Source organism: Styela clava, chromosome 1 (assembly GCF_964204865.1).
Source record: "Styela clava chromosome 1, kaStyClav1.hap1.2, whole genome shotgun sequence".
Lineage (NCBI taxonomy): Eukaryota > Metazoa > Chordata > Ascidiacea > Stolidobranchia > Styelidae > Styela > Styela clava.
In genome coordinates this window covers 4,814,242-5,101,239 of record NC_135250.1, presented here as the reverse complement: position 1 = coordinate 5,101,239, position 286,998 = coordinate 4,814,242, and the positions used below count along the sequence as shown (strand labels likewise).

At 35.8% G+C, this 286,998-nt stretch overlaps 27 protein-coding genes and 2 long non-coding RNA genes across 41 annotated transcripts in view; 17 read left to right on the top strand and 12 right to left on the bottom strand.

Moving 5' to 3' along the window:
- LOC120343822 (uncharacterized) overlaps positions 1–1,950 on the bottom strand; it is a 3,084-nt gene extending 1,134 nt beyond the window's left edge. The window contains exons 1-2 of the mRNA XM_039412846.2: positions 1,673–1,950; positions 787–928 (exon numbers count right to left, since the gene is read on the bottom strand). Coding sequence (XP_039268780.2) covers positions 787–928; positions 1,673–1,809 — 279 coding nt within the window. The 5' untranslated portion in view covers positions 1,810–1,950. The remainder of the gene's footprint in view (positions 1–786; positions 929–1,672) is intronic.
- A 4,039-nt stretch (positions 1,951–5,989) lies between these two features.
- Positions 5,990–9,076, top strand: LOC120343852 (uncharacterized). The gene is made up of 2 exons (XM_039412875.2): positions 5,990–6,425; positions 6,826–9,076. Exons 1-2 carry the CDS (start codon positions 6,222–6,224, stop codon positions 7,303–7,305), a joined length of 684 nt encoding a protein of 227 aa, XP_039268809.2. The 5' UTR covers positions 5,990–6,221; the 3' UTR covers positions 7,306–9,076.
- A 2,097-nt stretch (positions 9,077–11,173) lies between these two features.
- LOC144426616 (uncharacterized) lies at positions 11,174–12,970 on the top strand. Its single transcript, XR_013477743.1, has 2 exons — positions 11,174–11,671; positions 11,999–12,970. It is a non-coding gene; the product is annotated as an uncharacterized LOC144426616 (long non-coding RNA).
- A 2,649-nt stretch (positions 12,971–15,619) lies between these two features.
- Positions 15,620–17,744, top strand: LOC120343862 (uncharacterized). Its single transcript, XM_039412886.2, has 2 exons — positions 15,620–16,187; positions 16,720–17,744. Exons 1-2 carry the CDS (start codon positions 15,978–15,980, stop codon positions 16,966–16,968), a joined length of 459 nt encoding a protein of 152 aa, XP_039268820.2. The 5' UTR covers positions 15,620–15,977; the 3' UTR covers positions 16,969–17,744.
- A 3,675-nt stretch (positions 17,745–21,419) lies between these two features.
- LOC120343873 (uncharacterized) lies at positions 21,420–22,970 on the top strand. The gene is made up of 2 exons (XM_039412897.2): positions 21,420–21,789; positions 22,023–22,970. Exons 1-2 carry the CDS (start codon positions 21,586–21,588, stop codon positions 22,224–22,226), a joined length of 408 nt encoding a protein of 135 aa, XP_039268831.2. The 5' UTR covers positions 21,420–21,585; the 3' UTR covers positions 22,227–22,970.
- Positions 22,971–24,090: 1,120 nt separating this feature from the next.
- Positions 24,091–26,562, top strand: LOC144425119 (uncharacterized). The gene is made up of 2 exons (XM_078114470.1): positions 24,091–24,497; positions 25,378–26,562. The coding sequence occupies exons 1-2, from the start codon at positions 24,294–24,296 to the stop codon at positions 26,560–26,562; spliced, it is 1,389 nt and encodes a 462-aa protein (XP_077970596.1). The 5' UTR covers positions 24,091–24,293.
- An 8,061-nt stretch (positions 26,563–34,623) lies between these two features.
- On the top strand, positions 34,624–44,282 carry LOC120341364 (properdin-like). 5 transcript variants are annotated; one of them, XM_078116915.1, is made up of 12 exons: positions 34,624–34,834; positions 35,558–35,664; positions 38,287–38,407; positions 39,207–39,394; positions 39,608–39,775; positions 40,183–40,347; positions 40,902–41,066; positions 41,265–41,429; positions 41,907–42,071; positions 42,554–42,730; positions 43,430–43,557; positions 44,052–44,282. In XM_078116915.1, exons 1-12 carry the CDS (start codon positions 34,659–34,661, stop codon positions 44,142–44,144), a joined length of 1,818 nt encoding a protein of 605 aa, XP_077973041.1. In that variant the 5' UTR covers positions 34,624–34,658; the 3' UTR covers positions 44,145–44,282. The 5 variants fall into 5 exon arrangements, with proteins under 5 accessions (XP_077973041.1, XP_077973047.1, XP_077973043.1 ...); XM_078116921.1 differs by lacking the exon at positions 40,183–40,347; XM_078116917.1 differs by lacking the exon at positions 40,902–41,066.
- A 2,786-nt stretch (positions 44,283–47,068) lies between these two features.
- On the bottom strand, positions 47,069–48,787 carry LOC144428315 (uncharacterized). Its single transcript, XM_078117396.1, has 2 exons — positions 48,488–48,787; positions 47,069–48,154 (listed from the first exon to the last, which is right to left on the bottom strand). Exons 1-2 carry the CDS (start codon positions 48,689–48,691, stop codon positions 47,930–47,932), a joined length of 429 nt encoding a protein of 142 aa, XP_077973522.1. The 5' UTR covers positions 48,692–48,787; the 3' UTR covers positions 47,069–47,929.
- An 848-nt stretch (positions 48,788–49,635) lies between these two features.
- Positions 49,636–50,919, bottom strand: LOC120341372 (uncharacterized). The gene is made up of 2 exons (XM_078111438.1): positions 50,654–50,919; positions 49,636–50,177 (listed from the first exon to the last, which is right to left on the bottom strand). Exons 1-2 carry the CDS (start codon positions 50,864–50,866, stop codon positions 49,941–49,943), a joined length of 450 nt encoding a protein of 149 aa, XP_077967564.1. The 5' UTR covers positions 50,867–50,919; the 3' UTR covers positions 49,636–49,940.
- Positions 50,920–53,119: 2,200 nt separating this feature from the next.
- LOC120337445 (thrombospondin-2-like) lies at positions 53,120–57,470 on the bottom strand. The gene is made up of 6 exons (XM_078114469.1): positions 57,399–57,470; positions 56,488–56,644; positions 55,477–55,653; positions 54,889–55,065; positions 54,541–54,668; positions 53,120–53,754 (listed from the first exon to the last, which is right to left on the bottom strand). Exons 1-6 carry the CDS (start codon positions 57,468–57,470, stop codon positions 53,662–53,664), a joined length of 804 nt encoding a protein of 267 aa, XP_077970595.1. The 3' UTR covers positions 53,120–53,661.
- Positions 56,533–65,053, bottom strand: LOC120337480 (trypsin-like). 3 transcript variants are annotated; one of them, XM_078113969.1, is made up of 10 exons: positions 64,905–65,053; positions 63,989–64,144; positions 63,487–63,658; positions 61,681–61,787; positions 60,466–60,645; positions 59,384–59,504; positions 57,962–58,148; positions 57,399–57,566; positions 56,840–57,004; positions 56,533–56,644 (listed from the first exon to the last, which is right to left on the bottom strand). In XM_078113969.1, exons 1-7 carry the CDS (start codon positions 64,978–64,980, stop codon positions 58,058–58,060), a joined length of 903 nt encoding a protein of 300 aa, XP_077970095.1. In that variant the 5' UTR covers positions 64,981–65,053; the 3' UTR covers positions 56,533–56,644; positions 56,840–57,004; positions 57,399–57,566; positions 57,962–58,057. The 3 variants fall into 3 exon arrangements, with proteins under 3 accessions (XP_077970095.1, XP_039261204.2, XP_077970100.1); XM_078113974.1 differs by lacking the exons at positions 56,533–56,644; positions 56,840–57,004; positions 57,399–57,566 and having other exon boundaries at positions 58,125–58,148; positions 59,384–59,726; XM_039405270.2 differs by lacking the exons at positions 56,533–56,644; positions 56,840–57,004; positions 57,399–57,566; positions 59,384–59,504 and having other exon boundaries at positions 57,967–58,148.
- A 14,791-nt stretch (positions 65,054–79,844) lies between these two features.
- Positions 79,845–92,708, top strand: LOC120337458 (uncharacterized). Its single transcript, XM_039405245.2, has 15 exons — positions 79,845–79,867; positions 80,332–80,424; positions 81,037–81,332; positions 82,980–83,110; positions 83,917–84,090; positions 85,049–85,203; positions 85,596–85,774; positions 86,561–86,693; positions 87,448–87,779; positions 88,368–88,569; positions 89,181–89,354; positions 90,467–90,646; positions 91,178–91,360; positions 91,761–91,867; positions 92,341–92,708. The coding sequence occupies exons 2-15, from the start codon at positions 80,370–80,372 to the stop codon at positions 92,401–92,403; spliced, it is 2,364 nt and encodes a 787-aa protein (XP_039261179.2). The 5' UTR covers positions 79,845–79,867; positions 80,332–80,369; the 3' UTR covers positions 92,404–92,708.
- A 7,478-nt stretch (positions 92,709–100,186) lies between these two features.
- LOC120340142 (uncharacterized) lies at positions 100,187–127,597 on the top strand. 2 transcript variants are annotated; one of them, XM_039408415.2, is made up of 23 exons: positions 100,187–100,602; positions 103,174–103,371; positions 104,337–104,477; positions 105,318–105,379; positions 106,576–106,631; positions 107,220–107,371; positions 108,136–108,263; positions 108,788–108,842; positions 109,126–109,257; positions 110,678–110,879; positions 111,267–111,529; positions 112,102–112,211; positions 112,943–113,047; positions 113,844–114,609; positions 114,958–115,052; positions 115,594–115,748; positions 115,823–115,888; positions 116,235–117,917; positions 118,529–118,718; positions 119,805–119,980; positions 121,303–121,453; positions 123,575–123,850; positions 124,733–127,597. In XM_039408415.2, exons 1-23 carry the CDS (start codon positions 100,229–100,231, stop codon positions 124,819–124,821), a joined length of 5,625 nt encoding a protein of 1,874 aa, XP_039264349.2. In that variant the 5' UTR covers positions 100,187–100,228; the 3' UTR covers positions 124,822–127,597. The 2 variants fall into 2 exon arrangements, with proteins under 2 accessions (XP_039264349.2, XP_077973014.1); XM_078116888.1 differs by lacking the exon at positions 100,187–100,602 and adding an exon at positions 102,583–102,914.
- Positions 127,598–131,886: 4,289 nt separating this feature from the next.
- On the top strand, positions 131,887–142,799 carry LOC120343361 (cell division control protein 6 homolog). The gene is made up of 11 exons (XM_039412518.2): positions 131,887–132,208; positions 132,674–133,142; positions 133,305–133,642; positions 134,181–134,380; positions 135,384–135,565; positions 135,994–136,143; positions 138,695–138,791; positions 139,413–139,596; positions 139,971–140,176; positions 140,713–140,853; positions 142,425–142,799. Exons 1-11 carry the CDS (start codon positions 132,004–132,006, stop codon positions 142,515–142,517), a joined length of 2,265 nt encoding a protein of 754 aa, XP_039268452.2. The 5' UTR covers positions 131,887–132,003; the 3' UTR covers positions 142,518–142,799.
- Positions 142,800–142,934: 135 nt separating this feature from the next.
- Positions 142,935–150,011, bottom strand: LOC120343388 (uncharacterized). Its single transcript, XM_039412552.2, has 9 exons — positions 149,531–150,011; positions 148,310–148,401; positions 147,988–148,051; positions 147,344–147,413; positions 146,870–146,961; positions 146,470–146,560; positions 146,117–146,197; positions 145,702–145,797; positions 142,935–144,814 (listed from the first exon to the last, which is right to left on the bottom strand). Exons 1-9 carry the CDS (start codon positions 149,903–149,905, stop codon positions 144,114–144,116), a joined length of 1,662 nt encoding a protein of 553 aa, XP_039268486.2. The 5' UTR covers positions 149,906–150,011; the 3' UTR covers positions 142,935–144,113.
- A 6,211-nt stretch (positions 150,012–156,222) lies between these two features.
- LOC120346940 (myoferlin-like) lies at positions 156,223–195,366 on the top strand. 3 transcript variants are annotated; one of them, XM_078116936.1, is made up of 50 exons: positions 156,223–156,272; positions 157,219–157,288; positions 158,061–158,160; positions 158,424–158,598; positions 159,694–159,838; positions 160,539–160,654; positions 162,095–162,132; positions 162,325–162,407; positions 163,728–163,827; positions 164,374–164,502; positions 165,165–165,244; positions 166,159–166,259; positions 166,778–166,900; positions 167,539–167,716; positions 168,477–168,601; positions 168,950–169,059; positions 169,540–169,732; positions 170,859–170,926; positions 171,002–171,089; positions 171,690–171,830; positions 172,092–172,160; positions 172,954–173,073; positions 173,611–173,779; positions 174,165–174,301; positions 174,504–174,680; positions 175,141–175,207; positions 176,151–176,252; positions 176,896–176,988; positions 177,416–177,544; positions 178,286–178,464; positions 179,034–179,183; positions 179,324–179,500; positions 181,811–181,897; positions 182,096–182,261; positions 182,614–182,675; positions 183,132–183,446; positions 184,233–184,337; positions 184,753–184,884; positions 185,828–185,917; positions 186,985–187,142; positions 188,055–188,225; positions 188,898–189,054; positions 189,334–189,462; positions 189,738–189,826; positions 190,373–190,519; positions 191,045–191,235; positions 191,695–191,879; positions 192,716–192,825; positions 193,302–193,449; positions 194,475–195,366. In XM_078116936.1, the coding sequence occupies exons 1-50, from the start codon at positions 156,249–156,251 to the stop codon at positions 194,508–194,510; spliced, it is 6,234 nt and encodes a 2,077-aa protein (XP_077973062.1). In that variant the 5' UTR covers positions 156,223–156,248; the 3' UTR covers positions 194,511–195,366. The 3 variants fall into 3 exon arrangements, with proteins under 3 accessions (XP_077973062.1, XP_077973073.1, XP_077973068.1); XM_078116947.1 differs by lacking the exons at positions 156,223–156,272; positions 157,219–157,288; positions 158,061–158,160; ... (1 more) ...; positions 159,694–159,838; positions 160,539–160,654 and adding an exon at positions 161,676–161,767; XM_078116942.1 differs by lacking the exons at positions 156,223–156,272; positions 157,219–157,288; positions 158,061–158,160; ... (1 more) ...; positions 159,694–159,838; positions 160,539–160,654 and adding an exon at positions 161,712–161,868.
- A 939-nt stretch (positions 195,367–196,305) lies between these two features.
- On the top strand, positions 196,306–200,596 carry LOC120348420 (lectin-like). Of its 3 annotated transcripts, none has more exons than XM_078116994.1 (6): positions 196,306–196,373; positions 196,496–196,633; positions 197,139–197,213; positions 197,776–197,814; positions 198,353–198,497; positions 198,933–200,596. In XM_078116994.1, exons 2-6 carry the CDS (start codon positions 196,570–196,572, stop codon positions 199,177–199,179), a joined length of 570 nt encoding a protein of 189 aa, XP_077973120.1. In that variant the 5' UTR covers positions 196,306–196,373; positions 196,496–196,569; the 3' UTR covers positions 199,180–200,596. The 3 variants fall into 3 exon arrangements, with proteins under 3 accessions (XP_077973120.1, XP_077973114.1, XP_077973121.1); XM_078116988.1 differs by having other exon boundaries at positions 196,321–196,377; XM_078116995.1 differs by lacking the exon at positions 197,139–197,213 and having other exon boundaries at positions 196,321–196,377.
- Positions 200,424–206,210, bottom strand: LOC120341437 (uncharacterized). The gene is made up of 7 exons (XM_078116983.1): positions 205,967–206,210; positions 204,927–204,994; positions 204,282–204,297; positions 203,491–203,574; positions 202,792–202,890; positions 202,116–202,263; positions 200,424–201,598 (listed from the first exon to the last, which is right to left on the bottom strand). The coding sequence occupies exons 1-7, from the start codon at positions 206,031–206,033 to the stop codon at positions 201,475–201,477; spliced, it is 606 nt and encodes a 201-aa protein (XP_077973109.1). The 5' UTR covers positions 206,034–206,210; the 3' UTR covers positions 200,424–201,474.
- A 4,143-nt stretch (positions 206,211–210,353) lies between these two features.
- Positions 210,354–216,241, top strand: LOC120341419 (lectin-like). Its single transcript, XM_078114460.1, has 4 exons — positions 210,354–210,447; positions 210,880–210,954; positions 214,208–214,352; positions 214,787–216,241. The coding sequence occupies exons 1-4, from the start codon at positions 210,354–210,356 to the stop codon at positions 215,031–215,033; spliced, it is 561 nt and encodes a 186-aa protein (XP_077970586.1). The 3' UTR covers positions 215,034–216,241.
- A 680-nt stretch (positions 216,242–216,921) lies between these two features.
- LOC144425111 (alpha-N-acetylgalactosamine-specific lectin-like) lies at positions 216,922–219,524 on the bottom strand. Its single transcript, XM_078114442.1, has 5 exons — positions 219,461–219,524; positions 218,904–218,978; positions 218,002–218,040; positions 217,560–217,707; positions 216,922–217,177 (listed from the first exon to the last, which is right to left on the bottom strand). Exons 1-5 carry the CDS (start codon positions 219,522–219,524, stop codon positions 216,922–216,924), a joined length of 582 nt encoding a protein of 193 aa, XP_077970568.1.
- Positions 219,525–223,610: 4,086 nt separating this feature from the next.
- Positions 223,611–224,976, top strand: LOC144424454 (uncharacterized). The gene is made up of 3 exons (XR_013476723.1): positions 223,611–223,808; positions 224,467–224,541; positions 224,924–224,976. It is a non-coding gene; the product is annotated as an uncharacterized LOC144424454 (long non-coding RNA).
- A 6,797-nt stretch (positions 224,977–231,773) lies between these two features.
- Positions 231,774–237,257, bottom strand: LOC120341447 (uncharacterized). The gene is made up of 7 exons (XM_078116978.1): positions 237,094–237,257; positions 236,056–236,123; positions 235,410–235,425; positions 234,619–234,702; positions 233,940–234,038; positions 233,440–233,587; positions 231,774–232,961 (listed from the first exon to the last, which is right to left on the bottom strand). Exons 1-7 carry the CDS (start codon positions 237,158–237,160, stop codon positions 232,694–232,696), a joined length of 750 nt encoding a protein of 249 aa, XP_077973104.1. The 5' UTR covers positions 237,161–237,257; the 3' UTR covers positions 231,774–232,693.
- A 5,355-nt stretch (positions 237,258–242,612) lies between these two features.
- On the top strand, positions 242,613–244,553 carry LOC120341456 (C-type lectin mannose-binding isoform-like). The gene is made up of 2 exons (XM_078111836.1): positions 242,613–242,783; positions 243,846–244,553. The coding sequence occupies exons 1-2, from the start codon at positions 242,617–242,619 to the stop codon at positions 244,102–244,104; spliced, it is 426 nt and encodes a 141-aa protein (XP_077967962.1). The 5' UTR covers positions 242,613–242,616; the 3' UTR covers positions 244,105–244,553.
- Positions 244,554–248,494: 3,941 nt separating this feature from the next.
- On the top strand, positions 248,495–253,228 carry LOC120348036 (uncharacterized). The gene is made up of 8 exons (XM_039418148.2): positions 248,495–248,836; positions 249,342–249,467; positions 249,814–249,879; positions 250,115–250,189; positions 250,970–251,086; positions 251,752–251,851; positions 252,317–252,473; positions 252,910–253,228. The coding sequence occupies exons 1-8, from the start codon at positions 248,701–248,703 to the stop codon at positions 253,096–253,098; spliced, it is 966 nt and encodes a 321-aa protein (XP_039274082.2). The 5' UTR covers positions 248,495–248,700; the 3' UTR covers positions 253,099–253,228.
- Positions 253,229–260,598: 7,370 nt separating this feature from the next.
- On the top strand, positions 260,599–261,105 carry LOC120343248 (universal stress protein YxiE-like). Its single transcript, XM_039412387.2, has one exon. It carries the CDS (start codon positions 260,599–260,601, stop codon positions 261,103–261,105), a length of 507 nt encoding a protein of 168 aa, XP_039268321.2.
- A 674-nt stretch (positions 261,106–261,779) lies between these two features.
- Positions 261,780–265,077, bottom strand: LOC120343237 (glutathione S-transferase theta-1-like). Its single transcript, XM_039412376.2, has 5 exons — positions 264,904–265,077; positions 264,489–264,576; positions 263,955–264,074; positions 263,202–263,341; positions 261,780–262,681 (listed from the first exon to the last, which is right to left on the bottom strand). The coding sequence occupies exons 1-5, from the start codon at positions 265,025–265,027 to the stop codon at positions 262,482–262,484; spliced, it is 672 nt and encodes a 223-aa protein (XP_039268310.1). The 5' UTR covers positions 265,028–265,077; the 3' UTR covers positions 261,780–262,481.
- Positions 265,078–267,193: 2,116 nt separating this feature from the next.
- LOC120341466 (universal stress protein YxiE-like) lies at positions 267,194–267,700 on the bottom strand. Its single transcript, XM_039409977.1, has one exon. The coding sequence runs from the start codon at positions 267,698–267,700 to the stop codon at positions 267,194–267,196; it is 507 nt and encodes a 168-aa protein (XP_039265911.1).
- A 712-nt stretch (positions 267,701–268,412) lies between these two features.
- Positions 268,413–275,205, top strand: LOC120345126 (TLC domain-containing protein 4-A-like). Of its 2 annotated transcripts, XM_039414536.2 has the most exons (8): positions 268,421–268,613; positions 269,700–269,876; positions 270,218–270,310; positions 271,862–271,920; positions 272,598–272,692; positions 272,993–273,066; positions 273,678–273,830; positions 274,366–275,191. In XM_039414536.2, exons 2-8 carry the CDS (start codon positions 269,722–269,724, stop codon positions 274,508–274,510), a joined length of 774 nt encoding a protein of 257 aa, XP_039270470.2. In that variant the 5' UTR covers positions 268,421–268,613; positions 269,700–269,721; the 3' UTR covers positions 274,511–275,191. The 2 variants fall into 2 exon arrangements, with proteins under 2 accessions (XP_039270478.2, XP_039270470.2); XM_039414544.2 differs by lacking the exon at positions 270,218–270,310 and having other exon boundaries at positions 268,413–268,613; positions 274,366–275,205.
- A 4,374-nt stretch (positions 275,206–279,579) lies between these two features.
- On the bottom strand, positions 279,580–285,326 carry LOC120348485 (TLC domain-containing protein 4-like). Its single transcript, XM_039418610.2, has 7 exons — positions 284,325–285,326; positions 283,824–283,916; positions 282,829–282,887; positions 281,962–282,056; positions 281,089–281,162; positions 280,339–280,491; positions 279,580–279,805 (listed from the first exon to the last, which is right to left on the bottom strand). The coding sequence occupies exons 1-7, from the start codon at positions 284,477–284,479 to the stop codon at positions 279,661–279,663; spliced, it is 774 nt and encodes a 257-aa protein (XP_039274544.2). The 5' UTR covers positions 284,480–285,326; the 3' UTR covers positions 279,580–279,660.
- Between the last annotated feature and the right edge of the window lie 1,672 nt (positions 285,327–286,998).

The window sequence follows — 286,998 nt, the reverse complement described above, 5'->3', positions numbered from 1 at the left end:
GATATCCGCCTCTAAAAGTTATGCATATGCGGATGAGTAGGCGCTCCAGAAGTATGTGTACCAATATCGAGGTAACTGATTTTGTTTGCCTAGTTTACATGAGGTTGTGTGAAGGGAGTGAAATCTATGGACAGGGGGTATATTCACTCGGCTAACACAGACAGTCCCGAACTCGTAATAAAACTAAAATAAGGAAAATCGGAATAAAATTATGACCTAACCCTAATCTGGTATACACAATACGGGAGTACCGATGAATTAGCATAAGCAGGTGGTTTGTTATTCTTTGTTTTACACATAAGCAATGATGAAATATGTGCTCATGAAGGTCAAAGATCATTTAAATGTATTGTAAGATGTCATATATAGTGTTCCCACGGAGTAAAATAAAAAGAAAATGTTTGGATGAAATTACGGGCCTCGTAGAACTCAGATAACAACAATCTTTGATCACTAAAAATTTCAAGGCAATTAGTCCATCAGTTGTGGAGAATTTTTGTCACGACATCAACAACAGCACCCGCATTGACAATTCGGCAAACCAATTCCTATGTACAGATTACGTGCCAGATTGTTTCACTGAAGTGACAACAGACAAACTAGAATTCGGTTGGAAACCGAAGACTTATCGATCGAAGGTTAGGGGATCCCCCAAAACAGTGGTCTTACTCCATAGTGACACCACTAATTAATTAATAACTCGTTAACTATACGACATAATCAATCCATCAATAGGCTTCTGATCCGACCTATGATGAATGCGCATGCAAATTTTGGGATATTTGCCTGTAGGATCCCCTTCCTGTCCATTTTCCCAGAGTAATTCGATGCTTTGTTTCGATATCTTTCCGATACATTTTCTGCCAACTTCTGTAATTTTGCAAAATCTTCTCTTACTGTTTCAACGTGAGCCACAATCTTTGCAAATCTGAACCCAAAATAGCTTTACTAATGACTGATTGCTACGGAGAAAATTGCCAACGTGTAGCCATTGAGAATAGACTAAGACCAAGAGTTCTAAGTTGAAAAACATTTGAATTAATAATAAAATCAAAACACGACTTTCAAGTCAATGTTATGTTTGTTTTCAATAGCGCAGTTGGCCTTCGGTTATTCAAAATCGTTTTGATCAATGAGTCGAGAGTGCAACTGTGTCCTTTATTATAGCATAGGCACGAACCTTTCACCAATGTAGAACGCGGATAAAGATACCTTTTGTGCAGCCTTGCTGAGTCGATACACGAAGTATTAGTGAACATAATCAAAAATATAGTTCTTAGACTGCCGACTCCGGATTAAAATTATTTTGGCTCCAAATCTGGATAAATAAAAACTTTGACTCCGACTTATATTATGACACTTATATTTACGTCTAGTGTGAAAACTTCAGTTTATACGATTTTGAGTAAATGCATCACTATTTTCGGTACTCCCGCAGTATATGTACTAGGTTAGGGTTAGGCCAAAATGTTATTCCAATTTTCCTTATTTTAGTTTTATTACGAGTTCTAGGACTTTCTGTGTTAGCCAAGTGAATATACCCTCTGCTCATAAGTTTCAGTCCCTTTACACAACTTGATGTAAAGTATCCATATTGTTTCACACACTTTCGGAGCGCCCTTTATCGCAGTACGAATCGTAACCAATTTCTGCTAATTTATGTAACTGTAACCTTGTATTCATTTCGGTCTCACAAATCTTCAATGTTTTCACAAATTCATCATTCAAAGGACTGTCAAGCATCCCTCTAGTACAAACGATGGGATTTTCTGAACAACTGTTCTGGCTTTCCGATTTTGTTGTTGACATCTTTAAATGAATAAAATAACTTCTACAACTGTTATTATAGGTTACTAGACGCTAATACATGATTTGATCCATTATCAATTCAGAAATGATTATTGGAGGTAATGTACAAATTCGATATAATGCCTTATTTGTTGTGTTATGTATTATAATTATGAGGTCACAGTATTATATATTGTAAAAAAATTATTTGAAATTGAGGCAAAACTTGACCGAGGAAATACGACATAAGTTTAATTCAGAACTCCTACTTTACCAGTAAAGCATGATGTTTGCCACCCATATATATTCGAGGAATTTATAAGTATGGGTACGAACAACAACTGCAAAACGAAACTTGAATCTGATAGGGTTTATTCCAGGCCAAACCACCTACACTTCAAGCCCTCAACCCATGCTAGTAGTACATCACTCTGCGAACGAAAATAAAAATGGAAGTTCGTTGTGATGATTCGTTGTTCGTTGCGTTGAAATGATGTACCTAACGAAATAGACAGTTTGTTTATTGCTCTTTTTATGCTAAAAAAGTCCTAAGTGCCGAAATAAATGTGATAAAAGTCAATGTCATAAACTTGACTTGACTAATAAAAACCTGTATTACATTAACACATTCAAATCATTGGCCCAAAAGTATCATACACGTCGTTACGTGCTCAAATGACGTTCGTTGCCTAACTTTTTGTTTACTCGTTATACAGCCTTATTGACGTCATTCCACTTTTTATTTATTCTGCACTTCTCCAATATTTACCCTCTCTGTCTTTTTGATTTAATCGATACACAGTCTGAACTGGGGATACAGTCCAGGGCGTTTTCGAGACAAAAGTTTCCAGTATATTGCACCAACCAATAATTTGTACTTTGATTGATCTTGTTATACATGTACTGATATAAAACGTAAATTTGACGACAGAAAGTTCTGGAACGCGGTTCATGTCGTTCATTTCGTGCGATTGTATCTAGGTAACCTATCTTTATGGTGTGGAACATGAGAGGTTATGGAGAATTACCATGTTTGCTATACGGTGAAATAGAAAGAGTGAAGCTTTATAATGAAACGGGGCGAAACTTAGTTTTTGTGCATGTGACGAAGGCGTAATGCATTTAGTTTATACGTTATCGTTGCTGACTACGTGGGGGAGTGGCCCCATAAAAGAAGATATTTTATTGCAAAAACAGACGCAAAAACTATACGAGTTTGCAGAGGACAATTAGGAATTGTTAATGTTGGGAGAGGACGGTTCAGAAATATGAATGCAGACATATTACTCTCCTCATTTTCATACGTGACACTTACAGATGACTAGGGATTTGTTCGAAAATAATTGCTTCAAAACAATTTTTTTTTGCCCATTTTGATCAAAATGGCTGTACTATTTGAATTTTTTGTATTAAATAGGTTGAAAAAATGAATGTAAAAACTTGCCAAGCGCTTCTTATTTTCAATAAATCTTTTAAAACGCCACAAATATCGATAGAGGCTCACACTCACCTCTCGAGCTGTAGTTCAGTGAATAGCGCATGATTGCCACCAGGTATATTCATAGTGCGTGATTGCCACCAGGTAAACTCATGTTGATAATAAATGAAGCACAACCGGTTTGTTTTGTTTTGCTAACCGGTTCGTTTTGCTAACACCGGTTGTGCTTCATTTATTATCAACAGATATATTCATGTCGAAGATAAGTGAAGCACAACCGATGTATAGCAAAACGATTTAATTTGCCGACGCTTCGAATTTCTATTCAGAAAAACTTCATCAGGGCATGATATGAAGAGTACACTATCCTATCGTATATATATAGAGTAGAAAAATAAAAAAGTAAAAAATTAACAGGGCGTGAAAAAATTGAAAAAGGGACAATATGATAATAGATCCGAGTGAATTAGCGCAAGTTCAAACAAATACGCGACTATCTAAACAATGATTTATACACACTTTCTTTATCTTTCATTGAATTTTTCTCTTTGCTAATGTGATATGACTCGAGAAATAGTCTGTCCCTGTTGTGAATTTCATTTTCTAATATCCTGCTGTTTTCCCAATTAATGCTGTGATCTGTTTTGTAGAAAGGGCATAGCGCATGATTGCCACCAGGTATATTCATGTCAAAGATAAATAAAGCACAACCGGTGTATAGCAAAACGATATAATTTGCCGACGTTTCGAATTTTTATTCAGAAAAACTTCATCAGGGCATGATATGAAGAGTACACTATCATATATACGGTTGAAATATAAATGAATGCGGTGTCTCCCTAAACCATTTCCGATGTTTAAGTACTTCCGACAAAGTCTAAGTACTTCAGAGCCATGCGACTCCTTAATGTGCTTGAATAGCGCATGATTGCCACCAGGTATATTCATGTCAAAGATAAATAAAGCACAACCGGTGTATAGCAAAACGATATAATTTGCCGACGTTTCGAATTTCTATTCAGAAAAACTTCATCATGGCATGATATGAAGAGTACACTATCATATATATATCATATATATATATGATATATAGAGGCATGATATATAGGGCATGATATGAAGAGTACACTATCATATATATATGATATAATATATATATATCATATATATATGATAGTGTACTCTTCACATCATGCCCTGATGAAGTTTTTCTGAATAGAAATTCGAAACGTCGGCAAATTATATCGTTTTGCTATACACCGGTTGTGCTTTATTTATCTTTGACGTAGAAAGGGCATGTTTCGAGATGGCCGATTTTTCGAATTTCTTTTGTTTTATATCACGCTGATGTTCTTTTCTTCGAGTTTCGAGACTTCGTTATATCAGATTAGTTGTGGCGTCTTCGCATCAAAGGACTCTTACAATTAGCATAGGCTAGGTTAGGGTGTCTCATCGTTTATATCAGTAGATTGCCGCCGATGTAAGCATTTTACTCATTATCGCAACCCATTCGGTTTGCCGAAGGCTGCTTTTGATCTCATTGCTTTCCGATCTCATTCCGATTAAAATCTTATGACTTTGGTGGAGATAAATGTACGCAATAGAAGAAAAGGCCAAATATGAATTTTTACTTCAATTTTTGAAATTCTAATTCCGGCTGCGTGTGCTGCGTTGCTGCCAGAATGCAATGTTTTAGCGTAGTTTCGCGGCGATTAAAGAGGTATTTCAATAAAAAATACAGAAAAAAATGATTTAACACAAGCCCTTGTTTTAAAACACGATATTTTTTAGAATTGACAAAAAAGCAAAAAAAGCTACATATGACCAAGCTGATAACGATCTTATTTTAGACTGGTAATCAAAATCCTATAAATATTGGAGTCTGTTTATGAAGTCGTTGGGCTTTTTAATCGTTATGGTGGGATCATGGGGTTTCGCAAAAGTTTGCACGAATTCGTTCTAAAAATATCGTGATGATCCGCCACCCATTATTGTTATAGACGTCAGGCGAGCGTAGAAATGAGTTACGACCACCGCAGTAATGGATTAGATTTTTGTTAAGCGTGTCACGTAATAGAATCTCATGTGGTGAAATAGAACCTGACCTGTGCAAAATTTTGAATCCCACCATTGGGGATGTGGTACCGATTAAAAATCCAGTAATGTACTAAACACAGAAAGCTTGGCCAAACTACCAAAGAGTGAATAACTTTATTGAGGTATAAATATTAGAAAACTATTTGGCTAGCTTAATCTCCTCCGAGATATAACTGTGCGTTCGTTCCATTTTTTGTCTTTATTGTTTTTGAAGTATAATTCAGTTCTGTGTGATGGTATTGAGAATGTATATATATATATATATTATTTTACTTAATAAAATAATTCTTTAATGAAATTTAAAAATAAATGTGTTCGTGTATCTGGAATTGAATTATGAAATACATTATGAAGAAATACATTTGAATCCCTAATATCAATATATGTGACGAAACTATAGGTATGGGATTCATGCGTCCTGGTTTTATCATTCCTGGAAGTGCCGTGATAAAAATTCTTAAATCGTAAATTCCTAAGCATAAGACATATATATCATTATTTTGCACACTAATAAGGTTATCCTGCATTCTATATACTATCTACGTTTCTGTTATTTGCCCCCGCTGTTATTTTGGTTTATTCTCTACGATTTCGAAACACTAGGGGGTGTGGCGGGCAGGGCAAAAGTTTTATGTATTTTGTACAATAGCCTATATCGCAACATCCAATTCTTTTGTACTTTGATTCAGCTTGTTATACATTTACTATAAAATGAAACATAAATTTAACGACTGAATGTTGTGGAACATGGTTCTGGACTTCTGGTATAGTTTGTTCGATGAAATACAAAAAAGTGAGGCTTTATAATAGAAGGAAGGCGAAACTTACGTTTCTTTTTTATTCATGCAGCGGAGGCGAAATGCTCCTCATTCATATTTGTTGAACCGATTTTTTAAAAATGAGTCTTATCATAAGTCCTGATAACCTGCGATACACTCAAGATTCAATAAGCTGCGTCTTCAAAAATGGCAGAGGCATCGAAAGAGCGATTATTGACGTTGCCAAAGGAGTATCGTCAGTGCATGATTTTCCTTTAATGGAGGTTTACAGTTTTGCTGGAAAATTTTGGTGTCGGAACAACAGGAGACTGTACGTTATGAAAGTAAGTAAATTCGTCAGTTGTCCTGTATTGTGCGTGGTGTGGGGTCATCATTTATGCATCTTAAATAAATTATGATCCACCACACTTTGCCATCTTCGTAGAAAAGTTCGAATATATATAAGTTCGGAAATATCTTTCTCTATTTCTAATTTATGTTGCAGATTTATTTTATTGAATCGCTCGTGCTACTGTTTATTAAACAAAGACGATAAAAACGCTGTTATATGGATTAGTCATTAACAACTAGCCTAAATCATTTGACATTACTTTTATAATCTTTTTGTCTGAGCAATCTTTTTGTAATTCCCTAGCTTCAACGCCAGCATTGTTAGTTCTCATAGATTTATTCAAAAAACAGAAAAAATATTATGAACTTTGGAATTTCATTTTCGTTACACAGGAGCTACAAAGGCGGGGGCATTTAAAAGAAATCATTGTTGACTACGTAGGAGAAAAGTCACATAATAGAAGATATTTTAGTACAATAACAGCCGGAAAAAGTATAAGAGTTCGCAGAGGACGGTCAAGAATTGCTTATTTACAATTCGCATTTCCAAAGTTAACGATTACTGATGACGAAGATACTGACGAATATGATGACGAAGATACTGACGAATATGATGACGAGGATACTGACGAATATGATGACGAAGATACTGACGAAGATACTGACGAATATGATGACGTAGGTACTGACGAATATGATGACGTAGGTACTGAAGAATATGATGACGAAGATACTGACGGCTATGATGACGAAGATACTGACGAAGATACTGACGAAGATACTGACGAATATGATGACGAAGATACCGACGAATATGATGGCGAAGATTCTGACGAAGATGATGCCGATTACAGATGGCGGCGAATATATTGACTAAGATGTTACGACGATACTGACGAAATTATGACGATGATACTCTCGAATATGATGACAACAAACATAATGACTAAGATGTTACGACGATACTGACGAAATTATGACGAAGATACTGACGAATATGATGACGACAAACATAATGACTGAGATGCAACGACGATACTGACGTATATTATGACGAAAATACTGACAAATACGATGACGATTACTGATGACGTAGATGTAACGAAGATACTGACGATATACCAAAAATATTTGATTCGGCACATTGCATTGAAAAATATGCATTACCGATTAAAAAATATATTGATATTGAGATGTTTTATAAACCTGTCAGTGAGGTCAACCGACCCACTAGGTGCAAACATCAAGGATGACAAATTGCCTATATTTGTTACATTACTTTAGATTACCCGCAGTCGAGAAAACAATTTCTAGTTCATTAGCAGCATTTATATGCCAGCCACAGTGCAAAATTATTACAATATTATGAAGTATATGCTGAATTTATATATCTTACGATTAGCAAATTAAGTGTATTGGTTTTATTATGGAGTATATTTGTTTATGGTGTAACATTGACATAATTGCCGCTATGTAAATCCTAGATTGAACTTTTAAGCCATTAGTCCCAACCTTTAATATCCCGTGGCCCCCTTCCGGAGGTTTTTAGCACTAATTGCCCCCTATTTCTTATTTCAACTGCTTTGTGGCCCTTATGTAGGGCCGGGGGCCCCCGGTCGGGCACCATTGTTTTAAAGTATGATTCAGTTCCATGTGATGATATTGAGAATGTTTCTATTTTATTCTACTTTATCAAAAAAATTTTCAATCAAATTTAAAACAAGAGAGCTATGCTCAAATATATGGACACGTAGAGTCACATAATTTTGATGACGTCATAGCGAAAAAAAAAGTAATAGCCTTCTGGAGAAAATTTTTATCTTTAACCACTGAAAATTTCAAAGCAATTGGTCCAGTATTCGAAGAGAAAAGCGACTTTTTAAAAACGTGTCAAAGAACAAGAACAACAACAACATAATATTGAAACGATCGTTATGTCCACTACGTGTCCAACAAAGAGATGAGAGCTGAATTCACGGCGGTACCGGTACCTAACGTAGGTGCGGTACTGAGTTAGCAGTCAGCCAGCATCTTACCTGTACACTGTAGGCCATATACGGTAATTGATCACAGAACAGTTGTTCCCTTGCAAATTTTATGTTGTTTACACTTTAGGACAGATAATTGATCACAGAACAATTCTTCCCTTTTAAATTTTATGTTGTTTCCAGTAGACTCTCATCAAAATAAACAAATATAGTAGGCTACAAGTGCTACAACGCTTGCATTACTGCACTGGTAGGACCGTGAAAGAATAAGTTACGGTAATTTCATTGTGGTAAGACACCGGTACCGGCACCAGTACCAGTATCGTACTTACGTACTGAGCTACCAGTACCGGTACCGAACCTGTAGGTCTGATATTCCGTTCCGCATACGATAGGCTATAAAACTTGCATTGCAGCATTAGTAATACCGCGGAAGGAATAAGTCAATTTCACTGCGTTACGGTACCGGTATGGCAACTTACCAGTACCGACCTACAGTAGCTGTAGTACTGAGCAAGACAATCGATCGCGAAACCGCTTGAAATAAGTGTAAAACAGTGTTCCCATGAGTAAAAATAAATACCGCGAAATTTTGTATGAAATATCATATCTCATAGGATTCATATAAAATTTAAGAATAAATAAAAGTAATAGCCTTCTGGGGAAAAATATAATCATTACTCACTGAAAATTTCAAAGCAATTGGTCCAGTAATCAACGAGGAAAGCGATTTTTTCATAACGATACCAAGAAGAAGACAAATAAGAACAAGAACAACAAGAGAGCTATGCTCAAATATATGGACACGTAGAGTCACATAATTTTGATGACGTCATAGCGAAAAAAAAGTAATAGCCTTTTGGAGAAAATTTTTATCTTTAACCACTAAAAATTTCAAAGCAATTGGTCCAGTATTCGAAGAGAAAAGCGACTTTTTAAAAACGTGTCAAGCGGTACTGAGTTAGCAGTCAGGCAGCATCTTACCTGTACACTGTAGGCCATATACGGTAATTGATCACAGAACAGTTGTTCCCTTGCAAATTTTATGTTGTTTACACTTTAGGACAGATAATTGATCACAGAACAATTCTTCCCTTTCAAATTTTATGTTGTTTCCAGTAGACTCTCATCAAAATAAACAAATATAGTAGGCTACAAGTGCTACAACGCTTGCATTACTGCACTGGTAGGACCGTAAAAGAATAAGTTACGGTAATTTCATTGTGGTAAGACACCGGTACCGGCACCAGTACCAGTATCGTACTTACGTACTGAGCTACCAGTACCGGTTAGCAGTCAGCCAGCATCTTACCTGTACACTGTAGGCCATATACGGTAATTGATCACAGAACAGTTGTTCCCTTGCAAATTTTATGTTGTTTACACTTTAGGACAGATAATTGATCACAGAACAATTCTTCCCTTTTAAATTTTATGTTGTTTCCAGTAGACTCTCATCAAAATAAACAAATATAGTAGGCTACAAGTGCTACAACGCTTGCATTACTGCACTGGTAGGACCGTAAAAGAATAAGTTACGGTAATTTCATTGTGGTAAGACACCGGTACCGGCACCAGTACCAGTATCGTACTTACGTACTGAGCTACCAGTACCAATTAGCAGTCAGCCAGCATCTTATCTGTACACTGTAGGCCATATACGGTAATTGATCACAGAACAGTTGTTCCCTTGCAAATTTTATGTTGTTTACACTTTAGGACAGATACCGGTAATTGATCACAGAACAATTCTTCCCTTTCAAATTTTATGTTGTTTCCAGTAGACTCTCATCAAAATAAACAAATATAGTAGGCTACAAGTGCTACAACGCTTGCATTACTGCACTGGTAGGACCGTGAAAGAATAAGTTACGGTAATTTCATTGTGGTAAGACACCGGTACCGGCACCAGTACCAGTATCGTACTTACGTACTGAGCTACCAGTACCGGTACCGAACCTGTAGGTCTGATATTCCGTTCCGCATACGATAGGCTATAAAACTTGCATTGCAGCATTAGTAATACCGCGGAAGGAATAAGTCAATTTCACTGCGTTACGGTACCTGTATGGCAACTTACCAGTACCGACCTACAGTAGCTGTAGTACTGAGCAAGACAATCGATCGCGAAACCGCTTGAAATAAGTGTAAAACAGTGTTCCCATGAGTAAAAATAAATACCGCGAAATTTTGTATGAAATATCATATCTCATAGGATTCATATAAAATTTAAGAATAAACAAAAGTAATAGCCTTCTAGCGAAAAAATTAATCTTTAACCACTGAAAATTTCAAAGCAATTGGTCCAGTATTCGAAGAGAAAAGCGACTTTTTAAAAACGTGTCAAAGAACAAGAACAAGAACAACAACAACAAGAGAGCTATGCTCAAATATATGGACACGTAGCGCCACCCAATGGCAATAATTTTGATGACGTCATAGCGAAAAAAAAAGTAATAGCCTTCTGGAGAAAAATTTTATCTTCAACCACTGAAAATTTCAAAGCAATTGGTCCAGTATTCGAAGAGAAAAGCGACTTTTTAAAAACGTGTCAAAGAACAAGAACAACAACAAGGACAACAAGAACAACAACAACATAATATTGAAACGATCGTTATGTCCACTACGTGTCCAACAACATAATATTGAAACGATCGTTATGTCCACTACGTGTCCAAAAAATACCAAAACGATCGTTATGTCCACTAACGTGTCCAATAAAGGCATCCGTGATTCCAAAGCAAAGTCGATTCCGAGTCAAAAGTTTCATGTATTTTGTACAGTATATTCAATGAACAATCCAATCCTTTTAAGCTGTTATACAGAGCTGAGTTACTAAAATAAATAGAAATTTGTCGAAAGAAGGTTCTGGAGCACTGTTCTAACAGATCAAGCATGGGTTGTTCATGGGGAATTACCAAGTTATCGGAAAGAAGAAAAAGAATCTTTATAATCAAGCTGGGTGTTAAACTTAGGTGTTATTTTGTTCGTGTGACGGAGGCCAAACGTTCCAGTTTATACAAATTTATATTTGTTGAACTGATTTTCCAAAACTGAAATTTAGTCATGATATTCTGCGTTACACTCAAGATTCGATAGGTTCACACTTTGCAGATGGCGGAAGCATCAAAAAAGCCATTGACGATGTTATTGACGGGACATTATCAGTTGGTGATTTTCCTCGAATGGATGTTCACTCTTTTGATGGTAAACTTTGGTGCCAAAACAACAGGAGACTGTACGTTATGAAAGTAAGTGAATTTGTATATTTTGCTGTATTGTATGTGGTATTGAGGCTTAGCATGGTTAGGGGGGGACGCGAACCCGCGCTGGTTAATTAAAGAAAAAAAACGACGGCAAGCATATCCCTAACGCTTAGCACGACGCGTCATGCCACCCACCACTTCATCCCGTGGGTCAATGTATTGCAGTTGAAAGCTTCACAAAGAAATATATCTCTATTTCTAGTAGACTTCCAGTTGCCAGATATGTTTTATTTTCATCAACAACTCTAATTTTTTTTATAAAGCATATATATTACTTTTAGATCTATCTTTTTTTTTATTTTCGTTCCATAGAAGCTGCAAATGCTAGGATATCTTGAAAAAATCGTTGTATACTACTTGGGAGAAATGCCGCACGAAAAAGAATATTTTACAACAAAAACAGATAAGAAAAGTATACGAGTTCGCGTAGGACGGTCAGGAATGGCAAGTTTCGACTTCGGAGATATCTCTGACTATTCCGCATACGGTTCGGACGACTCGGATTCTGATTCTTTTTGAAGACTTTGTCTTGAGTTCGTTTATGGGAGTATGACTTAATATTGCATCAAGTTACATACTCCGATAAGCTCGAGCGGAAAGCGTGTCAAACGGCCATCGCGTGTATTAATTTATTTCGGTAGATATAGTAGAAAACTACTTATATTTCCTATTTTTCTCTCAAATAAAAGTGTGTTCCATTTTCTCATTTAATCTTAACTTTGTATGTGATTTTTCACTCGTCAAAAATATATAGTTGACTAGGAAGATTGTTTCAATATATTCATAAATCTATTAGTAAGGTCAATTACGTAAGAATGATAAATAAGGGCCACATTCAGGAAATTTTTTTTGCAAACGGCCGCCTTTAGAAAAGTACTAAATTTTTTCACAAATTTATTTGCTATGGCAGTGTCGAATTTGATTGAGGCTGACATTGTTGAATTGAAGATGAAAAAAACATCGATATTATTTTTATAAATTCATAGTTTAGATATTTTATTTAAATTTGAAAATAAAAGTTTGCTCATCACCAGTATAAAGTAACTAATTGCCTATAGTTGTTTTCCTTTATTATATTATTCTTAGAGTACCTACCGTAAGAAAACAGCTTCTATATCAATAGAAGCATTAGCATCATTTATATGCTAGCAACTGTCATTTAAATGGGCATAATTTTAAAGAATAAATATTATATGTATTTATATATTGTGTATTTATATACGATACTATTAAATTGTAGCGACAACAACAATCTTTGACCTCTAAAAATTTCAGTTGTGGAGATTTTTTGTTTTGGCGACAACAACAGCAGCCGCAACAAAGATTTCTTATGTGCCGTATTGTTTAGCAAAACTGAAAGCAGACAAACAAAGCGCGGAGTGTACGCACGTATGTAACATAATACATCAGGAATTGAAAACACCAAAATTCACTTTGTTACAACAAATTAACTCCGAAATCATGTACTCGTCGTGCGCCATATTTATTTACAAAGCTGAAAACAAAACGCGGAGTGTACCCACGAATGTGTCACATTACCAATCAGCGTTTAAAACGTCATATTGTGTTGAGTGTGATCAAAAAATTCTATCTGTTTCAACAAATTAACTCCCAGATCATGCACACATCATTCGTCATATTGCTACTGAACTGAGATCAGACAAACAAAACGCTGAGGGCTCACATATGTAACAAATTACTAATCAGAATTTGAAAACGTCATATTATGTGAAGATCAAAATATACTCATTTTCAACATTATAACTTCTGCCTGTAGGATACCCCTTCTGTCCATTTTCCCAGAGTAGTTCGATGCTTTGTTCCGATATCTTTCCGAAACATTCTCAGCCAACTTCTGTAATTTTGTAAAATCTTTTCTCACTGTTTCAACGTGAGCCACAATTTTTGCAAATCTGCTCTCAGAATAGGTTGTTTCTTAATGACCGAGGGTTATGGAAAAATTTGCTATCCAACTTCTAACCATTGAGATTGGCTAAGAGCAGTGGCGTATCAAGATAAAATTGCGCCCATGATAAAGCTCCGAAAGTATGTGCACCATGATGGCGCACAACCTGAACATGGTACCAGGTTGCAGTTCAGGTTGGTGCACATACCTCGGGAGCACCGCAAAGTTTAATAATGCGCCTCTTCAAATGACAATTTTCACGACTGTTTTTGAAGTGATATTACTCGTACATTATTATTTGAGTATAAAACCAGTTTCAGTAATTCCCAATTTGAAATTATTTTATTGAAACATTTCACGATTAGAACTTTTGTACTAGCTGTCATACCTTAGGAGGCCTAGATACGCCCCTGATTAGAAGTTCTAAGTTGGAAAAACTTGAACTTATTATGAAACCAAACCTATTTGGTGCCTACTTCAGACTGCAGGAAACAAAATTTCTTTTACTTCCAGATTTGTCCTTATAGATTTGGTTATCGAATTTAAATCCGACTTCCGAGTCAATGTTAGATTTGTTTTCAGTTAACGCTCGTTTATTCAAAATCTATAGATCATGTTTAAATTTAGATCTTAATTAAATTTAGGTCTAGTGAGAAAACGTCAGTTCATCACTTTTGGGGTACTCCCGTAGTGTGTTTACCAGGTTAGGGTTAGGCCATAATTTGATTCCGTTTTTCCTTATTTCAGTTACATTATGAATTTTAGGAATGTCTGTGTTAGCCAAGTAAATATACCCCCTGCCCATAGGTTCCAGTCCCTTTACACAACTTGATGTAAAATAGGCGAACAAAATTAGTTACCTCCTTATTGTTATACACACTTCTGGAGCGTACTTTTTCGTATTGCGAATCGTAACCAATTTTGGCTAATTTTGTAACAATAACCTTGTATTCATTCCGGTCTCACAAGTCTTCAATACTTTCACAAATTCATCATTCAAAGGACTGTCAAGCATTCCATTTGTAAACACGATGGGCTTCATGGAACATTTGTTCTGGCTTTCTGATTTTGTTGTTGACGTCTTCGAATTGATAAAATAATTTTTCCAAATGATTATTATAGGCTACCGTACGCTAATAGACTACATGAATTGATCTATTATCAATTCAGAAATGATTATTAAAAGAAAATGTGCAAATTCGATATAATGCCTAATTTGTGTGTTATGTATTATAATTATGAGGTCACAGTAAAAAAATATTTTTAAAATAGAGTCAAAGCTTGACCTATCAAGAATATTTCAGAAGACCCTGTGGAAATACAAATCGAACATTGCAGTTTAATTCGGAAGTTCTGCTGCTCCGATAAAGGCTTGCTACATTTCAAATCATGTATCAGTAAAAGCACGGATAACGACAGCAAAGCGAAACTTGAATCTGATAGGGTTTATTTCAAGCTAAACCACGTTCACTTCAAGCCTGCAACCCATTTTAGTAGTCCATCGCTCTGATAACGAAAATAAAAATCGAAGAGTGAAGTGTGTTACAGTTTATCTATAAAATGTACTCAACGTAATGGCCAGTGTATTGGTCTCTTTATAAATGGAAAATCATAAATGTGATAAATGTCTTGAACTTGACTTGGCTAATAAAAACCCGTATTACATTTACACATTCAAATCATTGGCCTAGGCCCAAAGTATCAGACACGTCACTCCGTGCTAAAATGACGTTGCACAACGTTTTATTTACTCGTTGAACAGACGTTGAATGAGGTGCGTTTACTGGGTTATGAAAAAGAAATATTCATAAATCATAATCCGTGTTCTATTTTTGATTGTTTCCTATTTTTAGTACATCGTCATATTTAAATTCTGGACCTTGATTAAAGCATCAGACATATACATCATCATTCTGGGCTTTAGTGACGTTATTCCACTTTATATTTATTCTGCACTTCTGTATTATTTGCCTTTGCTGTTCATTTTATTTATTCGCTACGATAACGTAACCTGAGTGTTATCGGGGGCTTTTCCGAGACAAAAGTTTTATGTATTTCGTACAGTATATTTCACCATCCAATCCTTTGTACTTTAACGTATAGCTCGTTATACATTTACTAAAATGAAACATAAATTTTACGATAGAAGGTTCTGGAACGCGGTTCTGGTAGTTCATTGCGTGCGAATGAAGCTAGGTAACCCCTTTTATGATGTAGAACACGGGGAGGTTATGGGGAATTACCATGTTTCCTATACGGGGAAATAGGAAGAGTGAAGCCTCATAATGAGACGGAGGGCGCAACTTAGGTATTGTGCAGGTACCGAAAGCGTAATGCATTTGATTTATACAAATTTCTCATATTTGTTAAATCGATTTTTCAATAATGAAAAGGGTTAAGGCTACCACTCCAGATAAACTGCGATACACGCAAGTTTCAATAAGTTCAAACTTCAAAAATGGCGGAAGTATCGACGAAGCCATTAATGACGTTGCTGTCGGGGTATTATCAGTTGATGTTTTTCCTCGAATGGAAGTTTATCGATTTGATGATAAATTTTGGTGTCGAAACAATAGGAGACTGTACGTTATGAAAGTAAGTGAATTTCTAAGTTGTGCTTATTGTGTGTGATGTTATCGTTCATGTATTATTAGACAGGGTGGTCGCTAGAAAAATAGAAAATATGTCAAAAAGCTATTTATTTTTACAAAAAATAACATTTACAAAGCTGTTTCTTGCTTTCTTCCATGATGCGGGTGTCAGAATATTATTAAATTGAATAGAACATAAAGGGTATCAAACTAAAGCAACCTAGATCCTGGAGAGAAGAGAAACGTATCGAAAAAGAAATCAGCACGTATATTATTCGTGATCTCATCTGACTTCAAATTTTCTGCTTTTCTAGCGACCACCCTGCATTATATTACAAAGCAGTCCGGGCAGTGAGACACTTTTGTATTTTAGTACCAGTGGATTCAATAAACAACGAAACAAGCAATTCTGTAAATCTGGCAAGTGGATTCAAAAATACTGTGAGCCTGTAACCAGGCTAAATCATCACTAAATATTTTCATATAAGTCCTTGATGTTACTCTTAAAATCTATTTGTTTTATTTTCGTGTCATAGGAGCTGCAAAAGCGGGGGCATTTAGACGAAATTGTAGTTGACTACGTGGGAGAAAAGCCGCATAATGGAAGATATTTTACGACAAAAACAGCCGGCGAAAGTATACGAGTTCGCAGAGGACGGTCAGGAATTGTTAATGTACGAAGCGGAAGGTTCAGAACTCTTAATGCAGACACATTACTCTCTTCATTTGCATTCTTGACTCTTACAAATGACGAAGCTGATAACGATATTATTTTAGACTGGTAATGCGAATCCTATAAAATTGCAAGACTTTTTATTTTTATGAAGTCAATGGGCTTTTACATTTGTTGAATTCCTTTTAAATTAGATATTGTTGGGAAAATAATTTCTATGTTATATCTGTAAACGCATTAGTAGCATTTATATGTTATAGCCATAGTTGCGTCGAAGTGCATAATTATTACAACATTATAGAGTATATCCTGATTTTACATATTGTATATATTATATAGTTTTATACGATGCTATTAATTCGAGTTCACTTTATTTGTAGAGTGTATTGCTTTCATTGTAGAGTATATTTATTTATGACGTAACATTAACATAATTACTTATCTGTAAATTATAGATTGAACTTCTGAGGCAGTGCTACGCAACCTTTTATATCCTATGGCCCCATTCTAAAGGCTTTCAGCACTCATGACCCCCCTATTTCTCAATCCAGTGGTATTTATAGTGTTACTTTGATTCGTAGATTCCAAATCCCAATATGTTCAGACAATTCACGCTCAACAAAGGAAAAACAGCCTATGAGAAAAATTTATCAAGCATGAAAGTAAAATCCGTTTTGTGTCTAGCATGGTGCTCCACCCCAACTGCTCTGTGGCCCACATTGGAGGGCCGCGGGTCCCCGGTTGTTTACCACTGTTTTGTTCCAAGGTATGTGTTGTGTTCCTAAGCCCATTATGTTCGCAAGAAATACACAGGTATACACGTTGTAGCGACTTCCTTTATTGACCTTCTCAAACCATCGACTCGCCGGAAACTACGGCCAAGGACAAAGCGTGTTAAGTAAATCGCATGAGTAGTCATGCGATTTATGACGTAATAAATACTCCACATCACCTCCCTCCTAAAAATAAGAAATGTTAGTAACAAGATTTGACGCTGACAATCATATACAAATGATGTAGTAAAGGCAATTTAAAATTGAAATGTATCTGGTCTCTTTCTCTGCCGAAGTGGGTAACGTCCTTCAATGTGTGTAGTTGACCTTGGGGTCTTTGTTGGATTTGGCTGTTTCCGGTGTCCGACCGCTAAGGGAGTTCGGTGGCGGAGACTCGATGTTTGGAGAAAGCACTGGATCTTTGCGTACTACACTGTCTGTTGCATCCGGTTTCACACTTGCAGGCTCGTCATGTTCAAAAGGATCATCTTCAGATTCAACTCAGTTGCTCTTCATATCTATATTCTTGCTTGATGTTCATGTCAGATTTAATAATCTGGTTGACATGTCTTTTCCAACTAACATTAGAAGCGACACTGACCAGATAAGTCAGTGAACCTATTATTTTTGTTATTCCACCACGTTTTCATTTTGAGCTCCCACGATAATCTCTAACGAGGACTGTTTCATCAACGCTAAATGATCGTAGGGTTTTGTTACTCTTCGTCCGCACTGCATCTCGTTTGTATTTCAACACGATTACGAATGTTAGGTTTGATTAGGTCCAAAATAATACGAGAACGTCGTCTACAGAATAATATAGAATAGGTCAATAGGCAGTGTGCAGTAGTGTAAGTGCAGTTTTAAGTATTCTGTGGCGTCTGCAGCTGCCGCAAAATCATGACGGTATTTCCATACCATGGCCGCTACGGCCAAACCTATGGCAACTGACTTTTTAGCTGCCACAAACCAAAGACGAGCTGCCGTTACCGCGGCAGCAAATTGAAAACCAATGGCAGATAAAATTTTGCTGTCGTAACCACGGCAGGTGGACCGTAAAGACCGGGCTGTCTCTTATGGTAACAAATATTGGGTAAGTTGGAACGTTTTTCTTATGGATACAGTTTTGATGGATTTGGGGTTAGGGTTAAGGTTTAAGTAGATATAATTCCGCATAATCAATTAAAATTTGGTACAATAATTTGTGAATATATCGTTAATACTGATTACTGAACACTGAATAGCGCTATAAAACCATGGCAAGAGCTGCCGCGGTTCGTTTGTGGCAGGAGCTGCCATGAAGTGGTAAGAACTGCGCCTCCATAATTGACTCATAGCACGAGATATTTCAATTGATGTTTCAATATAATCGAAAATAATGGATCATTGTCAAAGGACCTAAAATATCTATGACAGTCCCTGTACCTGTATCTATGACAGTCCTCTACTCAAATTGCATTGTGTAGACCAGTGGTTCTCAACCTTTTACTGAACGCGTACCACTTTACTGTTTTTATTATGGCCGCGTACCACCGACAAAGCTCCTTTTTTGGCCTGGGGAAAAAGACGCAAGGTGTATTTTATAATGTGGCACTACATCCTTTGTGGCGTAACACGCAAAACAAACAAGAAACATGCCCATATCGCTTCATTTAAGATGGGCAATAGCGGGCGAGGGCGATCTCTAAAGACAAGGACCGATAGCGCAAAGTGCCATGGACGTTTCCCCGACCATTGACCCCGGAAAAATTACTCTTATACTTTACTATTGCAAACTTTATGCTTATTCTGAGAGTGTTTCGGTATGTTGGCGCATATAAACTGGTTTACGTGTTTGAAACCATAATTTTTATTACAATTAATCAACCATGTGCCGTTTGCAGGTACTGATATAACTAAGTTTAGCCTTGGCCATCGCAGCATTTGCGAGATTCAATTTCGATCACTGCAACTAAAGTAAAGCTCCGCGGAAGACTTAATGACAATTAACTTAATTAATTCACTATTATTTTCTTGAAACACAACTGAAAACTGACAAATATCACTCAAAACTACAAAAACGAGGCAATGTTTGCAACCATACTTGAATATCTGTTTGAGCGACAGAAGTGTCTGAGCGGCTGAGTGCAGAAATTGCATTTGTTACGTGTTGCGTCATTATTGACTTATTGCTGATTGGTTATAGTTACGGAAATAAACGAGAAAACTGATGCTTGGGGAAACATCCATAAACGCTGTTCAGCGAATATATACAGCAAGGAAGATAAAGCGTTGCCGACACATCTTAGCCAACTGAAAGGTTAATTGTGGCAATAATTCAAATCTGCTCGCGTACCACTTGAAAAGCTCCCGCGTATCACCAGTGGTACGCGTACCACAGGTTGAGAACCACTACTGTAGACTGTGGAGTTTAAGAACCTTATCAATATCAAATAATAAAATCTCGCCCACTTGAGCGAGAAGACATATGACTAAGGTTTGAAAAGTGTAGATTTTTACGATTTTTCAGCTATGCCAATACATGGGAAATAGGTTATTTTCAGCAATGGATTACGCATAATTTTAAAATTTTGTACCCAACGACTCAAATTGTATTGTGTAGAATTTATATAAACTTTATCAATATCAAATAATAAAATCTCGCCCACTTGGGCGGGAAGACATGTGACTAAAGTTTGAAAAATGTATATTTCTACGATTTTTCAGCTATGCCGTTGTATGCAAAATATATTCTTATAATTTTTTGTCGATTTGGGGTATCTCTTGAAAATTAGCAGACACAATTGCACATCCCATCTCAACTGTCGACTATAGTAGAATCTATAGTCAACAGAATAGTAGAATTTTTTATGTTGATTTTTGAAATTTCCATCTCACTGTAAATTTATAATATAGCCTACCACATGAAATAAAATATACTGACATCTGGCTTTGCGACGGCGAAAAATCTAAACGACAAAGTTATTTTAGATTTCGATTAAACTTTTAGTTGCTGCATGGAATAAAATAAATTTGAGTTTCTATAAAATTCATATAAAACTTGTCATGTCAAATTGTCATGTATATTACAAGTATACCAATTAAAACGTCATATATTGCAAATTGCAGAAATAGGAACACATGTACAGTTGTAGGACCCAAGCCTGTAATTGAATGGTTTCATAGCACTATTAATGTCGTATGATTATGGATGCGTTGTCCTCACGTTATTGTAGCACTGACCCAATCATTTTGACATTGCCAACGGTTACTGAGGATAAATTCCTTTGACGACGTATTCCTTATTCTGTATTCCTTTAAATTCATATTCCTAAGTTACCGTTAAATGTACTCGAATTTACTACTTATCTGTATGTATTTAGTTTATATATAAAATTCGAGAGATATTCGACCGTGTTGAATTCAGGACTCGCCCATGTTTTATACCACTACCCCTCACTGAGTGAGTTTTAACGCGCCACTGCACAGCATGTGAGTCACTTCACATTGGTGGAAACTCCGGCCAAGGACATAACGTGTTAGGTAAATCGCATGAATGGTCATGCGATTTATGACGTAATAAATACACAACAGTATGATTCAGTTCCGTGTAATAATAATGAGACAAAAGTTTCATGTATTTTGTACAGCCTATATTGCACCATCCAATCCATTAGTATTTTGATTGAGCTTAATATACATTTACTAGGCTAAAACATATATATCTTTGACGACAGAAGGTTCTGGAACATAATCCTGGCGGTTCATTTCGTGCGAATGGAGCTAGGTAACCTATTTTTATTGTGTAGAACACGGGGAGATTATGGGGAATTACCATGTTTTCTATAAGGGGAAATAGAAAGAAGGAGGCTTTATATTAAAGCGGAGGGTGAAACTTGATTATTATTGTTCATGTGACGAAGGCGAAATGCTCTCTATTTATATAACTTTATATTTGTTACACCGATTCTTCAAAAATGAGAGTTAGCATAAGTCCTGATAGCTTGCGATATACTCAAGATTCGATAAGTTCCAACTTCAAAAATGGCAAAAGCCTAGAGAAAGCCATTAATGACGTTGCCAAAAGAGTATTGTCAGTTGAATCTTTTCCTGTAATGGAGGTTTACAGTTTGGGTGGAAAATTTTGGTGCCGAAACAATAGGAGACTGTACGTTATGAAAGTGAGTGAGTTTGTAAGTTGTGCTGTTGCAGAGCAGTTGAAATACGGACATGAGAACATTTTCGTATTTATCTAGTAACAGTGAATTCGAAAACGACCAAACAAGCAATTCTGTTAATATGGCAACTGGCTCCACAAATGCTGTAAGACTGAAAATAATCACCGAATATTCCTTATATAGGTCCTTAATAATAATACTCTTAAAATCTATTTATTCCTATTTTCGTGTCATAGGAGCTGCAAATGCGGGGACATTTAGAAGAAATCGTTGTTGACTACGTGGGGGAAAGGCCACATAATAGAAGATATTTTACGACAAAAACAATCGGGAAAAGTATACGAGTTCGGAGAGGACGGTTCAGAACTATTAATGCAGACACATTATTCTCCTCATTTGTATACTTGACACTTACAGATGACGATTTTATTTTAGACTGATAAACCAAATGCTATAAAATTTCAAGACCTTTTATGATGTCGATGGGTTTTTTAATTGTTATGATGGGAATCGGGGCGTTCGCAAATGTTTGGACGAACTCGTTTTTGAAATATCGTGATGATCAGCGAACACGTTCTTGTTTTCGCCGTTAGGCGACCGCGAAAATTGAGTAGTAGTAACCGTAGTAATGTATTAGAATTTTGTGAATCGTGCCATGTGATGGCAGATTATCTGTCAAAATACAAGTACTTGTCGTGAGTGAGTTCAACATGAAAAAGAAGTCGTTCTTAAATTTCAAATCCCACATATATGGTACCAATTACAACATTATACTGTAATTTATATATATTGTATATTTTTATACGATGCTATTAAATTGAATTCACCTTATTTGTGGAATGTGTTGATTTTATTGCAGGGGACATTTGTTTATGACGTAACATTGAACATTGATATCTCATAGATTGAGATTTTGAAGGATAATTCAGTTCTGTGTGATAATATTGAGTATGTTTATATTTTAATTTACTTCTTCAAATATTTCTTCAATCAATTTTTAAAATAAAGGTATCCGTAATTCCGAAGCAAAACGTCGAAAAGTCGATTTCATATAGATTAAACGCTAGATACAAGAATGTCCCTAGAGTCTCTTTACAATTATAAAAAAATATTACATCATCATCAAAATGGCCCGATTATTAGATTGTACATAATTCCACACCAAATATTCATTTTTGGACTATCTCGCTGAAGTTCTCTACTCGCATGAGGGTTTCCGATCCCCAAATTGTTAGAGTGTGTGTGTGTAACTTTCCCAAGACACGAAAAGTTGTCTCATCACTGAAACAGACTTGCGCGAGCTTCATCTTCAGAAATTCGTTGCAGTTCACTGCAAATTCTTTTTGTCATGGCGCGTCGTTTGGCTGAAGTGCATGTAACATTTGTATTTTGTGAGCATACAATGTGTCAGTCGTGCGGATGGAATTCATGGGGGAACGTTGGAGGCTTGCCTTACTAGCTAAATGTTTTCCTCGGATGTTCTTGGTCGCTCACCCCTCTCCTTGTATCGAACACCGTCCCTGTCTCCACGAATTTCTAGTGCCATAAACGAATTGAGGGACGTAATGGTGGGTCTCTTTCATTCTTACTTCTGTAGTTTCGCTGGGTCTGAACATATGATTTTGTCTTAAATCTCAATGAACCAGGATACACATTGCACTTGATCTTGGGGAGTAGTTATTTCATGGGGATTCGGTCATATAATTTGATCATATAATATACGAAATTTTATTTAATTTATTTTTTATCTCAAACAATAAATATTAGTGTCACTAAAAAATTCATGAAATACCGATTAACATAAAACAACCCTCATTGAGATATATCATCATTTCACTTTTTAATAATTTTTGTTAGATTGTAAAGAGATTTTATGGTCACCCCATATGTTGCAACGTTGCACATTCGAATTGAATTATAAAATACATTATAATGAAACACAATTAAATCCCTATAATACCAGTAGATTGACGAAACTAGTGGTTTGGTTCAGCCTCCTGGAAGGAAATGTCGTGATAAAAATTCTTAAATCTTAGACTTCGAAGCATCAGACAGACAAATAACGTCATTTTGTACACTAATAATCTTATCCTACATTTTATTTACTCTGCACTTCTCTTTTGTTTGCTGTTCATTTTGTTTATTCGCTACGGTATCAAAGCCTGAGGTCGACAGGTGTTTCGAGACAAAAGTTTCATGTATTGCGTACAGTATATTGCATCATTTGACCCGTTAGTACTTCGATTTAGCTTGTTATACATTTACTAGAATAAAACATAAATTTGATGATAGAAAGTTCTGGAACATGCTTCTGGTAGTTTGTTTTGTGTGATTGACGCTAGGCAACACATCGGTAGTAGGACATAATGGGGGAATTACCAACGAAAAGAAATCAAGCTCCATATTCAAGCGGAGGGTGAAACTAAGGCTCCATTTTGTTCATGCGACCGAGGCGAAATGCTCTCCGTTATATGTAACTTTATATTTGTTGAACCGATTATTCAAAAATGAGCCTTAGCATAAGTCCTGATAACTTGCGATACACTCAAGATTCAATAAGCTCAAACTTCAAAAATGGCGGGAGCATCGAGAAAGCCATTAATAACGTTGCCAAAGGAGTATTGTCAGTTGAATCTTTTCCTCGAATGAAGGTTTACCATTTTGCTGGACAATTTTGGTGCCGAAGCAACAGGAGACTGTACGTTATGAAAGTAGGTAAATTTATAAGTTGTTCTGTGTTGTGTATGGTAATAAGGAATAAGGCTTACTTACCATGGTTAGGATAGGAGTTTCGTATTTACCCCGAGGGAGAGGGGGGGCGTCTTATTGGGCAGGTAAACTTATCGTATTTTTTTGTGATCCGCTTATTTTATTTTCAAACATGATTTATGTTAACCTTATATATATTTGGTTTGATATATTTTATTATATACTCGATGTCGCCAAAGGGTTTGCCAATCATGATATTTAATTGACTTGTACTGGTAGCTGTTATTTGTTATATTCTGTTTGAAAATTCCCTTGTAATTATAAATGAAGCACTCGATATTTAGCCAGCCCGTTATCGGTACTTTAAAGAGAAAACACTGCCACCGATGTAAAGCGATTCATGACCCTTTTGTTTTGCCGATTTGACGCAAAACGACACAGACGGGAAACACACAGCTGTTAACAAACCCATGGACGTGCAGTGTAGTACATATCACACCCTATTCAAAAGTTATTTCAACGTTCGGATTAATAGGTTGTTCAAAGTGATTGCCACTTTTTAACTTAAAATTGTTACCTCGTTGTTAAGAATAAATGATTCTGTGAGTATGATTCTACCAAACAAACATGATCTGGTCTAACCATAGAAAATTATTAGCGCATATTAGTGTTTAACTGGCCAACAGAAGCAATTTCCCTGTCCCGTTTTATTGGAGGGCTATATGGAAAAACCCTCTTTTTTAGTGCTAAAAATAGACATCGTCTTATTTGCCTGGTAGACTTATTAGCCGGGAAATACTAATTATTCTCTTGAGCGTAGTCTGATGTAAATAGCTCTTCATCCCCACATTATGAACTTTGAAAACTTATTTTCGTTCAAAGGAGCTGCAACTGCGGGGGCATTTAAAAGAAATCGTTGTTAAATACGTGGGGGAAAAGCTACATTATAGAAGATATTTTACGACAAAAACAGCCGGAAAAAGTATCAGAGTTCGAAAACGGCCAAGAATCGCTAATTCAGACCTATTGGACTCATCATTTGCAAATTTAACTCTTACTGCTGACCAATATGATGACCCATACAATGACCAATATGATGAGCCATATGATGACCCATACAATGACCAATATGATGATCCATACGATGACCCATATGATGATCCATACAATGACCAATATGATGACCCATATGATGATCCATACAATGACCAATATGATGACCCATACGATGACCCATATGATGACCCATACGATGACCCATATGATGATACATGCAATGACCAATATGATGACCCATACAATGACCAATATGATGACCCATACAAGGACCAATATGATGATGCATACAATGACCAATATGATGACCCATATGATGACCCATACAATGACCAATATGATGACCCATACGATGACCAATATGATGACCCATACGATGACCAACATAATAACCAATATGGTGACCCATACGATGACCAACACAATAATCAATATGATGACCCATACGATGACCAATATGATGACCCATACGATGACCAACATAATAACCAATATGATGACCCATACGATGACCAGCATAATAACCAATATGATGACCCAAACGAGGACCAACATAATAACCAATATGATGACCCATACGATGACCAACATAATAATCAATATGATGACCCATACGATGACCAGCATAATAACCAATATGATGACCCAAACGATGACCAACATAATAACCAATATGATGACCCATACGATGACCAACATAATAATCAATACGATGACCCATACGATGACCAGCATAATAACCAATATGATGACCCAAACGATGACCAACATAATAACCAATATGATGACCCATACGATGACCAACATAATAATCAATATGATGACCCATACGATGACCAGCATAATACCCAATATGATGACCCAAACGAGGACCAACATAATAACCAATATGATGACCCATACGATGACCAACATAATAATCAATATGATGACCCATATGATGACCAATATAATGACCCATACGATGACCAATATGATGACCCATATGATGATCCATACAATGACCAATAATATGACCCCTACGATGACCAATAAAATAACCAATATTGTGACCCATACAATGACCAATACGATCACCAATACACTTGCCAATATCGTGGAAAATATGATGACAAAGATTATGACCGATATAATTACCAAAATCCTGACCAATATTATGACGTAGATGATGACGATATCGTCGACTGGGGCCTGAAATTTTTACTGAGTCAATTCCATTGAACATATTTTATTGAATTGAAAAAATAAGCTTGACTATGACGAGGTTTATTTAACATTTTTCATAAATCTGTCAGTGAGGTCAATCAATCCTCAAAGTGCAAACAAATATGATGACAAATAGCCTATATTTGTTTGCCTTTGTTACATTACTTTTGGATTACCGGCAAACGAGAAAACAATTTCTATATTCATTAGCAGCGTTTATATGCCAGCCACGGTGAATATGTATTACAACATTATAAAGTATATGCTGCTTTTATATATTGTATATTTTTTAACAATGCTATTAAGTTCATCTTTTTTGTAGAGTGTATTGCTTTTATTGTAGAGTATATTTATTTATGACGTAACATTGACATAATTACCTATCTGTAAATTATAGATTGAACTTTTGAGGCAGTGCTACGCAACCTTTTATACCCTGTGGCCCAATTCTGGAGGCTTTCAGCACTCATGCCCCCCTATTTCTCATTCCAGTGGTGTGTATAGTGTTACTTTGATTGGTCGATTCCAAATCCGATTACTGTATGTGCAAACAATTCATTCTCAACAAAGGTAAAATACCCAGAGAAGTAACTTTATCAAGCAATGAAAGTAAAAATTAGTTTTGCGCCTACCATGGTGGCCCCTATCAAGCTACTTTGTGGTCCATTGGAGGGCCACTGGTCCCTGTTTGAGAACCACTATTTTAAGGCATGATTCAATTCCGTGTGATAATATTGAGTATGCTTATATTTTGTTCTACTTCATTAAATATTTCTATGAAAAGCAATTCAAACTCTACTCGCAGTTATTTATGAATCTTGGGCTACAGTCCTACAGCTCAAGTCAGTCAGTTCACAAACAAATACCGAAATGCCTTAGGAGTGAACTATGAGGGTATATTCAGTTTGTCACTCTGAGAACATCCAGTCATGCGTATTATCCCTTATTGCCTGTATGTAGGATTACCATATTTTTGTGACTTCAAATCGGGACGCCTCAAAAGACAACGACCCCTTAGCTGTGATTTTGTAACTTCACATTTTCCGATTTTACTACATAGGCCTACATTCCTACATTTAAAGCTGTCTCGGCTGTCTTTATTGACCATATTGTTATCCAAATTACATGCGCATATTTTCTGTCCAAATATCGGGTTCAGGTCGAAAAATAAGAAGTAATTGACGTTAACGATACCGGTACAAATAATTCGAATTTAGACTAATTAGTATTGGTTTTACATGCGATACGTCTGCCATCAATGGGAATCAGCGGGAAACGAACGCATTCACCTTCAGTGAGTAGGCTAGCGCTGCGCTACACAGAAACAACAGTAACGAGAACATGTTTGTGTATTATGCTGGAAAAGCGGGACTTTTGGCTGACTTATCGGGACGGCGGGACAAAACGCTGAAAATCGGGACTGTCCCGCCTAAAGCGGGACGTATGTTAAGCCTACCTATATGTTAATATCGCATAGACCAGGGGTCGGCAACCTTTTTGTGGGTCGCGAGCCAAAGATAAAAGTTGCAAGTCATTGGCGGGAGCACATTTTTTAGAAAGTTGAAAACCGAACAAATAATATTTTTCATAATAAAAATTAGGCAATGATACATCTCTCGAATAGAATATAGATTTATTTCCTCGTTGTATTGCATCTCAAAACTATCCATTTGAATATTTTCGGCGACATTGAACCCTTTGCATTTAGCATCACCTTTTCTGGGTTATCTTGCCATTGTCGAATTTTATACTTGTTAGAATATAATATAATTCAATGTACACGTGTATCACAATAAGGTCTGTTACGTGAAGAATATAATTGTCAAAACAGCTGTTTTGTTACCACTATTCAATGAAGCGTAGCGGGTCGGATTATATTACTCCGCGGGCCGTAGGTTGCCGACCCCTGGCATAGATCATGATTCGTATGTATAATTCAACAATCCCTAATATTCATATATTATTTCATTCGCTCACTGTAGACATTCACCCGACATTTATATTCAGACGTCCGTTAAAGTCTACTAATTACAACCAAGACCATCCATGTATTCAAATGGTTATGCGTGGTGACGGGTTTCAGTGCGTTTGCGCAAACCCGTTCTTGGAATGCCATGATAATCAGGGAACCCGCCTTTTACGTTCTTGTTTTGTATGAGATTTATGTAAAGCGGTCATGTTAATATTTCTGACGCAGTGACGACATACATTCTCTGAAATGAAAAACCTGTTTTATTGAGTTCGATACAAAAGCGAGCTAGTTTACAATTTTGAATTCCAGCTCTAAGTATGTCCAACATAACTGGGGTACTCAAACTTTTGGTCCTACAAAGCCCGTGAAGAGACTGACTACTATTTACGGAGACCCACAGTTAATTAATAATAAATATTTATCTATTGAAACTTATAGATAAGTTAATATTTGAATTACAGCCTCGTTGCCATATTTCGACGCTACTGTTTTCAAATTTTATAAACTAATGCCGTTATTGCCTCGTTGGACAGTTACAAAATTAGCCAAGTGAGTATTTTAACATGTAAATAAATAACTCGCGGAGCCTCTAATTCAATTAAGAAAGCCCTGGGGCTCCGTATGGAGCACTTTAAGAACTTATGCTTTAACAGACCACCAGTACACTGCTACATAAGCGGGATACTGCATAAAATGAAAAAGAAGACCACCGGTTCAAGGTTTTTTTTTCAGTTCGTTCAGTTCCCTTTTTTAGAACATCTTGAACTTGGGAAATAAAAACCATCGCAAGTTGAAATATTTCTTGATTTTACGGAATTCTCATGGAATAATATTTTCTAATCCACTGCGTGAATTATTAAAAATTTTAAGTTTATTCTGACGGCATTTAAAAATTAAAAATACCACAAAATCCCCGCGAGCTATGCAGCGGTTGATTACCAACGATAATAACCAAAGCTGTAAATAAACAAATCAAGTTTAAACTAGAATACTAGAAACTAAACGTGTTGTTTATTGTGGCAGTTTAGTCAGATTATTTGACTAGTTGTGAAAATTTGAAGACGGCGCAGTAGATTACATTTGTAATAGTTTTTTTGTTGTAAATTTACCTTAGTCTGTTGTACACTGTAATGTCCTAAAAGGTTCACATTTTTAATTGTTATTCTGCAGATTACCGCTATATCAGGGTGGTCGCTAGAAAAGCAGAAAATTTACTCATTTGCAGACTTTTACTCATTTCGATTCGTTTTCTTCCAGGTTCTAGGTTGTTTCAGGGCGATGGGGGAAAGTGGGGAAGGTTGGGACACTTTTTTTCTTTTGCATATTTTGAGCCGTTGATTCTGCATATTCACTTAAGTTGGCGGGACTAATGCATAGAGGGGTAAATGTAGTTTTTGTTCAGCGACTAGAAAATACCATTGTGACACACATCTTACTACCAAAATGCTCTGAAAACGTCTGTCAAGTGTCCTACTGTACCTCACTTGTGGGGCACATTCGGACAGACCTTGGGGCACGATGGGTCAGTCTGTCAAAATTCAACGAAGTATGCCCTTAAAAGTAAGCATTTAATCAGCATAATCGTCTAAAGAACAGGGAGACTTCAAATTTGAAGATTTAATATTTTTAAAATCTATGTTCAACTGAAATAGTTCAGATATTTTGACAAAAAATTTCGCAAACAAATTTGATCATTTCCTTTCTCGAATCTAAATCTGGATATATTATTGATTCTCGAATATATTCCATATTGGGCCATGGGCCGAAAGAAACCATATTATTACACAAAATATAATGCATCTCTAGTTCACTAAGCACTTATTGTATCAAACACTCTCGAATGGTGCCCTGTAGGGCATGTCCCACTGAACCCCGGTCCATTGTTCCCCATAGAAAACAAATATTTTCAGACCTTCCCACGGCGAAATTCGGAAGGCACATCCACTCGCCAACGTTATCAATATATTACAGTGGACTAATGCTGAAAAATATCAGACGATGTTTTGTCATGTTGGAAAGGCTAAAGTCAAAAAAAGAAAAAACTGGAACGATGAAATTTTAGTTCCAACCTCCCAAAACCAATTTCACCTCATAGCTTGCGCCGCTCTACCCGTCCGTTGTCCGTTCGCGGGGACGTTGTAACTCACCGAAGGGCGGATTGAAACATCGAACCGTGGACAGGATTGCGGATATAGTATCAGCGTGAGAGCTGATTTTCCACTGTGCCCCGTGTCCCAGCGTGCCCCACCTTCCCCTACCTTTTAGGTTTTAATTTGATTTCTGTAATATTCTGTGTAATATACCATTTGCCATAAAAAACTTTGTAAAAATTCTTCTTTGTAAAAATAAATAGCTGTTTGACAAATTTTCTGCTTTTCTAGCGACCACCCAGTAGTTAAGAGTACATATTTGTTTAAAGATCGTAAGACGGATAGTGTATTCTAATGAGTACAATCACCATCATAACTTTTTATATGTGAAAAGGTTTTCAACAATATGCGGATTCTTTTCATTTCAGCCCATTCTGTGATCGCGTTAACCGTTTTTTCAACTTTAATAATATTGCTCACAGAAGGTACGTTCGTGATAAAATATTTTGAATAGTCGTTTAAATTTCCACATGAATTGTTGAAATTAAAATATTTCATTTTTGTTGATTTTTTGTTTATTCCTAACTATTCTCTATTCCCAAACTTTTTTTGTTAATTTCCCCTTCACCTATTTTGAAACTCTTTATCCCTCTCTCACTAAGCATGGAAACAACTTTTTTTGTTCAATCTTCAATAGGTTCAGCCAGTGTTATACGCAAGTCGCAATCTTGCTTTTATACAGTTTAAATAGTTCATATTAAAAATCATAGTTATAATAACGAACTAAAGAATATTAGTAATGCTGCGAAATTCATCCTCAAGAAAGACTTCCCGGTTGTTAAACGTTGGGCCCAAACGACTATTCTTGTCTTTTCGGGATCGTGTTCTGATTATTGCTACCAAATTTTAACTTTCACAAGCACACATTTAATAAGGAAATATTCGAAATATTGTAAATTATAAAATATTGAAGACACAAATAGCATTACAGTATTATGAATACTAAAAGTGACACTATAAATGCGAAAAAAGCGTGGGATGGTATATAAACCTTTTTTATTCCTTTTTTTAGGTGGTCGTATCAGAAATGCCACAAAATACACTTTCAGACCAATTGTTACAAGGATTCCACGTGAGTCGACACGAAATTTTTTTCATTATTGATTTGAAAGGTTGACAACACACCATATTTCATCACAGAAAACATTCCACATTGTATTTGACACCCTTGTATTTGAATGAATTTTAAGTCGTCGTGTAAGTCTGGCGATGCTCACAGAATGATGATGTTGACCTAGCATTTTATTTGCAAACACTACTTTGTTGGCGAAGTAGGTATTGATTACCTTTGGAAGGCAACTATTATAAAATTGATGTATCCCTTTGCAAACTTTCTAGTTGATAAATATCAGTATACTGAAGGAGGCCAGTTTTGTAGTACATCATATTCCTGATAATATGAGCAGTAGGCCCATAGAGCCCTATTACGTACGGCTTTTATAGGATTCAGTATTGATTCGGAGACATATTCCCAGACAATGACTGCATATGGGATATAGGTTCGAAAGAGTGAACGAGATAGCGATGGGAGACCGCCGACTTATCGATCTGCGTTTTCGATTCCTTCGCTCTGACTCAATAGCGACACCGCATGTCCCATCACTAATTAATCAATACCTCGCTAATTATACGACATGATTCATCCAAAATCAATAGGCTTCTGGTTCGAGATATGATGAATGCACATGCAGATTCAATCTCGCTTTCGTGAGATATCGCGTAACATACGAAAGTGTCTAACAGACAAACAAACAAACAAACAGACAAATACCTATCAACATACTTTTCGATCGAGATCGATAAATAATAAATATTATAGTTAAAATAACGAACTGAAGAACTTCCCGGTTATTAAACGTGGGGCCCAATAGACTATTCTTGTATTTTCGGGATCGTGTTCTGATTATTGCTACCAAATTTTAACTTTCACAAGAACACATTTAATAAAGGAAATATTCGTTAAACTGTATATTAAAAAATATGAAAGACACAAATAGCATTACAGTATTATGAATACCAAAAGTGACACTATAAATGTAACAAGAGCGTAGGATGGTATATAAACCTTTTTTATTCTTTTTTTTTAGGCGGTCGTATCAAAAATGCCACAAAAAACACTTCCAGACCAATTGTTACAAGGATTCCACGTGAGTCGACACGAAATTTCATAATTGATTTAAAAAGTTGATAACACATGCTTTGTATATTACCATGGTAAGCGTTCCACATAATATTACTCTTATTTGTGAATGAATTTCGAGTCTTTGCGTGAGCCTGGCGATGCACACGGAATGATGATGCTGATCTAGCCTTTCAATTGCGAACACTGCTTTGTTCGGCAAAGTATTTATTGATTACCTTTAGAAGGCAACAATTATGAATCTGATGCATCAATTTACAAATTTTCTGGCTGATAAATATCAGTATACTTGAGAAGGCCAGTTTTGTAGTACATCATATTCATGTAAAATATGAGCATTAGGTCCATAGAGCCCTATTCTGTACAGATTTTATAGGATTTAGTTTTGACTTGGAGGCAGATCCCCGAACAATGACTGTATATACGATATATGTTTAAAAGAGTAAACGAGAATATCGGTTGGAAACCGAAGACTTATCGATCGATAGTTAGGGGATCCCCCAAAACAGAAACTGCAGTTTCGATTCATCCGCTCTTGTAACTTGCGGACTGCGCATCGCATGTCAATAATTGATTGATAACTCGCTAATTATACGACATAATTCGCCCAAAATCAATAGGCTTCTGGTCCGAGATAAGATGAATGCACATGCAAAATCTGGAGCAGATTCAATCTCGCTTTCGTGAGATATCGCGTGCATCTAACAGACAAACATACAGACAAATACCTATCAACATACTTACCGATTAAAATCGATAACTAATAATAAACTATCTTCAGTGTATTTCTGTCCGTGTAATGTTGAAGTTTGCTCAACTGTTTAATTTTAAAGTTATGCCCTAGTCTAGTATTTCTAGTAGGTAGGAAAGAAAGTAGATAGAACGGCTCCATCACATAGTCATAGAGAACCAAGGCTTCGTACCGGTTACCAGGCTATGTGCGGTATGGGAATAGTCAAATTCATAACCAACAAGCGGTTACGTGAACCACCTTACGACGGCGAAGAGTCCAGCAATTTTTTCGTATATAATTTTCCCCACGGGGTTTGAACATACCAATCCGCGCAGGCAATCAGTGGTGCAATAGTAAACGTATTCCAAACGCCGCGGTTGAACAATAAACCAACTGTAAATACTTTTTCCCTGATTAGTTTATCCAATCTTTTCCGCAATATAATACCTTCAGTTGATGGAATGGAAAATTTAGTTTACCTCTTCAATATTAGAGCCGTGCCAACTTGCTGGGACTGAGTCTTGACTCAAGACTCGAATGATCCGTGCCTTGGAGTTTAAGGACTTGTACCAAATGCCGGAGAACCGTAACACTGACATGCATATCAAAACGTTATAAAAAGTTTAAATGACTATTAACGTTATTTCTTTTGCTAGAATATATTTATATCTCTCAAACAAGCACACATCTTGTTTGATACCACATTATTAAAAATGTGCTAATGGCGGGTTTCATTATTTGTTATAACCCAAAGTTATGATTGAAAAACTTCTACATGCAGATTTGACATGGACATCTTGGACTTCGTGTACTTGGAGATATGGTTCAAGCAGTCGAACAAGGAAATGCCGAGACAGAAAAAATGGGTCGATAGTACAAAGTAGATTATGTGGGCGTAGGAGCAGAATGTTCTGTCCGACCGAGGAATTGATTACTAGTGGGTCACCGTCAGAACCGGGAAAATGGCCTTGGCAAGCTCTTATCATAACAGAACTTGATGGTAAATGGCAGCAATGTGGAGGTAGCTTGATAACACCCTCATGGGTGCTCACTGCGGCGCATTGCTTTTTAGATCCTGTTGGGTGAGTATTTTTCATTTCCCAATACTTATTTCTCATATCTCTGCTATCTCATACTTTTTCACTTCTATTTGTATGACTTCACGTATTTAACGGGGGTTTGACGGGGGTCAGAGAGTTCACGCAAACCCGTTTCCCGGATGTCGTGGTGCTATGTTGTTTATTTTGATTTGGACGTTTGATGGAAGCTTCCAACTAGCGTTATATTTGGCGTTCGAAAGTTCTTGGGTTTATGTAAAGCATGTCGTGTTAATGCAGCTCACGTAGTGACATATATATATATATACAGTTTCTAAAATGAAGAAATCTGTTGTCAGTGAGGATGCTACAAAAGAGAACCCGTTCTTAAAATTTTGAATCCCACTACAGCCTGTAATATTATATAGACTCTATATAATATTACAGACACTGTGGTGGGATTTAAAATTCTATATCATAGACGTAAGTAACGCATAATGAGTGACGAATAAAAACGTCCGGAATAGACAAAGGAAAGAATTTATTAAAAAAGAGGTTAGGAACCAATGAGCTAGCTCATAAACTTCACAAGAGTATAAACTTGTGCGGGTGGTATTTTGCATCAATTGATCAGCAACTGAAATGCGACGAAGTCCATTTGCCACTAACTACCAAGGATTCCCCGAGTTTGTGTATTTTACTGTTGGACTGCGAAAATAAATGCTCAATTAATTTTGTGGTGTAATTAATTAACATTACTTTTACTAGAAACAATTGGAAGATTCAAAGAATTACGTTGGGAACAATAAACAGAAACGGGATTGGTAAAGGAGCTGTTAATTATACAAAGGCATCCATTGTTCACGTGCACGAAGGTAATATTTATTTTATATTTGAATTTGAAAGAATTACGAAGTTGGTCTATGGATCAATTTGTTACTATGTTGTTGAAAAACAGGCTTTTCTCACTACTGGACAAATTGCTTTTGAATTTTTAGTGGTTAAAGATTGTTGTTGTCGCTAGAAAGCTATTATTTTTTTTACCGTATATTTCTGTGGGCTTTATGCAGGGCTGCCATAGTCTTAGAAAATTTTTAGGTTCTTATTTCTAAGAAACGTCCTTATTTTGACATGTGTTCTTATTTTATGGGGAGAGGTTCTAATACCAGGCACTCAGATTGGTCAATTCGAATGTTTGATTTGCTAGAAATGACATTTTACAACCGCATTGATTGCTACGCGCATTCATTACGTAATAACAGCAATATAATTGACACAAAACAATATCCTATCGGCTAAAATCAGTTCGTGTTAAAAGTGCGACGGAACAGACTGTTTCCAAAAATAAAGAACTGCTGGAGTAAAACCTTTCTAGTGCAAAGTATGATTAGACACGGGTCGCACTGGCATGAATACATTTTGTTTATTACATTTCGTTCTTTGGTATTCTAATATTATGTTTCCCTGACGTCCTCATTTTTGGATTCATAACGATGGCAGCCCTGAGTATATGGGATTGGTTTTAACATATGAAGTTTTGTGTGATGACGTCATCAAACTATGCACCGTGCCGTTATGGTGCTCAGCAAAGTCTGATGTCTTTTAATAAGATCTCGGTACTGTTATAGATTTAATACTACTTCATTTGATTTTCGTGTCCATGAATTTGAGCATTGCTCTTTTGTTTTCAAAAATTATTTTCAATTTTGAAATTAACATTTGGTTAGGCTTTTAAAATAACTCATGACCCGCGTTTACAATACATCTTTGTTTATGGAAATCGTAATTTGAGCGCTTCACAGAAAATCCATATTTTGATACCACATGCAGCATAAAAGTATATGACGCTTTCAACAATTATATATTATGCTGGTGAATTTTGCCAATACGAATACCATTGCTTTCATACGCCATCTTAGCATCGTTATTTCAAAAAGCATTTTTTGTTCCAGATTTCGACAAGATAAAATATCTGAACGACATATCACTAATCAAACTCCCAACACCGATAAATACAGGATTGCATAGTCATATCGAACCCATATTTCCCCCTATAGGCTCTAAAACAATGTTGGCAGGAAAGTCATGTGTCGTTACGGGCTGGGGGGCAACAGTAAAGAATGGAAGTAAAGGTAATTATAGTCTATTCAAGTTTTATAAAAAAAAATTTACACCAGAGATACCTTACTGGCTAAACGTATCCCGCGAACCACACAGAGTGCAAAACCATTCTTTTGTTCACTCTATTTCATAAACCAACAGTGTATGCGGTTTTCACTAAGGGTATCGCCATACCGATAAGCAGTTTAACACTCACGGCATCGTTGTCCTGCAGCGTTTACATAAAACGATTAAATCACCGATATTTCAGTATACGCATCGGCCTCATGGTTCCGAGCAATGCTTAGGAAAATTTACTTTATTTGACGTCTGTGGCCATTTTATTAATAATTGTAATAATTGTTTATAAGAAAATATTTTACTACTGCACGCCAGATATCCTTATAAGGCACAGGATCTGACGGCTTGCAAGGGTGTTGATTGACAGGCCTAATTATATGACGTCATAGTTCAAATGGTTTTGTGTAGAAAGTCCCAGAATAGATTGCACTTCCTGTTTTCAGCACAAGTTTGGTACGTTAGTGTTGTCTCTGTGTCTCTTCCAGGATTGACTTTATTAAGATTATTTTAGTGCCTAATTTGTGACTTTGAAAGAAATATAAGGTTAGTACATGTACTGGTATTGAGTTTAGTCGTATGTAGTTTGGATGAAAATCTAATTGTGATGTTTCTATTTAAAAAGTTTCTTTTACTGTATTCCTGTAGTAAATCTGGCAAAGAAGCACTAAATTCAATACCAGTTACCGCAGTTTCAAATGTATGATTATCACTTTAATTGGAAGACAATACATATCGTTATAGTTTTATTAATTTCCCGGAATCGTACTGTGTATGACTGTTATTTCTTGAGTTCTGGATTTCTTCCTGTTATTAGAAGTTTAGAAACACGAGTACTAAGCGCATTGAATTGGGACACAGTATCATATCAGACTAAGGTCATTCGAGGGAAGGGAAAATAGACGAGGGAGTTGCACGCCTGCAGCAGCAGGGGGTTCTGAAAATTAGGTGCTCCCGAATAATGTGTACCAAGATGGCGCACAACGACCCGCACCCCTCTCCCCCCTGACCTCAGGCATAATTCCCCGCGGACTTTTTAATAAACTCGCGGTAAAGGCTTCGTCGTATCGGTGCTAATGCATGCCCTTCATGTCCATATATTCAACTATATGTCTCTTATAATTGACGACAATGATTTACGATGAAACGCCATAGCACATACAGAATTGGAGATATCAAATTTAACATACTATACTCCATGTCTCAAGCTCGAATCTTTTTCTAAAATTTATCCCCTTACTATATCAATAATACGTTATTATTCAATATTAAGATACAACATTAAATGTTACTGAGTATAAACGTTTGTGCCCTTTCAGAATCAATTCCAGATGTGTTGCAAGAAGTAGACGTGAACATATTTTCAGATGAAGCTTGTAGAAAAATGCATCATACTCCTGGACCGGATGGTTCATACACTAAAAGTCATTTTTGTGCGGGGTTAATACTGACTACTAGCAACTAGTTTACGCACTGCCTAATTAATATTGATTCATTTAGAAAACTTCCTAGTCTTCATACAACGCGGGTTGAGACAGTACTCTGGTTATCTGAAAAATAGCTACCCAACTTTCAACTGAAATTGGAAAGAGTATCAACTTGCTCTTCGCAGTAATAAAGTACGGAATGCGGCTCTTGATCTCTGACCGGTTGGGCCACCCCTGCCTTAGCCCAATTTTTAAAACGTTAAAAAGGTAATTTCCGTGAGACCTGAAACTAAATTTGAACGGCAGCGTCGATTAACCTATATATTCTATCACAATTTCTCTAGAGAAATAAAATAATTGGTAATTTGACTAATACTTCTTCGTGAACATGATTATGTCAGATTATGCCTTGGGCAGCGACCTACCCACCCGCTACAAGTTTTCAATGCAAGGACAAGCCAAACACAAAATCAGTGAAGTATGAAACAAAACGGTGAAATTAACATGCAGTGTTGCCAGAAATTAACAAAATTGAATAATATAATTGGACACGTAGTGGACATAACAATCGTTTTGTTGTTATGTTGTACTTGTTGTTTTTTGACACGTTTTGAAGAAATCGCTTTTCTCTTTGATTACTGGACCAATTGCTTTGAAATTTTCAGTGGTTGAAAATGGAATTTTTCTCCAGAAGGCTATCACTTTTATTTGGCGTCATCAAAATTATGTGGCGCTACGTTTCCATATATTTGAGCATATCTTTTTTGTTTAAAAAATATTCACATAAATAGTTTGTACTTCGTCTCACACAGCCATCTTGAAGGGAAGAAAGATACATGCGGTGGTGACAGCGGCGGACCACTCATGTGCGAGGAAAACGGGGAATACATTGTACATGGAATAACAAGCAGTGGACCAGCTGAGTGTGGAAAGAAAAATAAACCGGGTATTTACACAAGAGTCAGCGATTTTATCACGTGGATCGGAAGAACTATATATGGTGAATATATTTATGTTTATCTTTGAAGTATTTTTTATAAAGCGGATGTAACCATCATCTGTGCGATGACGTCATCAAAATTAAAAATTGCGCACCTTGCGGCGGTAGTCTACTGCGACAGATTACATACCCGTACTACTTCGTTTTAGCTTTTGTGTCCATATATTTGAGCATCTCTATCGAGTTTTGTTTGTTTTGTATTTGTTTATTCAGGATTTCGCTATCATTGGTCCAACTGGAAAAGAAATAAATGCAGTGTGACATGTGGTAGAGGACAAAGAACAGTGACAAGAACTTGTCTAGACAAAGATGACAGACCTGCAACGGAATGTGAAGGAATTTCCATACGACATTTTCGCTGCCGAATCCCGCCTTGCGTCGGTTTGTTACCGCATATATGAATTACTTGATTTGAAAAAGATTTAATTTGATTCAAGTCCAAATTATTCAATGGCACGTATCCGAATAGACATTTTTTGTCAATATATGATACGACTACTATATGATCAGAAGGCACTCTGTCTGAAGAGACTTCCCATTACACGCTGTACACACAGATTAATGCCAGGGGAATTTGACTGTTTTGCTTTTGCCAATGTGTGACATCATTATCGTTTAGTGACGATATTTTACTTATTGCTTACAGAATACCATTGGTACCCCTTGGAGTAGAGTACCACATTTTAACCCAGCGGTTTTAAATTTTTCTGGTGGGAAATAAGCATTATATAAAACATTTCCATTTTTCTGTATACTGTACATTCGATGTAAATTCTCGTTGATAACAGAGTATCATTGGACACCTTGGAAAACAACTTGTAGTGTCACATGCAATGAAGGAATTGCAACTAGCACTCGATATTGTGCTGATGCAAACAATGCACCGACGTTTCCGAATAACTGCCCTGGCCGAGAAAAGAAGATTAAACCATGCGTAATGCCAAAGTGCATTGGTAATTATGTAAATTTTATTTCTAAATTCAATAGTTTGAATACAGAAATGATTGACTCGTCGAGTTCGATACAGTTTTACCACATCCTAACCCCGTTGGTTTTCAATTTTTTTGGTGGAAAAAAAGAAATGTATAGATATATTTCCATTTTCTCTGTATACTGTACATTCGATGTAAATTTTCATTGATAACAGAGTATCATTGGACACCTTGGATAACAACTTGTAGTGTAACATGCAATGAAGGAATCGCAACTAGCACTCGATATTGTGCTGATGCAAACAATGCTCCGACGTTTCCAAATAACTGCCCGGGCCTAGAAAAGAAGATTAAACCATGCATAAAGCCGAAGTGCATTGGTAATTATGTAAATTTTAGTTCTAAATTCAATATTTTGAAAACAGAAAATGATTGACTCGTCGAGTTCGATACAGTTTTACCACATCCTAACCCCGTTGGTTTTCAATTTTTTTGGTGGAAAAAAAGGAATGTATAGAAATAATCCCATTTTCTCTGTATACTGTACATTCGATGTAAATTTTCGTTGATAACAGAGTATCATTGGACACATTGGAAAACAACTTGTAGTGTAACATGCAATAAAGGAATCGCAACTATCGCTCGATATTGTGCCGATGCAAACAATGCACCGACGTTTCCGAATAACTGCCCAGGCCGAGAAAAGAAGATAAAACCATGCGTAATGCCGAAGTGCATTGGTAATTATGTTAATTTTATTTCTAAATTCAATATTTTGAATCCAGAAAATGATTGTTTCGTCTAGTTTGATACTTTTGTACCACATCCTAACCCCATTGATTTTCAATTTTTTTTTGGTTGAAAATAAGCATTGTATAAAATTATTTCCATTTTCTCTGTATACTGTACATTCGATGTTGATGTTCCGTTGATAATAGAATATCATTGGACTACTTGGGTCTCAACATGCAACGTAGCATGCGGTGAAGGAACTGAAACAAGCTCTCGAGACTGTATGGACGACAAAAACAGTCAATCGAAAGCGGAGAACTGTGTTGGTGAATCCAGGAAAATTAGAAAATGTGTCAAGCCCGACTGTATTGGTAACTTTTATTAACAGTTTCAAACTAAAAATTGAATGCCCTGAGATTACCATTAACATATAGCGACAATCACAAATCAGGCAACCCGGCAATCATGCAAATTAAAAAAGTTGTGGTAGTTTTCATCACTATACAAAATTAATACAAGGAAAATAAAACCGTAGTTGTCTTATATTCCCATTTCAATGTGTAAATTTTTTTCGTACCCTCAGTTTATATTTTCAGTTCATCAAGCAATGAAAAATCTAACTGATATATACTCTTATAAACAATTTTTATCGCAGAAATTGTGCTCACTTTAATATACTTGGTTTCACCGAGCTGTTGTTTTGGCTGTGTATCGAATCTCACAACAACATACATGCTATGATAAAATGATAAATATAAATCTTACTGTTGTTTCTTGCTAATATTCTATTTGTGATGCATCCGATTTAAGTTTCTTATCTTCTGATATCACATATATAATATTAACAGAATATCATTGGACACCCTGGGTCTCAACTTGCAGCGTAACATGTGGTGAAGGAACTGAATCGAGCACTCGGAACTGTGTGGACGATAAAGGCGATCAATCGAAACCGGACAACTGCCCTGGAGAAGACAAACTAATTGGAAAATGTGTCAAACCATACTGCATTGGTATATTGAACAGATTTATTTTTGAGCCCTGGGCATCAAATCGGATCGCAAACCAACATATAAATCTATTACCTCGTTGGCGCATTTCGTGCCACCTATAAAGGTATAACTTCGCCATTTGGTCAAACAGGCTTGTCGCGTAATATCGTACCATATTATACAATTTCATATTAATCGGGTATTTTTTTTTATAAAAACCAGTGTTTAGTGAAAGTCCCTAAACTTAAGTTCTGAGTGAGCCAAGTAGAGTCCGGGGTCAATTCAAACACCAAGTTGAGTCTCACTGGCGGTTGTTGATCACGAATCCCACTCAATAGATGACTTGAGTAACTTCGAGTCTTTGTTATTGGTTACTCGAGTTGAGTTAATTACTCGAGCCTCCCTAACACTGATAAAAACGCACGAGGGAATAAAAAGATACTAAATTTATGCCTCCTGAAAAATTTTTTCTCCGTGTTACCGCAAATAAAAATATTTTCCAGAATACCATTGGGGAGAATGGTTCAACGCTTCTGAATGTAGCGCCTCATGTGGAACTGGAGAAATCAAAATGAAAAGAAAATGCTTTGATTCTGACAACTTCGAAGTTCTGGATTCAAATAAATGTAATCCTGGGAAAGATGTTAAACTTCGCACTTGCAATCTAAAATCATGTCCAGGTGAAATAATTTTCAATAATCATAGTTGGCAGCAAAATTACTCGGTAGATGTTGTAACTGAATTTGCTAAAAGCATCTATACAGAATAGTAGTTATTTTAAGGTATTTGTTCGCGACAACTGTAGTAGATTTGCGTTTGTGGTGGATTCATGAGTAATTTATAACGAGTAACAGAGTTTGTCCAAAATATTGCGTGCATATTATCCGGTGTCTCCAAAATGTCGTGTCCCACTTGTCCAACGTGTCCCACTGGTACAAGTGGGACACGTGTACCCGCCTAAGAGCAGTATCGATTAGTACTGATCCTATATATGGCCACTTATCTCGCGCGCAAGTACCAACGAGACCTTCGCTGAAGACCGAGTTTCGGGATATCGGTCCATGTAAGACTCGGCGATGAGCTTTCGCGATACTTTTTCTACTTTTGAGTAAATTTGAAATGGATGAGAGTAGTAGTTTTGGAAAAACTTCTTGTAAGTACTAAGTTGGTGTCATGTTTTACAAGATCAGATGCTCAAGAAGTGTATTTGAGTCGTGGGTCAATTCATTATCTCACTTAGTCATGCAACTGTAGCTGTGTGAGGACGCTTATACACTGGTGTTTCAATAAATTAAAAATATTTTATCAGAATATAAGAAAGATCATTAGATATTTCCTCATCGAAAATGAACTCGTTTAACCCCGTACACATATTTCAGAAGAATCCTCAACATCTTACCACTGGGGTCAATGGGGGTCGTGGTCGACTTGTCGTTCTCGTGTAGGACATGGAAATATTTGCAACGGATTTAAATCCTCCACTCGAGACTGTTTAATAGGATCAGAGGTGAAAGATAGTTATGATACCTGTAGTAAACTGGGATCGAGTTCCATCTTTATGCCGGAGACACGGTGTCCCACATGTTGTGTCCTCTTATTACACGCGTGTCCCAGTGTAGCACATTTGTCCCATTTCTTCACTCTTGTCCCACTTCTGTTTTTCTGAGATAGGGTAGATATTATAATCTTTCAGAAAATGGTTGATGTAGCAAGCATATATATGAACTATTATTTACACATACTATGTTCTGGATTAGAATAGATATAAATTTTTAGGTGAATAGTTAGTTAAGTGTATGAAATGACATTCAAGCTATGTTCTGGGTTAGGTTACATAAAATACTTTGATTAGAGTAAGCATATGAAGTGAGGAGATACATGCAACTGGCGTGACAACCTGGCCTATACGTGCAACTCTAAATACGAGTTCCTTCCAATTTGATGTCATTATATAACGAGACAACTTGTATTACTTAAAATCTGGTATTTGCATTTATATAGGACGTCAACACTAGAAGATGCAGAGATGAATATTATGGTGAAGATCATTATTGCGAGTCATCGTGTAGAATGAAAACAAGCTATTGCCCCTAAAAACACTGTTTTATAGTATAATTGCTGTTTTACTATTTGTTTGTTTTTCACGTGAGCAGTCGTTGAAATTTACTTTTTTAACAAATAGTTTGAAGGACTTATCAATTACTAAAAATAGCAAGACGGAACACAGCTCAAGCAAACGGTATACGACGGTATATCGTATACAAGTGTAGCTAAGAAAGATGCTTCCCATTTGCTTCCGATTCCTAACTCTAACTCGTAACTGGAAATAAATTGATTTCAACTCCGAGATATTCAACATTTCGACATGAAAATTTATTCACTCAATAGATTTATGTTTTGTAGTTTTCGTTACAAAAAATCGACACTGGCTTCACACTTGACCGTTCAAAAAAGTTCAAAATTTCGATTCCGGCTCCAGACCGGAAATTCGGAAAAAAGGAGAGCAATGCTCAAATATATATATAGACACGAAGACCAAAACGAAGGTATATCAAATTTTTTCCAGTACCGATAGTCTTCCTTATCAATGAGCTTCCGACTTTGCTGACCTCTAGAAAGTCTAGATCGCTGAAATGCGATCGCGGAATCGCCACACGCTGCGCAATTTTTATTTCGATGACGCCATGACACAAAACTTCAAAGTGAAAAACGAATGCTATACAACCTACAGCATTTTTGAAATAAATATTAGTAATAGCGTTCCAGAGACAAGAACAATCTTCAACCACTGACAATTTCAAAGCAATTGTCCCAGTAGTCGAAGAAAGAGAAACGCGATTTTTTACAATGACTAGAAAAAGAATAAAATAACAAAAAAATAAGAACAAGTTAACAAGACTATCCCTGTGACTATTTCGTGTCTAAAAACACTCCGCTCTGAATCCAATAGTGAAGAACGATTCCGCATTCCCATTTTGGTTATTTGTTATCATTATCAACTGCCTATTACAATTTCTGTTAATCAGAAGTTTAACAATCTCATCATAGAGTTGCAACTTGAGGGAGTAATAACATAATAGCTATTGTAAATTGCGATGTGTTTAACCACTTTCTGTTGATAGTGAATGTTATTTGTCTGAGACCCTAGTTGTTTTTTTTATATCGGAAAGACTCGGAGAAGTAGAATAAACTATAAGCATACTCAATATTCTACTATTTTATAACACAAAACCTACTCATACCTTGAAATATTAATAAAATAATTACAGATAGGTAAGTATGTCAATGTTACGTCATAACCAAATTTACTACAAGAAAACCGATACAATCTACAAATAAATAGAACTCGAATTCAATAGCATAGTGTAAAGACATAAAATCAGCGTATATTGTTGTAATAATTATTTATGCACTTTGACGTAACTGTGGCTGGCATATAAATGCTTCTAATACGTTTATAAATATATTAATATAGAAATAATTTTCTCGACTGCAGGTAATCTGAAATAATATAACAAAGGCAAACAAATATAGGCAATTTGTCATCGTTGATGTTTGCACCTAGGCGATCGGTTCATCTTAATGACAAATTTGAAAAAAATAATTTAAACCTCGTCATAGTCAAGTTTTGTTTTATTTACATTGGGAAATGAAATACGGTCAAGTGAATGGTCTGACTCCATAGGAGATTTCAGATGACCAGTCCAACAAATCGTTATCATATACGCCAGGCCTGCCCAACTATTTTGGTCTCGCGGGACACTTTCACATGACGAAATTCGTTGCGGGCCGCAAACGTTTATACTGAACATTAATACCAGCTAATTCCAAATTTCGGTGTAGGTAATTTACATAATACATAAAAGGCAAGTTCATTAACATGAAATCAATCAAGTTGATAATTGCTTCCTGGTTACTGGTTAGGGTTGGCAAATTATTCGAATATGAAGTCGAATATTAGAATAGCAGTTTACTATTCGAATATCTGGTAACGCGGGGCGTGGACATGACACTCGCGGGCCCCCGAATCAAACAATCAATCATTACACAAGTTGTATACCACAACACAATTGCGTTTTTTTGACGACCACACGAGAACAAATACATCGCGTCAAAATTGAGTGTTATATTTGGGTAGTAGTGTTTTCATCCGTTTACTTTGAGTAGCTATGATATTATCTCAAGGTTTAAGTCGCGGGAATATCAAGTTTAAGTGGGTCGTTTCGTTTCGTTTGTCCCCAATGATCGCACGATATCCAAAAATAAATTCCAGAAATAAAAAAAAAAACGACGTCGATGTCCACCAGGGTGCAAGACTTGACACATACGTAATAATAAGAACCGGCAATTGAATGTGGATAGATGGCAGGAATAATCACACCAAAATCACCAAACATACTTAAACCTAAATATTTATATATAACATAGTGAAAATTTAAATATTTTTCTCACAAACTTTATAGGACGGGCCGCAAAAAACAGTTCGGCGGGCCGCGGGTTGGGCAGCCTTGATATACGTCATAATATTCGTCATATTCTTCTCGGTTATATTCGTCATGATATTGATCATGATTTTGATAATCATAATGGCCATATTCTTCATCATATTGGGCACGATATTGAAAGGGATATTGGTAATCATATTGGTCATAATCTTCATCATATTAGTCACGATATTGTCAGGGATATTGGTCATAATCTTCATCATATTGGTCATGATATTGGCAGGGATATTGGTAATCATATTGGCCATAATTTTCATAATATTGGTCACAATATTGGCAAGGATATTGGTCATCATATAGGTCAGGGGTGTGCAACATTTTTTACAGGCGGGCCAAATACAAGTAACTTGGTGAAGCCGCGGGCCGCACCTAGAAATTCTACCTACGAAAGTCTCTGAATACGAAAAATTTGTAGTTTTAATTCGTTAACTCCCTGTTCTTTCTTCTTACCATGTGCACCTTAAATAAGAGGTTTCCGTAATTGGAACGAAATTAATTTGTTCCAATCCCCATTCCGTAAGTACGGACGCTCTTTATCTGAAAAGGCATTAAACCGTTCTAAGTCCACAAAACACGGAGATAATATTTGGCTTGGATAAGCAAAGACCGCGGAAAGTGTGAGGACGGCGATCGAGGGAGGTGAGCGGAGGCGTTAATAGTTGAGAAAGAACGTAATGTACGAAAATGAGCACACGCAAATGGAATTCAAAATTAGAATTTACTCTTTTCGCAGTTTTATTTTAATTTTTTATTTAGTTTTAACTGTTACGCCATCGTTACGTATCATTGTCTGCTCAACTGAAACTGAGTGAGACCTTTTGCACGTACTCGCAGGAAACGAACGGGCCAAATGGGATGGTAGATATTTGATTGGCGTGTGGTAGGGCTTGTACCACGGGCTTTTATTTATATATATATATTGCTTACGACACCATTCGTTGATTCAGTAAAACGTAAATGTAATTACGCGATCATCGTCGTTATTAAATGAGTGAACCTGATTACCAAATTCTGATTCCAAATTGCAAGAAATGATTATATATGCCATTATATTTTGCCCTTATTGCCGAGGCTGCACGAACTATCTCGACAAAATTGAAATATAGGATAAAAATTATAAAATATTTTTAATCAAAAACATCCTAGACGTGTAATAAGCACTTCAAGTCACATCCTTAAAATCGGCACTTCTTCGCGGCCCGCACAATTTTTATTGGCGGGCCGCATTTGGCCCGCGGGCCGCAGTTTGCACACCCCTGATATAGGTTATCGATTTGGTCTTCATACTGGTCTTCATACTGGTCATCATATTGGCCTTCATATTGGTCATCGTATTGGTATTCATATTGGTCATCGTATTGGTCGTCATATTGGTCATCGTATTAGTCTTCGTATTGGTCTTTCATCATATTGGTAATTATATTGGTTCGCAGTAATGGTTAAATCTGCAAATGAGGAGTTCAAATCAGCAATTCCAGACTGTCCGCGAACTCGTATACTATTTCCGTCTGTTTTTGTCGTAAAATATCTTCTATGATGTAGCTTTTCCCCGATGTAGTCAACAACGATTTCTCCTAAATGCCCCCGCAGTTGCAGTTCCTTTAGAACAAAAATAAATTGTCAAAGTACATAATTTGGGGGACGGGGAGGAAGCCATTTAGTTTAGTCTACGCTCGTGAGAAAAATTAAGTGCGAGAGAATAGGACGGACTCCTCGCCATCGTAAAGCGGATCGGTCACGGTTTCGTCCACTATCAAGTCCATGCATCTGAAATAAATAATAACTGGTTAACTAATCCCATACCTTTGGCCGTGGTTCGCCATACAATTGAGCTTTCCTCTCCTTCGGAATAAATACGAAACTCATACCCTAGCCACGGTAAGTAAGCCTTATTAACACACACAATACAGCACAGCTTACAAATTCACCTACTTTCATAACGTACAGTCTCCTGTTGTTTCGACACCAAAGTCTACCAGCCAAACTGTAAACCTTCATTCTAGGAAAAGATTTAACTGACGATACTCCTCTGGCAACGTCATTAATGGCTTTCTCGATGCTCCCGCCATTTCTGAAGTTTGAGCTTATTGAGTTTTGAGTGTATCGCAGGTTATCAGGACTTATTCTAAGTCTCATTTTTTAAAAATCGGTTCGACAAATATAATGTTACATAAACGGCGAGCATTTCGCCTCCATCGCATGGACAAAACCCTTCGCTTGATTATGAAGCTTAATTTATTTTCGTTGGCAACTCCCCCTTTATGTTCTACTACCGATGTATTACCTAGCTTCATTCGCACGAAATGAACCGTAAGAACCATTTTTTAGAACATTCTGTCATCAAACGTATGGTTTATTTTAGTAAATGTCTAACACGCTCAAAGTACAAAGAATTGAATGGTGCAATTTAAATACTGTACGAAATACACGAAACTTTTTTCTCGAAAACACCCCTCGACCTTGCCCACCACACCCCCCCTCCGGTATCCTTATCGTAGCAAATGAACGACGAAGACAAATAAAAGAGAAGTGTAGTGTAAATAAAAAGTAAAATAAGGTTATCAGTATACATAATGGCGATATAAATTATACGTCTGTGGCTTCGAGGTCTAGGATTTAGTTTTTTTTAAACATTTTCAGGGCAGTGATTCCCATAATTAGTTTCGTCACGTATACTGGTATTAGAATTTAGTTGTATTTCATTATAATATATTTCGTAATTCAATTCGAATGTGCAACGTTATAATATATCTAGCGTTAAATTTGTACGAAATCGACTATTCGACGCTTTGCCTTTGAATCACGGACACCTTGTTAAACTGATTTTATAGAAATATCTCAAGAAGTAGAATAAAAGAAGCATGCTCAATATTATCACACGGAACTGAATCATACCTCAAAATCCCAATCTATGAATTCCAGATGGCAATGTTACGCCATACACAAATGTACAATACAAAAAAAAATACATTCCACAAAATAGGCGAACTCAGTTTAATAGTATCGTATAAAAATATACAATATATATAGATATATATACATAAAATAAGCACATAAATTATTGGAACCATATAACTGGTTGTGGGATTCAAAATTTAATAACAGGATCTCCTTTGTGTAGAATTCACTCACAACAGGTATTTGTATTCTACCAGGTAAGCTGTCATGAAGTGGCACGCTTCACAAATATGAATACATTACTGCAGTGGACGTAACTCATTTGCTGCTGCCGTCTAACGGCTATAATGATAATTGGTTCGCTAATCACAACGATATTCAAGTACGAGAGTTCATGCAAACATTTGCGACATTCCTGATTCCCACCATAACAATACAAAATCCTGCATAAACAGAATCTAATTTTTATAGGATTTGGATTACCAGTCTAAAATATATCGTCATCAGCTTCGTCATCTGTAAGTGAGAATGCAAATGAGGAGAGCAATATGTCTGCATTAATAGTTCTGAACCCTCCTCTCCCAACATTATTAATTCCTGACCGTCCTTTGCGAACTCGTATACTTTTTCCGTCTGTTTTTGTCGTAAAATATCTTCTATTATGTGGCCTTTCCCACACGTAGTCAAAAACGATTTTGTCTAAATGCCCCCGCCTTTGCAGCTCCTATGCAACGAAAATAAAAACAATTATATTGTAAGTAAGTAATATCAAGGACTTATATAAAAATATTTAGTGATGATTTAGCTTGGTTACAGACTCACAGCATTTTTGAAACCAGTTGCCAGATTTACAGAATTGAAGGTCTTCTGAAGACCTTTAGTTTACCGTAGTTACAATAACCAAAAATTGATACTGCAAACGCTGCGATAGAATACCCTAAAATTAGCTATCAGTAGCTATAAGCGGCACGTTGTTCATTGTTTTGAAAAAAAAAATGATAGGTTTAGACATGGGAGCCAGTTTGTAAGCGCCAACTCTCCAAAACACTCTCAAAATCAACGTTGAAAAGTTTGCAATGATGAAGTACAGGGAGGATCTTTCAGAGGTCAAGGATTGGGGAAACTTCCATATAATACAGTATAACAATTCATAAACGATAACATCACACACAATAAAGCACAACTTACAAATTTACTTACTTTCATAACGTACAGTCTCCTGTTGTTTCGACACCACAAGCTACCAGCAAAACTGTAAACTTCCATTCGAGGAAAATCAAGAACTGATAATACCCCGGCAACAACATTATTGATGGCTTCTTCGATACTTCCGCCATTTTTGAAATTGGAACTTATTGAATCTTGCGTGTATCGCAGTTTATCTGGAGTTGTTTTACCACTAACCTTTTTCATTATTGAAAAATCGATTTAACAAATATAATAAATTTGTATAAACTAAATGCATTACGCCTATGTGACCAGTACAATACCTAAGTTTCGTCTTCCGTCTCATTATAAAGATTCACTCTTTCTATTTCCCCTTATAGGAATCATGGTAATTCCCCATAATCTACCCGTGTTCTTCACCCTTAAAATGGGTTACCTATCTTCAATCGCACGAAACGAACCACCAGAACCATGTTTCAAAACTTTCTGTCGTCAAATTTATGTTTTATTTTAGTAAATGTATAACAAGATCAATCAAAGTACAATGTTGCAATATAGGCCACTGTACATAATACATAAAACTTTCGTCTCAAAAACGCACTCCCCCAACCTCCAATCCCCGTTCAGACTGTGTATCGAACAAACCAAAATAACAGAGATGGTAAATATAAGAGAGTGCAGAATAAATACAAAGTGGGATGACGTCACTGAAGCCCAGAACGACGATGTATATGTTTGTTGCTTTTAGGCCAATGATTTAAATGTATAAATGTAATACGGGTTTTTATTGGTCAAGTCAAATATATGACATAGACTTTTTCACATTCATGACCCGTCATTTATAAAGAGAGAAACACTGGCCATTACGTTGAGAACATTTATAGACTGTAACACACGCCACTCTTCCATTTTTTTGTTTGCAGAGTGATGGGTAATCAGTAGTTTATTTTATCCACCATACATGAAATACCATACACTAATCAATACAGTATGTAAAAAGAGGCGAAACTGGTAAGCCGAGGTGAAAAGGAGTCGCGAGAAACCAGGACCGGTTATCGAGCAGCGACACCCGTGAAAAAAACCTAACAGTAATTGATAATAGCATTAAAAAAGTAGAAAAACCAGCAAAAGAATATAGGAAGAAATTACAATCGGGGCGACTTGATTTTCCAGGAAGCGTCCGATACACAGAAACAAATAACGACTCCTAGCACCGATGTTCAAGTTACCATGGAAACAGCAGCAAGAGTGCAAGGCGACGACAAAGTATTACTCATTGCCGTTACTGCGTTGCTCATAATGGATCGTGACGCCGGTGGTTGCCGGTGGCCGGTGGGCTACTAACAGGAGTTGAAGGCTTGAAGTGTAAATGGTTTAGCTTTGAATAAACCCTATCAGATTCAAGTTTCACTTTGCAGTCGTTATATGTGCCCTTACTTATGAATGATTTGAAATATATCACCGTAGCACGCCCTTAACGGAACAGTAAAAGTTCTGATTTAACCTTAAAAACAAAGTATTGTAATTTGAATTAAATAAAAATTCTTTACCGTAATAAAACCTTTATTTTATGAAACAATTTTACGAAGACTCGTGAGCTACGTTTCATGATTTTTCTTGCCTTTTCTTACTCAAAACATCTCGCTGATATATCGAATAAACATTCTTGTTAATATCTTATGACTTTGGTGTAGGTACTAACTTGGCGATAAAGTTACGCGATTAAAGTTAGGGGAATGCGGAATTGTTCTTCGATATTGAATTCGGAGCGGAGTGTTTTTGGACACGAAATGGACGTGTGGATCGTTTTGTTAGATTGATGTTGGTATAGTATTTTTTTTCTGGTACTCCCGAAGTATATAAAAACAAGATGGCGGACACCGGAACGTAGTATGTGTACCAGGTAAGGGTTAGGTCAAAAATTTATTCCCAATTTTTGTTATTTCAGTTCTATTACGAGTTCGGGGACTAGTCAAGTGACTCCCGTAGTATTCGTACCTGAAATTATGGCCTAACCCTAACTTGGTACATATACTACGTTCCGGTGTCCGTCATCTTGGTTCACATACTTAGGGAGTACCCTTTTTCTTGTCCTTGTGAAAAATCTCTTTTATCTTTCTTAACTACTGTACCAATTGCTTTGAAATTGTCAGCAGTTTAAGATTGGTATTGTTTCTAGAAGCAGTCGGCTCTATGGCATTCGTTTTTCACTTTGAAGTTTTGTGTTATGACGTTATCGAAATAAAAATTGTGCAGAGTGTGGCGATTCCCCGGTCGCATTTCAGCAGAGTTTTTTGGTAAGGAAGACTATCGGTACTGTAGAAGATTTAATATAACTTCGTTTTGGTCTTTGTGTCTATATATTTGAGCATTACTCTCTTCCATCCAAATTTCCATTCTGAAGCCGGAATCGAAATTTTGTCGATTTTTTTTTTAACAAAAACTAACAAACATAAATCTCTTGAGCGACTAAAATTTCATGTTGAAATGTTAAATATATCAGAGTTGAAATCAATTTATTTTCAGCTGCGAGTTAGAGTTGAGAATCGTAAGCAAATGGGAAGTATCTACTTTTTAAGCTACACCTATATACACGTTGCTTGGACTGTGTTCCGTCTTGCTATTTTTAGTAATTGATGAGTTCATTTATCTATTACCAAAAAGTAGAACAGCAATTATATTAAAAAACAGTGTTTTCTATGGGCATTTGCTTGTTTGTCAGATGTACACAGAATTAAAATGGTTTGGAAGTCATATTGGCGGACCGTTTATTCTAGCATCAAAACATCTGGAAGCAGATGAATATACTCCAATGCTTTAATTTAAGCCATAATATATATCAACACAAACAGCCAAAAGTAGAAAACTCTAATGTCACTATGTCGACAGTGGAACAACTCGGTAAAGTCACCACGCAAAGTTCAAACACTTTTTACTCACAGAGGGTTAGATTTGCTAAGTACAATATATATCAGAGTAATATCCGTGTAATATCAGTAAGTATGGCCGTGAAACAAACATATTCTAGAACAGTAATATTTTCAAGGACAATTGCTGGTTTCCATCATACACGATGACTCGCGATAAAAATCTTCACCGGGATATTCACCACTGCATCTTCGAGGGTTGACGTCCTATTTAAATACAAATACCAGATTTTAAGTAATTCGAGTTGTCTCGTTAAATGATAGCATTAATGTCATCAAATTGGAAAGAAGTCGTATTTAGAGTTATGTCTCTCGGACAATCCTAAAAATACAGTGTCCCGAATGCATGTATCTCACTTCATATGCTTGCTCTGATCAAAGTATTTTATGTATCTCAACCCAGAACATAGCATAAATGTCACTTTATATGCTCGACTAAACTATTTGACTAAAGTTTTATATCTTTTCTAATCCAGAACATAGTATGTTAATAGTTCACATATATGCTTACTTTAACCATTTGCTTAAAGTAATATATCTACCCCAGAACAACAACAGGAGTGGGACTAGTGTGCAGAAATGGTGCAAAAGTGCTACAATGGCACACGCGTGTGTGTAATAAGAGAAAACAACATTTGAGATACCCAGCCTCCTGCATAATAGATGGATATAAGTATCCCAGATAAATGAAATATTTGATTTTAGAGCCACACCAACCCAATCCCATTTTAATACAGGTTTCATAACTATATTTGTGGCGCTCCAGAAGTTTGTATGCATACCAATATAGAGGTAACTAATTTTGTCCACCTACCGGTAGTCCGGTACTTTACATTAAGTAGTTTAAGGGTACTAAAACCTATGGGCTTATATTCACTTGGCTAACACAGACAGTCTCCGAACTCGTAATAGATCTAAAATAAGGAAAATCAGAATAAAATTATGGCCTAACCCTATCCTGGTACACACACTACGGTAGTACGCTATATTTACCTTTGATCCCATCAAACAGTCCCGAGTGGACGATTTAAATCCGTTGCAAATAGTTACACCTCCCATACGAAGACGACAGGTCGACCATGACCCCCATTTACCCCAGTGGTACGATGTTGAGGATTCTTCTGAAATATGAGGAATATTGGGTTGAATAACTTCATTTTGGTACTGTTTTCTCTGAGCAAATATCTAAATATCTTTCTTCTTTTCTGGGGAATACATTTTCGATTTTTAATTTATTGGAACAGCATCAGTGAATTAGCGTCATTGCACAGCTAATGTTGCATGACTAAGAAAAATAATGGATTACCCAACGACTCAAATAAACTTCATGAGTATACTTACTTGATATTAATGGACATGGTGAAGTACAAACATCTTTCTCAATGGATTTTCCATGGCCACAGGATAACACATCTTCAGCGGGGTTTCCATCTTGATCAGTACAATTTCTTGTTTTAGTTAAAACACCAGTTCCACATGTGACGCTGCAACTCGTCTTCCATCCATTCCATTTGTAAACTACGTGTTGTAAGGTAAAGCTTGTTTTAGAAAAACTAGGCTGACTCAATTTCTCATCCTAACAAAGAATAGATTCGAGTCGGCACCGAATTTTTAAATCTCCCCAGTCGACTCAAAAGTTGAAATACCATAATTCATCAAATATGTAAAAAATACTTTAATTATTTCCATGTCCGGGGGTAAATGAAGATTATATGCACGCAAAAACGTTCATTACTTGTGATGCATATTTAAGACAAACTTCGTTACTCGTTAACAAATACTCACAAGACCACCAATAACCCAAATATACTGCACTTGTTGCGAACCTTAAAATAACTACTATTATGTATAGATGCTTCTAGCAAATTCAGATACAACTTTCTTCCAAGTAATTTTGCTGTCAATCGTGATTATTGAAAATGAACTCACCTGGACATGGTTTTAGATTGCAAGTGCGAAGTTCAACATATTTCCCGGGATTACATTCACTTGTATCAAGAACTTCGACGTTGTCAGAATCAAGACACTTTCTTTTCATTTCGATTTCTCCAGTTCCACATGAGGCGCTACATTCAGTGGCCTTGAACCATTCTCCCCAATGGTATTCTAAAAAAAAATTTCATTTGCGGTAACACGAATAGGGCATTTTCTAGCAAAACGAGTTATATGTCTAAATTGCATTGTAAAAATATGGATTCAATAAAGGAAATTGTAGGAGGTATCTCGACCTTTAGCGGTCAGAGAAAAAAAAAGATGGCCGCGATTCGGAATTTTCGAACCGATATGAACCGATTCGAATAATTGACTAATCAATTTAAAATGTCCAGCCCTGAACACGAATAAAAGAATTTTGAGTAGTATAAATTTAGAATCTTTCTATTCACTCATCAGTTGTTATTAGTGCTGGTGAGTCTCGAGTAATTAACTCAACTCTCGAGTAACCCAAGTCATCTACTGATTGGGATTCGTGATTAATCACCATCCACCAGTTCAATATTTTCTTTTTAAATGGGATTTAGCGGCATTTACAGTGAGACATACACTCTTACGTCTTTTTCACCATCATTTTGCTCTATTCTCAAACGATTTACTAAAAAGACGACGTTTTCTGGCTTACTATCAATATTCCTTTCTTCAGTTGAACCAACCGAGATAGATGAAAATTCGGGCTTATATAGATGAAATAATAACTTCGACAGCAAAGTAAGTCTGTGGGGAGATTTTTTAAGATATTGTTAGATATCCGTGGCTGCTTTTACCTAGCCTTGTTCGGAGCAAAAGACACGATTTAGCGTTGTATTATACGCCAATATACAAAAAATCCCATGGCGAAGTTTGGCCTTTAAATGTGGCATGGAATGCGCTAACGTGGTGATAGATTTATATGATGGTTTGCGATCCGATTTGATTCCCAGAACTATAAAATAAATCTCTGTATACCAATGCATTCTGGTTTAACACATGTTTCAATTTTCTTTTTTTCGCCAGTGGAGTTTCGATGGATTGTCTTTATCGTCCACACAGTTTTGAGTGCTCGTTTCAGTTTCTTCGCCACATATGGCGCTGCAGGTTGGGACCCAATCAGTCCAGTGAAATCCTGTTATTAATAGAAATACACATCGAAAGTAGAGTAAAAAAGAGAATATGGAAATAGTTTTATACAATAATTATTTTCCATCAAAAAGATTGCAAACCATTGGGTTATAATGTGGTGCAATTGTATCAAACTAGACGAGTCAATCATTTTCTATATTTAAAATATTGAATTTAGAAATGAAATATACATAGTTACCAATGCGCCTTAGCAATACACATGGTTCAATCTTCTTATCTTGGCCAGGACAGTTATTGGGAAACATCGGTGCGTCGTTTGCATCAGCACAATATCGAGTGCTAGTTGCGATTCCTTTATTACATGTTACATTGCAAGTTGTTTTCCAAGGAGACCAATGGTATTCTGTTATCAATAAGAAAACATTGATGATAATAATAGACGATCAAGCCTTTTCCGATTCGTGTGTACAGCATAGAACAGGAAGGGCTTTTGCCAAGTTGCTTGCTGTCATCTAGCTGTACCACTTGGTATGAAAACTTACTTATGAAACTTATGAAAACTTATGCGTTTAATTAAAGCTAAAGTATCAAATTTTCAAATCTTTGAAATAAAATGTGGAAAAAAATGAAGAAAACGAAGCTAGTATTATTATCATTATTATATAAAAATGAACAATAACACGTTTCAAGTATTTAATACTTTTTAATGTTGGCGAGCTTACGTATCATTTTTACATGGTAATGTCTATTCGGATACGTAGCATTAAATAATTTAAGCTTAAAAATTATTAACATACTAATGCAAGGGGGGTTTCGACACGGAATATTTCGTCTGGAAATTCCGTCACATTCTGTTGCAAGTTTGTCATCTTTGTCAAGACAAGTTCTTTTCTCTGTTCTTTTTCCTCTACCACATGTCACACTGCATTTATTTCTTTTCCACTTGGACCAATGATAACGAAATCCTGAAGAAAAAGATACAAAAATAAACAAAACAAGAAAATAAGGCTCGAATTTATGGACACGAAAGCCAAAACGAATCTAACGAATCTGTCACAGTAGCCTACCGCAACAAGATGCGCAATTTTTTATTTTGATGACGTCATCGCAAAAAAAAGGCTTCCGTAGAGTCCACAAAATTTTAAAAAAAAATAAAAGTAACAGCCTTCTAGCGAAATGCAATCTTTAGCCACTGAAAATTTGAAAGCAGTTGGTCCAGTAGTCAATGAGAGAAGCGGTTTTAAAAAATACTAAAAACGCTTTTATAGACTTTGAATCAATGAAGAAGTCAGCTAAAACAGATAATGGTTACATACGCCTTATCAAAAGATAATTAAAAGATAAACATAGATATATTTACCATATATCGTTTTTTCGATCCACGTGATAAAATCGCTGACCCTTGTGTAAAAACCCGGTTTATTTTTCTTTCCACACTCTGCTGGGCCACTGCTTGTTATTCCGTGTACAATGTACTTGCTATTTCTTCGCACAGGAGTGGTCCGCCGCTGTCACCACCGCATGTATCTTTCTTCCCTTCAAGGTGGCTGTGTAAGACAAAATACAAACTTATATTAGAAAGGGTGATATTTAAACGCTGACCCTATAGCCTTATGTATATTGGACTAAAGGCGTAACAGTGGCAATCCGATCGGTTGAACGAGTGCCGGTCGAGTACCGCTTTATAACGTTTATGTGATTGATGTTGCTATTGTCACATTCCATTTTGTTAAATCTTTGTTGTCTAATATTTGTCATCGCAAATGGAATACCGAATATATACAAAGTGAAGATACAAACCACTTTAAGATGTTTCACCCAGAACTACCCATACTTCAATATTCAATTTTACATCGGAAGTACGAAATAAGGCTGTTTCGTTTACAAACAAACAAACAAAACATTGTCGATTAAATAGCCATTTACAAAAATATAGATGTCCTGAAGACGAACTATGCTCTTTTTGTCATATAAAAGAACTGTTGCCCATTTAATTCTTTTCTGCAGACGTTTCAATAATCGACGATTTACTAAGCTTATGTGCTAGAATTTTATTTTATGAGCTAAAATTTGTCAAAACTACTTGTAGACCTATATAATAGAAACAAAGGATCTCTTTCAAATAATTTTCCACCAGATAAATAGCCAATCACGACCTGGTGCAAGAAACTTTGGTTAATGTTATTGATCACACACACACACACACAAACATTTTGTTAGTTTCGGGCGACACTGCCTGCTGCTTAAGATGGTGGATCTCGTGTAACCGTTGAGCGTTTGTGTTTATAGAGCGGTATTAGTCACTGTAACAATTATTTTTCCGACATAGATGAATTTTAATAAAATTCACTAAATTAGTCACTCTAGTCAGGGTGCTATTATTGTAGATTAATATTCAGGTCACATGTACGTAATCTCTGTGACTGTGAGGTTGTAATAAATTGGGCTATGACAATATTCAGTAAGTTTAATAGTTCTAGGGGTTTTAAGCGGCTAAAAAAAGACTTATAGCGTTATTTGATTCGTACATGCTCATGAAATCTATATGTAGTTCGTTAGATGGAACAAATATATGTGCCTTGGTGTTTCCCATTGTTAAGATATTATTTCTCGCCCCGTGCCAACCTCTAATTTTTAAATTTATGTTTTATCGCATCAGTGACCAATCGTTTTATACTTCTCCCAGGTTCAGTTGAAAGCTGGGACTAACTCGTGTCCTTTAAAACCTGTGTCCTGAAAGTCCATTGAATAAATCATTAGGTTGCCATTAGTCTGCATTTACCCCGCACAAAAATGACTTTTGGTAAATGAACCATCCAGTCCCGGAGTATGATGCATTTTTCTACAATCTTCATCTGTAAATATATTTACATCTACTTCTTGCAACTCATCTGGAATTGATTCTGAAAGGACAATATAGGACGGAAAGTATTTATAAAAAAAGAGTTGAGATTTGAATTATACTTAATTCGATATATCCATTCCTATAGGTTCAGTGTCGCTTCAGTGATTATTATTGTCAGTCACTACAGTGCAATGCTGCCTAAGCAGAGCACGATTTTGAAAAGATCGGTGGAGAGCGTGGCGGAATAAACCGTTCCCATATTGAAGAGTTATTCCATGGCCTAAATAAAAATCGGCAAACAAACCGATTCCACCAAAGTTCATTATACTACAATAGTTGGCGCTCCAGAAGTGTGTGTACCAATATGGAGGTAACTAATTTTGTTCGCCTACTTTACATCAAGTTGTCTGTAGGGCCTGAAACATATGATCAGGAGGTATATTAACTTGGCTAACACAGACGGTCCCCGAACTCGTAATAGAACTGAAATAAAATAAAAATCGGAATGAAATTATGGCCTGGCTCACACAATACGGGAGTACCGAATATAGTAGTATTCTATGAATCTCAAGTATTCGTTTGCGAGTCACAAGTCTGTATACTTGATGATGGTGATGTATTGAGCATTTGCTTTGTCTGTTCGTGTTATTTACTTTGATGATAAAATTTAGTTTGACTTATCAGTCAAGTTGTAAATGGTGGGTCAGTTATAAAAAATAAATTAAGTGAAATAATGAGAAACGATCTGAACGGAGCAGTTCAATCAGGCGCTTCAAATTAGTACAGTGCAGTTAAATTATCAGAACCATACGTGTTGGAACTGTTATTCAGTATCTATAATTTTCTAATAAGCAATTACCGATAGTCGTGGGTGCCCTATGAAATATATTTGAGTTTTGCTAATTACTTTTTATTTATATAGATTTGCGTACGCTTTTCTAAGCATTCTGCGGTTGCACTCAACTTTGTTTTATCATAATATAGGATATTTTTTTCATAATATGGAAAAAATAAATAACCTTTGCTTCCATTCGAGGCTGTGGCTCCCCAGCCCGTAACTACACATGACGTTCCTGCTAACACTGTTTCATTGTGCACAGGAAGAGTTGCGGGTTGGATATGCCCGTTAGTGTTTGCATTTGCCGGTGTTGGTAGTTTGATTAGTGATATGTCATTGAGATAAACTCGGTTGTGGAAATCTGGAACAGAAAGGATGCGATGATAGCAAGTACCGAACTAATGTATTTTCCAGTGCTGTTTTGAGTCACTTGGTATTAGGTTTTCAGCATATGTTTCTGTCGTGTCCGGAGAATTCGCCGCAGGATATTTCGCTGTAGAAAATCTCGCCGCATAAGCATTTTGCTGTAAAACAAGTATTTGCGATAAAAACAGTTAGGTTTATAGGTTTAGGGTATGCTGTATCTTCTTAAATAACGAATCTCTCCTAAATAAAAAGGTACTTCCAAAACCTAACTGTTTTTACCAAAAACACTTGTTTTACAGCAAAATGCTCTTGCGGCGATATTTCCTTTGCGGCGAGATTTCCTACGGCGAAGTTTCTTAGAACCTGTTCATGCATATTGAAGAAATTCACTATCAAAATATGCAAAATAAGTATTTTAATTGTTGAAAGCGCCATATATTTTTATACTACACAAAGTATCAAAATATTGATCTCCTATGAATGAGCCGTTCAAATTACGAATTCCGTAAACAAAGATGAATTGTACAGGCGGTTCAAGGAATTATTTTAAAAGCCTGATTAGGTTTTAGTTTTAAAATGAAGAATACTTTTTAAACACAAAAGAGCAATGCATGGGTACGAAAGCCAAAATGATGTTTCAAATCCATCACGGTATCGAGATCTTTTCAAAAGATTTCCGACTTCGCAGAGCGCCATCTCAATGAAATGCGATCGCAAAATGCCACACGGTGCATAGTTTGATGGCGTCATCACACAAAACTCAATAGACAGAGTAGACATCACGCACAGTGAAAAATGATCTCGTAGAGCCCACAAAAATGTATATATATAAATTAATAGCCTTCTAGCGACAATAACAATTATTAACCACTGAAATTTGAAGCAATTTGTCCAGTAGTAAAAGGAAAAAGCAACAACAACAACAAGAAAATACTAACCACAGCATAATAACTAAGGGATTATTAGGTCCGATTTGTATCCAACATAACTATAACCCTACTTTCAGATTTAAACTTAAAATAAATATTACCTTCGTGCACGTGAACAATGGATGCCTTTGTATAATTAACAGCTCCTTTACCAATCCCGTTTCTGTTTATTGTTCCCAACGTAATTCTTTGAATATTCCAATTGTTTCTAGTAAAAGTAATTTGTATTAGTCACACAAGAAAATTAATTGAGCATTCATGTTTGTATTCCCACGGTAAAATACACAAACTCTGGAATCTTTGCGAAATGGACGGACTTTATTTATATTGAGTAGCAAATAGAACTCACCGTTTAAAAGCGGTTCAGTTGCTGATAAATTTAGACAGATTACAACTTCGCACGAGTTTATACTCGTATGAATTTTGTAAGCTAGCTTGGTGGTTCCCAAGCTTTTTAGACGAATTCATCCCAGTGTTTCATTTGAACCCGTTCATTTTCACCTCACTCTGCGTTTGGATAATGTATTATGTGTTCATAAACACGAATTGCAATATTAAAAAAAAAAAACATGAGAAATATTAGTCAAACTACATCGAATATGAATCAATATGAATTGCAGAAAATATTAGATCAGGCTCGACTAGTTGACGTTTTGAACTGAATTAAATCCACTTTCATACAATGAATGCTGTTATGGTTTTCAGCACACTCTCTTACGTTTCATGGACCAAATATTTCATGCGCCACGATATGTTACTTACGTGTTAGGCAGTGGGGAAATTCAAACAACGAGTTCGCTTTCATACAAAACTAAATTACCAACAGGTGCCCTTATTCAGAAACTGTATGCATGCCACTACGTAAGCTACATTAACAAGACACGCTTTACACAAACCTTAATTAAGCTAATTAAAAATATTTGTTAGATTTGATATTGCCTGCCTTATTTTGAAAATTTACATTTCTTTATTTTGGATATTTACGTTTCATCTACGTATTCCTTGAAGTGTTGTGTGAATGAAACATACTTTCGCCTTACTGTATATTATTTGTAGCTTATTGTTAGATAGTTTTTTTTTTTGAGGTGGAGCACAAAACTTGACAAATTGCAAAAATGGGGCGCGGCTTTAATAGTTTGAAAACCATCGGTCTAAAACAAAATAAGGATGGGTCCGCTGATTACCGCGACATCCGTGGAACAGGTTCGCGAACCCTCTAAAACTCAATCCATCGATTACAGGTATTTCTACCCATATATATGCAGTCAATTAACTTATTTGAAATCTTACTAAAAGAAGAGAAAAATCGCAGACAATGCAAACAAAAGAGATATGTATGACTGGAAACCTGCTTTTTTTATATAATTTCGTTTGAAAAGAAACATCTTGCAAAAGGAACCCACGTCGGCTACATAAACTAGGTTTGATTTTTTGGTAGGCTACTCCCGACGTATGTGTACCAAGATGGCGGACACTGGAACGTAGTATGTGTACCAGGTTAGAGGTAGGCCATAATTTTATTCCAATTTTTCATATTTTAGTTCTATTACGAGTTCAGAAACTAGCCAAGCGACTCCCGTAGTGTTTGTGCCTTAATTTATGGCCTAAAGCTAATCTGGTACACATCCGGTGTCAGCCATCTTGCGACACATACTTCGGGAGTATCGACTCTTTTCCGTTCCCTGGTGCGTTATAAACCCCTATTTTTGAAAAAGAAAACTCAAATATTGGAATATTCATGACTCCAAACCAACCAACATGAACACACACACTTTTAATTTTTTTTTATACGAAATCAAACATACGAAAGCATACAGTTATATATTCATTAGCTAGGAAACAGACCAGACAGACAAAAGAATTTGAAAGTAGGCTATTCGATTATATTATATATAAAACATACTCACCCAAATGGATCTAAAAAGCAATGCGCCGCACTGAGCACCCAAGAATCTGTTATCAATGTTCCTCCACAATGTTGCCATTTACCATCAAGTTCAGTTATGATAAGAAATTGCCAAGGCCATTTTTCGGGTTTTGATGAAAACCCTCCGACAACCCATGTGCCCCACTGAAAAACTGCAAATATAAGTTACGAATTAATCAGAAGAGCATTTTTTAACCTTGAACGAAAAGTCCACCCGTTTGGGAAACGTATTCATTTAAAAAACGGCAATATTAGCCTTTATTCATTTTTATCATGACACTATATAGACAGATATTAGTAGGAATAAACATACAGCACACACTGTGACAAAAACTGAGATGGAAGTCTAGAAGACTAATTTCAACGATTTATATATGAATATATATAGAAAACTGAACGATTATTCGCAACTTCTGTTTTACCCCAATGAAAATAGTTTATTTTATTATACCGTCTAAAACTAGCAATCGTTGATGACTAACCCAGTTGATTTTCCCCATCGCATGATTGACCGCATTCTCTATGCTGCGTTTCAGGTACCTCACAGCTGCTGTTGAGACAGACGCGAACTCTTATTTGTTCACCTTTTTGGCAAGATTTCGGACATACCGACCAATCGCTCCAAGGTGACCAAATACCTAGAATAGTAAAAGTTTCACCGATTTTATCGTTTAGGACGATTTATTTCACTGCGAATTCTTGTTACTATCACGAAGATATGTTTCGATATTTCGATCTATATTCGGTACTCCTGTAGTGTGCGAACCAAGATGGCGGCCACCGGAACGTAGTATGTGTATCAGGCTAGGTTTAGGCCATAATTTCAGGTACAAATACTACGGAGGACAATCGGAGAGTCTCCGACCGAATACGTAATAGAACTAAAATAAGGAAAATTGAAATAAAATTATGGCCTAACCCTAACCTAATGTTCCGGTGTCCGCCATCTTGGTTCGCATGGCCTACTACAGGAATACCATTACATTTAATATTTTGGGCTCGTATCACCTGCCCTATCCTCGAGTTTGGATATGCAGGGCCGAAAAAGGAAAGATTTCATCCGCAATATAGTCACTCCCTACCCAATAGTGGCTGGAGAACGCTGTATGGAGAGAGAGGCGCATAAAATGTGTAAAGATATTGTTATTTCTTGTGCCTCTTTAATTGGGATTATTCAAAAAAAAAGCAATTCCGCTTGAACATATCACACGATTTGAACATTGTTTACATCTTTTGTTATAGAATACGTACTCATAACGCGTAGACGCATTGGAACACGCAACGCGTAATATCACAGTACTGGTGCACAAAACTACGCCAGTTATAAGCACCATTAAAATGATAATAATAAAACAATTTGTGTTAGCTTGTGTATTTCTTTTGCGCAATCAAACGTACCTGTTGTGTGTAATAGTAAAGTTGAAAACACGGTTAGCACGATCAAGGAATCAGTTGAAATGAGAAGAATCCGCATATTGTTGAAGAAGTATTTACATATAAAAATTATGATGGTGATTGTACTTATCAGAATACCTTATCTGCCTTACGATCTTTAAACAAATATATAATCTTAACTGAAGTAGAAAAATACGAAAACATACCAGAGTGAATTTTTTTAAAGCAATATTGAACTTGCACGTATACAGCTATTTTAATGGTATTCCCGAAGTATGTGAACCAAGATGGTGGACACCGGAACGTAAGATGTGTACCAGGTTAGGGTTAAGCCATAATTTTATTCCAATTTTCCCTATTTCAGTTCCATTACGAGTTCGGGGACTAGCCAAGTGACTTCCGTAATATTTGTACCTGAAATTATGACCTTACCCCAACTTGGTACACATACTACGTTCCGGTGTCCGCCATCTTGGTTCACATACTACGGGAGTACCAAACAAAATATCAATATGCTGGAGTGATGGTTCGTTGATGCTAATAGATCATTGCAAGTTACTATATGTATGGATAAAAATCAATTCAATCATTCGAGTGATTTATTTCACAAAAAACATGTCGCTAACACATGATGGTCGATGGATATATATAATGTTTTTGTACAAAGTCAGGAGTCCAAGAGTCGCAGAGCTTTGCTATATTGATTATATTTCTAAGCCCTTGGGAATAAAACTTTATAAATTTGCCTGATGCTAAACTTGAGGATATTTCCCTCAGTTAGTTCTCCAAACCAATACAACAATGATATAAGGCTCTTCGTGTAAAATCTCACATTGATTTTCAACAAAAAGCACTCGTGACGTCTGGTCCCGACAGCTTTACAGTGTAATGTGTACTCAACGCATCACCACATGACAATAGGTATATGGAGGGCGTTGTTTGTCGAAATACCTATGCTTACCGAATTCACTTTCACGCCTTTATCACACCTCCCAATCACAATAATATTTAAAGTCACCATACACATTAGGTTACTGGATATTGTACTGTATAAAATCCATCCTCAAAAGCCAGTTTTTCGAGGCTGTCCGTTCGCGTCGGGCTACACCTTACTAACGAATGTACCTTCGATAATCACATGCGACTATGTACGGAATACATGAATACAAGCTGCGACCAACATATGAACTCAACTTACTTACTACTTACTTACTACTTACTCACTACTTATATGCCAATCAAGACTATGTACGAATGGATTGAACTATATATGATCAAATGATAAACGAAAAATGTATGAAAAATGAAGAAAGCTAACTCTAAGAAAGATTGCGTAACCCAACGCCAGTACGCCTGACGCGACCTTCAGTCAGCCTCTCTTTTGACTGCATTGCAAACTATATTATATATAGGAGATTTCTTTCATATGATGCATATTTTAATCGGTAATCCCGTAGTATGTGAACTAAGATGGCGGACACCGGAACGTATTATGTGTACCAGGTTAGGCTGTAATTTTATTCCAATTTTCCTTATTTTAGCTCCATTACGAGTTCGGGGACTAGCCAAGTGACTCCTGTAGTATTTGTACCAAAAATTATGGCCTAACCCTAACCTGATACACATACTACGTTCCGGTGTCCGTCATCTTGGTTCACATACTTTAGGGGGACCCTTGATTGTATTGCAAACTATAGGAAATTTCTTTCATATGATGTATATTTCAATCATTCTAAAAAACAATTCATCTTTTATCTAAAATTTTACTCTGATATCAGAATATCGCATTCGTCCCACGATACCCAGGTCAAAGACAAAAAATTAAACCAAAGTAGACAAACAAAACTTTGAAAGGAATTTCTAGCACGAAGGAAGTGAACAATTGGGTCATTAAAGGAAAAATTAAATCACCTACTGTCAAATTGCATGTGGCACTCATTTGGATGGAATTAGTTCAGTTTCACTAGTTAAATTTCATTAGTTCAGTAAATCGCGGCGGCGGTGTGGCTCATCGTGCTAAGCGTTAGGAATACGCTCGCCACCGCACCTCTGATTATTCTGCGTGGGTTCGCAGGTTCGAATCCCATGCGGGGATAGTTATGTGTGAGAGGATAGCTGGACTCCTCGCCGTCGTAGGGTGGTTCACGTAACCGTTGGTCGGTTACAGCTATACCTCCCCTCCACCATCAAGTCCATGCTTCCGAAAACCAATAACTAACTAATACCATATCCGACATGAAATGGTAACCGGCCGAGAGTCCGTTGTTCGCAATAATGATAGGCCGTATTATCGGCTTTCCTCCCCTGGATAAATATGTAAATTCTATTGAAGTACACCCAGTTGGAGTAACTGACTGGCTGGCCATACCTGTGACACACTGGAATTAGTAATGGCCCTGGTTTCGCCATCTGAAGTAACATTCGTACCGGTTCCCCCGTACCGGCGGAACAAGGGGGATTTTACATGAATATGGCTGGGCATTTCGAATCGAATAGTCAAATCGAATAGTAAATTATTCGAATCGGTTCAGAGCAAAATATTCGATTCGATTCTGAAATCATCAGGTATTCAAAAATGCCCAGCCCTAATGGCGAATAAATAGACAAACGTATTAACTACAGGTGGTTGCCAGAAAAGCAGAATATTTGTCAAACAGCTATTCAGTTAACAAAGAATAACCAAGTTTTAAAGGCATATGTTATATTACACGGAATATTAAAGAAATCAAATAGAACCTAAAAGGTATCACCCTAAAACAACCTAGAACTTAGAAGAAATAAAAATGTATTGAAAAAGAATTGAGTATGCACGCATTTTATTCGTGCTCTCGTTTGCCCTTCAAATTTTATGCTTTTCTTGCGACCACCCTGATAGCGGAAATCTACAGGATACAAATTAAAAATTTGAACCTTCCAGGACATTGTACCGTACTTCAGTAAGTTTATAATTAATTACAGCTATTACAAAGTTAACTACTGCGCCGTCTTCAAATTTTCACAATCTAGTTAAATAATCTGACTGTGCCCAAATACCACCATGAACGACATGTTTTATTTGTTTACAACAAGTTTTGTGTTCGTTACTTAAACATGATTTGTTTATTTACAAAGTTGGATATTATTATTGTTAATCAGCCATTATATAGCTAGCGGGGATTTTATGTTATTTTCAAATCTCTGTTACGATACTTCGGACTTCGTCTTAGTTAGATGATTTTTATTTATTATAGTTTTAATGGCTGTCAAAATGAGCATGCTTTTTATATTCCGTAAAGAAATTATTAAGTCTGCATCGACTATAAAACATCTGCCCTTCAATACATTTGATTATTCTTATATATTCATTTTAAAATTTTTGATTATTCATCGGATGAATTAGGAAATATTATTATCACGAAATTCCGTAAAACAAGAAATATTTCACCTTGCGGTGGTTTTTATTGGCCAATGTCAACATGTTCTAATAAAGTGAATTGTCTATTCGAACTGAAAAGAATATATTGAACGGTCGTTACTTCAATCTATGCATGAGAGAAACTCTGGGGCTCCGCGAGTTATTTGTTTACATGTTAAAATACTCACTTGACTAATTTTGTAACTGTCCAACGAAGCAATAACGGCAAAATTTGACAACGTTAGCATCGAAATATGGCAACAAGGCAATTCAAATATTGAATTATCAATAAAATTGAATAGATAAATATCTTTTTATAAATTAATTGCGGGGCTTTGTAAATAGTATAGTCGACCTCTTCACGGGTAAGACCACTCATAAGACCAAAAGTCTGAGAACCCCAGTGTTACAGGTATATTGGACATACTTAAAGCTCGCTGCTTTATCGAACTCACTAAAACAGGTTTCTCATTTCAGAAAATGTACGCTGTCACTGCGTAAGATACATTAACAAGACGCTTCATATGCATCATATACAAAACAAGAACGTAAAAGGCGGGTTCGCTCAATATCATGGCATTCCAAGAACGGGCTGGCGCAAACGACCTGAATCCCGCCACCACTCGTAACAATTTGAATATATATAGGATGATTCTATATATATAGAATGAGCGAATGAAATAATATATGAAAGTTATAGATTAGTGAGTTATTCATACGAATCATGATCTATGTGATATTATCATGTAGGCAATGATGGATTATGCGCATGGCTGGATGTTCTCAGAGTGACAAACTGAACATAACCAGGGCCATCTCCAACAGTCCTTCATAGCGCAAAGTTTAAACTTTGAAAAATACCCCAGGCATAATGGATCCAAGTCGTTGTATTAGTAATCAAGCTATCAGAGGGCCTGAAAGCAGTGGTGGGATTCAACCGGTTCGCACCGGTTCTATAGAACTCATGAAATTATTTGAGATCAGCGAACCGGTTAGCATTAGTGGTTAATCTCAATGACTTTTTGTAACAGAACCGGCTAAAAAATATGACTTTTGTGGTGGAACCGGTTGACAAAAAAAATTGAATCCCACCACTGTCTGGAAGCCCTCGATAATGCCACCATCGACGAACTGGTCAAATACTTGCCAGAATAATGAACCGTAAAAATATCGACGTTTAGTTCACTTAGGTATTCCGATATGTGTTCGTGGACTGACTGAATTAAGCTGCAGCTGTAGGGCTGGTCATTCTAATCGAATACTTCATTATTCAAACACTTTTTTCAGTCGCATTGCGTTGTTTTTAGCTCCTGATATTGCAATATTAATAGTAAAATGTATTCCGCCAATTGAAGCACAAGATTCATAAATAACCCGCGAGCAGAGTTTAAATTAACTTATTGTCTGTATTTGTTTTGCCGTTAAAAAAGGTCATTTTAGTTCTCTAGCAAGTTACCAAGTTACTTTCCACGGCTATTTAGATCAACAATTGTATCTTTTAATCTTTGTATTTGGGGTTCATTTTGTAGTAGTTTTCATTTAGTTCATTCTCAGCAGCAGTTTACTGCCTTATTATCTTATTTATAGTGAATCTAGTCCCGCTAGACGTTTTCGATGTCATAACCAATATTGGCAAGAAAATATGCAGATATGAATATGTTTTTTTTATATTTACTTCAAAACGCAATGCCATCATTGTAGAACTTCGATTTCGTGGTTATTCTCGAAATAATGGTGATACATCAGCATGATGGGAATAAAACACGACATTGACCTAATACTTTTGCGGGTTGAAAGTCATTAAAACTGGAAGACAAAAAAAACAAGAGAGCAATGCTCAAATGTATGGACGCGGAGACCAAAACGAAGTAGTACGGATATTTAATCGTTTATCGTAGACTACTGGTACCGCAGTCTCCGCCACCAGATGGCGCAGGTTGGACAATTTTTTTCTTAATTTTGATGTCGTTATCGCCTCGCACACAAAATGAATCCCATCGAGTCCACAGAAATTTTTGAAGTTAGTAACTTTTTATTTCTGAAATTTCAAATGATTTGGTTCAGTAATCAAAGAGTAAGGCGATTTTTCATAACAACAAGAAAAAAAAACACGAGAACAACAACTTAATAACAAAACGATCCAAAAGTTCATTTCGTGTTCGTGTCCGTTGGAATTAATGAATGTCCAATTGACGAAGAAAATTTATCAGGCAATACGAGAAACATTACCGACGTTGGCAAATTAGATGAAACATATATGCAGTATGTTTGTGGACATTTGATTCCTCCATTATGCAAAAGCGCAATGTTCTATTATATGGACACGATAGTCAGATGACTTGCATAATACAATAGTAATCTGTGCAACACAGAAATCTGGGTATTCCCTTAGTGAGTGTACCAGGTTAGGGTTAGGCCATAATATTATTCCGATTTTCTTATTTTAGTTCTATTACCAGATCGGGGACTGTCTGTGTTAGCCAAGTGAATATACCTCCTGTCCATAGGCTTCAGTCTCTTAACACAACTTGATGTAAAGTTGGCGAACAAAATTAGTTGCTTCAATATTGGTACACACACTTCTGGAACGCAAAAATCTGTTATCTCATCATTAAATTCAAGTCGGACTTGTCAAAATGTGGCGGGCTAGACTGACCGAATGCCACGTGGTGGCGCAATATGCGCACCGATTGCAAGATTCGAGATGAAACAAAGAGCCTAATAATGGCACTGGTTCTATGCCCTTACCCCATTCAGTACGCTAGTGTCCATCGTAGTTTTCGACAATCCAACATTTTTCTCTTAAGCGCAAGTCATGAAAGGGACAAATAAATTTTGTGATCAGCCGGCCTGTACTTATTTCACTACGTCGAGTTTATGGGTCACAAAGCGCAAAGAGTAGAGTAGAGCATACAGAAAACAAGCTTCAAATTAAATGCTTCAGTACAGTGGATTTCAAACGGTGGGGTGGTTTTCACAAGGGGGCGTGGACACGTTTTTGAGGGGCGTGAAGATAATTAAAATATATTTGTTAGATTTGATCTTGCTCACCTTAGTTTGGATATTTACATTTCTTTATTATTCACACGCATTTTCAACATGTTTTTATTTGAGAACCTCTGGTTAAGTGGGTAATGATTATCCCATGTGAGTTGAGACGAAAACACGCTAAATTTAGAGGTCAATGAATGACGTATTTTCTAGGATCGAGTTCAGGAAGATTATTTTCAAGAGTATCATATTTACCAGCAGTATAGAAAGAAGCCTTCGTAGACTTATCGAAAAATTCTATTATTCCAAATTTCTGTTTTCGTACCACTTGCGAAGCTTGTATTTCCTCCAAATTTTTTTCTCCGATTGTCACGACTTATCCAATTATGATTGTCATCATCGTCGAAAATACCGAAAATCGTTAAAACGTTCTGCGGAAGTAATGACGCCGTGGAGCAGATACGAGACGTGATACCGTAATCTAAGATGTATCAAATTTCATATATTGTGATGCCAACAAGGGTGATTAATCTACTTTCATTATCAAACGTTTGAGAATAACAAAAAAAATAAGTTGGAATTTATAAGTAAACTTTTTTTATCTGAAAATATCATATTGCAAAATATATTCTTATTAAAAATTGATTTAGTTATCCCAAAGTGACTCTAGCAACAAATTACAGCAAAATGCATGTGGATTTTATTCATTCAATTAATTTGAAATTTGTTTGCCTGATTCACAATGCGACATTGATAGTGAGAGGAAATAACGTCACTTATGGGATAATTTCATTTTCGTATACTAATATTTATTTTTTTTGAGTTATGAAAGAACTCCATTTTATGGGTTATATTACTTCTTAGAAACTATCTGTCTTTGATACTCTTGAAGTATGCATACCAAGATGTCGGACCAGGTTAGGGTTAGGCCATAATGTTAGGTACAAATACTACGGGAGTCACTTGTCCAGTCCCCGAACGCGTAATAGAACTGAAATAGGAAATATTAGAATAAAATTATGGCCCAACCCTAACCTGGTACACATACTACGTTCCGGTGTCCGCAACCTTGGTACGCATACATTAGGAGCACCCTGTCTTTACATAAACCATAAAAAGTGTTTAGAATATAATGCAAATTTCGATAACTTGCATCGTTATCAAAGAAATTAGGTCTCGGGAGGATGGGTCGTCATTGGAATCGACACTGAGGATGCGGAATTACAGTTATAAACTCCGAAATTGGAAGATAAAATCCGGCTCCTGCTGTCGATATCGAAGTGATAAAAATTTTAACGAAAGAGCTACGCTCAAATTTATGGACACGCAGCACCACCTAGTGGCGAATTCGGATGACGTCATAGCACACACAAAAAAACGAATCTCACGCAGCTCACCGGAATATTTGAAATAAATAAAAGTAATAGCCTTCTAGCGGGAAATTTAATTTTCGAGCACCGAAAATTTTTCAGAGATTGGTCCAGTAATCAAAGCTAAAAGCGACTTTTTAAAAACGTGTCAAAGAACAAGAAAAAGAAGAGTGCCGGCATAAAATGCAAAACGATCGTTTTGTCCACTGACGTGTCTAATAAAACTACAGCTTTGTAATTTCAAAATATTGTTTACAAAAATTTGGTGTTTTATATTTATTCGAGTTGCGGTCTAGACTTAGACTCTCGGTTTTTTGAAATTTCAAACCGGTTTCCAATTTTGGATGTTACACAATTTTGACTTCCTACATTTTTATATGCGACCCTGATTTCGACTTCAGTACAGCAACAACAGTCTCAACAATGGTGATTGTTTGAAGAAATATCTCTTTCAGGAAAGTGCGGTTTATTTATAACAAAATTAAAATTATTTGCGGGTATTCTGACCTTATTTGAAATTATGTACACCACAACAATTTAACCCAATATCCGGTTAATTTTTTAATTCAAAGTGCAAATTATCAAGCCTCCTACATTTTTCGTATATTTTGTGACGGTGTTATTTTAAATAAATTGTTATTACTTCTCCTTACAATTTCTCGCCAAGTACACCACAAATAGTTCGAAACAAGTAGTAATTATGTGTCATTAGATAAAAGTTAGACCTTCAAATTATATTGTTTTGTGGAAATTAAAGTTATTTAATTTGATTATTTTAGCATGTATGGTGGTCATAAGCAAAACAAGATAGCAATCAATTGCTCAAGTTTGCGGCCACAAGTTGCGCGTCGGTACCGGTACGGCTTTAAAGCATCACGTTTGCTAAAAAGATCGGCCGAGTGAGACAAGTGTGACAAAGACGGTCAAGTATGATGAAAGGATGTTCACTTCCAATGAAATAAATCTTTAAAATTTCTGGAAAAGTAGGTCCCATGGAAATGATGGGAGACACGAAAAAAAAATTAATAGTAAAGTAATAGCTTGCTAGCTACTCTTTCCCTCTTAAATGCTGAAAATTCGATATCGATTGGTATATTTGTCACGAATAAGGATGCTAAGTATATGACTACTTACAAGTATTCGATTCTTATCCAATTTCTAAATTTTCGATTCCATTTCTCGATTCCCCGACATAACTTGCCGAGAAAGCATACCCACTGGAACAATACTATATGAAATGAAACACGAGAGCTATGTTCAAATATATGAAAGAACAAAAATGTCAAAAGTAAGTAATAAGGGTGTTCAATCTGTCACAGTAGACAAAACCGCACAAAAAAAATGAATCTCTCAGAACCCACAGAGACTTTTGAAATAAATAAGCACCTTCTAGCGACAAATACACAGATATATAGCGAAGTTTGTAATTGTAGCAACTCAGCATAGCAGTAAAGCAGTTTATGCTTATAATATAAGTGAAGGACTTGCCATAAAACGTTACACATTGTTTGCAATCCAAGTTATAACCTTAAGAATCGATTCCAATGCATCGATTCTAGTCGATTCCGCGGAGAATCGATTCTGTGATCGAATCCAGACTCGATTTCGCAATCCCTAGTCACGAAAAAAAGCGATTTGTTCACGGCAACTTTCATCACCCAGCAATAAGATGAAGCACAATTATTTGCAAAACGATTCATATTTCCATTTCGTGTCCAAATGAGGGAAAACCAACATGGTTTTGTATGGAAATTAGCTAAAATAGATTCTGCGCGGTCAGCGCCTGTTTCTTGCATAAGTTTTAATCAACTACTGACACAATTAAAGCTATTATGTGGATTAGTTTTAACTACAGATCAGTATGTACCCCCAGCATTTGGTCACAAAGCGCATTTTCACGAAAATGACATTTGGTTTACAATTATGACGTAATTTATATGTCATAATGTATTGCTTTTTATTACGCACAAGATTAAAAATATTTGCCTATGCAATAAAATTATTTGTAAAAATCGGTTTTTATTAGCAATTGTTCGAATTATTACAATCAGACACAATTCATTGTTCACAATGCCATTATTCTAAAGGTAAGACTGAATGTAAAATGCCAACAAAAAAAATCGGATTTAAAGCTGCATAATCTGTCATTTCTAAAAGGTGACAAGGTTTCTCTCGTGGTAATCCGCAGATTATGCTCACTGTTATATTCTATTTTTAGGTCTTACGCTGTAAACGTCAAACACCGACAGTTACATTGAGTGTCCCCAAGTCGACAACAATTTGATACAAACACAATATAATACCTTTTAGTATAGGAGAAGATTGGGCCGACTTAGCCATTGTTAAACAAAGCATGGTGCGACGAACAAATATTAATATGACCGTGAGAGGTGACTTAGCCTCCGGTCGAATCACCGGAGACACACACAAACAGCTATTTGGCATTTACTGTTAAGTGTAGATGATATAATGTATACCATCCCTACATATCACATCTTGATAACTATTCATGAAGTATTGCTGGTGTGTCGAGCCGAATTTCATATGCCATTGTTCACCTTAAAATATAATTACTTTTTCATAAATTAGTACAACGACCGCCAGGGTTAATGGCCGCTAACGAATTTTATATGCCATTGTTCACCTTGAAATATTATTTCATTTTCATAAATTAGCTTAATCTAATAACATTTTTTATTTAAATTATTTCAATGACCGCCGGCCTTAATAGCCGCTGACGAATTTATCCAAAATTAATTTGAACGTAACGTAAACAAAAGATTTAGTTATATAACGATATGACCTAGGGCATATCGTTATCATGTAGGGCAGTGAGTCTCTAATTAATGTCTATATTTATATTATAAATTTTTTAATAAAAATGACACAAATAGTTAAGAACGTAATTGATAATTTACATAAATTATAGGGTAATTTGATCCGTAAATGAGTTTTCAAAATATATTAAAATCTAATAATTTATATCAACGTCTATTTTGATTCATGAAGTCATTTATAAAAATACGTAAGGTTAACTTAGTGATGTCACAAAGATATAAAAACATATCACGTAAAATATCGAAAGTTTAAATAAAAATATTTTAGTCTAAAAACGAAAATTTTGGGCGCTCCAGAAGTGTGTTTACCAATACGGAGGTAACTAATTTTGGTACATCAAGTTGTGTTAGGAGACTAAAAACTATGGAAAGGGGGTATATTCACTCGGCTAACACAGACAGTCCCCGAACTCGTAATAGCATTAAAATAAAGAAAATCGGAATAAAATAATGGCCTAACCCTAATCTGGTACACACACTATGGGAATACCAAATTTTGTGGGGTATAAACTGTACATTTTGTTAAAAAACATCATCACATTTTAACTAATTGCTAATTTGTGTTTTTTAAATCAAGTCATTGCCGTTTATTCACTTGATCTAATCGTTTAGGACGAATGGACAGCATTCTGTAGAAAATACATATACATATGCCACCTTTTTTGAATCGACAAAATTTGTGCTAAAAAATAGTCTAAAAAGATTACGAAATTAAATAATTAATACTCCATAAGACACTTCACTTCCATCTCAAACTAATGAAAATTTGAAAAAAACGTATTCAGAGATAAATCGACCTTTTGTAGCAACTACAACAGAAAAATTGCTAAAAATGATTTATCGGTTAGATTTGTGTCAACACAGTTCTTTAGTGAACTATTATTGAAAAGGGTCATATACCTAAAATGTCACTATATCCAATGTTTTTTTTAATAGCTTGCAAAAATATTAAAGGAACTTTATCAAAACGTTCAAATTACTATTTAAATTAGTAGCAATCAACATTAATCGTGTCTTGAAGTGTATATTATGGTTTGCTAAAAATTGCCATTTCGAAGATTTTATATGACGCATGTTACCATAATTGTAACAAAATTGGGAAATTAGTTTAAGCGAAACCATAACGAAATAAAATAGTAATTGAGAAAATCAACTGCGAGCGAGTGCAAAAATGTACGGTGACTTTATTCTGCTAATCGCAATAAATATAACAGATATAAAATTTCGTTAAATTCTTTTTGCGTTAATGGTACTTCAGGGCTTCTGCTTATATTTCAAATTTTGGATTAGAAAACGGCAGCGAGCCGACCGGTACCATGACAACGAAAAACATGAATGGGCAAAACGGATAAAAATTAATTTGGTCTGCAAATACGAAAAAGGTGGTGCAAACACGCTATATTTAACTTCGCGCTAACGCAAGCCGGGACAGCGAACCACAAACAACTAATAATCGCCTCGAGGTGCTACGATGCAGTCAAGTTTCAAGTTTACAAAGTTTTTGAATTTTTTCATTGTTGCACCGTCATCCATAGATAGGTTATGCCATTGGCGAGCTTGAAAAAGTATGGTCTAAGATAAGGTCCAAACTCGACCATATGTATTAAAGTACTTTTGTTTGAATCAGTGATGCCGATTAATCTGAAATTTGTGAACAAAAGCGGTTTTCGCTGTTAGCCTATGGGCACAAAATGGTACCGTCATACTATTCTTTTACCAAATATGAACACAATCAATTCAAAAACGGTTGAAGTTTAACTGACAAGAACAACTTTGCAAACATGAGCAATATTCAACTGTCGACACGCCACGTCACCGGCGTCTTAGCACGCAAATAATGAATCGTTAGATAGATGCTTATCTTGTATTATAGAACTGAATATATGTCTGATTATCGATCTTCCTGTTTGTTCGAATGGCGATGGGATATATCGTCCTGATCGTTAATCATCTGAATGGCCTCCTCAGCAGAGAGCTCTAAACCTTCCTTTTAGAAGCGATTTTTATTTTGAAGGCAATCACAATTAACTGCCTGGAAGAATTTTAATGTAATAATGTTCTTTCAACGATTTCAAAAGTCCTAACCTTTATTCTAATGTTGAAGAATGCGTCAGAGTCTGTGCAAATATATTCTATTTTCTCTATTGATTTCAAAATGTAGTATTCGGAACTAAAATGTAAAAGAAAAACATTTTTTCTATATCATACATGGCAATATTTCGTCGCTTGAAATGCTTTTTAGACTCCTCAAATTTTTTGAAAAACCCTTGACCCGCTAACTGGTAGGTTCAACTGGCAATTAAAAAAACAATTTAGTTTATACGGATGGGAAAAATTTGTCTTCAGTCGGCGCTCGGTGTGAGTGCGTTCCTATATTGAAATATATTATTTCAATGGTCGGACATGGTTAATAAATTGCAAACATCACGTTTGCCTACAGGCAGCATAATAAAAATCGAAAGGCTGTCAAAAGGGTCAATATATGGCGCAGAAAAACACACTAATATTATCTATACAGTTTTGCCCGTGACACAAGTTTAAAATACGGTTCCTTTTGAGTGAATATTATTATGGGAGTATGCACTTCATCAGAAACACAATTGTATCCCCACTTTGTGAATAGGCAATTTGATTTTCATACGAAGATTTAAACACGATTTGAAGCGTTTTTTTACTTCAAAAGAATTTTTTCGTAACCGCGTCTTTGGGCTACTAGAATGATATGTGAAAACGAACGGAGACATCGCCACTTTTCTCGCGTTGTAATTTGCGGTATAGGTGACATTTTGTGAATAACAATAATCGAACAACAGAACGATTTATTTAAGAATAATTCTTCGGTGGACATCGCATGCTGGTAGATCCGTCTTTGTTAAAAATTGTATCTAATATTCATATACCAACGTCAGCATAACGGTACCTCTCGTATTACCTAAAAGGGAAATAGAGCTATTCTCATGTTATGACTCATATAAATTGAAGGTAGGTTTGGTGCCAGTCGTTATCAACTTTTGAACATAGTATGAAATAGTAAAAATGTGTAAAAGATTCTAGAAGGCGAAACCACACTCTCGCAGTTTCGCAAATGCATAGTTGGTGGTGCCAAGACCTTACAGGAATACAAACGTAATCTATATCTTATCGCAATCAATATCTTAGTAACATGAAAATTTATGGTTGTTTACGAACTCTTGTACGGTATTCACTTGTCTGTCACGATGGTAAAAGTACAATGATCAAATAGTACGAAAACAAAGTAATACGGGCATGCAGTCTCTCACAGTAGACTGCCGGCACCCCAGTGTACACGACTTCATATGCCCAGCAGATTGCAACAAATGCGTAACCGCCACAAGCTGCGCAATTTTTTAATTTTGATCACGTCATAGCACACAAAAAACGAGTCTCATAAAGCATACAGAATTTTTGAAATATTAATAAGTACGGGCCTTCTGACGATAAATACAATCTTTTAACTACTGAAAATTTCAAAGCAGTTAGTTTAGCTGAGGACAGTGATTTTTTCACAACGAGAAAAAGAAAAGATTAATAACTAACAAGAACAACAACATAACGAAATGATCCATATGTCCATTTCGCGTCCAATAAAACATGTGTATGCGGGTACTATTATAAACCTCTGTTTTTCCTGGAATTCATTGCTCCCAGCATTCTAATTCAACACATACCGGGGCAGTATATATATATATATATATATATATATATACCTTCACGGTAAAAACGAATACCCTTTTCAGTGTCTTGCCGTTTACTATTAAACATGAGTAGAACACCGGCTGGTTTAGGTGCAATTATAGCGGTGCGGCATTAGACTTATTAGCAATAGGAAACTCAGAACACTGAAAATTCGGTTTCAAGACAAAATAAGATTCTGACGACTAGAATTATTAATGGGGCTTATTTTGCCATGACGGAAAACCCAAAATTGCGATGATTTTTTGTTTTTGTTTTAGTGCCCAAATTGAGGCTTTAGAACTTCGCACAACTTTGTTAATTAAGTGTCAAACACGAAGATTGCCCGACTATGCTATTCTAATGTAGTTTATAAATTGCATTTATTTCCACACGGGAAAAAATATATACGATTGATACCATGAATTCTAGGCGTTGCCCATATAACGCATAATAGATTAGGCCACAAACAAGTTTCAACCGGAGGTAGATTGTGTGCGTCATGAGCCTTCGTGCCCTACGGGCAAGTTAAACCTCTCTGATGCGGTATAAATCGCCTAACACAAAGCGTTTATCCACAGTTTAAAAGTTTTAGAATGGTTGTAGTTTTGAGTACAAAAGTACGGAGTATGCTTGCAAAATTACCAAATGAAATTTTGCTCCTTGGTTAATCAAGATTGCGTGAGTGAATTTTGTGAAGACCGTTTTATTTTTTACTTCTATTGTGAGAGCATATTTATGAAAGTCTTTTACGCGCTTTAATGAATCGATAAATAAACGTGAATAAAATAAATTATGCTCGTTACTAAAAAACAAACGAAATTTGACATTTATTACGAATTTTTATCTTGCATTTGTGAGATACAATTGTTAATTAATATAAATAAACCCTTGCCGATGTGGATTTGTGTTATTAGCATCGTCCATCTCTAATATATATAACAACTTTCCATTATAGACTCTCACTAAAATGACCGCGCTACTTGCTGCAAAAGTCCAATATTGTTTGATGAAGTTTTCGAATTGTACTGGAATCGTTAGAAATGATCGACTGGGGGAAACTTATTGAAAAACAAATGTCGCTGTATTGACGATTTACCCAAAACGTTTCTAATTTTACATTTGTATTATATTTATCATTCTAGTCTCTTGGAATATAGGACTACAATAAATTAAGAAAATAATGCTACGACAAGTGGCGATCGCCTGTGCTGCTCTGCTCCTTATATTTATTCAAGGTATGTATATCTTATTAATTTATTAAAGGACAGTAGTAGTATTCAATGTTGAACTAGATACTTGAAAGTTTGATAAAATGCCGGGTACTTTATCAATCAAACAGCCGTTTAACCAAGTTTCGTGACTTTGGCCCAATTCCGGCGAGTATTCAGTCTGCTTTAGGGTGGAGCGCATCCAAGTATTTTTTTATTCGGTACTTCCATATCTTCACAAAGCAAGGCTGAATGAATACAGAAGCATGTCAATTCTTTTTGCTGCCCGGCGCGAGTTTCTGATATTGTTATTAAACCTAACTTCAAAAATAATTAGGTGGATAAATAAATTATAAATGTTGTTATACATGAGTAAGATCAAGTAAGAGTGAAAGGTTTTTATTGTTAATAATTTAATCAACAAACTCACCTCTACAACGTGCTGCCCGGGGAGCTGCGTCTATGGCCCTTCCCTAAGCTCACCCCTGCCCGTGAATGCCACCACTGATATGTAAGCGGAATCATTGTAAGAACCGAAAACTTTGAGTTTCGTCCACTAAGATTAGGTCACTTGGGGTCAGCATATTGGTTGAATCTAAAATCTTTAACCTGATATTAAATTTTCTTATTTTCAAACAGATGCATATTCGCAACAATGTAGCGAAATACCTTGCGGCGATTTAGATACAAAAACAGAAAGACAATGCCTTGATTTTCGCAATGGAGACGGCGATAAGCCCTGTTGTTGGGATCCAAGCGCGGATAAGGGAGAAGGGGCCTGCTTAGCAAAACGTGACGATACAAAATATAAACGAAGCGCAGGGGGAGCAAAGTTACAGGAATTTGCGAGAAAGCATCCCCACGGATTCAATCCTAATCCCGATCCGAAAGGTTTGAAGAAACTAGCTGAAAATATGAAGATAAATAAGGATGATGTAAGCGTAAAATACATATACAGCGTCAAAACGTTATATATTGAAATTGCAGACCATAATTTTTTTCAAACTTATTACCGTACCTTATTAATTTAGATTGAAACTCACAAGACTTAATATTTACATTTTTTCAACATATATATTATATCGCTGTTCGAAAAATTTCAAACGTGAAATCTTTATATAAATAATTTCAGTTTAAAAATAACTGAATCTCCTATTTTTACTCAAATGATAAGACACAAGTATCTTATTTCGATAGGATAGGATTTACATATTTATCCCGGGAAGAGGAAAGCCGATGAGGCGGCTTAATCATATGGCGAACCACGGCCTCTCGTCCGGTTACCAGTCCATGTCGGGTATGGGATTAGTTAGTTATTTGTTTTCGGAAGCATGGACTTGATGGTGGAGGAAGCCGTAACCGACCAGCATTTACGTGAACCTCCCTACGACGGCGAGGAGTCCAGCGATCCTCTCGCACATAACTATCCCGCATGGGATGCGAACCCACGCAGAGGAATCAGAGATGCGGTGGCGAGCGTATTCCTAACGCTTAACACGATGAGCCACACCGCCGCGCCAGTTGATAACAGTCATAAAGTGTTAACCAACTTTCAAGGGGGCGCATTTTTAAACTTTGGCACTGGCGCAATTTTACATAGATACGCCACTGCTCCGAACAAAACCCTACAGAAGCAGCTACTGATATCTAGCGATGTCAATGGAGCTTCGGTTTGTAATGGGATTATAAGACGACATGTATAATCTGCGATGCTAACACAGTTACCGTGTTTCCCCGAAAATAAGACCTGCCCTGAAAATAAGCCCTCGTCTGAATTTTGAAAATGATTTCAATATAAGCCCTCCCCTTAAAATAAGACCTAGTCAATAGCTCAATTTTTTTGTGCCTATTCGATAGCAAGAAGTCTCTCTCCTATACGTTTCAAATGATTAATAATCTATGTTTTGCAGATATTTTGAATAAAAACGTGTTATTTATAAGTAAATAGATATCGGTTTACTGATTTTGTATATTTGAAATCTCGTAATTCTCTACTTTGTGTTTTTGTTTTCAATGAATGAAAGTATAAGACATTTTCTAAAAATAAGCCCTAGTGTTATTTTTCGGAAAAAATTGAAATAAGGTCTTATTTTTGGGGAAACACGGTAGTTTAAACCTCCGCTAGGCTTTCAATGCACAATAAGACTTGCGTACTATTTCACCAAAGTAAATTGCAGCCGGGTAGCAATTCCTGATGATGAATTGAAATATAGAAAAACCGTTATCTGATATGTCAAATATATGTTTTGGCCCTCACAAATGTATTAAATGAAGTAAAAGTACTTAAACAATTACTGATAAAAAACAACAAACCTGGTTAGGATATATTGGGAACTGACTTTATAACAAAATTGAAATTGTAAAGGAACTTTATTGACACCTTGCATATATTACAGCGCTGTTTTCATTTTATAACTTTTGATAATTTTATAACTCATGATAACCCTAACCTGGTACACATACTACGTTCCGGTGTCCGCTATCTTGGTTCACATACTCCGGGAGTACCAAATTTTGTCAATATTCAAATATAAATCACATCTGATATTCACATATTTTATATAATGCAATCGACTTTTCAGGGACTTGATGAAAAAGGTGTCAATGAAGTAAAAAGATCTCTCTCAGGATTTGCTCTTAACCCTCTCGCCCTTGCTCTCGGAGGTTCGTCGCTTTTCCCAGAATGTCCAGTACACGTGAAATACTGCTACAGGTAGGGTAGTAAATTAGGAGCTCCCAAAGTATGTGCATCAAGATGGCGCACAACCTGAACATAGTATTTGTACCAGGTTAGGGTTCAGGTTGTGCGCCATCTTGGTGGACATACTTCCGGAGCGCCGTAAATTATTATCTATGAGCTTCTTATTCTAACCTATTTCTTTATAGTCGCGTTGAAAGCAATTACCACAATGCGCGTCAGCCATGTTTAACCGAATGGTTCTATTTTCGAGCACGCAGGAAAAATTTAAAAACAAATAAAAGTAACATACTACTACCAGAAACTTCTTTACTTTCGAATGAATGAGATTTCGTGATTTGGGCAAAAATTAAGATTTAGACTAGCTTTCGCGTGTACGAATCATTTGGGTACTCCCGGAGTATGTGAACCAAGATGGTGGACACCGGAACGCAGTATGTGTACCAGGTTAGGGTTACATAGAGACAACAAAATAGTCTACTACTTAGTAGTGGGAATGTGTGGCACAGAGTGTGTGTGCGTATGTGTGACATGGAGACAATAAATAGTCTATTACTTGCTTGCATGTGTGTGCGTGACATAAAGCCAACAAAATAGTCAACAACTTTCTGGTGGGAGTGCGTGTGTGTGACATAAAGTCAATAAGTAGTCTATTACTTTCTTTTATGTGTGCGTATGTGTGTCGTGGAGACAATAAATAGTTTATTACTTGCCAGTGTGTGTGCATATGTGTGACATAAAGACAATACGTAGTCTAGTAATTGCTAGTGTGCGACATAAAGTCACTTGATGTAACAAAATAATTTATTTTCAAACCTCAGGGTACCATGTGGAGGACACAGAAGACCCGATCTGGAAAACAATCCAAACGCTTGCTTGAGCAATCCTCTATGTTGCTACGACTACAAGACGGCTTTCTACAAACGAATATTCGGAACTCGAATGTTAGGAGATTCGCCCTCTTGCTATTATGGCGCCACTTCAAAGCAATGGAGGTGAGTCCAATTACCATATTTTACCATATTGGACACCTGGTTATAATTTGCACCGTCAATGAATTACGTATACCTGGTCTTTGCCCGCACATAAGGCACACCTGGCTATAAGTACGGTAATCGGTACTGGTGCTGGTTTCATTTGTGAGTTATAAAGCACAAGACTAACGGCAAGAACTTCCGTCCCAGCAAGAAAATTTGTCGTTCTTGTGGACTATTCTTTAGTTCCTAATTATTCTTACTATAAGTGCGACCTACTACCACTATCTACTAGCTTCTGCCGTCCAGTCCGTGCATCTGGTACAAATAACTGGCTAACTAATTCCAAACCCGATATGGATCAGGAATACGCTCGCCACCGCACCTCTGATTACTCTGTGTGGATTCGCAGGTTCGAATCTCATGTGGGATAATTATGTGCGAGAGGATTTCTGGACGGTGACCGTACATTTGAACCCACGTACATTTGAAATCATGTGCATTTGAACCCATGTGCATATCCGCGGGTTCAATCTATATGCGGGTGCTAAAACCCATTGGTTAGGTTAGTATGGGTTCAAATATCCGTAAAACAAAAAAATTTCCATAGGTGCAATAGTATGCAGGTGCAATTGTCGTGGGTTCAAATGTACGTGGGTTCAAATGTAATGGAACCTTGCTGGACTGGAACCTCGCCGCTGTAGGGTGGTTCACGTAACCGCTGGTCGGTTACGGCTTCCTCCACCATCAATTTCTTGCTTCCGAAAACAAATAACCAACTAATCCCATGCCCGACATGGATTGGTAACCGGACGAGAAGCCGTGGATTGCCATATGTTTAAGACGTCTTATCGGCTTCCCCCTCCTCCGGGATAAATATGAAAATCCTATCCTAATTTGTGTGAATTGCCAGTCCGAAATCACTGCAATATACTATAACATAACCATAGTTTCTATTTGAAGTATATAATTATTTCAGGTCCGTTACCAAGTCTATCAGGCCATGGAATCCGTTTTTGACCAAATTCATTTTGCAAATCTTCAAGCCAATCTTCAATACTGCTGCGTTCAATATTGGTGGACAATTAGCGTGTAGCAAATCCTTTGGGGGTTTTGGGAAAAGAGCGTATCCAGGTAAGCTGTCTATGTTCAGAACATTAGAATGGGTGAAAGCGCTTGCATCGCGCAGTCAATGGTAAACCCAATGTATACGGGTGATCTCAGGATTTTTGACACCCCTTTACAATTTTTGTCATATCTCATTGTTCAAAAATGCCATAAAAAATCACTAATCTGTCGTTAAAAAGGTCGTTTTCAGCACTATTTGAGAGCCGTCGGCGTCGCTAGAAACGTGTAGCCTAGCCCTAGCCTACCCCTACCACATTCTCGACACGTGACGTGAATACGAGAGAAATTCAAACTTTTTTGTAAAAGAAGTTTCTAAGTCTGCAAACTATAGTAACCTCAGAAGAGATAGGAGCAATATCTCGTTTTAAAATTGACTGTTTTTTGTTTTTCACAACCAGTCGGTGAAAAATCAAAATTGGATTGCAATCTCGTTTCTGGGTGCTGGGATGACGATGCCCCTGAAGGTTCTAGATGCACTATGGGTTCAGCTTTCTTAGAGCAAATATTCGGCTTGCAATCAGAAGTCTATCCGTCTTTGTACACGTCCGATCCATCCGATACAAAATGTTCCTCAAACGTAAGTTAATATAATTGTAAGTTTTCTCTATATATCCCTTGAACGACCTGTTCAATTTCCAGGGAATTATAACAAGCACTACAGAAATAATTTCACGAGTTGGGATATGATAGAAAAAAACACGAACGTGACAACTATTAATTACAGAAGGATAAGGAAGGGATAAGATGCGCAATTTTCCAAATTGATAAATTATTATAATCGATAATTTGAAATCAAAAATCAATTCACTAAAGTTTGAGTTGATCATTTTCGATGATGATTTCAGAATCGAATAAGGTATTCTTTTTGAATCGAATCTAGAATATTTTGAAGATATTTAGTTGTATCGACTGTTTTATTGTATAAGGTCTTCAAGGCACATAAATTAGGTAAAATAATTAATCGATAACTCAGACAGTTCGCTGAGTGTTCACACACAATACCAATCATCTTTCATCATAACTCACTCGACAGAAAAGAGTTACATGTCAGAATTGCATTTTAAAAATAGATGGCTTGAATAAAAAAAAAATGACGAATCCACCTTGATCTTCGGGCGGACAGAAAAAAGCAAGATGGCGGCGATTCGAAATTCCCGTCTGAACCGATTCGAATAATTTACTATTCGATTCGAAATGCCCAGTCCTAACTATATTTAGTTTATAAAGTGATTCTTAAAATACGGAAAGTCAAATCCAAGCTAAAATTCTAAATTACGTTAAAATATTTTTACTATCTTATGAATCTTTATTTTTTCCACAATTAAACCAAATCCATTAACTTTGTTCATTTTTATTTCAACAGTGGTTTGACTATGGACCACGAGCTTACAATCGTCTACCATGTGGGGTTGGACCTGCTCCACCTGGGATTTTTGAGAAAGTGTATCAATGGTGCCCACCTAGCCACTGCTGCATAAACTACGCAACCCTGTTCGGTATGCAGGTTTTGATGTTTTAGTATTTTAATTAGTACTGATATTGTTGCTTTTAATGGATTAAAGGCATTTTTTATATCAGCTGAATGCAAAATGAAAACAATTTGGTTTATACCAAAATTAACTCAACGCCTGTGAGGACCAGATTTCAGTAGTCATTTTGTTGACGTCTTAGCTACTTGTCACCTACATTACTGCTCTTAGAGATAATCTGGATTGCTAGCCGTCTCTATTTTTATTTATAATGTGGCCCCTGATACTATCTGATATATTTGGCCACCCAAACAACGACTGGCAACGACTTTTATACGGAGATACTAACTCAAGTGACAGTGACAGTCGGACATAGCTAAGTACTTCACTCAAACCTCCGAGCATGTCACCGATCCATTATTTGTACTTCGTTTGGCACTCCCGTAGTGTGTGTACCCGGTTTGGGTTAGACCATAATTTCATTCGATTTCCCTTATTTAAGTTCTATTAAGAGTTGTCTTGAGACTGTCTGTGTTAGCCAAGTGAATATATCCCTGCCCATAGGCTTCCGTCCCTTTACACAACTGGATGTAAAGTAGGCGAACAAAATTTGTTACCTCCATATTGGTACACACAGTTCTGGAGCGTCACAAGTTTATTAAACATTATATTGATGGTAAATAAAGACTTGCACCTAGACTAGGACCTAGTGTATTCATTCTGCCAGGCAACGTTTAAAAAAACAAACACGATTTACTATAATTATTTGCTTTCATTTCAGGTAGCGGTGAAAGCGGCGGAGGCGGTTTCAGTGACCTGCTTCTCCTTAGCTCTCTCAGCGGCGGTGGTCAGGGTTTTGGTAGCCTCGGTGGTCAGGGTTTTGGTGGCCTCGGTGGCCTCGGTGGTCTTTTTAATCCTACCGGCGGTGGCTCAACGCCATTTGATAGTTCCATTTTTACGTATCTCACTCTCAGCGGCACAGATTCAGGATCTTCCGACTTGAGCTCTCTATTTTGTCCCTATAGATTCGCTCTGACGTCAGATTTATTCGCCGATTTAGCGGAATATGCAATTGGATGCTGCACAATTCCGGAATGCTACCATAAAAAAAAAGTAAGAAAATATTCACTGTACTTTTTTACGTCATAAAATTGTTCAAAAACAGCAATTGCAAAACATTCACAATTTTTACACAACCAAGGTTGATATTTGCAGGCAACCACTCAATTACATAGAAATGGAATTTGTCATTTTAAAAATCTTTTGAAATATCCTTTTGTCGTTTTTAATGTTCTAATATACGTGAAGACAATTATAAACCAATGCCCGACTTGAGAAGTTGTGGGTACTCCTGTAGTATGCGAACCATGATGGTGTACACCGGAACGAAGCATGTGTACCAGGTTAGGCCGCAATTTCAGGTACAAATACTACGGGAGTCACTTGGCTAGTCCCCGAACTCGTAATAGAACTAAAATAAGGTTAATTGTAATAAAATTATGGCCTAATCCTAATCTGTAGCACATACTACGTTCCGGTGTCCGCCATCTTGGTTCTCATACTACAGGAGGACCAAGTTGTGTGCTCTAAATAACGATCGTAAATCAGTCATTGAGGTAATACGTGCAAATCATATCAAACAAAGAAAGTCACTGATATGTGCGAACATACATAATTTTATTCTCATTATGTTTGTATCAGTTAATCGGTGGATATGTTCCTCCACCACGTCCGCAACCACCTCGTCCACAACCTACAGCACGTTGGGGAGACTACGGGCCATGCTCAGCTGCTTGCGGTCAACAAGGTTCCCAACGCAGACAGTGCTTTTACGGAAATACTCCAACATCTCCTCAAGCATGCTTTGGCTCAGATTCGAGAACTTGCTATGGTCCGCAATGCAGTAAGTGAAGTTATAATTTTAGAAAATCTTTAACGCAAAATAACTTGAATGTACTCACATATAATGATAAATTACTAAAATGAAAAAAAAAGTAAACAATTCCAAGATGATATAAATACTTGACTGTACTGCACTTACCTATTAATATAATTAGGTTTACGGAAGGCAACATAGTTTAGGCTAGAGTTACTGATCGATCGATCTTTCGAATAAAAACGAATTGTGAATTATTCGAATCGGTTTTCACAAAAATTTCGAATTGTCAACATCTTTCTTCGAGGTGTATCCCTCCATTTTCATGAGACCATATTTCCGAAGTGCAATTCTGGCATATGACTCTTTTCTTCCTGTTTAGTTATTGATGATTTTTCTTATAGTGTGTGACAACTAAGCAAACTGGTTGAGTGGTGAATTGTTTTTTAGTAATTCAGGTGCCAGGGGACCCATTACAATAAAAATGCAAATACAATAACTTCGTACTAAATTGGAATATCGTCCAAGTATTCGAGATTCGATTTTAGAATCATTAGGTATTTGAAAATGCCCAGCTCTAGTTATTGACGAATGTATTGATATACTATAACTATGATGTACTTCGACCTTTAATTTAGGTTACGGAGTATGGGGTTCTTGGCAGCAACAGGGAGCTTGTTCTTCCCCTTGCGGCTCAGCCACGGCCACGTTTGTGAGGAGTTGTTACGTGAATGGTCAATTAGCACAATCTAGCCGCTGCAATGGTCTCAACACGGAGCAACGAAGCTGCGTAAACAATCCTCCTTGCACTAGTAAGTTGAAAGTCATCAGCCTAAAATTGCATAGATATATATTTTATTAATTTGATTCGGGATAAGAAATTTGACGAAAATTATCGATATTATGTACGGTATTTGGCGCTCCCGACGTATGTGCACCAAGATGGCGCACAATTGAACCCTAACCTGATACACATACTATGTTCAGGTTGTGCGCCATCTTGGTGCACATACTTCGGGAGCTATCCGTATTTTACGGACCACAAGGGGGCTTTTAATTCCTATTTTATTTAGGGATTTAGGCTTTATTGCCCACACTCAAAACCAGGGTCGGTATTGCCCTTTAAAAATTTTCTGTGGTCTTTGTTTGAGTGCTATGACGTCACAAAAATTTGCGCATCTTGTGGCTATTCCACTTTCTTGTTTTCCATACCAATAGCCTACTGTGACAGATTGCATACCCGTACTACCTGGTATTGATGTCGGGTGTCGCTGACTCGATGACTGTCACAGTCTTTCGCGACTCCTTATCTATTGCTATGAATCTCTCACTTGTATGAATTCTGATGTGTATATTTAATTTTTTACGATTGTCATTATACACGTTTGTCAATTTTTCGTGCTTTAAATTTTGTGTTAATTCTTGCATGATAGAAATAAATTATCTGAATCTGAATCTGATCTTCGTGTCCAAATATTTGAGCATCGTTCGCCGATTCGTTTTTTTTTATAAAACGCTAACGGTGTGTCTAATTTATTATCGCACACATTCTATAGTCAAGTTTCTGGTGTTTCTCTATCTGTACATAGAGGAAAAGAGGTAAACAAGGACCGTTTTGTTGTTATGTTGTTGTTATTATTGGTATTCTACGTGTTGTTGTTGTTATGAAAATATACTTTTCTCTTTAAATATTGGACCGATTGCTTAAAAATTTTCAATGGTTAAAGATTGTTGTTGTCGCTATCTTCTGTTTTGATTTTGCAAATTTGGTCAAGCGTGGTCGTAAACACTGCGACACATTACTGTGACATATTTCATGCCAGTACTACTTCGTTTTGGCCTTCTTGTCCATATATTATCGCTCTATTCTTGTTATTATGACACAGATATTAATTTTTTACTCAATGACATCATATTTTTAAAGCATATGAATGGGCAGAACCATACCAACAAATGACTGCATGCAGTGTCAATTGTGGAACAGGTACAGCAACGTACCGTCCTACAAGTTGCAGGGACAGTCGTGGACAGAATGTGCCCACTAACTTCTGCTCTGAGCCACGTCCGTCAGAGACTCGCCAATGTAGAAGACAACCATGTCAAGGTAACATTTTCAGAATTATTTTAAAAGAAATGTTTTTAGAAGTAATCGAATCCCCAGTAACTGCTTTTTTGCTTAATAACTGGCGGTGACTGCTGTGTTGCCAGAAATGTTCTTGACCAACAACACTAGCCTTTGCGCAAACGAACAATCCAAATCAGTGGTTCTCAAACGTTAGGGCGCGCCCCACAATGGGGACTTATACAATTTTTTTAGGCGGCGTGAAGCTAATTAAAAATACTTGTTAGATCTGATCTTGCCCGTCTTTTTTGGATATTTACATTTATTTATTTTTGATATTTACATTTCTTTTTTTTGGATATTTACGTTCCATCCACGTATTGTAAACTTGTTTTTTGAATGAAACATACTTTCGCCATAGTTATTTTCGAGATGGTGCGCGAGATTTGACAAATTCCAAAAAGGGGGCGCGGCTAAAAAAAATTGAGAACCGATGATCACTCTAAATAGAAACAATTAGCTCACATTAAATTTTCATTCACTTTATTCATATTCTTGATACTTATTTGATAGTGACAGCTCAATGGAGTGCTTGGGTGAGTGGACCATGTGGTGCTACCTGCGGAGCAAGAGGTTTAAGAGAGGAAACAAGAAAATGCGAATTCGAAGATGGTCGCGCTGCGCCAGACCAGCTGTGCGGTGGTAACTCAGATCGAGACAAAAAAAGAATATTACCGTGCACAAGTCCAGCATGCCGTAAGTAACAACGTCATTGTAAGATATTTACCATTGAATAAAAGATATTTCCGTAGTGTGTGTACCAAATTATTCACATACTTCGGGAGTACCCTATTTTGTGGGCTTTATTGGGATTCGTTTTTTACTTCAAGTTTATGTCATCAAAATAAAAATTCCGTGCCGTGATTCCGGACTTACATCTCAGTGTTCTATAAACGATTTAATACTAATTCGTTTTGGCCTTCCATGTCTATATATTTGAGCATTGCTCTCTTGTTGCTTATGGCAACTTTACTGTCCAATCGCCGCCTCGTGTTGTGGTACATACTCGGTTTATAACTGAAGTGTGATCAGGAGAGGTCTCGATGAAAGTACAAACCACGAGAAGTGTATTTTATGACAAAACTTTGTTTTTTAGAGGATCAATATTATTGGCTGGGAATAGGTTGTGAAAGAGACTTTTCATCAGGCCAATGTACAATCATAGCGAGATGTTATAGACGTGTAGGCGGTGGATACGTACCGGTGAGTTAGAGTTTGATTTCTCAAGGCATTAGACCCAGAAAAATACTTTCATTTTATCATTACAAAAATGCTTATTTTGAAAGTGCTGGCGCTCACAAACTGGTTTACTTGTTCTTAACCGTGTATTTGGTTCGTAATATTTGCCCACCTTTCATTCAAAAGACCTGATAGCTTATTTTAACTAGTCTAGCACGGCTTTTTCGATTGAAATGACGCGGAAGACGAAATGACTATCACGCTCTATGATTTATACCCACAATTCTAAAATACAACTTAGGTCTGAAAAATGGATAGCAAACTCACGAAAAAATCTAATTATGAGAGAAAAGTCTGAGTGACTGACGACGTTTAATTGCTTCGGCATCTTGCTTAAACGATTTTAGGTGTCATGTACATTTTTAACCCTGTTGAAATTGTATCTATAATAGAAAATAAATGTGAATATACGTTTAACATGTTGAACATTTTTTCAGGGATCCTGCCCCGAAAGAAGAATTCCAGGCCAACCGTGCGCAAGCTGCCCCTACGCACAATAGGACTAAAGTAAAACAACAACGCGAACAATTGTAATCATCGTTACTGGAAACCTATAGCATATGTGACTGTTTAGAATTCTCTGTGTATTACATTGTTAGAGTAATAAATTTGCAGTGATTTCCATAAATTGAGAAATTTTAGTTGCGCCGATTTGATTATTTTACACACAATCGATTTATTTCAGTAATTCCTTATCTGATGATAATTTTCTGGACATTGTCACAATATTTCACAAAATGTGTAAATCTATTTTTTCTGTTGAATTGTATTTCATCGTGTAAATATATATTTGTGATGTTCATGATATGAGATTATCAATGGTGTCGTACAATTGTTAGTAATCAAATGAGTATTTCAGTGCAACAGTGTAGTTTCGTACCTTAAATACTTCTAGTTAGGGAAAACATAACAATTTTTGCATATGTCAATCCCAACTCTCATCTGACCGCGTCATTTAAAAATTACGTCACTACAACGTCACAGTGACGTAATAAGGTCCTTCAAACTATACGAACTGGCATTCAAGACGCGCAGACGATCACCCGAAGTCGAGCAAACTATTTCTCTCGTTTTCTCATTGCAATGATCCCGATATGAGAGACATCGCTGAAGTTGGTGATTTCATTATCGTCGGCGCAGATCGTGGGTATACTTTGGCAAGATCTATGACGTGATTGTGACGTCGTAGTGACATAATTTTTGGATTACGTAGTCAGGTGGGGGTTAGTATTGACATGTGCAAAACCGTTATGCTACGCCCACTAGAAGTACTTGAGGTAGGAAACTCCAAGACTCAGAACGTGTATGGCGATACAGAGTTGTGCTGTGCCTATGAAACCTCTAGGCTTAAATGTCTATTTAGTGACAATTCTCTAATGTGAAATTTGTAACGTATGGATATACAAAGAGTATTGTAATAAATTTTAGCTAGGGAATATGTACGTCGTTTGTTTGCTTGAACAGACTACGATTTTCTGAGTTACTTGCATAAAAGAATAAAAAAAAAACGGTGAACAAGCTATGCTACCTGGTTAAAATTGTGACGTCATAATATCCTCACATAGTGCAGTGTACAAGTACAACAGTTGTCATATTGGATTTTGTAACGCCAAATTCGCCATTTTTGGCTTTTTTCAAACACGTTTGGCGTCAGAATTTTCGTTGGCTTTTTTAAGTCTCTTTGAGTGTCTATTTTTAAAATCATATTAAATACAATAATATTTAGTATGTAACAATAGCCTATTGCTTATCTACTCAATATTTGGATTTCCCCGAGCATCGAATTCCTTGTTTATTACCTTAACGCTTAACCATAACCAATCAGAAATAATTGCAGTTTCTGCAACCGCTCAGACAGATGTTCAAGAGGTTGTAAACATTACCTCATTTTTTATTTTTCGTGTTATTTGTCAGTTTTTAGTTCTGTTTCCAAAAAATAGTTGTATAACTTAATTGTCAATATGCCTTCCCAAGAGCTTTAGTTTAGTTGCATCAAAATTTAGTCTCTTAACTACGCTAAAATTAGCTATCAGTAGTCCACCTGTAAGCGGCACGTGGTTTGATAATTTTTTAATACAAATGATGGTTTCAAAATGTTTAGGGAGAATGTTTGAAGGTAAGTCTATATCACATACTGAAGCGACACCCTGTATATATATATTGAATTGTTGGATAATGCTGTCCGCTTGATATATTTTTTTCATTTTTTTTTGTTTAACTTTTTAATGTAGATGTCAGTTTAACTGTATTATGTCAAATGTAGATTCTGGTGCTGCCATTCAATTAACCTTTTTACTTATAACCCCTTCATCCCGGTCAAATGAAAATCGCCATGATAGCAACCGAAAATACAACTTTCAATGGGAAAAGACATTTGTGTGGCTCACTAAATGAACTGATGGCTCTACATCAGCATATTGCAAACCCATTATTGTGCTAAGGACATCGAATCATGGGGCTTTTGTACTCGGTAAAATTGTTGGCTTTTTCTGGCATTTTTTCGTCTTGATTTGGCTTTTTTCATCACTGGGATCTGGCAACCCTGGACTACAACTACGAACGAACTTAAGTTATAGAATGTTAAGGGTGTCGGTTTTATTCCTTATTTAGTCGTTTGAAAGATATAGATGCTTTATTAGAGCCAAGTGTATTTTTGCGATTTTCTGTAACCAAATGACACTAGTTAGACGTTTTATGCTCCTACGCTTCTATGCTTCATAGCCGTATGCGCCCTGTTTACAAATTGATAGAATTTCCGTCACGAACATATGCTCAGTGTGTCAATAAGATTTTCTCATGAATGATCCACCAACTTTTGGTCGATACTACTGCGTCATATGGCGACTTTCTCGGTATATTTGTTGCTGACGTAAGAATAAGTAAAATTACAAACTTTTAGCGATATCGCTAGGGTCTGCAGCCTCGTCATTGACTATTTTGAACTATTCAAAGCACTCACCGAGTACTCAATTGTCATCACGCACTCGAGCGTGAAATGACATGTTGTATCTACAAAATTTTCAAATTATTGCCAGACAGGGGCTATGATACTCGTTTCAAAAACGACTCGTTCATATACCAACTTTTTATTTTTGTCAATTTACCAGGTAATAAGTGACGGAGTTGCAGGCCGCTAATGTATAACGTTCAGTCTCGGTTTAGCAGTAAAAGCCGCGCAATGTAATCAAAGCCAAATAATACAAATTTAGTTTTATGTCGTGTTAAGACATAGCTCCACTAGCAATAAGTGGGGAGGGGGGGGGGGGTCGTGCTGGCCACTGATATATTTTTATAGCGTCCAGGATCTCCCGTACAGTATAATTGTAACGAGAGGCAATATATGATTTCAGAAATATAATTAGGTTAACGCCGCGACTTTGCTGAGAAGCGTTGATTATATCACATCTTGTATTAGTGATAAAGAAAAAAAAAAGAAATTTGTTATATATAGTCTTTCTACGTCAAGCACCAACCCCTATCTTACATGGTTATTCTACCACACGCCATAAAACGCTATTTAATTGTTTAAGATTTCTGGCCAATTCCATGCGCATAGGTTTCGTTTATTCTGGAACAAATTGACAACATCGTTCAAACCATTGCACTATCACTATCACTATCTAAAATTATAATATATCGGCGTGAGATACCTAAGACATCGAAACGATGACGTATTTTTTGATTAGGAAATTGTTTTTCATACCCAAGTTGCGCAATGTATTTAATGAATAGGGGCACTTTAGATCCCAAACACGTGCTCACCATTTTAACAAAATTCAATACAAAAGTAGCCATTCAAGCTTTGGCTAATTCCCATTTCCCACGACTCCCTTGCGTCAGTGAGAATAGTATTTGGCATGCTTTATCAATGTATCTTATCTGTGTTTGTTATTATTATTTTTACCTGGTAATAATTTTATTAGCTTACTCTGGTTTGAAATGTACGGCATTTTCAAATTTACGGTCAACGGAATAATTCAACCGTGCATTTTAAAGAATTACAATGCAGTAAACGTTCGTTAAATCGTGCACAGTTAATATATTTAGCGCAGTCGTCTCAAACTTTTTCGGTGCCATGGTTCTTTTCTCAATTTGATAAAAGTTGTAGTCAAATAAAATCAGTTATATTATGCGCAAGACGTCTCTACAAGTATATAGATTGAATATGTGAATATTTGGCCAGGTAAAATTCAGCCAATTTCATCCTCAAGAATGTCAATGATTTCGAAATGTGAAAAACATCATACGATGTTTTGGGAGTCCTACGATGAATAAAAATGTAAGTATGAAAATGTTTTACTAATTTTATACTAAGTAATAATAACATTATCTAACCAGGCCACGCGAGTAGTTTGTTTTCGTTGCCTTTTTTTACCTGGTTTTAAGTTTCACAAAAGTAGTTGGTATCGCGTTTCTGACTAGGCGCTCTATGGGAATGAGGAATATTCATTTGACTAACACAAACAGTCCCCGAACTCGTAATAGAACTAAAATACGGAAAATTGGACTAAAATTATGGCCTAACCGAATCTGGTACACACACTATGGCCATACATAGAAACACATATACTTATGGAAGAACAAACTTACGTGTTTTCACTCATTCAGTGACGTTTCATCGCATAGAATACTGACCTCAAAAATGTAATCGTTCGTATACTGAGCAAATATTCAATGTTCATCGCTCACCTATCTTTCTAAAGATTATTATGCAGCATCGAGTCGATATCAAGTTAATAATTACCAGATATTTGTATTAATACGCCTATCCTACATTTCGATTAGGACGCGCATGTCCTGGATAGGATACGCAGATAGATAGAAGTTTTTCTTGCGTTACAGAGGCGAGTTTACTATACAATGACTCGATATTATAAGACCGAGCGTGTAGAGCATTTTGGACGGGTTTTTTCGACCAGGGGGGGAAAGTTTCTTTCCAACTAGACTGGCGTGGCAGACCATGTAAGTGTGCAATCTCAACAAATTCATTCAGTTATTTTTCAGCCAAAACATCAAAACTTGGTTTTAGTGTTGTTGTGGCAGCATCAGGCGGGTGAGATTGAATTATCCCTCCACGAGTCGGATTTGGCCCGCGGGCCATGGTTTGCCCATGCCAGATGTAGATCGTAGCTCCCAACCCCACAGACTGTAATGAGCGAATTTCTTTCTCTGCCTGTGTTGAAACTCATCCTGCGTACCTCGGTATGTATAAAAACTTCGTTTCCATTTGTGGTTCAATAATTAATGCATCATAATCTAGTGATACGCACTCTGGATTTTGTACAGTTTGAAAAGCTTATAAGCGTGGGAAAAATGTATTTCAATAATACTGAATAACAATCTTAGTATTACTAACGAATACAAAGTAATATGTATGTCTTTCCGAAAACAACAAAATTCCTTACTGGACAGATACAATTTATCGGTTGGGAAACGCTGACTTAGAGTATCTTTTATTCTGTGATAATATTACCTATATGAGTAGCTGAGCTAGTTTGATTTCAATGTAACTCAGAATTGGAGACTTTCAAACCACATATATACATTTCAAAAATTCCTACAAATTTTGAAGTTTATTTTCACAAAAGTATAATATTGAATTAGGGGGTGATTAGAGTAAAATAATGGAATATCGCCGAGATGAAGACCACGGTCATTTTAAACCTACTCCAAAAGCATAAAATGGTATAAACAAACAATTTTTACCATTTGGTCTTTGGTTAGAATTTACGGTATAAAATCACAATTATGTATTTTGACCAGGTTATGCCTTGTTCACCGGGTAGCTTAGCAAGGTTCAGGCTGTTTAGGTCATTTTTGTATTGGATATTTAATTAAGTCACGGGATAAGTTTAATATGACTAAAGTCTGTTAATAAATACAACCATAAATATTGGTACCCCAATTTACAAAAAAATATATGGCATGTAAAATACTTTCTGTGGCTAAAATTCAAATTCTGAAATACTTTTTCGATTTGTCTCTTCGTGATTGATTCGAAACCTAGCGCTACGTCGCTGCTAATCCGACAGATAATTTGATGGACGGGAAAATCGATTACCTGTATTGGACTTTCGTCAGATTATTCTCTACCTTCGTAATTATGTCGTAAAAGTTATAATATCCCCAATCAAAGGCGGACTGACAGAGAATATTTCCGTTGTGGCCACGATTATTGACTGTTCTTCTTGTTCGATGGTGTATATTTTGGGCGTGGAAGTTTGCTTAAAGAGCGATCGTAAATAGTTTTGTGAATGTGGTTCTACATTTGCCAGCACTTTTGCTGCTTGTTATCTCTCTCATGTAGATGTAAAACAGGTGGAATATTGATATAGTTCAGCATGTTTGTCTATAGTATAGCGAGAATGGAGGCTTTCTCGTTCGGAGATTTTTTGACTTTCGCTCTGAAAACGGCTCCAGGGAAGTAGTCGTCGATAAGAAGAAAGTACTGTTCTTAGAATAACAGGAATTTTTACGTATCACATCGATTACTTATTGTACATTTTCAGACAGTTCCGGTTTCTGTTTTTTCAGGTATAAAGTCCAGTTGTAAGGTCATGGTATATGCATTTTCCTACAAAATTAATAATTCGATGGTAAAACCAAAAGTTGTGAGTTGAGTGACACTTTAAGTAAATGTCAGTATCGTAAATGTGTTTCATATTATTTGACATCGACAAGAACCGTTAATATTTTACAACTTCAAAGTGAATAGTATTTTTTGGTAAAGACTTAAAGCAGTGGTCAGGATTTGCAACCGTGAGGAATACTATAATGTACGTTTTAATTTATGAAACTTGAATTATGCACAGCATCCACATGAACAGCTTGATTACCATAATATCACATAATACTAATTTTTGGTACTCCTGTAGCATGCGGACACCGGACGGCGGACACCGGAACGTAGTATGTGTACCAGGTTAGGGTTAGGCCATAATTTTATTCCAATTTTCTATATTTTAGGTATATTACGAGTTCGGGGACTAGCCAAGTGACTCCCGTAGTATTTGTACCTGAAATTATGGACTAATCCTAACCTGGCACACATACTACGTTCCCCTGTCCACCATCTTGGTTCGTATATATACTACAGGAGTTCCAATTTTTGTATACAGCACAACTGGATAATTTGAACGTTTACCATATTTAAATAGAAAAATGTAAATAGAAAAAGTGGTCGAGTACGACTGCCAGTCAACTACTTTTAAATCTGGAGTCTTTGATAAGCCTGACTTCAAGGGTACTTCACTTCCCCAATCGCAACCATTAAGCCAATGTTTATAAGACGAACACGATGAGTATTGCCAGTTCTCGACGTAATGACAGTGCTGTTCAAAAAACATTCATGAATGAATTTGCAATTTTGAATACCTCTGACACATAATATTCTTCTGAAAAATGTTGTAATTTTTATATAATTAGGACCAGAAAACAAACCTTTGTTCAGAATTTAATATGGTGAATGGGATATGTTGTCCTATGTTTACAAGACGATAGCAGTTATTGCCAGAACTTTGCGCAATGACTGTGTTGTTCAATAAACGTTTATAAATAGGTTGAAATGAATGATCACTCGACTGCTCAGAATTTTTTTTCGAGAGTAAAATTCCTACTGATATACACTGTGGTGTATATATTTATATAAAAGCTTAATTACCAGAATTCTGCTTTCATATAAAGTCGTATGTTCACAAACTTGTTATCTAAGAGGATGCCTATTAGAAATACTTCTCCGTTATATTGGCATACACCTTTGTTAAAGGTCGGCTGTAGTGTAGAATAAGATATGGCACAAGAAGATGCATCGCTACGGTGCCAGATGTTGCCAAAATTCAGTGTTTAAAAATTCTTTATGAAATTCATTCATGAAATTCAGTGTTTAAAAATTCTTTATGAAATTCATTTTTTTCAAGTCGTTATTATTTTAGAAGCAGGATATCTTTTATTACCTCGGCCTTGCTAGTACGACAATTGTTATTGAATAAATTAAAAAAATAAAATAAAAATGTGCTTCATTATATATATATGAAGGGACAAAGCACCCACCTATTGATAAGTAATCCCCGCTGTTTTATTCCCGTTAAACATTTGTATACCGTGGACTAGGGTTCACGAATGTAGAAGCTCACTCAAGTATATAAATATAAATTTTTTTGTAAACCTTAGTATTTTCCGAATGAAATTTGTTTCTATTATTTCTATGATTTTTGTCGTCAATAAAAATTAAACAGAGCCGCTAGATTCGTACTGACAATCAAATATTTTCCGTTTTTAAAGAAATTTTTAAATAGTTTAGTCGATATGTTGAATTTAACTTGAGCAATGGGAGCAGATATCAGCAAAGAAGATGCGGATGATTTTAAGCAAAAATATCGAGAAAAATATGGCGTGGATATATCGGACGCAGACTTATTAGAGGAATATCGCATGGCTAAACTAAAAGCTGACAGGAGACAGCGAGAGCAATCTCTGGGAAATGAAGACAGAAGACGAGATGAATATTCTGTGAGAAGTACGGACCTCAAACAAGCCAAAGAGGATTCTTACGCACGTAAAAAACAAGATGACAATTTACGGATAATGAAAACTACTTATGAAAGTAGAAAAGGCGAAAATAGACACAGACATGATCGTTCCCAACGATCGTCAAGACATCGAGATGAAAGGCGAAGGGATCGTGACCGACGCTCATCGAGGTAAGTCATATATTTTTTTTAAAGGTGCGGTTAGTTCACGAAAATTATGACGTATGATGAGTCTTGCGCGTATTCGGCTAAAAAGGCCCAGGCTAAAATCTTACCGAGTTTGACCTCAAATCAGCCTCGGCGTGTTTTGCTACCAACATTAAGGTTGATTCGTTCTATCAACAGAGCATTTCTATCGTTTTCCTGCCATCCAATATAAATAGAAATCCTATCATCCTATCCTTTATATAAAAAAATTATAAGCCTACGTACGATCGATATCCAGCTTCGTGTATATTACGCCGGCTATTCGACCTAGATCTTTATTTCGCTGGTATTTGGCTTAGCAAGAGCATGGCTAGTTCTGGTACCTCGAATTTCTTATATATATATACTATGATCTAATTCTAAATTCTGAAATGTTCACAGTGCTATTAGCCGTAGGAACAAGCCATCTTACCAGCTTCTATTCTCCCCACTCATTATTTTCCTAAATAAATGTGTCGATTACCTCTATACTCAAAATATATGCTTGTATATTTTCGCAGCATTTCGAACTTAATTTCATCGACAATGTAGCTCACGTGTTAAAATACATTCACGTACGTCGTCGTACATTTTAACCAAAACATCTCGAACTCAGGCACCAGTGGAGTATCCCGGACATACATGAAAAATACATAAAACGGCTTTGGAATAGTTATTATTTTTCATTAGGGTTATACGGTTATCCAATATAGTAATCGTCTTATATCCCGTACCCGCGATCTTTTAATACCTTTACGAGCGATCGATGTGGGTTTTCAGTTAATTTAATCCAAACGGGAGAGTATTACGTTGGAGTATTTCGCCCAGGTGTCACATGAAAAATGAGCTTTCAGCTTATGAGTCTGAAATTGATACAAAGTATGAAAGGTTTCAAGCGGAGGAAGGTGATTAGATATATTTATTTTGAGGGACAGGAAAGGGTAAATTTATCGACTATATCAGAGTTTACGATATATTAAAATAAAGGGTGTTATTTTGTAACCATTAACTGACTTTCTTGCCGTGTAATTGACCATAATTGACAGCCCACGTCGATCGAGAAATGAATTTTTTTTATCGACCGGACTGTATCGTTTCGAATTTGATTGGACTGTTGTTATGGCAACCAGACAAACGACGTAAAATGTAAATACGCTTGGTAAAAATATAACGTTGTCATGGTATTTCTACCTAACCATTTTTATCATACGCACAAAAATTGACAATGTAAATTCACTACAGTACTTGGTTCAAAAAATGAACTGAATTACCGGTGATTATTCATTGTTTAACGGTTGACTGAATTTCTATACCACATGATTTTAAAATTTGTCGACATCTTAGAAGTATGAGAACTGAAACACAACAAATACCTATATTTGTCATAATTATGGGGTTTATACTAGTAACATACTAAGCTGAATGAATATTGTAACGACTTCCGTTCTTGCGTGGATCATGGATAGTTTATCTATTCAAATTGAAGGATTGCCCAATGTTCCAGAACCGATTTTGTATTATATGATTTTGGTTCCAAATATTGAGGGCATTCCTGTGGCTAGCAAAATTACGAAATGTGGGGTTGGTATATCAGTATATACAGACATTATACTGTTATATGCAGATATAGTTGATGGTGGCATAGAGAAATATGGATAAAATAAATAGAGCTGTATGTCTAAGAGTATAGGGTATAGAGTTATAGCTGTATAATAGGTTATGAAAATAAATTCATTCACTGTGAATTACTACAGTACTAAATTTATCCCATGTGATGGGAAAGATGATGAAATGGTCAAAATTTGTTAATGTCTGACTGGTAGTTGCCGGTTTAGCTCAATTTTGGTCCCTCAATTTGGACAGTAGGATGTAGTAAATCCTGGAAAATGTCAGCCAGTACAGCAGTATGACATTTCACAGTTCTGCAGTTGTAGATAGTCTACACAGAAGTGGTCAGGTCTGTAGGTGATTAATAAAAGCGGCCCTGGCAGTTAATCTGAAAATAATCACACTGGTTCTTAAGTGTGAGCTATGAAACACTGTTTTCAAGTTTTGCAGTGGTAGGATTTACATATTTATCCCGGGACCCGGGGGAGAGGAAAGTGATAAGGCGGCTCAATCATACGGCAAATTACCGGTCGGATTATCAGTCCTGACTCTAGTAATCTGATAAAGAGATTTAATCCTGTCTTGTCAGTTAGCTTGAACATTTGTTAAACGTGTGTTTGTGCGGGTTTCTGGGGTTTAGCTTAGATCTCCCATACGTCATAGGGGGCTGACTATTCAACACTTTACATGTAAGTTACACATTTTTGGCATAGTTGTAAAAATAAATTAGTAACTGACAGGCAAAGGTTAAATTGTATACAAGAAATGTTTTTTAAGTGAAGGTCCTTCTCTAAAAACTCTCAACTCTTGCAATTGAACAACTGCTTCTGCTAATATTCATATCCTAAGTTAGGTCAAGTCAAATCTAGAGTGATCTATCCCATCTGCCTTCCCAATAAAATGTTTGAATTTCATATTCTTGTCATAGTCTTGTGCTCTTTTATTTAGGCATCGTGAAAATTCTAGGCATTCATCTTCTGATTCATCTACTAAAGAAAATAAAAGAAAATCTCATCACTCGTCTAAATATTCACGATCATTTGAAAAAAGTTATGAAAGATCTTCCAAAAAAACAAGATCTGTCGATGATATGAATGTAAACTCACAAAATCGGAGCAGAGACGAGAGACATTCATCTAAATACAGGTTAATATTCCCCTTATCATTTTTGGCCCAAAGCCTTCTAGGGCCAGGCTATCTCTGACGCTCATCTGCCAGATTTGTCGCAATGTGAGATTTTATTAATAATCATAAGTCTACATGGCAGAACCCAACTGTATCTTGACTCCATGGAATTGTTTTTCATTAGCTATTCATGTGAAATAGCACAATAAAATGCAGAAATAGAGAAAATTGATATTAGTCCTCAACACAGAATGAGCAAATGGGTAATTTGTTGGACCATACTTTGCAATAGCTTTTTGCATGAAATGTTAGCAGAAAATTGTTAAATACATATCAAACAGTTTGTTCAATCTTGCTCCAAAATTGTCCTCGGATTTTCAACATTATGTGGGAAGATTGAAAATATATCTCCTTGTTACCAGAAAACAAAAAACTAAACTCTTTAATCTGATTTTGAGCGGGGATGGGTGCAAGTCCCTAAATCCTGAGTCACAAGTCTGGGGTGGAGTCTAAAGCAAGGTTTCCCATCTGGGGTCTGCAGACCCCAGGGAGACTGTGATGAATGCACAGGGGATATGATATGAGTCTAAAACATATACAAATAAATTATAATCTTATCAAATTTCCGTTAGCCTGCCAGTATTTAACATTAGTATTTATTGGTTCAGGCTTTCATGAGTTTTATTTCGTCAAAGGGAACATTATTCTTCCTTGTTGGTTAGGAACAGAAGGGGGTCCGTTAGAAATAAGATTCACAAACAGGGGTCCACGACCCAAAAAGTTTGGGAAACTCTGGTCTAAAATCAAGTCAATCACTGTGTTGAGTCTCACTGGTGGTTAGTTGAGTCTGCGTCATTTCCTTAGGGAGAATGACTCTTTGATATAGTCGATTCAATGCCTCAAACTCTTTTAACAATTGTTTTAAGTGTTACATTCGTGTCTGAATTATATGAATAGTTTTATTTTTTAAAGCAAATATATTTTAGGGATCGTTCAAGAAATTCTCGTTCTGAGTCTTCTGATGTAGAAATACAAAGGAAATCAACCAGAAAACCTCCTACAGAAAATCCGAAAAAGAAGTCTTCTCGTAAATCTGGCTCTGGAGATAAACATCAAAGATCGCAGAAGTAAGCTTTTCAGTCAGAGTTATCTTAATAGTATAAGCTGACAATACCAAATGCCACTTCACGCTTGCTATGATAATAAAGATCAGGCCATAATTTTATTCTGATTTCCCTTATTTTAGTTCAATTACTAGTTCGGGGACTGTCTGTGTTAGCCAAGTGAATATACCCCTTGCCCATAGGTTTCAGTCCCTTTACACAACTTGTGTAAAATAGGCAAACAAAATTAGTTACAAAAATTCGAGTTGGGTTGAACTGCTTGTCTGAGGAAGTCTGACTCCAGTCGGACGAAACGTTACAGAAATACATTTGTGTTAGTGTGCAGCTGGACTCTTTAATTGAATAAAATTAGTTACCTCCATAATTTATTGGTACACACACTTCTGGAGCGCTGATCATTTTGTATGGGTCTGCATGTTCGAATGAAGGGTGATATTCCTGAGGGGTGATTCTGTGAAAGACGTTGCTGGACTAATCAAGGTTGCTAATTTGATTGTTGTCCTATTGGCCATTTGTTATTAATGTCCTTTGTAAAAATTGTAATATACAATATGAATGGATATAGAAAAAATAACATTAACTTTGCTCAGAGATTTTTTCACTTCGGAAAGTGTTGAATGTTTGTTACCTTGTTTTGAGCAAATCGCTTAAAAAAGTACATTTTCATCAACTTCTGGACTTAGAGAATATAATAATATGTCAGGAGACTGTACAGAGTTGTATTTCACTTTTTTGTTCAAATTTTTTATCTTATAAAATTGAAATGGTGATTGAATGACGTGGCCCTTACATGAAACAGAATTATTTTGATTACTTGTCAATAATTATCTTTTTATTATTCAGAAGCTCAAGAAAAAGTGCAGTAGTGTCTCGAACAGATGATGAAGGGATGCATTCAAAGAAAGGTATCAATTTATTCAAAGCTTTATCAACATTTCACACGGAAACAATTTCGGTTATTGGCTTTATGCATGGGTGTCCAACAGGCGGCCTGCGAAGCCATTTAGTGTGGCCCTTGTCCACTCTCAAAATTTTCCCCATCAAAAATAAAATTCTAATCTGACAGTTTTTTGTTGGATAAGGTGCTCACATGAATACAAATACATAATGTTTTTAGTTTTTACCTATCGATTTTAATCGGTAGGTATGTTGATATCTCACGAAAGCGAGATTTAATCTGCTCCAGATTTTGCATGTGCATTCATCTTATTTCGGACCAGGAGCCTATTGATTTTGGGCGAATTAATTCGTATAATTAGCGAGTTATTGATTAATTAGTGATGGGACACAAAGTGTCACTATGGAGTAAGAGCGCTGTTTTGGGGGATCCCCTAACTTTCGATCGATAAGTCTTTGGTCTCTGATCGATATTCTCGTTTTGCTGTTGTCACTGCTTCAAATCTTTCACCAGTTTGCCTGATTCATGTATTACTTTACGACTTAGCTATTGCTGCATTCTCTTCTCCTGCGTTTTCCGCTGAATTTTTTCTGTGGCCCAGCTTAATGTCAGAAGTTGGGTATACAGCTCACAGACGAAAAACATTGCACACCTCTGGCTTAATGTATGTAGTAAATTTTCATGAATGAATAATTCATTATATGATTAAAAGTAGTCTTATTGGACACGTTTGGTGGACATAACGATCGTTTGGTTGTTCTTGGTGTTCTTGTTGTTCTTTGACACTTTTGGACACCTGGTGGAAATATTAAAAAAACGCTTTTTTCTTTGATTACTGGACCAATTGCTTGGAAATCTTTAGTGGTTAAAGATGAAATTTTTCTTCAGAAGGCTATTACTTTCATTTATTTCAAATATTTCTGTTAGCTCGGTGAGATTTGTTTTTGTTTGCTATGACGTCACTGAACGGTCTGCGGACATCGGACGCCATTTTGTGTCCGACCGTACTGCTTCGCTTGGTATGAATATATTTGTAGACTGTGATCTGACGGTACGGTAAACCGTACTGTACTGCGAACAGACGTGTTCATATATTTGGGCGTAGCTCTCTTGTTATCTTTCATCTACCTTTAGTAAATATGAAAACCCGATTCCAAAATGTGATTTTAGATATTGTATTACCATATTGTCAAAATTTTACAGATGACAAGAAATATGATGCAGAGCAGTCTGAAGTTAAAATGGGAAAAAAAAGAAAGGTTTGTAGATATCTTAATAAAGGAGTTAACTTTTTATTTACTTCCTATTGACAAGCCTATCTTGATTATCAACATAAGACTAGAGCAGTGGTTCTCAAACTTTTTAAACCGCGCTCCTTTTTAGAATTTGTCAAGTCCCTTTTCCCACCTCAAAAATAACTAGCAAACAATGAACTAAATATAGCAGATAGTAAGACGAAAGTATGTTTTAATAAAAAAACAATGGAGATATGTGACTGGAACGTAATCATCAAAAATACAAATATCCAATAGTCAAAAACTGACAAATATTTTAAATTAGCTTCACTCCCCCTCAAACAGTTGTCTTTGCTTCCTTGTTGGGATGCCCGCCACTGTTTGAGAACCACTGTACTAGTGGAATTATGGCATCAAAAATCACCCACGTTATTACTTGTCTGATTGCATGGTATACATTTTCATGGTCTCGGATCAGAAACCTTGATAACTGGTTGTTTGACCACTTTCCTTACATTTTGAATTTTAGACTTTTCTTCCTTTCCATATTCTATATTTGTATGCATAAATTTCGTTACTTCAAGGCTTAAATCTTTTCTAACAAAATTTCAGAAGAAAAAGGTAAAGGCGTCTCATCACCAAAGTGCACCAGACCTGCTGGACGTTGACAGGCAATATGGTCGGGGGCCGTGGCAGCGTACACATGGATATTTTGATCAATATGGTCAAAGACCTCAATCATGGGTACAAGAAATATCTCAGGGGTATGTGCAGAATATACTACCATTTATCATACTTTATATGAACACTAGGCAGTGAGTGACTTTGAAGAATTTTTTTTCAATTGAAATCCCGAGGTGTCCAATACTTGTAATATTGTGACCCTCACTCCTGACTAAGTGTCCTAACTCTGAGATAAGAAAAACTGTTATTTTGGAACCTAACATGGGTTGTAAAAAAGTTGACGCCGATTCGAGCTCCAACTCCCAGAAAATCAAATTTCAATACCTAAAACTTTGTTATATGCAAGTCTCCTTTAATAGTCTGTTAACAATGCCTAATAAACTCAATTCACAACAAAATCTTGGAATAATTCATTAAACCAGTGGTTCTCAACCTTTTTAAGCCGCGCCCCTTTTTTAGAATTTGTCAAGTCTCACGCCCCACCTCATAAAATAACTAGCTAACAATAAGCTACAAATAACGGATAGTAAGGCGAAAGTATGTTTTGTTCAAAAAACACGTTGAAAATATGTGGATGGAACATAAATAATGAAAAGTTTTGAATTGTAAATATCAAAATAAGGCAGGCAAGATCAATCAAATCTAACATATTTTTATTTTTAATTAGCTTCATGTCCCCTCAAAAGACTTTGCCCCCACTTGTGGGGCGTGCCCCACCGTTTAAAAACCACTGCATTAAACAATCATTTTTTCCAGTATTCACAAAGTTTTCCCAAATTTGTTGCACTTCTAATTAATATAATATTGCTCAGTATTCATGAGCTCTATGCACAACTCTTTTCAGACAAAGTTCTACCCTGCCTGCTCCTGTAATGGAACGACAAATAATATATGGAATGCCTGCTACTTTACCAAGAGCTGTGGATGGACTCGGTTATCCATTGAAAGAACGGAGTCCAGGCTTCCAACCAGGTAACTATGGTTGCTTTTAAAAGCCATGCAGAATGAAATATGTCAAGTATTTTCACTTGAATTTTTATTTTATTGTTCGAAAGTTTTATGGCACACAATTTTTTATGCCGGGGTTCATGTTTTTTCTCCAAACAATGTGTTAGACAAGTGGTCTTCCTTCATCCTGAAATACCATGTACCAACTACTGATTACAGATTAGAGTCGCTTTTATGCTTATAGTATGCTTCGGTAAACTAAAATAATCTTGATTCTACTTTCTCTGACCAATTTATTTACCCTTGGATGAAATCATGTATTCTGGCTTACAACATGACGTTCTGTTTAAACCAAAACTAATAAATTCTTGCAAACAAAGTATTTGTAGTCAATAATTTCTTACTATTGAACCAGGATTTAAAATTGAAGTGGGAACAGAACAGTTTTTAAATGGCTGAGAATATGATCAATTTTTAACCATGGTTACTGATTAATATTTGTAAAGTATCTTCGATTTCCTTTCAAAATTATATTGAATCTATTTCAGTGCCTTATCAAACCTACTTGATGCACAAGCCACAGAGACCACAAAGCATGGATTTGTAAGTAGAAATATAAATCTATACAACCACACCGTTTAGTTAATATCAATATTTAGTTAATATCATTTTGTCTTTCCAAACTAAATTATACAATTTAGTTATTTATTTGTTATTATCATTCCCAAAAAATTTATACAACGTAAACAATTTGGTTATAAGAACTCGACTATTCTTATACAGAGTATTCAAACTGAAATTAAATCCAGGTCAGAATTATAAAACAACTAATCTATTTGAATATGACATTCATGCTATAATCCTTATTTCTCTCATTTGTCCACAGATCATACACTCATCATGATTTTTCTTCATTGCCTCCGTCTACTGCCGTCCAATCACCAAACACCTCGATTAAATTACCTGCTGGAGCTGTACCTGCAGTTGGCCCGCGAGGGCCATTGACTTCCCCCATTGTGTACGTTTTGTTTTAGCATTTGTTACAATAAGCATTGTTATCACGCCTCTATATATTGTATGTATGTATGTTTATTTGCATATTGGTTAAACGGTATAAAAGAGACAGGATACATGTTCAAGGCCTTACTGGCCTTAAGACACAGATGTGCGACATGCACCCCAACAAGTATAACTGCAGTTTGGAACTGCTGCGTTATAGTAGGACAACAGACATGAAATATACAAATAAAACTCTTGTACAATACACAGGACAAAGAGGTACTGCACCATGATGATATGTACAATAGGCAGTTTATGGCACATTCATGTTGTGAAGGGATGAGAATAGGGTATAAATCGCATTTTTGTGTGTTTCACAGTAGATTGTACGAAACAAGTGTTATAACAAGTATATATTTGTATATTGTCCATGTATGATGGCTCTGAACAATGCTCTGTACAGCCACTGTAATGTAAGAAGCTATTGCACCCTGGATCATATTTGAATCAAATCTGATATTTTACCCTGCAATGCCAACATAGATGGACTCATCTTTGTAAATACTAAGCCATAGTGCCCACTAAGACTTGTATTTTGCTAGGGATATTAGCACTCGGATGGGGATTATGTTCTGGGCTTTTAGCTAGTTAATACAGAAGTTCCCAAACTTCACTTCCATGATGCATTTATTTTCTGTAATACATATCATGACATGACATATTGGAAAAAGAAAATTTTGTTCATAAATATCAAATTGTGGCAAAGAAAAGTGTTCTATTATGCACATTTAATTAATGCAATACATGTTGTGTTTTTGTGCACACAAAATTATCATAAGCACGACTGAACGTAAGTTATAGCGAATTGTACTTCTCTTACAACATTAATATAATGGAATAGGATTTATCGTACATATTTTTCCCGGGAAAAAGAAAGTCGATAAGACAGCTCAACCATATGGCAAACCACGGCCTCTCGTCTGGTCACCATTCCGTGCCGGGTATGAGATTACAGTAGTTAGTTATTTATTTTTGGAAGCATGGACTTGATGATGGAAGAAGCCATAACCGACCAGTGGTTACATAAACCACCCAACGACGGCGAGGAGTCCAGCAATCCTCTTGCACATAACTATCCCAGCATGGGACCTGCGAACCCACGCAGAGTAATTAGAGGTGCGGGGCGAGCGTATTCTCAATGCTTAGCACGATGAGCCACACTGCTGTGCCATTAATGCATTTTATGTCAAATCCCTATAAATAGTATAGGTATATAGCAAATGAATTGGTATTTCTCGAAGTAATCAAATTCCCCACTAGTGCGACACATTGCATTGAAACACACAACACACACTGGATCAATAAAATAATAGACTACAGAAGTAGCGAAAGAATTTTTGTACATGAAATTGATTAAAATAACAAATCTTCATTTTCAGGAATTCACCTCCAATTATCCCAGCACGCGGTTATGAAGTTCAAGCCCATTTACCATCAAATGGTTCTTCAACTTTACCAGCGAAGTTTAGACAAAGCTCTAGTGGTGGGACGTCCAATCCACCTACATACAAAACACCTCCGCAGTATGGGAACTCAGTTTCAGTGAGAAGTGATGGACCAACTCCGAAACCTAGAACTAAGGTAAAGTGTTTGAATTTTTTCTGGACAGCATGAAGGCCTATTGGGTAAAGCTTTAGATATAACTGCGTTGAAATCACAGATACTCATTTGAGTCATTTCTGATCCAAATTCCATGCCTTTCTGTAGGTCATTCTAAACCAGAATGATTCCGGTATTTTCGAATAATAGTAGTTCCTTACATATTGTTAAACATCTGTGGCACAAATAAGCGTCGTTTGTTAAAAAATGAACCAGAAGAAGCTGTGAGTGCATTAAAGATTATCAGGAATTTCATTTTCGTTCTTGTGAAAAGTAACATCATAACACTTAAATTTAAAACTCTTCTATTCTGATTTTCATTCCAAATAAAAGATCTCATATCAACTATAACATCAATTTTACTTCCAGACACCAGTCAAGGAACACAAAAGATCATCAAAAGAGAAAGGAAGCAGAAAATCCAAGTCTTCGAAACATGGTGTGGAAAATAAGCAACATAAACCAAAAATCACAGCAATTTCAGCAAGAGAAGATTTTGAAAGTTTGCTCGCCGCTGATTACGACATGACACATATGAAAACTTCCGAAGACTTCAATGGAGAATTCCCACCGGTCTTTCCCGGGAATTACAGAGCAAATGATACTATTTTCGTTGATGACGTGATTTTCAGGTATCGCTCTCTACTTTTGTTCAATGTCGTAATGATCAAGTATTATAAGATCTAACTATGTCGCTGTGACGGTAATTATTCTGCGTTTAAATCACAGTCCTTCCAGAAACAGTAGCTTAAAATATATCAGTGGTGTGCTTGTACAGTGGGAAAATTTGTCATAAAAATAATAAAGTGCATTGAGAATTTGACAAATTTCATTAATCCTATCGGATCAAATGTAATTCTAATCGAAAGTAACTCTCCCAACAGAGGTTGACTATTTCCTAATCCTTCCGGAAGGCTTTTGCGCTAGTATATCCGTATGTATATAATGCAAGGATGCTGTAGCAGGAATAAAAATATCATACTATGCAATTCAAGAGTCCTGCTGCACAAGAACACAAGTGCATTTTTGTAACGTTTAGTCTGTTACGTTATAAAAATACATTTGTGTTGATGTACAGCGGGGCTCTTGAATTGCATAGCTCAATATAAATGTTTTGATTATATATTCCTGATTGTTATTGACAATCAATTTTGTTCTTCTGTGTATGGGTTTTTATCTGTTTTGTTTTTGTCTATTTCTACAGAGAGCAGCCAAGAATTAAAAGTTATTCTGACACTGATTCTTCCGACATGATGACGGATGAAGAAATTAATGAAATTAAAATTGGTGAAGAATTTTCACCTAATTCTATCGGTATGAATAAAATGCATTTATCAACATATATAAGAGTATCTTTTTTTATGCGAAAATGCCATGTTTTATGGTAAAATCAAGTTGTCTATAACTTAGTGATAGAGATTTTTTCTTTATGATCAGCTATATCATTAAAGACATTTTTTTCTCCGGGGAGAAAAGTCTATAAGACTGCTTAATCATATGGCAAACCACGATCTCTCGTCCAGTCAAACCCTATTATTATAACCGTTCTTTGGATATATGTTGTATATTCTAGTACCTTGGTTCTTAGCGTTTTTGATATATTTGTCGACATTGCTTAATTTTGAATGATGATACTCCGGCTTGGTTTCAACTGTTTTTATTGTTCACATCATTTTTAGTTACAATAATACCAAAAAAGGGAAAAATATTTCAAATACTCGAACATATGAAAATTGAGGTTTCCTCCACCAGCACAATGAAAAATTTCCGGTACTCCCATAGGCAATAATTTTATTCCGATTTTTCTCATATTAGTTCTATTGCCAGTTTGGGGACTGTCTGTGTTAGGGTTAGGGATACCCTTAGGTGAATACACCCTTGCCCATAGGCTTCAGTCCATTTACACAACTTGATATAAAGTAGGCGAACAAAATTAGTTACCTCCATATTGGTACATAATACTTCTGAATCGCCAAATTTTTACTTGGGGAAGTAGCCCTGACCATTTGAAATACAGTGTTCTAATGTGTAATGTTTATTTTCAGGTTACTCATCTGGCTTTGACTTAGAAATTCCTGAAGGATTTTGTTTTGACTCTGAAGGTGCGGAAACAAGTTCTGTTAAACATAAAAACAAGGGTGGCAAGCAAAGTAAGCATTTTGATAGAATATAATCTATAGTAGTTCAGTAGTTATTGCCCATAAATTTCCTCAGAGATTTTTCACTTCTGAAGGGGTGCCTGTGTCCTTGCTTTGAGAACTTTATTTTGAAAATATTTTTCAACTGCAACCATTTTAGTGGGTGCCTCCAAATTTGCTCAGAAATCAGTCTTTTTTACTTCTGGGCTAATACATGGATCATGCTTTAGGCAAATTCTTGGAAATAAAATTTAAGTTTTTTCAAACTGCAACCATTTGGTTGTTGCAGAACATGAGAAATCAATGTATGCATTGCCCTCTTCCCGATTTGGTTAGTTTATTATTTTTTGATTAGAGATACACCAATGTTATATCGGGGTGTCCAAAAAATTTCACCCAATTTTGTAGTGATAACAATTGAAAATGTCTTTGTCTTTGTTTGTTAATAGTTCTTATTGCGCTTGTAGTTCTCATTTATCATACAATAAAATTTATTCAAACTTACAATTGTTATTGCTATAAAATCTGGTGAAATTTTTTATTCTTATGGCTGTGGGGTTGGGCGAAATTATTTGGTCACCCTGTAGTTGCCTTTCACCAGTGGAGGCTCGAGTAATTGACTGGAGTCACTATTTGTAGACTTAATGGCTCGAGTCATCTGAATGTATCGACTCTGACTCGTACTCAATTAATCACCAGTTAGACTAATATCAGTGACTTAACTCGCGTCTCGGGGTTTAGTGACTCTTACCCAACACTGCTTTCTACTAAATAATAAATAATATTCTCTCATCTCATTCTTTTTTAGAGTCTGCTGGTGTGAGAGCACAAAAAAAGAAAGTATTTAGCGGTGATAACAAAACAAAGACAAGTAAAAAAACATCAACAACTAAAGACACCCAACCGAAATCACGATTGTCTCCATTAAAACAGAAAGATCAACTTATCTTAACAACAATTGGGCCAGTGTCTCGGACTCGGCAACAATCAACCAGTCCAGATAGAAAACAGAAAAGCAGTCCAAAAATGAAAAGCACTGTTGGAAAAAATAAACCAAGAGTATCCAGTAACGAAGTAGAAAAAGTCATGCAACCTGTCCATTCAGCAATGCAGCAGTCTTCAAAATCCATGACATCCAACAAAACGATAAAGAAGAAAAATAGAAAAATTCAAGCCCCGTCAGAAGACAACTCGTATCAGAGAATTATATACCCATCTCATCATTGGCACACAAGACCAGAATTGGAGCGGAAAAAGAAAATGCATGATATTGGTGTTGGTACAAAAACGTCTGTGAAACAAAAGTCGATCGCTATCCAAACGCCGAAGCCAAAAAGTCCTGCAGCGCAGCCAATTTATTTTTTGAAACCGTTATCTGCTCAGGAAGTCTTCATAGATGATTCGTCTATTGCGAGTCACAGTGAAACCGATATGTCAACAGTCCACACGGCGGCTACGTCATCAGTTACATCTACGGGATCGGTCACTGCAAGGTCAGGGACATCTTGGTCAAGGTCATCGACGTATAGTTCTAACCCTGATCACACCGATCCCAGCGAAGTCGAAAGTGTTGCGTAAGTCTTCAAAAATGTGTTATATTTTGGTTTTGGTGGAATCGTCATTTGGTATGTTTTCACTGAAGTCCTATTATAATCAAGGTAACATCTGTATCTATCTGTAGAGGTTATGCGAGACTAACTCCCAATCCTTCGTTAATTACTTTGCGCTAGCGGATTCCTATGCGTATAATGCAAAGATTCTGTAGCAGGAATATAAATACCATACTATGGAATTCAAGAGTCTTGCTGTGCACTAACACAAATGTATTTCTGTAACGTTTCGTCTGACCAAAATCAGACAGAAGATTCACTCTTTACATTTTACTATTTTACATTCTAACATGAATTCGTTTTCTATTTCAGCCAGAAGTTTGAAAGAAATTCAAAATTTTATGCCAGTAAACCAAACGAGCAACCATCCATCGCATCCTCAGTTGATTTTGAACCTGAACCATCAAGTAGGTTGAGGTTTTAAAAACATTTTATATCGTATTATTTGTGAATCTCCACAGAGCAGCACAGTGAATAACTGACTCAGACGGACTATTTTATAAACATATTAGAGAAAAAATTGCTCATTCAGTCCAAGATCGCTTAGCAATTCAAAGATAGATTGGACGGAAACTAGAATGGAAAATTGGATAAATCATCTTGTATAGTTTTTCATTTTCACTGCAGCTGGTAGTCAGAACTTTTTTAGGCTATATTTTCGTTTGCTAGAATAATGTCGTGACAAAATGATTTGTTGAGAATACCTGTCTGTTTTATTGAATTCAATCTGTGTGAATTTTTTTCCACATGCAACTGTTCTTCCTAAAAGTTATCCACTGCTGCCATCTGGATTGATTGGGGGTTACATAAATTAGTCAGGTGATTAATTTGCTATTTTTTGACTGTTTCAAATCATTATAAGCAATTCAGCTTTCATTGTGACATCTTTGTCTAGAATATTTTGGTCTGTTATTAGTTATTTGGTTCAATACAGTTATTTTCATTTAGATTCCAGCTCCATCGGCCCTCCGTCCATGACACTCGGAGTGAGTGAGTCCATCCAAGCCTCATCGTACACTGGAAAAGGAGGAAAAGTTTTTTATTTCACAAGATCTCGTCACGGTTCTTCACCAGCTACGTCGATTCGAGATTCAAGTCAACCAGTGAGTTCTTTACCACCATCTAGGGGTTGTTAATTTCGACGACAAGGTTTTTATTATGAATACATTGTTTTTAGATCATCTCCCCAAGTGAACCGCAAATCCAACAAGAAGCAAGATTGAAATCTGAATCGCAAGTCTCGGTATGTTTGAACTCATTGTATAGTTACCTCCATATTGATACACACACTTTTAGAAACTGGTCAACTGTTTCCATACTGGACACATGTACTGGGAGCCCGTGGTTTGTCAAATGATTAGGCTTGACTTACCTAATTGGACTTTTCCATGATAAATTTTGATAAGCATATCACGAGTATTTGAACTATATTTGTAGGATAGGATTTTCATATTTGATTTAAGGGAGAAAATTTTATGAAATATGTTATGATTTTAAGTAAAGTAGTTCTTAAATCATTATTTCATCGTCGAAGCCTTGTATTTTGTGAAAAAATCGATACTTAATTTTTTTTTTTTAATTTTTTACAGGAATCACAGTACTTCAACCCACTTGAAGTTGGGCAATGGGTTCTAAACTACGTTCAAGAGCATAAGCTTGCTGCACAGAAAAAAAATCAACCCAGTACCAAGGAGGAACCCACTGATCAAAGACCCCAAACTGTGCCTCCGCAAATAGAACATGCTCCTTTGAGAAAACAAGAGGCCTTTGATGCAGAAAACAAAAATAGTTACACGTCGCAGAAATCCAGTGTTCACATTGAACAACCACCAGTTCCCACACAGCAACCGAAGATAGTGCCTTTAACAACGGAAGCTTTATCGAAACATGAAGACAACAATACATGGACAGGGCACGATGTGGAAGACTCTGGAACTGAGTTGTCGACCAACATCAGCTCCGATTTGGGCCCTTTCCAGAGAGAGCTGATTAAAACACGACATAAAATACGGAAACACAATCAGAGAGACAAAAGCCCTGAACTTACTCACACTGCAGAAGAATACAAAGCACATCTTAAGCGATGGAACGATTCTCCATCAACGAACGTAGTTTTAGCAGAAGTTTGTGCAGTGACAGATGATGATATTGAGGACGCAAGACCTAAAAGTGATAAACCATTCAGTAAATACTCCAATGAGCCTGTTATACCCACATATGGTAGTCGGAATACCACCGTTGTTGGCAGCCATAACCAAATACATGAATCAGATTCTGACTCCGAAACAACATTGTCTACAAATTCATCTGAAGATCACCAAAATCCACAGGAACGGTTAAGAGAATCTTTGCAAAGGAATCGACCTTCTCAACCTGGTTTAAATCACAATTATAGCAATGTACAGTCTATGCATAGTGAGAAACCAAATCAATCAGGAATAAAACCAAATGAGAGAGATTTACAGAATGCTGGAAATTTGGAAAAAATTGAAAACTTTCTTGACAACTTGGATAAAAATAATGCTTCAAATTTTCAAAATCGGCCGTCCACTGTTTCACCTCCGACCCCTGATGAAGATTGGAGAATAATTGGCGCACCTATGTACCCGCCGACGCAAAAACAGAATTCTGTACATCATAATAATAATACATCTCAAATGGATCCGACCGTTCCTAGGCCTCACATGAGAAAATCGTCAGAAGAAACTATTGACATACCAGAGATGAATATTAAAGACCCGCACCTTCGCTTACGTTCAACGTCGTTGACAAATCAAAGTGAAACTGGATCTTGTTCAAGTCTCGTTGCTAATCCTTTTAATAAAATGGACAATGAAGAAATAGAGTCACTAGTTGAAAAAATCCCAAATAGAGGTTCGATGGGAAATATTGATTCAGAAAAAGATGTCATTGCTCAACTCGAAAAAAGTCGTCAATCAACGAAACGAGAATCCCTTGAAGAAAGAACGGCAAGAATTTTGGGAATTCACAGGAAAACATCGACGGATGAGAGTGATGATGGAACGCCGACTAATGCTCGTTCTGCTCAGGAAAACAAAAAAGACATCAATGCTTACATGAATAACCTGTTAACAGGTGCCGCTGACGTGTCACCTGCAACTCGTCAAAAATATTTTGCGTCTGGAATGGCCGATAAAACACCCATTCCAGTAAAAAGTCCTCTTGCAGCAAATTCATCTAAAAAGTTTCCATCGCATGAAAACTTTGAAGCAAATAAAAATGGTGAAAACCTGTCTCACTTGGAATCAAAGGTATTTTCAGCTTAATAGTATTGTTTTCAGGGGATACATACCAGTATACTGGAAGTAATATATTATTTCACCTATTTTGAGATTGAATTAATCTCCAAACGGACAGCGTGAAGACTCATACTGGTCAAAAAAGTTGCTCTACTCACCTCGGTGGCCGGATTGTCTGTCTACCTTAGATACACAAATCTTTTTTTCTTCAAATACTTTTTTATTTTTATTTAGAGCCTTGATTATTTATTCAGTGACCTACTCTCTCAAGTGTCAAAAGTTCTATTCACTCTTTGAGTGTCGTTAAATTATTTCAATAAACTTTGATTTACAAAACATATCTAAGTAATGGATATAAAATTTTCCCAAATGGAATTATCGGTACTCTTGTAGTGTGTGTACCAGGTTTGGGTTATGGCGTAATTTTACTCCGATTTTTCCTTATTTTAGTTCTATTACGAGTTGGGGACCGTCTGTGTTAGCCAAGTGAATATACCCCCTGCCTATAGCTTTCGGTCCCCTTACACAACTTGATGTAAAGTAGGCGAACAAAATTAGTTACCTCAATATTGGTACACACACTCCTGGAATGCCGAATTATCTTCAATAAATTTTCTATTCAGCAATCAGTTGAACACAAAGAATCTTCAGATGACGATGATGACATGACTTTGACCGAATCGTTTTCAATCAACGTCAGTGATTCTGTGATGGAAGCAAGCGTAGATTGTAAAGTTCGACTAGAAAAGAAAGTTCCTTCTTCTCAGCCTACAGAGTATAAAATCCCTGACTACGTCGATGGTCGCTCCAGTGGTAAGAAGGCTTCGTTGCTGTAATCTAATAAAATATATGTTGTTTATTCAAACGCGTGTTTCCCTAGCCCTCGACCAGTGGTGAGCTGTATCCTGAACGCACCACATTTGCGTCCATGTTGTTCAAATAAAATTAGGTCATGGAAAGTTTAGTTTCCCCGATGAACATGTATGTTTTGTAATGCCACAATTTTTTTTACATCGCAGCGGATAAATAATGTAAATATAATACATTTTCACAAATTAGTTGCGTTCCGGTTGTTACGATTTTTCCAGCTCATCATCACTGCCCTTGACCAAGGAAAAATTCTTCCTATGCATTTCAAGTGTTTTTGTGGAATGATGCTTAAAAACTGGTGTACATGCTCGTAACTATCATTTTGATCCAACATATCAAACTACCGTTCATATAAAAGTATTGATAGCTTTTCCAGGGCTAATTTTGATACCAGCAGCTATAATAGGACGACAAAACGGCCATTGACTTATTTCATTTATACTTAATTTCTGGAAACATAACTGTAAACTGACAAATATTTAGCAGAACAAGAAAACTAGCTAGTGTCTGAGTGGCTGCTCCATAGAGTATTGTGGAGTGAGACCGAGTTCTATTACGAGTTCGGGGATCGTTTGTGTTAGCCGAGTGAATATACCCCCTGCCCATAGGTTTTATTCCCTATACACTGTAAACTGACAAATATTTAGCAGAGTACAAAAACTAGCTAATGTTACATGTCTGAGAAGTGATTGGCTGCTTTGTCAGGTATTGTGGAATGAGACAGTTTTTTGGGTACTCCCGTAGGGTGTCTACCACTGTACCAGGTTAGGGATAGGGTATAATTTTATTCCAATATTCCTAATTTTAGTTCTATTACAAGTTCGGGGACTGTCTGTATTAGCCAAGTGAATATACCCAATGGCTTCAGTCCCTCTACACAACTTGTTGTAAAGTAGGCGAACAAAATTAGTTTTCCCCCTATTGGTACACAGTACACACATTTCTAGAGCACCGAAAAAAGTATCTGATTGCTTCGTCAGGTAATGTAGAATGAGACTTTTTTTTGATTTTATTGAATGACATTTTTAGGTCCGGTGTCACCAAGCAGAGGCATGATGTCACCCAGCCAAGGCATGATGTTGAGTTATGGTGCCAACATTTACGCAGAAACACCAGGGTTTCACAAGCAAGATAGTTTTGATTCAACAGATAGTGATGAACCAGACTTTATTCCGTCAATGCCTGTTTCATCTGAATATAAACAGGTAAATTGATGATAGTCATGTGTGATGCTTGTTTCCCGCTTTTTTATGGGTTATTTTTGGAAATTCAATCCAAATCCAAATTTGGAACAATGGTTCTCAAACTTTTCAAGCCGCACCCCCCTTTTTAAAATAAAAATAACTAGCTGACAATATGCTACTAATAACAGAGAGTAGGCGAAAGTATGTTTCATTCAAAAGAATGTTAAAAATATGTAGATAGAACGTAAATAATGAAATGTATGAATTTGTTGTTATTTATAAATTAATGCAGTTGTTTTTGGCTGACAAAATAAGTTAAGTGAATATCCCAAATAAGGTGGCAAGATCGAATCTAACAAATATTTTTATTTTTAATTAGCTTCACACCCTCCCACAAAATTGTATACTTGAGGGGCCCGCCCAATCGTTTGAGAACCACTAGTTTAAAAGAATGAAATTTTTATTGTGCTTTAAACCAGGGCTACTGAACTGGCGGTCCGCTGTCCGAATCCGCCCCTTTCGAGTATTTAATTCGGACCGCACCAAATTTTTTAGTTTGGATCATTAGCCCCACTTTTAAAGTTTCATTTTATAAAATGACTTTTATTGTTTTGAATATATATATAAAGAACTATAACACCATAATGAACAATATTGATTAGCTGATAGCATTATCCGGTCGAGGAAGTGTGCATTTACGGATGCCGAAATATAATTTCTGGAGACACCGGACCCAAATAATTTTGAAACTTTGTATGCGAATCTTCAGTGAAAATAGTTGAGTAGCTCTGCTCTAAACCATGCCCTGGATATGCAACCACTACTATCTAACAATATGTAAATGGCTAGTATTTTTTGAAGGGCGGGAATTTTTCCGGTTTATCATTACCTGCCCAATTTATGGTACTCCTGTAGTATATGCACCAGGGATTAGGGTTAGGCCATAATTTTATTCCGATTTTTCTTAAGCTTTCCAGTTGAACTGAAAATATTTTAGTTTCTTTACAAGTTCGGGGACTGTCTGTTTTAGCCAAGTGATAGGCTTTTGTCCCTTTACACAACTTGATGTAAAGTAGACGAACAAAATTAGTTACCCCCATAATGGTACATAGACTTCTAGAGCGCCCAATTTGATCGATCAATTCAGTTAATTAATTTAAATTAATGCAGGTGCAAGATGACCCAGTGTTAAGCAACCAATACTATGTGACGAGCTATTACTTTTAGAATCATCATCGTGCCCACAATGTATCAATGTTCCATTCAAACCAGATATTTAATTTGTTTCGATTCGTATGTCTGTACCTTCGTTGAGCTTTGAAAGAATAAAATTCTTCTTTTAGAATTTTACCAGAAGTGAAAGTACTGACTATAGAATGCAAGATTCGCCAGTTCCGATCTCCGTCAACAGTCCACCTCTTACAGAGAAAGAAATGGACATTGTGAGAGAACTGGTGTCATCAAAAACTAATTCTGTTGTTGGCAGTGCCGGTGGTAACAAACTTTATATTTTGTCAATGCTTAATTATAAATGATGCATCAATTTCCTGTGATGATGATTGTCATTGCCGTAAAATCATGTTATTGCGTCGTTAAATTGAATAATTAATATTATAAAAATTATGAGTTATATTTCGGGTGATTCACAAAAATTTAAGAATAAGATAATTTAACTGTTATATTATGTCAAATATCAAGTACAAATTGGTGTTAAATAGCAGTATTCATATACCTTGATTTTCTAGAATTTTGCGGCCTATTTCAATATCTTGTATTTTTGTTAATTTTTAACTTTGAATTTGGTAAATCCTGATATTGGTAAGGTTTATTAAAAAGATTGAAGTCTTTTAAAAGGGTATGAAGTTCATGAAGAATAGTTGACTTAAGGATATGATTTCAATATTTAACCTGAGGGAGAGGAACGACAAGAAAATCTAAGCCTATGACAGGTCATGACCTCTAGTTGGGTTATCAGTCCAAGGCAGGCATGGGAAAAGCTAAATAATCCTTACAAATATGGTCTTTGGGGGTGAAGTAAAACACACCGATCAGTAGGGGTGGGCAAAATCGAATATTTTTTTCGAATCGAATAGTTTGAATATTTTTACCGGATACCGAATAGTCGAATAACGAATATTTTTTATACACAACAGGAGGTCTGCAACGTCGGTCGATACTCCCTTTGGAAATTAATAAAGACATTGAAAAATCGGCTACAAAGCGGTTTTTTACTGGTTAATTTCGTCATAATCGCTGATTGTTTTTGTCACCGTGACCGTTTTTGTGGCGATATATAATCTATAATACCGCCCTTTCTGTTTTTTGCAAGTATTAATTCTTTCGGGTCGGCGGACATCGACGTTTATATTTTGGGTTTACCCGTGCGTCCACGTCGGCAACAGCTGTTAAAATCATTTAGGATTGATGTAAAAACCCAAATTAATATTATTCTCATTTTTATCATTTGTGTTGGCTTTCATATTACTTATCAACGTTTGTAAATTTAACGTCACAATATTAAGCGAACAGTAATATTATTATCGATACCGGGATGTAGATATTTATTAAGACAATACCGTAATTAACTTTGCTATGCTTTTCTATGGTGTCTATGTTACTTTACAAATAAACTTCGCAAAGCTGAGATTGCGTCAATCCCGAATGTTTATTTAAAATAGTGACTAAATAATTCGACAATAAAGGCATTTCTGCGTGGCCATGACGAGATAATGTTAATAAACAGCGCTACTTGAATAATAATTTACATATGCGACCTAATGCTAAAAAAAATTGCGCTTTTTTACTTTTGTGCCTAATAGATGGCCAGGCGCTAATTTTAACTAACTCTTCCAAGTTCCGACGTTTTCTTTCAACGCTAATCACTAAAGAATTATTTGAAACTACATTAAAAGAACTATGTCCTGCCATTTCTTTTCTGGTCATAGTTGTTCGTGTTATACTATGTATGGTTTCACGCAAAAGTTAATTCAACTTTTAATTTTCGTTAAACAAATTTATGTTTGGTTCATGTATGAAACGACTAATCACGTACCGCCAATCATACGGAGTTTAAAATCTGGAATATTTATTTTAAATACCTCATCTGATTAAACGTTTCTAAATTTAGGGAACGGTGTCGGTACCTCTTTGTGCAACATAGGGAATTGAAATGAACGATCGAAATGCGAAGAAAACAAATAACACCACAACGCAAAGACGATTTTTCAAATTTGTCGCTTTTGTCTCTTAGCGAGCGTTGTAGGTGAATTCTCGCGCAATTCACGATCGGTTCAGAGACGTTCTGTGTGCAAGTGAAGCGACGCAGATCACGTGGTACCCGATATTCGAATAGTAAAATGCCATTCGAATAATTTAATATTCGATTCGCTATTCGTTATTCGAATATTTTGCCCAGCCCTACCGATCAGTAGCTGAAAAGTTTAACAATTATCTTGAAAGTATTCGAACTTGTGAATCCCTCTGAGGTAATCAGCGATGGCAATTCATATTATTGAGTCCTTATTTATACCAGCTTAGTCAAGCAATTATTATTCTACTTTTTCTTGTTACCTAATTTACTAAAAACAAAACAGCAAAAAATTCTTTATACTTCAGACATGTCTCCTGTGGCAAATGATGATGCAATACATCAAAGCAGAAGTTTGAGTTTACCGAGCTCACCCAGATCAAATCGATCTTGGAGTCCAAGCAGAGAATTAGCTCGGGACAAAATTGCGAAATCAATCGGGTTTACTTTGCCAAATCAAAAATCAGATCCTCAAGATGGCACAACTGAGTCCTTACATTCCAGCGGCGTCATCAATTCAGAAGAATATGACATCAAAATTTTGTCACGAGATAGAAATAAAAATGACAATATGATGGTTTTAGGTACGTTGAGTGGAGTTGTTCAAAATTCAAATGAAATTGAAGTTTATGTTAATGCTCCTGATTGTGAGGATATTACTGAAGTTGAAATTTCTCAAAATATTGTTATAACTCAAAATATCGATACAAAATGGACAATTGTCAGAAAGTTCCTTCAGAATGCTTTATTAAATGATATTTGTATAATTTTTCTCGTAATATTGTATCGCTTGTTAGGTGTGGTGTTTCTAGGCGGTGGCCATGTAATTTAAAAATATGTCATTTAATCTTTATTTTAGTGAGGCATGAAACGTTTGATTGTTTTTTACTTGAGTTTGTTTATTTATAACCTAACACAATTTTTCGCTTTATGGCAATTCCCATAGATACTATGATTTATTAAACAAATCATGTGCTTTTACTGAAGCCATAACTAATGTTTACACAAACAACACTGTGATTGCAAGAAGTCCAGCTTAAATTTTACACATAGTCATTTTCAAAGTAATTTCAGGCAGGAGTGTGCAACCTGCGGCCCACAAGTATGAATTGTGCGGCCCTCGAAACGAGTTTTTAATTTAGTTTAATCTAGAATGTGTGAGTATTTTAATTTCTTCCCTTGCAAAGCATATACCTGAGCTTGTGCGAAGCGAACAACTTAGTCATAAGATCGATGAACAAGTCACAAGTCGAGTCAAATGACATTCGACTCGAGTCAATTACTGGCTCGAATCTAACTAGAGATGACTTGAGCCATTTCAAGACTTTAATAAATGGCTTTGACTTGAGACTCCCCAACACTGGCACTAACTATCTACCTATCAAGTCTGTGCATATGTTTTCTTTGTTTATTATTTTATTTGCATGTTTACTAACAATATTATTTTTGTTTATTTCATTTAATAGGGAATACACAACATCCTAACAAAGATGTAGCCAATGCATTGCAATCGATTGGACTCAAACCTGAGGAGTCGTGGGTGATGTCAGTCTGATGTGACAACTTGAATAATCACTGGTTATTCACTGCATGGATGAATCGTTTCAGATTCAGATACTTATTTTCATTGTGCAGGAATCAATGCAGGGCTGATCATTTTTTTTATTTTTGTGGGCCATTCAACATTCTATTTATTCAACTTACATATATATATAAATGTATACTCTCATAATTCTGTGGACTATTTAACATTCTATTTAATTATGGAAAAATGTTTGATTTTAATTTTGGAAAATTTGGTCTTTCATTGCTGTTTTTCATCAACTGCCAAGTTTCAACATTGTGAAATAAAATGGAAAATAGGCAGATCTTACTAATTTAGCTCTATTTTTTTGTTTGTAAATGTCTAAAAATTACCGGTATTGTGTTCTTATATTTTGATATATTCTCATAGCTTTTTTTTGATTAATCATAGAGTAGTCAACCAGTAGATAAAAGAATTTTATAACTCAAAACACCTCAAAAAGTCTTCATATTTTGAAATCTGTAAATATATGATTTCTTCAATATTGAGTATAACTTGCATATATATAAATGTATACTCACATATATCTGATTATAATCATAGTACACTTAAAAACAATACATTTTCGTTATAAGATTTATTCTTTATTTTGAATCTTCACAATTTTGTATATTTCAAGACTTCAATATGATTTTTACTCATAAAACTTCAATTATGGTATTATTATTAGCTGGATGTCAGTGTGGTAGAGCTGTGAATGGTGTTGGTACAATTTTTTTTTAATCGATGCAAATTTTATGTATTATATGTAATTTGTGTTATGTTTTCGATTGTGTATTTTACATATATTTTATTTTGATTTAGTACAAATTCAAATTACATGTCAAAAAGTGTCCATTCGTATGCAGTAATATCTTTCTCAATTTTCCGTAAAAAAATTATACTGCCCCAAAATGGTAAGATGAATTAATATTTTAGCTAATCAATTCCAATTGCAAGCAAAATTGTTGTAATAACCTCAATTTATACCAACTAGTATACAGTATATAGTTTGATTCTTAAAGCAGGTTAACAGGTTTTATGATTTAATAACTGGGCTACCCTGTATATAGAATGCTGAAAATATTTGGTTGGACCCCCATTTTTGTCCTTCCTATGTCTGTCTGAAAAAAGTACTGTCACTTCATAACTTTTTTCTTATAATAGTGTTTATAAGTCCAAGCCTTTTTCAATTAATAATAACCAATCTCCTCTGTTCTGTAATACAGTACTGTCTTGCATCAGTTTTTCTGGTACAACACTGTCTGAGGAATAAAATCTATTAAAGTTTTTTCTTCCTCACTGGAACCAGATACATTTATAGCATACTTGATGATATTTCTTGTGTGCACACTATTTCTGTATTCTTTGTATCATATTCCACAGTTCCATTTATGTTGTTGAATGTTATTTACACTTTTTTATATATATCTCTGTAAAATATGAGTCCAGTCCAGTATGTGATATGCTTATTTATAAAATAATTCTGATATTGTGATCAGTGAAATTAGTGATAATTAATATCTGCTATATTACTATTTATTTACTGGAATCACAATTTACCCAACTGCAATTGATTCATATTTATCTAACCCAGGGATTCTCACCTTAAATCGGTGCTCCAGAAGTGTGTGTACCAATATGGGGGTAACTAATTTTGTTCGCCTACTTTACATCAAGTTGTATGAAGGGACTATGGGCAGGAGTATATTCACTTGGCTAACACAGACAATCTCCGAACTCGTGATAGAACTGAAATAAGGAAAATTAGAATAAAGTTATAGCCCTAACTCTAAGCTGGTACACATACTACGAGAGTACCGAGTTATATTATCTCACCCAGGGCTTCTCATCTTAAATCTACTTCTATTAGACATCATGGCTCTGTATAATTTTTCTAGCAATTCACTGCAAACCTATTATATGTATTCTTCACCCCTGCCTGTAATCATTTTTTACAAGTATTTTTATATTCTGTTATTACATCTTTGTTTGTAATTCATAAACGCATATCAATGGCGCTTTTGAAAGAGGGAAAATCACAAAAATATAAAATCGCAAGGCTTCGAAAAACTTCTTGCAAAAACGAAGGGTCAAATCTTCTTTCCTTTTGCGAGAAAAATCATTACATTCCCTTGTTATTAATTATTCGAGAACTATTCAAGCGGGTTAGTCATTATTATTGCATTTATCTGCTGTTTGATTTATGATATATTATGATATGACATAATAGGGGTGTGTATCTTGTTAATTTTGATAATACTTAGCAACTCTCACCATACATAAAGCAGAACAAGCAATTTTTAATATTTTATTCAGAGTTTTCCTGCAAAGAGGTTCAAAATACCAGAAACCTGGTTTTGTGAAGTATTCTCGATTTAATTTATTAATGGACCTCCCAGGACGCTATCATAAGCATGCTAACATATGAGTTCTAACTACAGAGCCCCAACACACAATTATAAAATGATTTTATATCAGATGGTTAATGTTCCCAGAGTAGTGAAAACTAGCAATTATCTTTTCATAATAAATTCTCAGTTGCAACTCAATCGCTAATCCCCATTCGTGAACAGATAATCCAGATTATTGTTTTCTTTCATTTCTGTAACTAGTATAAAGATAACATAGCTAGCTGCTTGTTCACAGATATTAAAACATTAAGAGTAAAAACTCGTCTCATTCAATCAGATGCTCTTTCATTTCACTACCACTCTTACTGTGTGCAATCACAACACTGTTTTAATTGGAAGAAATAATAATTATTTTGCTGCTTTATTGTTGAATATATTTTTCATACTTCATCATTAATACAAATCAGATAATTGGTACATCTGTGTGTCTTTATCTACTCAGTTGGAGATATGACCCTGATGCCTATATTGATTTTTCCAAAAGTTGGGAAATTGGCGCAATGAAAATTCTCTGCCTTAGACAAAAAAATAATGAGTAGTCAGTCAGTGGTTAGTTGTCAAGTGTGTTCCTAGCGTTTAGTTGTGCCAGCTTTCGAAAATTTAGGTCATGCGTTTAGGGCAGGGTCTTGTTTCAATTTTCTTCTGAAAAATAACACTAGGGCTTATTTTCGAGGGATGGCTTATATTTTAATTTATCAAAAACAAAATTACAAAGTGAAGAAATACGAGATTTTCAAAGATACAAATTCAAGAATCACTTTTTAAATTCAACCTAGGTCTTATTTTCAGGGAAACACGGTATTAGATTTCTTTAAGAGTTTTGTCCTCGATAATTAGCATTGGTTTTTCGCGTCTGTCTTCACCCAGGAATGTGATATTTTTAGTTTATTCTTACATTCTGGTTCATTTCTACCACGATGGAAAAATAATCTTCTGCTTACTGGTATCATTCACCATTTAAATCCGTACCTCTGCTACGATTTTTTTAGAACCCCCGGAGCCAGACAATGTATTTATCTATCTGATTTTTCAATCTTATCACTACTTGACAACGAGAGACCGAGCAAATGGCGTCTTAATTCATATTTCAGATGATTCCATATTACTGGCGTGCCGCCGTATCGGATACCCCGAAAAACAATTGAGAAACATGAATTCAAATGCCGGTTATGGATTAAAAATGGATGTGATAATCAAATGTATACAATGGCAGGTGCAAGGGGCCAGATTAGGGCTAGAGTGATAAGAAGTGAAAAGGGGGCATGGCGCGTTAATCGCTCCGTGAAAGCGTGATCGTTTAATCCGTTATCGTTATCCACGAAGTTCTTAATTATAATTTCCTTTTAAGATGTTTGCAGGGAAAATCGGTTAGGATGAGACGAATGAATGGGAATGGAATATAATCTTATTCTTCATAGCCTCAGTAGCTTCGCAGAGATCAGACCCCAAAGATTTATATTATATTGTCGCATCAATGTCATTGAAGATTTTCGCGCTAAGAAAAGAGGCAACGGCATTGGATTGAATATTCTATTTTAGACATGAAATGCTTCTAATTGAAGGAAATATGATTTTCAAACCGTGCCAATAACCGAAACACTGAGTATCTTTCAAGATTTTAAGATTGATGTATTTTATTGTCGAAGAAAACCTTTGGACGGCTAAAATTTCAGAAAAGCACGAAAATAACCCGTTTAATAATGATTTTTGTAAATCAACTTAATTTCTCGCAAAATCCTTTCAAAACGCTTTCATAAAGCTAACAAAGTGACTTGAACGTCAACGCAGACGACACGACGATGTAAATGAGAGAAGCAGCTGGGCAAGTTAATTATGATGTCATCGATCAGCTGATTTTGTCCCGCTTCTCGATGAAGCATGCGGCGGGAAAAACGAAACGAGAGCGGGAACAACTAACGCTCTCTCGTGTTTCTAAAGCTTTTTACTTTTTTTTTTAACTTTGCAATCATTAGTAGGTTTGTGATTTAGGCGTTAGCTCATCTTTTCTATCGCCGTATTTTGGTCTTAGAGCAGTGTTAGCATCTGATATAATTTTACTTCTGTTTGGGTTTTACTGATGTTTAAATTAGGATTCATATTTTTGATATAATGCTCTCTCAATTTTTATATTCGTCATTGCGTATACCAGTGCTATCATTACTGCATTATCTTCCGATCCTCTAATTGCAGAATTGGGAGTTTGTCACTTTCGCCTGTAGATTATGCATGTTACCGTGTCTTGTAACGTTTAACATATCTCGGTGTTTTGTAGCGTTTTCTATTCCCTGTTAATAATCTTCATTGACATTATTTATTATTGCAATCATTACTGTGTTAGTCTGTTGGTAAGGCTGTAAGGAGACACTTTCTGACTTTGGCCAGTTGGCGATTGCATTACTACGGTAGCCTAGATCAGTGATTCCCAAAGTGGGCGATATCGCCCCCCAGTGGGCGAAAACGATACACAGGGGGCGAAAAAGTCTAAGGGGGCGATAGGGGGGCGATTTCGCGAAACCTGTTTCATGTTCGGCGCACTTCATTCTGTACTCTGTGTGCATTGGCAGGCTTGAATCATGTGGGCGATATTCACACGCGAATGGATTTCTGGTCTCGTCTTCGCAGTAAGGTAAGGTAGTTTGCGTATCCCAGTGGTCGGCAAAATACGGCCGGAGTAAAATAATCTGGCCCTGGACGATTCACTGAATGGACCTTTCCCCGACCTTTGACTGCGGAAAATTCTTCCCATACTTTACCATTTTAAAAGTTTCGGGGCTTATTTTAAGAGTGGTTTCGCGAGTTGTTGCCTTTAAAATGGGGTATTTGTTTCAAACTATCATTCTAATACACACCATTCAACAATCTGTTTTTTAAAAGTACCGATAAAGAATTTTAGCCTAGTCTATCACAGCTATTTCTACACTAATTTTTGATTGCTGTATTTAAACTGAAACTCATGGAAAGGCAAAGTAATCATTGACTTATTTGTAAAAACTAACGAATATAGGCTAATTCAAAAATGCGAAAATGAGGTAGTGTTCACGACCACGCCTGAAAATCTGTCTGAGTGAGAGTGTCTGAGCGCCTGAGCGGATGCGAAAGGGGGAATTGTTCCCTTTTTTGCATCTTGCTGATTGGCCAATGTCACGAAGTAAACAAGGAAGTCTATGCCCGGAGAAAAATATCCAAACGGCGGTTGTGACGATAAAATTTTTTTATTTATAATATACGCTCGAGGAGTAAATTACTTTTTTTTACGTAACAGAATTTATCGTGAGACACGTTTAGACTAAATTATACTATATCCTAACAATCTAGTGAACAGCCACTCGTTTAACGAGCCTACAATGTAATTATAATTAGACAAATGGAAACACGCAGAAAAGTTGATGCCGAGTGCAGGGGTTCAATAGCGCAGTAAATATTCGAATATATTGCGAAGCAATAAGAAAATAAAATTCATATTCTAATCGAGAGATTCATCACTGCTTAATTTTTGTAAGAATGTAATTTCTTAGAGAGAAAATATTTATCAAAATTTCACAAATCATGCGAAAATATTCACTTCGATGTTTGGAAGTATATATTTGTGCAAATCATTATTTTCGAAAATGAACATTACAAAGAACAAGCAAAGAAGTGGGTTTGGTGGTGCCCATTTAGAAAATGTTTCTATCTTGGCGTCGTAAAGTTATCCAGCGTGATGCAGCAACGAGACAGTGTCACATTAAATATCATTGTAATATTTTTTTAATAAGACGACTGAGTTGAGTTCACGAATTGTCGCAGTTTTTGCGTGCTGTTCCGTTTTTAACTTCCAAAAAATATATGCGACCCGCAAAAGACTAGCAACCCTGAATTTTGTCCTGCGAGCGACATAAAATTTGCCGACCCCTGGGCCGTAGCCGATAGTCAGTCACGGCTTCTTCCACATCCGAGTCAATGAATCAAAAACAAATGGCTGGTTAATTGTGGAATGGTGATCGGTCTGGAGGCCGTGATAGGATGAGGAATCAGGGATGAATTTTTCCGAAATATTTTGGTGCAGGTCATCAGGCTGTACGAATGAATGAGATGTACGAAAATCATTATTATAAGTTTGGGAAAATTAACTTTGTTTTTATTATTTTAATGTGAAATGGGGTGAATTTAGAAAGTGAAATGCTATAAGGCAAGAGTACACGGCGGTTTTTGAGGTGGTAGAACCCTGGATTCTTTCATTTTCGATCTATTTTATGGTGAAAAAGGGGTTTTCAGCCGTGCTACTATTGCTATTAAAACAACGAAATCACCTTTCCATCAGTAAACGAGGTAATTTTAGATATAATAAATAACTCGCTGAAGAACACCAAGCTCATCAATTTCATTAAAAAACACCATAAACTATTATTTGTCTTCTTATTTGGTCTGTAATATATTCGTTTCCGACTTTATATTTTTTTGTAGTGCAGGGGGGCGATGAAGTTGCATATACTACTTTAGGGGGGCGATGGTCAAAAAAGTTTGGGAACCACTGGCCTAGATCATTCTGTCATTAGATACTGTAAAGACTGAAAGAGGTGGCAGTTTGGATTTGATTGACAGGTTGAACTGTAATTTTATTCCAGGTTTATTTTAGGACTAGTAAAATTGTTTTATTGTCAAAATTTTTATTCTTCAGTCTTTTTAGATTTTACTAAAGTTCAATTTTAAGTTCAAAATTTTGGGTTCATTTTATGAGTTATTATCTTGCACCAATTCTATATCAAAACACAACTGCACTATGGCTACGCAAGGTATCATACCATTTCCGTGTCGAAAACCAAGATCTTTGGCATCCAAGCTGAATTCTACCTCTCCGTATAAATCACCAAAAAATCAGGAGAATGTTAGAAGAACATTGATGTCTATTTCCAACATTCAAAATGACAATAATCCATGCATCCGATCCATAATGCCACAACCACGATCACCAAGAAAAAGATTGGGTTGGCTCTATTTCTGTATTTACTAGTTTTATTAATTTAGTGCTAAATATTGTTTGTAAAATCATTTGGTCATATAGTATTAACCTAGAATTTCTAAACTAGAAATTGAATCTCTAAATAATGAAATAAGCATAACACTATAAACACTGCGAAAGTAATGGAGAATTTTCCGTGTTTTATTGGTCCTGCTTGCCTGTTGAATAAAAACTTTGCATCTCAGCTATGTATTGTTATATTGTGTAAAGTTTCATAGTGTTATTTCAAAGATTTGTTGGTTTGAAGGTTCAAATCTAGAATATATTCAGTTTTGTATATCCTATTCAAATTATCAGACTGTTATTTCTGTAGTTATTCACACATGTGCTGATCAGTTGACTGTAAAATGAGTCAAGATGAACGTAGCTAAGTTGTCTCCAACCATAATTAGCTTGTGATTAATTTTTTTAGTTTGTCCCACTTTTACAGGCGATTCAACAAACACAACGGAAGGTTGGACAAATGATGATTTTTTGAATGAACTATTCAAACTCTCACCCTGCTCTCCAGTGAAACAAAGAAAAGAAATTGTTGATAAAACGCAACAAACATCGAAAACTCCGACCAAATCAGTTTCGAGATCTTGTGATTTTCAATCTCCCACAAGAGCGATTCTTTCTCCTATACGAGCATTATCACTGAATTCACCATGTAGAAAAACTCAGATCAACGACAAAAATGTGAAATCTAAAACGGCCAAAGTTTTGCAATTAAAACTTGCAAGAATAGAGGCACCTGGGGATGATCAGAAGTTAGCGCCTGATGAAACGCCGACCAAACCTACTCGAAATCGTAAAACTGTGTCAATCAGCGAGAAAAAAAGCAGAATGGCAAAAATTGATAACACTTATGCTACGTCAACAGTTTCGATTAGGAGGGTTACACGTTCAGCAAAAAAGTAAGGAATATAAGGCATTTGTATAGTTAATGATCTGTCAAAATATCCATCGTATATTGAAATGTATGGTTGAAGCAACAGTTTCTCTGAGAGACCAATTTCTTATTATTTAAGAATTAGCAAATTTCCATAAATGAGTTTAAATTTTGTCTTTTATTTCAGAATCCACAAATTGAAACTATTCGAAGAAGATGATTTTAAAGAAAATGAAGATCCGAATGAACTTTCACCTTCGCCTAAAAAGCGACAAAAGCCAGCTTCCGAGAGCAGTAAATACCAAAGAGTCTGCAGGACTTTGCTTCCACCTTCACCTGAAAAACAAAAAGCGAAACGAGCTTTGTCACCTGTGCCGTTGTCACCGAAAAAATTGACTGAACAGATCGTCGCGAAAGCTGTTTCACCAAAAACGAGTCGCAGTCTTGAAAATGCACTGGAAACTCCACCAAAGTTAGCAAGTCCCTCGCGCTCAAGACGAATGTTGGAAATGCATAGACCTGACGGTATATATATTATTTATTTAAATATTCCCTAATATTTTCGGTACCTTCATTCTTTCATACTTTTCTCGTTGTATTGACATGAATCAATCAGTCATTCAATTAGTATTTACTACTGTGCAATAACTCAGCTATAATAAGGTATGTAGCTCCTGGCCCTTTAGTGTTTGCCCGTAAGGAGGTTCAAAGATCTATCACCTTTTTTTCTAATTGAATATGCGAGACATTGCATTGAGCATGAACAAAGATAATGTACAAATTAAAAAACAAGGTCCACTCAATGTGCAATTTGTGTCAAGCTGTAAAGATACAAAATATTATATTTTTATTAAGAATCTTACTGCTTGTTGCAGACTTGTTGCGAGTGCAAATACAAAAACACCCCAGGAAAAAAATTTGGATAACTGCCTTTTCTTGATATATGAACCATAGAAATGAATCATTTTTTTAATAAGAAAGTTTCAATGTTACAAATTCATAATTAAAAAAGTATTTCTTCTTGAATTTTGAGTCTATTTTCTTATGTGTGTCTTCCTTTCAGGTCTTATTTACCAACACACAAAGCGTGCCTTACATTCATCAGTGCCAGATGTTTTAGTTGGTCGAGAAGAGGAAATCCAGAAAATCTCTCAATTCATATCATATGGTGTGACAAATCAGAAGTCTGGTAGTCTTTATATATCTGGTGCTCCCGGAACGGGGAAAAGTGCTTGCTTGATGAAAGTTCTTAACAATGAGAAGGTTGGCAGATGTATGTTTATTTGCCTCAAAATGTAACAGTATCTGTATAATAATCAAACAGTGTAAAAGACTGGATACAGATCAAGACCTTACTGGCCTAAGACACAGATGTGCGACATAACCCCTAAACAGATGGTATTTACATTCGTTCAATTTGTGATGGATGTTTGCTTTATTTTATTGCAATATTCATCCTAACCAGAATTGAATTTTTTGATTTGATACATTGTCTGATTGCTTTATCCATTTTTTATTAAAACTATAGTAATTGTACCGAAACTGGTCATTCAATTTCGAAGTAGAATTTTAATTTTTGCTGTATTGAGCATTGACTTATGATATGAGCAAATTTGTAATTAACTCAAAATTATATAATTTTCATTCTCTTATTCGATAATTACTGTCATGCCCTGATTTTTTAAAACTAGTTCACACTACACAGAGGGAGGAAGCTACATTTCTCCCTTTTCATTACAATTTCCTGTCTTTTGTTATTGTAATGAACTTAACTCTCTCTCTATATATATTGTCTACTTTCCGTGAATAATTAGGTCATTAGCAAAATTGTAATCTATTGTTTTTTTTATTGTAAGGACTATTTTGAATATTAATTGATAAATTAAATTTAATTAATTTTCCCACGATTTGGTACAAGTTGGACAGTAAGGTGGAGTGTTAGGAAATGCATGTAATGTACAACTGATGTATGTCTCCTATGTCTCACTCAAACTGTCATCCTAAACATATTGGAATCGGTTTATTCCTATTTTGAAACTCCATTCATTAGCGATAATGGTTTCAGAGTACTTTTGGGTCTATTTCTTTTGATGTGACAATGCATAAATAAGTTTTTTTGCCATTTTTATTTTTTTCAATGGAAAATTTGGTTTCTTTGGAGGTATTAAATACTGAGGTTTCAGTTTTGATAAATTCTAGTACACAATTGCTCTATAGTCTCACGTTACCATTCTATCCTTTTTCACCGTTGAATATTTTCGTTCAGATCACCAAAGCCTCAGCGAAGAAGTCCGTTGTGATCTCAATAAACTGTATGTCAATGCGGAATTCAACTGCTATTTACACAAAAATTGCTACAGAGTTAGGAGCAAAATCATCTAAATGTAAAACTGTGCGTTCTGCCATGAAGTACCTTGAAACAGTGTTAACTTCCGATGGACCTTCTGTGTAAGTCTTGAAGATGTATTTTTTTTATACATGATAAATATTATTTTATTCCATTCGTTTTCTGTGGATGTTTTCCTGACCCTTTTGTTCCCCATAAAACCTGTCAGGTATACATCTCTAAAGTGACAATTCTGTTTCAAAAAAGCTGTCTGGAAAAGTACTGGCAGTTAATTTTGGCCTAGTCTATAGAGTTATTTGTTTTATACCTTACTTTACAATGCATAATTAATTACTGGTAAATAGCAACCAAAACAAAAAGAACCAAGCCAAGAGTTTATGACCGCACTTTCTTTTAGAGTAAAAAAGTTAGAATTCGATGCATCCATTGACTGGCTATTTGAAATTAGGCTCTTAGTTAATGCCATTCAGTCCTAACCAATTCAAATTGCATAAAGAAGCAATGTCAATAATATTATTTTAATTTTCAGCATTTTATTATTGGATGAGATGGATCAGCTGGATAGCAAGAATCAAGAAGTTTTGTACACGATATTTGAATGGCCAGCTCTAGAAAATTCTAGATTGCTGCTTATTGGTATTGCAAATGCTCTGGACTTGACTGACAGAATCTTACCAAGGTAAAATACAGAATATTTAATTTTGTATGATCAAGCCAAGCTGTCTTGTCGCTTTTCTCTCTGCCAAGATAAATATGAAAATCATATCCGCCTGAGAAATGTTATTTGCTATTCATTTTAGTGCACTGGGTGGTAAATTGTAGAAATGTCGTTATTAATATATATTTGTACTATATTGTTTTGATTTTGATTACAATTAATATTGTATCTATGTAATGCAAGGATATTGTGTTGTAAAGTTGACTATTATAAGTGATTCAAAACTCTTGCTGCAGACTAAAATAAATGTATTTCTGTAAGCCAGGGATGGCCATTTCCGAATACTAAACTATTCCGAATACATTCTAAAATAATGTTTTCGAATCTGGAATTCCGAATACATTCTAAAATCGAGATTAACACATTTTTGCTTACTTTATTGAAACCCAGTAAATTAGGAAATAAGCTTTAATAAAAATATCAAAATAAAGCCACAAACCAACAGTATATGTACACAAAGTAATTGATAGTTTATAGCTATCAATAAAAAATAATAGCAACTTGTGACACAGTCAGTTTATTAAAATTATTCACTTTGTACAAATGACCATATGAAATGATAGCCAAAGAGTTGTCTGACGCTTTCTATCATTGGTATCATGATATTACGATAATAGTCAAGTCTATTGACAAAAATACTACTTGTATTCAGATAATTGTGTATATTTTCTGAGAGTAATAAAATTTATTGGCAATACAGGCAACTGAAACAAGCAACAACAATCGAAAATCCATTATGCCTTTAAAAATTCTAATATTTAAGTATAGAGTATTCTACTACTACCAGTGTATTAATTTATGTGAACCATATTGTTATTATGTGTAACATATTGTTGTGTTTGAATTAGAAATAAATTAGTAGAGGATAGATGACCACCACTGCCAGCCGCTCAGCCAGGATTTTCGAAATCGGAAATTCCCATTGCCGCCTGTAACACCCACCGCGATTCCACGCTCGTTAAAAGAGCCGTCTTTTCAGCGTATAATGATCAATCCTGTTACGTAAAATATTCAATCCATGACAACCACGAGATTTTAAAATATTTTTATATATTAATTTAATGTGTCCAACGTAACTCGCGGTTTCTTCTTCTTACGTCAAAAAAAAACATTACTATTCGGTCCACGGCGATCTGTGACCTAAAAGTAAGAGATAAACTGCCCGATGTATTTAATTTTAATACGTATTTTTGCAATCTTGCCAACTCGTTATCGCCGTTAGAAAAATCTCAAATAATTATATAAAATCCTGTTAAGTGTAGAGTATAATTCATTTCATACAATGAATATACATATAAAGTTTAGCAGTAAATTAAAAATACATATTCATCGCCGCGATTATGCCACCTGTTAAAAGAGTCGACTTTTACAACAAATAATATAACAACGAATATATATTTTTCTGTTGTGCAAAGTGATGAATTCGTGACCGATACGGGCATATTTAAAATGTCTTGCTTTATTAATTTAATTGTCTTCAATTTAACCTGCGGTTGCGTCGACAAAATGAAATCCTCACCACTCTTATATACCATTGCAATCCGCGGTCCTAAAAATAAAATCGCGTGGTAAACTGCCCGATTAAATAATGCTTTGATCCGTATTTTGCGAATTCGGCAAATATTTAGATGTACTTGTTAATAACAGTGTCTCCGTTCAATCGAAATGCTGCCACTCTGATTATTTTTAGATAAAACCGTTCGAAAAATCCATAAATCTTCTGTAACATCTCAGAGTGAAATTTATTTCATCACAATAAAATTGATTGAATATACTTTGAAAATATTCGACGGCAAGTTAAAGTAATGGATAATCAGGCAAATCCCGCCCTCAATTCGTGACTATATGTTTCTAAACGCCGACCAAACATAATGTTTGCCAGAGGCACACGAAATTCTGCGATTTTCACTGTCTAGAAAAGCGTTTTTTAAATTTTCGCGGGCCGCAATAAAACTTATATTGTTTACGTTTTTATTTTCAGTATTTTAAATTGCCGCTTTTCAATCAAAAAGTTGCGTTGTCTTTAGAAATTCGCCGCCGATGAACGTATTTACCAGATTCACAATTCCGTGCGCGTGCAAAAATAAAATAATTGTCATCGTTATCTTGGAACAAATTTGTGAAAAATTTTCGTTTTAGAGAAAATAACACAAACGTAAAGGCATTTACGACCTAAATAACACGTTACGCTGATGAGTGATGAAAACAATCACGCGCAAGTTTCTATCGAGAATGTTTTCATTCAACGGAAACGTCTTGAGAGCGGCGTCGAAAATGTGTGACGTCACACAAATATCCGATATTCTTATGAACGCTAATTCCGATATTCGAATGACGAGATATTCGAATACTTTATTCGAATTGGCCATCCCTGTCTGTAACGTTTCATACTGACAAACTCAGACTTCTTCAATATTTGAATATAATATATACTAAATTGATTTGATTTCTTTGTTTCCACTCGGAATCGGGGAATGGTGATCAGATATTGAACTTATTTTTTTATTTCCAGACTTCAGTCTCGATCAAAATGCAAGCCAACATTGATAAACTTTCAACCATATTCTAAAGATCAAATTGTAGCCATTCTTGAAGGAAGGATTAAACAGGTATATTCATTTTTAGTCCAAAGCAAGACGGCATGTTATCTTTACTTAAGATTCACGTTAAGAATGGGAATAAAAGTTGACACAATGGTCTAACAGTTGGAGCATTTTATTACCCAGGCTGTAATAAAAGGTACTTCGTTAGTGTGTGTACCGGGTTAGGGTTCGGCCGTAATTTTATCTCCAATTTCATTATTTTAGTTCTATTACAAGTTTGGGAACTGTATGTGTTAGCCAAGTGAATATACCCCCTGCCCATAGGCTTCTGTTCCTTTACACAACTTGATGTAAAGTAGGCGAACAAAATTAGTAGTTACCTCCATATTGGTACACACACTTCTGGAGCGTCATAATAAATGGGTAATTTTTGGTCCATTCAAATAATGCAGTTCCTTACCCACCAGTAGCTTCATTTACAGAGTCTTATTTTGAGTGAAGTGTAGGGAAATTTTGTACTGAATCCAGTGACTAAGGTACTGGTTTGTTAGATTAGTCGGCAATTTACCAACACAAAAATATCAGTGCCAAGCAGCATAGAATGATAGAAACTGTTTTTTAATACACAGTAAAATTATACATTCAACACTAACTCTCAATTAAAAAAAATTGTAACTTTGCTTTTAGACGATGGCTGAAAACTGTAACGAGAGAGTAATAGATGCAATGGCTGTTCAATTCTGTGCAAGGAAGGTTTCTGCCGTGGCTGGCGATGCAAGGAAAGCTCTCGATGTTTGCAGACGTGCTGTAGAAGTTGTCGAAACTAGCGTTAAATCACAGCACGTTCTATCACCATCTGGGAAAGAGAACTGTAAGAATTTTTTTCCGAAAATTTTCTGTTGTGCAATAGTGTGGGATTACTAATAGAAATGCGGTGCTGGATTACACTTGTTTCAAATTACATTATTTTAGTGTTTATTTCAAATTAACCTCGAATCGCATCATGGTACAGATGTTAAGTTAAAACAACATGGAATTATAAAGTTTGATCTGTGATTGCAGGTGGTGGGTAAAGTGTTTGTACTCTAATATGTTGGCTTGCAGGGGGGCAACCCTAGTGGGTAGACAATGCCAAAACCAAAATTGCTTTATGAGGAGCCTTGTGTGTTCAGATAGTATAAAAAATACTTCTATCAGAGTATTTATGTTTACTCTCTGTATAATACTAATTTTGTTTATTCCAAGGTGTCAATCCAGTTACCAAGAAAGTGGGATTGCAACAGATCGCAGGAGTACTTTCTGGTGTTTATGAATCATCAATTGCCCACAAAGCAAAGACAAATGATGAAGAAAATGAGGGAGAAGCGTTTCCACTTCAACAGAAGCTTGCAATTTGTACTCTTATTCTTCTGTCTCGTCACATCAAATGCAAAGAAGTCACAATGGGAAAGGTAACTTGGTTAATTTGATTTTTGTGCACTTACTATCAGGGGTTCCTTTAACTCAAGCAGTTGTTCTCGAACTTCCATGTTCCCCAAAACCCTGCAGTTTGGCTCGTCAAAACCCTTCCACAGTTGGTTATCTCCAGTATTTTACTTGGTTTATTGTACATGATACATGGTTACCTTGTATCAGTGGTTCCATTAACCTGTTAAATAGTCATGAAAACCTTATCTTTCTCTTATCTTCTCTGCCTTGTTCTAAGCGTTAGAAATGCGCTAACCATATCGAGGAAGTTTAAGTTTTGTCAGGATAATTATGCCCGAGAGGATTCACATAACCGCTTTTGGTTACAACTTTTTTGACCATCAAGTTCATGTATCTGAAACAACAACCTTTTCCCATACCTGACAGGAAATGGTATCGAACAAGGGGCCTTGGTTCGTGATAGGATAAAGTCTTATTGACTTTTTACTTCTCCCCTGGGATGAAAAGTGATAATCCCACATCTTACTATTTCAATCGTTAATTAATATGTTTCCATCAGCTCCATGAAGCGTATACAAAAATATGCAAGAGGAGACAAGTCACTGCTGTCGCACAATCAGAGTTTACTTCCATATTACAACTCATCGAGACTCGTGGAATTCTGAGCATCAAACCAAATAAGCAAGCAAGAATGACAAAGGTGTGTAAGAAATGCCATGCCTTGTTCTAGATGTCAATTTTTGGTACTCCCGTAGTGTACGTACTAGAGATGTACCGATACCACTTTTGTCGCCGATACCGATCCGATACCAGCCAAAAACGCCGATACCGATACCGATACGCCGATACTACAAAAATGCCGATATTACCGATATTCCGATACTATGTAATTATTACTTAATTAGGTGTGCTGTGTAGGGCAGACGGGTTAAAACAATGGTCTTTGAGCGTTGTTCATAGTACACATTATTTCAGATCCAAAAAAAAGATATATCACATAATATGAAATTAATGTTTGGTGTTTGCTTCAACTGATTAAGATACATTATACAGTAACGCTAGTAATCTCGGTGTTCAATTAGAAAACTCATTAAGCCCGGATGTCCCATTTAAACTTAATATGAATATCGCGACCTTCGAATATCGTTATTCGTGTTTAAAAGAATATCGAATATCACCCACACATTCTAGCGCCGCCGTCCTACGTTCAGATTAAAAGCATTTTACAAATATTTTATTTCGTGGCTAATCGTAATCGTCGACGCAATAAATCAAAGCCAAAATGAAAGAATATCAATCAGCACCGACAAAAAGAAGGCCTACCTATAACCGTCGAGGATGTTTTTTTACTTTACTATTTTATAATATAAAATATTTTACAATCATATATTTTGAATTTTGGAATTTAGTTTATCGATGTCGACGGACTAAATGACACTCGTACTTGACGACAAACAGTCAGAACTTATACCCGTGCCACAAGTCCATGTGGAGTTGATAAGGACCCCAATTCCACTGTATGATTTGAAACTGGGCGCCTAGTTGCTTTTTGTTATGTGCTGTGTTGATATATTTCTTCATAATTACTATGTAATATTAAAAATGTCAATATTAAAATTTGACAGCGAAAATAGCTAAATTAGTTGAGCTAGTTTGGCTGATGAATAGCTAAAAACACGTGAATCCTATTCTTTCGCGGGGGTGGGGACATGTATGGCTCATAGCTCACGATCTCTCCAGACAAAAAATAAATTAAAAAGTAGTATTCCAACTTATCTTTTAAAATATTCTGGACCATATCAAAAAGATAAATATATCGGAAATATCGGCCTTGATTTAACCGATACCGATACATGGCCGATACCGAAAAAATGACCGATATTGCCGATACCGATACCCGATACCGATACATCGGTACATCTCTAGTACGTACCAGCAGGTTAGGCCATAATTTTATTCCAATATTCTTTATTTTAGTTCTATTGCGAGTTCAGGACTACACAGACAGTCCTGAACTCGTAATAGAACTAAAATAAGAAAATTGGAATAAAATTATGGCTCAACCCTAACCTGGTACATACTGATTACGAGGCTAGCGACAATACTGTATTATAAACTCGTATTACGTTCAAGGAGACTTTAACTTCAAGGGGAATTTCAACTCTGGTTGCCATGAGTCCGACCAACAATATTTGATTTCGTCATAGGCCCTAGTCCATGAGCCTACAAGTTTCGAATCTTTGAATTAATAACCTTTTATCTCTTTCACAGATTTCACTGTCTCTGCAGGAAAGAGATGTTGAATATGCCTTGCAAGATAAAACTCTTCTTACTACAATTTTACTCGAGGGTCTACCAAAGTAATTTATCATGAAACCTATTTTACCTTTTCCGTTTGTTAAGTACTGCCAAGCTATTTCGTGCTTTGTACTGTGTTAGTGTTCATTTCGTTGTTTTTTCCCTTTATTTGAGGCAATATTGTGAAAGATTCAAATGTTTTTTAGAATTTTAACCATGTGCTTTTTGATTGAAAAATCTTGGTGCTGCTGTTTTTAAATGTTTTATTATTTCTTTGCAAGTTGTTTTATCGTGATGTTATCACTGCCTCAATAAATAGCATGTTTAAAAACAGCTTTTTGAAGTTGACTTGTGGTATTTCATATATTGCTGCATTTTTTTGTTTGATTCTATTCAGAACATCAGGAGTTTGATTTAGAGTTTCTAATTCTGTTTTAATGTAGCAACATATTTTCAATATTAACTTAGAGTAAGTGTAGGCAATTTCGTGGATGAATATGGAAAAGACTTTTGGAAATTTTTTTTTCCGACTTCCGATCAAAGGTCTGAATTGTTCGTTCATTGCCAAAGTGACGTTTTTGATAGCCATAATATTCACCAAGGCAAAATGGTTTTAGTACCAAACATTACTCACTCGAGTGATAAGTTGTAGAATGGGAATCCTATTCTTCAATTTTGCAACACTGGAGCTTATATAACGATCTTTTGTTGAGACTTTCAGCAATGGTTCCACCAAAACCCACTGATTGATTTGCCAGGGGTAGTGATATAATAAATAGGGTAGCCCAAAACAATCAATTCTCCAGGACAATATACTAGTTTAATCAGAATTCAGCTAGTGTTTTAAAATTGCTTTAAATCAAAAATTCTGGAACACGCCTATAAAAGTAGGCTGTTTGGGACGATGTTTTGCTTCGTTCGGCCTGCCGTTCAGGTCAGATACAGTTTATTGTCAGTGAACTGCCTTGCGATAGCGAGACAATCAATCTTTCATCACAATTGAACCTACGAGTTCATGCAGGGTAATCAGTGGTGTTCCTCTTTTACCACATGCCACCCAAGTCTTTTGTCCCACCAGATAACTAAAATGGAAGAGCCTAACATGTTTAAAGCAATCTTCTAGTACCGAATCATGCAGGGTAATCAGTGGTGCAATTGCAGTCAAGGTGCCAACCATCGAGCTATGTATCAGCTCTCACAAACAAGACTCCAGACACAATATCACTTCATTTATGCTACTGAAGTCCTTTATTTACCACATGCCAATCTGTGTGTTGGAATAATATTCAACCAATCAGAATCCAGCTTTTCTTTTTAAATCACTTTGAATCAATTAGATAGACAGTAGGCATTCCTGCACAAACTTCAGGGCCTGCCGTCCAAGTCAGATATTAAAATGACTAATATCGTAATTATTTACCAGATCTTGTCCCATCAGATGACTAAAATGGGAAAGCCTAACTGACCATTCATGTTATTTATTGTCTTTAGGCAATCTTATATAATAAACTGTCTTTCACGTGACTTCAATCTTGTAACCCAAGCACGATAATTATAGTACGATGGCAAGGAAACATACTGCTAATAATGCGTTATATCCTGCTTCCAAAACGCCCCATCTTCTACTCATTATACAAGACCAAAGTCATGAAAATGTTCCATTTAATCAATAACAATATATTCCTCTTTAACAGAGGAAGTATCTTTTAGCAATTTAGAAGGAAAAGATGGATGTCGACTCATTGTAAAAGTTTTCGGCTTAATCGGGGTTTCATCGTCGTTATCATAATCAGTACATTTTTTGATTGAAATTTCATCCTCTGTATCGGTCGTATCATAATCTTGAGTAGATTCCACATCCGACTCATTTTGAGTAAAATAAAGTGGCAGATATTCATCTATATTCGGAGGTTTGATATCAAGATAATCGTTTTCTTTTTCTCCATCACCATGAAGAATCTCTTTGTCCAATAAGATTTCTCCATTCATTTTGTTGTTTTTCAAATATATTTTGTCAATATAATCCACACATTTTGAAATATCCAAAGAAATAGCTGCTTCACGTATCATACCAATTTCATCAGCTTCCATGTCTTCAAGGCCAATGATTTTTCCAGTATAAGCAAATTCTATAATCTTGATAAGATCTTGCATACTCAATTCTTCATCGACTTCGAAAACTTCATTCCTATGAAGTCTTATTTTCTTTGATATTGTTGCAAATATGAGTTTATGTGCTTTCAAAGTCACCTGTCGTCTTGTCTTGGAACTGTTGACTTTGAATGTTAAATCGCAGAGCTTTCCGTTCTTCTGCATTGCATAGAGAGATTCCAGAAGATCTGTTTGGTATGTGGCATGAGTATCTGAAACAATTTAAACATTCTGTTGAGCGCAATTATGTTGGTTCCACAAGTTGAAAATCTCAAGCCAACCCCCAGGTCCACCATCTACAACAGAGGTCGGGAACCCATGGCTCGTGAGCCATATATGGCTTTTTTGGTGACGGCATATGGCTCCCAGAAAAATCTACTATTCTAAAGCTAAGCTCACCATCGTTACAACATTTTAAACTCTTTTATAGCCAAATGTGGCAAAAAATTTGCGGATACGTTCGAGAATGCGCGGCCAGCGCATGTCTATGTTATCTAAGAGTTACCAGACAGGTATTGTGACAAAATTAGGGGATTCTGGAACATATTTTGTGACATCACAAGCGATAGAGTCGCGGAGCAATAGAATGAAGCTTTGCGTCTGTTTGTACGTACTAGTTACAGTATTTGTCCTATTCAAATCGGACTAGCAAAGCTAGTTTTTAGAATACTACGGATATGCGTAAACGAAAGAAGGTGATGACTATCATAGATTTCAACTTGTGCTGCATGTGAGCAGCCGTTCAAGGCCCGCAGCGACAACATGCAGCATCAGAAGTCACATCAAATGTATATTGACATTGTATGTGTTGACTTTGAGTAAAAATTTCAGGCCTGATTTAAGTGAAGAAATGCTATATGGCTCGCACGGAAATGCAGTTGAAAATATGTACCTTTTATGGCTCTCTTGACCAAGAAGGTTCCCGACCCCTGATCTACAAGATAACTTAGACCAGAGCCGAATTGCATCGAAGCTGTGAAAGCCCTTTATAAAAGGCAGATAATAAAGAACTTTTTTCATGTGTTTTAAGGTCCTAATTAGATTCAATATCCAGTAACTGAACGAAAGCGTACTTTAATATCCAAAATGGTTCCCATACCTTCAACTTCTTCATCCGGTTTTGCCGCCTTATCAAAAGATTCATTTTCAGAGGTTGGTTCAGTTTTTATCCATTGGAGGTTGTCTTTGCAATCTCCTACAGACAAAGAAATTCAAGGATGTAAAAAGCTTTGTGTAAAACTAAATTCAAGGCAATCAAATTATATCTTTCGAGTTCAAGAATAGGTATGGATAAATAAACAAAGTGACAGGTGTAGTTCAGAGACCAGAAAAAGTTTTAGCATGACTAATTTTTCCTCTGGGCTACTCTTTCTGCTTTTTTAGCCCATACAGATATGAATTTCTGCGCAGGATTTTTTTTTTTTATTTCACACCAATTCCATAACTATATTGCCTTTGATACCAAATTTGGTATCACCTTTTTTCAATAAATTGTAAATGCATGCATGGCATACCTGTGTCCTGTTTGTTTTCGGATTTTCGTCTTGTATTGTCATACGACCTTGTCAAATTTCTCTGCAATTTGGTTTTTCGATCTAAAAAGTATTGGGTAAGTGTTTTTTGTATTCACGTTGGAAATGCTTCTAAGATATTTTTTTGATAAAATAAATAGCTTATAGACTGCAGATTATACAAATTTTCAGTAGTGTACCTATAGCTCTAGGTTTTCATTTTCCTAAAAAGTGACTTTTTGTAGGCAGTAATTTTATGTGTGGCTTTTTGAATACAAAAGCAGCATTTAATCACATAGACAGGCAGAAACTACACATCTTTGTGTCTTAAATTATCAGAAGATTTCTGCACGTACTGTATGATAGGAAGCTTTGTCTTTCCTTCTTCACATTAGTTCTCATCTTCTGCATTGTGATATCATCTTTTGAATCATGATGGTTGGGCAACTTTTATAAAGAAAAGTTTTTTAGTATATGAATGAACGAACATTTAAAAGGAGATTAACTGACAATGAAATAGTTGAGTACAATAAGGTGGTTTATCACGTTAGACTTAACTGTGGTTAAATCTCATGCCCCTACATCACCCAGGGTGTAATAAATTGGGTAGACAATACCAACTTGGAATCGTTTCGATACTTCCAAAATAATGTAGTATTTTTTATATTAGCAGCTGCCTATTAGCAGGGCCTTGTTCAGAGCGTGATGACAAAAAGCATTGTATAAGAAAAAATATTTGTTAATGATAAACATTACCAGAATTTTACTTTTCTCGTCTCTTGGAAAATTCGAAGGCGTAACACGTTTTCGATGCCGGAAAGGGTTTCGTTCAAGTTTAGTTTTACCACCTGTGAAATAAATTAAATAATAAGTAACATGACAATTATAAATTATCACTGATGAAATATGTTTAATCAGATTTCGACAATCCAGGGAATCAGTAATTTTTATTCAGATCAGAGATTTGTATATTCTATAAATATAATCAGTTAATCACATACCTTAGGTTTGCCACTATTATTAAACTTGCTTCTCTTTAATGATCATTTTGTTCGACCAATACAGTATCAAGTTCGCTATGTGTTTATATTTTATACTCTAAAATACATCAAACTACTGCTCAGGAGCTTAAGCTCTTGAATTGCTCATAGGGTTCTGCTCCACCAAAAAAGTTGGAAACCACTGATACAAAGGATAGCAATACACAACATAGTAATACATATTACGTACCGTACATGGATAAGTTCCTCTTTTTTCTATGTTTTCTTTTTTTGATTTGTGTGGACTGATTATATCCTATCTGAAACAGAAAACAAATTTGTACCAGACTTCACTTGTAACAGAAGTATGAGTACAGATAAGACCAGCATCATTTGTGCACAATCTTGTAGGTGACATGTCACAGTATAGGGCTATAGGCTGTAGAGTTGAAGCCCTGGTGTGTATCACCAGATTCAGATATTTCATTTCGCCATGCATGAAACATTGTCAACAAATAATATAAAATTAAAATGAATCAAAGACACACAATGTTTCGCAATCACAGAGGAGTCACGAAAGACTAACAAGTTATCGTGTCAGCGACACCTATTATGCTGAATTACATCAGCATATATAGAACAAGAATTGGGTTTATAACATACAATACTGAACACCATACAAACAACAACGATAGATTAAAAATAAAATACGAAAATATGAAGAGCCATTAGGATTTATAGGATACTGGTTGATTCGGGCAATGGCGCCATCATGCAATTGCGATATACCTCAAATAACAAAATAATGCTGACTAAAGTTGAATAAAACTTGTATTCAAATTATAAATGTATAAATGAAATATAAAATGTGACAAATGGAAAAAGTTAACATACCTTGTTTTCATTAGGATTGATTTTCTCATCTGGTTTTTGTATTTGAATGTTCGGTTCTTGTTTTCTGTCAAAGCAAATATGATATAAATGCTAGCATCAACATTGGTAATTAATGATAACAACCATTTTATGGAGTAGGAAAAGAAAACACTACACCATACAAATTGTTTCAAACCAAAGTTCACTGCACTAATAAACTTTTCTTGACAAATTTTGTGTAAAAGCTTCTTACTTTAATCAATCTCATAAATACTAGTCCTATAATAATATGTGTCAATGGATAGTTTCAAATTCGAATCTGTATAGGGATGCTCAAACTTACATTTTATTCTCATGGGATGTAAAAGCATAATTATGTTCCAACATCAGCCAGTCAACACTTTTCACCGGAATTGAAGTTGATTGCTCAATTTTCTGCAAAAAGTGTAGCCATAAGGTTTTGTTGTAAAACTGACAAAACGACTCAGATGCAAATTTACTAACAGGTAATAACTTTGAAATCTAATAGAAAACTTTTTACAATGTAACGCAGCATATACTACAGACTCATGAAATGAGATGCACAGAGATTGCTTGTATTATCGCTAGTCAAAAAAATTATTAAAAAAGTATATTGCGACAAAAATATTATCATTAGCTATTATATTTATGCCAATAATTTGTAATTATCAAATGAAATACACAATTGCGATCAGAATCAAGTGGTCCATTGGTTGCAAAAAAAGTGTTTTTTTTCCATAAAAAAGCAACAAAACCACGAGCAGAATTTGTCAAAACATGCCATATGCACATTTGCCATATTTTTTTGTATCAGACATAGCATTTTTTACTAAGGTCTAACTTGCCACTTAGAAATTTCAGAACAGCAGAACCACCCCCCCTTTGAAAATTTCTGGCTACGCCCCTGGTGTACTTCATAATTTCATTTATTAAATGCAATATAAAGTTGGTTACGATAGGATTCACATATTTATCCAGAGGGAGAGGAAAAGGATTAACTTAGGATAGGATTTACATATTTATCTCTGGGGAAAAAGAAAGCCGATAAGACGGCTTAATCATATGGCGAACCACGACTTCTCGTCCAGTTTCCAGTCCAGGTCGGGTATGGGATTAGTCGGCAAGTTCTGAAGTTGTTTGTTTTCAGAAGCATGGACTTGATGATGGAGGAATCCGTAACCGACCAGCTGGTATGTGAACCACCCTGCAGCAGCGAGGAGTTCAGCAATCCTCTTGTACGTAATCATCCCAACATGGGATTCGAACCTGCGAGCCCACGCAGGGTAATCAGAGATGCAGTGGCGAGTGTATTCCTAATGCTTAGCACAATGCACCACATCGCCGAGCCTTGATGGTTGAGGAAGCCGTAACAGACCAGCGGTTACGTGAACCACCCTACTGCCGCGAGTATTCCAACACAAATCTGCAAATCACACAATTTCAGAAACTCAAATTAATAAATAAGTAAACGCAGGTACGGTACTTCTGTACTTAGAGTACTGGAGTATGGGCAAGAAGTGACTGGCCGTACACATTTACTTACAGTGAGATCATGATGACTAGGTTTTCTCTGTATGGTGGATTTTTTCAATTGGTAGCGGTAGGGCTTTACATCATGTCTTCTCCCTCTGTCGCATGGCTTGGTTTGGATCCTTTTATGGATGGTTGGGACTGCATCTTTCACTCTTCTTGCCGGATATCCGCATAGTTCCAAGGTTGGAGTGTTAAAATAACAGTCTTCCTCAAAATGGGCAGAGCATAATAAAGAGTAAGCAGAAGGGCCAGTCCAATTCTCCCTGGTTTGCTTTACAAACTGAGTCCATTTCACGGCAACAATGGGATCTTTCGGCCACACCTGCATGCGAAATCCATCTCCACTACTGTTAGTGCAACCACCAGCAACACACTGCTTTGGCATAATTATAGTATTACAGTACTTAATTTAGTAATATTAATGAAAATAAACCCTTAAATCCAGAAATCACATGCTTCCGCACAGTTTATCAACAGGTTTTCACCATATGACGTCACATTAATAATGGCGCCTTGTTATGCAACAACGATTACGGCTAGCGCGATGTGGGTTGGGATTCCCATATCGGTGAAAGATTTGAATTTTCGAGTTCGGGATATTTTACTCAGCAATCCCTCCGGCCACTGCACATGCTAAACTAACAAGAAAGAAATGCGCAAAGAAATGGATATGAAGGTTCAATGACTAACCGCTGTACTGTACCGGTACGGTAGGTCCGGTAGAAGACCAATAGTCTTCTAACAAACCCTTGCTTCCGAAAACAAATAATTGGCTAACTAATCTCATACCCGACTTGGACTGGTAACCGGACGAGAGGCCGTGGTTCGCCACTTGATTAAGCCGCCTTATCGACGTTCCTCTCCCCCAGGATAAATATGTAAATCCTATCCCCATTCTAACTAAGGAACCTCAGGTCTTAAACGCCAAGTTTTCTTTGCTAAATAGATTGGCGGACGAGCGTGACGGAGTCGGTCAAACACCATATAGAATATTCTGCAAGATGGGATAAAATGTGTAATTCTCTGGTATAATGGTGGGACCATAAGACTCGAAGAAAAAAGCTTATATTCTTTAGAGACTTTAACAATCTTAAGGTCGAAAAAACGAAATTTATTCGTCAATCAGTTATGTAGACGTAGAGAAGCGACTGCTTTCGCAGCAACAACAATCGTCCCAACAACAAAAACAAGACTAACAACCACAGAACTTGAACAAAACTATCCACTTGTCCACGTCTTGTTCAGTAAATATATGCACTTTTCATTTTTATCTCTTACCACTTTCAAATTTTCCTAGTTCAGGAAAACCTCGTGATTGTTGAGTGAAAATCTCGGAACCGATATTTCAAGTTCGGTACCAAAATTTCATACCTAGTCATACGGCGGGTTATCTAGTTTCAGTATATATATAGGCTTACCATACATCCCGGTTTACCCAGAACCAAAGTGACAAGCTGTCCCGGCGTCCTGCCCGGCAGACTTAAATGTCCCGGTCATGCAGCATGCCAGTCATAAACAATTTTTTATATAACATTATTACAAATTTATCACTAGTTCGGACAGGAAGAGAGAATTGATGTGTTGTTATGTCGTAGGTATTAGGCCCAATGTTCATTCCGGTAATTTAACAGCCAATGTTAACTGCTCTGCCGATATATTAAAAAAATTAAATGGAGGCGTAAAAAGACGAAGGGCGATAATGTTTTCCTCAAACCTAAAAAACTAGAAAGATACATTACGGGATCTATTATAGGATGTGCGATTCATATACCCTAAAACTGAATACAACATCATGCCATGGATACTTTTCCCTTTTGCGTAGGAAAGCCTTGTTGCCAAAATGTATATATGAATGTATTTATAATTACGCCGTTTGAATAACAGAACTGATATAGTTCTACGATTTTGTCAACAGCTATTGCAGTATGGCAACCGTAGTCTCTTATTATTACCTGCCGTGCCAAGGATTATTGAAATGTTCGAAAAATTAAAAAGTTATTTTAACGCTCAAAGATGTCCTACTCTTATAAAAAATGTTTGGAGACCCGCATGCGAACTAATTTATAGCTAATATTGATGCCCAGTATCTACTCACAAAGGTGAGATGAGTTTTGTTTACTTCGCACTGTTACGGTTTTTGTCCCATATATATGGTAAGCCTATATATATATATGAAATTAATGACTTGTATTGGCGAGGGGAAAATGTGAGGTGACTTTTTTAACTGTGCCATAGCTAAATTTCATCGGGTAGCCCTCGAAGGTGACCGAAAACTCCCCTACACAGTAAGCTCGATACAGACGATACGCATCTGTGTGGTAGAAGTGTTTTTACGGTAAGTACCTCTCCCAATCGATATTCCGCAGTCGCAATATGTCACTGGCAACTGCAATCAAAACAAATGTTTCAATTTGTTTTCGAAAAATTCATCGCTGAATGACTTCAGAGTCGGAGTCAGGCATTTACTCGTTTACCAATTGCTCGTTTATGGTATGTGTGGTTTTACAGAGTGAACTGGCTAGTGCCTATCACGAAAAATTCCAATGTCAACGACTAATTCATTCTAATGTGACGAATTCTATTCCCCGGGCACTCGGGTATTCGTTTTAGCCCAATTCCATTTCCAAGTTCGGCTCCAGTAGCCTAAACATGCCAAACTCCGACTGTACAGTTCTAGTTGTAATCCTTAATGAACAGCAACCATTTAGCCTAAATATTCCTTGATTTCGAAAAAATTAATCCACTCATTTATTGCATTTTGGGTATGATACCATTTTTCAATCTTTATTAAAAACTTTTGGAATCTCCAATTCAATTGGTATGGCTTCTAGAAGCGTTAAAAGTTTGAAAGAATAGCGTAATTCAATCATTAGGACTTCTCAAAAAATGCCAAGCCAAACATAATAGCTTAAATGTTAAATATATTAGTCACTGAGTATATATCATCCGCCGTATTAAAATGTTAGATCACTTTGAATGGGTTTTAAAAAATGATTGGTTGATCGATTCTTAACTCAGCCGTGGAAAGCCCATCCCGCGTCTTACGTGAAATATCAACCTTTCGTTCAGTAAATGTGTTAGACCGTGTGATGAAACAAATATTAATATTTAATTTTATTAATTTATTACTAATATTATTATAAAATCATTTTATATGCCTGTGAATTGGATTTTTATTGATTACTTTGTAAAATACCGGCAATATTAATGTGATCGCTGGGTAATGATATTGGTACTGATCTACGTTTTAACTGTACGCCAAACTTATGCTGAAACTAAATCATACCTCAGTTGCCCGGCGTGATACAGATTCCGATTTGCTTTATTATTTACAATGGGTAAAATTAATAGAAATACTTACAAATATTAAATTTAACGCATTTTTAAATGTGCCTGTCACATCATGTGTAAAACATCCCGACAGGTCAATGAACTAATTTACTAATTTTAATTACTACTAATTCAATTCTCGTGGTCTGCAATTCCAAAGAGGCTACGATTGTTCATTTTCAGAAAATAATGGTCAAAGTAGTTAATCAGAGAGGAAATGGACTTCTGCATTATAGCAAACATTATTTTAACCATTGCATAGTCTTTTACTTCAAAAAATTTCTAACCAGTTTTTCACTTTGCAAGAATGATATTGTAGCAAGTACTCAAGGATGATTAATGCGGATTTCTATGTAGTTAACCACTTGTTGTTAATAGTGCATGTTTTTGCCTGAAACAATGTCGCCGTCCGACTCAATTTCCTTCATCATTATTTCCAAGCAACGTTTTATGCGAGAAAAGTTGACGACGTATTTCCCACCCTCAAGTTTGCTCGTCCTTGTTTTTTCGTTCTTTGTTGGTTAGAAACTTGGTTTCATCACATATACTTGTTTGAAGGTTTCAAGTATATTTCGTTATCTGTTATTTGGACCAATGCGATTGTGCAATTTACAATATATATACGAATATTTGGCACTACACGTCATTGTGTTCTTATTTCATCTATGAAGAAGTCAGTTGGGGATTCCTTTACTAAACTACGTTAAATAGTACAGTAGAAATAACACGCAGGCATAATTCCTATGATATAAGATATGTATCCACACGAACGTTACACGTAACCTCGATACAAAACGCTAGAAAGGAATGCCGAGACGTCTATTCAATCAAATCGCGATGGAAACGTGCAGTTGATATTTTTGTATACAGTGCATCACACGTTTTCTTTTTTAACGAATAATAATTTTAATATTAGTTGCATCACTTTCGGTAATTGTACAACGTTCAGAAATTTTATTTCCTAGCATTTGCATTGGTTTAACTACAGGTATCCATTGATTATTTCGTTTTTTTGTATGGAAGACGTCCAGGCAAATTGAAGGAGACATTGTGTTTGAAATGTGTGATCAAATAAAGAAGGTAAATTATGTTTACTTTGGTAACCGCAAGTAAAACAATAACACTTATGAATATATACACATGAGGAATTTTACTTTAGATAACATTTAATGAAAATGAGAAAAATAGAGGGACAAGAAGAGAGAAAGAAATAAAAACACACTATATATTTCAACGCATACATATATTATAAAACTTGGTCAGAAAGTCAGAAATGTTCGATTTATTACCTTCCGTTGCCTTCGAATTCTCTAGAATTGCAGTGTCGATCTGTTAGCTGTAATATAAAAAAGGAAGACTTTCACACGCTGTTATATTGAGAATAGAGTAGGACAATTCCCAAATGCTAAAGGTAATGTTATCCCTCGAGAAATCGGCCGCCGTAATCTGTACACCGCGGTTTTAGTGGAGTGCTTTTGTGCCAAATTTGAAGAAGCATTCTATCGGGCGCTCCAGAAGTGTATGTAACAACAATATGGAGGTAACTAATTTTGTTTGCCTATTTTACATCAAGTTGTGTAAAGGGACTGGAACCTATGAGTATGTTTACTTAGCTAACACAGACAGTCCCCGAACTCGTAATTGAGCTAAAATAAGGAAAATCGGAATAAAACTATGGCCTAACCCTAACCTGGTACATATACTACAGGAGTACCTTCTTTCGTTTGCTGAAATGTTTATGAGGCGAAGATTGAAATTTTTAAACAAAACGCTATTTTTTTATAACTAGTTATAAAATTAGTATTTTTACGTTTGCGTAATAGGCCTACTAATAACAGTAGTCGGATGTCTTGTACTCTACTATTTTATTTGGTATTCATGATCGGATTTGTGTGCGGTGATACTTTTTTAAAGACTAAACTTAAATTAAAAAATAACAGACCCAACCGTACACGCACAGTTCAACATATACATTCCCGTTTTAGTCAAAATCTTTCATTTTAGCATGTGCCGTATCTCCACCCGAATGACTGGCTTTTCCATGACTGTCTTGGGCCTACTCTTTATGCAAATTTTATTCAGAGCTTTTAATTTTTCAACCGGAATTTCGAATTGATTAAATTTCCGGGAAAGACAGGTTATGACAACTCATAGTTAATCATGTTGTTGCAACATATTCGTATTTCCCACCAATGTAAGCGTACACTTTGAGCCGGGCCGTAAATGCGCTTTCTGTCCACAGATCACACCTACAAAGGGATTCCATAAATTTCAACGATCAAGATGATAATGTAACTTGGTTTATTATTTCGGCAGAGCTCATCAGAGTTAAAAGTTTCCTGATTGCTTCCTTCCTTGCGAATAATGAACTTATGAATAGGTTCAGAGTTTTCTTCAATTTGTACACGAATGAAAGAATCATGACGGAAGTTAGGTATAACGAAGTTCCGATGCGTTTCTTTTCGGATGAGCGGAGTCTCGCTTTCTTTAACAAGCTCATCAATCATTTCATTTGCGGAACGCAAAAATATGATGTCTGGTTCTGTCAGTTTGTTCTGAGCAACGCTCCAAAAAAGCAGAGAGTTTGGAGGGATTAGAGGCAGCTTTAGAATTTTCAGGTGGGCATATTAAAAATGGCCAGAGTGTCTAGCTTTGGGGAAAGAATTTTTTGTCTTTCTTGCAGTTTAGCTCTTGCATGAAAAAGTTAAAGTAGGCCACGAAAGAAAAGGAGTTGAGAACCACTGCCCTAAAAAAATGAGGGTATTGAGATCGTTTGGTTAGAATACCAGAAATGGTTTTGTTGGTAAAGCGTATTTATATAGACGTTAACGTTTATGATAGTAAAATTAGTAACTTCTTAAACTATATCACTAGTGAAATTTGAATTCGTAAAAAATTCCAGTATTCACGAGGATAATGTTAATGTGTGGCAGGAAATGTAACAACAATGATATCAGCATGAAATGCACCCAATACACAATAGCATATACTTGGTGCATCAAATAAAGCGACGTTGCACATTACTTTCCATATAGTTCCGTAGGATAGGATTTTCATATTTCTCCCGATTGAGGAGATATAGCGTACCACAGACTCTCGTCTGGTTACCAGTCCACGTCGCCAGCCGGTTATTTGTTTCTGATACATGTACTTGTGACACCGATGGACCGCCATTATGCTTTTGATTCGGCAAAGTCTACCCTACACTATTTATCGCATGGTCCATTGGTGGCTCAGAATAGACATGGCGGCTTTCTCCGGGCATCCCATAGGATACTTCGATAATACCTGTTACGAACGTGCGACATTTAGTAATAAATATTATTTTTTATATTCAGAAGTTTTAGAATATAGTTTTATACCAATGTTTATAGTTCGAGTGTAAAGACGAAAAAATAATGAGCGAGAAATCTTCTTCCAAGGTAACCTGTTCAATTTCTAATTATCTGCCCAAACATATGAATCACGAATTTCGTTTGACATATCCTTAACGTCATTAACTATAAAATACGGGTGGTCTGTTTTAAAGTGAACTATTATAGAGCCTTAACAGGCCGAAACCTGTATTTGTGAATTATTATAGCCAGTTGTAATTCTTTACCATAGTTGCTGCATAATTTGGAGGCTAATGGTTCACAACTTTTTTTCTGTCGTGCCAGATTTTTGTTGCACACTTGGGTATGCCAGGGTAAAACTACAAGAAAATAATTCTTTCATCAATATTGACATTTTCACTTAAATATTTAGAATGAAGATTACTACTCAGCAAACAATAGTAGCATTATTTATTGCTACTGCAATCAAAAGTTAACTAAATTAGTGACGCAAATGAAACTAAATTTATCAATAACTCTTGCAATTTTGATAGATTTTTTGTGGCCCAGAAGTGAGCCGTGGCCCACTGATTGACAGACCAAGTCTAAAACACGAATCCGACTTGATGCTGAATCTTGAATTTAACATTTTTTGAGCGTTGAGTTGAAAATTAAACACGCGCAGCATTACATTACAGGAATATAATGAAATAATTTGATAATTCCGTTCTTCTAAAAATGAGCACCATTGAATATATTAGGGTTAAATCTAGTAAACAGCTTACCTAAAATAGTAAAAAGTGCATAAAAAGCTAAAAACTATTCGTTTCAAAGACGGACTGCAGTTTTGATGTACATGGGGAAATGCATTGAATATTTCTCTTTTCTGTATACCTTGTATACCTTATTTTATTTGCCTGGGTGATTATACGTCATGTGTTAGAATAAAAGGTCTAAGACTCTGACCACCAGTCCAAGCGGGTTAGGGTTAGTTCAGCCGAAGTCACTAAGTTGCAAGGCCTACCAACATCATGTATGAATATTTTCTTCGCAGGACGAAACACAAGACAAAAAGCAAGATGGAAAGGAACAGCAAGAATCTAAAACGAAGACTGAAGTTAAAGGTACAGACGTGAATATGTGATCGTGTTTATTTGCGTTATTAGTTGAATGATTAGAAAAATCTGTTTAAAGTCGCTATTTTTCGGTTTATTGTTGTTTTACGGCTTGCGATGTATGAACTCCAGTCTAACCTAGCTCTAAATGAAATTGATTAGATGTAAGGAAATATTTATACTTCAAGCTATTATTAAGTGGTTTCATAATATGCTAAGTTTATCCTATTCTATATATTTACTAACTTTGGCTTTGATTGAACTAATCGTCGCTAAAAGTTCATTGCTGTAATAAATAATAAAATACAGTTTCTTCCGCCATCCAAGTTAATAACTGGTTTATTTTTTTTATTTCATCCCTGAACTCATAACCGAAAGTAGAAGTCATGACACGTTACAAGAATGATTCGTTTTATCATCTCCCTCTCCACCGAGATATTTTTGCATACGGCACTTATTCACGTTTTTTGTTCGGAACAAGCAATGTAACGCGTCTACTGATATCTAACGTTGCGTAGGGAGCTACTGTTTTCGAGAAAACCGGAATGTTTTTTGACTCTGCATTGAATACCCATTTTAATAGATCATGGGTAAGGTAGTGGGCATGGGGTTTGAAGTTGAACCCAATATTTTTAACCGCGATGCCATCATAGTTAGGTCAAACTGTTTAATTAACAGCTAGGCAATCGCGTCCACGAAAGTCTTTTGGTATTCGATCCTCCCTCCCATTGATAATACATAAAAGCTCAGCTATTTAAGTTCAATTATTCCTTAATAACAGAGGGCGGCGATGAAAACGAAGATCTTGATGAAGAAGCAGATAACGATCAAGATGATGAAGGAATAGATGTGACACCAGGAAAAGAGGAATCCAAAACAAAGTAAGACTATACTAGAGGCGTTTAACATATGGCCCGCGGGCCACAGTACGTTGAACCCATTCACGTGGGCCGTAACATACTTCGTATCGACCATTTGTGAATGCTTTTTTCATTTGTAACGGCACCATTGGCATATTTGATTCAAGTCCTCCGCTTTAACCACGAGAACAGCCCGATAATAGTTGATATTTGTGTAACATTTCGTATTATATTATATTTGCATTGCCTAACGATGTTGATAACTGTACATTCTTATTTTCCAGAACAGATCGCAAAAAATTATCAGAAAGAATCGAAAATTTTCAAGTTCGGATAAAAATTCACGAAGGAAGACAAATGACAGGATCGAATATTAAACCAGTGGTGAAAATCAAATGTGGACCGAATCAAACAAAAATTACAAGAGTAAAGAAAGGGGCGTCTCCCGTCTGGGAAGAAGTAAAAATAACTTATATACTAATTTTTCAAGCTATTTTGAGCGATTTAGTATAAAATGCTTTTTTTGGCGTGTACCAATATGAAGGTAACTAATTTAGTTCGCCTATACTTTACATAAACTTATGTAAAGGGATTGAAACCTATGGACAGGGGGTATATTCACTTGGCTAACACAGACAGCCCCCGAACTCGTAATAGAACTAAAATAAGGAAAATCGGAATAAATTTATAGCCTAACCCCAACCTGGTATACATACCAGGGGAATACCGTTTTTTAAAATATTTGCTACGTTTTATACGCTTCTCACTCTCAACAAGGCTCTGTACAGACAGGGTACAGGGTTCCGCATCAGGTTCCCAATTTATTACATCCGGATGAGGTGGCGAGCTTGAGGATTGATTGGGTACAAGTTTTTCGAACCGAAACCGATACCAAAATAATTAAGTCAATGATTTAACTTCTAGGCTATCTTGCCCACCATCGACATGCATCAAAATTGAGCAAGAAATATGTTTCAGATTTCTACAACTCCTAATTTGGCGTTCAGGTTGTTTTAATTCGTTAATTCGCATTCTGGCCCTATTAAAATGCGATTTGTAACGATACTCATAAGAACTTAAACCTACTTTATTTTTGGTGGAAATTTTGTGAATGTTTTATAATTAATCTATCGTTTGTTCAACCATTGCAATTTGCAAGTGTTTCACGATTACATATAAAATATTGAAAATTCAGATTTGAAATACGACTTAACTTGACGCTCAAATTGTTTTAATTTGGGTATTCCGACCCTATTTATAATGATCATTGCAACGATCTTGTGGAAACTAAAACCTACTCTATGTGGAATGATTTATATGTATTCAATGGCTTGTTGACGCATTGCAAGCGATTAACGGCTTTTACATAAAAATAATTGGAATTTAGATTCAATGTATTCCTTTAATTTTTTACGAATTACTGTAATCCACCGATAGATGAAATACGACTATCTCAATTTAGTTATACTACACATGTCCCGCGGTTATTGCACATACGCCCAATTCCCAAAAGGGAATGATAAACTTGTTAAGGTATAACTTATTCTTGTCCAGCTGTTGATGTACAACTTCAAAGATTCGCTGAAGAATTTATATGATTATGTGGTCGAGTTCACGGTCAACAACTCGAAAAAACTGAGAACGGATACATTGATTGGATACTTCAAACTTGATCTGGGAAATGTATACGATCAAACAGGTAGTGTTTAAAGTTGTATTGTACTGATTAGTCCTAACCAGTGGTGGGGTTCAAGGGTTACGCGAACTCTTTTTTGGAATATTGTCATATCAACGAACCGGTTTTTGTTTTCTTGTTTGTTTTAGGCGTAAGACTACTATCGCAAATAAGTAATGTGTACCGCAGCTGACGACTATAATTACATATTTGACGTTCCCGTAAACGCGTCATGTTAATGTAACTTACGTAGTGACATAAATACATTTTTAAATGTGGAAAACTGTGGTCCATGAGTTTGTAGCGAATGGGGAATGTAACTTTGTATTTCAATAGTATTTCACTACTTTGTATTAAGAGTATGTGAATTCAATGAATAGATCAGTGTCCCATTCATTGAATTCAACATATATACTATTAATACAAAGTAGTTCAATAACATTAAAATCCATAGTCCATCGCCACAAGTTACAAAAGATACAAGATATTCGCTGGTTCTTAAAATTGAATCTTACCACATTCAACACGAATGGCTTTGACAGTTTTAATAGTAATTTTCAAGTTTGAGTCATATTTCCACATCTTCGACCAAGCTTATGACATCTTGCAATTCCAGCATAATTTGCTGATGCATGTCAAGTTGTTTTTTCTTGATTTTTACATCCCTATTATTCCTATAAAAACTACGAAATAACTGAATAGTTAACTTGTTTCATTTTTTCAGATCATGCTCATGTTCGCAAATGGATCTTGTTGACTGACCCAGAAGATAGCAGCAACACCCCTCATGGATATCTTAAAATAACAATATGTGTTCTTGGAGCTGGAGATGAACCGCCAGTATGTTTTTTGTTTGCAAAATGTAATCCAATATCAAAAATAACGAATAATTTTTCAGATCAAAGAGAGCGAGGAAGGCGCGCGGCTTGTAGAGTGGACAATAAAACTTTATTAGCGTATTGATGAATATTGAAAGTGTTTCTTCAAACTAAAGTTTCAATACATATTTTTTTGAAATTGGAAGAAATTTGTAAACTGGTTTGACGGCCCTGCAACTTTATCTTTTGTATACCAATAAAAACGTTCTCCACATTTTCAATCTTGTCCGCAGGCGCCCCGTACCCTTCCAATTCCTATATGATTACCCGTAGTACAGAACATAAAAACAAATTTAGGCTCTATGAACATAAAACAAGCAGTTCCGGAGCCAAACCCAATCGATTATCATCCTTGAGTTGTAGGCATAAACAAACGAATTCGGTCTGGAAAATACGACATTGCGGCGTGATTTTAGTGCAGAATTTTGCACTGAAACCTTATGCTAATTAGAGTTTGTTTTGAAACGATTTGAAAGCTTCCGTCTGAGTTCCAACTCAATTTTTTATCAATATATCATACGGAAAAGCATCTGCACGCTTGTGAGTCACGTTACTCCGTGTTGCGACATAACAATTTGGTTTGGATTTGGTCCAACATCACGTGAAATTTTCCACAGTTACGCAACTTTTATCCTTTTAAAACTAGTAAAACAAATTATTGATTTATCACATAAATTAAAATGTAAACCAGACATACAAGGCTCACGATTGTAAAAGGATTGCACCTGCATGCGCCCGAAGATAGTCCACAAGTAACATTTTTTCGACATTAAAATAGGCTCTAAAGCTGAAATAACACAATATATAAAATGCTGTCCATAATGTTTGATATTGTAAGTGATAGTCTTTATAACATCAATTATGTATTATATGATTCGAGAGTCATATGATTCGAGATTCGAGAGCTTCACACAAGAACAAATATTTTATGTAACGTTTTGTCTGACCGACTGTCAGACTTCTTCAAATCAGACGGCCAGACAAAACGTTGCAGGAATTTATTTGCGTTAGTGTGTGCAGCAAGACTACTGAATCCGCAAGTGTGAAAGACGAATATGCAGTCAGTTAATCTGACGTAACTCCAACTCATTATTGAAAATTGGTTAAAATCAAATTAAATGAATTGAATGAATTCTTAACTGCCGATCGGTTATGAGTTTATCCAACGGTCAATCGGTTAGTTATTCCCATACCGGGCTTGACTTACAGTATGTCCGGACAATAGACAGTGTTTCAATTGCTTATTCGTGCTTTATTGTTTTTCCTTGCCCGTTGTATAAATAAATAATTCCTAATTCCCTAAAAATAAATTATTTGTTGATTTTGCACCCAGGCAGAGCAGAGCTCATATTCAAAATATTCAAAAACCATGACCCAGATAAACAATTTTCTAAAATTTCAGAATGAAAGTGGGAGTGCCGAAGACGATGACGTAGAAGGGTAAATGCATTGTTTTTTAATTCTTTTTATATATATATATATTTTTATTCTCAGTTCCTGCAAAAGTTATCACAATGAAAAATTCTAATTCACTATAAATTTAAAAGGGGCAGACCTGGTTGAAAATACATAATTTTTCCGTCTTCCAACCCCAAATTGTCACACTAATACCGGATCGATCTTTCTTTTTAGGAACGTTCTCACGCCTGCAGGGGTCACATTTCAATCTGTCAATTTTATTTTCCGGTTTTTCAAAGCAGAAGATGTACCTCAGAGTGAGTGTTTTACGACATAGAATATATATAAATATACTATATCTATATGTATCTATCTATATCTATATCTACTATATCAATCTATATGTTGGGGGGCTGTGTGTATGGGGCAGAGTTATCGACTCGATTTGGACTCGAGTGATCATCTAATAAGGACGCAAATTTACTCAAGTGACGTAAAGAAATGTCGCCGAATCCTACTCAACTAATCGCCAGTGATACTCCGTGATTGACTCGACTTCGGATTCGACTCGAGACTGAAGGTTTAGGTCAGCTAACACTCCAAACATTACTGAAATGATAAACAGAGGGTGCCATGGGTGCAGAAAGCTTCCGAAAGGGGGCCACGAGCCGTAAAAAATTGAAAACCACTGGTTTAAGGGCTTGTACTCGAATCATCCAACAGATATGATTTGGATTCGTACTCGATTAAACGCCAGTGAGACTTAACTGGGCTAGTGACTCGGCTACGTACTCGGATGTTCCGTTAGCCTCGACATTTAGGGACTTGCACCCAAGAGTCTAAATCGAATGGCTCAGCACATACTCAAGCAACCTGCCTGCGAGATTGAAGTCAGTGAATGACTGGACTCCGTACTCTGGTCGAGACTCGGATGATTCGTCTCCTAATTGACTCCTAATTGAAGGACTTTACTCGAGTCACCTAACAGAAATAACTTGAATTCTTACTCAAGTAATCGCCAGTGAGACTTTACTCAGTGATTGACTCAAATACGAACTCGTATGCCCTGTTACTCGATTTGACTCTTTAGAGAGACCTTCTATCCGAGTCATCCAAATGAGGTGACTCGAGATCGTACTCAACTAACCACCAGTGAGACTTAACTCAGTGATTGACTCGACTCGAGTCTTAGAATTCAAGGATTCTCAATCTTTTTGTGTTATGAAGCCCGTGAAGAGTTTGACTATTATTTACGGAGCCCCGCAAATCAGACACTTGAAAAACATATTTATAAGGTAGTGTCGAAATGTGGCAACAATGAGGTAATTGAAATATAGCATTATCTATTGGAACTTCTGGAATAGATGATTATAATGTCGGTATTGCTTATTTGGGCAGTTACAAAATTAGCCAAATCAGTATTTTAATAAGTAAACGAATAGCTCACGGAGCCCTTTGGTTTCTCTCATAGAGCCCAGTGGCACCGTATGGAGCACTTTTAGAACCTATGACTTAGATTAGATGAACCATGGGCTATGACCCAATTTGACTGGGAGATAGGGAATTGTGCTCAGTATCTATATTTATATTGGACATATATTCCTTGCTAACAATTTGAATCCTATTTTGGTTTACAGTGGACACAGCTGCATTCCAGGGAATGAAGAAATTGATTGGATTTGGAAATGATTCCCCGGATGCTGAGGAAAAACTTGTTGACACTTTTGCTGAGATCAAGTAAGTACATCATTCAAAATTGTACGATAAAAACAACCAAGTAAGTTTGAGTCCGTTCGTATATATTTATACATGTTTTTAATGTCCACTGTTGGAATTTACTAAATAATGGAGTAGTTCTTAAATATATTGGCACGGAGTTTAGAAATAAATTTGCAAAGTAAGAAGTTAGATTTACCTATTTATGCCGGGGGAGAGGAAAGCCGATAAGCCTTTTTGACCCATGGGAATAGTTAATGAGGATTCCAGCAATCCTCTCGCACAGAATTCTCCTCACTGGATTCGAACCTGCAAATCCGCGCACGAAAATCAAGAGGTGGTGAGAGAATCCAAACGCTTAACACAATGCGCCACATCGTCGAACCTATCTCCAACGAGTCCAACCACTAAATATTTGAACACAATAGGTCAATTAGTTAAAGAGAAATTTATTCCAGTATCAATTACAAAAACAACGATTCGTGGATTCACAACGTGTAAAAGAGTTTGCCTTCTCTTGGCTGTCGTAGTGCTTTATGTGTAAAATATTCAACGATGTCCTTGCAGATTTATTGGGAAAAGACGAAAAACTAAAGTGATTGAAGAAAACAATAATCCGGAGTGGAACGAAGAATTATGTCTGCCATTAAAATTTCCATCAATGTGCAATTTGATCAAGATCAGACTATACGATTGGTAAGTGTATTTATTTAACAAGACAGCAATGCTCAAATATACAGACACGATGGGTATTTGACGAGTATGGCCATCGCAAAATAAGCGAAATTCCAGCAAAAAATTTGAAAAATTAGTAAAAGTGCTAGCACTCCAAATTTTTCATATTCATCCAATTGGTAAGAAAAGTCGGCACTCCCGTAGTGTTTGTACCAGGGTAGAGTAAGGGCATAATTTCATTCCGATTTTCCTCATTTTAGTTCTTTTACGAGTTTGGGTACTGTCTGTATTAGCCAAGTAAATATACTCCCTGCCCATAACTTGATGTAAAGTAGGCGAACAAAATTAGTTACCTCCATATTGGTACACATGTATCTGGAGCACCGGAATATCAATACAGCACGAAAAAGCAAATGAAACACTGTTTAGTGTTCGTGCATTAGTCCAAGCCGTATATGGGAATAGCTAACCAAATGATCGTTAGAGAAACTCATAACCTTTCAGCAGTTATTCAAATCCTTTCGTGCCAATTATACAAAAAATGCACTCATAATAGTGTGAGTGAAACATTCACTTATATGTAGAGAGAAAGCTATCGTCGAGTTAGACAATTTTCTGTATAGTTGTAGTAACTGTATACTAAAAGAAATTTCAACACAATCTTAATTTTTTTCCTTTTTTAGGGATAGAGTTGGCACAAACGATGCCATTGGATCTTTCAGTCTCCCAATTTCCGAGATATCTTCCAACGATGAAGATGCAGGTAATTGAAATTTGTATTAAAGTATCAGATGAAAAATTTATGTCTAAGTTTTGCTCCAAGAACTTCAGTTGTGTGGAATTCACTTTCTCATATTACCTTGGCAAGTCAGAAATTAGGGTCATGAAACTTGACCCTGAGTCGACTAAAATTTTGACTCTCACATCGGCTTCCAAAACATAAATTATTTAAACCATAAGAACAAAATTTGGTACTCCAGTAGGATGTGTACCAGGTTAGGGTTAGGCCCTAATTTTGTTCTGATTTTTCTTATTTTATTTCTATTTCGAGTTCAGGGACTGTTACTCAAGTAAATATACCCCCATAGGTTTTAGTCCCTTTACACAACTTGATGTAAACTAGGTGAACAAAATTAGTCACTTCCATATTGGTACATACTTCTGAAGTGCCCGAAATTCTATTCAAGGTTATTCGCCCGTTTCCATTCATAGCTCTGGCTTCGAAATATACGGCTACAACCGACGGGAATTTGAAAATAGAACCCCTGCCCCTACTATAATATTAAGCTCCAATTATGAAAATGACAGTTTTTACACATCATTTTATAAACCATTCACTCCGAATAGAGCTATGTGTAAGCAAGCATTACTAGATGAGGAGCCACTATATTTCCACAGTACTGGAATCTTTCCATTCGATATTGTTCAGGGCTATTTTTACGTCACTATGCATAGACCTTGTTTCTGTTTATGGTTCAATTTGGAATGAGGCTTAATCTATGGTTAATTAACTTTTTTAAACATTGACTACTTTGCAATTGGTACATTAATATGTATTATGATAATAGACGAAAAATATTAGTAATGATACATGCAATTACAAAGTAACAATCCTAAAATAACAATAAAATTGATTTAAAACGCTGGTCTAATCAAATGCAAAATTTGTCAACTTAGGTTTCTTGCCGACGTTTGGACCAACTTTTATAAACTTGTATGGCTCACCAAGAGAGTTCTCCAACTTGAATGACCAACTAGACGACATGAATTACGGGAAAGTAAGTTGCATATAAATCTTACCGTTCTACTTGATATCAATGTAAATATTATGCAATTCAATAGTATGCATGCAACAAATGACCAAATGGACTTATGTAAAATATTCTTCTTCGAATACGAAACTTCAATCTCTCTAGTTTTTATTCTATGCAATTCATGAGCCCTGCTACATACTAACACAAATGTACTTGAATTTCTGTAACGTTTTGTCTGACCAATATCAGACTTCCTCAGACAAGCAGTTTACAACATTTGTTGAAATGTTACAGAAATGCATTTGTATTAGTATGCAGCAGGACTCTTGAATTGCATAGAATAAGAACTGGTCAGCATTTTTTTTAGATACAAATAGTACGAGAGTCATTTGGCTACTCCCCAAACTCGTAATAGAGGTAAATAGGGGAAATTATGACCTAACCCTAACCTGGTACACATACTACGCTCCGGTGTCCGCCATCTTGGTACACGTACTTCAGGAACACCACTGAGCTTTCTACATCTCACATTACTTGTTTAGTGTGGTGGCTGCGCTTTCAGAGGGAGGCTCATGGTTGAACTGAAAACAAAACTGCAGGACGACACGGAAGAAAAGACACCAAAATCCCAACCAATTGAGGATGACATCATAGCAGCAACCACAGTAAGTTTGAATTAAATTTCCATAGACATTAATTGTCGCAAACCGAATTTAGACATCCATTGATCTGGTCATACTGTTGTCAAGCGATGTGCAACCTTTAATACAAGAGGATCAGATACAAATAACTAGGTGAAATCAAAGGCCGCGCCTTTATTTCAAAATAGGTTTTCTAGTAGTTGCAAGCACAAAAATTTGGAGGTATTGATCTTATGACGTGCGTTCTTCGCATTGCACAAGCTAGCTGTTAGAGCGTTGTGACACATATACACATATACATAGATAATAAATTGAACTCAGGTATAGGGTTTGTAACACAAAGAGATTGGGATTACTTACTTAAAAACTTGTTTCGCTTGCTGCACATCATTCAAAATTGGCACTTCTCCGCGGACCGCACAGTTCTTTCTTGAGGGCCACATCCGGCCCGCAGAAAGCAGGTTGCCCACTTCTTCTGTAGTCGAATGCTTATATTATATTCCGTCCGATGTACAACCTTCAACTTAACTTGAACTAAAAATAATAATTATTTACACGCTAAAAACTTCAAGGGAATTATGCGGCATCACATCGTCTATTACACAATATTCTATTTTATATAATAGAAAGAAAGCAAAAAAAAAACATGATTTTTTTCTCAGAAATATATGCGAAGACGAAAATATCGCTTGGTCGTCGCTTTCTATGGAGCGAGTATGATTGAAAAAGCTGATAATGCAGTTGAATTCGAAGTATCAATAGGAAATTACGGGAATAAATTCGACGTTGATACACCCTTAGATTCATCAACTACAGAACCCACAAAACCAGTGTTCGGAGGTGTGTGTGTAGTATATATGAAAATATATGGCGTTTTTAACAATTTAATTATTTTGCGCCAGACACTTTAAACCAATTTTTTTACATGTCTATAGTACTCTCTTGGTGGACTTCACAAAATCAAGTAGTGAAGGAAAATGCTAGGGCTGCTTAAGATAGCTCTGATTTGAAAACCAATGCCATAATCGTGGCGTTTTATCTTAAGTACCTATATGTCGTTCCTTTTATTTATGCACGACAGCTCAATGTTCGGAGTTAAATATTACAATTTATGTTTTTGAACACGAAATGTAGGCTACATATGGACGTTTTGCTAAGTTGATGTGAAAAAATTACTTTTCTCCGTAAGTAAAGGGCCGATCAATTTTAAATTCTAAGTACCGAGCTTAAAGGCTGGATGTAGTCGCTACCAATTCGTCCTCCATCAAGTCCTTACACCTGAAATAAAAAACGGTCATATATTCCCATATCCGACATGGACTGATGGTAGGACAAGTCTTCATGGTTTGTCATATGGTAAAGCAGACTTATCTGGTCCCCTCCACAATGTGATAAATATGAAAACGCTATTCTTTTAAACGATTCAACGGCATTTTTTCACGGTACTCTCATCGGCTTTTCTTCTATCTTGGGTCAGATATGAAAATCCCATCCCCTAAATTATCGGTATTTTCCTCAAAGTACTCTCACCGCCTTTCCTCTCTCCCTTGATAAACATGAAAATCCCATCCTAAAACAAATTATTTGCATTTTTCTCAAGGTACCCATTATTCGTATGTCTCCTGGGGTGCAAGAAAACCAGTAATCTGTTTGACTTCATACTGGGAAGAAGTTGACTTTCGCTATCATTCATTGAATGTTCTTCTGAGAATGGTTTCATCATTGGTTAGTAAAAACGTCCATATTTCTGAAATAAATTAATATTTTATTCCTAACTATGAGCAAAGTAAAGCGATCAAATAGAACAGGGTCTGGCATGAATTTGAACACAAAAGCATCAACCTGTGATGCTGACATATAGCTAACATTTTACGTGCTAGGCAATCGTTAATTGATATTCTGTGGGCATTCAGTATCTACGAGTTGTCACAAACTTTTTTATAAAAATTTCAACATAAAAAGTCTTGATCGCGCAGTTTATGATTCGTAGAACCCAATATGCAGTATTTTGAGTGCGATCAATAATGGTGTTTCTCACAAACATTTTGCTAATAAAAATCGTCTATGTCTCAGGAAACCGACATTGATCGCGTAGAGAAAATGATAGACGACAAAGAATTTGGAGAAATGGAGACGGCATCGGAAATTGTAGGAATTCTGGATGATTTGATAGGAGCGTGCAGGTAGATAGCATAACTACTTGTAATATGAAGTTGTTTGAAATAATAGTTATCTTCGCATTTTGCACGTAATTGTACAATCAAACCTTCAAATATTTTTATATTCAACGTTATTACTTCAAACAAAATACCCCTGACATGGGAGATGCTATATTTTTTAGGAATCCGAAATCTTTTCGCCAAAGTACTGCCCACTAAATTTATTACACCTGGGTTGAGGTTGTGATTACAAGATTGGAATCCGAGATTTTAGCCGTCTATGTAGACATAGTCGCAGGATTTAACTATCACAACCATTTGGCGTAGCATACATACTATTCCAAACCGAAACTATATCAGCATTTACAAATAAACACAGAAACTCCAAACTGTGCCAAGAATGGTAATGGCTGTGGAAGACCTCTTAAAAAAATCATATCAGAACTGATACTGAGCTTCTCCCATTTTGTAAATTACATCTCGACTGTAAACTAAACTTTACAGAAAAGGAATCCCCGACCCACGAGGTAGGAACGTTGCAAATGCTCTAGATCAGCGAGTGTTCCAAAGAAGAAAATTGCAACTTGAATTGATAAAGATTGAAGCAACCGAACTTCGACGAACTTGTACTGATGTTCGGTTAGCTCTGACATCGCTGCAAGATTACTTAGAACGTTTAAAAGAACTGGCACACGAGGTAGTATATACCTACATAACGCAGTGTTTTACATAGAGTCGTACTAGGTTTTCTATAATCAAAGAAATATATAGGAAAATGTGAGATATATCTCGCCTTTGGATCGGGGCTCTGTTATCAGGAAAAATGTACGCACGTTTTAATCCAGGGTAAAATAGATTTTCTCTCGGACTTCCCACTCCGAATTGAGAAAAATTTTGGCTTGGACTCCCCACTCCGGATTTGAAAAATTTTGGCTTGGACTCCCCACTCCGGATTTAGAAAAATTTTGGCTTGGACTCCCCACTCCAGATTGAGAAAAAACTCTGACTCCTCACCACAGATTGAGAAAAAGTTTGGACCGACTCCCAACTCCAGATTGAGAAAAATTTTACCTACGACTACCCACTCCAGAACGAGAAAAATTTTCACTCCGGCGTCCCACTTCGAATTGAGAAAAATGTTGACTCCGACTCTCCACTCTAAATTAGGAAAATTTTTGACTCCCCACTTCGAATTGACAGAAATTTTGACTCTACTTCCAATCCGGATTGGGAAAATTTTGACTCCCGTCTCCACAATCCCGATTAAGAAAAATTTCAACCCCACTTCGGATTGACAGGTATTTTGACTCCGACTCCCCACTCCGGATTGGAAAAAAATTTGACTCCTACTCTCCATCCCGGATTGAGACAAAATTCTGACTTCCACTCCGGTTCCCATCTTTAGGTTGTAAAAGATTTTGACTCCGACTCCCCACCCCAGATTGAGAATTTTTTTATCCCAACTCCCCACTCTGGATTGAGAAGAATTTTGACTCCGACTCTCCACTCTGGATTGGGAAAAATTTTACACCCACTCTGGTTTCCATCTTTGGGTTGTAAAAGATTTTGACTATAACTCCAGTTCCGAGGAAATCTAATTTTAAAAAAAATATTTGGTGGATGCAAGTCATGTTTTTTTTTTCAACCAGTAAAAAATATCACTCAATAATAAATTGCAAGAAAATGATAATTTACACAGTTTTATTGGGGAAGGGGAACCAAAGCTGCTTATGAACCAGCGACACCCACTGTTAGCGTTCTATAATTGGCTTTTAAAAACGCTCAGTAAAATTCTAATTTTTTCATCTAAAAATTCTGTTTAGCCGCAAAACAGTATGCCCGACGTCGTCATATGGATGATTTCGAATAATCAAAGAGTAGCGTATGCTAGGTGAGTACCAAGACCTATACAAACTTTACATCAACTGTAAGAGTATGAAATGATTGCGCTGATATTTTTTTACAGAATTCCTGCAAACGAAGTCTTATATAGCAAAAATCGAGACCAATACTCTGGAATCATGTGTGGTAGAACACAGACTATTTTTCTCAAGGTAGGAGAAAACCACATTGGGTTATTTTATTTTATAACTAAGAATAGCATATTTATTTTCAAAGAAATAACAAGTATAAATGCTAATAAGATGTATGTTAAGTGAATTAGCTGAGTTTTTTTAAGCGCTTCTTCGATGATGTCTTCTGAACCTTTGCGATGCATTCTTTTAATTAATAGTCAATTAACTTCACCGTTAATACATTTCACATTTTCACTTTAATTACATTTTGAGTAGTTGGACAGGAATTATACATCTGGATCGTTTTATTTAAGGTTGTTGTTCTTTTTCATTTTTGTTAACATAGGTATAGGCGGAATGGGAACGATATCCCACAAGTTAACCTTCAAAACGCAATACGAGCTTGGACTTCTAGGTTAAGACACTGCTCTGAAGTGTGCAGACGACATTTTGAGCATCTATAAGTAGAATATAACCTATGCCTTTAAATCTTTGTAAAAGTTATTCTAAACAAAAATGTATTGCTGTTTGACAATTTTTTTGTTTATCTAGCAACCACTCTGTAAATATGGTAACCCGACTGTCTAGATAGATAAAGTAAATCGATTTATCAATAAATATCTCAATTATTATATTCAGTATCCAACAACAAGCAGCAAAAGTAAAAAGAATTACAAAATTGCTTGTCAACTTCAAGCAATGATTTGGCTTGGGCGAGCAGCAGACCAAGAAGATTTTAATTTCGATTCGAGAGGACAAATATCTGTTTACGCGGACATGGTATGGTACAACCAGTGATTCCCCCCTAAAGTGGGTGAATACACCCATAAAATTTCAAACACCTCCAATTTCTAGGTGTGACGCCATACTTTAATTCTTCACGTAAATAAAAATGTATTCGAATATTCAGAAAGTGGCTCATATACCAACTAAGACGATCAGTCAAACACATAACACATTTTTATAAGTTACAAATAGTTTTATCACTAATACCAAATATCTACCACCCTTCTAAATTTGGAAACATTTTTTGCATTTTAGTATGAAATTCAGCAGAAGATTCCAATAAGAGGTTGGATATCCGATGGCTACAAAGATCGATCAATGAAGGTGATCATATTTTTTTTCATAACTATTTTATCTTTTTCATCCGATAGTACTGTACGGGTGCATGGCCAGCATAGCCATATAGTAAATCCAGGTCTTTCGCCTGGTTATCGTCTATGTTGATAATATGAACAGGTATCCCTGTTAAATTGACTAATATCACCAGGGACACGCATTTATTGCACGATTATATCAGATATATTATCTTATGCGGCAACCGTGCCACAAACTTCAGGATCTAGATCAAGCCAAACACAAAATGAGTCAAGCGTGGAATAATTACTGAAATGAAGTGAACATGCAGTGTTGCCAGAAATTAATTTATTTAATATTACAATTAAACATTACCGAAACAGATGAACGTACCAGAACTATGGGGAGGGTGAATGATAGAGGAAGCTGTAACCGATAAGAAATCTAGATGTCTTTTCACACATAATCATCGACCACACAATCCTGCGAACTAGCATTCTACTAGCATTCAGAGTAATTTCAAGAGTTTAGAATTAGACCACCGCGCAGTCAACTTGACCTTCATATGGGATTCATATCAATTTAACATGACTTAAAAGTTGTACTCAGCGATAATTAGGTTCGTGCGTGCTTGTAATGCACATAATAGCCACATACAGACTTTGTCACAAACATACTTTTATTGTGCTCCTAGGCCGAACCCAAGCTGAAAAGACTAACTTTAGCTGATAGTGTATACTGTAAAATATAGCAGCAGCTATATTTTTTTATGTGAAGCACAATAAACCTATCTTTCAGATATAATTTGTTTTCACTACCACAGATTTCACTTTCAAAAGACAAATTTCTTTGTCCATCAGGATGGCAATGGGCTGGGGATTGGTTTGTTAATCCAAAATCAGTTGCTTCCAATAACTCACTTATACGCGAGGTATTTACAGAGGTAAGTTATTGCAAATTTTAAGTCGCCTTAATTTGATAGAGATACCCAAGCTTGTAGCTTCTCATATTAATTTAACCTAACTAATCACTAATATTTAATAAAATCTGAAAATCAATTTAATGCTGAAAACAGTGAGTTCTCTATCTCAAAAAAAATACTGGCACCTTTCCAGAATCTGACCATACTTTGCATACTGCACTACTTTTTGTATAGAATAGCGGACACTAAGACACCATTTTAATATAATCAAATATCACATTGTGTCCATAACCGAATTGTTTGTCTCTGAAGAACTAGCCCAATACAAACAAATATCCTGTTGTGTCAATAATCAGATTATCCGACACTAAAAATCATCTTAATGCTACCAAGTACCATCAACTTAACAATTGACTTTTTTTTATAATTCTATCTTTAAATGAGATTTTGTATCATAAAATCCCCATATTTCATTAAAGAATCTTTATCCTTTTGCGATCGTTGAGTCACAGAGTTTTATACTTCCTTGCAATATCATTCTTAAACGACATATTCCAGGAAGCGTACGAAAACCAGAACCGGTTTGCAGGTGAATTGTGGGAAGAGCAAGGTTATAAGAATAGCGAAAACCAAGCTATATCTAGCCTTGATGCTATAGGTCTACCTGAAGGATGGGTGTGGGAAACCAAATGGAATGTGGACCATGAAAGACCATGTGATGAAGACGGTAAGGGTGCTGCTATTGTGTGAGGTCCACCAAACTATAGTGTGAGAGGCCTTCTGATTTAGACTATAATGGATATCACTAAATTTAAATTTATTGATCACGCCATAGATTCTATGTCGAGATCTGATCTCAGACTGCACCTGTGTAGGCGACTTATGGCTGTAGCTATATTGCTATGGTAATATCGGGTTACAATACCGAGGCCTTATATCAGTCCGTCAGACATGAAGTTAAAAATTGTATCACGTATGTATATGTAGGTTCAACTCGCTATGCAGTAGGCAACATTGATACCTAAGACGTTTCTCGAGATCAATTTTTTCATTTTCAAGTATGGTCTGCAGTTTAAAAATTTTATGACATATTTCACTATCGAATATTACAGGATGGGAATACACAAAAGATGCGAATAAGAAAAACCCAATTTGGGAGCAAACAGAGAAAGTATTTCATCAAAATCGAAAAAGAAGATGGGTTAGGACAAAGAAGTGTGTTGATGCAAAAATACAAGCAAAAAAGGAGGTGAGTGTCCCATTAACTAAGTGTTCTTAACACTCTTCCAAGAAGGCTTCCATAAATCCAAATTTTTTTATTTTCATACAGTTCAAAGTTAGAGTCGGGGTCAAAATTTTTTACTACCTGGAGTCTTTTTCTTTCGATTTCAATTTTCAATTTCCCCGACTCCACAGCACTTCTTGTAATACTCATTTGTATAATATTTCAGCGAGAAAAATATTCCGCCGAGGAAGGATGGGAATATGCAAAAACAAGTGGAAGTGATTTCCGACATCAACAGAGGACAATGGATTTAATTCGAAGACGAAAATGGCTGAGACGTTTGAAAACCGAGGATTCGTCCCGATCAGCGATTATTTTCAATCTTTCGGATCAGTCGTTTGTGGTGAGAGCCGCTATCACACTTTTTACTAATTGGGGGCGATAAGGTGATATGGAACTCAAAATGAAATTTATGTAATTGATTTATAAGATAATAATCCTTAAATATATTGACAAGAAGGTCATAATAACGTTTCCATGTCTTATAAAAATTTTCAAGGTATCATATTAAAGTGTTTCCATACATGAGATAAATTGTTCTCTTATGTCATATCAAAATGTAGCAAAGCAGCAGCAAAATTTATGGTGGAATAACTGGTACCGTAAGACACAGAGGAAATTTGAAATAAAATAATGGCATCTTCAGTCATCTTCAAGTTCGAGAACTTATAAATCGTTTGGTTTATTGGTTTCAGGAAAATCGGTATTATTTAATACAACCCCAATAATTTTGCACACCTATTCATATGTACACCTTGCGTCTATTTAATTTTCATAATCGACCTGAATGATCCATTTTCTAGATAACTGACGAAGGATTAGGTGAGGAGACTGAGCCATCGGAGGATGAACTTTCATCAGTTCGAACAGGTAAATTAACCAGATTAAACAATGTTGAGTTATTTTGGGTTGTGCAAGGGTACTCCTGTAGTGTGTGTACCGGGTTTGTGTTAGGCCATAATTTTATTCCGATTTATCCTATTTTAGTTTTGTTACGAGTTCGGGGACTGTCTGTGTTAGCCAGGTGAATATACCCCCTGCCCCTATTTTTGCCAGGTTTTAGTCCCTTCATACAACTTGATGTAAAGTAGGTGAACAACATTAGTTACCTCCATATTGGTACACACACTTCTGGAGCGACAGAAAAATTTTCAATTATCTTGTGTTGTGCAATACTTGCGTGTATTATGACGAATGTACTTCAACCGAGAAGAATGCTTGAAGTTTTCAAGTACTTCAGAATAAAACATAGTAAGGCTTTTTATATTCATATACTTATATATGCCCAAGATTTGTTGTCGCGGAGCATTTTTGATGTAATTTGGAATGTCGAATAACATTTTTTATAAAAGTAATTGAATTTTTATTTTGATCTTCGAACCCAGTTGGGTTTGGCGTTATCTACCCAATTCAATATACCGAGTGTGAGGCGGCAATCATGGGATTCGAACCCGAGATGATTCCATCCTCCCATGCTGTCATAGTTAAGTCATAGGCTTAACCACTAGGCCACAATGGTCCAGATAAATAATGAGGCGAAATAAAAAGTATATTTAAATAAGGTTTGAAACCAAACTTAACGTGCTATTGACTGATGTGACGACTGAAGCGGTAATGAGATTTTTTTTGTGAATACGTGTTTGTGAGCGGGTACATGATACTCATCTTGTTTTAAACTTTTTTAAAGGTTTTGCTTGCTCTCCAAAATTCTCCATTTTCAATTTGTGTGTATTGTCAGATTGTGGAGTTTTCGAAATAAACTATCTATCTAATTCTTTCTATTCACGCTCTGTTGCACAAATTTTCTTGTAAGGTCCAAAGGATGAACACAAAGAAGAAGATAAAGAGAAGAGTCCTTCATTCTTCAAGAAATTGAAAAGTTTGGGAAGAAGTAGCGACGACAGCGATGATGAAGGTTTGGCGTTTACTGAGTTTACCATTCTCCTTCTGATAAGGCGCTTTGATGCCCACACCCCCTAACAAGGCCTTGTATAGGTAGCCCAGAAACCGATGTGTAAAAAAGGGATCTCTAGAAGTATGTGTACCAATATGAAGGTAACTAATTTTGTTTGCCCACTTTACATCAAGTTGTGTAAAGGGACTAAAACGGACGGTAGCCTTTGAGCAGGGGGTATATTCACTTGGCTAACACAGACAGTCCCCGAACCCGTAATAGAACTAAAAAAAGGAAAATCGAAATAAAATTATGGCCTAACCCTAACCTGGTACACACACTACGGGAGTACCCCCAGGTGAAGTGATGAACACGAAGTTTACACCTGAGATTAGTATCCTGCGATGTCGTCATGACAAAGATAGTAATCTCTTACATATTGTATGATATTAGTGGATGCTTGGGCGCTCCAGAAGTATTCGTACCAAGATGATGCACAACCTGAACAACCCTAACCTGGTACACATACTATGTTCAGGTTGTGCGCCATCTTGGTACGAATACTTCGGGAGCACTGATGCTTGTACCAGGTCTTGTTCGTAGCTAACACATGAATAAGCCTTGTGTAAAAACAAGAAGAGTAAAAACTATTTTATCTTTTTAGAGAGCGAACATGAAGAGAAAAAGGGTGAGAAAAGTCCTTCCTTCTTCCAAAAGTTGAAGAAGATAGGAAAAGATGGCGACAGTGACAAGAAAGGTTTGATCTTATTTAAAAACTGCGATATACACAATATATTATTATAGAATTAATGCAAATCTAACTGTGCTAAAATGTTAAAATTCCTTCATTAAATTTCAAAAACATGTATTTTTCCTGGTCTATTCTGCCTCTATCAGTACTTGATATTTTTCATGCATGACTTTCCTCAATTAGTCAAACAACCGATATAAAGAATGTACCACCATCAGTTTTTTACATTATACGTGGCAGGTTAGTGTGGCTGCCCTGAAATCCAACTAGATATCAAATGGCAGCGCAATTAGCCTTCCCCGAAGGAGGACATTCAAATGGCGATGGGAACATTGTATTTATATATAATTCCGTTAGAATAAGAACCTTGGAAGAGAAAAATAGAACACCTAGTATGTAAATTAACAAATTTTATATTTTTTATCAACAACAGCCAAAGTTAGAAGATCGATGCCAAGTCCGAAAATGTATCTGGATTTTCAAGGTGCAATTCCAATACAACTTCGAGTCTATTTGTACCAAGCAAGAGATTTACTTTCAATGGATCAAGACAGTTTATCCGGTACAATTATTATACTATTAAGTATATATTGCAATGTAACAGGGGTATTTTTTCTTTATATATTGATGTATATATGTCAAAACATGATCAATTTGTTATTTCTTTTGTATAGCTTGAAATCTAATTTGCATTTATATTCAAAAATACTGTAAAGTAAAGGATATTTTCTATTATGTATGTGTTGTAACTAAATATTTTCCAATAAAAATGTATAAAATATGAGCCCCAACAACAACAACAATTGAAGCAAATGATTCATATGTACACTTCGTGTCCAGGGAGGAAAATTCTGCTAAGAGCATGTCTTTCTGAAATTTGGTATGAAACTAAAATATCTTTGCTATTAGCTACAATAACAAAAATATAAACCCAGCAACAACTTCAAGGAGAATTTGGCAGAACGGCCAACTTGTACATTTTTTGTCCAATTATGGAAAATAGGGTATTCCCTAAGTATGTGAACCAAGATGGTGGACACCACAACATAGTATATGTACCAGGTTAGGGTTAGCCCATAATTTCAGGTACAATTACTACGGGAGTCACTTGGCGAGTCCCTAAACTTGTAATAGAACTAAAATATGGAAAATTGGATTAAAATAATGGCCTAACCCTAACTTGGTACACATACTACATTCCGGTGTCCGCCATCTTGGTACCGGGAGTACCGAAAATAGAACTACAAAGTCGTATTTCTGAACCATGATATATAGCTAATTAGGAAAATATTTTATTTTCCAGATCCATTTATTTTTGTTTCTTTCATGGACCGATGCGAACGTACCCGAGTAATAGAGAATTCACTGAACCCTGTTTGGAATCAAACTTTGATTATCGACCTGAATTATTACGGTGATCTGAATCATCTACGTTCTTCCTGTCCTGATATTATCGTGGAAGTGTTCGATAAAGACGATATTGTAAGTTTTTTTTATGTTGAAATTTTTGTTTTGTAAACTATGTACACTGCACCTCTAAATCCGTATGCGAAGTAAATTACAATGATACTTTAGCAAATTGAAATAAAATTTTGCAACAAGAGGAATCTCTTTTTACATAACACAGTTTTGAGACAACACTGAAGTGGGCCATGGCCCACTGGTTGAGAACCGTTAATTTTTACTTTTATACTTCGACACAGGCTTCGAGAAAATCAAATTTCGATAGCGAAGTTGCCATGTTCAAGTCTTCTCCAATAGAATATTAAGAACACTTTGTAAAATCATTACATCAATGGTCAGGCAGTGGACGAGGGATTGTCAACATACAGTAAAACCCTTACTTATTTATTTCCAAGTTACGAAAAGTCTTTCCGCAGAAAAATTGCTTCAACTAACCAAAGATTCTTCTACATACGAAAAACGCTTATTTTATATTAATTCAATGCAGTGCTCAAACTCGTGACTTTTCATACCGTTTCTGTGTTTAAGGCTAGCTACCACAAGGCCACCGCCCTTCATTTGTAACAGGTTAACTTTTCATTTGCCAGGGATCATTGGAATTCATGGGAAGTGCAGCATTTCAACCTCAGTTTAAAATTGATCCAGAAGATTCAACGATGCCTAAGTTGGCTTGGTACGATATACACAAAGGAAATGCAGATGCAGGAAATTTATTAGCATGTGCTGAATTACTAGTGGTAAGCATATGCGAATAATATGGTTATATAGCTTACATGGTCACCTTATAGTCTTTATCTTCCCCACAAATAAAATGTAGAATTCTATTTAATTCCCGAAAAATTCTAATCCCAACTTACTAATTTGACTATGACATCAGAAATATCCCGGAAGAATATTGCCGCTTCCTCCTCCACGGCAAATGAACATTTACCGAATTCCGATTGGGATTAAACCTGAACTGCAGAGAACAGCAATCGAGTTAATGATATGGGGTGTGAGGAATATGAAAGCATTCGAGTTACTTAGCGTTGACAAGCCCAGCGTCGTCGTTGAGGTGAGATATCTGTTTCTTACAAAGCTATTATCAGAATGATTGAAAATTGACATATTAGCTTGTTTTTGCTTCTAAAAAATGATTCAGTGCTGCTTTGGTATGCGACCTCACTTGTCTAACATGATCTCAATCGCATAAAGACATTCTCGTAGAATTCAGTTCATAACCCTAACTAAAAATGGCGCTCCAGAAGTGTGTGTACCAATATGTAGGAAACTAATTTTATTCGCCTACTTTACATTAAGTTGTGTAAAGGGACGGAAGCCTATGGATGAGGTAATTTCACTTGGCTAATACAGACAATCCTAAACTCATAATAGAACTAAAATAGGGAAAATCAGAAAAAAATTATGGCCTAATCCTAACCTGGTACACACACTACGCCGGGGTTCTCAAACTTTTGGTGTTGCGGAGCCCTTGAAAAGTTGAATATTATTCGCGGAGCCCCAAAATAAATGTTAAAATTGTTACTTTCAGATTAATATTCCTGGGCAAGTTAAAAGTACTTTACTTATTTAAAATGCTGAACCTTTTTTAATAGGATTAACACAAGCCATAAATGAATCTGAATTTCATACTAAAGCTGTAAATTTGACACTTGACGAACATATTAATAAATTAGGGGTCGAATCTTTTCTCTTTTGACATTTTTGGAAGACTTAACAGGCCGCTAATAACGTGCGCGATTTTATTTTGTTACAATCGCCGATTTTTTTCGTCAGCATGGCGTGTTTTGAACATCTTTACGCCGGTGTTTATTCTCCTTAAATCAAAAATTTCCCTCGGCATATACATGTATTGTTACACAATGACGACGTTAATTCCTTTTTTGTTCTCGTGGGAAATTATGAGTTCAATGTGAAAAACATGTTACCATATAATAGTCATCTGCGACGAAATGTTAAAAATTATAATTAATAAAGAGATAAATCCGCAACTCAAATTTCTTGATTGAAAAACGGCATTCTAAAATATTAAAACTGAAACTTAAAATGGAAGATCACACGTTTGGCTTCAGCAGACTCACCTCAGATTGAAAACGCTTTTATAGACATTGTAAATCACAAAATTTGGTGTTATGTTAGGTTTTCGTCGTAGTAACTGCGAAATCGAATCACAGTCAATTGTGCGCGCGATGTACCTTTTTTTCCCATTCTGAAACTACCGACGAAGCCGCACGCAATCAATTGTGCACGCGATCCACGATGTACCTTTTTTCATTCTGAAACTACCGACGGAGCCGAATGCAATAAAATAAATTCTAATTGTTCGTATTTTGCCCAGACATTGTGATTTTTTAAACGGCGATATCCTGCTTAAAAATAATCTCAGGTGCGAAAGAACAAATCAAGTTTGACAAATCCCAAGATCGCGAAAATACGACTCCACTTTATTTATTGTTGGCAGTTTATTACATATTTTATGTTATTTTAGAATAGTATTCTTTCATTTAAGTAATACTAATACTAATCTCGAATCAAACTTGAGTAACGATGATCACAAATACATTATAACGAAGAGACACGTTGAATGCTCGCATCGGTCATGGATTGAATATTTTACGCAACAGAAATCTCGTTATCCGTTTTTTTAATGGCGAAGAATGTTGCGCGGAAATTTCCGATTCCAATTTTGAACCACCTCCCTCTTAAGAATCCTGGCTGCGCTCCTGCTTATAAATAATGTCATTTTTAATTCAGCCTCTTTACCATATTTTGAGGCTGTATTGTTGTCAGATTTTATCAACGCTGTTATTGCTTCTTTCAACAGTTACAAAATTTTGAGTCAGTATTTCGAAGAGTAATCGAATAGCTCGCGGAGCCCCTGGGTTTCTCTCGCGGAGCCCTGGGGCTCCGTACGGAGCACTTTGAGAACCTATGCACTACGGGAGTATGTTAAAAATTACACAATCATTCTGATCGCATACCAAAGTAGCACAGAATGATTCTTATCATTTTGTTACATTCGCAATTTCCCTGTTGTTGTTAAAATCTGGCCCGTCGGGTAATTCAATATGGCCCGCCTGATGCTGCCACAACCAAACTAAAACCAAATATTGATGTTTTAGCTAAAAATAGCTCAAGGTATTTGTTGAGATTGGGATTAAATTTAGTTTTGGCAAAAGATTTATTGTTCTCCACTTTGCTACTGTAACACTGTGTATATTGTTCATAAAATGTAACTTATTACGTCACACTTCCATGGCCCGCCAGTCTAGATGGGCAAGATTTTTCGCCCTAGGTCAAAAAATCTCGCCAACCCGGGACTCTAGCTACATGATTTAGACTTGAGGTCCTCTTTTATATTCAGATTGGGGACGTCAAAATCCAGACGGAAGTTATCAAGAATCTAAAAAAGACTCCGACGTTTAAAGAACCGATACTATTTGTAGAAGCGGTAATATTTTTTCTCACAATCTTTTTTTTTAAATTCCCAACTGTTAACCATGATATGTAACATACGGTAAAGAGTAAGCAAGCTGCGTTAATAACAGATGGAATTCATGAGTTCTCTCTGCGCTCATAGACAGATAAAATCATATTTAAAAAAAAACTGAAGATTGTATTGTAACTGTAATATTACATGTCTTTTCAGAATCTACCAAAGAAACAAATTTATTGTCCTCCAATTTTGTTTCGCGTCAAAGACAATAGAAAGTTTGGTCGTCGTCCCACGGTTGGTCGACATGTAATATCTGATATAACAGAAAACATAGTTCCTACTCCTGAAATTGAAGTAATCGAAGAGGACGAGGGATTTGGCAAGTCATTTGTGATTGCATTTTTCTTTTTTATTCTCTTTATTATCGCCTTTTCCTACCCATTACCTTTCATTTCTTCTGCTCATCTTTTCTTATTTCATTATTTTCTATCCTATTTATAGTATTTATACCAAGAAATCAAATTAATCTACAATCTACAATGAAATTAAACTAATTTAATTAAGAAGTTGGCGGAAGGTTTCGCAATATTTTTATTTTTCATTCTCTCACTTGTTGCCTTTTTCTAATTCATTTTCTCTTTTCTCTTCTGCCTTTTTCCTCCATAATTTTCTCTCCTATTTACATCTACCACGTGCCACGTCTTTGCAATAACTTTGTGTTTTCCTTCCAGACGGTGACACCAGTATTGAAATCTCTCCGCCCTCACCAACGGCAGAATGCAATGTAGAAGTGGTGAGCATAAGCAGAATTTATTTTTCTTTAAAAAAATACTCTAAAAAACAAATCGAGTCTGTAAGGTAGTTTATAATATCACTCCAATGCTAGACACGGGCACTTATTTATAAAAAACTACACTATTTGTTTAATATCTTGAATCTTTTTGGGTTCACACAGCGGCATTTTACATCCCGGGTAAGGTGGCCATTGGAGCTTAACTATAGAACTCTATTCTGTAACAAAGTTGCAAAGTTACCTTAACAAAGTCCTACGAGCTTAGGCAACCAATGGGCATGAACCATTTCATCAGGTACACCATACCAGTACCATAAGCCCTACCAAGCCATAAAAATGATCCGAACCTCGCCATACATGTTGTTTATATGAGACTCCTCGCTGTATCACTTAGCCATAAAAACTGCATGGTAGTTTAACTTTAAATGCAATTTGTTATTTGCATTTTTTGAACAGCAAACGGATTACGGCGTGTTGAACGAAGCAGGTCCAAGCGGACTGCAGGACGAAACAAACGACCAAGAAAACCAACATTTAATTATTAAATCGCCGTCCGAGAGGCCAGAACGCGGAAACGGCAGTGTCTCGCCAAACGGAACTGCTCAAACAGAAATTGAAATTTACGATCCAAACGATGCAGATGAAGAAATACAAGAACCGGAAGAAGAAGCAGGAAGCGACGATGAAAATTTTGGTCAAAGTATCATATCGAAAGTCGACATATTTCGCAAGAAAATCATCGACACAATTCCAACTGTTGAAAACGAAAAGGTCTGTATTAATCGAACACATTGTACGATTTTATTATTTACTCTAACGTAATCCGGTACTTCCGTAGTGCGTGTACCAGGTTAGGGTTAGGACATAATTTTATTCCGATTTTTCTTAATTTAGTTCTATTACGAGTTCGGGGACTGTCTTTGTTAACCAAGTGAATCTCCCCCTGCCCATAGGCATCAGTCCATTTACACAACTTGATGTGGATTAGGCGAACAAATTATTCACTTTCATATTGGTACACATACTTCTGGAGTGCCCGTAAATGATTCTTATCTGGAATTACACACAATTGACACTAAATTGCCAAGAGATACTTAGATTGTATAAAATTATGATGGTGCATTACGCATTAGTATCGACTGTCAATACGATCAGGAGAGCAGCTATGAAGTATTAACGCCTATATTTGAATGTACATATAATAGGATAGGACTTTACATATTTATCCGGGGAGAGGAAAGCCGATAAGATGGATTAATCATATGGCGAACCACCGCCCCTCGTCCGATTACCATTCCACGTTGGATATGGGATTAGTTTGTCAGGTATTTGTTTTCGGAAGCATGGACTTGATAATCTGATATTGTGACATCTAAATTCCGGCCTGTGCAAAGCTTGCCTTATATACTGTCAACTGTCAAGTATAGTGAAATCAAAAGCGAGGAATTGACATTGACGTAGACTTTTGTAATATAAACTTGGTATATTGTGTTTTCATGTTTTTTGCACATATTTGAACAACAATCAAACTGCTTTATTTTTATTCACTCGGATTAGGAACTCAGGGACGATGAAATGGACTGGTGGTCAAAATATTACGCATCATTGGGAGATGGGAGCAAGTGTGGACAATATCTGAAAACCGGGATGGATACTGTTCAAGTATGTTTATGATTTACTTCAACAATTAATCAAACATAGATCAAGGTAGAATCTAGATTAGGGGTTCCCAACCTTTATGCTCACCCTGACCTTATGTCAAATTGACCAAAGTAAAATTGCCCCAATTTTTCATACTTTTTATTCTACAAATATGTGTAGTGAGTGATTTAATTTAATTGGGAAAAATGTGAATTTTTTGATTGCGAAATTTAACCCAAGATAGATTACAAAGGGTGCACACAGGGGGGAATATACCCCTGGTTTGAGATCTACAAGATGGTCTGATAAAAAGTATTATTCAATATAGTAACGCAAGCGTTCTGATTTCAACTACAGAATACATACAAAATTTCCGAATTGAGAAATTTCTCCACGGTACTGATATCTGCCAAATTACCTCTGAATACCAATTTAGATTTATTCAAATGAGCTGGAAAACGAAGAACCGTACAATCAATTCAGTGATTTCATTCAAACTTTTAAACTATTTTGCGGGAAACAAGGAAAAGATGACGACGATCCTCCCCCGATTGTAGGGGAGTTGAAGGTTTGTATAAAAAAAGTTTTAAATTAAACTTGAAAGGATTACAGGATGTCAATAAAGTCCTTTCGCAATTTCAGTTCTCAAGATATCTTAACCAGGTTTGTTGTTTTTTAATCAGTGATTGTTTAAGTATTTTTACTTCATTTGATACATCTGTGAGGGTCAAAACAATATATGGTATTTGCAATTTAAAAAAATTGAGGACTCTAAGGTCATCCTATATTTCGTTGTTTATGCAAAAGCGACACAGCTGCCTAAAAGTTCATAACAGGTTGGAATATGTGTGTCAAAACCATACATAAATCAGGTTAGAGATATTTAACGAAATTGAGTGGACGACGGAGGGTTAAATAAACACCAGTTTCTAACTGTGACAGTGAGTTATTGCTGGTAATCCAATATACAGCGTCAAAAGTAAGCAATAAGGATGGATATACATGGTTCTTATCCGGCGCTCTAGAAGTGTGTGTACCACTATGGAGGTAATTAATTTTGTTCGGCCATTTTACATCAAGTTGTGTATAGGGACTGAAATCTATGGGCAGGGGGTATATTCACTTGGCTAACACAGACAGTCCCCGAACTTGTAATAGAACTAAAATAAGGAAAATCGGAATAAAATCATGGCCTAACCCTAACTTGGTACACATACTACGAAAGTACCCCTAATCCTACAAAAAGTTCAAGTACTAAATGGAAATGCACATGAAGGGTCGCCAGTAAATTTGCTCAGAGGTCAATCTCCCTCACCGCTAAGTGAGTGCGCGTGATTTTACTTAGGGCAAATTTTCATATAAAGCTCGAAAGCAACTGTTCGCTGTAAAAAACGTCGTTATTTTCGAAAGCAAGAAAACCTAAAAAACCGTAACCTTTCTCGTTCAAAAGTATTATAGCAATAACATATGATTCAATAAATTTAAAAATATACATATATATTGATTTATAGGCCGCCGTATACATGTACCCACTGCCTGATGATCCAGGAGATCCAATGCCAGAGAAGATATTCAAGAACCCGCCTTCAACAGATACTGTGGTAAGGTTGTAATCATTTAAACTTTATTCGGTACTCCTGAAGTTTGCTCACCAAGATGTCGAACAACCTGAACCCTAACCCGTACACAACCTGAGTTCAGGTTGTGCGCCATCTTGGTGCGCATACTTCAGGAGGTCCCTTCATTCATTTGTGTGAATGTGCCCGAGAGACATTTGGCTACTGCAACCAAAGCAGTTTCATATGCCTTAGGTCGAGGGTGTGCAACCTGCAGCCTGCGGGCCAAATTCGGCCCACTAGTAAAATTTGTGAGGCCCGCGAAACGAGTTTTTAATTTAGTTCAATCTGGTATGTGCAAGTAATTCCAATTTCTTTGCGTTGCAAAGCTTATACCCGAGTCCAATTTATTACCTATGCCTATGACGTTACAATGCTCTAACAGATAGCTTGAGCGAAGTGAAAACCCATGTCACAAGATAAATACCAACATTTTGGTGACTGCAACTACTATGGAGCCTATGCTAAATAAAGGTGCGGCCCGTGATTTCACCTAGTTGGCCCTCCTGTATTGAAGGTTGCACACCCCTGCCTTAGGTCACTGCAGCCTTTGAGGCAGCAGTCAGCCTTTGGTCTTTCATATACTCTATTCGCTACTGGGTTTGCATCTCAAGTTACGACTTATCTCTGGTTCAAATCCCATGCTCAATCTCAACCAAGGTGTAATAAATTGAATATGAAATACCGAACTAGAAAGATTAGTTTCTTCCAAATAATTAATAAAAGCTCCTTATACATTTCGTTACATGTCTGCTTGTATAGGGCCACAGTAAGAAAGGCGTTACTGATTGTAGAAAAATATTGGCGCTCCAGAAGTGTATGTACCAATATGGAGGTAACTAATTTTGTTCGCCTACTTTACATCAAGTTGTGTAAAGGTACTGAAATCTATGGGCAGGGGGTATATTCACTTGGCTAACACAGACAGACCCTGAACTCGTAATAGAACCAAAATAAGGAAAATCGGAATAAAATTATGGCCGAACCCTAACCTGGTACAAACACTATGAGAGTACCATATTTATTTTTATTATGTTCACAAAAAATTTCAGGAGGTCAAAGTTCGTGTTTACGTTGTAAGGGCATTTGATCTTTCTCCGCAAGATTACAACGGACTTGCAGATCCTTATTTGAAAATCAAAGTAGGGAAGAAACGAATTCTAGATCGTCCAAACTACATTCCGAATACACTGAACCCTACATTTGGAAGGTATGTTCAGCCTGCAGGCAATTTGATAAATAATACACGAAAATGTAGAAATAATGTTTACTTTATGGTGTGCATTGTGGATGATTATTGAGGGATGAGGACAACAATGACGCAGAATTTAAAGGCATTTTTGTCATCCGTGGGATGCGAAAATATGTCAAATATTAAGTGTATAGTCCCCATTATAGCAAGTTGAATAAATCAAAAATATAAGCAGATAAAAATACCTTGAGCTGCTTTAATTAAATAAACATTCAACTCTTTCAAAAAGGAATAATATTTGGAATGGGATTCTCCAATCAATAATTTAAACAGAAACTCTACGTTTTTTTTTTTTTAATTTTCAATTACGTTCAAGCAAGCATGACAGCGAACACGATTATTTTTGCCAACAACTCGCTTTTTGCAATTTTATTGGGTTCTTTAATGATGTTCCTAGGTTAATGGACAGCAAACAGGAAAGTATGCTTTTACCGACGTCCCACATATATATAATACCACCCTTTGAGTGACACTCGGGTTGCCTAAATGTATCTTATTTCCACCTTTTGTTAGTATTCTATGTTTGACCTTTTACCTCAGTACAATATAATGTTAGACTTCCTTGTAGGTGACGCTGCTCGATAACCATTACTGGTTTATCGTGTCTTTCTTCATCGTGAAATGCATTTTTTATCTTTTCCTGTTCCGTATATATACAACGTGTATTTTCAGCCCTTGTAAAAATAAACTGCGCTCCCGTAGTATGTGCACCAAGATGGCGCACAACCTGAACCCTAACCTGGTACACATACTATGTTCAGGCGCCATCTTGGTGCACATACTACGGGAGTAACAAATAAACTACTAACTTATTTATAGTTTACACACTCTTCGCGAAATTTTTGTCATTTTAAAAACAATGCATTACAGAATGTTCGAGCTGGATTTAATTCTTCCATTTGAGAAAGACTTGTACGTTGAAGTCTTCGATTGGGATCTTATAGGCACGGACGACAAAGTCGGGGAAACCATCATTGATTTGGAAAATCGATATCTTAGTAAATTTAAGGCTTGGTGTGGATTACCGAAATCATATTGCACGTAAGTTGTAACTTGTAATTTTTATAGAGTGTTGGTCGATAAAAACACCAAAAAATCATTAATAACATTTTGCAGGGGTCACCTCATTGTTTTATTGATCTACATTTACACGATGCAAACTTTGCTTGTGTTTGCTTTTATAAATGTTTGGCCCACAGCCTGGAGCGCGGAGATACGTTTATTAACAATTCGCGAGGGCCATTAGCGAAGTATATTGTTATTGCTGGTTCTCTGCTCTAGAAGACCCTTATTCTCAGTCGATCTGTCTGTCTGTGTATCTGTCTATTTAGAATTAGATGTAGCATCTAAACGGCTGCATCTACCGGGACAAAATTTTTCATGTGGTTTGTCCTGTCACCCTAGTAATGTGCGTTTCATGGAGAGTCCAGATTTAAGTTTCCTTTTCAAGGCAACAACGAAAAAATACGCCGATTATTATGAAATTTCCAATTTTTTTACACTTTATCGCAGTTTTCTCATAAAACCAAAATTGGAATTCCAGGAACGCTATTTTGTTATTATATTTAATTAGTGTGGTAAAAGCAAACTATAACACAATTCAACACAGCAACTCGTTTTGAAAATGATGGACGACAACGAATAAACTACTATTGCAATTTTAAGTGTTTATGTGATGCTTTTATTTACATATAATTTTTATGAATGACATAGTACTGGACTTAATCAATGGAGGGATCAAATGACGCCGAAGGAATGGTTAATCCAAAGAGCAAAAGAACTTGGAGTTGACGAACCTGTTTGGAATGGAAACACTTCTGTTTTATTCAACAAAAAGAAATACATGCTCGACACTTTCGAAAGGAAACTGGTTTGTATGAATTTAAAACTAAGAAGTATGTGTACCAATATGGAGGTAACTAATTTTGTTCGCCTACTTTACATCATGTTGTGTAAATGGACGGAAGCCTACGAGCAGGGGGTATAGTAACTTGGCCAACACAGACAGTCCTGAACTCGTAATAAAACCAAAATAAGGAAAATCGGAATAAAATTATGGCTTAACCTTAACCTGGTACACATCTACGGGAGTACCAATTTATGTTCTCTTTACAAGATTCTCGTCTCAAATGCATTTCTTATATATCAGATTCCATGCAAAGACTGGGGTCCGGCAGATCAACGTCTTGCACTTCATGTATTACGGACAATGCCTCATGTTACAGAGCATGTTGAAACGAGACCTCTGTTTTCAGATACAATGCCAGGCATTGAACAGGTGTGGTTCGGACACATTTACCGTTTTTTTTCGTGTTTAAAATGTTGATGAGAAATGAAGGATTTTATGTGAATCATAATAAAATCTGGCATCATTACTGACATAGTTTAACATACCTAGTAATTTGTTCTCTAATAACTAGAATCATAGCCATAGCCAAGTTCAAATAGGTATCAATATTCATAGCAATAACGTGAAGTTGCGTTTTGAATTAATCAACTTAATTTCTGTATATTTATCTACCTTTAACTATCGTTATTTTATTACTTTAACAGGGGAGGTTACAGCTATGGGTTGATATGTTTCCAAAAGACTATGGTGAGCCTGAAAACCCGTTCGATATAACGCCAAGGAAAGCAACCGAGTGAGCTTATAGATTTGTTGTGTCATCTTGATATTATAACATGAAAATTTAAGGTTTAGACAAAGAACATACCGTAGAGATATGTTCTAGGTCAGTGGTTCTTAAACTTTTCAAGTCGCGCCCCCTTTTTGAATTTGTCAAGTCTAGCATTCTACCTCAAAAATAACTAGTTGACAATATGCTACAAATACCAGATAATAAGTATATTTAATACTTAATAAAGTATGTTTTATGCAAAAAACATGTTGAAAATACCTGAAATGAATAAAAATTTTTGAAATGTAAATATCCGAAATAAGGCGGGCAGGATCAAATGCATCAAGTATGTTTATTTTCAATTATGGGTCGCGTCTTGTCATTTGAGAACCACTATTCCAGATAGAATATAATTTTTGTGCAAAGCATCTGAGATTACTGAGAATTTCGGGAGCGCCCAATCATGTACAAACAGAAATTTTAGTGTTGAATAAATCTTTTTCATATTCGAAAAAGTGATTACGAAATTTGTAAAACTTATGACTTTTTTACGGGTCACTCGTAATACAGATATTATGTTCGAGTTATTATATGGAACTGCAGTGAAATACCTATGATGGACACCTCGGTTTTTGGCGAAAAGATGACAGACATATATGTAAAAGCATGGATCGGGGGAATGGAACATAAAATGCAGAAAACTGACATTCATTACAGGTAAGGTAATCCTTTATTTTTAAAATTAGTGATCCAACCCCGTCGTTAGATAAAAACGCCTGCTTAATGCTTATGTTGTATATTATTAGTGTTACATCGCCTCTGCGTTTAAAAAGCGATTTAATCCAAATCCAAAATTATATTTAGACGCCATTTTATTTACCCTTTTAGAAACAAAATGATATAGTAGAAGGCCCAATGCATTCGAATATTGTTAATCACGTCAGCATTGTACATTCATTAACCGACGGTTTTAGATTTCCTTTCAATCCAGGCTATGCACAATCAATCACTGGAGGAAATGAAATCTTGCCGATTCAGTATTGCCAAGCCAATTTCACGCATCCTTGGTGAAATTATTTGAGGCTATGGTATTCAAATTACGGCTGCAAATGTTCTAACCTCTAGACCACGACGAGCCTGTTTCAAATATAACACATATCCAATGCATGAAGTTTCGAAACGAAATGAATTTAGTGATCAAACAGCTTAGTCCATCAAATTCAACCAACGATTTTTTACTAGGTCTTTAGACGGTACGGGAATGTTTAATTGGAGAATGATATTTCCGATCGACTATTTACTTCAAGAACGAGCAGCTGTTATATCCAAAAAAGAAGGATTTTTCAGTCTCGATAAAACGACAACTAAGGTCGCTCCTACCCTTTATCTACAAGTATGGGACAACGATTTGTTCGGACCAAATGAATATATTAGTAAGTTGATTGAAGTTTTTTTATGCGGCGCTAATTCTTGTCTTCCGCCCCTGGCAAAGCCCTGTATAAGACCATCAACAGATACTATTTATGAAATGTTTGGCAGCCTCATGCGCCCTGGTTATGTTGCTCGATGACCAGTGCCACCTCCCACCACCCTGATATGAAATTTTATCTTTTTTTTTACATTCTGTAAGTACACAACGTGTGTTTTCTGTGTTGTGGGAAAATGAATGATTAATCTGTATAACTTGCCAGTCATCATATATATATATATATTTATAGCGTTTGTACAATCAATACATATACATTATTGAAACCAACTCCATTTTCTGGCAACCCTAGAAATATGTACAAAAAACTGGTTTTGCGTGTAAAATTTATTTATTTATTTTTTTCTAGTTGGTGTACAACATTATCGGTGTTTTTCCTAATCTTGCTTTGGTATTTGTCTTTTAGGTGAAATTACTCTTCCGCTGAACAAAACTCCAAAATGTACCAGATTCAGTAAATTTGCTACAATAAAAAATATTCCTGATTTGCAAGGAAATTGTTCTGTTGCGTTAGTCGACATGTTTGATCAGAAGATGTTGAAAGGCTGGTGGCCTTTGTATGCGATGAAAGAGGGGGGGAGAGTCCAAGCAGTAAGTATGAGTGCCTGATAGAGACCGATACAAATTTGGGTACCAAACTCCGATAATACTCCATATAGGATGAAATTTATATATTTATTCCGAAGGCCGAAAAGGCAGCTTAATCAGATGGCAAACAACGGCCTCCTACCAGTCCGGTCCGGTTACCAGTCTATGTCGAATATGGGAAAAGTGTGCCATTTTCTATTTTTTCGGACGCCTGGACTATTCCTATCGCATAGCACAACGCTGTACCTAATTTATTGAGAAGGCTCAAGACATTGAGTCGACTCGCACCCGGTCATCTAAATGAAATAATTAGGGGTCGCATCAAATAACCACAAGTAATACCTAACCCGACTCGACTCTCTGAAGACAGTACTCCCGTAGTATGTGTACCAGGTTAGGGTTAGTCCATAATTTTATTTCGATTTCCCTTATTTTAGTTCTAATACGAGTTCAGATACTGTTTGTGTTAGCTAAGTGAATAGACCCCCTTGCCCATATAGGTTTCAGTCCCTTTACAAAACTTGATGTAAAGTAGGCGAACAAAATTATTTACCTCCAAATTGGTACACATACTTCTGTAGCGCCCGGAACACCTGTGACTCAATTTAACTTGTGACTCAGGGTTTCGGGATTTGTACCCAACACTGGTACTTATTTTAATGTAAAAGTAATTTTCATTCGTACATTTAGAGTAAACTACTTGTCTTGGGTGTAGCTGAAAACTTTCTTTGCAAAAATGCGATTTACAATATTGCCTTGGCATAGATCGGTATGGGTAATTCAAACAATTGATTGAATTTGAATTTTTGTTAACTTCAAAAATTCCATCATTCTTAAAGGGCAAGATAGAGATGTCCATCGAAGTTTTAACCAGAGAAGAACATGACGAAAGACCAGCCGCAAAAGCAAGAGACGAACCGAATGCAAATCCAAAACTCGATCCTCCTAAGTGAGTAATGTACATATAATGCCAATCACAAGTAAAGTAATAAATAGTACACAAAGGTCCTTGGACTTCCAAGGGCTCACAGGAAGATTTTCATGAGCTGTGAGCTTCGAATGCATAGTTTAATTGACTTACACAAACAATTATATACTTTATATATTAATTACTCACTTTATATTTTATTAAACGTCTCTTAAATTTCAAAGAAACGTTAATACGGTATGTTCTTGGGTATCTCATATATGAGAAAAGTTTTCGACAAAGCCCGTCTTATATACAAAGTGGAGGCAGTTTCTTTAAAAAAAATGAGGAGCATTATCTCCATTCTCCATTATATAGACTTCTTGTACATAAACCATATTGACCAGCTTTTTTTAAAGAAGTCCACAACTTTTGGACGAATCATCAGAAGGAGTCATTTCACTGAAAAGGTGGAAACTACTGTCTCAGGAAGTCTTATCAATTACTTTCCCTTTTAGGCGTCCAGCAACTTCATTTGCTTGGTGGTCATCACCGTGGAAATCATTTCGCTATATTATCTGGAAAAGATATGGATGCATCATTATTACTATACTGTTGGTTGTTCTTCTCATCTTATTCCTAGCTTTATTTATTTACACGTTTCCGGTAAGTTGGTATGAAATTTATTGTAGTGTCTGTGTAGTATATAATGAATTTTTTTTTCCAGACAATTTCGAACAAAATTTTAATATGCCTATATTATTCCTCTGTTGCACCTCATAAAATCAAGTTTTGAAGAGAATATGCGAGGGTTAAAATAGATTCGAAAATCAATGCTATAATCCCGGTATTACAGTTTAAGTATTTTTTTTCTAATACTAAACGTATGACAAGCTGTTGGCTGTAGATATTTTTATTTCATCCAATTGGCAACTTTCAGCGGAGTATTTTTGCCTGTGTAATAGCTTTTGAGTCTATTATAACCAGAACACGAATCTTTTCAAAATTGAAACTAGACTTGTATAAATAAGCCTGAAATCAACCATTTGCTGTTTTGTATTTATTTTTCCATAATACAAGGTCGCATTTTGTGTTCATAAAATTCAAATTCAAAGAATATATTATAAGAGGTTAATTCTGACATGGGCAAACTACGGCCCGCGAGCCAAATCCGGCCCGTTGGGCAATTCAATCTGGCCCGTCTGCATCAACCCACCAAGTGTTTAAAGCAACGATCATGATGATGCTGCCACAACCAAACTAAAACCAAATTTTTATTTTTTATGTAAAAATAGCTCAAGAAAATTGTTGAAAGTACGAATAATATTAGTTTTGGCACGACACTTATTGTTTTCCACTTTTGCTTTTGTAAAACTTTAAATATTGTTCCTAAAGAGTAACTTTTACGTTACACTTACATGGCCCGCCAGTCTAGGTGGGCCAAATTTTTGGCCCCTGGTCCAAAAACCGTGCCCACCCCTGGTAGAGGAAAATTTGTTAAAAGGGGTTTGCAAGGTTTTGACGCTCATTCAAGTCTCAACATTCAATCTGGCGAACATCGAGGATCTATGAAGATTATGCTTTTATGGTTTGCATGAATGACAAATTTTCCTACTTTGGTATTTAATCCCAAATGAGCAGATTTATCTCCATACATGAAATACTGAAATAAAATATTACACTTTTCACAGGGTTCGTTTACATCTTGGTTTCTGGGTAAATTCTGAAAAAAGAAAAGAATACAAAAACTGAAGATACGATATTTATGTCATCTGGTTGACATAAATACCGTCTCGGAGAGATGATCAATGGAGACCTTGTCACTAGGAGTATGAACCCGCGAGGTGCACCATGACGATTCTAAGAAAATTCGCCGCAGAAAGTTTCGCCCTAGGGAATCTCGCCGCAGGAAATTTTGCCGCATAGGAAAAATCGCCGCATGAAAAATCGTCGCAAGAGCATTTACAGCAAAATGCTTATGCGGTGATTTTTCATGCGGCGATTTTTCCTACACGGTTAGATTTCCTATAGCGAAATTTCCTACGGAGAATTTTCCGGACATGCACCATGACAATGTTTATAACTGTTTTCCATCCACTCGCAATGGTGAAAGCACCTTTTGGCATGAAGTGATGATGGCATGAAAAAACTGTCCTGGCATGATGTGTCTAAACGGCATTTACAAGAAATCTAATGCCACCATTTAGTGTAGCCATCTATCTACCTATCGAACACGGAGGTACATAAATTGAAGACGCATTTTCACCGAATAACAGATTAACATGTTGTTTATATTTATTTGGTAATACATAGAGATTATTATTAATAGAGTTTAATTTTATTTTAGCTAATATTTGAATGCAAGTGTGTTATTTTGAACTTCTTATCGAATAAGTTAGCAGAATTTATAGTTCGCAAAATTTTCGAGATCATAATATTGCATATAGTTTTTATCTATTAGAGAGGTTTGCGAAATAAATGGAAATGAAAGCATGTTAAAGTGTACATTTCCTAACGCTGGTGTTCGCTACCAGAGTTAAGTTTACCTTTGGGAGAAATGAAATAAATGGCTTTACAGAGCAGGGTCTGGAGTGAATTATTTGCGTATAAACAGGTAATTGTTGGATGTTTTCTGTTATATCGTAGTACAATAGTTCATTAAAAACAAGTACCCATATAATTTCGAGTTTATGTTTGTTAAACAGTAATTATAAAACAACAAGATGATCCAAACACTCGGGAATGCTGACGCTATTTCTAACTTCCTAGTGTGTGATCATCGCCTAATTCAACAATGAGAAATTGACATAAGCACTATTTTAACTTTATTTCAATTCGTTACAGCCCGTCGCGTGATAATTATTTGTTAAAAAAAATTCAAACGATCACTGCACAATTTACGTCATTAAATCATTAAGTTTCAGGAAACGAGCACTTTTTCCGTTTTGGTAAACCCTGGTAAACCCTAGCATCAGATTTTTCATAATATAATCATTGCTAATGGAATAGAAATGCAAAAATTACCCAAAAATCTAACTTGCGTATGTCTGTTGTTTTCGAATTTAATTAAACGGTACTCCTGAAGTATGCGCACCAAGATGTCGCATAACCTGAACCATAACCTGGTACACAACCTAAGTTCAGGTTGTGCGCCATCTTGGTGCGCATACTTCAGGAGGTCCAATTGAACTCCACACGAACTAGTTCATCGTTACTCAAAAAAGTACGTACCGGTATATTGGAATGTGTTTCAGTCAATTTCCATTTCGTGATAAACCCCTTTACTACACGTGTATCAAACATGGCGGATATTCGGTTCCTACCCAGCCAATATGCCAGCTTTACTCATTGTGACTCGTGATAACAAAACAACAATGGTTTACTGATTGTAATGATTTCCGTGTAAATGTAGTAAGTTTTTATTTAGCATGATCTGAACATGAACAGTATATATACTATCTAAAAATATTATTCCTGATCTATACTTCCGTTATATATACACAAATTGGGGATGAATTCATACAGTCTGCTTGTGACAGTGTTCACAAGCGGTGTAGCTTTCCACGACTCTCATCAGAGGAAAACTTCAGGCAGGTATCGACTGTGTTACGCTTTACCAGAATAAGAAAAATAAAATCAATTTACATAGATATTGTAAAAATATGCTTATGTGACTCAAATTAATTTCTATCAATACCCGCTTTCATTGCAGTGTCGGCTTTACTTCGATTTGGGCGTTGAAACGCTACTTACAGAAGTAAATTAGATTGAAAAGTTATTGAGAAAATGAATCTCTACATTATAGAAACGCTTTGCCTTTTCATCATCAATACTTCGTTGGCTGCAGGAGGTAATTTTTCAATTTTTAGATATATATATATTTTTTTCATATTATTGTGATAAGTAAGCACGAGTGGGCGTGATGACCTACCGGTTAAGCGTTAGATTCAACTATGTTGGCATCGCAGATCCCCACCTCACCCACCCAGTGCGTAATAAAGTGGGAACTCTATGGCAAACCAGATATATTACTGTCTTTACCCGTCATTCGTGGCGCTCCAGAGGTATGTGTACCAATATGGAGATAACTAATTTTATTTGCCTACTTTTCTTCAAGTTGTACAAAGGGAATGAAACCCATGGGCAGGGGGTATATTCACTTGGCTAACATAGGTAGTCCCAAACTCGTAATGAAACTAAAACAAGAAAAATCGGAATAAAATTATGGGCTAACCCTAACCCGGTACATACACTACGGGATTACCTTGTTCGGAGCAGTGAATGCACCGTATAAAAATTGGGAATTTTCTGGGCCATTTCAAATCTAAATACGTATTGTGCGCATTTATGTTCAGGTGGTCATTGTTATACAAAATGGGAGAATGGACGCTGGGTTTCAGTTGGAGACTGTAACAATCCCAGTGCTGAAGTTAATTTTGTATTTCAATTAGATTTTGATCATTATGAGTGGCGGTGTTAAATTAAAAAGGTTGCGAATATTTTTATTCCAGGAACTAGGGGCATGCCGAATTTTTAATATTGATGCCTCTTATACCTAAATTTGAAAATATGTCGGGGGAAAAATAAGGTATATATATAGTTGTTATACATGGGTATGGTCAAGTGAATGGGAATGTATGAATTATTAATTTAATCATCAAACTATTCAACAAACTGACCCCTCCAACGTTATGCCCGATGACGCTACACCTATGGCCCTTCCCTGGTCACACTTCTGCACCTTCATGTTGAACGTTCAAGAAACGGGGTATTACAATAAATAAAGACTTCTTTCTATATATAAGTGAAAATTTGATTATCATAACATACAGTGATTAAATATTTACAACAGTTTCAACCCAATATTGCGAAACTCGAAAAAAAATATTTTGAGAACTTGAAAAACACATATATTTTTGATTGTTCAACTTTTTCATTAAAACACTTTGGTGAATATGTCTTCAAACTTCAAACTTCTACCTTTATGTATAGACGTTCTGGGACAACTGAGAAAAAGTGTCAAAGCAAAAGGTGAACTATTTATCTCATTTTGAATCGAACTAATTCTGAGACTGTTTTCAATATATTTTACCAAGAAATCGAATCATGAAAATGTTATAAATTTATTATCACAAGCGAAGAGCGTATGACGTATAGAAACAATTGAATACACAATTGCTATAATATGTAAATTGAACCCAAGATGTGTAACATGCGACACAGTCAAGTCTGACGCTTTAACCCCTCGCAGCGCTAAACACACTTTGGGAGGCTATCTAGCCTACAGTTTAGTAAGGAAGTTTTACAAATATTAGACGATGTAAATAAAACATTACGCGCAAACCAACTGTATTACCATAAAATCTGCACATGCATAAGTTGAGTTTAACTCTTCTCGCACAGAATTATACTCACGGGATTCGAACCTGCGAAACCGTATAGGGCTAATAGTGATGCAACGGCGTTTTCTCAATCTTAGTACGCTACGCTCAACGCTAAGACGAATAATTTGTAATATCAATAAAAGAAACATCTACATATCATAGTTCTTTTTTCATATTTTAAACAGAACTCAAAACCTGGTATCGAGCAAGCAACGGTTTCTACTACAAACTATTCAACGATCAAGTCAATTACGCAACAGCAAAATCAAACTGCCAGAAACGAGGAGCGGATCTGGCATCTGCTGGAGTTAGAGACTCTACCATCCGCAGGTGATTGAAAAATTTAAACTTGAATATTTTCAAACTATCAGTTGGGTTTACGGGAGTCTAATTAGCTTTTCTTGCTTTATGCCTTTGTGCAAGTGCGTATTTTCTGGAGTCAAAAGATGTTTTCGACTTCATTTATTCGTAACATTTGTGTGAGATAAGCATTGTGAGTTTTAGTTACCATTATTATCCATCAGATGCGCAGCAGACGAAGTTTTGAGTCATACATTATTTTTTTTGGGGAAAATACAAAAATGTTTAATTAACTATTGACTTAGAACATCGCGCAATGAAGCTTATCAGGAGGGTGTAGATGAGAAAGCAACATTGAACACAAGCAAAAATATCTACTTTCCCTTACCTGCTCTACCTCGTCGGTGGATCCGTATATGTACGGAAATAAGTTAACTATGTTAATCTGTTGTTTTTTTGATGCAGAGAAATAATGCCATTGATCAAAGCTGGCAACGATTCTACTTGGATTGGTTTAAGCAAATTTGAAGGTAAATTCATCTGGGGTGATGACGTGATTTCAACTCCAATTAATACGGATTGGCATGAAGGAGAGCCAAATAATTTGGGAGGTGACGAAGACTGTGTACATTTTTGGCCTGAGAATAAATGGCATTTGAACGATCTAGCGTGCAACAGAGACATGAAATATATATGCGAGGCACGTGCTTAAAATACTTGATTCTGTTGTTATTCTCATTTCTTTTGTGATTGGCTGATTTTTTGGTACTCCCGTTGTATGTAAACCAAGATTGCGGACACCGGAACATAGCGTGTTAGGTTAGGGTTGGGCCAAGATTTTATGCCGATTTAAGTGTTTTTTTTTTCAATGTCATTTCATGTTCTTCGTTATTAGACAAAATCAGGAATTCAGTATTTGCATTTTCATGCAAATTTATTTTTGAGTTTTTTTCGTTTCTCAATTATTATTTATATCTTTATTGAATTCAGGAAGGAAGGAAGGGTTTTTGCATATGTATCTCGTTTATAACTCACTGAAAAATTTGGATTGTAATGAATTATTAGACAAATCTATCTAATCATGGATTAAATATTTGCATTTTAATCATTTTCGTGAGAATTGATTTTGCATTTCTTTGTTATTGAATTTAGACAATTGAGGATTTTTGCATTTTGTTTGACTAGACAAATATTTTTGAACTAGATTTCAATATTTGCCATATGTACAACAGTACCATATGTATGATTAGTAAATTATTCGAATTGGTTCGGACGACCATTTCGAATTGTTTTTTCGGCCGCCAAAGTTGAGATGAATTCCCCGAATTTTTTTTTATTAGAGCCATACTTTTACAATGCATTTTGTTTCTTTATTTAATAGAGAGTTATTGGTAAATCATGTTTTTTTTGTATGTAAAAACGTAGCGAACTGTTTCAGTGATGGATTCTAAGTTTTCAGTAATTTATGTGTCTGGAGTACCAATTGAAATAAAAAAGTCTCACACAATTACATATTTCCCAAGTATGCGAGATTCGATTTGATTAGAAAACAATATTCGATTCGATTCTTAAATTCTAAAATAGCCAGCCCTACTGACAAGTAGACCAATAAAATCACTGTTGTCCTGTCCATTCTGAAAAATGCATAAATTTATTCTCGTTCTTTCTTTAACTGTGCTCGTTTTTGTGAAATCCCTGATTTAATTGATTTATTGATTGATTTTCGACATGCTTCACATGCTTCTCTCTTATATACAAAACAAATTTATTTCCATATTCCAGTAATGTTTATTTATTCAGAATACAAATAGTATTCCACTTTGAAATGTAAAATATAAAGTAGTTATGTATAGACTTATAGATTATTGTTATATATACGCATATATTTGATTAAATATGGAATCAAAAAATAAGCAAGAGAAATGAAAAGCATAAGTTTATATATCAAACCTGCAATACAGAACAAATATATACAAAATAATTACAAAAATGTGATGAAGTAACAAACATGAATATAAATGGGATTAAATATTGTGTATATAGCATAAAATTATGAATATAAAACTTTCAACAAATTATGTGTCAATCTTTCTAAATGTAACTGAAACGCCATTTCGACAAGTTGCAATCCAGCATTGTGAATTGTGATACGAATTGATTTAAACCTTGCTATGATTTGTTGAAAAATGGTGTTAAATATAAGAGACCAATGATATCAGGTTGATATTGGGCTTGATTTTGATAAATTCTGTTATTTCAACTTTCGAGCCTTTCAGTGCTAATGTTTACGCATCTTAGCCAGGTCTGTGGTATTACTGCGCAAGATGGCGTTTGAAAACGGAACAAATTCTATGTCATTATGAATCTTATATATTTTATAAAAAAAAAGGTCTGAGACACAAAAAGCTATATTTTGACATAGAAATAAAATGCTATTATTTGTTGGAATGTTCTCGTACGCGAACAATCAATTAGATTTGAGAATAGGTATATTGCGATTATTTCCAAGGCTGGTTATCGTCTAACTCAGGGGTGGGCAAGGTTTTTGGACCAGGGGCAACCTAAACCGGCTGGCCATGGAACGTGACGTAAAAAGTTACATTTTATGGAAAAAATTTACAGTGTTTGAAAAGCAAAGGTGGAAAACAATAAGCCTCATGCCAAAACTACATTTAATCTCAACAATGTTTTTTTTAGATGAAACATCAAAATTTTGTTTTAGTTTGGTTGTGGCAGCATCAGGCGGGCCAAATCGAGTTGCCCATTGGGCCGGATTTGACCCTTGACCTTAAGTTACGTTACTATATACGTCTCCAGCTATGGTGTGGTAGACCTCACGCTATAACAAATCTTTAATTGGAATCTCATTCACTGATCCCATTTAAGATTTTTCACAAATATAATATTGGAACAATGAACATGGGACGTCATTTAACTTCCAATTCATGTAACGACTGAACTCGCCACAATCTTCGTTTTTTCTATGGTCGTCTGGTTGTCCAGCATTTCAATTTGTATTCTCTCTTGTTGAATTCACGCCATCAGCCCAAACAAATCTTCCTTCTTGTTCAATGTAATCAAGACCAACCCAAGTCCTTTTTCCTCCTGACTTCACCATTTGAAGAATTTTGCTGCAATAATGTTTATATATAATTCAAATAATTTAGTCAAACAATTAAAATCCTTGATGAAATGAAGTAAATCCTTTGGCATCACTTTTCAAAAATGCTCTTCAAAAATCAGAAATGTTATGAAATGTTTAAATTTTGCAAAATATCTCTTATACTCAAAAATAATAAGGTAGTTTGCATATTGAATTTTTACAACTCACTATCCACAAGGATATGGCGGAAATTCACAATTTATGTCGATTCCGGTCTGAAAACGATTCGGCTTCGACTCTAGTTTCGAGAAAAATCAACATTTATTAATGCTTTGCTAATAACATAAGCTTTGGCGTATGCAATCTTCCATTGATTCCTACGGAAAATTCTGGGTTTTGACTACGATTCCAAAACCCGAAAAGTTTAAAAATCCGACGGCGGCTCCATTCTCATAATTATTTGAGATCCCAATGTATTTTAAATTCTAAGCACTACATATGCCAAGTGATATGTCTACTTGATGTTTTTAAAAATAGCATCTAACCTGCGGACGGTAGCATTCCTTACTCCCACTGATGCAAGATCGGCTCCTAACTTTTGACAATTTGCTTTAGCAGTCGCGTAGTTGACTGGGTTGCGAAATAGTTTGTAATAATAATTGTTGCTTGATTTATTCCATGTCTTAAGGTCGTCTGTACATATATGGGGAAATAGATTCAATATGATACAAATTTTTATTTTATTTTGATGGTCAGACGAGTATGGCGAATAATCGTACTAGATTGGACAAAAAGAAGCTGTAAGCGGAGGGGGATATTGATTTGACTGAATAAATTCCTGACGCCAAGAAGGGGATTTACCAAAAGTGTGAGATTTTAGAAAAACATGCCAAGACATTTTGAGTTTTAGCACTTGTTTTGGCAGTGGTTGAAGGTGTTTTTTTCGGATGGGCGCTTTCCGCAAAAATTAAATATAACTAATGTGTTTACAGGATAAGGACCCTCGACCCGAAATTGATAGGGTAAAATATTGTTCATTCTATTTTTCTATTTGAATTTTTTTAGCCTTCTGATTTCTTTAACAAAAAAAAAAAACGGAGGTCGACGGGTGCCTTCTTAAACTAGAAAAATGCACAAACATATAATGTACACAAAATCCAATTCAATTCTTGATGGACTGCCAGCACCTAAATATATATGAAGTAAACATATATATTATACCAGTAGTTGATTTTTCTGTTGTCATTTCAGCATGAGTGGTTTCCATCTGTGAAGAAGTAGCTGCTGTCTCACTTAGTTGAGGATCGATAGATTGAAGAACTGTAAAATATAAATAATCATTCGCCGATCATAAAGCAAGACTAGTGGGCCTATATGTGTGTGTGTGTGTGTGTGTGTGTGTATTGTTTGAGTTGAAGAGCTCATTGTTCGAAAAGTAGGCCCTACCCCGTATTGTAGTTTTTAAACGGGAAAGTTACCATTTTGGTAAATATTCGAGTAGTTAAAAATGAGTTCGATAAAATGGCTTCTTACTATGACTGTGTCATACAACATATTAACTGAAATGATGCAACCGACCATCAAGTCGAAATATCTGAAAACAAATAACTGGCTAACTAATATCATACCCGACATGGACAGGACGAGAGACCGTGGTACGGCCTTTGATTAAGCCAACTAATCGACTTTCCTGTTCCTAAAGGTAAACAGGACAATCCTATTCTTCATGTCTCGCGTCAATCTCAATTCTACATTATATTTCATTATTGTCTCACTAACTAATGACACCTCTGAGTGAGTGCTCGGAACCTTGCATTGAGCGAATTTCCTTATGTGAAAAACAAAATAGAATTCCCAGGTTCATGGGAGAAAGTAATGAATACTGGAGCAAAAATAAGTGAAGACAAATACAACAATAACCTGTTGTGATTTCATATTCTTCTGCATTTGTCGATAGTTTCTCTTCCAAGTAGCGTTGTAGGTCAAGATTGTTTCTTAATTTTTCTGCACAAAATTTATATTTTTAAAATGGTTTTAAAGTATTTATTCGTTGGATTACTTTATCGACATTCGATGAAAACTGCATTAGTAGTATTACCTGGCTAGAAACTTACGGAATTTAGGCATCAACAACTTTTCTGAGTAAATTAACATAGCACTTTAGAAGTTGTAGCCTATATTCTTTTATCTCATTTTGAATTATTTGAATTGTTTTTGTAATTCGATTTCAGAAGAATGCTCAAAACAAATTAATATCAATGATACCTAATGGATATTAATCTGCGTTATTGTGAAGTTTCAAACATGTCAAGCTTTTAAATATTAACGATAAAAAATATAGGGTTTGTTGGTGCTCCCGAAGTATGTGTACCAAGATGGCGCACAACCTGAACATAGTATGTGTACCAGGTTAGGGTTCAGGTTTTGCGTCATCTTGGTACAAATACTGCCGGAGCGCCGATTTGTTAGCCTACCGCATAGCCTGTTTAAACTTGTTAAGTCAAACTTCCTGTATCTGTTTCACGTCTACGCTGAAGCGAACCAATACTTTCTTTGGAGGTAGCGTTGTATTATCATCCCAGATTTATTAAATAAGTTAAGGTGATTAAAAAGGCAGTTTCTAATTAAATAGAATGCGGAGATTTATTCGCCCCACTCTGTAGAAGACCGATTTTCATTTTCGTTTCCAAAATAATATGTTTTACACTTACTTTTCAGATCAGCAACCTGAGAAGAAAGAAAATCGAAGTGTTAGAATATAATAAATTTGTGATACAATTACAATCTAAGTTTTTTTAATCTAAACCTATAATATTGTTTGGGAAATACCATTTCGATTACATCTTTTCGTGGGCTAATATCGTTAATTAGATTTTGCTTGACTTTGTCTTAACGATAACGATGAAACAATACGATCGAAATATAAGTTCAGAAAAATTCTTGGAGTTCACACAGGCGAAAAATTGCTTCTCCTATTAAGTGCCAACCAAGCCTATCGGTTACTAATTTTCTGTAGTTAGGGTTAGGCTAAATGGTTATTATTTTTATATTTTTAACATTTCTTATAGGCTTCCAGTTTCATCGCAAATTTTGTACAATTGCGCCCCGAGTGGTTTCTTGTTGGTCACGTGATCTTTACGCTCAATCGCTTTCGACGCGCGAACGTAAACAATCGACATGAAGCCGAAGGAGGTGCTAACGTTAGTCTCCTTCCTGCTGTGTTCGGTATGTACTTGGGTCTTTTATTATTTTCTAGTTATTGTATCAGTATTGATATATTGTTGCCGTATTTTTTACTACTGTATCATTGCATAAAAGACCTAGTATGAAAGTATATTGCATAATGCTACGCTCACCGAGGAAAAGTTTATTTGAAAAGTCTTCTTGCCTCTGTCCTCAGTACAGGAGGGTTCGTTCGAGTTTCCTGAATGATAAAATATAATACGAGCTAATTATAAAAATATTGTGATATTAAATCGGAATTTCCAGTGTCTAAATAAATTCTGACCATAAAAATTGATTCCTGCAATTAAAATACAATAACAATGAACGCTTCTATCATGAGCTACACATGGTAATTGTTGACAAAAGTGTGAATAGACATTGTTCTATCGAAAGAGGTGAGAACTCCATCTAAGGACCTCCTTAGCATTTATTTTCAAATTTCAACGCTTGTATTCTTCAACTACAAACTCTTTTTCAAATGAAGGTTTATGTTACTACAACATTTGAAAAAAGCATACCTGAAAGTTTAGTTAAAAGCGGTAAATGAGAAGTATACATTGAAGTTTTATAAAAAGCAGAAACCGCTAATGAGTGTATGACATGGTGGGTGGAAAATAATACACAAAAACGAGTCTCTGTAAGTTGGTACATATTAAAGTTCGAATGTTGAGTCAACTTTGTGACCTATGAAACGCAATAGCGGATGTCGTCCCCGTTAAGATTGGCATTTTATAAGCTGTCACTGTATTGCGCTTTGTATGTGACGCATTGGTATTTCTGCTATTTTTGGTCTGTAAAATTCCAATACAATGAAGATATCGAAAAAAAACGAATACAAATGTTCAACCTATGGCCACTATTATATAATTCAATGTATTACAACATTTTTATTGGAACGGAACAACAATGAAATTCCGGAGACTCGAGGAACTCTTGTACCATTCACAGAACACTTGTGGAACACATTTTATATACCAGTGTATTTATATTTAAACAATATTCATTTCATAATACAGACTATCGGAACTGAAAGTAAACTAGTGAAACCCTGGACTGTACTGGTGGAACCCTAATTTAATGCTACTGATATTACCATTTTATAACTAGGAAAACGGTAATCAATACTTCAAGGTACAAGAAAGTTTTAAAGTTTACCAGATCAAACTCATACCATTGACACGGCTGTTTGTAGTTTGTAAAAGTAAAATCAGAAGAAATATTTCGATCCCAGCCTTCATGTTGAAGAAACAACTTTTTACCAGTTTCGATGGTAAATCATTAGACGAGTGATTCTCGAACTTCCCTGATTCGCGCGCGATACTCTTCAAAAGACTGTCAGCCCTTGTGCTTCATTAAAACACCTAGATTTGCTAATAACACGCTTCTATCAGTCGTTTTTCATACTACTAAACAATACTACTAAAAACAATAGAGCAAAGAAATAAAGTCAAAATTGGAGACAGATCACTGCCAATTTACTTTAAATCAATATAGTCACCGCCTATCGTACATAGTGAAGGCGCGTTTGTGGCTTCTATAGAAACGCTCATAGCCCCTTAGGTAGGCCGAGTCTCTGTTAAAAAACATCTAGCATAAGACAATAAACAAGGCTTTTTTTTTTACACTCCAAATTATTTCAATTTTTACTCGATTGTTTTGGATTCAACGTAATTAAATAATCTCTACGTCGGGTACGTCATATTCCCCTTTTATGGCACTAATCTTGATCCAGAATTTCACCTCAAGTCGCAATATACAAGGATTCACTATTATAAAACTACTCCCAGTACACACGTAAGCTGAGCTGTAGTTTAATTCTTATGCTGGTTAGGCGTAACACAATTGAAACATGCTTATCAGACTTCAGATCTCAATCCTAGACTAAAGTTTTCTTCTGGTAAGACATTAAGCCATGGAAAGCTACACCGCTTGCGAACATTGTCACAGACGGTGTGAATAGGCTATCTAATGAGTTTATACATAACGGAAGTATAGATCAAGAATATTTTTGTAGATCATATATATATACAGTTCATATTCAAATCATACCAAATGGAGACTTACTCAATCAGCAGACACGGAAATCATTACAACCTACCATTCGTGTGTTTTGTTGAGTCATATTGGCTGGGTAGCAACCGAATATTCGCCATGTTTGATACGAGGGTAGTGGAAGAAAATTTTGAACTCTCATGTGTCAGTTTTCATACAATGAACTGCTTCTGCGTTACTTGGAGGCTCATTTTTATATATAATTGTATATAAAGATAAGTTCAGTCATTTTTATCGGAGAATATTTGATATGATCCTAAAGTTCTCGACATTTAAATCCCGAGAAATCGACTTATTACAAAATGGATATTGATTGAAGCACATTCCAATTAGGGCTGGGCATATCGAATCGAAAATTATCGAACCGGTTCAGACGGGAGTTTCGAATCACCGATAAAGGGTTGAGGTAAATTCCTTATTTTTTTTTTATCGAAGCCATGCTTTAACAACGTAATTTCGGAATATGACTCTTTTCTTTCTTGTGAGATATTGATGAAACATGTCACATACAGTTGAAAATCTTCGAGATTCATTTCGAAAAAAATATTCGATTCTGAAATCATCAGGTTTTCAAAAATGCCTAGCACTAATTCCAATATACATTTTGGGCAACGAACAAGGAGCTTCCAAGTCATTTTCCTTGATTCAATTACGGCTCTATCTTCGAATATTCGTTGGCAAGAAACGGCAGACGTCATCAATATTACTTTTTAATTTTTGTTTTCCACTCGTTCAAAGACTCAGATTGTGGACAAAAGCCCCTTGCTCGATTACCAGTAGAACTGGTCATGTCGAATCAAATAGTAAATTATTCGAATTTGTTCAGACATAAATTTGGAATCGCCGCCATTTTTTTTTCTGTCTGCCAAAGGTCGAGGTGAATTCTTCAATTTTCTTTATTGAAGTCATATTTTCGGACATGACTCGTTTTTGCTATAGTTAGTTATAGCTGAAACATGTTTCTCAGTTTATCTTCGGAGTCTCGCAAACTAGAATGGTGGCGAAAATCATAATATATATGCTAAGGCTTACGTGAACCTCACTCCGTGCTGTTTATTTATCAGCTGAACCGAATTTAGCGAATATGAGTGTTTAGCATAACAGAGGAAAATCAGGCGGAGATGAAAAAGAAGAGTTGACCTTTTGCAATTTTTCGATAGTCATACATGTTCACAAACTTTAAATAGCATAAAGTACACATTGGCGATCACAGAAATGAGTTTTCTTCGAAAGAAGCATTTTTTTCGTGTAAGTGTGCCGTGAGATTTTCCCTGAAAATTTGGCGCCGCACGAACAGAAAATTTGGGAACCGCTTGTCTATAATGAAAGTAGGACTCATGTTACATGCTAAAAAATCTTAGAACAACATCATGAGCGACAAAGATAAATCCGTGTGGGATCAAAACATCACTGAACAATGTTCGCTTCTGCAACTTAGAAGAGAATAATGTTCGTTATAGAAGATTGGTAGAGATTTGTATTTCGTAATGACGAACAGATTTAGATCTGTATTGCTCATCTATCGCGTGTTTTATCTTCCTAGGGCAATGAACGTTGATGACATGTTTTTTATTCAATAACCCCCATCATATTGTATGGCGCTTTATTATTATTGTACAAGGAAATTATATTGGCCTTAAGCTGACGGGAGGAAATAGCGCGAGCGCGATGCTTTATCAATGACACTATATCATTTTACAATAATCTCTCCTAGAAATTTATTGGTTATATTTTTTAGCGAGGTTGTAGGGAGTATTGAATTGAAACTGTATTATAAAATAGCTAAGGACCCGATAGTGTGTAATATTTTAAAAAAAAATGAGGGTGGTCTATTTTGCAGAAAACAATTTAGCGAGATTTAATATTTAAAGCAATATATACCAAAATGAAATTATATCTAATTTTTCTTGTAATTGCCATTTTACTTTTAGCCTGTTCAGCAAAACAAGGTAAGCTGAATGATACAATAACCTTCATTTTTTGGCGCTCCCGTAGTATGTGTGGCAGACACCGGAACGTAGTATGTGTACCAGGTTAGGTTAGGTTAGGCAATAATTTTATTCCAATTTTCCTTCTTTTAGTTCTATTACGTGTTCAGGGACTAATCAAGTGACTGCCGTAGTATTTGTACCTGAAATCAATGGCCTAACTCTAACCTGGTACACGTACTACGTTCCGGCGTCCGCCATCTTGGTTCACATACGACATAAGTACCCAGTTTTTTGTTTAATAGAAATCAATTTTGTTAACAGTCGTTCATTGTTTTTATATAATACGTACTCGTACGTCAATAACTCCGAACAAAGCTCTGCACAGGCAGTCACTGTTGGGTAAGGATAGGCTTACCATATAAATATAAAAAAACGAAGGATTGGACAAACCTTTGGTTCAATTACGAGGCTTAGTATATACAACTCTTATGAATAGTATTGATATTCTAATCATTGGAAAACGCGCTCTTTTTCGGCATTTTGGATAATTTAATGACAGTACGGCTAAGATTAGATAATGAATTGGAAAATTGAACATATAATAATTATGACATATAATAGTTCTCTCTCACTTACTGAAGTAGGGAAGTGAGTCGGAAACCAGCGATAAATAGACTGCCTTATTAAGATTAAAAAGATACTTTGTATCGATATCAAATAAAAAAAATATTCATGACTTCCATACTACATGACCGGGACATTTGGGTCTATCGGACTGGACAGCTTGTCAAAATCGGGACTGTCCCAGCCAAACCAAGACGTATGGTAAACCAAGTTAAAGAGCTATCATAGCTTAATCCAGTCCGGCATTGCCTATAGGCAATTGGGTATACTCAATTTATTATACCCGAGTGGGCACGAAATTTCAACTCGATATTTCAACCAGCGATGTTAAAGTCCAGCAGATTAACCAGATGGGTTACCGCAGCCCACTTCATTACAAAACTTTCTAACTAACTTTGATAGGTCAATTTTGCCACTGCGCAAAACGTGATCAGTATTCTATTTAGTTTAAATACTAATATTCATAATATGTCTTGGGTCGGAGCAATGAACCAAAATGTGTTGGCATCACAGGTTACACATCTTGGGTTCAAATCCTATGCGTTCCACTTTACCCAAGACTCGTTCGCTCCAGTATGGGGCTTTCAAACCTAGAAGTTACTTACATGTCGTTAAATATCAGTGGCCGCTGCTGTACAAGGCCTTGTCAGGAGCGAAACAAACGGATACCTAAACGATCGTGGGCGACCGGTAGGCTCATATATTCTGTGATGTTTATTACGAAAACAATGAATATACAGGTCAAACGTCGAATACCGAGCAAGCTTACGCAGAGGGTGTGTGAGTGAGGGTATAATCCCAATTATCTAAATAATGAGCAACGCTTGGAATATGAAACATAAGGTCAGATAACAGATACGACCACCGTAATGTCAGTAAATGATAACAACGAATGCAATATGAATATGACGTTATGATCCCAATTATCAAAATAATGAGAAATGTTCAAATATGAAGCAGAAGGTCAAAGGAAAGATATGGCCATTGTTATGTCAATGTGTTGATTATAGAAAATTTTCACCGAATGCCATATTAACGTGTGTCGGTGAATTATAAAAACCAGCAAAACTTTAGCGTAAATTAAGAAATATGACATTTCGTTCTTGCAGCACTTTATCCACGTGTAATACAAATTCAAAACCTATTAATTGATAAGTTGGTTAGTAGATTAGTATTTTTTGCCCCTATCCTTTCTCAATACCCTTCCTCTGTTAGATCCGTATGCATATAATGCAAGGATGCTGCAGCAGGAATAAACATGACTATCCTATTAAAAATTCTTGCTGCACACTAACACAAATAGATTTGCAAACGGTCCACTTTCTGTCCGATTATATATAAACAATCCTAAGACATGCTTTCGTTCTAGAAATCTAGTAGCGTCTATCAAAACTGAACTACCTCCCAAAACATTTTGACTTCATACACAGTTTCGTCTTTAACCTTTTTATCATTCAATATTATTTCAATCACACAGATGGATTATGTATTCGAAAATTGAAGAACGGTCGTTTGATATCTGAGGGATCTTGCGAAACTACTGATACCGAAGGTAATTAATAATCGGCGTTAACTCGACCCGTGTTATTTAGTTGAACGCGATGGCCTAGCTCAGGGGTGTGCAACCTTTTTCACGAAAGGGCCAAATACAAACTCCGCCTACGAAAGTCTCTGAATATGAAAAATTTGTAGTTTTCATTTGTTATTTCTCTGCTCTCTTTTCTTATCATGTGTACCTCACAGAATTTTCTACTTACGAAGGGGCTTCCGTAATTGGAACAAAATTAATTTGTTCTAAGCCCCTTTGCAAGTAGAAAATTTCGTAAGTACGGACGCTTTTTACCTGAAAATACATTTATCCGTTCCAAGCCCCCACAAAATTCGGACGTAATATTTGACTACTTAAGCGAAGACCGTGGAGATTGGGAGGACGGTGATCGGAGGAGGTGAGAGGATGATGCGTTAAAAGTTGAAATCTAAGAGAGAAAGTTATGTACGAAAATGAGCACACGCACATGAAAAAGAGGACTAATGGCATGACAGATAGTTGATTGGCTAGTGGCAGGGCAGCTATTATAAATTTAGTTTTTATATTGCTCACGACACCATACGTTTATTAAGTAAAACGCAAATATATTTACGCGATCACTGTCATTATCAAATGAGTAAACCTTATTCCCAAATTCCCATCGGCCAATAAAAGAGAATTAGGACCGGAGATCTTCTTTTATATTGCGAGTCGGCGCTGATTTTTCATATCGGCTGTTATGATTTTATTTTTGTTTATAAATTAATACCGTCAACTTAAACTGCTTATTGCAAGAAATGAGAAAATGTGCTCTTATGTTCGATCACTATCAAAATGAAAGGTTGTACACAATAATTTACACAATTTGCTTTTAGATTTATTGCCGAGGCCGCCCAAACTATCTCGACAAAATTGAAATACACGATAATAATTGTAAAATATTTTCAATCAGAAACATCTTCGACGTGTAATAGGTAGGGCTGGGAATGGTTAACGATTAATCGGTTAACCGATTTTAGATGGTTACCGGTTACGATTTATTTTAACTGTTTACTGACTCGAGTAGAAATCTTTTTTATAACGAACAATTTCTTCAAAAATGATTACATCATCGCAAACTTATCTTCTGCGGCTTTTAATTTAAAATAGTATCATTAACTGTATTGGTAAGGAACCAATAAATGTGAAAAATAATTGAAGTACCAAGATTTCTGATTATGAACATTTGACAATGATAAGTTCAGAATTAGATACCGTGCGAAATTTATTGTTCCAGATTTTATTACAAAATATGTATATTTGATGTCATCCAACAAGCGCGCAGTTGATGACGTTTTCCTTCATGATATCACAGAGTAGAATTTGCATGTCGAACACACTGAAAACTTGTCTCATAAATGACATTTAACGGATTCGGGTTTTATTACGAAAATACTTCCATATGTCCGAAGCACGCTGCATATCTCTTGCAGCAGAGCGATCATGAAATTATCTCGATTCGTAAATAATTTTGAGCGATACCGGGATAAGATCAGATCACACGAAATTGCTTCTATTAACCATTGTGACGTAACAAGCTAACATTGTAAACTATTACATCAAATGTCACGATTCGGTTTATCGGTTAACCGGTTGATTTTACCTGGTTAACGGTTAAAGTATTTCACCTGAAATTTCCAGCCCTAGTAATAAGAACTTCAAGTCAGCGCTATAATTGAAATTCTTTCATGCCAACTTTAATTTACTGCCGCGCCACACACGACTGCCTTCGATTACGATAAAAAATGAAATAATTGTAAAATGTTTCAAATCAAAACGTTAGCGGCCGTGGCGCTTGGATATGTGGGTTATATTCGATATTCTTACAAACACGAAAAACGATATTTGAAGTTCGCGATATCCCTGGTTCAAGCACTGCATTAAATTAACTTGAAATAAACAAATGTCAATACACGCGTTTTTTGTTTTCGGTTTTTGGACTTTCGTATGCAGAAAATCTTTATATTTTGGTTATTAATCTTACGGCATTGTTCGGGGTCCTGGCAGAAATTTTGAGTAAAAACGCAAAAATTTCTAAAGAAAACTTTTATTTAAATTTGTTGTCACACCGAATTTAAACGAATTCAGTTAGGCAGAAACACGCTTTTATAACATCGTGTATTTCCAACAAGATCTTGCTAGCTAGTTTCACTGATATTACAGTGGCACCCGGGTACTGGTATAGGCTTTATTTAAAGATCAACCTTTATTTAAAGATGTTCTGGGACAACTGAGAAAAAGTGTCAAAGCAAAAGGTGAACTATTTATCTCATTCTGAATTGGACTTATGTTTGTTTTTAATATATTTAACCAAGAAATCGAATGAAAATGTTGTAAATTTATTACCACAAGTGAAGAGCGTATGGTGTATAGAAGTTTAAAAGTCAAAGATTTCACAATTCCTCTGTGTAATCTGCGATTCCGACATTGTCAAATCTGACGCTTTAAACGCTGGGTTGTCCAACCCGTGGCCCGCCGAAGGTTTCCGAGTGGCCCGCGTGGTATTATTCGAATCTCAATTTTTTCACAAGCCATTATTGAAACATCTGATAAATAAAATATTTCTCGTTATTCAAACGCGCGAGAAGCACCACCCAGCTATCAAAAGACTATTTATGTCCCTTTGTGAGCGTTATTGCGGGAAAGAGATGTTTGAATTTATTTTTATCGTATGCCATGTATTTCAATCTGCTTTCTGTCTTTTTTCCATGAAGCTAAAAGGGGCAGTTTTGATGACCTCAATATTTGACAGCACTTAGGCTACTTGTACGAGGAAGTTTTGTCGCGAATGAACCTTGTCAAATCTCCCGTGAGATCGCCAATTTCTGACAGTCATATGAAAAATTCGCTTCGCATTGCAGCATCGTTCATCGCACCGAACAATGACAAACTTATTGGATGAAAGCGGCGTCATACTTGACATTGAAATATACATGTGTGATAAAAAATTTGCCTTACTGTATCTTTGTATTTTCATTCTTTTTATAATTTTAATGTGAGTTTTTTTTGGTGAAAACTAAAACATAACAACCATGTCAAGTGGCCCGCGCAATCATTCGTGAACTAAATGTGGCACTTTGGCCAAAAAGGTTGGACAACCATGCTTTAAAGCCTCTCGGTCAATGCTAAGCACCGGGGGTTATCTAGTATGCGCTCACCGCTAAGACGAATATCTTGTAATATCAATGAAAGAAACATCTAGCTAGATATCATAGTTCTTTATTCGTGTTTTAAACAGAATTCAAGGGCTGGTACCGAGCAAGCAACGGTTTCTATTACAAACTATTCAACGATCTAATCAATTACGCAACAGCAAAATCAGAATGCCAGAAACGAGGGGCGGATCTGGCATCTACTGGAGTTAGAGACCCTACCGTCCGCAGGTGATTGAAAAATTTAAACTTGAATATTTTCAAACTATCAGTTGGGTTTACGGGAGTCTAATTAGCTTTTCTTGCTTTATGCCTTTGTGCAAGTGCGTATTTTCTGGAGTCAAAAGATGTTTTCGACTTCATTTATTCGTAACATTTGTGTGAGATAAGCATTGTGAGTTTTAGTTACCATTTTTATCCATCAGATGCGCAGCAGACAAAGTTTTGAGTCATACATTATTTTTTGGGGGGAATACAAAATATTTAATTAACTATTGACTGAGAACATCGCGCAATGAAGCTTACCAGGAGGGTGTAGATGAGAAAGCAACATTGAACACAAGCAAAAATATCTACTTTCCCTTACCTGCTCTACCTCGTCGGTGGATCCGTATATGTACGGAAATAAGTTAACTATGTTAATCTGTTGTTTTTTTTTGATGCAGAGAAATAATGCCATTGATCAAAGCTGGCAACGATTTTACTTGGATTGGTTTAGGCAAATTTGAAGGTAAATTCATCTGGGGTGATGACGTGATTTCAACTCCAATTAATACGGATTGGCATGAAGGAGAGCCAAGTAATTCGGGAGGTGACGAAGACTGTGTACATTTTTGGCCTGAGAATAAATGGTATTTGAACGATGTAGCGTGCAACAGAGACATGAAATATATATGCGAGGCACGTGCTTAAAATACTTGATTCTGTTGTTATTCTCATTTCTTTTGTGATTGGCTGATATTTTGGTACTCCCGTTGTATGTAAACCGGAACATAGCGTGTGTACCAGGTTAGGGTTGGGCCAAGATTTTATGCCGATTTAAGTTTTTTTTTTTAATGTCATTTCATGTTCTTCGTTATTAGACAAAAGCAGGAATTCAGTATTTGCATTTTCATGCAAATTTATTTTTGAGTTTTTTTCGTTTCTTAAATATTACTTATATCTTTATTGAATTCAGGAAGGAAGTGTTTTTGCATTAAATGTATCTCGTTTATAACTCACTGAAAAATTTGGTTTGTAATGAGTTATTATGCAAATCTATCTAATCATGGATTAAATATTTGCATTTTAATCATTTTCGGGTGAATTGATTTTGCATTTCTTTGTTATTGAATTCAGAAAATTGAGGATTTTTGCATTTGTTTATAACTCACCGAAAAATTTGATTTATGACTAGACACATATCTTTGAACTAAATTTAAATATTTGCATTATGTAAAAGAGTACTATATGTTTGATTTGTATTAACAATAATGTTCAAAAGTATTAACCTCAAGTTGACAAGTAACATTTTAATCGAATCGAATTGCCGCCGCTTTGTTTTTTCGCCGCCAAAGGTTGAGATGGATTCCCCAAATTTTTTTTTATTAGAGTCATACTTTTACAATGCATTTTGTTTCCTTATTTTATAGAGAGTTATTGGTAAATTATGTTTTTTTTGTATGTAAACACGTAGCGAACTGTTTGAGTGATGAATTTTAAGTTTTCAGTAATTTATGTGTTTGGAGGACCAATTGAAATAAAAAAGTCTCACACAATTACATATTTCCCAAGTACGCAGGTTCGATTTGATTAGAAAACAATATTCGATTCGTTTCTGAAATCAGCAGGTATTCAAAAATGGCCAGCCCTACTGACAAGTAGACCAATAAATTTGCTGTTGTCCTGTTCATTTTGACAAATGCATAAATTTATTCTCGTTTTTTCTTTCACTGTGCTCGTTTTTGTGAATTCCCTGATTTGATTGATTTATTGATTGATTTTCGACATGCTTCACATGCTTCTCTTTTATATACAAAACAATTTTATTTTCATATTCCATCAGAATACAAATAATATGCCGATTTGGAATGCAAAATATAAAGTAGTTATGTATAGACTTATAGTTTATTGTATATATATACGCATCAATTTGATTAAATATTGAATCAAAAAATAAGCAAGAAAGATGAAAAACATAAATTTATATATCAAACCTGCAATACAAAACAAATATATACAAATTAATTACAAAAATGTGATGGATTTTAACAAACATGAATAAAAATGGGATTAAATATTGTGTATATAGAATAAAATTATGAAGATAAAACTTCCAACAAAGAAATAAATTATTTGTTGAAATGTAGACGTTCTGGTAACCAAACAATCAATTAGATTTGAGAATAGGTAGGTTGCGATTATTTTCATTTTCAACGCTGGTTATCGTCTCAGGGGTTGGCAAGGTTTTTGGACCAGGGGCCAGAAATTTTGACCATGTAGACTGGCGGGTCATGTAAGAGTGACGTAAAAAGTTACTTTTTATGAACAATATTTACAGTGTTTGAAAAGCAAAGGTGGAAAACAATAAGCCTCGTGCCAAAACTAAATTTAATCGCAATCTCATCAATTTCAATTTATTTTAGCTAAAAAAAAGGTGGTTTTATAGTTGGTTGTGGCAACATCAGGCAGGCCAGATCGAGTTACCTATTGAGCCGGATTTGACCGCCGACTTTAAGTTACGTTACTACATACATGCTATGGCGTGGTAGACCTCACGCTATAACAAATCTTTAATTGAAATCGCATTCACTAATGTCATTTAAAATCGTCCTTTTTCGCAAATATAATATTGGCGTTCTGAACATCGGAAATCATTTAACTTCCAGTTTTGGTCACGATTGAACTCTCCACAATCTTCATTCTCTCCGTAGTCGTCCGGTTGTCCAGCAGTCCAATCGGTATTCTCTCTTGTTGAAATAAGGCCATCAGCCCAAACAAATCTTCCTTCGTGTTCAATGTCATCCAGGCCAACCCAAGTATTTTCTCCTCCTGACTTTACCATTTGGAGTATTTTGCTGCAAATAAAAATGAATATTCAAATTATTCAATCAAAAAGTTAAAATTCTTTAAATTGAGGTAATCTTTTGGGCATCATATTTTAAAAATGCTCTTCAACGAACTTCAACGATTCTGGGTTGAAAACATTTTGGCTCCGACGACATTTCCGAGAAAATTTAACATTTAATAACAACAAAAGCTTTGGCTATGCAATTCGATACACTGTTAATTAGGAAAGCTTTGTAAATTTGACTACAATTTCAGAATCCGGGTATTTTAAAAATCCGACTGTGGTTCCATATAGCCATGATTAATGAGATCCTAATGTATTTTAAAATCTAAGTAATTCATATGCCAAGTAATATGTCTACTTGATGTTTCCAAAAATAATCAACCAACCTGCGGACGATAGCATTCCTTACTCCCACTGATGCAAGATCGGCTCCTAACTTTTGACAACTTGATTTTGCAGTCGCGTAGTTGACTGGGTCTCGAAATAGTTTGTAATAATAATTGTTGCTTGATTTATCCCATGTCTTGAGGTCATCTGTACATATTTATATAATAATATATACATATATATAATTAAATTTCCGGCGTTACTATTTTAGAGCCATAATAAGCCATCGCCGTACGCTAATTCTTAATTTACATCCGGTAAACTCAACTTATGCATGTGCAGAGCATGTTAAAGAAATTGTGGAATCAATAAATTTTATACGCCATATGCTCTTGGCTTGTGATAATGAATTTATAACATTTTTATGATTCGATTTTTTGGTAAAAGATATTGAAAGCAGTCTCAAAATTAGTTCAAATCAAAATGAGATAAATAGTTCACCTTTTGCTTTGACACTTTTTCTCAGTTGTTCCAGAACATCTATAAATAAAGGTTGAAGTTCGAGTTAGTAAAATGTGAGAGCGTTTATTTTTTATTGCCAAGACACAATAGGCCTAATTTAATTAGTGAGTAAACCTTTCGAAAAATCACGAGACAGGAAGCCAGGTATACTAAATGCATTGAAAAAGATTTGACACAGAAGTTTAAAATAAAAAAATATCTAAACCATCTAAGACAAAAAGACGAATATTGAATTTAAAAAAAAAACGACAAACTTACAAAGAATAGTTGCTTTTTAGACTAAGTTTCTAATCAAAGTTTAAAGACATATTCACCAAAGTGTTTCAATAAAAAAGTTGAAGTTTAAAAATCAAAAATATATGTTTTTCTCAATTTCTCAAGACTGTTTATTTTAAATTTCCCTATATTTGGGTTTAATCAATCGCTGTACTGAATGCTGTAAAACAGGGGAGTGCAGCCTTAATTACAGGAGGGCCGGATACAAATAACCGGGTGAAACTGCGGGTCGCACGTTTATTCAAATTAACATAGATTTTCTAGTAGATGCATGCACAAAAATTTTGGTTAATTATAATTAAATTTATTAAAAATTCGTTTCGCGGGCCTCACAACATTCCAAATTGGCACTTCTCCGTGCGTAGCACAACTTTTCCTTGTGAACCGCATTTGGCGCGCGGGCCGCAGATGCACACCACTGCTGTAAAATATTAATCACTGTATGTAATTATAATTTATTTCCTTATAGAAAGAAGTCGTTTATACATTCTTATATCCCGTTTCCTCAACGTTGGACCTAAAGGTTCTTGGTAATTCAACAATCACACTTCGACTCTAACACCGCCACTCAGATTAATCGAAATTTAATAGAAATATAAAATTACCTTCAGCACTGGGATTGTTGCAATCTCCAACCGAAACCCAGCGTCCATTCTTCCATTTTGTATAACAATGACCACCTGAACATAAATGCGCACAATACGTATTTAGATTTGAAACGACCCAGAAAAATACTCAGAAAATTTCCAATTGTTATACGGTGTACTCGCTGCTCGGTACAAGGTACAAGGTACAACAAGGTATGTAGTGTATGTACCAGGTTGAGGTTAGACAATAATTTTATTCCGATTTTCCTAGTTTTATTTCCATTACTAGTGCGAGAATACCTATGTTATCCAAGTAAATATACCCCCTGCCCACAGGTTTCATTCCCTTTATACAACTAGAAGTAAAGTAGGCAAACAAAATTAGGTAAAGAATAATATATATTCGGTTCGCCATAGAGTTCCCACTTTATTACGCACTGGGTGAGGTGGGGATCTGCGATGCCAACATAGTTAAATCTAACGCTTCGACAACTTGGTCATCGCACCCATTCGTGCTTACTTATCACAATAAAAAAAAAATAAAATAAAAAAAAATTTAAAAATGCAAAAATTACCTCCTCCAACCAAAGATATATTAATGATGAACAAGCAAAGCGTTCCTATAATGCAGAGATTCATTTTCTCAATAACTTTTCAATCTAATTTACTTCTGCAAGTAGCGTTTTAACGTCCCACTCGAAGTAAAGTCGACACTACCACAACTGCTAGAAACGTTCACCGGCACACGTTTAATATGGCATTCGGTAAAATTTTTCTGTCATCAACACTTATAGACATAACAGTGGCCATATATTTCATTTGACATTCTGTTTCATATTTGAACATTTCTCATTATTTTGATAATTGGGATCATAACGTCATATTCATATTGCATACGTTGCAATTCTTATAAAATTATCATTTACTGACATTACGGTGGTCGTATCTGTTATCTGACCTTATGTTTCATATTCCGAGCGTTGCTCATTATTTAGATAATTGGGATTAACCCTCACTCACACACCCTCTGCGTAAGCTTGCTCGGTATTCGACGTTTGACCTGTATAATCATTGTTTTCGTAATTAACATCACAGAATATATGAGCCTACCGGTCGCCCACGATCGTTTAGGTATCCGTTTAATTCGCTCCTGACAAGGCCTTGTACAGAAGCAGCCACTGATATTTAACGACATGTAAGTAACTGCTAAGTATGAAAACCCCGTACTAAAGCGAACGACTTCTGGGTAAATGAAACGCATGAGATTTGAACCCGAGGTTTATAACATGTGATGTCAACATGATTGAGTCCTGTGCTCCAACCCAAAACATAATTATCACTCTCGGTATGTAAACTGAATAGAATACTGATCACGTTTTGCGCCATGGCAAAATTTACTTATCAAAGTTAGTTAGAATTCTGATTTTTTTAAATAAAACTCCGGAATCTTCTTGTAATAGAGTGGGCCACGGTAACCTAACTGGGTAATCCGTTGGACTTCAACTTATGACATCGTATGTTGAAATCCCGATTAAAATTCCGTGCCCACCCGGGTGTTATAAATTGGTTAAGCAATCCCGGTCTGGGAAGATTAAGCTATGGTTTACCTAGGCCAGGGGGTGGGCAACCCCTGGCACGCGTGCCAAACTTGGCACGCGAGCCCATTTATTCGGCACGCGAGCGAGGCCTCAGAAACGAGATCATTCTCTTTCAAATAAAAAGTTTCGAGGCTCTGATTTATCTGATGAAGCTCGGTGTTTGTTTATTCATTATCGTTTGTTAACAATCTGTTATTCATTTGAAATTTTAAACTCTTTTTGTCTTTTCATGACATATGGCTACAAAGAAATATATTATGACGTAACAACTGAGTTAGCTCTTGACGAATTGTAACGAGACACAGCATTCATTGGGGGGTTCATTGTTACGTAATATATAGTCTGTGCCACCATTTTTTTTCATTTCTGATTGATTTATGGGGTTGTACAGCTCATGTTGGTTAGAGTTACTTGCTAACTTACCGAAATAAATTGATTTTGAAAGAAATATAAGCAATTATAGAAGGGAATACAAGAGAGAAGTGCAGAAAACGAACTATCGCGTGATTGGGAAGCCATTCCCGAGAATTTTTCGTGCCTCAAAAACTTTGCAACTGCATGTTTTTATCTACAGTTTCTCAGTTATGAACTTTATTAAGTCTCATAACAGGAGTAACCTGGAAGATGAAACCAGTAGTTCGTAACTTTCTTTCAATGTAAATCTCTATCAACGGTAATGCAGCAGCAGAAGTATCACTGATATAGAATAAGAAAAGTAATAAAATCTATTTGTCGGACTGATATTTTCCCGAATAGTGAATCTGTCTGTAGCTTACATGTTTAGAAGGTTTATAATTGTGTATTTTTGCTTTAAAAGTAACAAAGCATTGTTTTTAATTTTGGTTGGCACGCGGAAGAATTTTGTCGTTAAATTTAGCCGATATGGGCACGTGAGCCGAAAAAGGTTGCCCACCCCTGACCTAGGCTTATCCATACGTCCTGGTTTAGCCGGGACAATGGATGTTAATGGAGGGAGTCTATTTTATTGCTGATTTGCGACTCACATCACTACTTCAGTAAGAGAATGAGAAAACTACTGTCATAACTATTATATATATGTTTAATATTTCAATTCATTATCTAATCTTAGCCGTACTGCCATTAAATTATCCACAATGCCGAAAAAGAGCGCATTTTCTAATGATTTGGTTATCATATTCATAAGATTTTTATATACAAAGTAAGCCTCGTAATTGAACCAAAGGTTTGTCCAATTCTTCGTTTTTTTTTATATATGGTAAGCCTATCCTCACCCAACGATGACTGCCTGTGCAAGGCTTTGTTCGGAGTTGACGTACGAGTACGTATTATATAAAAACAATGACCGACTGTCAAAAAAATTGATTTTTATTATACAAAATACTGGGTACTTATGCCGTATGTGAACCAAGATGGCGGACACCGGAACGTAGTATGTGTATCAGGTTAGGGTTGGGCCATTAATTTCAGGTACAAATACTACGGGAGTCACTTGATTATTCCCCGAACTCGTAATAGAACTGAAAGAAGGAAAATTGGAATAAAATTATGGCCTAACCCTAACCTGGTACACATAGTACGTTCCGGTGTCCACCATCTTGGTGCACATACTACGGGAGCGCCAAAAATGCAGGTTATTGTATCATTCAGCTTACCTTGTTTTGCTGAACAGGCTAAAAGTAAAATGGCAATTACAAGAAAAATTAGATATAATTTTATTTTGGTATATTTTGCTTTAAATATTAAATCTCGCTAAATTGTTTTCTGCAAAATAGACCACCTCATTTTTTTAAAAATTGAAATTATATTACACGCTATCGGGTCCTTAGCTTTTTTATAATACAGTTTCGATTCAATACTACCTACAACCTCGCTAAAAAATATACCCAATAAATTTCTAGAATAGTAATTATTGTAAAATGCTATAGTGTCATTGATAAAGCATCGCGCTCGAGCTATTTCGTCACCTCAGCTTAAAAGGCCAATTCAATTTCCTTGTACAATAATAATGAAGCGTCATATGGGGGTCATTGAATAAAGAATATGCCATCAAGGTTCGTTGCCCTCTGAAGATAAAACATGCTAGAAATTAGCAATACAGATTTAAAGCTGTTCGTCACTACAAAATGCAGATCGCTATCGATCTCCTAACGAACATTCACTTCTAAGAAACAAACATTGGTCAGTGATGTTTAGATCCCACACGGATTTATCTTTGTCGCTCATGATGTTGTTTTAGGATTTTTTTCGTGTGGTACATGGGTCGTATGCTTATAGTATAGAGATGGAGATAGAGATATTGTAAAATATTATCTACCAGGGGTGTGTGTGACTTTTAATATAGAAGGGCCAGATACAAATAACTGATTGAAACCGCGGGCCGCACCTTCATTCAACATAGGCATTGCAGTAGTTACAGGCACAAAATTACAAGCTTACAAGGTATAGGCTCTGCAACGCAAAGGAATTGGAATTACTCGCACGTACTAGATTATCCTAAATTAAAATCTCGTTTTGCGGGCCGCACATCGTTCAAAATTGGCACTTCTCCGCGGGCTGCACAATTTTTCTTGTGGGTCGCATTTGGCCCGCGGGCCGCAGTTAACTTTTCACAACCTTGATCCAAACTGTTGTTTTAAGGGAGGGATTTCACATTCATCCCAGTGGAGAAAAAAACCTTTAAGACGACCGATCATGTGACGAACCACGGTGACTCGTTTGGTTACCAGTTCATGTCGAGTGGTGGTTTGCTAAATTGGAATTTTATTAAGATTGCATAGATCAAAATCACGTATCGCACATATAACCTAGTTCTGGTTTAAACTTCCAAGTTTTCCAAACCATTAAAAATTAGTATATATATACATAATGTTATTCGTATGTGTGTTATCTGATAATCTAATGTTGATTGTCACCAGAGCAGTGAACCGCTTCGCATCTGCGTTATTTCAGCTATTGATTGCATTTCTTTATTTTTCAATGGATGGCCCTTCGTTCAACCAGGAAATAGGGTCGTGAACGTACAGTAAAAATCAGATCCTCATGAAAATACCAACAGTTGATTTTGTTTTTCTTCGACACTCTCTCCAATACTATTATTAAAAAACACGGATTTTAACTCACACATTTATTTCAGCTGTAAGCAAGTTACATTTATTGATAGAACTTAACTTATACTAAAGGAAACTGGCTGGGAAACAAGATTTACTGAGACAACAATTTCTACTGATCAGCAATAAGGTTCTCTTTTAATTTTTCTTGGTGATCTACTGTATTTCAAGAAAAATGAAATGTTTTGTCATTATCAGTTTTATTTTTATGACGAATATATGGATGACTGAACAAGGTAAGACAACAGTAATGTAGTAAATAATGTTTTATGAATTATTCAAAACTATGATGTAATAATAACAACATCTCAATTATAATTTTTCATACAATTCTGCCCGAAGGAAAAAACGATCTTCTTGAAAGCGACCATAGTTTCGAGCACGGGTGTGCAAGCTTTATTACAGAAGGGGCAGTTACAAATAAATACACGGTTCGCATCTTCATTCAAGGCAGGCATTCCAGTAGTTGCAGGCACAAAAACGTTGGTTATTGGTCTTATGACATGCGTTGTTTGCTTTGCTCGGGCTCAAGAATAGGCTTTGCAACTCAAAGGAGTTTCAATTACTTGCACGTACTAGATTAAACTAAATTGAAACTCGTTTCGTGGGCCACACACCATTCAAAATTGTCACTTCCCCGCGGGCCGCACAATTTTTCTTTGTGGGCCGCATTTGTCCCGCGGGCAGCAGGTTGCACACCCGTGGTTTAGAGCAGTGGTTTTCAACGAGATTTCCGTGGGATCCTAGCGCTCCCCCAGTACAGTCTCTGGGTTCCATTCAAATATTAGTGTCGTTGCAACCGTAACTATACAGACTAAGCGTTGTAAACTGGGCAACGACGCATTTTTGCCAAAGTCAACTGATTTATAAATTTTCTTCATATCTAAAATTCAGATGGTCACTGCCTTACAAAGTGGAAGGATGGACGTTGGGTCTCTGTTGGCGATTGTAACAATCCCAGTGCTGAAGGTATAGTTTTTTTTACTCACATCTTGGTTCACATACTACAGGAGTACCGACACAAGAGCAGAATCAGATAATGAGACTTGAAGATTAGATGTATTTCAACTAATATTCATTTTTCATAAGACATTTATTCGCGCTTTCCACTCTATGTAAACAGACACTGATATTCCCTTACATAAGACCTAGTCAATGACGCAAATTTTTTTTTGCTTTAGTGACAAGCCATCATTCCCTCCTATTGAAAACTCATTATTTTTGTATGAAAATTTTCCGTGCCATAATGTCGAAATAAAGTTTTCCCTTGAAAAAGTTTGTGCAACAATGTGAAATATTATATTATCATGTTATTCAAAGATTAGATAATTTATAAATTTCCACTTTTTAGGTGTTCTCAAACAAATGAGAGAAGATGTCGCTGTAAAAGAGTTGAATGGTAAAATATAATAGTCATTTATTGTATTGAGAAATAATTATTGAAAGAAATACTTGGGTTTGATTATTAGGTGGTTTGGTATTTGACAATTATTCTGCACCAGATAGGACTATATTTCATTGAAAAGCTGATGAATAGTGGAATGTGATAGGCTCTATGTATTTTGAATTTTGCAAACTTACTATGTTCGAGTCATTTCCAATTCGAATGCTTGGCAGTTCTTTTCATAAGTTTTAACAACTTGTGAACTATCCTGCCAAACGCCCATCTCGTAATTCTTTTTCATTTTTTTTGAACATTACAGAAAAATTCAAGACTTGGTACCGAGCCAGTAACAATTACTTCTACATATTATTTAACGATAAAGTCGACTACTCAACTGCTAAGGCAAATTTTCAGAGTTATTCAGCAGATATCGCGGCCGTGGGCATTCGAAATCCTGCAATACGCAAGTAATAATAATGCTGTATTGATTTTTAAACCAATTCAACCTTACACGGCCTATTTGACATCTATGGATTGTTTTTTTATGGCTGTCAGTATCGCCTTCTAGTAATCGCTTCCGCTTTAATTTCCAGTGGTTGAAGATTGCTTTTGTCGCTAGAACGCTACTTTACTTTTATTTATTTCAAAAACGTTTCTTTGGAATTCGTTTTTCACTCTGAAGTTTTTGTATGATGACGTCATCAAATCAAAACTGCGCACCGTGTGGTGGTTCTGCGATTGCAAATGGACAGTGGCCAGTTGGCGCTCCAGAAGTGTGTTTACCAATATGAAGGCAACTAATTTGTTCCCATATATTATATCAAGTTGTGTAAGGGGACTGAATCCTATGGGCAGGGCTTATATTCATTTGACTAACACAGACAGTCCCCGAACTCGTTATAGAACTAAAATAAAGAAAATCGGAATACAATTATGCCTTGACCCTAACCTGGTACACACACCACGGGATTACCAGCCAGTCGAGGTCGGGAAGACTACCGATATCTTACTGTAAAAGATTTGATACCGGTACTACTTCGTTTTGGCTTTCGTATCCTTATATTTGAGCATAAATCTCTTGTTTGTATTGCAGCGAATTGCTTCCAATGATAAAGGCAGGGGAATATGACACTTGGGTTGGCCTGGATGATATTGGTCATGACGGAATATTTATATGGGCTGATGGTTTACAATCGACTAAAGAAAATACTGATTGGAACACAGGAGAACCCAATGGCTACGGAATGGGTGAAGATTGCGTGCATTTTTACGTCGCTGACAATTCGTGGAAGTTGAATGATATAACATGTAGTATATCAATGAAATATCTTTGCGAGAAAAGAATTTGAAAAGGGTTTGACCATTGTTGCGGAGGCGGAGTCGAAATTTTAAATATCCGGAGCATGGATGAACACAACCGAATGTTTTACTATTTCGAATACATTCTGAGAAAATATTTTTGAATATATTTTGTAATTAGTTTAAATGAAGTTGAAAATAAATCAAAATTTCGTATAAAGTTGTAAAAAATGTCCACAACTATCTCCTAGAGAAGGGGTGCGCACGAAATGGTTTGGCCACCCCTTTTCTAAATAATATAGCAATAAAGATAAAGTCAAATCGATCACCTCACTAGAAATGAAAGTAAATAATGAGATAAAAACATATGTTAGTAAAGAACGAGCTAATAGAGCAGTGGTTCTCAAATGGCGGGAAGCGCCCAGCAAAGGGACGCAGATAATCTATTTTAGGGGGCGTGAAGCTAATTGAAAATAAAAAGTTAGATTTGATCTTGCCAGCCTTATTTTGAACAATTACATTTCTTTATTTTGTATATTCACGTTTGATGCACGTATTTCCAACGTGTTTTCTGAATAAAACATACTTTCGCCTTACTAGCAGTTATTTATGGGATATTTTTACCTAATTATCATTTTTGAAGTGGGGCACGAGGGGCTTAAAAAGTTTGAGAACCACTGTAATAGAGGGTGATCAAACAGCTAAACAGAATCAATACCAAAAGCAGATACAGATTACCACATTAATGTTTGTGGTACAGGGTGAATTAGAACAAACACTAATCATGGATTTCTTAAAACTTTACATGAAAAACTTCTTTTACACTCGAATTTTTGTTAGTGAATAAATGTGCCCTCAAGTTTCAGTATTCCAGGGCTTTTCGCATCACAGTTATATTCTATAACCTTGGTTATTACTTATTGATCTTGTTACTTATATATATATATTGTTACTTATCGATCTTGATCAGTAAGTATGGTGATAGGTATTTGTTTGTTTGTCTGTCTGTCTGTCTGTCTGTCTCTCTGTCTGTCTGTTTTTTTGTTTTTTTTTTGTTTGTTTGTTTGTCTGTCTGTTAGACAGTTTCGTATCTTACGCGAGGTTGAATCTGCTCCTAATTTTGCGTGTAAATTCATCATATCTCGGACCAGAAGCCTATTGATTTTGAATGAATTATGCCGTATATTTACCGAGGCATTAATTAGTTAGTGATGGGACGCGCGGTGTCACTATAGAGTCGGAGCAAATGAATCGAAACCGCAGTTTCTGTTTTGGGGGATACCCTAACTTTATATCGTTATTCTTCCGTCTCCGATCGATATTCTCGTGTTTTTTTATGGGCACACTGTTTTTATCCGTAGTTGTGTATAACCAATTACGAAATGAGATTACAATAGAATCGAATATTTTTAAGCACGTGCCTCGCATATATATTTCATGTCCATGGTGCAACGTACATCGTTTAACTTGCATGTATCCACAGGATAAAATTGTACACAATTTCGTCACCTTTCCATTTATCTGGCTGTTCTGCATACTAATCAGTGTTACTTTCAGTTGAATCTACGCCATCAGCCCAGATGAATTTACCTTCAAATTTTCTTAAACCAATCCATACGTGATAGTTGCCAGCTTTGATCAATGGCATTATTTCGCTGCAACAAAAATATTAACAAATTCACTCAGTTCTATTTGTTTAATTTGGGATATTATTCTTGTATCATACGCAGACGAAACCATTGACGCAGATGCAAGGAAGAGTAGAATTTTTTGTGTAACCCTCGAAAAAAAAGTTGAATTTAGCATAATAATCTAACCTCCGACTTTTGCCAGTTGGTACGGTATCAGGATTTCTTCAAATATATACTACAATTCTAGAGAAAAGTGGGGATCGATTTTTCTAGTACCTAGTAATTTTCCTAGTAATTGCCATATGCATAGATAATAAATTGGACTCGGTCATAGATTTTACAACGCAAAAATATTGAAATTACTCACACCCGATTGAATTAAATTAAAAATTCGTTTCGCAGGACGCACACCATTTAGATTCGGCATTTCTCCGCGGGTCGCACAATTTTTCCTTGTGGGCCCTGGGTGCACATCCGTGGTTTAGTCCAACGCTTTGAACACTAGGTAGCCGCACTCACTATAATGCTTATCTCACAAAAATCTTACAAATACATAAAGTTGAAAATAACTTCTGGCTCAAGAACATACGGATTCACTTGCGCAAATGCATAGAGACGAATAAAGAACTATGATATGTAGATATAGATGTTTGTGATAATAACTTTAACTCATAATCATGATTCGATTTCTTGGAAAATATATTGAAAACAGTCTCAAAAAGTGATAAATAGTTCACTTTTTGCTTTGACACTTTTTCTCAGTTGTCCCAGAACATCTATAAATAAAGGTTGAAGTTTGAGTCAGTAAAATGTGAGAGTGTTTATTTTTTTATTATTAAGACACAATAGGCCTAGTTGTATTAGTGGGTAGATCTTTCGGAAAATCACGAGGAAAGAAGCCTGGTATACTATGAATACATTGAACAAGATTTGACACAGAACTTTAGGAATAAGGAAATATTTAAACAATCGAGGGCATCAAGACGAATACGGAATTTTGAAAAAAAATGGACAAATTTACAAAGAATAGTTGCCTCCTGATAGGTATTTGTCTGTCTATTTGTTTGTCTGTCTGTTTGTCTGTCTGTTTGTCTGTCTGTTTGTCTGTCTGTTTGTCTGTCTGTTTGTCTGTCTGTCTGTCTGTCTGTCTGTCTGTCTGTCTGTTTGTCTGTCTGTTTGTCTGTCTGTTAGTCTGTCTGTTTGTCTGTCTGTTTGTCTGTCTGTTTGTCTGTCTGTTTGTCTGTCTGTTTGTCTGTCTGTTTGTCTGTCTGTTTGTCTGTCTGTTTGTCTGTCTGTTTGTCTGTCTGTTTGTCTGTCTGTTTGTCTGTCTGTTTGTCTGTCTGTTTGTCTGTCTGTTTGTCTGTCTGTTTGTCTGTCTGTTTGTCTGTCTGTTTGTCTGTCTGTTTGTCTGTCTGTTTGTCTGTCTGTTTGTCTGTCTGTTTGTCTGTCTGTTTGTCTGTCTGTTTGTCTGTCTGTTTGTCTGTCTGTTTGTCTGTCTGTTTGTCTGTCTGTTTGTCTGTCTGTTTGTCTGCCTGTTTGTCTGTCTGTTTGTCGGTCTGCTTGTCTGTCTGTTAGATGCACGGGATATCTCACGAAAACGAGATTGAATCTGCTCCAGATTTTACATGTGCATTCATCATATGTCGGACCAGAAGCCTATTGATTTTGGATGAATTATGTCGTATCATTAGCGAGTTATTAATTAATTAGTGATGGGACACAAGGTGTCACTATGGAGTAAAAGCGCTGTTTTGGAGGATCCCCTAACTTTCGATCGATAAGTCCTCGGTCTCTGACCGATATTCTCGTTTTTTATTTTGCCTTATTTGGTTTGAAGCCATCGCTGCGCTTACTGTTGTAAAATATTTAATCACTTTATGTTATGATAATCATTTTTTCACTTTCAATAGAAAGAAGTCTTTATTCCGTTTCTTGAACGTTCAAACTGCAGGTGCTGAAGCGTGCTAAGGGGAGGGTTATAGGTGTAGCGGCGCCGAGCAGCACGTTGTAGGGATCAATTTGTTGCTTAGTTTGATGATTTAATTAACAATAATTCAAACATTCCCTTTTACTTGACCGGTAATTCGAATCGATTCAGAAGGAAATATTGGAAACTAAAATTATCAGGTATTCGAAAATGCCCACTCCTACTGACCAGTAGACCAAATGGTCCAGCGCGGTTGACCTGGTCCAGCGCGGTTGCCCATTTAGGCGAAGGCATAAGTTTAATTTTGTTTTTCTTTTGCTGTGTTCGTTTGCTCGTTCGAATTCGTTGATTGATTGATTTTCAGCGTGCTTCTCTCTTATTACCAAAACGATTTTGGTTTCGATATTTCAGTAATGTTTGTTGATTTAGAAAACAAATAATATACTTTGGAATGCAGACTATAAAGTAGTAATGCATAACTTATAGTTTGTTTTATATATACACATTAATTTGATTTAAATTGACAAAATGTTGAATGAAAAAATAAACGAAAGTAATGGAAAACATAATTCTCTATTTCTAACTTGCAGTACAGAACAAATAAATACACAAGTACAAAAATGTGATAAAGTTCAACAGAGATGAAGAAAAATGGGATCAAATATTGTGAATATTGAATAAAACACTTTTAAAGATAAAACTTTCAACAAATAAATGTGTCAGATTTTCCTAATTTGATTGAACCGCCACTGTCAGGAGTCTTAAACCAGCATTGTGATACGGTTTGATTTAAAGCTTGCTATGCTTTGTTGAAAATCATGTTGAATGGAAAGTTACTAATGATATCAAGGTGGTCTTGAACTTAAATTTGATAAATTTTAATATTTGAACATTCGAGCCTTTCCGTGCTAATGTTTTCGAATATTGCCCGATCTGTGATTTTACGTGAATAATGGCGTTTAATCTGAAGGAACAAATGTCAGTTTGAAGCTTATATATTATATGAAATATAAGCTGATCTACATAAAGCAGTATTGCTGTTAGAAATAAAATGTTAATACTATTTGTAACGCCATATGATTAAGCCGTCTTATCCTTTCCCCGGGTAAATTCGGAAATGCTATCCTAATATAAGACATTACACCGAACTTTGAAAATACATATTTACATATATATTTTCTTTACACATTTTTTTTTCTAAAAATACATTTCTAAAAGTGATTTTAAAATGGCGAGAATAAGTAACACTCTCACACTTATGGCATATTACATAAACGGGCAATAAACAGATTTTCAGTCGTAGTTTTTACTATATGAATTAAGCTTATTACTCTTGTTTTCAAATGGTGATGACATGACATACAGACGTTTTGGACTACGGACGTTTCGAACCAGATGTGGGAGGTACGTCTTTGGACGAGGCTTGATTATGAAGTTTCGAGACATTATTTATTTATCATTTATTTATTCTTTATTATTATGTTTATTTATCATTTTATTATTTGTTTTATGGCCGTGGAAAGTGAAAAATGTTGAAAATTAAGAAATGAGTTCCTTTGTTTGCGTTGGATCTTTGAAGTTTGCCTTCATTTTCCTTATTTGAAATAACGTAATACTTCGACAAAATATTAATATTATATTTAACGAAGTAATCCACTTTCATTATCGAAATAAATATTTATCACATATGTCGATTTCTATCGCATCGCGCATTGCGGGTAAATGTATTGATTTAAATTGACAAAATGTTGAATCAAAAAATAAACGAGAGAAATGTAAAACATAAGTCTATATTTCTAACCTGCAGTACAGAACAAATATATATAAAATTAAAAAAAAATGTGAAATGAAAAAAACTTGTCACATTTTTTTTTTAATTTTGAATATATTTATTTGTTCTGTATTGCAGGTTAGAAATATAGACTTATGTTTTACATTTCTCCCGTTTATTTTTTGATTCAACATTTTGTCAATTTGAATCAAATAAATGCGTTGTGGTCAAATCAATGCACATTCGAGCCTGCGTGGTGCAAAAGATTTGTAAGCCGATGACATAATTACAGCTACTTCTCAGCCAGATGCGCAGTAATGCAATAGTCTTTCTATATATTGAAAGAATATAAGGTATTACCTGTGCGTGCGGTCTCTATCCTGGTGCTGTCTGAGTGAGTGTACATGATTGGGCGTGTGTGTGGCTATTTAAAATGAACAGAAATAAATGATATCCACCAGGGATGGGACATGCAACGGTAGACCTCACGCTATATGGTATATCCACGCTATTATGTGTTGGACCTCACTCTATAGCAGGGGTGGGCAACCCCTGGCACGCGTGCCAAATTTCAAAAGAAATGTAAGCGATTAGAGAAGGGTATACGAGGGAGAAGTGCAAAAAACGAACTATTGGTTGATTGGGATTCCATTCCCGAGAATTTTTAGTGTCTCAAAAACTTTGCAACTGCATTACTCTTCATGTTTTCATCTACATATGCTTGTGAATCTCTGTTCTCAGTTATGGACTTTATTGAGTCTCGTAACAGGAGTAGCCTAAAAGATGAAATCAGTAGTTCGTGTATTTCTTTGAAAGTTACAAAATATACTCAATGTAAAATCTCTACCAGCGGTAATGCAGCAGCAGAAGTCTCACTGATGTAGAATAAGAAAATTAATAAAATCTATTTGTTGAACTGATATTTTCCCGGATATTGAATCTGTCTGTACATTTTTAAGAGGTTTATTATTGTGTATTTTTGCTTTGAAAGTAGCTAAGCATTGTTTTCAATTTTGGTCGGCACGCGGATAAATTTTTTCTTTAAATTTAGTCGATTTTGGCACGCGAGCCGAAAAAGGTTGCCCACCCCTGCTTTATAGGAATCTCATTCACTGATCCCAAAAAAACGGTCTTTTTTCGCAAATGTAATATTGGTGGTCTGAGCATCGAGCGTCATTTAACTTCCAACTTTGATAACCACTGAATTCGCTACAATCTTCGTTGTCTTCATAGTCGTCTGGTTGTCCAACATTCCAATATGCATTCTCTTTTATTAAAATAACGCCATCAGCCCACACAAATCTTCCTTCTTCATTGATGTCATCCAGACCAACCCAAGTATCTTTTTCCCCTGACTTCACCATTTGAAGTATTTTGCTGCAATAAAATATATATAATTTAGGTTAGGTAATCAAACAATTAAAGACCCAAATCAACATTTCTGAAACGAGGAGGAATTTCCTACCTTTATATTCGCCGTAGTATAATTGATACTCTTTCGTTTTTATTATCACCATAATACTTATCCATGAACACCTAAATTAAACCAGGGTGGTCTAAGGTTGTCGGCTTCAGGGGCCACAAAATTATTTTTATTTCAATAGACTGTTTAAAACGCTTGGAAAAATCAATGCTTTTCTATATTTCTGCAAAAAATTTCAACTGATTTTATTACCATTGGAATTCTAAAATTTCGACCCCAACTTTGACCCCGGATACAGGAATTCTAAATCCGGCTGCAGAAAACATGCCAAATTCTAAATTCCAACTCCACTGACCTGATTATTTGGGATCCGAATGTATTTAAAATATAAGTAATGTGTCTACTTGATGTTAGCAACAAATAGCACCTAACCTGCGGACGGTAGCATTCCTCACTCCCACTGATGCAAGATCGGCTCCTAACTTTTGACAATTTGCTTTAGCAGTTGTGTAGTTGACTGGGTTGCGAAATAGTTTGTAATAATAATTGCTGCTTGATTTATTCCATGTCTTAAGGTCGTCTGCACATATATATGGAAAATAGATTCAAAATGATACGAATTCTTCATTTGATACGAAGTCTTATTTTTAATGGTTAGACGAGTATCGCGAATAATCGTACTATATTGAATGAAAAAAAGCTGTAAGCAGAGAGGGATATTGATTTGAATTAATAAATTCCTGACACGAAAAAGCAGATTTGCCAAAAATGTCAGATTCTAGAAAAACTTCCCCAGACATTTTGATTAATTTAGCGACGGGGGCTCTTCTTTTTCAAACGAGAAAAATGCACCGACATATAACGTACACAAAATTCAAGTTCTCGATAGGCTTCCAGCATCTAAACATAGACAGTAAACATATATATTATACCAGTAGTTGATTTTTCTGTTGTCATTTCAGCATGAGTGGTCCCCATCTGTGGAGAAGTAGCCGTTGTCTCACTTAATTGAGGATCGATAGATTGAAGAACTGTAAAATATAATAAATCATTCGCCAATCATAAAGCAAGACTAGTAGGCATATATATATATATATATGTGTGTGTATTGTTTGAGCTGAAGAGCTCATTGTTTGAAAAGTAGGCCTTAACTCGTATTGTAGTTTTTAAACAGGAAAGTTACTATTTTGATGAATAATCGAGTAGTTAAAAATGGCTTTTTACTATGACTGTGTCATACAACATATCACCTGAAATGATGCAACCGAACATCGAGTCGAAATATCTGAAAACAAATAACTGCCTAACCAATCTCATACCCGACATGGACAGGGCGAGAGACCGTGGTACGGCCTTTGATTAAGCCAACTAATCGACTTTCCTCTCCTCAAAGATAAACAGGACAATCCTATTCTTCATGTCTCGCGTCAATTCCAATTCTACATTATATTTCATTATTGCCTCACTAACTAATGACACTTCTGAGTGAGTGCTATGGACCTTGCATTGAGCAAATTTCCTTATGTGAAAAACAAAATCGAAATCCCAGGTTCATGAGAGAAAGTACTAAATATTTGAGCAAAAATAAGTGAAGACAAATATAATAATAACCTGTTGTAATTTCATATTCTTCTGCATTTGTCGATAGTTTCTCTTCCAAGTAACGTTGTAGGTCAGGATCGTTTCTTAATTTTTCTGGACAAAATTTATATTTTTAAAATGGTTTTAAAGTATTTATTCGTTGGATTACTTTATCGACATTCGATGAAAACTGCATTAGTAGTATTACCTGGCTAGAAACTTACGGAATTCAGGCATCACCAACTTTTCTGAGTAAATTAACATAGCACTTTGGAAGTTGTAGCCTATATTCTTTTATCTCATTTTGAATTATTTGAATTGTTTTTGTAATTTGATTTCAGAAGAATGCTCAAAACAAATTAATATCAATGATACCTAATGAATATTAATCTGCGTTATTGTGAAGTTTCAAACATGTCAAGCTTTTAAATATTAACGATAAAAAATATAGGGTTTGTTGGTGCTCCCGAAGTATGTGTACCAAGATGGCGCACAACCTGAACATAGTATGTGTACCAGGTTAGGGTTCAGATTTTGCGTCATCTTGGTACACATACTGCCGGAGCGCCAATTTGTTAGCCTACCGCATAGCCTGTTTAAACTTGTTAAGTCAAACTTCCTGTATCTGTTTCACGTCTACGCTGAAGCGAACCAATACTTTCTTTGGAGGTAGCGTTGTATTATCATCCCAGATTTATTAAATAAGTTAAGGTGATTAAAAAGGCAGTTTCTAATTAAATAGAATGCGGAGGTTTATTTGCCCCACTCTGTAGAAGACCGATTTTCATTTTCGTTCCCAAAATAATATGTTTTACACTTACTTTCCAGATCAGCAACCTGAGAAGAAAGAAAATCAAAGTGTTAGAATATAATAAATTTGTGATACAATTACAATCTAAGTTTTTTTTAATCTAAACCTATAATATTGTTTGGGAAATACCATTTCGATTACATCTTTTCGTGGGCTAATATCGTTAATTAGATTTTGCTTGACTTTGTCTTAACGATAACGATGAAACAATACGATCGAAATATAAGTTCAGGAAAATTCTTGGAGTTCACACAGGCGAAAAATTGCTTCTCCTATTAAGTGCCAACCAAGCCTATCGGTTACTAATTTTCTGTAGTTAGGGTTAGGCCAAATGGTTATTATTTTTATATTTCTAACATTTCTTATAGGCTTCCAGTTTCATCGCAAATTTTGTACAATTGCGCCCCGAGTGGTTTCTTGTTGGTCACGTGATCTTTACGCTCAATCGCTTTCGACGCGCGAACGTAAACAATCGACATGAAGCCGAAGGAGGTGCTAACGTTAGTCTCCTTCCTGCTGTGTTCGGTATGTACTTGGGTCTTTTATTATTTTCTAGTTATTGTATCAGTATTGATATATTGTTGCCGTATTTTTTACTACTGTATCATTGCATAAAAGACCTAGTATGAAAGTATATTGCATAATGCTACGCTCACCGAGGAAAAGTTTATTTGAAAAGTCTTCTTGCCTCTGTCCTCAGTACAGGAGGGTTCGTTCGAGTTTCCTGAATGATAAAATATAATACGAGCTAATTATAAAAATATTGTGATATTAAATCGGAATTTCCAGTGTCTAAATAAATTCTGACCATAAAAATTGATTCCTGCAATTAAAATACAATAAAAATGAACGCTTCTATCATGAGCTACACATGGTAATTGTTGACAAAAGTGTGAATAGACATTGTTCTATCGAAAGAGGTGAGAACTCCATCTAAGGACCTCCTTAGCATTTATTTTCAAATTTCAACGCTTGTATTCTTCAACTACAAACTCTTTTTCAAATGAAGGTTTATGTTACTACAACATTTGAAAAAAGCATACCTGAAAGTTTAGTTAAAAGCGGTAAATGAGAAGTATACATTGAAGTTTTATAAAAAGCAGAAACCGCTAATGAGTGTATGACATGGTGGGTGGAAAATAATACACAAAAACGAGTCTCTGTAAGTTGGTACATATTAAAGTTCGAATGTTGAGTCAACTTTGTGATCTATGAAACGCAATAGCGGATGTCGTCCCCGTTAAGATTGGCATTTTATAAGCTGTCACTGTATTGCGCTTTGTATGTGACGCATTGTTATTTCCGCTATTTTTGGTCTGTAAAATTCCAATACAATGAAGATATCGAAAAAAAACGAATACAAATGTTCAACCTATGGCCACTATTATATAATTCAATGTATTACAACATTTTTATTGGAACGGAACAACAATGAAATTCCGGAGACTCGAGGAACCCTTGTACCATTCACAGAACACTTGTGGAACACATTTCATATACCAGTGTATTTATATTTAAACAATATTCATTTCATAATACAAACTATCGGAACTGAAAGTAAACTTGCGGAACCCTGGACTGTACTGGTGGAACCCTGATTGAATGCCACTGATATAACTATTTTATAACTAGGAAACCGGTAATCGATACTTCAAGGTACAAGAAAGTTAAAGTTTACCAGATCAAATTCATACCATTGACACGGCTGTTTGTAGTTTGTAAAAGTAAAATCAGAAGAAATATTTTGATCACAGCCTTCATGTTGAAGAAACAACTTTTTACCAGTTTCGATGGTAAATCATTAGACGAGTGGTTTTCAAACTTTGCTGATTCGCGCGCGATACTCTTCAAAAGACTGTCAGCCTTTGTGCTTCATTAAAACACCTAAGTTTGCTAATAACACGCTTCTATCAGTCGTTTTTCATACTACTAAACAATACTACTAAAAACAATAGAGCAAAATAATAAAGTCAAAAATGGAGACAGATCACTGCCAATTTACTTTAAATCAGTATAGTCACCGCCTATCGTACATAGTGAAGGCGTTTGTGGCTTTTAGAGAAACGCTCATAGTCCTCTAAGTAGGCCGAGTCTCTGGTAAAAAAAACCTTGCATAAGACCATAAACAAGGCTTTTTACACTCCAAATTATTTCATTCTTTACTCGATTGTTTTGGATTCAACGTAATTAAATAATCTCTATGTCGGTACGTCATATTCCCCTTGTATGTCACTAATCTTGATCCAGAATTTCACCTCAAGTCGCTGTATGCAAGGATTCACTATCATAAAACAACTATAGGCCTACCTACTACACACATTAATTGAGCTGTAGTTCAATTCTTATGCTGGTTAAGCGTAACACAATTAAAACATGCCGATCTGATGTGGGGTCTCAATCCTACACTAATGGAAAACTACACCTCTTGCGTCCTATGTCACAGACGGTATGAATTTATATCTAATGAGTGTATACATAACGGAAGTATAGAGTAGGAATTTCTTTAGATCATATATATACAATTCATATTCAAATCATGCTAAATGGAGACTTACTCAATCATCGGACACGGAAATCATTACAACCTACCATTCGTGTGTTTTGTTGAGTCATATTGGCTGAGTAGAAACCGAATATTCGCCATGTTTGATACGAGGGTAGTGAAGGGAAAATTTTGAACTCTCATGTGTCAGTTTTCATACAAGGAAATGCTTCTGCGTTACTTGGAGGCTAAATTTTATATATAATTGTATATAAAGATAAGTTCAGTCATTTTTTATCGGAGAATATTTGATATGATCGTAAAGTTCTCGACATGTAAATCCCGAGAAATCGACTTTATTACAAGGTGGAAATTGATTGAAGCACATTCCAATTAGGGCTGGGCATATCGAATCGAAAATTATCGAACCGGTTCAGGCGGGAGTTTCGAATCAGAGATAAATGGTTGATCTTAATTCCTTATTTTTTTTTATTGAAGCCATCTTTTTACAACGTAATTTCGAAATATGACTCTTTTCTTTCTTGTGAGATATTGATGAAACATGTCACATAGTATACAGTTGAAAATCTTCGAGATCCATTTCGAAAAAAATATTCAATTCAATTCTGAAATCACCAGGTTTTCAAAAATGCCTAGCACTAATTCCAATATACATTTTGGGCAACGAACAAGAAGCTTCCACGTCATTTTCCTTGATTCAATTACGGCTCTATCTTCGAATATTCGTTGGCAAAAAACGGCCAACGTCATCAATATTACTTTTTAATTTTTGTTTTCCACTCGTTCAAAGACTCATATTGTGGACAAAAGCCCCTTGCTCGATTACAAATAGAACTGGTCATGTCGAATCGAATAGTAAATTATTCGAATTTGTTCAGACATAAATTTCGAACCGCCGCCATTTTTTTTCTTTCTGTCAAAGGTCGAGGTGAATTTTTAAATTTTTTTTATTGAAGTCATATTTTCGAACATGACCTGTCTTTGCTATAGTTAGTAATAGCTGAAACATGTTTCTCAGTTTATCTTCTGAGTCTCGCAAACTAGAATGGTGGCGAAAATCATAATATGCTAAGGGCTACGTGAACCTCACTCCGTGCTGTTTATTTATCAGCTGAACCGAATTTAGCGAACATGAGTGTTTAGCCTAACAAAAGAAAATCAGGCAGAGATGAAAAAGAAGAGTTGACCTTTTGCAATTTTTCGATAGTCATACATGTTCACAAACTTTAAATAGCATAAAGTACACATTAGCGATCACAGAAATGAGTTTTCTTTGAAAGCAGCATTTTTTTCGAGTAAGTGTGCCGTGAGATTTTCCCTGAAAATTTGGCGCCGCACGAACAAAAAATTTGGGAATTGCTGGTCTATAATAAAAGTAGGCCTCATGTAACATGCTAAAAAATCATAGAACAACATCATGAGCGACAAAGATAAATCCGTGTGGGATCAAAACATCACTGAACAATGTTCGCTTCTGCAACTTAGAAGAGAATAATGTTCGTTATAGAAGATTGGTAGAGATTTGTATTTCGTAATGACGAACAGATTTAGATCTTATTGCTCATCTATCGCGTGTTTTATCTTCCTAGGGCAATGAACGTTGATGACATGTTTTTTATTCAATAACCCCCATCATATTGTATGGCGCTTTATTATTATTGTACAAGGAAATCATATTGGCATTTTAAGCTGAGGTGAGGAAATAGCTCGAGCGCGATGCTTCATCAATGACACTATAGCATTTTACATTAATTACTATTCTAGAAATTTATTGGTTATATTTTTTAGCGAGGTTGTAGGGAGTATTGAATCGAAACTGTATTATAAAATAGCTAAGGACCCGATAGCGTGTAATATAATTTCAATTTTTTTTTTCATTAGTAAAAATGAGGGTGGTCTATTTTGCAGAAAACAATTTAGCGAGAATTATTATTAGCAATATACACCAAAATGAAATTATATCTAATTTTTCTTGTCATTGCCATTTTACTTTTAGCCTGTTCAGCAAAACAAGGTAAGCTGAATTATACAATAACCTTCATTTTTTGGCGCTCCCGTAGTATGTGCACCACGATGGCGGACACCGGAACGTAGTATGTGTACCAGATTAAGGTTAGGCCATAATTTTATTTCAATTTTTTTCTTATTTTAGTTCTATTACAAGTTTAGGGACTAGCCAAGTGACTCCCGTTGTATTTGTACCTGAAATTAATGACCTTTAACCTGGTACACATACTACGTTCCGGTGTCCGCCATCTTGGTTCACATACTACATAAGTACCCAGTATTTTGTATAATAAAAATCAATTTTGTTGACAGTCGTTCATTGTTTTTATATAATACGTACTCGTACGTCATTACCTCCGAACAAAGCTGTGCACATGCAGTCACTGTTGGGTAAGGATAGGCTTATCATATTTTAAAAAAGACAAAGAATTGGACAAACCTTTGGTTCAATTACGAGGCTTAGTATATACAACTCTTATGAATAGTATTGATATTCTAATCATTGGAAAACGCGCTGTTTGTCGGCATTTTTGATAATTTAATGGCAGTACGGCTAAGGTTAGATAATGAATTGAAATATTAAACATATAATAGTTATGACAGTAGTTTTCTCATTCTCTTACTGGAGTAGTGATGTGAGTCGCAAATCAGCGATAAATAGACTCCCCCCATTAACATCCATTGTCCCAGCTAAACCAGGACGTATGGATAAGCCTATAGGTAAACCATAGCTTAATCTTCCCAGACCGGGATTGCAATTTATGACACCCGGGTGGGCACGGAATTTTAACTCGAGATTTCAACATACGATGTCATAGGTTGAAATCCAACGGATTAAGCAGATAGGTTACCGTGGCCCACTCTATTACAAGAAGATTCCGGAGTTTTTAAAAAAAAAATCAGAATTCTAACTAACTTTGATAAGAAAATTTTGCCACGGCGCGTTCGCTTCAGTACGGGGTTTTCAAACTTAGCAGTGACTTACATGTCGTTAAATATCAGTGGCTGCTACTGTACAAGGCCTTGTCAGGAGCGAAACCAACGGATACCTAAACGATCGTGGGCGACCGGTAGGCTCTTATATTCTGTGATGATTATTATTAAAACAATGATTATACAGGTCAAACGTCGAATACCGAGCAAGATACGGCCACCGTAATGTCAGTAAATGATAATTTTATAAGAATTGCAACGAATGCAATATGAATATGACGTTATGATCCCAATTATCAAAATAATGAAAAATGTTCAAATATGAAACAGAAGGTCAAATGAAATATATGGCCACTGTTATGTCAATAAGTGTTGGTGATAGAAAAATTGTACTGAATGGCGAATGTCATATTAACGTGTGTCGGTGAATTATAAAAACCAGCAAAACTTTAGCGTAAATTGAAAAAAAAAACATTTCGTTCTAGCAGCCCCAAGTAATAAATATTCGAAACCTTTTGGTTGATTAGTTGTGACGGAGATTTTTTCACAACAACAACAGGAGATATGAGATGAGGTTATGTGTGACTAAGTCGCAATCCTTCCTCAATGCCCTTGCGCTAGCGGCTAGTGCAGGGCTGGCCAACCAGTCAGAGATCGATAGCTACATTTTGTGTCATATTACAGCCAAGAGCCACATTATAAATAATAACACACATGAACAGCAGATATGCCTTTGTAAGTTAGAAGGACGAAACGTTCAGGCCTTGCAATAAACGCTATTCACACCAATAAATGCAATTGTATCGTTATAATGGACAATTGTACAGTTAAGTGAATGAAGGCGCTCTTGTGTTTTCGACATAAAAAAAACGCGCAACGAGTCATAATATGTTGGATTGAAACGTGAAGAATAGTAATTAGCAAGATATTTTTCCTTAGAATAAACAAGACGAAAAGAGCCGCATGAAACCGGTGCAAGAGCCGCATGCGGCTCTCGAGTCGCGAGTTGGCCACCCCCGGGTCAGTGGATCCGTATGCGTATCTAGTAGCTTCTATTAGAACTGAACAACTTCCCCAAAACATTTAGACCTCATAGAGAGTTTAGTCTTCAATCTTTCATCATTCAATCATTATGTCAATCACACAGATGGGTTATGTATCCGAAAATTGATGAACGGTCGTTTGATATCTGAGGGATCTTGCGAAACTACTGATACCGAAGGTAATTAATATTCAGCTTTGATTCAATTCATAGCATTTAGTTGAACGCGATGGCCTAACGTTTATAACGTAAAATGTGCATATCTTGAGTCCAAATCCCTTCTCCTCACCCACAATGTACTAAATTGGGTAGAAAATGCCGAAACAGAAATATATATATCTAAATATATATAAGTCTTTTCAAAATAGGAACTTTTTACATATCGTAAGTTAGCAGTGGCTGATTGTCTTGTGCCTCATACATAAAAGTAGAATAAAAGAATCGAGACCAGTGAGACTTATCTCAGTGATTGACTCGATTTTTTTAATTCAAATATCTTCCAAGTATTCCAGATTCTGTTCGGGTCGAAAAAAAATGTTTTAATCGATTCTGAAATTTCGTAAATGCACAGCCCTACTCGAAAGTCCGATTGTCCGTTGATTCACGGCTGTTTTATAGTAAGAGGTTTCAGAAATTCTACCCAAGACTGGTAAAAACGTAACTTTAGAAAAGAAAACAACTTTCCCAGGTGTAGAAATGAAACCCTTGCTTTTACCGTTTTCAGAATTCATAATGCAACTGAAACAAAACGTGAAATTCAGGACTTGGTTCAAAGCGAGTAATAACTTGCATTATAAATTGTTTCTCGATAATGTCAACTATGCAACTGCTAAAGAAAACTGTCAAAAATACTCGGCTAATCTGGCATCAGTTGGTATTCGGGCTGCAGCAATTCGAAGGTAAATAAAATTTAAATTCAATCATCTTCATCTAATACGTTAGAATAGCATTTCCCAAACTTTTTGTTCGTGCGGCGCCATATTACCAGGGAAAAAACGCACGGCGCACTTACACGAAAAAAATGCTGCTTTCAAATAAAAATTAGTTTCGTGATCGTTATATGTACTTTATGTCTTTTTAAAGTTGGTAAACATATGGACCTAATAATAAAGGCAGAAGGTCAACTCTTTTTCCTCATCTCTGCCCGGTTTCAGTTTGAAAAAATCACTCATATTTCTTTGTGTACCACTGCGCTAAAATATTCTAATTTTTGAGTAATATTTAAAAATAAAATTGCAAATTTAGACGTACTCGATATAGCAGCAGGCAAATTTTGAAATTCAACAAAATGTACATATATACGTTGTATTCAAAAATGTGTTTGAGCATTCTAATTTGCGACTCGACTAAAGAAGTATTTGATTTGTGGTGCAGGGGCTTGACTTCATCTGGAAGCGGGTGTTATTAGGAATTCCCCAGAAGATTGTCGATTGTCAGCTGACTCACGATTGCTTTCTAGAAACAAGAGAGCAACGCTCAAATATATGGACACGTGGACTAGAGCGAAGCAGGGTTTACCTTTGACGTTACCGGTACCGTACCCTCAAAAAGTTCCGGGTTTTCAGTCGCAAGAATTTCCACAGTCAGCCGTCACGCTTGGCGGATTAAAAACCGTGTTCCCATAATTGAAAATAAATACAGCGCAATTTTGGATGAAATATTAGATCTCATAAGATTCATAGAAAATTCAGGAATAAATGAAAGTAATAGCCTTCTGGCAAAAAAATCAATCTTGAACCACTGAAAATTCCAAAGCAATTGGTCCAGTTTTCGAAGAGAAAAGCGATTTTTTAATGATAATGACGAAAGAAAATAACAATAACAACAAAATTTTGAAACGATCGTTATGGCCACTAAACGTGTCCAAAAACAAACAGTCTAAATGTAAAATTCTGTTTTCTCAATTGATAAGCTTAACATATTTTGCCCAACGTAATCGTAACGTAAATTCTTTTTTTCAGTGAATTAAAGCATTCTCTTGTGGCCGGCAACACTCCAATCTGGATTGGTTTGGACGATATAAAGAACGAAGGAGATTTTATTTGGGCTGATGGTGTGCCGTCCACTATAGAAAATACAGCCTGGTTCGAAGGTGAGCCCAACAACTCCGGAGATGGCGAGGATTGTGTGCATCTGGCTGTACGCACAGAAAACTTGTGGCAACTCAACGATGAATCCTGCAATCTCCTAATTGCGTACATGTGTGAAATAAAATTGTGAAAATACATAACATACAAGGCTATTCATTTATAGTGTAATATGAATATTGTTAGAATTGCTTCAATTTTTTCCCGTCATTTCTGTGGCGTTCAAACACCCACAAAACAGACTGATTTTATATATATTCATCTTTCATCTGAGTAATCGTTTTGTGGCAATAGCCCATTTTCATAAACTTCCTATTATCGGCCGCAAGAAACACATTTTATTCGGTACTCCCATAGTGTGTGTAGCAGGTTAAGGTCAGGCCATAATTTTATTCCAATTTCCCTATTTTAGTTCTATTACGAGCTCGTGGACTGTTAGTGTTAGCCAAGGGGATATACCTCCTACCCATAGGTTCCAGTCCCTTTGCTCAACTTGATGTAAAGTAGGCTAACAAATTAATTACCTTCATATTGGTACAAATACTTCTGTAGCGCCTTTTATTCAATATCTCTGTAACATCGTTATTTTCAATATATTGTAATTCTACGCATTTATCATTTCATCAATTTAGCACCAATGTGGTTATGTTCGATAACTAATTTCAAATTTTCACATCTTGTTCCACTATCTATGGCATCGGTGTTAACGCCATATCATTTTATGGTATTTACTATTTTCATAGAGAAAACAAACAGAAAATTTGAATGTATTTATTGTATGTTTTTAAAAACAAAATTTTATTAGATTACCATGGATGACGCATACTAAACAGCCTACTATATTTGTTGGTCTTGCGTAGTCAAAAGAATAAGATTGGCAGACTTGAAAATATATTTAGGACGTTGCGCTCGGCCATACTTTTGACAATACGTATGTGTTTGAGAAACAGGAGCCGACCATTGTAAAAAATTCCACGAAAAACATGATAGCGTGACAACTATGATCTCTCTTCGAGTATTCGAAAAAACGTGCTGTAGTTGCAAACTTGCTTGGCTTAAAATCCTGGCTCGGCGTGGGGCTAAGCGTTAGGAATACGCTTGCCACAGCACCTCTGATTACTCTGAGTAGGTTCGAATCCCGTGAGGTATAATTATGTCCAAGAGAAATGTTGGACCCTTCGTCGTCGTAGGGTTTTTGACGTAACTACCGGTCGGTTACGGCTTCTTCTACTGCCAAGTCCATGCAAAACAACTAATTCCATGCCCGACATGAACTGTTAATCAGACGTGGGGCCGTGGCTCCCTATATGATTAAGACGGCTTATCGGCTTACCTCTCCTCCGGGATAAGTATGTTGATCCTATTCTATTCGAAGTGTGCAAGCCTAGTTTTACAGGACAACGTAACGTTACTTTTCTATTCCTTGTGAACTCAGTTGAATATCAGCAGTTGTTTTTCAACCAGTTCAAATCATTACTCTATCATGTAGCAGGAAACTCTGGCACTATCTGTTTGGGAAAAACAGCAATTCAGATAAACATAGTACATGAAACAACTAAGCCCACATTGTCTCTTCAGAAGTGGTTCTCAAATTTTTTAAGCTGCACCCCTTTTTTAAAATTTGTCAAGTCTCGCGCCCTAACTCAAAAATACCTAGCTAACAATAAGCTACAGATAACAGATAGTAAGGGGAAAATATGTTTCATTCAAAAATCAAGTTGAAAATAATTGGATAGAACATTAACGTTGAAAAGAAAGAAATGTGAATATCCAAAATAAGGTGGGCAAGATCAAATCTAACAAATATTTTTATTTATATTTCGCTTCTCGCCCCTCAAAAAATTGTCTACGCCCCCCCTTGTTGGGTTCGCCCCAACGTTTGAGAACCTTTGCCTCTTTAGATAGTATTGCTTAAAGTTGAATAGAAAAGTATATGACCTGAGGATAGATATAAGGATTGTTGATTTTATACAAATAGTCAAAAAAAATATCACATTGTTTACTTAACGGGGTGCGTAAACATTTCGCTATTTTTCAATTTCGTATGTTATTTTTTTCTGCACGAAAAAATAAAGGTGACAATAAAAAATTAAATTTTACAACTACAGTAATGGTTACTCCCCAAACAGAGAGAACGGTACTCCCGAAGTATGTGAACCAAGATGGCGGACACTGGAACGTAGATTGTCTACCGGGTTAGGGTAAGGCTATAATTTTATTCCATTTTTCCTTATTTTAGTTCTATTACGAGGTCGGGGACTAGCCAAGACCCCCGTAGTATTTGTGCCTAAAATCATGGCCTAGTCCTATCCTGGTAAAAATACTACGTTACGGTGTCCGCCATCTTGGTTCACATACTTCGGGAGTACCGAGAGAACATTCTCGATTTTTTGCGGTTTGCAGAAACAATATTTTCATTCATGAAATAATAAGCCTGCGGCGACGGAATGTAAAATTCAACAAAAATATTTTTAAGCATTACGTGATGATCATCAGCTACAAAGCAACCTGAATAATTTATTTGTTACAATCAAGGCGGAAATTTCAGCCATAAGCTTATGTGATTTACTCTATTTGTGATGTATTTCGTTACCATCACATTGATGTATATGTTTACCATTACATAATAAGCTTTCTTCGCAAATGCAACAAGCGAAAAGAATTATTTGACAATTAAGATCGTAATTGAAAAATTGAAAATAACTTACATTAATAATAAACAGAAATCAAGTATTTTTTTCTTGAATTCGAATCAAAATTTAGATTGCTACTGAATGGTGTGAACGATTTTCGAAGAGAAAAATTTTGGCGCATACTACGGGAGTACCCAAATTATATTATCAAATTTTTGGGTAAAATTTCTGATTAAATCGGTCACGTGGCAATGAATTCAGCAAAAAACACATTGGAATGTAAATAGTATAAACGCATTTATAGTTGAACAAGGTATTGTTGGATAGAGAGAATCGTAGACTAGAATCATACTTATAAATAAATAAAAGAAAGGAAATTATAATTTAATTAATTTAATGCAAACAATGGATTGTCAGTTTTTGTTTGCTTGAAATGATAAAATTGAAACGTGGCCCAATGAAATTTGAGGACAAAAGCAACGCCTTTTCTCGCAACAACAATACACGATGTTTTTTATTGGTTATTAACTGTTGAGAAGGAAGGTAGTTTAAACTACCAAGACACTATAAATAATATTGTTTTTTTTTGCTTGTAGGGGAGGGGGAAGAGGGGGATTTAATAAAAGATCATTTAATCCAAAAAAATTCTGTTCGTTTTGTAATTTCCGTAAACGTGTTTGGAAAATTAAATGAAGACTTTTTTCCATCGTATACCTATACCCAATAATAATCAGTTATGACAAGCAAATGCGGAAATACCGCCAGACGATACTGCAGTCTTTATTTGTCGTATCACTTTGAAGAATTTAATCGTAAAAATAACCTTGTAATAAAAACATTTGAAGACTTGTTGAACTCGAACAGCGATTACTCATCATGCTTTTTTTTAGCTGTCTGTTTATTCTCTCCGAACAAGGCCCGGTACAAGCATCCACTGATATTTAACGATAGTAAGAAGCTACTATTTACCGAAAGGACCAGGATCTTCGCGGTTCGTCATTACCTAACCGGAAAAAAATAGATCTAAATTTTTGGCTGAATCAATCAAGCAACGAAGAATTTAAAGAATTAAAAACATTTAAAAAATCAAACGACATGGAGTTTGAGTAACGGTCCATTTCAATAGCGCCGAGTCAAGTTTATTTTTTACAACCAGTAAAAAATCAGTCATAAACAAATTTCGAGAAAAAAGATAATCACTCAGTTTTACTGGGGAAGGGGAGGTCGGATAAACCAAAACAGGCTATCAAACACCTAATCGTAGTGCCATTATGAAACAATAAAAAACAAGGTAGGCCGCATGGCTAGAATATTCCCAAGTATTTCAAAAAATTCACGCATCATCGACACGGATTAACAGAAGTTGGTATATAGCCTTGATAATACGTAAAACCCCTATTGAAAGATATTATTTTGACAAATATTCCTCATAAACATCGTTACCTAATTTTCAAAATAGATTTCTCATGGTTACTCTAGTTTCAATTACGGTACTTCCCCTGATTTGAAAAAACTGTTTTTGAAATACGTCATCCTATTTTATGTATTATTCTTTAGTTTAAAAAAATCGAATCAAAGACTTAATCTTAAAATTGCGGTCTCAAAAATCAAGCATGTAACAAACAAACCTGACGGCGTGATTTTAATACAGAAGTTATGCTTAGACATGCGATGTGCCTGAGCTGCATTATCCCAATTGGCTTACAAACCTGTTTATTACACACTTAACGACAAAAGTTTTACCAGGAATATTTTTCAAAACGTTAAAAACAAGATTTAATCATTGCCGTTGGCAAAATAATAACCCAGTTTCTGAAGGGATAAAAACGCTAACTTGCACCAATTATTCTAAGTTTCAAATTTGTTCCTCTCTAGCCTGGTATCGGACTATCGGGCAAAGAAACTTTCCGAAAAAGCGCTTTTGAAGATTTAAAATATTCGAGAATACGCTCGAATACATAAAATTTGTCCAGCAAAATCATCGCAATTACTTTACATAAGAATTTGACTTTCGTGTGGCATTCTATTCTCTGAAAATTTCCTTTATTTCGATTAGTGTATTCCTATAACCGTAAATAAAATTACTAAACAAAAATATGGCGCAAAGAGTATTTTCTCTCGCGTTTCTGTTCTGTGCCACATTGATCGGTTTTGCAACTGCAAACGAAGAAAAACTAGACCTGAGCCATTCTAGCGAACCGTCAAACAGAAGAGCAATGGATCCACATCCAGGTAAGACGATTTCGATTTTGAAAAAGGAATATAACAATCGATAAGAAAGATGGGATTTACCAATTACCAAATACCGTTAGCAATCCGCAAGCACATTTTTGCTTTTACATACTTTTATTTAACAATTAAATATCTTTTATAACACAATATTTTTATTTTATATTTCAATATTTCCTCGACAAAATCGAGTCATTTTTTAGTAAATAATATGTAAAAGTAGTATTACATTTGTCGTGTACGTTGGCTTTGCTCTTTGGGTAAGTTCCACGCGAAAGATTTCGCCAACGGAGCCATCCGTCTAGCCTTGTCCGACATATAATTGTTTGTTTATTCGTATATGTTCACTGAAAGACATGCACCAATCGAAGATATGCACCAAAAGTTCTATTTTCCACAAACCATGAGGCGCTAAAGGGCATCTAAATAAGCGAAGCACAGCAGAAATTCGCTATCGTTAAATTTAACCTCTCCTGTAATTTTTCGACTTTTTTTTTCAATTTTTCAGATTCAGAGCCGGCGGTGGAACAAAGTCAAAAATTGTCTCAAATATACAGTCAAGCTAAAGTTATTGCAGCCTTGGTTGAAAATATCGAAAAAGTATCCGGTACTGGAAATTATGGCGCAGTTGGAAGTAAGTATGAAATCGATGCTGTGACCAAAAACGTATAGTACCTACACATACAAAGTACGCTATAAATAACATAAGCGAATAACTTTGTCGAAAGGCGATTTTACGTATCATGTGGTCGTTTTTGGCAACTTATTGAGATCTGTAATCCTGACCTGCAAGCTGTTATCAGGGCCCGGTTTGTCAATAAGCAAAATAGGCCGAAGTCAATAGACGCCTCGACATTCAATTTTAAACTACCACTCTGGCTGTCATCTTGTCTTCTAAGAACATTTTACATAATTCAGAATCGCAAAATTGTTCGTGGACATAATTTTTGGTCTAAAACCTACATATTTTTACATCGCAGGCGTGAAGAAGGCAAGTCTGTCATCCATCGAAGCGTCCGTGTCCAGGTTGCAAAAGGCCGTCACAAGTAAGACATTTTATTACTTTTATTCGAATCATTATCATACACATTTCAATGTAACTTTTAATTTAACGCCAAATGTATTTGCTGTACGGATTAATTTTCTTCGTAATATACCATAATATATTAAATTTGTGATATTTAATTCCCTGTTTTGTGTAAAAAACATGTTTCAACTATCTTTATGATATGGTAATCTGAGCATCTTAATATATTGTTTTCTTTTTCCTACTTTTTTTAGCACTGTTGGAAACTTCCAAAACAACACTTGATACCATGCTGGAATTCAATGACGAAATTGCCCAAAATACAAAAGGTTAGATCTTGCGTCTGGAGTAATAAACGTGACTTTATGAGAGGCAGCCCCGCATAATGGATGCTTTTGTTGTGGTGACCGTACATTTGAACCCACGTACATTTGAACCCGAGTGTATATCCGCGGGATCAATCTATATGCGGGTGCTAAAACCCATGGGTTAGGGTTAGTATGGGTTCAAATATCCGTAAAACAAAAAAAAATTCCATAGGTGCAATAGTATTCAGGTGCAATTGTCGTGGGTTCAAATGTACGGGAACCTTTTGTTATAGAATGCATATATATACAGTGATGAAATTCAAAAGTTTCGAAACAGTTTTTTTTGTGTCGAACTCACTAACAACAGGTTACCGTGTTGCCGAAAATGTATGTAGCCACTTCATTAGGCTGCATTGACACAACACGCTTTACATGAATATTATTTGCGTTTGGAGAGCTAACTATAATGCTAGTAGTCAGCTGCGGTGCGCATTGCCCACCTGCTGCAATCGTCTAACATCTAAAATAAAAATGAAGAACAGGTCGCTGATTGTCGCAGCAGTCCTAGAACGGGTTCGCGCAAAGTTCTATCTACTCATGGAGTTTGTAAAAGTAAATGGACTATGAGGTATTTACCAAATAGGAACGATGAAAAAACTAGCAAATCTCTCATATTTGATATTACTTTACACGCATATATACCGAGCAATGGCGGTGTAACGTACTGAAGCCTTTAGCAATAAATTGCAAAAATGAAAACCAAATTTAACACATTTTATTTTACCTGCTATTTGTTTTCAGATATTTATGATCTCAAAAGACGTGTTTCTGCCTTGGAATCGGGGAAAGGAAGCCGTACCGCACCTCCAACTAGAAGTCCTACTTCACGTCCAAGATATATCCCAGCTAGTAAAAATGGTGAGCACAAACAAAACTTTGTGATATTATTACAAAGTTGGACAATACAAATTGAGAAAATATCACATTCAAATAATTTGTAGAGTATAAACAAAACAGCCAAACTCAATTACATAACAATGTGATTTTTCTGTTTTGATCTGATTTCAACATTTACCTTTTTTTTTTACTAGTCATCTAAAAATAGTTTCGCGCGGATATTTTATGATTTAATAATTCACAAAAATTTGTTACAGGCTCACGGAAACTATGTTACGCATTGCTAATTGCTCTGCTATATACAATACTAATTAACGTACTCCCGTAGTGTGTGTACCAGATTAGGGTTGGCCATAATGTTATTCCAATTTCCTTATTTTAGTTCTATTACGAGTACGGTGATTGTCTGTGCGAGCCAAGTATATATACCCCCTACGTTTCAGACCCTTTACACAATTTAATGTAAAGTAGGTGAACAAAATTAGTCACCTCCATATTAGCACACATACTTCTGGAGTGCCCTAATTAATATGATATATATATATGTATATGACCCACTTGAATGTCTCTACTTCCACGTCAGTGGGCTGTCATGCAAGATTCGATATATATATGAAATGACCAAGCCGATGTGGCTGGTATTTATTACTCTGAATTGGTTTCATCTTTAATCATTTTACATTTAGAACCCTGTGATGGACTGCTATACCAAGGTAGATGTTATTTTTCAATATTCTATGTAAACTCTGGAGGAATGTCGTATGAAGAAGGTGAAGATATTTGCAGGTTTGTCAGACAAAATATTACACGCAGTAGGGGAAGGTTGGCCACGGTGGGACAGTGAAAGACACATTTCACAGCCCCGCAAAGTGAAATGATTGTTTACTCCCGTAGGATGTGAACCAAAATGGCGGACACCGGAACGTAGTTGGCGTACCAGATTAGGCCATAATTTCAGGTACAGATACTACGGGAGGCAGTTGGCTAGATCCAGAACTCGTGATAGAACTAAAATAAGGAAAATTGGAATGAAATTCTAGCCTAACCCTGACCTGGTACACATACTACGTTCCGGTGTCCGCCATCTTGGTTCACATACTACCGGAGTACCGAATATAGGGCTCAAAATATGCAGAAAAAGTGTACCAATCTTCCCTTACACTATTATAGTTGTACATACAGAGCTGGCACGTAGGATTAGTTAATACATCCTTCAGTAAAGTTATCTGATAAATCTCTTACAATTTTCAGGGAAAAAGGTGGGACTGTAGGTTACTTTCACCGGGCTGATCATTATAAAGACATGATGAAACTGATGGAAAGCGATTTGAAGAAAAAAAGTCCCATGATAAGTTGGGACTCGATAGCAGCTGTCTACATATGGATAGGACTCACCATTGACTTTACGGTACGTTGAGAGAGAGAGTTAATCAGAGTTGTCAAATCGAAAAAAAAATGTACACACACATGTATATATATATATATATATATATATAAATATGAAAAGGTTGCGGTAGCCATACGACCTTTAAAGAGTTACCAATTGCATGATTAGCAAATAAACAGATTAATTTATTAGATGGAGGGACACAACCCATACGGTCCCAGTATAATCCTCGCACGTTGAATTCGGGAAATAATTTCACTTAGTATCTGTGCTCAAAAAGCATATTTGTGTGATATGTAAATTTAAATCATATATCAGGGAATTGTTTTTGGATTCTGATACAAAAATGTTGCTGTCAGTTGGGTTTACGTAAGACTATCACGCCTACTACCTTACTTCGCTTCATCACGTAGTTCCGTATGATTAAAATAATGAAATTTTGATTTTTTTTCTATAGACTAACAAAGTGAACGCCAATGGGAAATGGTCGATTCACCAAGCCTGGGACTATGACTACCCTTCAATGAATGCCGCCTATACGAGAATTGTAGTCAAGGTCAGTCAATTCTACGGAACCGAAGGAGGCATGCAAAATCGAAAAGCGAATTCAAAAGCTGCAGGAGTGTTATGCATGAGATCCATGTAAAATAAACAGACCACGTCCACCAGGCTTACTTGTCGTACTTGCTCTCGGCGAGTATTTCAAACTCACTTTTACGTGCCACACAACTATTTCATTGTCTTTATTTCTTGTGTGTTGTTAAGTGTAAATACAATGATTCACAAACATAAGTTTGATTTCAATGGTTGAGCAAATCAGTGTTGGAGAGGCGCGAGGTCACGATTTATCATATACTTTGGTATCTGATTGGAATGGTGACCGTACATTTGAACCCACGTACATTTGAACCCATGCGTATATCCACGGGTTCAATCTATATGCGGGTGCTAAAACCCATGGGTTAGGGTTAGTATGGGTTCAACTATCCGAAAAACAAAAAAAATTCCATAGGTGCAATAGCATACAGGTGCAATTGTCATGGGTTCAAATGTACGTGGGTTCAAATGTAATGGAACCGATTGGAATAGCTCGACTTCGTACTCAGACCCGACACGAAACTTGAAAGACTTGTGGCTCGGGGTTTAGGAAAACCGAAATAAATAACAATCACTTGAGCTGCAATGTCACATGCACTGTTTAATGCCGTTGAATATTTTTATTTGACACCCAGAAAATGACATGCAAGTAGACTGAGCACTTATGCAGTAACTAATATTCCCATCACTAAGTATAGATATCAATATTGGAATGCAGGAGTACGTATATACAGAACACGATGACTTTTGGAAAGCCGTACACAACCACGTATCGAGTTCAAAACAAAAAGAACAAACCTGATATTAATGAAACAAGAGAGTAATGACTAAATATATCATCACGAAGGCCAAGACGAAATATTTTACCCACAATTTTCCACAAAACATATCCTGGGCGGAGCTGAAACTGTGGACTATCGTAACTTACTATGACAAGTACCGGTACCAGGACTGAGTGCGCTAGCTTTACCAGGTCTTGTGAAAATGAAGATTCGTGCGTCTTGTGCCAACGTGAATTAAAATGATAAATGATTCGACATACAGCTGCAGTATTAAATTATATATAGCACTTCACCTTTCAAAAGTAACTTACGGTGCGTCACCGTAATGAGCATATATAGTCACCGGTATCGAAAAACCTTTCTCGCAGCAAGATTTTGCGCAAGATAGTTGTCATGCTTGGCGGATTAAAAAACATGTTTTCTTGAATAAAAAATAGTTACAGGGAAGTTCTGGATAAAATATCAGATCTCATAGGATTCATAGAAAATTTTGAAATAAATAAAAGTGATAGCTTGCTGGCGCTAACAGCTATGGACTATATCAGTAAATATACCTACATCCGAGCCTCTAGCTAGCTCATTGACTTCAATAGGGAGGGTTACAGTACCTATATCATATCAATACTGAAGACCCCTGGGAAGCTAACAGCATCTTTTTTTCTTTTTCTATCGCTTTTCTCTCGAATTAATAAACCCGTGCTTCGTGTAGGGCAGTGAGTTAAATCGGAGGTGTGGTTTCAATTCCACTCAGCAAAAAATATATTTCTGTGAAAATAATACAGAGAAATCAGATATTATATGTGTATTTCACAGATATGCAGAATATATCTCAACGAAATATAGAATAACACCTGGTACCGTAATAAGTTACCAAGTAAACATCCTTTGCTAAATATCTATCTACAGTTAAAATGCGACGATCGCTGCTGCCAGAACACGTATAAACAATGAACGATGAAGGGAACTACAAAAAGGGCTTTAAAGGAAATTCAGCTACGGTAAGAAATCTGAAGCAACAATGCCGTCATACGAACATAACAATTTATGTGCTTTTCAAAGCCTAGCAGCATTTTGTTCCAGGGGGCATAAGTGTTAATGCAGAAGTTTTACATTTTTTTGGTTAATTTTTGGCAATGCAGCAGCGTGAGCAATCTTAGCTATGAAATAAACAAAATAAGTTATAAAATAAATGACATGCACAAATGACGCCAGATTTTAAAAATTTTGATTGCTTATTTTTGGATATTGAGATAGAATTTCATATAAATAGTGTACAAGATTTGAAAGCGATAAAAAGTACATAGGTTTTGTATGAATTTTGAAATCTGTTTTAATCAAAAGTGAAATATTATTACCATAAACAATGGTATTTATCTCGTCTCAGTAGTTTAATAAGTTGGTGTCAACCTTTGTTCCATTGTAGTTCATTTTCAGCGCCCAAATACATCTTATGCTCACAAAACCTTTAATAAATATATCATGATTTTATTTTGTTGATATACATTATACATCATACACAATACAGTGAAACAGACCAAATTATTCCACACCGTGAAGCAATCTAACAGTTGAAATTTAAACGTTACATCAGTATATAAACTATAAATTTCAGCTATACACTTTTCTTGGGAGTTACTGTAAGCCAAATAAAAGCTTCAAGCCTATTTCAAAAATCAAGTTGAGAATACTGGTTAAACCACTTTGGAAGTGAAAAAGAACATACAATCGCTATTGTTAGAACCTCGACGCTGTTCGTTTTCGTCGACTCTCGTTGGACCGCGTTTTGATTTTATCATTTTCACCATTGAAAAACTGACAAGCACGGTTTGCCGGATATTGATAATCGTAGACTGAGATCTTGCTTATAAATAAATAAGAAAGAGAACGGATATTATAATTTATCTCGAGTATAAATCTAATCGAAACCACGATTGTCAGTTTCGGTTTGCTGAAAATGATAAAATTAAAATATATGGCCCAATTAAATTTGGAGAAAAAACACCGCCCTTTCTAGTATAAACAATACCAAATGTTTTTATTGGTTGATTGATTTCCGAGAAAGTTTATTAAACTTTTGAGAAGAAAGGTAGGAAGCAACCACTTTAAGACTGAGCCCGATATCAAATCCCATCCTCACAACACAATAATACCAAGTATTTCCAAAAAACTCACACATCCTCGACATACATTAATAGAAGTTGGTATAGAGTCTTGATAATATATAAAATTCCTATGAAAAGATATAATTTTCCCAAATATTCCTCTTGAAAACTGTTACGTAATATTCAAAATGGATGAAAATATTTGCCATGGTGACTCTAAGTTTCAATCACGGCACTTCTCGCAATTCTGAGATACATCATCCTATTTTATTTATTATTTTGAAAAAATAATCAAAAGCCTAATCTACGAAAATTGCGGTCTCAAAAATCAAGCTTGTAACAAACGGACATGACTACATGATTGTCATACAAAAGTTACGCTTAGCCATGCAATATGCCGGAGCTGAATTACCACATCGTCAGGCTAATAACCGAATTGCGTAAGTCATTTTTGGCGGTTTTGAGTTTTTTATAAAATAGGTATTTATGTAATGCTGCGCACCTGCCTGTTAACTCAGATTTTATTTTAAAAATTTCCATAAACCCATAACCCATAAAAATTGAGATTTTGTATGACATGCAAATTTGTTCAATTGTTTCGTCATAATGAATTATCATTGGTACCGCAGAACTATTGTGACGTCACAAAGGCAAAATAACCTCGGCGAAGGATTTTCGAGTTTTTGCATCTCAGATTCTAGTTTAGCGCCTATAAATTTGAATTTATACTACAGTATAGGAAGGCGTGCACTTGTTCACTGTCTGAGTCCAATTCACATTGGTACTATACTTGGTACTACTTGGTACTTGGCTACTATATAAGGGTACATTGCTGTTTTATTCTCTATATTTAATCTCAGTCTTATTTCGGTGGGTGTGCTGAGCGTGTTATATTGATGAAATATATATTTTTAAACATAAAAAATAATGTAATTGAAACAGATTAGCTATTTTAGGGATTAGACATCGTAGATACTAAGAATTACATTCGTTTTTGGATTGTTTGGTTTTCAGGACTGGTGCATATAGTCAAGTTGCAAAAATGCGTATGTCACCAAGTCATAGACACATTTCTGCCTAAGTCACAGTGCGCCATTATGACGTCATATGACTGCGTCATACAAATTAACTTAAATCCGGCTACGATCAAAAATTTGACCTATGGCAAAATATTGACTCTCAATGGCATAGCAATATCATTAGGAAGTTTTTTACGTTTTCCTCAAAACTGCTAAAAATGACTTACGCAATTCGGTTATTAGCGTGACAATATATGAACAATAAATAAACGAGAATATCGGTCAGAGACCGAAGACTTATCGATCGAAAGTTAGGGGATCCCCCAAAACAGAAACTGCGGTTTCGATTCGAAAAATTCTGCAAACCCGAACTGGATTGTTTTGATTAGTTTTCAGCCAATATCAAAAATGTAGGAAACAATAGCCAACTACCCATGTCGTCGTCGGAATACTAATCGAGGAAATACTTTTATGAAGAATTCTGCAAACCCGAACTGGATTGTTTCGATTAGTTTCCAGTCAATAGCCTATTTACCAATGCTATATTTTGAATCAAATACAACGGCGCTAACCTGGGTTGCGAAGGAAACTTGCGCATCGCGACGACGTCAAAGTTACCTTCGCTCTGACTCACTAGCGTGAAAACTTGCGCATCGGACACGCACACACACATTCAGCGCGTCTCAAAAATCTCTCGCTTTGTAAAAATCCAGATCTCTTCATCACTAATTAATTAATAACTCGCTAATTATACGACATATCATCCAAAATCAATAGGCTTCTGGTCCGAGATATGATGAATGCACATGCAAAATTTGGAGCAGATTCAACCACGCCTTCGTGAGATATCGCGTGCATCTAACAGACAAATACCTACCAACATACTTACCGATTAAAATCGATAAGTAATGAACAAAAAGGTTTCGCATAGCCATACGACCTCGAGAGGGTCACCAGTCAGCTACCACCCAATATAATTGCATAATTAGAGAATAACAAGATTGATTCATTGAATAATTAACTAAAAACAAATGAATGAAATAAACAGACCACATGTTTTTTGATAAAGACTGGATGGAGCGATACGACCATACGATTATCCAAGTCAGATCCTCGCACGTTAAATTTGGGAGATGATTCAGATTACGCTCATCCTTACATTACGTAAATTTTCATTATACAGGGTGTCTCAAAAGTAAGTATACACTATTAATTTTGATTTGCTTTTCAGGTACTCATCATGGAGCGTTCATTTCTTCAGGTTACATAGTATGGATAACTCGTAAAAATTTTTAGGTATTGTTTGCTTCTTTATACAACCCACAGAATGACAAAGATATTAACTCAAAAAATCTGGAGCAAAATTGCTGATTGGCAAGAAGCATTTAAAATAGTAAGGCAAACTTAGCGCCTCTTTAACAGAGAAATTTAAATTAATTCAACTTCGAATGTTTTTTTCAGAGCGTCAGCTCCTTGGTTTTCCTGATCTTTGTGCATCATCTACTGATTCTATGAATTTTAGATGAATTGCGTAATTCTTCGTCGTAAAAGTGCCAAATGCCTTTCTGTTTTTATGCTTCTTGCCAAACAGCAATTTTTCACCTCATTACTTGGGTTAATCTCCTTGTCATTCTGTGGGTTGTCAAAAAATGCAAACAATACCTGAATTTTACTATTTATCCATACTATGTTTTCTGAAGAAGTGTACGCTCAGTCATGAGTACCTGGAAAGCAAATCAAAACTGAAAGTGTATATTATACTTACTTTTGAGACACCCTGTATATCGGGAATTGCTTTTGGATGCTGATAAAAAACTATTTAATTATAAAAAAAAAAAAAATTTTAGAACCAAAAAGTGATTTCCAAGAGAGAGTGGGCGGTTCACCAAGCCTGGGACTCCAACTTCCCTTCAATGAATGCCGCCGAAACGAGAGTTGTGGTTAAGGTCAGTCAATACCCCGGAATCGAAGGAGGCATGCAAAACCGGAAACCGACCGTAAACGCTGCAGGAGTGTTATGCATGAGATCCATGTAAAATAAACAGACCACGTCCACCAGGCTTATTTGTCACACTTGCTCTCGGCGAGTATTTCAAACTCACTTTTAAGTGCCACACAACTATTCTATTGTTTAGTCTTTATTTCTTGTGTGTCGTTTAAGTGTAAATACAATGATTCACACACATAAGTTTGATTTCAGTGGTTGAGTAAATCAGTGTTGGAGAGAGTCGAGGTCACGATTTATCATCAGACTTTGGTCATTTGAATGGAATAGCTCGACTTTGAACTCAGACTCGACACATACTCGAAAGACTTGTGAGTCGGAGTTCAGGGACACCGAAATAACACTCGATATACAATGACATATGCAGTAGTTCAACCACATGCACTGTTCATTGTTGTTGATTATTTTTATTTGACACCGAAAAAATCACATGCAAGTAGATTGTGCGGCAGTAACTAATATTCCCACCATCAAAGTATAGATATTAATATTGAAATGCAGGGATATGTATATATATACAGAATACGAAATTTTTTGGAAAGCTGTACACAACTTTGTATAGAGTTCAAAAAAAAAGAACGAACCCGATATCACTGAAACAAGAGAGAAATGCTCAAATATATCATCACGAAATCCAAAACTAAATATTTCACCCAAAACATATTCTGGGCGAAGCTGAAACTGCGGACCGTCGTAACTCACTAGTACTGGTACCCGGACTGTGCTAGCTTTACCATGATTTGACAAAAACTGTAGTTTCAAATTATTTACAGTTCTTTACTTCTAAAGTAACTTACGTATCTACCTCTGTAACAACGACTTACATACCCTCTGCACCTACAGTGCGTCACCGCGCGGTATCGAAAAAACTTCCGCTTAGCAGGATTTTGCAAATCAAGACAGCTGTCACGCTTAGCGGATCAAAAACCATGGTTCTGTTGAATAAAAATATATCACAGCGAATTTTTGGATGATATATAAGATCCCATAGGATAGGATTTACATATACCGTATACGACTACCGTGCCGTATGGTACGGTATTACGGTATCAGTAAATATTTGGTACCGGTATTGGTCGCCGGTTTAAAAACTGTTTTGTTTTGTGATCATTCTCACAACGCAATTTTAATATCAAATAAAACATTATACTAGTGCACCAGCATTGACTCCAATAGGGAGAGTTACAGTACCGGTACTTGCCGTATGATATTGAAGTTGGGGGAAGTCGGGAGTGTGTGTACGTGCGTGCCTTAATTAGTTTTTATCTTTTGGGTAAGCGAACATGTACTACTACTTTTATTAATACCTTCTCACCTAAAATCTGTATCTGTACCGGTACGCTTCAAACCTTACTTGAGGTTTCGTTTGCTTTCCGATTCTATAATCAGTTTTATTTATTTTGTTTTTATCAATTATTTCATGGTCTGTTGCTGGTTATGGAGTCGAAATAAACTTATACAGTTATACCAAACTAAGTAGTCGTGGATTGGCTTGGCAAAAAGGACAACTAGAATTAGGTTGTATCTTGTGTAGGCTACTATGTTATTTAAATTGTTGTTTTTACTAAACATTTAGTGCTTTAGACAATTCAGTGTGAATAAACTTTGTTACTGTTATCAGACAAACATTAAGGCAGCAATATGGCAATTCCTGGTACACCTTCCATGGAGCAGATTTATGACTGCCCTGCTAATACAGTTCTTATATGTGTGGATGGTAGCTCAAATGCACTAGAGGCTTTCCAATACTTCACCAGCAATTTCAGACAATCTGACAGTAATGTTATAATATTTCATGCTTCTGACCAAGTCAAAATACCTGCTTTTGTCCCTGGTGGAGGGGTAGGGTTCATGCCCGAAAGCTTAATGGCTGCATATGATGAAATTGAGCTGCACAATAAAAGATTGAAAGAGAAGTATGAAAAATTATGTAGCGACATAGGGCTCAACCACCAAGTTATAATTGACGAAGATATAAAGAAAGGACCAGGGGTTGCTATAATAAATGCAGCCAAGAAAAATAATGCCAAATTGATTGTTATTGGTACCAGAGGCTTAGGGACAATAAGACGAACAATTCTGGGATCTGTCAGTCACTATGTGCTTCACCACAGTTCTGTACCAGTCTTGATATGTCCTGGTGCCTAGCTGCAACTGCATGGAAAGATTAATTTAGCATTTCTGGATGTATATAGCTATCAATATATGTAATGTACTAAATCTCTATATAACCTGATACTGGTTAAGATTACTGATAACATTTTTATGCACTTTATCATCACAAATGTGTACTGATTCTATTTTTTAAAATATATACCTCACCAGAAAAATCAAAGTTTATGTTGCTATTTTACTTCAATTTGCTGCTCTTTGTCAGCAGTCCATAAACACTGCTATAACCAGTGCATATCATGATCTACTGTTTGTTTCATACTCCTTCACTACTTTATTATTTAACTCCCCTTAGATGCAGAGCAAAATACTGTTGCATGTTTTTCTCATTAAATTTTTACTCTATTGTTGAAGTTGATTGGAAGTAGTTTATGGGATCTATAGGGGCCCGACCATAATTTATAGTCAATTTTTACTATTTTAAACAAAATAGTAATAGCCTTCTAGCAAAAAAATATATCTTCAACCTCTGAAAATTTCCAAGCAATTGATCCAATAGTGTGAAAACGATACTAAGAACAACATAATTACAAAACGTATGGTCACAGCTCCATTAAACCTGGGTGATATTTCTACCCTGTATTACCTACATAATTCGTGAAGCTATCATCATTACCCCGTGGATGAGGCCAGCAAAACATGCCAGAATATAATCTATTAATTAATTATATAATATCCTTGCACAGTGCACAAATTACAAAAATGATTAGGTACATGAAAACAATGATAAATTTTGAATAAAATAATTGCATATCATTATTGAAGACGAAAAATTGCTAGTCTCAAACAACTAACTTAAAATTCATTCAGAGATTGTAATATTCTCTAGTCCTTGAAGAATTTCATTATAGGAATTTCAGACCAAAATTCATCTACAAAAATAAGTAAATTTTTGGGATGCCACACCACAAGGACATGAACCTATCCACTGAGGTGGCCGAACTACGTATTTTTACTATTTGAAAATATATGGAATGTATTCTAAATTGGGATCACTGGGTTCAAAAATTTAGGGGATAGGTTCCTATCAGAATCATGTCGCAGATGAATTCAGAACCATGTCGCACTAAAAAACAAGAACATCTGAATTGAGGATGATGACTCATCATTGCAAAATTATAGAGATATGATTGGATGTGAGGTAGACTTCATGTTTATTCTATTCTCAACAATTTTCAAATTCAAGAAGCCTGTATTTTCTTAATGTGATATGAGATATCAATTTCAAAATACCTATTCTTATGATCAGAAATCTACTAATTTGAATATATTTATATAACCAATCGTTTTCGAACGTCCCCGCATAGAGATTGAATTGAAATTGTATGAATAATTAAACACATGACCAACAATCACAATTTTTGCTTTATACGTTTCTCTCTGACACGATAAACCATAGCATGCGCTTCATCAAAATATGGGTTAGTAGCATTTCGGACTCTATCCATCCATGCTTTTATAACCGGCCTCCCAGCGAGAACATCACGACCACTACATGTCGGTTGCATGATTTCACAGGCAGCTAGTAGATCTGCGATTGTCAATTGGTCTCCTGGAAATAAATCGAGAGTTCATATTGGCATATTTTGACAGAAATTTCACTTGATATGAACACTTTAACCTTCTGGCACATTATTATATCCATCATAATCATCACGATGAATTTAGCATGAATCCCGTTCCATACGCTCACCCAAAGCATATTTAGCAAAGTAAGAGACAAAATTTTTTGAGTCACTGTTATTACGCCTAATATTGCCTTGAGAGCTGGCTTCAAAATTTGAAACCTGTGAATGCTGTGGTATATAGTTACCGTATGTGCGGTAAAATTAACAATCAGTTAACTGAGTATTACTATTACCTAAACCAGACAAGGCTGTACTGAACCATGTATTTAAACCATCTTATCAAGTTTTCTCTCTTGCAAGATAAAATATGAAAATCCTATCTTAAATAATTAATTTCTCTGCTGCATTCTTGCCATATGCCGCTTCCAAAAGTATCTTTTTTATTACATTTTTTCATACATGCCATTTCACGCCTTTTTGCTACAATTAAATATCTTTTCTAACCTGCTATAAACTTCTTTTTCTTCAAAAATATATTTTCAAATTGGTCCAACATTTTATTCATATTATCAACTAGGTGACCAACATCCGAGGAAGGAGTTGACATGATGACTTCTGCAATGAATACTTTAGCTGACTTCATTCTGTAAGAGTAATCAATGGTTCGTATGATAGAAAAAAGGTGTGTAGTACGTGAACCAAGAGGGCGAACACCGGAATGTAGTACGAGTACCAGGAGACAAAGAGTGAGGCCTGGTAATTGATTTGACTTGGGGACTTCTCACAACATTATCAATTAGTAAGCCATACTCAAATTATGAATTCTTACAGATTTGTTTAAAGTAATAATCAAAGTAACTAAGAAAGTTTTCCCATTGATAAAGGTATTTCGAGAGTCGTTTTCAAACTCACATGAGTCAGAATTTAAGACTTTTAATCGAGATAATTAAATTTCCATTGAGAAAAAACTGAATAGTTGAACAAGCGTTTTTAATGGTGTATAAAAAAAATCTCTGCATATGTGCTGCAGTTTTTATTATCGAGATTTGATTTGGAGCTGTATTCAAAATTATCAGCAACTATTCTGAATCAATCGTAAATTTACCCAACTTCTCAGCCGTGGATATTTCAACCAAATAAAAACTCGAAAAGAAACTGTCAGTAGATGATGAAAACTTCATGTAAATTCCTTGTGCGCACTCAGACTGCAATTTCTGTTCCCTATTCAGTAATTATACAAAGTTTTATGACAAATACCGTGTATTAAGATGCTGCCATGCACAATATTCATCAACCTTCGCCCTTAGTTGTAAATCTTTAGGATACAGAGATTCATCAGCACTGTATTTATCAGCAAGATATTTCATTATTGCAACACTGAAAAAAAAAATAGAATATTTATGACGAACTATATCAATAACAACAAGAAAATTTATAATGGACAAAACAGTATATTGGACTTTTTCTATTGGATTCCTGTAGTCATGACACTCGTTGAATAAAACCAGAGTGCCGTGGGAAAGATATGAGAAAAGAATGCAGCTACCTCTTAGCCTTTTAGTAATAAAGGCATCGGGCAAACGGTGAAAGATTTAAAGCAGCACGAGAGCAAAAAAAAAGGTATTTTTATTACCCATAAACTGTCGGATCAGGAACTTATGCTGGACGGGGAAAATCAGAGTGTTGATAAGGGCAATACTGGTTGTGGTTCGCCGCCCGTTGCACACCCCTGGTCTTATCAATCAAAATTTCTATATAAGATATCTAGAAAAATTATCCGCAAATACTTACCTCTCTGTCAAAACAAAACCATTGTCATCAATGACTGGAACCAAACCCATTGGATTCAACTTTAAATAATCTGGAGTTCTATGTTCTCCTGTAAAATATTTATACTGCTTAAAAATTTTATTAGAGTTGAGACTTGGTAGAAAGGTAGGACAAATGGCTTCGATATTCACTATTAGAGTTAATAGGATTTCTAACAAAATATATGTGAGCTACTCCAAAATTAAAAAAAAAATGTTAAAAGTTAAACTACGGTATTTTTATAGAAGAGCACTGGCCACAACACTGAGTCTTCATAGACCATCAATCATGGAAGTTTAAAAACAAATACTCAAAAAGGAATATAAAACCCTCCTAGAAGAGCAGGAAAATACGGATCACAAATTTTGTTTTATATATTTTATAACAAACTTGTTACCTTTACGCAAAGCCACAACTTCTGACTGGAAAGGAATCCTAGCACATTTGAGAAAGATGTAGATTGCTCTGCATGGTTGTGACATCAAATCATAATAATATTTAGTTGGTGACATTGTCATCATATATTATTGCAAAATTCTTCAATCGCGAGCTAGCCTAGTTCCAGATAGACTGTACAATAATATTAACTTCAGTTTAGTGATAATCATATACTAATATCAATGGCGACCATAAAAAGATATATTGCAAAATAAGAAGCAACGAATATGTATACGCATTTTTCCTCAAATTTGACACAAAATTAACGAAAAAAATTTTCTTACTTCCGGAAAATATTCACTATGTACTGATTATCATATCAAAAAAGTAACTATTAGAACACAAAACGAAATTATCAGTTTTTAGTACTATTCGGTAAAAAAACTTGCACACAAAAGTAACAAGTCATAATCTCTACAATCAAATGTACAAAAGGCAATAAATCTGTTAATTTTCTATTTGCTGTAACAAGACTTTTTTAGAAAATTAACATCATTTCTATCCTTTGCACCAACTTAGAATTTAAAATATTCTGGAATGAAATTGAGTTTGAAATTTCAAAGGTTAAGCTAGGCTATTATTTAGTTATTGCAGCTGAATTTATACAAAAAGTATATTTAAATAAATGATGAAATCGTGTAATATTACTTCAAGCAAACACTATAAGCTCTTATATAGATAGTATTTTATTTAATTGAGTGATTGAAAAAAAATGGTAATCTGTCAAAATAATTTTTTTCAGCATTATTTCTACTGCATCATCCATAAAAGATTGTTCAAATTTGAGATTTTCGTAATGCTAAAATTTTGAGTCAAAATTACTGCATAATTGCTTTATGTATGTCTTGCAGGTTAATGAAAAGAAATTATATATCGTTATATACATTTTTCTTGATTTAAAATCCACACATGAAAATAATTTAATTTTTTTTTTTCAGTTCAGCTTGATGATAAAATAAAAGCATGATAAAATATGCACTTTGTTCCGAGTAAAAAGCTATTTTACAAAATGGTCATTAAAACTTGGAAGACATTTTGAGTCTTGGAGAAAACAACACTGCAATATGAAACATGATTTAATTTTTTCCTGGGACAACTTGTTCCATTTTCGCTAAATAATGATTTTCAAAAACAAATCAAGGAAACACTGAATGAAAATTGCAATCATATAACAAAAGGAACAACAGAAGGTAATTGATAATTTTTTCCTTTCTACTTGATGAAATATACAATCAAAAATGTTTGTTAATTCAAGTACATGGCAAATTGAATTTTGAGACTAACATTAATTATCTAAAATTTGATAAGAATCAATTATAATATAATCAATAATTATATTATAATCAATTATAGCTGATTAAAATGAGAAACACAAATATATCTCGAAACTATAAAAATGGAACTGCAATAGGAAAGGAATAGGAATTTTAATATGCAAAAATAGATAAAGGGATGTTCATATCATCGCAGAACCAAATTATCTTTTGTTTTATTTCACAACATAACATGGTTTTCAATGAAGTGATATAAAACATTTAATACACTAATATTACTAATATTTCATATGCAATCGCTCACCAAATAGGTAGATTCAGTAAGTGTTGTAGAGTAGTAACAAACTGCGGATCTAGTGTAGTTTCGTACCGCAAGTAGTTCTAGTGAGCGCAGCATAACAATTATTGCATATGTCATTCCTAACCCCCCTGCGATTGAGTCGGCAAAAAATGACATCACTACGACATCACAATCGCACAATAGAGCTTGTCAAAGTATACTAGTATAGCTACAATCGTTCGAAACATCATCTGCGCCGCATAATACAAACTCACTAATGCAAGCATCTCTCTCATATTGAGATTGCCAAAATGAGAAAAATAGCTTGCTCGACTAAGGATAATCGCCTGCACGTTTTGGATGGCAATCCTTATATTCTGCCAGGCCTTTTTACAATACAGTGAATCAGTGATGTCGTAGTGACATAATTTTTGGATGACGTAGTCAGGTGGAGGTTCAGAGGTTGGGAATCACATATGCAAACATGGTTAGGATAAGCCCACTACTGCACTAGAAGTTATTGTGGTACGAAACTACATGAGATCCAAACATTTACAGATTTTATACAGTAATATTAGATGTCAATATTTCATATGCAATCTCTCAGCAATTAGGTAGATTTAGTGTTGTAGTCTGGAAGTACAGTCAAGACAGTTGGACAGTAGTGACAAACTGCAAACAGATGCCAGTTGAATCTATTTCGGTGTCGGGCAAACTAAAGTAGGTATGTGGCAGTGATGAATAACATAACTGCTAGTTGATCCCATTATGGTTCTCCTCACCATTCCTAGACCTCTGGTTCCGACCACAATCAAATTTACGTTGTGTTTCTTAGCTGCATCAACAATTGCTGGACCAGGTTTATGCTCATTTTGAGAAACAATCAAAACCTTGTTTTTAATTTGTTGATCACAGCATTTCTTATTGTACTTGTCCTCGATCGCTTTATTCCTCAGGCGTATGGTTTCCACTTCTTCACGAGTGGTCTCAGGCAAAACCCCAACACCGCCTGAAAAAACTCCTCCGGCGTAAAGATAGGTTGGAAGCGTTACTGAATCAGAAACATGCAAGACTATCACCTCATTTTCTGGTCGATGGAAATTTTCTACATAATATTCAAATGCTACTTGCGAATATACACTGTCGTCAATGCAAACCATTACCCGCATTGGTGGACTTTCAAGAACGCCGCCCGTCTCCATGATTGCAGCAAATGAAATGCAGCAGGAGCAAATCGCAAAGCAAGCTTACGCCTTACAAGCGAAGTGTGTGGAGTCTAATAAACTAATCGACATATTTTCATTGATTGTTACCGTTAACATTTGAAACTATGATTGGCTCATTATTATTATATTTTATTTATTTCAAATAATAAAATTCTATATAAAACGTCATACTCATAATGATAAAACCAAGTCACAGCTTTACCAATCACCAAATATTATGATGATGGTCGCGAAAAAGGACACATTCAGAACAAAATATTTTACAATTGCGAGCTTTTTGATGCCTGTTGATGTGCAGTTCGAATACTAGTCTACATACACAAAATTATAATTTTGTATCAAAGTACAGTATTCTCATTAGCGTGGCCTATTTTCGAATGTTTTGTTTTGAATGTGCACTTTTTCGCGACCATCACCCATAATATTTGGTGACTGACAAAACTGTGACCTGGTTTCACGATTATGACTAAAACGTTTTATATAAAATATTATTATATTGAGCTAATCATAGTACCAAACGTTAAAGGTAACAATCTATGAAAATGTGTCGATAAGTTGTTTTGATGACTTCACACACATCTACGGTGAGGCGTAAGTTTGCTTGTGCTGCATTTCATTTGCTGCAATCATAAAGACATGCGAAGTGATAGCTCTGCATGTTTCTGATTCAGTATCGCTTCCAACCTATCTTTAGGCGGGAGGAGTTTTATCAGGCGGTGTTGGGGTTTTGCCTGAGACCACTCGCGAAGAAGTGGAAACCATACGTCTGAGAAATAAAGCGATCGAGGATAAGTACAATAAGAAATGCTGCGATCAACAAATAAAAACCAAAGTTTTACGTGTTTCTCAAAACGAGCATAAACCTGGTCTGGCGATTGTTGAAAAACTGGTAATTAAGAAAACTACATTTCTGTACAATTTAACGGTTTTAGAAAGTCGATATTAGTCATTCTGCTTCACTGTGTTTGACTATCCCTCCCTATGTCCCATATTAACACTTCTCAGCAATTGTGCCTTTGGGCGGTACAGACTGAAAGGCATTGTCATCTACATCTTACTCGCCACATTAGCTTCGTTTGATATCACAAAGACATATATATGAATTGTTGCCTCTTGGTCTTGACAACGTGCTATTCAGTTTTTATTATGCAATTCATTGAGGAAGGATTGGGAGTTAGTCTCGCGCAACCTTTACTGATAGTTAATTCAGGTTCTAGTTGCATACTAGAAAAAGAAACATAAATTTTCGAAGTCGAGAAGTGCCGGGAGCGGTTTCTAATTCTGTGGAGGCGTATATCATACCTAACGTTGAATATCATTAGCATTCCATGACTCATCATCTGTGTAGTAGTATCAGTCTGTTTTGAATTCGGTGAAATATTATTTTGATTTATATATGGAAGGTTTAGTGTGAAAATGTATGCACCAAGTGTGTGATATTTTAGTTCAGCTTCGAGGATTGGCCCGATGTATCCGTGTTTATCGTTTACAATGACAATGTTCACGAACTTCGTCTATGATTAGAGAATATCTTGTTTTTATTCTGTATTCTATGTCAGGGGTGTACAACCTTAATACAGGACGGTCGGATACAAATACCTGGGTGAAACCGCTGGCCGCACTTTAATTTAACAGAGGCTTTTTAGTAGTTCCAAGCACAAAAATTTGGGTTATTGATCTTATGACATGCGTTGTTCGCTTCGCACAAGCTAGCTGTTAGGCCTAGGGCATTGCAACGTCATATGCATAGCTAATGAATTGGACTCAGGCACAGGCTTTGCAACGCAAAGGGATTGGAATTACTCGCACGTATGAGATTAAACTAAATTAAAAACTCGTTTCGCGGGCCGCACGAAATTCAAAATTGGCACTAGTATCATATTATTGTTTTCTGATGAAATCTTTTCCTTTCAATTAAAATTAACTTGATATAACTGATATTGCATTTTAAATCATTTATCACTTAATTTTTCAGTCTTAACTTGTAATCACTGAAGATGCTGTCAATATACGCCAACGTTGCAACTGTATCTTTATTTTTTGCGTGGTTTCAGTTTATTGGAAAGTCATTGTCAATTCGACTATGCAAAAAATATATTCCATCTCACTACGAACGATTATCTGATGAAGACAAAAAGAGATTGGCAAGCAGGTTAGTCTTTGATTAATTATTGCTGAAACAAAGATTCAATTCGTTAGGCCATAATTTTATTCCGATTTTTGTTATTTTAGTTCTATTACGAGTTCGGGGACTGTCTGTGTTAGCCAAGTGAATATGCCTCTTGCCCATAGACTTAGTCCCTTTACACAACTTGATGTAAAGTAGGCGAGCACAATTAGTTACCTCCATATTAGTACACATACTTCTGGAGCGCACTGTTACATGTAACCTTACGTTTGGGAATCGACCTTAAGAGTTATCGCAAAGTTACTATTTTCGTTATCGCGCTATTTATAAGAATTCTAATAGCTTACTTTTTCGTGTATTTTCAGAATGATGTCTTCTCTTAACTCAACCTTTGTGGTTGTCAACGTGTCGGCTATTCTTGTTCTAAATTGGCAACGTATACGCAGTGATCCATATTGGCAAGCAAATTTCTAGTTTTCGTGAATGTATATTGAATGTAATTGGTTTTAATAAGTCGCAATCTGAATACAGTATTGAAAAATCAGAAGCTTGACATAGGCCGAAAAGTTGTGCGAAGTTTACTTATCTGTAACGCTTAGAATCAACCGAGGTAACCTAATATTCAGTTGTACCATTGGTCATATAATTATGGGCGCGGACGATAAAATGGTCGCATTTTCATTTCAAAGCCGAGAATGCGAGTACAAACGGTCGATTTTTAACCTTGTGTCACAATAAATTGAACCATTTAAAAACTTTTCTTATAGAGTAGTTTGACAGTGTATTAGAGGTGAGCAAAACGAAGCTTGGGGTCATTTTTTGTTTTTGTTTCTTTGCGTATCGGGCGTCTTCTCGAAATTCAGGTCGCCTCGGCTTGTATTTTTCTCCTATTCCTCCTCCAGTATTGGTTTCTCGCGACTCCTTCCACCCCGAAATATAAGTTTTTCACCTTTTTACATTCTGTATTCAGGAAGTGTATTTCACGTATGGTGAAAAAATAAACTACTGATTACTATTTACTGACTGCAAAGGCCATTTAAAAAATTATTTCGATCTCAAGTTCGGGCCCAACTTGAACTGTGTAGAAACATTTTGCGAGTAAAGTGCCAAATTGACTAATCACTACCAAGCATGTTTTTCATTATATAATTCGTATTTCACATTATCCCATGCCAATCAACTGCGGAACCCATCATATCAGCGAATTTGTCGACACCATAAAGCGTTTTTAACGGACATCAAACTCTTTATTTCCCATTATTGGTAACTAATCTTGCAGGGTTCTTACGTACCAAACGGTTTCAATTTTTTCGAAAGGTATAATGATACCACATTGCCCGCCCATTTGAGTCAACCATGCACTTTCCCTAAATCACTTGAATGACATCCACCACGACTCTATGATGCCGTTTTCGTAACAGATATCGGACGAGTAATTGAAGTGTAACATGTTGTAATCTTATCACATTTACTGAAAATCGAATGGAGCCATCGCCAAAAAAATGAGTAGAGTCATTAGCAAGGTGTCGTTTTGGCTCGAGACAAAATCTCAAATATAATGTCACGAATGCGGTAACGAACGATGAACGTACGCTTTATTTTCGAGCAGGGTTGTGAAAGCCGCGGCCCACGGCTCAAATGCGGCCCTTATTTGACAACTTGTGCGACCCGCGAAGGAGCGCCACGTTTGAATGGCGTGCGTCCCGCGAAACGAGTTTTTAATTTAATCCAGTATGTGCGAGTAATTCCAACTCCTTTGCGCTGCAAAGCCTATATCTGAGCTTGTGCAAAACGAATAACGCACAAGATCAATAACCAAAATTTTTGGTTTCCAACTACTAGAAAGCCTATGTGAGGTAAAGGTGCGACCCGCGGTTTCATCCAGTTATTTGTATCCGGCCCTCGTGTAATAAATGTTGCACACCCTTGTTTTGGAGCACTAACTCAACGGGATATGGTGGTGTTTCGCAGCAGTTCTGTGTGTTTTATTTGAGCAATTTGTTTTACAGGGCTGACACTTTTGTCCGCGAACCGTACTGCTGCATCAATTTAGCTTATTTTTTATCAGGTACTTAATTATCGTGTGTATACTTAATATTATATCATTAAATTGTATATCGAATATATTCAAAAAGGCCGGCAATATTAGGTTTTCAAACTTTATTTCTTGAATCGCCAAGCACAGTACGCCGGCAATGACAAACCTATATAAATCCGACTCTATATTAACCTCCAAAGATAATGAGGGTTTGCTCCGCAGTCATGTTGAAGTAAAGTGGACTGCGGCATCATGAAAGAATTGAATCCCGATTAGTTTGTGTGACTCTCTCTAAAAATCAACTGCCCGGGTTCGCAAACGCGGTCTCTAATATGCATTACTCGCATAGCTATTCCAACAAATACAAAATTTTCTTTCACTATTCCATTTACCCCCAAAACAAGTGGGAGTATTTTTAAAGTTAATTTTATGCGCATGCATGTAAGTTACCGGCATGTATTGTCTCTCAATGCTTGCAAGCTTTAAAGACAGGTTTACAGACCATCTTATCGTGCTTTTTTCACTTATCTTCTATGTCACGAGGTGAGATTGCCATAGTACCTCTATGTCTTTGTGTTTGAAACTTAATCTAAAGTTCATCAACTCTTTTGCCAACTTTCCAGAATTTCCTTTCCTGTATTGTCTTGTTAATTTATTTTGGTACAATGACGGAATTCAAAATAAGTTTTCTTATCTTAATTTCACAGACATGATCAACGATCTGCGAGGAAAGCGAAACTTCAGTAAAATAATTTTCCTCATTCATCATTCCATGGTTCTATCAGCTATATCTATAGTTATAGTAAGTGCTGTAGGTCAATTTCGGGCGCCCCAGGAGTGTGTGTACCAATATGGAGGTAACTAATTTTGTTCGCCTACCTTACATCAAGTTGTGTAAAGGGACTATAACCTATGGGCAGAGGTTATATTCACTTGGCTAACATAGACAGTCCCTGAACTCGTAATAGAACTAAAATAAGCGAAAATTGGATTAAAATTAAAAAAAAATCCTGACCCTAACCTGGTACACTACTACGGGAGTACCCAATTTTGTATTTAAATCTTCTACTGGAACCATCAAACTACACTTCTATAATTACAGTACTACAGAGTCTTCCTTTTCCACATATGTATGAGAGGCTTGAATGAACTTTCTACGCCTGTCCTGAATCTCAGGTGAAATAAATAATTGTGCCTAAATGTTAGTCCAGTCATCAACAAACGTATATTTGTCACATAGCGTTGAAAAGCCTTGTATTTGAAATACTCTGAATCAGACTGCAAATATCTTTAATTAACACTAATTACCGTGTTTCAACGAAAATAAGTCCGAGACTGAATTTTAGAAATGATTTCAATATAAGCCCTCCTCTTAAAATAAGACCTAGTCGGTGGCGCGAATTCTTTTTAAATAAAATCTTGTTATTTATAACCAAATGGATATCGGTTTTCATACTTTGTATATTTAATTAAATATCTCGTAATTCTCCACTTTGTAATATAGTTTTTGATAGATGAAAATAAAAGTCATCCACCAAGAATAGGCCCTAGTGTTTTTTTTTTAAAGAAAATTGAAATAAGACCGTCTTATTTTCGGGGAAGCACGGTATGTTAGTTACACTGGCATTGACTAATGTTATCTGAAAATATGTAAATCACGCTCGTAATCCAGTAGTTCTTTCACATTGGCCAGCGTTATGGTGTAGCATTCACTTCACTGGTTGTTAGACTATAGAACAGCTGTTAGCATAAAATTGTATATATCATACATTTCTGTTTATTCTTAGGTGGGTTTTGAAGAAATTCGGCATGAAAAATGAAAGAATTTATGCTATGACGGAAATTGCGTTTGTTGTGACTTATTTCTCAGGTCGTATTGTTACTATGCCAGTATTCTACTATACTATACTTATAACGAAAGATACTGAGGGATATAAGAGGTGAAGGAATTATCAATTATTATTTTATCAGGCTTTAAAACGTGACAAGATGTGAGATGGGTGACAAATGAAACAATTCTTACATTTAACCAAAGTGATTACTGCATAAAAGGGCGCTCCAGAAGTATGTGTACCAATATGGGAGTTGGTAACTAATTTTATTCGCCTACTTTACATCAAGTTGTGTGAAGGGACTGAAACCTATGGGCAGGGGGTATATTCACTTGGTTAACACAGACAGTCCCCGAACTCGTAATAGAACTGTAATAAGGAAAATTGGAAAAAATATGGCCTCACTGGTACACACACTACGGGAGTGCCTATAAAAGTGAATTGCTTATGTGCTTCTTTGATCGCAAATTTTCTCAATGAATTATTTGATCATACATTTGTCAGATAGCAATGTCTTCCTTCAAAGTTATCTAATAACACAATACAATTAGGAATAAACAAACAAGCCTAATGTTCATCAAAAGTTTTAGTGATATTTGTCGATTTTTACACATTTACCAATTCGAAAATATTCCAATTGCAGACTCAATACACTATGCAAAGTGATATTCTTTGGATCAGCAGTTGTTATAGACACTCTAATCATATACTGGTTCCTTCTGATCTGCAAAATAGTATTTAACAATGTCAAAGAACGTACTCAGCAGATAAAAGGAAAAGAAGAATAGCAATGCGATTTTTAAATTGGATTCAATAATTACGTTATCTCAATATCAACAAGGTCATGCTATATTGGAGCAAAATTGTATTTTGGCCAGAATCGTACGAGTTTAATCTGTATGCTGCGTTTAGTTTCGCTGATTTCTGGCAACTTTACTGTTAGATAAAAGCAGAGTTGTTATGTGTCACGTACCACTAGGCAAATAAATATACTCGAGAAGGTAGGATTAAAAAGAGAGGCACTTTGGTTGTATACTTCTAAATATAATTCACGAATCATGAAGATAGGCTCCCGTGATTACAAACGTCTCGGAGTAACATGGTACCAACATAATATACTAGCTTACATTCACCAGCAACAATTGATATTTTAAACCCAAGCTTGCGGTCATGTAGATAGATAGTTCATTTTGAAAACTCCATGAAACACACAAATTTAAAATGGAGAATTCTGGAGAGCGAGCAAAATCTTCAAAAAGTTTAAAACATTGGAAATATCACGTGAAATTTCACCAGCACACAAACAAGAAAAATACAAAAAAAAACACCAACCAAGTTAAACGAGGCTTGGGCCAGAAATAAACAAACATAAGATACGCGAATGTATTGAACTTTCGGGCTGTTATACTTTTAAAACACTCAAGCTAATACAGTAATAATGACTAGTTTAGTCTGATGCAGTATAGCTGTATATGCCTTAATTGTAAGTAAAAAGTATATATATGTCTTCATTGTCTTGAAAGGGTATAAATTTAATTTTTATTCTTCTTGAAACTTACACTGATACAGCAATATACAGATATATGTTGTTAATGTACAAACAGGTAATGGTGAATGATTCATCCAGCGACATCGTTGTAGAGCAGTGTTTCCCAACCCGAGTCCGCGGAGCGTTTGAATGAGTCCGCAACGATCCAGAAATTCACTGCGGACCGCAAACGTTTTTGTGAAACCTATCTATATATCAGCTTAGTTACGATTTACGTTGGAATATACATAAAACATAAAAAGCAAGTTTATTTGCATAACATTAATCGAGTCAATAATTACTGTTAGCGAGTAGGGCTGGGCGTATATTCAAATATTAGAATAGCAATTTACTATTCAAAAATTTGGTAACGAGTGACGCGACAGGTTACTTAATCACTCGTCGATGGATAATACCTAAGTGCCAATACTAAAAATAAAACGGAGAACAACATAAGTTTTGTTTTATGATGGTCCGCGACCGATTAAAAACGCTTTTTTAGACATGGCACAGTTAAGTATATTACCAGTTTCCCTATGATTCCGCAGCCTTTTTTATTGATTTCATAATATAAAAACAGATAAATGCTGCAGCTCAGCAGCTATTATCATAGTATATATCGCCGGATGAGAACAGAACAGGCCTAAGTCACAATTTTGAGTTTTGAGAAAAACGCAAAAAACAATTCGGAATTTTTTTATTTTTGAATTTCTAGATATTCACACTCAGTAAAGACCTGAGCTCTGGTTATTTCAATGTGGATATGAATATCTTTGTAATCAACATTTATTGGCACTTCAGCTTCAATTCCTTAGGCCCATTCTGTTCTTAACTTCTACAGTCCTAAGTCCAGCTAAAATTTTTATTATTGAGAAATTCAGGATTTCAAGACTACCACCTTGTAGAGCATGGCTCAAATCCCCAAAATATTGAAAAAAGTGAATTTTGCAAAAATGTGACTTAGGCCCCTTCTGTTCTCATCCGGCGATATACTATTTTTTATGTTTTTACAATAAAAGTGCCCAGCATTTCATGATCCACATGCTGTTGTACTAAATATCACATACTTTGGGACAAATGACCTCTTAGTTAACCTACTAGAATTTTTTTTATCTCTCATTAACTGCTTCTCCTTGTTTGTTACTTTATCACTGTCTCCATGGCACCATGCCAATGCAGGATACCATGATACCCTGAGTATACTTCGTAAACCTCTCACAATTTGAGTGGTTTCTATTTTTTTCATATTTCCTGTGAAAGGCTACTCAAACGTGATAGGCACACAAAAACTAGCAATCTCCCGTCTGTCATTCCATCAAAGGTTTATAGTCACTTTGCATTCAGTCTACTGCGGTTACCCCGCCCGTGGTGCCCGGAGTTGTTCTCTAGAATCACTATGAGCGATGCTGGAAACACCAGGTCGCTTAAACGTACCTAAAAGGCCGATTTCTGTTATTAAATATTATTCAGCTTCCCTTTTTTTTGTGATTCTATGTTAGACTCCCTCAAAGGTGACGCTGCTCGATAACCAAGACTGGTTTATCGCGTCTCCCTTCACACTGAAATTCATTATTTTATGTTTTACCTTACTGTTTGTATACTTTCCTATTTTCGGTATGTGCAAAAATAAATTACTGATTACTGGTAAATTTCAAAATTTCTCGTGCTACCGTAGTAAACGTACCAGGGCATTTTTCCTTAGGATTCTTTGCTTCACTGCCTCCACATTGGTACGTACAGTAGCGGAGCGGCGTAGGTGTCGAATTCACAAAAATAATTGGGCACTTTACCACGCATTTTTGTGTCCACGGATTGTCATGATATTTTCTGAGTAGTATTGGTTTTATTTCGTCAACACAACCGCAGATTAAAATGATCACAATTAAATTAATAATGAAGAAAGGCGATGAGTATGTATTTTTCATTTACTAATCCACGGATTGTCATAATATTTTCGGAGTAGTATTGCTTTTATTTCGTCAACACAACCGCACATTAAAATGATAACAATTAAATTAATAATAAAGCAAGGCGATGAATATGTATTTTTGGATTTACTAATATACTTTAAATATATTTTTAATAAGTACTAAATCAAGTTGTACCATCTGGAAATTTATAGCAGATAGTAGGGTATTTCTAAGGGCGACAACAAATTCGCAAGCTCGCAAAAAATACGTATCAAAACTAAATATAATCGGACAATATATTCTCACATTATCATGCTCACAGGTTGCCGTGGCATTTTAAAGAGATAATGCTTTCATCCCGTCGTAAGTCGACGCAACCGTGAGTTACTATGAACACAATTAAATTAAAATAGAAAGACATTTTAAATTCTAGTCGTTGTCATGGATTGAATATTGTGCAACAGAAAATGCCAATATTGAAATTCGTCAAAATTCTGTTGTATTTGGTTTTATTGCTTCTTCACACTGAGTACGGTTGCAATAAACTCACCTTGAGTCCGCAAAGGTTTTCGCCGGTGAGAAAATAGTCCGCGATCAATAAAGGTTGGGAAACGCTGTTGTAGAGGTTTCAGCGCAAAGCCATGTTGACGTTTTTGGAACATTGAACAGTCCTATGAAATGGGTTACAGATATCGCGTTTTCTCGGCGGTGGTGGCGCATCGTGCTAAGCGTTAGGAATACGCTCGACCCCGCACCGCTGATTACCCTGTATGGGTACGCAGGTTCGAATCCCATGCGGGGTTAAGTGGTCTCTTCGACGTCGTAGGGTGGTTCACGTAACCGCTGGTCGGTTATGGCTTCATCCACAATCATTTCCGTGACTCTGAAAACAAATAACTGACTAACTAATCCTATACCCGACATGGACTTGTAACTGGACGAGAGGCAGTGGTTCCCCATATGATTAAGCCATCTTATCGGCTTTCCTCTCCCCTGGACTAAATACACAAATCCTATCCTATCCTGCTCTCATCGTTTTTCCAATCTTCAAAAAATGTTTTCTATAGTTTACTAGTTCTAAAAGTATTCTCGAGATTTGCAGATCGCGCAATGATCGTCCACATACATAAAATTATGGTTTGGATCGAAATATTCAATCAGCTTGTCATTAGTGTGGTCTATTGTCACTATAGGGAACATCTTTTGAATGTTTTTTTGACTGTTTTTGGTGCGTGGGCACGTACTTGTACGTTTTTAACTTTTTATTAAGTTATGCCCGTCCTCCAGGTCCTCTGCATTTTGTTTGTCCGTTTGTTGTTGTTTTGTTTCTTTCAGAGTGACTAAAATAAAATTGATTGGTTGATTGATTGATTGAATTTAAAGATCGGAAAAACATCGAGAGCAAACTTTTTTCTATGCAGAAAACACGATATTTGTAACTGATTCCATAGGACTGTTCAATGTTCCAAAAACGTCAACATGGTATTGGGATGAAGCTTCTACAACGATGTTGTTAGATCAACCATTCGCCGTTATCTGTTTGTACATTAACAACATATATCCAGTGGTGGGATTCAATTTTTTTGTCTGCCGGTTCCATCACAAAAGTCATATGTTCACCCGGTTCTGTTACAGAAAGTCATTGACAGTAACCAGTAATGCTAACCAGTTAGCTGATCTCATAAAATTCCGTAAGACGGTTCTATAGAACCGGTGCGAACCGCCTGCTAAATCCACCATTGCATATATCTGTATATTGCTGTATCAGCGTAAGTTTCGAGAAGATTGAAAATTGAATTTATAGTTCTATCTTTTCAAGACATTTATATTAAGGTATATACAGATATACTGTATCAGATTAAACTAGTCATTATTACTGTATTAGCTTGAGTGTTTCAAAAGTCTAACAGTCCGAAAATTACATTCGCGTATCTTAATGTTTGTTTATTTCTGTCCCAAGCCTCGTTTAACTTGGTTGGTGTTTCTTTGTATTTTTCTTGTTTGTGTGCTGGTGGGCGGGCACGTGATATTTCTCATGTTTTAAGCTTTTTAAAGATTTTGCTCGCTCTCCAGAACTCTTCATTTTTAATTTATCTATCTACACCGCACGCGTGGGATTAAAAAACCAAGTGTTGCGGATGAATGTATATTATGTTGGCACTATGTTACACTGGGACGTTTGTAACCACAGAAGCTAATTTTCAATGATTCGTTAATTTTATTTAGAATGTATACAAGCGAACAGCCTCCCTTTTCAATCCTACCTCCTTGAGTACAAATATTGACTAGTGGTACGTAACACAGAACAACTCTGCTTTTATCTAGAGTAAAGTTGCCAGAAATCAGCGAAGCTAAATGCAGCATACAGACTAAACTCTTATGGCTTTTGCTCAAAAATACAATCCTGCTTCGATATGACATTGTTGATTTTAAGATAAATATATTTTAATTTCCAAAATAATTATTGAATCCAATTTAAAAATCATTCAAAATCGCATTGCTATTCTTCTTTTCCTTTTATCTGCTGAGTACGTTCTTTGACATTGGTAAATACCATTTTGCAGATCAGAAGGAACCAGTATATGATTAGTGTGTCTATAACAACTGCTGATCCAAAGAATATCACTTTGCATAGTGTATTTAGCCTGCAATTAGAATATTTTCAAATTGGTAAAAGTGAAGTGAATGTGTAAAAATCGACAAATATCACCAAACTTTGATGAACATGGCATGTTCGTTTATCCCTAATTGTATCATTTTACTAGATAATTTTGAAAGTAGACATCACTATCTGACAAAATGATGGCGAAATAAAACAGTATTAGAAAAATATTCGATCAAAGAAGCACATGAGCAATACACTTTTATAGGTACTCCCACAGTGTGTGTATCAGGTTGAGGTTAGGCCATAATTTTATTCAGATTTTCCTTATTTTAGTTCTATTACGAGTCCGGGTACTGTCTGTGTTAGCCAAGTGAATATAACCCATGCCCATGAGTTTCAGTCCCTTCACACACCTTTTGTAAAGTAGGCGAACAAAATAGGTTACCTCCATATTGGTACACCCACTTCTGGAGCGCCCTTCTATGCAATAATCACTCTGATTAAATGTAAGAATTGTTTCATTTGTCACCCATCTCATGTTTTTAAAGCCTGATAAAAATAAAATTTCTTCACCTCTTATATCCCTCAGTATCTTTCGTTATAAGTATAGTATAGTAAAATACTGGCATAGTAACAATACGACCCAAGAAGTATGTCACAACAAACGCAATTTCCGTCATAGCATAAATTCTTTCATTTTCCATGCCGAACTTTTTCAAAGCCCACCTAAGAAAAGGCAAAAATGTATGATACGATTTCATGCTAGCAGTTGTTCCGTGGTCAAATATCCGGACGTTGAGCAATTGCTTGTAATGAACGTTACACCATAACGCTGGCCAGCGTGAAAGAATTACAGACGACTGATTACGAGAATACCTTACACATTTTCAGATAACATCTGACAATGCCCGAGTAACTGACTAACATACCGCGTTTCCCCGAAAAAAGGACGGGGTCTTATTTCAATTTTCTTTGGAAAAAAAAAACACTAGGAGTTATTTTTGGTGGATGACTTTTATTTTCATCTACCAAAAACAATATTACAAAGTAGAGAATTACGAGATATTCAAATATACAAAGTATGAAAACTAATATCCATTTGCTTATAAATAACACGATTTTCTTTAGAAAAAATTCGCGTTACCGAAAAAAAAATTTGCGGTATTGACTAAGTGTTATTTTAAGGGTAGGGCTTATATTGGAATCATTTTTAAAATTCAGTCTAGGTTTTATATTTGAAGAGCAAGGCTTTTTCAACGCTATGTGACATATATACGTTCGTTGGTGCTAAACTAGCATTTCGGGCGTAATTATTTATCTCACCTAAGATTCAGGACAGGCGTAGACATTTCATTCAATCCTCTCATACATACGTGGAAAATGAAGACTCTGTAGTACTGTAATTATAGAAGTGTAAGTTGATGGTTGCAGTAAAAGCTTTAAATGCAAAATTGTAGTCAAGTTATGCGAAAAAGTACAAATTACAGAAAGAGAGGAATAAAGACAGAAGATAAATGCCACATTTCCCTTGGTCATCAATCCAAGTTTATTTATACAAAAAATCTGCGCTTCAGAAGTATGTGTACCAATATGGAGGTAACTAATTTTGTTCGCCCATTTCACATCAAGTTGTGTAAATGGCCTAAACCTATGGTATATTCATGTGGTATAACACGGACATCCCGAACTGTTAATAGAACTAAAATATGGGAAATCCGAATAAAATTATGGCCCAACCCTAACCTGGTATAACACACACCACGGAGTATCCAAAATAATGGTTCGAATAAGTTTGTTTGTTTTTTTAATAATTTTTATCTTTACGAAAAAGCGAAATTTAACGTTTGGCATTGAATACAGTTCGGAATGCACATTTAAGTCAGTAAGCAAACCTTATTTGAGAATTTAGTAAGCAACCCTTTTTTGAGAATTTTTTCTCTGATAGATGAGCGAAATTGGGTACTCCCGTAGTATGTGTACCAGAATGGGGTTAGAATTCAATTTTATTCCAATTTTTCTCATTTTGGTTCTATTACGAGTTCAGAGACTGTCTGTGCTAGCCAAGCAAATATATCCCCTGCCCATAGGTTTCAGTCCCTTTGCACAACTTAATGTAAAGTAGGCGAACCAAACTAGTTACCTCCATATTGGTACACACACTTCTGGAGCGCCCGAAATAGACCTAGAGGCACTTACTATGACTATTGAAATAGTTGACAGACACATGGAATGATGAAGGACATAAAAAATGGTATTGAAATTTCGTTTCCCTCGCAAATCGTTGATCATGTCTGTGAAATTAAGATAAGCCAATCTATTTTGAATTCCGCCATTGTACCAGAAAAAATGTGCAACACACGGGAAGGAAATTCAGAAAAGTTGCCAAAAGAGATGCTGAACTTTAGATTAGGTTTCGAACATAAAGACAGAGGTAATACGGCAGTCTCACCTCGTGACAAAAAAAGATAATTCTGTAATCGGCGCTCCTCAAGTATTGGCACAAAGATGGCGCACAACCTGATAACCCTAAACTGGCACACATACTTCGGGAACTCTCTGTAATCGGTATTCAAAAATGTAATCATACAGAGATAATACATGTCGGTAACTCACACGCATGCGTATAAAACTAACTTTGAAAATTCTCCTACTAGTTGTAGGGTAAATGGAATGGTAAAAGATAATTTAGTATTTGTTGGTATATATATAGCAAGCAATGCAAATTAGAAACCGGGTTTGCGAACCCGGGCTGTTGATTTTTGAAGAAAGTCACAAAAACTAATCTGGATTCAATTCTTTTCTGCTACCGCAGTCCACTTACTTCAAAATCACTCCGGAGCAAACCCTCATTATCTTTATAGAGTTTAATTGAAATACATAGTCGTATTTATACAGGTTTGTCATTGCCGGCATACTGTGCTTGGCAATTCAAGAAATAAAGTTTGAAAATCAAATGTTGCAGGCGTTTCAAAATACTCGATCTACAATTAATGATATGATAAGATATATATGATCGTGTGATATATATAATAACAATATAAGTATACACACGATAAATAATACCTGATAAAAAATAGGCTAAACTGATGCAGCAGTACGGTTCGCGGACAAAAGTGTCAGCCCTGTAAAACAAAATGCTTAAATAAAACACATAGAACTACTCTAAATCGCCACCATATTGTGTTGTGTTAGTGCCTTTAAAATAGCGTACGTTCATATTCCGGTACCACATTCTTGTCTATATATATATTTGAGCCCAGAAATGTTTGTACCAATATGAAGTAACTAATTTGGTTTGCCTACTTTACAAAAGGTGTGTGAAGGGACTGAAACTCATGGGCAGCGGGTATATTCACTTGGCTAACACAAAGAGTCCTCGAACTCGTAATGGAATTAAAATAAGATAAATCAAATTAAATTATGGTCTAACCCTAGTCTGGTACATACACTACGGGAGTCCCCAAAATGAAACCTCGCTAATGGCTCTATTTGTTTTTCAGGAAAAGGTGACAAGTTTACAACATTATGTTATGCGTCAACTTATCGTTCGATCCCTGTCACGAAATTGGTGTCATAGAATGGTCTCAAAAGTGATTCGGGGAAAGTGCACGGTTGACGCAAATTAACAGGCGATGTGTCATCAAAAATGTTCGGGCCGGAACTTGGGTTCGAAATAATTTTAAATGACGTTTGCTCACTTCCAAAACCTTGTCGAATTACTTGAATAATATATAATGAAATTTTTGAAAAAGTTTGATTTATTTTGCCAAAAGGTTGGAAATAGACTATTCGGGCTTGCATGCTATGTTTTGGAGTCAAAATGCGACCAAATTATCGTACGCGCTACACAATTCTATGCACTAAATGAATATTACTACCACGGAAAATTAGGTTACCCCGGTTGATTCTAAGCGTTACAGATAAATACTCTTTGCACAACTTTTCGGCCTATGTCAAGATTCTGATTTTTCGAGACTGTATTCAGATTGCGACTCGAACCCTTTACATTTTTGTTCCAGTTGCCAAAAAAAATTCAAACAAACTAGAACTTTGCTCACCAATATGGGTCACTGCGTATACGTTGCCAATTTAGAACAAGAATAGCCGACACGTTGAAAAACACAAAGATTGAGTTAAATGAAGACATCATTCTAAAAATACACAACAAAGTAATCTATTAGATCAAAAAAAATGAAATTAAAATCTTATAAATAGCGTGAAAATAGTAACAGTGCGATAGCTTTTTGGCCGATCCCCAAAGGTGAGGTTACATCACCAAAGACACACACCATTCCATCAACTCAAAATCGAGAAATAGCCCCAAGTAAAATAAAAACTATATGTCAGAGCAGTGGTGGGCAAGGTCCTCTGATTAGGGGCCAAAAATTTGCCCACCTAGACTGGGGGGCCCATGTAAGTATGACATAATGATTTACATTTTATGAACAATATTTGCAATGTTAAAAAAGGCAAATTTGTGAAACAATCAGCCTCGCGCCCATCTATATTTAATCTCAATCCCAACAAATTTTTAATCAAGTAATTAATTAAGGACAAACTTGTTGGCTAAAGTCTTTTTGTCTTCATCAGATAATCGTTCGAGGTGCAATGGAATATATTTTTTGCATAGTCGAATTGACAAGGACTTTCCAATAAATTGGAACCACGCAAAACATAAAGAAACAGTTGCAACATTGGCGTATATTGACAGCATCTTTAATGATTACAAGTCTAGACTGAAAAATTAAGTGATAAATGACTTGAAATATAATAACAGTAATCGAAGGGAAGGATTTCATCAGAAAACAATAATATATATGATATTAATGCCAATTTTGAATGGTGGGCGGCCCGCGAAAGTCAAGTCAAGTTTATTTCTTCCAACCAGTAAAGGACAAAAAACATGCAAAATTAAAAGAAAAAAATCATATTAACATTACTGAAGAAGGGAAGCTGCGGAGAACCAAACTGGTTATCGAGCAGCGACCACGGTTAATAACACCTAGTTCGACAGATTGGGAGGAGAGTTTCAAAATTACTGATATTAATGGTGAATACCATATGAATTTTGCAAATTAGCCAATCAATATCAATTGTTAGGGGTTATTACTAGAAATTAACGTGCATTAAATGTGCCCAAACGAGTTTTTAATTTAGTTTAATCTGGTACATGCTAGTAATTCCAATCCTTTTGCGTTGCAAAGTCTATAGCTGAGTCCGATTTATCAGCTATGCATATGACGTTACAGTGCCCTAGGCCTAACAGCTACCTTGTGTGAAGCGAAGTCATTAGATCAATGACCCAAATTTTTGTGCCTGCAACTACTCGAAAGCCTCTGTTAAATTAAAGTGCGGTCCGCGGTTTTACCCAGTTATCTGTATCCGGTCGTCCTGTATTAAAGGTTGCACATCCCTGACATAGAATTAAGAATAAAACACAATGACATACTCTCTAATCAGATTCTATATGAGCATTGTCATTGCTACGATAAATCGATAAACACAGACATATATTAGCTTCGGCATTCTAGGTCTTACTATACTCGTATTCTCGAGGCTGAACTAAAATATCACACAATTGGTACAGACATTTAAACACTAAACCTTTCATATATATATACATCAAAAGAATATTTCACAGACATTTAAACACTAAACCTTTCATATATACATCAAAAGAATATTTCACAAAATTCAAAACAGACTGATACTACTCACAGTATAGATGATGAGTTATGAAATGCCAATAATTAATGTTAGGTATGATATAAGCCTCCACAGTATTAGAAACCGCTCCCGACATTTCTTAACTTCGAAAATTGATGTTTCTTTTTCTAATATGCCACTAAAAACTGAATTAACTATCAGTAGAGGTAGCGAGAGACTAACTCCCAATCCTTCCTCAATGAATTGCATAATAAAAACTGAATAGCACTTTGTCAATCAGGTAACAATCTATACATACGTCTTTGTAATATCAAACGGAGCAAATGTAACGAGTAAGATGACAATGCCTTTCTGTCTGCACCGCCTATAGGCATAATTGCGAAGAAATCTTAATGTGGGACATGGGGGAGACAGCCAAACACAAAGAAGCATAATGGCTATTTTCGACTTGAAGCGAAGTTGTAATAACGATTAGATTTCAATTTGCATACAGAAATGTAGTTTCCCTAATCAACGGTTTGTTCACGTTATAATTAGTGCCATCAAATTCAATCATCGGCAGGGTCCAAACCCATTTCCCAACTGGGAAGAAGTTCTCATTTGGTTCGCACTTCGCAGTAGTATTAATTACTAGTACTCTTTAGTTTTTTGTCATTAATATTATATACAGGGTGTTAAAAAAGTTAGCAAAATTAAGGTAATATTTTTTGTCATGGCAACTTTAAAAAAGTAACTGTTAAAAGCCTTAGTCATGACATGTTAAATGGCATTTTACTGTAATTTAATACTGTTGATAGGTGTCAGTCGTTGAATGTTTTGAGTAACAATTCATCTCAACTTCTGTTAATTTTGCGTTATTTTTTTAACACCCTGTAATACTTATTCATAATCCCATAACAAACTAGGATATATATATAAACTATACAAAAACAGGAGTACGACTTACGCAACCACTAGGGACTCATTAAAGATTATAGGGAGGAAGGAATAAGGAGTTCCACAATAGGCGTAGGAAGGAAGTTAACAACAAAGATTGGGAACCACTGGTGCAACCTTTCATGGATTCAAAGTTGAAGAGCAGATCCTCTTTGTATCAAACACGCTATAGCAACAGGTTTGTGTATTACATAATACTGTGCCGAACCAAGACAAACAAAAAACAGAACAGCTGAATATCACGAAATGACAAGATTCGCGCTAACCAACTAAATTCCACTGTCGCAGCTTTACCTTACCAAAACATCTACTAAGGTAAAATTAGAAGATCCGCGGTTCGACTGCGGCTTTATTCTTAATTAATCAAAACAGCAATATTGCAACATAAAGTGGATAAATAGAACTCGAACTTTTCACACGAAACACAAAACTTGATTGTCACCGACGAAAACATGGCAGACAGTGTCTGCTTGTCCTCGCGTTCGGGGGCAATCCTCACTTAATGCAATAATCAAAACAAATTACAAAAACAGGAAAATAAAACGATCAAAAACACGCGGAAAAAATACTATCAAGCCACCACTGTTTTTGACATTGCAAAAACGTGGAAAATTACCAAAAACCTAGATA

Bases quoted from the DNA above. Each gene is read 5' to 3' on its own strand.
- LOC120343248 (XM_039412387.2), top strand. From the start codon at position 260,599: ATGGCAATTCCTGGTACACCTTCCATGGAGCAGATTTATGACTGCCCT.
- LOC120343873 (XM_039412897.2), top strand. From the start codon at position 21,586: ATGAGAGTTAGCATAAGTCCTGATAGCTTGCGATATACTCAAGATTCG. The intron at 21,790-22,022 runs GTGAGTGAGTTT...TTCGTGTCATAG, and splicing joins GGAGACTGTACGTTATGAAA to GAGCTGCAAATGCGGGGACA.
- LOC120341364 (XM_078116915.1), top strand. From the start codon at position 34,659: ATGTTCTGTCCGACCGAGGAATTGATTACTAGTGGGTCACCGTCAGAA. The intron at 38,408-39,206 runs GTTAATACTGAC...CGTCTCACACAG, and splicing joins AAAAGTCATTTTTGTGCGGG to CCATCTTGAAGGGAAGAAAG. The intron at 41,067-41,264 runs GTAATTATGTTA...CGTTGATAATAG, and splicing joins CGTAATGCCGAAGTGCATTG to AATATCATTGGACTACTTGG.
- LOC120341372 (XM_078111438.1), bottom strand. From the start codon at position 50,866: ATGAAAAAGGTTAGTGGTAAAACAACTCCAGATAAACTGCGATACACG. The intron at 50,178-50,653 runs GTAAGTAAATTT...TTCGTTGCATAG, and splicing joins GGAGACTGTACGTTATGAAA to GAGCTGCAAAGGCGGGGGCA.
- LOC120346940 (XM_078116936.1), top strand. From the start codon at position 156,249: ATGAGCGAGAAATCTTCTTCCAAG. The intron at 169,733-170,858 runs GTAGTATATACC...AATTCTGTTTAG, and splicing joins TAAAAGAACTGGCACACGAG to CCGCAAAACAGTATGCCCGA. The intron at 175,208-176,150 runs GTAAATTAACCA...TTTTCTTGTAAG, and splicing joins ACTTTCATCAGTTCGAACAG to GTCCAAAGGATGAACACAAA.
- LOC120341419 (XM_078114460.1), top strand. From the start codon at position 210,354: ATGAAGCAGAAGGTCAAAGGAAAGATATGGCCATTGTTATGTCAATGT. The intron at 210,955-214,207 runs GTAATTAATAAT...TGTTTTAAACAG, and splicing joins CGAAACTACTGATACCGAAG to AATTCAAGGGCTGGTACCGA. The intron at 214,353-214,786 runs GTGATTGAAAAA...TTTTTGATGCAG, and splicing joins AGAGACCCTACCGTCCGCAG to AGAAATAATGCCATTGATCA.
- LOC120348036 (XM_039418148.2), top strand. From the start codon at position 248,701: ATGGCGCAAAGAGTATTTTCTCTCGCGTTTCTGTTCTGTGCCACATTG. The intron at 249,880-250,114 runs GTAAGACATTTT...TACTTTTTTTAG, and splicing joins GTTGCAAAAGGCCGTCACAA to CACTGTTGGAAACTTCCAAA. The intron at 252,474-252,909 runs GTACGTTGAGAG...TTTTTTCTATAG, and splicing joins GACTCACCATTGACTTTACG to ACTAACAAAGTGAACGCCAA.
- LOC120341447 (XM_078116978.1), bottom strand. From the start codon at position 237,160: ATGAAGGCTGTGATCAAAATATTTCTTCTGATTTTACTTTTACAAACT. The intron at 236,124-237,093 runs GTATGAATTTGA...TTTATCATTCAG, and splicing joins TACAAACAGCCGTGTCAATG to GAAACTCGAACGAACCCTCC. The intron at 232,962-233,439 runs GTTAGGTGCTAT...ATTTTATTGCAG, and splicing joins AGGAATGCTACCGTCCGCAG to CAAAATACTTCAAATGGTGA.
- LOC120343852 (XM_039412875.2), top strand. From the start codon at position 6,222: ATGAGTCTTATCATAAGTCCTGATAACCTGCGATACACTCAAGATTCA. The intron at 6,426-6,825 runs GTAAGTAAATTC...TTCGTTACACAG, and splicing joins GGAGACTGTACGTTATGAAA to GAGCTACAAAGGCGGGGGCA.
- LOC120348420 (XM_078116994.1), top strand. From the start codon at position 196,570: ATGAATCTCTACATTATAGAAACGCTTTGCCTTTTCATCATCAATACT. The intron at 197,214-197,775 runs TTAATTTTGTAT...CTTTATGTATAG, and splicing joins TAACAATCCCAGTGCTGAAG to ACGTTCTGGGACAACTGAGA. The intron at 198,498-198,932 runs GTGATTGAAAAA...TTTTTGATGCAG, and splicing joins AGAGACTCTACCATCCGCAG to AGAAATAATGCCATTGATCA.
- LOC120343361 (XM_039412518.2), top strand. From the start codon at position 132,004: ATGGCTACGCAAGGTATCATACCATTTCCGTGTCGAAAACCAAGATCT. The intron at 132,209-132,673 runs GTTGGCTCTATT...CCACTTTTACAG, and splicing joins ATCACCAAGAAAAAGATTGG to GCGATTCAACAAACACAACG. The intron at 135,566-135,993 runs GTAAGTCTTGAA...TTTAATTTTCAG, and splicing joins ACTTCCGATGGACCTTCTGT to CATTTTATTATTGGATGAGA.
- LOC120340142 (XM_039408415.2), top strand. From the start codon at position 100,229: ATGGGAGCAGATATCAGCAAAGAAGATGCGGATGATTTTAAGCAAAAA. The intron at 103,372-104,336 runs GTTAATATTCCC...AATATATTTTAG, and splicing joins AGACATTCATCTAAATACAG to GGATCGTTCAAGAAATTCTC. The intron at 121,454-123,574 runs GTAACAAACTTT...TTTATACTTCAG, and splicing joins TGTTGTTGGCAGTGCCGGTG to ACATGTCTCCTGTGGCAAAT.
- LOC144425111 (XM_078114442.1), bottom strand. From the start codon at position 219,524: ATGAATCTCTGCATTATAGGAACGCTTTGCTTGTTCATCATTAATATA. The intron at 218,979-219,460 runs GTAATTTTTGCA...ATTTATGTTCAG, and splicing joins TATATCTTTGGTTGGAGGAG to GTGGTCATTGTTATACAAAA. The intron at 217,178-217,559 runs GTTGGTTGATTA...TTTTATTTGCAG, and splicing joins AGGAATGCTATCGTCCGCAG to CAAAATACTCCAAATGGTAA.
- LOC144425119 (XM_078114470.1), top strand. From the start codon at position 24,294: ATGAGCCTTAGCATAAGTCCTGATAACTTGCGATACACTCAAGATTCA. The intron at 24,498-25,377 runs GTAGGTAAATTT...TTTCGTTCAAAG, and splicing joins GGAGACTGTACGTTATGAAA to GAGCTGCAACTGCGGGGGCA.
- LOC120341466 (XM_039409977.1), bottom strand. From the start codon at position 267,700: ATGGAGACGGGCGGCGTTCTTGAAAGTCCACCAATGCGGGTAATGGTT.
- LOC120341456 (XM_078111836.1), top strand. From the start codon at position 242,617: ATGCAACTGAAACAAAACGTGAAATTCAGGACTTGGTTCAAAGCGAGT. The intron at 242,784-243,845 runs GTAAATAAAATT...TCTTTTTTTCAG, and splicing joins CGGGCTGCAGCAATTCGAAG to TGAATTAAAGCATTCTCTTG.
- LOC120337480 (XM_078113969.1), bottom strand. From the start codon at position 64,980: ATGCGGATTCTTCTCATTTCAACTGATTCCTTGATCGTGCTAACCGTG. The intron at 61,788-63,486 runs GTGAGTATGTTT...TACTTTTACTAG, and splicing joins TGCTTTTTAGATCCATTTGG to AAACAATTGGAATATTCAAA. The intron at 60,646-61,680 runs GTAATATTTATT...TTTCTGTTCCAG, and splicing joins CATTGTTCACGTGCACGAAG to ATTTCCACAACCGAGTTTAT.
- LOC120337458 (XM_039405245.2), top strand. From the start codon at position 80,370: ATGCTACGACAAGTGGCGATCGCCTGTGCTGCTCTGCTCCTTATATTT. The intron at 89,355-90,466 runs GTAAGTTGAAAG...ATATTTTTAAAG, and splicing joins AAACAATCCTCCTTGCACTA to CATATGAATGGGCAGAACCA. The intron at 91,361-91,760 runs GTAAGTAACAAC...TTTGTTTTTTAG, and splicing joins GTGCACAAGTCCAGCATGCC to AGGATCAATATTATTGGCTG.
- LOC144428315 (XM_078117396.1), bottom strand. From the start codon at position 48,691: ATGAGACTTAGAATAAGTCCTGATAACCTGCGATACACTCAAAACTCA. The intron at 48,155-48,487 runs GTAGGTGAATTT...TTTGTTCTAAAG, and splicing joins GGAGACTGTACGTTATGAAA to GAACTGCAACTGCGGGGGCA.
- LOC120345126 (XM_039414536.2), top strand. From the start codon at position 269,722: ATGCTGTCAATATACGCCAACGTTGCAACTGTATCTTTATTTTTTGCG. The intron at 270,311-271,861 runs GCAAGCAAATTT...TTTGTTTTACAG, and splicing joins ATACGCAGTGATCCATATTG to GGCTGACACTTTTGTCCGCG. The intron at 271,921-272,597 runs GTACTTAATTAT...TTAATTTCACAG, and splicing joins TTTAGCTTATTTTTTATCAG to ACATGATCAACGATCTGCGA.
- LOC120343237 (XM_039412376.2), bottom strand. From the start codon at position 265,027: ATGATGACAATGTCACCAACTAAATATTATTATGATTTGATGTCACAA. The intron at 264,577-264,903 runs GTAACAAGTTTG...AATATTTTACAG, and splicing joins AGTTGTGGCTTTGCGTAAAG to GAGAACATAGAACTCCAGAT. The intron at 263,342-263,954 runs GTATTTGTCATA...TTACTCTTACAG, and splicing joins TGGCAGCATCTTAATACACG to AATGAAGTCAGCTAAAGTAT.
- LOC120343388 (XM_039412552.2), bottom strand. From the start codon at position 149,905: ATGCCAAAGCAGTGTGTTGCTGGTGGTTGCACTAACAGTAGTGGAGAT. The intron at 147,414-147,987 runs GTATGTTAACTT...TTTCTGTTTCAG, and splicing joins TCAATCCTAATGAAAACAAG to ATAGGATATAATCAGTCCAC. The intron at 144,815-145,701 runs GTATGGGAACCA...AAATTGTTTCAG, and splicing joins ACCGGATGAAGAAGTTGAAG to ATACTCATGCCACATACCAA.
- LOC120343862 (XM_039412886.2), top strand. From the start codon at position 15,978: ATGAAAAGGGTTAAGGCTACCACTCCAGATAAACTGCGATACACGCAA. The intron at 16,188-16,719 runs GTAAGTGAATTT...TTCGTGTCATAG, and splicing joins GGAGACTGTACGTTATGAAA to GAGCTGCAAAAGCGGGGGCA.
- LOC120348485 (XM_039418610.2), bottom strand. From the start codon at position 284,479: ATGCTGTCAATATACGCCAATGTTGCAACTGTTTCTTTATGTTTTGCG. The intron at 283,917-284,324 runs GTTTGTCCTTAA...GTGTATTTTTAG, and splicing joins AAAAAGACTTTAGCCAACAA to AATGATGTCTTCATTTAACT. The intron at 282,057-282,828 runs GTATTATTTATC...TTAATTTCACAG, and splicing joins TTTAGCCTATTTTTTATCAG to ACATGATCAACGATTTGCGA.
- LOC120337445 (XM_078114469.1), bottom strand. From the start codon at position 57,470: ATGACAAACTTGCAACAGAATGTGACGGAATTTCCAGACGAAATATTC. The intron at 56,645-57,398 runs GTATGTTAATAA...TATTAATAACAG, and splicing joins TCGAAACCCCCCTTGCATTA to GATTTCACTGGACTGATTGG. The intron at 54,669-54,888 runs GTAAGTATACTC...CTCATATTTCAG, and splicing joins ACCATGTCCATTAATATCAA to AAGAATCCTCAACATCGTAC.
- LOC120341437 (XM_078116983.1), bottom strand. From the start codon at position 206,033: ATGAAGGCTGGGATCGAAATATTTCTTCTGATTTTACTTTTACAAACT. The intron at 204,995-205,966 runs GTATGAGTTTGA...TTTATCATTCAG, and splicing joins TACAAACAGCCGTGTCAATG to GAAACTCGAACGAACCCTCC. The intron at 202,264-202,791 runs GTATAATATATA...ATATATGTACAG, and splicing joins AACAGAAAAATCAACTACTG to ACGACCTTAAGACATGGAAT.